Below are 235,602 nucleotides of genomic sequence, written 5' to 3' on the forward strand. Positions count from 1 at the left end.
TTAGCCCTTACGAATATGAGCCCTTAGATTGATTTTAATTAACGTCAATCATGAAGGTTTTATTCAAATAACATAAACACTCGTGGGTAAAAGCATATCTTTTCTTTTTAAATGCAAAAAAATAAAAAGCATACAATTTTGATATTCTAAACTTACTTTTTTCATTTCAATTTAAAACATTGTTAATTTAAAACGACTTATTATAAGTTTCGTAGTTCATTCCACCTTTCCCCTTAGGCAACCTATGGCACCCTAGTTACTCCAAATATATCGTTACTTAGGGACACATGTTTGGGTTTTCTCACACCTCCTTGAGCGATATTGGCCCTTGATTTGGTTTGATCTAACGAACATAAGGAGTATAGTTGGCTACTTGGAGGATATAAAGTATCAATGTACCATAATTTCTTTTGGTTTCCAAAGTTGTGTTCCATGATTTGCAATTTGTAAAGTCATGACGCTTGCATTTTGAAGCTTTTAGTCCTGTCTATTCTGACTTCATCATCCTCACGATTGCTAACCTCGCTATATATCATCGTAACGAATGTATAGGACAAGAGATAGCATCACGTCTATAGAAGAATGCGCGACGACAAGACTAGAAGACAAGAATGCACTAGCCAGAGATCAGGTCAAGAGAGAATTGCCTCTCCTGTTTGATTCAATGGAGCTTTAATGCTCGGATTACAACAGCTCTTGGCCGTTTGGACAAGCCAAGAAAACCTATGCCAGGTCATCCCCATTACGTGGACTGCTGAGTCATCACGTCTTTCCCCCTTGAAAAAGAAAGATCGAGCGAGCATGAAAAGGCTTGATTTTGGAAATATGTGCGTCGTCTTTGTTCTCCAATGATCTTGAGTGCAACGTAGAAGTTCATAGGTTGTACTGCCCACTCGAAAAAGGACTTGGTACGGGCCTATCCATTTTGCAAGCAACTTCTCTGCCAGACCTTTCTTTCTGGTTGGATAATTCACCATTACCCGACCTCTAGCTGAAAATATAGTCGGACAATGGCAACTGTCATACAATTTCTTATATTTTCCTTGAGCACATTGCAAATATTCTGCAGTATTCTGGCGAAGAAACGACAGAGATTCCTGAAGATAATATATCCGCCCGTTGACGTGCCTCCTTGTGATCCTTCTCAATGAAACCTATTTCTGGAGGGAACTTAGGTGGTCGATCATACAATGCATCAAAAGGACTGATTCAGGTTGATTCTTGAATGGCAGTGTTATAGGAGGCCACTATATAAGGCAGTGAGACGTTCCAGTTTGTGTGATTCGGGTCAACATACATGGCTATCATCAGCTTGATCGTCCGATTCAGTCTTTCTGTGAGTCCGTTGCAATTGGGGTGATACGAGCTTGCAAATTATTGTAACACATTAAGTCTGTCTGCCAAAATGTGAACAACTTCGAACTTAAAATTCTTTCCTTGATCCGAAAGTATTTGTTCAGGGCATCCAGGCGGCAAAATCAGGTTGTGAAGGAGAAATTCAGAACCATCTCCGGCAGATGCGGTCTTTAAAGGTCGAGCGATTGCCCAACGAGTCAGATAATCTGTTAAAATGATCACATATTTATTTCCATCGGCTGAAGTAGTAGGAAAGGGCCCATTAAATCATAAGCGACCAGGGTCGCGACCAGGGTCATAGAGATGGATTTCATGTTGCTTGAAGGCTTCAAATTTGGCGATTTGAATGATTGGCAAATGCTACACGACTGTAGATAGTGATGAAGACTATTCCTCAACTTTGGCCAGAAGAATCGCGTCTGTATTTTAGCCAAAACCTTTATAAATCCTAGATGACCTCCAAAATACCATTATGACATGCATGTAAATACTGATTTCGGAACTTTTTTGGGACGAAAATTCTTGGCTGAAAAGGTGCCTTGTTATAATAAAGCAATTTGAAAATAAAGAGGAGACCTTGGCGATTGTAACTTATTGACAATGTTGGTGACTTCAGGATCTTGACATTGTAAGATCTTTATTAATTCATCTATCATGGGTAAATGCAATGAGTCCTGTTGAAATGGCAGTGGTGTGTGTGAAGCACCTTAAAACAAAATTTCAATCAGTATTTGGCCTTGACAGATGCATGCACGTCCTTAGTGTCTTCCACGGGCTTCTCAACATGCTATTGCATTGAAAATTGAAGCAATTGGGAAACATTTCTCAAGCAACTGCATAGAGTTTGCAAGGTGCTACATTCTTTGTAGTAGTGTTCACCTTCGTCAGTTCATCAAGATTGATTTTATGCCACCTTTGGATTTATTCTCTATACAAACTGCAAATAATCTCTCTTCTACAAGGTAACATTCTTTGAAGTGTCGAAGCCTTCGAGATTTTTGAATTTTTCGTCTTGTAATTCAAATTGCAAAAAGAGTCCAACCATCAAAATTTGTAACAATACAAGGGAGTGATCATCTTCATCTCCTCTACCTCCTCGTCCTTCTCTTCTTTTGTTGGTCTCTCTTGACCACCAAGTTCAATTATGCTCAAACCTCCACGTAATAGTATTTGCTCTCATTCTTCGCCAACCTTTTCTTGGTAGCAATCATGGTAGTTGAAGCGGCTTGAGCTCAAGATCATGATTACCTCATCAAGTCGTTGATCAACGACAGTGGTAGGTCATCTTTCCATTCTATTTACCTCCTCCTTTCTTTACCTCAATGGATTCCACAATCATGACCTTCTGAAGTCCATCGTCCCTTTAATTTATTTGAAATAACATGCTAAATGAATACATATTTGTGTTTCTCACAAGCGCTAAGAAAAGCTACTTATCTCTATGATTCTTTGACGACACTTGCATGACAAGTTTTTTTTCAACATATGGATCAACCCGCCGTCAGTGGTCCCCTTCCCATTCCATTGCCATACATGGGCCATTTCTTGATACAACACCCCTTTGATCCCGTTACAATGTCCCCACATTGAAGCTACCCATGTACCTCTTGCATACATGTATAGCATACTCATCAATACTGTCTCCCTCTATGATCGCCACCACACCATTCGAACACACATCACTCACATAGAGAGTCAATGTGTTCACTTGCTTTGCCAGGGATACTGGGCTCTCCTCCATAGAAAGTTTTTTGGATAAACTAACTTGTGGAGGCAAGAATGTCTTGAGCTCTGGTTGATCTAATGAGTTGCAATGCCCCTAAGTAGGACGCTTAATATGAGGGAAAGCATGGCAGCACAATCGACTACCTGATATGTTGAAGGCTAGGAACTCACTAGTCTTCACTAAATCTCAAAGGGTCCATCTCATAAACATTGGGAGCCACCAAGACAAGGCAAGGTCCATTTTTGTTTGTTGTGGCGACATTCACGAGGACATCGGGGCCAATGGCAAAGTGAGTGTTCCAAGGACAGGAAAGGAAGAAGGATAAGGATAAAGGCAGAGTGATGGAGGACAAAAGGTTGAAATGGTACATGTTTGCCATGAGGGAGGGTGGAGCATTGGATCAGTCAGCCTCTTTTGTCGATTGTTTTTCTTTTATCACATTATGTTTATCTAATCCTTTGATCTGATCACATCCATATGTTACTTTTCTATTCCCTTCTATCCTAGCCATTGTCTCTTGATCTTGCCCATGTACAAACATGCGCATTGCACTTTGGGATGCTCCCAACTATATAAACTTACTTGCAAGACCTTGAAGCATCTGACATCAGGTTGCAGAAGCCTCAACAATCTAGGGACAAAAATTGTTTTCAATGCACATCAACAACAAAAGACATACATTTTAGAAATAGGCAAAAAGCATGATGAAGAAAGTATATAGTAATGGAGTTGGCCATGAAGTCATTAGGTGCCCATCAAAGACATCAAAGAAGCTAGCATTTCTAAGATATGATTGGTTTTTGTCTATACAACCACAAAAGTAGGTGCGTAGGTAAAGCATATTTTGACAAGATATCTTGTTATTTATTGGAGAGGGAAGATGGATGCAAGAGAATAGATAAGGAGATCTTGCTTGTGAAAGAAATGACTTAAAAGAATGCGATGAAGAAGAATCTATTTTGAAGATGACTTGCCAAATATGATCTCTGCAATGTACAAAATGTTCCAAGGTGTACCTTATTTTGGTGATTAGAAGTTCGAGATCATTGGAAGTGAGGTGTAAGTAAACACAAAGAAGCAACTAGAGTAGTATGAGAAATGGCCATGCATAGAAAAATGATGACATGGATCATGTCGGCCATATATTCTACAAAATTGTAGGTGAATCCTGAAAAAATAATGCATATTGGGGGGTGAGGTAGATAGGCTCTGAAGTTATAGAAATGCTCTGAAGGCTAGAAGTATGGAAATATTATGAAGGTAGGGAAATTATCTGAAGGTATAGAAATGCTTGGAAGCTATGAAGCTTTTATAAGCATGGCTCTAAAGGCTAGAAGGTATGGAAATGCTTTGAAGCTTCTAAATACATACACCACGGTTAACATCATATTCAATATTGGTGCACTCTCCCGATTCATTTTTATAGTAAAAATTGGATGACAAAATTTTACTTTTTGAAAAACATATTAAAACCAAAAATAAGTTTTTTGAAGCTTCAAAAAATTAAAATTATGAAATTTAATGTAACATTACATCCAAAGTAGTTACATAAAAGCAGTGATAAAATCTCAAGTAATTTTTTGTAATGGTGTTAAACAAACCCTTACCAGAGGAAAAAATATTTTTTAAATCCATCGAAAAACTCTTCTTCTTCATTATAGTTACTAGAAGATACGTATATTGGTGCTCTCTATCTCAAAAGCAACTAAGTCTTTTGCTTCACACATCTCTTCATGAGTACTAAAAGCATAACACAATAAAAGCTGCAAGGAATCTAAGATTCTCTTATAAATTTCTTTGTCGGTCCCTTATGACTTGTTATTCATCTTGAGCAAATCACCTGTAACAAGTGTTAGATATGCTCAATGCCCCACCCTCCTAGTGCCAGTGGTCCAAGGTGCTCAAGTTGTAAGGCCCTCATGTGAGGAGAAGCCATGTGTGAGCCTAGGACACTGGATGGATCCTAACTTGCATGTGAGATGAGGTCTATCAATGAGACCGTTGATGGTAGAAAGGTGATTGTGTGGGAGCCCCTTATTCTTGCTGGGGCCTAGGGGCCAATGGCCCCCATAGTGGGGGTTCGGGGGTGAGAGCCCCCCAGGTGACCGTATAGGAAATATTCCTTGAATATTCCATGGACGACTAGTTGGTTCCACTGACTAGGTCTACTGGTCGGCTTCACTGACTAGGTTGACTGGTTAGTTCCACCGACTACGTTGATCCGACTACTGCCCTCATAGCTATAAAGAGGCGACCTCCCCAGTCCATTGTATCAGATCCATTCAGATCAGATCAGATCTTCTAGCTAGTAGCTCTTCACCTAGTATCTATCTAGATTGCCATCTAAGCTTCACTGTGGGAGTGCACGGGTGGATGGAGCCATCATCTGTACTACATCAGTATTGAAGGAAAATTTTGTTCATCTTCAGTTTGCTGTGTACTCTCTATTCTTTGTTCAGTTTCTGTTCCACTGCGCCGTGCAATTTAACAACGAGCACTATGACTAGAAAGATCAACAAAATACAATACAAACACTTCTCTGGTTGATAATAAAGATTTTATTTCTTCTTTGCTTGCACTTACGTTCTCCATCTCTTCCTTATCTTGGCGTTTCTGAAGAGAAAACTCTATTTCTCATCTTCTTAAATGGTGCTCCTTGTCTTTTCTGTCCGCTCGATGTGCTTTATTCTTAACAACCCAAGACAAATTGGAATTTATTAATTGCTCCACAAAAGATCCATTGATATGCATATAACTCAAAGATGAGAGTAGGAGAAGGCAAGATGGAAAACTGTTCTAGGAGAAGGCAAGATGAAAGAAGGAAGGAGAGACGAAGTGCTTAAGCAAGGAGAAGGCAAACTAGAAGAAGGAAGGAGAGACAAAGTGCTTAAGCAAGGAGAAGGCAAGATGGAAGAAGGAAGGAGAGACGAAGTGCTTAAGCAACGGTTACTACCAAAGAATAGTAATAAGAGAAGGCAAGGTAGTAGAAAGACTAAGAGCCAAAGTACTTAAGTGATGCCTAGGGTGGAAGAATACTTATGAGAGAGGAAGATTATGTTTTGCAATGTGGAGAGAGAAGAAGGCAAGATGGAAGAAGAAACGAAAGTGGTATTGCTTGAAAATTGAGGAGGGTGGTAGAATGGTGTAGTCAAAAGTGCTTTAAAAAATGAGTAGGGTGGGAGTATGGCACACTCAATAGTGTGAAGTGTCACATCATTAAAAAAGTAAGTGAAGATTTGAAATAAAATGATTGGGATAGGTTCCATATAATTATTAATTTCTTATTATGAGACATTTAATATAGTAGCTAATAAATTAGATTGATAGATTTGACATAAAGTGGAAGTTGAGGATATCCAAGGGATGGTTTTGGTATCATTATTATGCTCCTAATTCATTTAGAACATTTAATATAATTAAAAACAATATCATGACACATTTCATATAATTGACGAAGAAGACACATGAGAAACACATCATGGGAACATAAAATATTATTGTATTTATAGTAAATGTTTTTCTTTAAAAAAATTGAGCTACTTTACATTGCTGCCATCTACATTGCTTCTTCTAGAGGTTGTGATGTTGTGGGTGTAAATTGCCTTCCCCTTCCCCCGTTGGAGGCTTTGATCATGTGGATGTACACTGCATCTCCTTCTCTTCTATTGAAGCCTGTGATGTTGTTGGTATAGAAGACTGCATTCCCCCTTACTTTGTTGGAGTTTGTGATGCTATTGGTGTAGACTACATCCCCCCTTCCTCCGTTGGAGGCTGTGATGATGTGGGTGTACATTGTAGATTCTGCTCTTCTTCCATTGGAGGCTATGATGCTGTTGGTGTAGAGTGCATCTCCTCTTCTTCCATTGAAGGATATAATGCTTGTGCTGTAGAGTGGATCTTCTCTTATTTAATTGCACAGTGCTCCCCAATGGTAGCAATCGCGTCTTGAATGGCCAAGTTAGCCCTAAATGCACGTAGGTCCATCTCCGTATATGTTTACATTGAGGGATAAGGACTAAGCTCAAATATTTGAATGAAGATCAACAAGCAGTTATAGCACTCTCCACCCACAGCTATGAGTGTCCTTTTGTTCAACTACTCTATTACTTTTGAAATCCATTTTGTCTCACAAGTCATCTTTGAATGCACATAGCAACTTTCTTGCCAACATGTACATCACGACATAATGCAAAAATGGATGTGTACATTGCATAGTATACATAAAATGGGAGTAATAACCTATTAAGTGTACACTTACCCTATCACCATGCTATGATAGCCTGCAAGTCAATTGGCAAAATACCATCTCTTTGTTTCAAGGTAAAAAATGAGCAAACTCCAATATGACCTACAGTCCACTTGTGAACAATTATTATTTGACACAATGTTGCCAATGCAAGAGTTAAAAAAAGTTTGCAATGTTACTTATGCTCGGTTATATGCCCGCAATTGGAAACCACTACTGATGTGGCAGCACAAAGATGTTGATAACATGGTTGCCTACGCGGTAGTCCATGTGGTAGATAAGTGGGTGTGTCTTAAAAATTTGTATCCAACTTAATATATAGATAATGAGATAATCAAGAATCGATAGGATTCTTGCAATGGAATATGTAGTAAACCAAGTGTGTAGTCCATTAGATATAATGTTAAACCAATAGGAAAGTGAACAGGAGGGCATTTGAGATGTGTTACATTGTCAAAATCAAACTAAACATAGAGACAGTTAGAGTTGATGGTAAAAGCAAGGTATGGTCCAACCGTATTTGAAGCTAGTGTAGCATAATTTCTCTGTATTACAAAGAAATTTGACATCGCTCAATCTGAAAGTCTTTTATGTCTTCAATCAATACGGTTGATGAAGCTACACACATCAACTCTGCAGTAGCTAATTCTTGTCAAAGGTTACAAGATACTATCTAGCAAGGCTTACATTGTTGAAACAGTTGTCATAAAAGTACCGAGCAAGACATGATCCATGAAAAATAGGACAGCCCCAAAATCTACTCTCCCTGAGCATGCGCAATGAATTCTAGGAGACCACATGTATGGTCATACACTTGCCATGCATAATGATGAGTGTAGAAGGAAGTGAGGAATTGTCTGTGTTACTCTGTCTATATAGTAGTGGCATCTACCATCCACCCTCATCTGCTTCAACTAGGGGCCAATGTAAGAAGTGAAGTACTTGCGGCATATTATATCCCAAGAAGGGATTTGTATGGATCTTGAAAAATAGGGCCTAGCCACTTCTTGCTTACTATTCACACTATAACTTCACAACCTTACACATAGGTACATTGCAAAATTTGGGATCTTATTCTTTTAAAACAAACTTTCAACCGCAAAAATTAACAAAGCCTCAAATATGGGTTGTGTAACTTCATCTGTGATACATATTTGTGAGCATAACACTAATAGAGTATGTCTATTGGTAGATCATGTGATTAGAAACACACCTTCAACAGTTACATATAAGTACATTGCCAAAATTGGGATGTTATTCTTACACAAAAAACTGTGGTAGTTGCAAAACTAGATTGAGAAGCTAATGCATGTCTGAGAATAGTATAGCTACAACTTAAGAGTAATTCCATTCCTTGGATAGTGCAAGGAGTATATTTGACTTCTTCATAATGGGTTGATGCATGAACATGTGCATATCCTTGTTTAATATTAGTACTCTTAGAAACACAAAGTACAAGTTCCTCCATGCCAAATAGGATTTTTGCTTTTTCCTTGAAAATCAAAACATGTCCATGATGGCATCTCACAGATTGCAACATATAATGCCCTCCATCTACTATACTGCCTCTATTCACTACTTCAAATATCTCATGGGCCTTCACCTTCACAACCTTCTCCCCAAGCACAAACGCATCCATATTTAAAGCTCGATTAATACTTTGTTATGCTTCCTTGGATATTGTTGACCTATAATGTGGACATCATGAACTTGTGGCCATTGGTTGTGCTTGTTCATTATAGTCAATTTCAGCTAGTGGGGTGGATGGGTTTCTCTCTTGCTTAGTTTTTACCTAAGTAGAAAAATTCAAATTTGTGATTGGAAAAATGCGAAAAATCCAGATGAATGGTTCGAAGGGAGAAAAAAATCGTGCAAAAAGCGTTGACACATCACATTTTTTTCATAAATTGACACATCATCCATTAATATTCTTAGGAATAACTTAATCATACGAATAAAACTATATTAGGATGATTATGTGACTCTTTTCTTGTACTTAAACTCACAGTTTGCCAGTTTATCTTATCTCATGCTTGGTTCCCTAGCCGCGAGCATAGGAGATCAAACAAGGAAAAGAAAGAAGGAAGAGCCTCCAAGGTTGCAAAAGCAATCTAGAAGGTCTAAACTAAGATGGAATTTGTTTGTGGGAGTTCTAGGATCTCTTTGTTGAGTTCCTTAGATCTCTTGTGAGAAATGTGGTTTTGGTCTTTATGTCTTTGTTTGTGGGAGTTCTAGGCTCTCTTTGTTGAGTGCCTTCGATCTCTTGTGAGAAATATGCCTTTGCTCTTTGTTTGTGTCTATGGAATTTGTTTGTGGGTGTTCTAGGTTCTCCTTGTTGAGTTCCTTAGATCTCTTATGAGAAATGTGATTTGTTTCGTGTTTGTATATGATGTTAAAGGAAATTTGTTTCTTTGGGTCTTAGTTTAATAGAACACCTAGAGTCTCATTCTCACACTTTCTTTTGAATGAATAGAATGTGAAAGAATACAAAGAGTGTTCTTTTTTTGTGTCTACGATTTTAGAGTTTTAAATGTTATTACTTGTCTTAGTCTTACACTTTCTTTTAAATGAATATTTAATATTCTTTCAATAGAATGTGAATGAATGATGTACAACCACTTAAACTACATTAATCCACATTATGAGCACATTATGCACTTAATCTGCGTCATTATATTTGAAGATGAATATTACAAAGTTATGTATGAAATTTACAGATCTATTAACTAGGTCCCACGTTTGCCATTCCTTGAGTGCTTGGTCCTACATCCTGTAAATCTATATTGGTGAGGTCCTCAAAATCAAATGTTTCAATATCCGCAGTGGCATCCAAGTTCCCAAAAGAATCTATGTAGCATCCAAGCTTAGCCTCCAGCATGTATACTCATGCTTGCAAGTCCTCAATCTCTTTGGCTTGAGATGCAAGGTGAGCTTGTAACTCCTCAACCAATAACACCCTACTAACAGAGAGGTATGCCAGATGTTTCCAAGTCAACAAGGTCATTATGTGCCTAGGGAGATAGCACTCGAGGCCTTAGAGCCATGGGATCTCTATTGTCTATTCTTGCTTGTTTGCACCCTACAGGATGTCCCTTTCCTGTTCCCTATAGGTGATGCTTGTCATTTGAATCCACACATCTGAATGAAGAAAATGGGTATCTACTGGTTGTTGGGGATGCTCCTTTCCACCTCTATGAATCACTAGAGAAGAATGTGGGCAAGGTTTTTATGTCACAAGTCTGACAACTTGGGTTGTGCATATTTATTTCTAGAATTTTCAGATAGAAGAAACAAGGTGCTTCTTACGAACTCCAAAGGACAAAGCCTTTGTACTTGCCAAAGAGAGAGTAGATCAACTCGCATGGTGTCATGTGGTGAACATATCTAGCCCCTCCCCTCCCAACATCTCTCTTTGGGACTGCAAGATAGCTTGAGCCTCGGTGTGATTTAGTTGGTTTGCTAAATCAGCCTCTTGAGGCACAAATGATGCTTTTGGATCCTCATAAATTGTAGGATCCTCTAGTTTGGGAGGATCATGTGGTAGAATGTTCTCTCCCTCCCTGCTCATATTTAACCTAAAAAAAGACAACAAGATAGAATTGTTTTATATCATGTATACTGAATTAAACAATTAAATTCAACATGACCCTTATCGCATCAATTATTATACAAATAATATTTAAACAATATCTCATGAAATCATACCAACTTGACACGTATCACCTTAAATATTACCAACTTGAATTTCAAATATACAAACTTGAATCATGGACTGGAGACTAGGATGATATACAAAAATTGTAATGTTACAAGTAATCATGTTCAAAAATTCATATTACAAATTGTTCAAGAGAGACTCAGTCATTTGCTGGTCTAAGTCCTTGGTGGGGGGACTGAGTTGTATGCCGCATCTGGGAGCAATATCAAAAACCCCACAAAAATCAGTAGTGCTTGGATGACTGTTTGGTTGTGCAGACTTTCCTTAAACCACAAGTCATCAGATTCGCCTGATTAGAGCTTCTGTAGGTCTAGTACTAGTAGATGGTGCACAAATGTCTATGATCTTTAAAATGTGATGGGATATTGCATACACATCTTGTGCAATGTCGAAAGGTGGGGGATTGGTGCACAGGCACTCCAGAGTGACATGGTGAAATCTTAAACAAGAACTCCTCATAGTGTTGGGATTGTTATTGAGTAATGCTGGATAATGCTTGCTAGTTCTTATCGGTGTCATCATTCCCCAATCACAAATGCCCAGATACACTTCCTCAAATGACTCGAATAAATGTAGCATAATGTTTTGCGCATTCAGATCATTATGTAGGACATTGTCTTGGTGCATGTAATGAATAGTGTGAACAAGTGCACTAAAAATATCAAAAACATGCTGACGGACCCGTGGAGCTCTAGCAGGCAATTTTGCATCATCTCTGTGTCCCACCAGAGATGGTTGCTTTTTGTCATGTCTGAGGTAGGTCATCATTCTTTCCAAATGATTTCCATTCCAAAATGGATATTATATTATCATTGGATTATCATCATGTGCTAGACCTAGAGCTTGGATGATGCCCATATGTATGACATTGCCCAAGCATGTGGCTTCCTCCAAGGGTTTTTCCTTCAATGCATTGCTTCTCTTTTTTTCCAACTAAGAACCAAGCTCTCTTAGTGGTCTTAAGCATAGTCCATTGCAGGAAGTCCTTTGGGGCACAAGGTCATATCATTGTTAAATACTGAAACATCAGCATACATAATAATCTTGGCATGCTCCATGATTTATATATACAAAAACAATAAGGATAAGTCATTTTATATAGAACAATAAAATATTTTTGGCAAAAGTTCAATGTGTGCCATTGACAATCTATCCAATGATACAAGTATCACAATCTGCCCAATGATACCATTGTCATTGTTTAAGAATAGCTTAGAAGGCATAGCCTAGAAGGCTTTACAAGGCTCAAATATATACATAAATAATTTAAAAAATAATGGGGATAACCTCTTAGGCTTTACAAGGCTTAATTATGTGTGTAAATGCATTAAAAATCATCAATCATTGATGCATTTTTAATCTATTAGTGATAAAACTGTAATCTGCTTTGTGCGGTGATTTCAATTTCAACTACTCTACACAGTGATAAAGTTGTAATCTACTCTATGCAGTTATTTCAAATTCAACTGCCCTGTACACTGATACATACAACTACCAATATTGAATTGTGCTCATTGCTTCAGGGTTGTTATGAGTGTGAAACCGCATGTGAGGGAAGCGACTGGGAACTAGTTGGGAAAATAATTTCTTTTCCAAATTTCTTTTTAATTTTCTTAGCTTATAAGTATACAAGAAAACTAAATTCAAATATCAATCTCAAGTTAGTAGGTAATTGTTCTCTGACTACTAAATTTATAACCTAGATAAAATTAAATTTGAATTTTTGAAAAGGAGAAAATATATATAACTTTAAATTTCAAATTAATTTCATTTGGAAAACAAATCTCTAAGTACTAAATTTACAATGCAAATAAAATCAAATTTAATAAATAAAAAATATAAATTCAATTCAATTTAAATTATAACTAACAAATTTTAAACTTAAATAAAATTCAATTTACTAAACTTAAAATGTAAACAAAATAATAATATATTTTTTTAAAAAGTATGGGAAACTTAAAATTTTAAATTGTTACTAATTTAATAATTATCTAACTACTAAATTTATATTTTAAATAGAATAAAAGTTTAACTTTTCTTAAATTTTATTTTTAAATTTAAATTTTAAATTCTTTTCATTTCATTTCTAATAATACTCGGTTCTTAGGATTCTTACTTAAGTATGATTTTAAAAAATATAAACTAAAAATTATAAAAGTGAGACGATTTTAACTTTTTAAAAGGGTTGCTTTAAAATTCAAAATTTGAATTTTGAGATACTCTTCTCTCTACAATTTTAAATGTTTAAAAAGGTTGTTTCGAAATAAAAATTTTGAATTATAAGGTTCACATATTTGATTCCTCTTGTCATATGAATCAATTCTTCGTTTCTTCTTATCTTCTCCTCATTTTCATTGATCGTCTCCTTATTTTCTACTTGGTACGACTTCATATGGCTCACTTCTTGACTTCTCCTCATTTTCACTCTTTGTACAACTCACTTCTCAACTTCTTACAGCTCACTTCTCTTCAAAAGAGGTACAATTCCATTTCTTGACTTTTTAAAATCTTTTCACATTCCCTTTCTCCCACATTTTCTTAGATTTTTGCTTTCATCTTATCCACTCCTCCAATGACCTCCCTTGACTCCTCTCCCTCATCGCCACAATGACCTCCCTCCACTCCTCTATCTCACCGTGACACTCCCTCACCACCACTAAGACCTACTGCATCCACTCATGTCCCTCACCGCGACACTCCACTCCTCTCCCTCCACTCCCTTACTCTCTTTTCTTTCACTCCCTCTCGCTACTGTGATAGCGGTCACTCCCTCACTCCACTCACTCCCTCACTCTCATTGTTCCCTCACTCCACTCTCTCACTCTTCCTCACTCCACTCCCTCACTCCACTCCCTCTCTCGTTGTCTATTGTTGCCATGGGAATGGCCACGGCCACTCCCTCACCCTCCACTCCCTCACTCCTCACTCTTGTTGCTGTGATAGTGGCCACAGCCACTCCCTCTCACTCCAATCTCTCACTCTCCCTCACTCCTCACTCTCATTGCCACAATAGTGGCCATGGCCACTCCCTCTCACTCCACTCCCTCACACCCCCTGCACTCCCTTACTCCTCACTCTTGCGCATGGCAATTGACTGTGGCCACCCCCTCACTCAACTCTCACACTCTCCCTCACTCCACTCCACTCCCTCCATCCTCTCTCCCTATGGGCTGCACTCACTCCCTCACTCCTCACTCTCATTGCCATGGCGACAGTGGTTGTGGCCACTCCCTCTCACTCCACTCCCTCCATTCCCTCACTCCTCACTCTCGCTACCATGGCAGTGGTCGTGGCTACTCCCTCACTCCTCACTCTCATTGCCATGGTCACTCCCTCACTCTCCCTCACTCCACTCTTGATGCCATGATAGCGGCCATGGCTACTCCATCACTCCACTCTCTCACTCTCCCTCTCCCTCCTCTCTCGTTGCCATGGCCACTCCCTCCACTCCCTCACTCTCGCTACCATAGCAGCTACCACAACCACTCCCTCACTCCACTCTCTCTCTCCCTCACTCCACTCTCTCACTATCCCTCACTCCACTCCTTCCCTCCCCTCTCATTGCCATGGTAGTGGCCACCGTAGCAACTAGCCACTCCTTCTCACTGCACTCCCTCACACTCCTCTCTCTCCACTATGTCCACTCCTCACTCTTGTTGCTGCCGCAGCAATGGTGGCTATGGCCAATCCCTCACTCCACTCTCTCACTCTCCCTAACTCCACTCCCCCCTCCTCTCTCGCTACCGCGGCCACTCCCCCACTTCACTCCCTCACTCTCCCTCACTCCACTCTCATTGCCATGACAACAGCCATAGCCACTCCCTCACTCCACTCCTCTCCTCTCTTTCTTACTCTAAACTTTTCTCACTTTCTCTAATTTTTTACCCTTAATTTATTTACAAGAAGATCATAAATTCTAAAGTGAACTTAAAAAGAATTATATGGAAAAGTTTTTGAGTGGAAAAGTTTTTGAGTTTGGAGAAGAATTCTTTTCTTCCTCTTGCTCTTACGTGTTGAAATGGGAGAATGAATGAGAGAAAGAGAGAATATATAGAAAAAACTAGGGTTTTCTCCCTTTGGATATCTCATTTTTTCTCTCTTTGTCATCGGCTCCCAACCCCTTATCCTAATTTCTCATTCCCTCCCATGCTCCTCTCTTCCCCTCCCACCTTTCCCATGTCCCCATTTTCTCTCTTTATCATTGCCCCCAATCCCTTATCCTAATCTCTTATTCCCTCATATTATCCTCTCCTCCCCTCCCACCTTTCTGATGTCCCCATTTTCCCTCCACACTCCTCTCCCCCCTCCCTTCTCCTCAACCCACTCTTCCCTCCCCGCTCCAACTTCCACTTTTCATTAATTCCTCCCTCTCCAATCCCATGCCCTCCCATGTGTTCTGACCTTCCCTCTATCATGTATTAAATTATATATAATATAAACTCTCTCTCTCTCTCTCTCTCTCTCACACACACACACACACACACAAACTTTCTTGCCAACTTGTGCATCATGTTTATTTGCAAAGAACACATTCACACACCTCACACTCTTTAAGAGGTGAATGTTTGTGCTGCTATGATAGCCTACACGTGAATTGGAAAAATAACATCTCTTTGTTTCAAGGTAAAAAACTAGCAAACTCCAATGTGACCTACACGTCCATTTATGAACAATGATTATTTGACACAATGTTGCCAATGCAAGAGTAAAAACAAGTTTGCAATGTTACTTATGCCTGGTTATACGCCATAAAAATAAATCATAAGCCATTTAGATTTATAGGTGGTAACCATACTGAACATCCTCTATAGTCTTTTCCTTGTTGCTAAGTATATGCCAAATAGGAGGGCATCAAGCATATATACACTTCTTTGCATTGCTCTAGGGGATTGAGACATAACTATACTAAACTAAAAAATAAACGAACATTAGTTCATTACATTCCATGAAAATAATGAAGTCAAAAACCAAGAGAAATTTGGTATTGAACTTCCATCATCAATTTATTGTTAACCTCTCTCATGGGGTTAGAGAGGATTTGTATCTCGTTTGTACCAAGTGGGAAGTATTGACGTTGCTATGCAATGACAAACATAATGTCAAATGGGCTCCCCATTTTCTCTAATGCAATTGAGTTGGATGAACAACCAAAATTTTCTTATTTTCTTTCCTTCTCTCTTCCTCTAAGATAGTAGTGAAGGAGGTGGCCATAGCTCATTCTCGAGCTGAAGGCAAATCATGTAAAGGTGTAAGAGAGACTCTTCAGTGGATGCATAGTCTAATGTCTCCAAGGGCTCTTCTAGAAGTCTAAAATCTTTTTGCAATTGTACTTTTGCAATGATTTCTTTGTCCTCATCCTCATTAACCTACAAAACGATAGAAAAATGCTTAAAATATTTACTTATCTTAAAAGATAATCCAAGATATATAAAAATATACCATCAGTAAAAGGTTTCATACCCGTAGATACTTTGTGGCATTTCTTTGGACCTTTGTGATGTGTCATCACCCTCTTCATAATCATCCTCATCCTCACCTTCCTCTTCATCAATCTCTAGCCAATCATCATAAAAAACACCCACCTTGAGTCCTACACCATCCTCTAGCTCCTCATCATTAGCATCACCTTGCAATGCTTTATTGAATTGGATTGTGACATGAGTGAGCACTTTAAAGTGTGGCATGCATGTTGTTTGCTCAATATTATATGTGTGATTTCATTCCCTTATCGAGGCCTCTTATAGATACGTTGTTCAGCATAGGGTGACCTCCCATCCTGGTGGCCGTAAAAATTCTATCATATCCAATATGCTAGGACACCACTTTTACATGGGCTTACATGAACATCTAGTATATAATATTCTTTTCCAAGGAATTCTCGCTCTTCCGGCATGAGAGACAACCTCCTTTCTAATCCTTTTATATTGCTCTATAGATCAGGGTGTGGAATTCCCATTAACAAGATGAAGGATTCAAGATTTTGTATCTTTAAGCTACCCTCTTGCTTGTCTCTCTTTGTTGCATACAATTATTGAAGAGCTTCCATTATTTATCATAAATACCATCTCTTTAAGGTAAGAAGTATGTCTTCTTTGAGCTTTTTACTATAAAAAATGACAATATTACATAGTTGTACTCTAGCAATGGTGGTATCTAATATCTTATCGATGAAAACTAGAATATCACAAGGATGTATCTCATGATAAAAGAGAGTTGTAGCCTCTCCCACATTGTATTTTCAAGTAGTAAGTCATTATATAAACTCCATACTTTCCACCTTCTAAAATTATATCACTATTTAATTTGAAGCCATTGTGGAGTTCACTTCCTATTCTCATTTGATAGTCATTGACTACCTTCTCTACATAGGTCAACACCGGCTGAGAGATGTCTTCATCCATGCTCAAAGTGACCCCCCTTGACCCTTCTTCTTGCACCCTCACCCACTTTTGTGCCCATTCATTTTCTTTAGATGAGGATAAAGCTGTTGTTATCTGCATCATGAAAGTATTGTCAATGTTGTATTGACTTATTGGGACGTGCTTTTCTAAGAGTAGAAATTTGATGGTAATCTCTATGTATCACACTTCACTTATCAATTGATGCAATCCTCCATGTAGTGATCTCTATCCCTTTTTCCAAAGAAACATTCATTATTTAGAATCTTCTTGACTGCCATGGTTATGCATTTATCTAGAAAGTGCCTCACTGACCTCCACATCCTAGCAATCACCTCCTTTTGCTCAGCCTTCTTGGCATTTTCTATAATGAACAAAGGGGCTTCATATGTGATGTCTCCATTGTCACTTATAGTGCTACAGTGATGAGCCATTCAAACACTTCATCAAGATGAAAAATGAGGCTTATGTAATCTTGATAGCTATCTCTTACCACCTTGAAACTAGTTAGCATCTTAGCCCACTTGCTTTGCCCTTGGAAGAACCACACTCAAGCAAGTGTAGAATCAAACGAGATTTTCTTCCTCTTCTTTTGTGACAATTCTTTGTAAAGACCTTGTGGGTTTCCCACATGCTTTCCATATGGTCCTTGTTTTTGTTAGCATCTCTAAAGAAAGAGCAAATATTCCAAAGTGCAACTTGATCATCATTAAGTCGATACTTGTCCTAGCTCTTGAAGATGAATATCATTGCAGTGTAGTACTAGAATTGGGGTATCCTATAGAAGGTCTCCCTCATAATTCTTTGCTATTTGAGTGCCTCTCTACTGGCAAGTTGACTGCAAGCATATGCAAAATGTTGACCATCTATAGGATCAAATCTTTGGTGGAGTAAGAAATCTCTCCTTACATCTTTCAATATGTGCCCCTATTTCCCAACATCAAATCCTTGTCCCATGGCTGCAAATCTTCTTCCAAGGAAGTTAGTGAGCTCTTTCTGAAACTCCAAAGGCCCATGGATAATGACCATACCCTTCCAACTACGTTTTTTTGGTAGTTATCTCATTAGAGGGAGCACTACATATGATTGTACTAGCTTCTTCCCATGAACCAAAGTGTTAAAAACCTATTTGTGAAGATGCCTTCCCTCTCTCCACAGAGGAAGGTTCCACAAGATAGGGCTTATGTTCCCAAACATTTCCTAGGTAATCTTTTTTTATGCTCTCATTAAGACAAAGAGTCAAGATTTCTAGTGAGGTTCTTTCTTCTTCTTATATAGTTTGATATTTCTCTTCTTCTTCCAATTATGCTTCTAGAGTATGTTTCTTTATAAAAGGGCAAACTCTTTTTTGTGTACTTGGAAATGGAACCTCTTTAATTACTCACCCTTTTCATTTGATGTCTTGGTTTTTGGGAGGGATTGTATGAAGCGCATTGGAGCATCCTTCTTTTTCTTCTATTATCTATGACTAATGTGTAGTAAGGGCTTTCTCATCTTGATGTTTATGGTTAGCATCATCCATTCTATAGGTCCATGTAGAAACACTGCATGTCTTGCTTCATGTATAGGTTCCTGTGCGTGTGCATCAATCTCAAAGTATTCAAGCATAACCTTTGAGTGCATTCTTGATTCTTTCATGATGGGAAATTGTTTCCATACATTGTTAAGAGGCACTAATGCAAACATCAGGTCAAAAATTTCCAAGGGTTCTAGAGTCAGAGTCACAAAGTGTTTGGCATCCTTCACTAATGGAGCAAATTTAAAACCTCTCATGGAAGGTTGGGTACAATTTGTGAAAATTGACAATTCAGCATAATTCCTTTCGATCATTTTTCCTCTGCAAGAAGGACACATTCCATCACTCCTCATCTTCCTCAAACTCTCTCTTTGAGATTATTAAAAATAAAGTCTCTTTGTTGGCTATTACGAACTAAGCTTTTTTCTTGGCATCAACAAAAGTCCACTATGTAAAGTCTTTCACGACCCTACTTTGTCTTTCAAAAAGTCGAGGTGGCATTAGCTAGAAATGCATAAGACGCTCAAATTAACATCGTTTCTAGAGTCTCCATAGTTTATATTCCCACAAGAAAACATAATAAGTATATTTTAGATAGATAAAATTCATTTTATATAAACATAATAGCTCTTATTAAAATTTAAAAAAAACATAGGGTTGGGATGGGTTTCATTGATAGATGGTATCCATCAACAAGGTAAGAAGGATGAGATTATATATATCTAAAATAGTGGAACCACCACGGGCATTGCCTAGTGCAATGACCCCTACCTCATGGTGGTGGGAACCCGAAAGTACCAAGAAAGTCTTTATCTCAGGGAGAGCATCAACAAGGCGCACTCTCAATCCCAAAAGTTGGGATGCATTTTTTTTATTAGATGGTGTCCATAAAAAAGGTAAGAATGACTTGATTGTAGTTTTCTATAATAGTGGAACCACCATGGGCATTGCCTAGTGCAATGACCCCTACCTCGTGGTGGTGGGAAATCGAAAGTATCGGGAAAGTCTTTATCTCAAGGGTTGGAATCCCTTATTGATAGAAGAGCATCAATAACACTCTCAATCCCAAGAGTTGGGATGCATTTTTTAATGAGATGGTGTCTGTAAAAAAGGTAAGAATGATTAGATTGTAGTTGTCTAAAATAGTGGAACCACCTTGGGCATTGCCTAGTGCAATGACCCCTACCCCATGGTGGTGGGAACCCAGAAGTATTGGGAAAGTCTTTATCCCAAGGGTTGGGATTCCTTATTGATATAAGAGCATTAATAAGGCACCCTCAATCCCAAGAGTTGGGATGAGTATTGTTGATAGATGGTGTCCATCAACAAGGTAAGAATGATTAGATTGTAGTTGTCTAAAATAGTGGAACCACCACAAGCATTGCCTAGTGCAATGACCCTTACCCCATGGTGGTGGGAGCCTGGAATACCGAGAAAGTCTTTATCCCAAGGGTTGGGACTCCTTATTGATAGAAGACAATCAAAAACACATTCTCAATCCCAAGGCTCAATAAAATGTCTAAAGTTTAAAGAAATATACTTAAGGTGACAACCTCGGTTCTAGCTTGTTGTTCCAGAGAAGTTAACTATGTCTAGAGTTTATAGAAATATACTTTAAGTTTACAGAGTGGGCTTTATCATAGTGGTTGTGGGAACCAAAAGTTAATAATGTCTAGCATTTAAAGAAATAGACTTAACGTTACGACCTTGATCAGTGATTCTAGCTTGTTATTCCAGACAAGTTAATGGTGTCTAAAATTTGATTAATTTAAGGTGGCTTATAAAGATGCCTCATGATTATTTGGATAGCACCACCGAGCCTCCAACTCACCATGGTGGCTCAAATTTTGATTAAATTAAGGTGGCTCATTAATATTAAAGTGCCATTGTTACTTAAAACCTTTTCTCTCATCCACCCCTGCTCTACTACTTTTCTCCACGATCCCCCCTCCAACTCTCATCTACTCATCTGCTCCCCTTCTCAATTGCTTTACAACTCATTTGCATGCCAAGGCCTATAAGGAATGTAGCCAACAATGCTACCCCCTCAATACACTTTCTCGCAACACAAGGTTGCACTACCATGACTTGAAATGCCTACTTTGTGAATTTCATTGGTATCTCTTATCTCTCCATTGATTCCCCCCACGTCCCCATGCCACCAACTTGGATTGGCATGCACGCAATTGGCCTCTTTATGGCTGTGCTCTATGGATTCCTTGGAGATGTTGATGAAGGGCTAAGGATTTTTAAGGCAGAGTTTTCTCATGTTGTTAGGGGGGGAAATGAAACCAAAATATTTCCCACATACACAATATTATTAGCACACTCCATCTTGACCACTAGTAATAATGGATACCAAGTCAATGTAGGGTTTGAGTAGCAAACAATTCTACAATTGCAACTTGGAACAATTAAGTTAACCGAAAGACAAAGAAGTTACTTAACTGTAAACAACTCCACATGGCCTTGCAATGCCAATTCATCTTGTAACTTTTTGAAATGGTCAACCTCCCACAAAAACAAAATGGAGGAAGATATCCATTGACAACTAGGCATAGAAAGAATTGTATAGCAATACTACACTTTATCTTTTTTTAAATCATTGGTGAAACTTGTAGCTTGCAAATACATGGCAATAGTTTCATATGCTAAGACTAGTATATCTGAAGACAAAGTATGTCAGTAGAGAACAACTCCAATTCAAGTATGATTTTCCTTTCTTTATGCTTCCAATCCAAAAGTCTAGTAGGAACATGCCTATACATTAGTTTTCTATATAGCCTGATATATACTGAAGCAAGGATGTTATATGATGCAATAACAAAAGGGATAAGTGTAAGAATGGCAAAAAAAGAAACATATTTTTAATTCTTAGCAAACAAGACACTCAAGTTCCAATGGTTATTTATTACTCGCTTAGCCAAAACACCTTATAAAAATATTTTTACTCATCCAAGTAATGCTTAGTTGACTAGTGCAACTCATGAACAAAAATCACATTGCTATGTATTTCTTAATACATTACAAGTAAACATAGGCATCCTTGGATCCAATATCAAATGCAATCACCATAGGCAAGTAGGTTTAGCATTGTTAGGCATGTTCTCTAAAAGTGGTTGCTTTTACAAATATTTTTAAAATTTGAATGATGGTTTGGGATTTTTTTGGATAGAGTTTTATATCAATCATGGCTAGAAACAAGTCCTTGAAGCTTGGGTAGAGTGATAAGCCTCCAATTGACACTCCTACAAGGGTGTAAAGGGGAAGAAGAGGACACTCTCCTAGTCAGAAGCCCAAAAAGCTTCAACTGTGACCAATTGCGAATTGCTTCAATTTTAATGGGATCCTATGCAATCCATCCTTAGAGACAACATGTGTCCCAAAAAGTTAATCTCAAACATAAAGAATTCACTCTTTGCATTTATGATTAGCCCATGTTTGCTAAGTTCTACAAATACTATTGAAGCCTGGGTAGAGTGATAAGACTCCAATTGACACTCCTACAAGGGTGTAAAGGGGAAGAAGAGGACACTCTCCTAGTCAGAAGCCCAAAAAGCTTTGTATTTCATTCAAAATTTTCAACCTTGGCCAATTGTGAATTGCTTCAATCGTAGTGGGATCCTGTGTAATCCATCCTTAGAGACAACATGTGTCCCAAAAAGTGAATCTCAAACATAAAGAATTCTTTCTTCTTTGCATTTATGATTAGCCCATGTTTGCTAAGTTCTACAAATATTATTGCCAAATGCTTCTTATGCTCTACCTCATCTTTTGAGTACACTGTCATGTCATCAAAGAAAGTGCCCACAAAAGATCTATGCTTCTGAAAGATTCTATCCATCATTTGGTTAAAGGTGGTAGTAGATTTCATAAGCCCAAATGGCATAAACTAGAAATCATACAACCCAAAATTGCTCCTAAAACCTATCTTGGACACATCCTCTAGATGAATGTGTATCTGGTGATACCCACTATTAAGATCTATGCAGCTAAAGATAGATGATCCTGCTAATCTATCCAAGATATCATCTATTCTTTGAATGGGAATCTGTTTCTTATGGTGATCTTATTCATTGCATGATAGTCAATGCAAATTCTCCATGAACCATCATTTTTTTGCACTAATAGCACTAATGAACAGTAAGGAGATGAACTAGGCTAAATTAGCTCCTTGTCTAAAAGACCTCTCACCTCACTCATGATCTCTTCCTGTTAAGTTGCACTCACCCTTTTATGTGGCTTGTTTGGTGGACTATTTCTTGGCACTATCTCAATCCCATGATCCTCATGCCTCTCAAGTGGAAGTTCCCCTGGCAATGAGTTAGAAAAATACTCCAACCTAGCTAAGAAAATCTACCTTCTCTTTGACCAATTTAGGGATTAAAATTTGTGGATCTTCAGACTTAGCATCCTTTGCAAAAGCTAAATGCACAATAATATGATGTTTCGTTATTGAGCATATAGCTGAAGAAAATACAATAGGGAATGACTCTCCCTTAAGTTTGACATGCAATATGTGTCTTCCCTGTATGCTCTAAAGTAATCTTTCGACTATATACATCCACCAAAGCATGAACTCTATGGCACCAAGGCATACTCATCCAAACATCACAACCCTCAAGAGGCATAATATAAAATTCCTTGCTATCCACAAGCTTTGGATGTGCAAGCGGAGCTTTTCAATGATAGGGGTGATCGGAATGCTAAACCTAGGACAAGCCGAACCTACTACCTTGCTCATAGTCTCCATCTCCTCTACATGGATTCCAATTTTACCTGCTGACTCCAAAGAGATAAATTTTTCACGAGCCCTTGGGTCAAAGGAGATCAATGACATCTGATCTCTAGCTTTTCCCCATGCCCTACAAAACTCTGTAGCATCCCTATTTGGCTGTCACTAATAGTATTTTGGAAATTCCCATGCAACATGCCCCTCTTCCTTGCCATGAGAATTTATTGGCCTTCATCACAGCTTTCCTTTCTTCAAATGATAACGAATTAGAGCCTAACCTATTACACTTCTTTCATTTGTTGAATGGATCCTTGGAAGCATTCCCTGGCTTCCCTGCTTTGTTAAAGCTATTAGATTTACTGCTCTTGTACCCACTGATCTTTCCAAGCAATAATTCATCAGTTGAGCTAGCATTTTCAATTAGTTGATACATGTTAGTTACCCTTATCTTTGTGAAATAGTCTCTGATTTCTTTGGGTAGCATTTTCAATTACTTGAGAGATGTTGGGTACCCTTGTCTTTGGACAATAGTCTCTGATTTCTTTGGGCAGGCCATAGTAATAATTCTCAATTTGCTCTAACAAAGGCACATACCAATAAGAGCTAACTAGCAATAGGGCTTCTCGATACTTTTTATTATAATCTTTCAAGTTATGACAATTAGCTACATCCGGCTTGTGCCATGCTGTCATAAGGGTCAGAACATTCACCTCACATGTAGTGGTTAATCAAGTAGCTAAGAATACATATTTGGACTGAAACCAACTAGTTGATGCTTTGTTCTGTAGCAATAAATTGGTTCACCACCATAAAGCATTTCCCTGGCTTCATTGGTGCAAATGATTGGCTTGCATTTTAGACGACTCAATGAAGTTCCCTCCTGAGAAGGTTGCATTAAACTACTACATTGAAGGTCTCAAACTTCACTACTGCCCCACCTTCTTTGTAATCCTTAACCTTACCCTTGGGTGTTAGATTGTAATAAATAGATGGCTACAAAAAAGGAGGATGCATAGCATTAACTCGGTCTATCTTACACTACCACTACCCATTGGAGCATTTGCCAAACCATCGCTAGGCATTCCAAACATACACATGGGAGCTCCAAAATTCCCTTGCATTCCCCCTTGAACTCCTAGCTACATGCTAATATCCCCATTCATTATGTTATGCATTCCGAGCTGCATACCCCTAATATATTCCCTTGCATACCCTTCATACTAGGCTAAGAACCCATTGGATAGTTTCCAAGCATTCAAGGAATAACTACAGCTTCACCTACTATATCCTAGAACAAAATCATGGCCAAGATATCCTGGATGCATCATGGATTGGGGGAAATCTTATTGCCCCTGATTTACATTTTGATAATTATTCCCTTGAGCATGCAACTCCCCACTATCAGACCATAAATAGAATGCTACAATGGAGCACCCTATACATTTGGCATTATTAAAGGTAGTCCATTGAATGGTATGGAACCATTGGGCTGTTTCTGAGCCCCACTAGCTTCCCCTAGATGTGAATGGCCCTTTTTCTTTTTAGACTTAAAAATAGCTTGCATAAACTCAGCAAACCTTGGGTCCTACATGAGATGATCAAGTTCTCCCATTGCACTTAACAGTTGTGCTTTAAACAATGCATTAGTCTCCTCTACATCCTCAGTATCATTAGACTCTCCAAGCTATGTTTCATTCACATCAAGAGCATTTGCACTTGTTCATCAACATTTTGAGTATACGGAGACGTTCCCTCCCTGTTCCTTCATTCATTATATGTGAATTTGAATCCTCTTCCATATACCAATCATCATCCGTAAGAGACATATTTGTTGAATTTCTCTTTGCTATAATCCCATTATAGTAGGCAATACTTCACCAGAGACAATCACAGGCCCACCACCTTAAGAAAGATGGTGATGTCCTAGAAAAGGAACCTTGAAACCATCCTCAAGGCCAACAAGAGGGTGATATTAGACAACTAACTAGCCAATGGTTTCACATAAAAATATTTAGCAAATATCCCAAACACAAATTGGGAGCTAGAGTGATCATACCCAAGAACAAGGACACAAACTAGCCCCAAGCCTTGGCACCCCTTTTAGTATTTCTTTATTAATTAGAGAAACCAACAAATATGGTACAGAATGAATTCAATGTCGTTTGCATTCAATTCATTTCCCACTCTTTGTAGGCATTAGTATCCCAAGTCATAATGTTGGGCTCTATTCTCACATCCCAAAGGCAATAGGCATCTATACGTGTTTCCAAACACCTGCATAAAGGTTGGAGTTGTTGCTAACAGCCCATATGGGGCTCACACAACTCCCCTTATTTCCTCAAATGTTCACTAATTCATTGAAATACCAAAGCAATGGGTGAGAGCATAAAACTGACAACCTTGGAAGCAAGAACTTGAACTACAAGCATCCATTGTGGACCACCCTATTAACTAAGTCTCTCCAAACAAGTCAATATCAAAGGAAAAGGCACTTAAATGTTGCCACATCAGTAGGCTATCCGTACCATACACGGATAGCCTTTATACATTTCTCATACAGGCCATACAGGCTGCTCTACATCTCCATATAGCCTATAATCAGCTAGCAAACAACCTGTTTGTAATTCCCATATAGACAATCCGTACAAGCAACAATCCATACTTGTTCACCTATACAATAGTTCTATACTTCACCATATAGATTCGTACCAGTCTGCTTGCAATCCGTACGAAAGCATATAGCCAGTCTATACTCAACTATACATGTTCGTACTCCTCATGCAACTATTCCGTACACAGCCATACCACAATTTGTGTAGCAGCAAATCTGTCATGAGCTCACAGCATCGACCAACCTGCTTGCCTTAAGTCAATTTCCTTGGGTCCTTGCGTCCATCACAGTTGAAGACCCAACCAATAGCCTAATTTGAATTCTAAGGGTACTTTGCCCCCTCTTCGAGCCAATTGCCAAATTCACCCCCAAGGCACTAATCCCTTGGGAGAACCACATCCTATGGCGATGCCCACTCAGTTTCCCAGGGTTCTACCCACATGCAAATTCAAACTCACACCCTCATGAAAGCTACCCCATACGCACATGGGCTACCATATGGGCAACAAACTCACATACAAACAAAGAAGATGGGGCTGCCACATGAGCAACACACAACCTGCCATACAGGTAGCACATATTGGAGATACTCGATAGTTTTGGACCTCCCCAAGAGGATAGAACCTATACTAAACATCCATGTGGATATTAGCAACTGTATGCTACAATTTGGAGTAGATTTGATAGCGTGGGGTGGTTGGAACAGTCTTAAGATAGGTGGCACCTGGTGTATGGATGCTTGTAATAGGTTGTATAGATCCGAAGCAAACTTTGTAATGCTAAAACACGTCCAAGAAGGAGGTGGTATGATAACAGCAAATAGGTGACTACTTGGCAAGGTCTTTGGTCTAGGAAAGAGACTTGAAAATAGGCCAAATCTAGGGCAAAAGGCCTAGGCCACTTACAGGAGTGTTTGAAAATTTCACAGAGGGCTGGCTTATTTGGTTGATTTGATTGACTAGTGGGCCAGTTTTCAGGGTCCCTTGGGCCACTATAGAAGGAGAGCCTAGAGGGTTAATTGTTTATCCCACTGTTAGGCAATATGAGGAGCAATCAACCTACCCTAAAGGTCATATCTAGGACCTCTGGTGGATCAAACGAATGTGGTTGACTATAGGAACCAAGGAGGCCACATGTCTTCATAAATTGTTTGTCATCAAGGGCAACAAGAAAGACAGGATCAAGGACAAACTTGTGCTCTAGTCTAGGGTACATCTAAGGCCACAAGGAGGTCAAGGATCTACATCAAGTATTGCCTTAGGAAGTGGCTATCTAGAAGGATTATTCTGAAGGTGCATCTACACAGCACGAGTACAAGGCCCACATAAACTCTTGAGGAGCACGTAGGCCAAGCGTTTTGGGAGTGCTATAGGGGTATGTTAAACAACATTTTGTGTTGTCAGGGGTCCACATTTAAACAACACTTCCGCTAGGAGAGGGTGTCATGCTGAACTTATCTCTTTTATATTGTGTCCACATTGGAGAAAATTATGTTTTTGTTGGTTCTACATCTCTCTATTGTGCATTGTCCATTTACTCGCTACATGTTTACTACAATACACATTAAGGGAAAGGAGCTTGAGATTGAAATACACTACTGTATGAGTTCTTGATGCTCTGACTTTATCTATGGTTAGCCTTCCACTATGTACACTTGTTGTTGCCTTTTCTAACAAGATATAGGTGTGGACCTACACCTACAGAAGAGCATGAATGAAAAACTAAAGAGTAATAGTAGCCCCATGTGAGTTAGTTTCGATGTACTTGATATGCATGTACTTCTGGAATGCCTTAGACAGATAGTAATGGAAGAGCCTATTTGGCTCTTAATTCAATTTTTTGTGCTTGCAAATGGATTTATATTTTTTGCTTGCAATACATATTTTTTTGGCTATAGGTGTTTATTCTTTAAGGTATGCACTTCTTAATCTCTTTAATAGTATAAAGATTTTCAAAAATAGTTGCGATTGAATGCTATTGCTATCCTAACTAGATAGTGGAAATCTTATTTGATATGCATGATTTATTGTTGTATAACATATGTGCTTACTTGTCATGGCCAAGGAATTATTATAAAGGTGAGTGTTTTAAGCAAATACATTTTGTCTAGGTATATTATGTGATTATGTATGCCACTTGCACAAGATAGACTAGTTGGTTTGTACCATCGTTTGATGCCAACTCTCTTGATTTCATTCTATTACAAGAGACTAAACTTGTAGCACATGCACTGTACTTAATCAAATGTGGCCAATATAACTAGGAAGCAACATTTGGGTTATAACATTGGTGACCTACTAAATGATGGCCATTTTGTAGATGATGTGGACCATGCGATGGTTACCAGGACATCTTAGAGTGTCTTGTGTTCAAAGATTGAAGGGGAATATTGTGCAATCCTCTATTTGTTATTTTTATATGTGATATTGTATTCCATTTTGTGTCACATTTGAACCGTTCCATTTCCAACTTGACGTCATTGTCAACGATGAAGTTTTGAGCCTGCAATGGTTCTAGTAAGAATAGGTTTTCTATTTCCTTAGCTCTAGATAGTGCTGTATATGTTAATCCATGTGAACGCACGCCTTTTGGGGAGAATGCTAGTTTTTCTAATGTTAATCCTTGAGCTCTATGTATAGTTCTGTTGCTGTCGACTAAAGAGGAAATTGCTCACATGTGAGGATGCTTGTTTTTTATGGCCCTATTTGTACCTCTTTTGTGACTTTATTAATTGTTGTCCATTCTTTTTATATGCTTGTAGTAAATACTTGTTTATTGATGTCTCTAGTTTGCATTCTAGTGTCTTGTTGAGGGAAAAGTATCCAGAGAATTTGTTTGCCCATATATGTTGTTGATGTCATGGATATTCCATCCGCAGCATTTACCAAACCATCTTGTTGGTTTATGTTTCCTGAACAAAGCTCTATCAACATGCCTGCTTTTATTTCTATAATTATGTGGAGTCCATTTGTAACCTTTGGATCTTCCAAAAATATAATTTTTGTGGATATTGACTCAGAGAAGTGATCTATTGCTTTGAATACATGTTCTTTTCCCACTAATATATCTATGTTTGCAGTTCATCGTCTATCTTTTTGAGAACCCATGAGTCTTTTTGAGAATCCATGAGTCTTTAACGGGTTTTGCTTGGTAGAAGTCACCAGAATTTATGACGTCCACATCTCCAAAGTAGTTCGAGTGGTCTCTTTTGAGGCTACGCATACGAAGATCTGCGAACTTGAGAATTGTTTTTCCCACTAGGGAGATCTCATCAAACACAATTAGTTGTAATTGTTCATACAGGGTTGAAAGGGTGTCTAGCTTGTCTCTAGGCAAGGAGGTGAGGTTGCTTGTATGTGTTGGTAAGTGGAGGGCTGAGTGGATTGTGTTGCCATTGATGTTGCGTGCCGCCTTTCCTGTATATGCAAGCATCAAAACGTTTGGCAATTCAGGATTAATGGTTGTAATGGCGTATCAACCCTTGCACTAGCAGAAGAAGCAAGTATGTTTTACCAATTCTTGCTCCCTTAGTCTTAAACAAATGTATTTTATCACCAAGGTATTTAATTTTACGTATCATCGAACAACTCTCTTTGCTCTATGTTTAATGAACGCAATTTGTGAAAGTATTCTTCATTGTCCCATAATATTTGTTTCTTGATGCTTATCACAAATTGATCATTTTTTGTTTCCTTTCGCAACTGCGACATGTCAAGCCCAATGTCGTATTGTACTTCTCCATTAGTTTTACTACCTTCTTGGAGTGATGTTTCATTGTCTTCAATTTGGGCTTCTTCATATAAGATGTCCTCATTGTTTGCATCCTTATGATTATGGTAATTATACTTTTGTTCGTTTTCTTCTATAGTTAACAATCTTTCGAGAGACCAAAAGCTACAGCAGAGAGAAGAAGGGAGAAGAGAGCGACAAAGGTAGGAGCCCGGTGGGAGAGGAGATGAAAGAATACTAACCTAAAAACCTAAAAACAATGTTAAATAGTTAAAGTAAACCTAACTTAACCTAACCACAACTAACCATCGCACTAACTCACCCTAACTTGGTCAAATGACCAAAAAGACTAATTCACTAACTATGAACCTTGCTGCCCACCTCACACCATAGGATCCTTTGGAGGGCCCAACATAGTTAGTTGGTGATGAATGTTTTGTTTTGAGGGCCGTCTGTGCACTTACACCCACCAGACATCTCATGCCTCCCAGCTCATGGAGAACCTAGAACAGACATCTCATGCCTCCCAGAGCTCTAGACAAAACTCCGTAGACTCTAGAGGTCCGACTCTTGAAAGAGCTACGACATCGCAAAGGAACATGTCGTCATGACGGCGGCGATGAAGATGGTCTACAAGGAACAACAAAAAACCACTGAAGAAGAGGCAGAGAACAACCACAATGAGATTAACAGCTTCAAACAGGAGCTCAACGCTCTGTGGGTCGATCTCTGGGATCGCCTCCAAATGATCCAGGTCTTGCGGATGCAGCTTGAATATCCCTTTTTGTTTCGGATCTCGTGGCCATGGACAGAACCTGCACACTAAGCAAGTGGTGAATTTGATGGCGGACAAGCTGGAGGACTTGCGCATGGGCAATTTAGAGCTGAATCGCAACTGGGCACGGCATACTACAACAATTGGTAGAGACCGTGGATGCCCAAGACCAGATGATACATGGCAACCGCCCAGCTACCACAACATTGGTATCTCGGCCTCTTCAATTTCATGCAGCGACATTCATGGAATCACACCACCCGTTCCCAACTCTAACAACCGCTCACTCTGACTGGCCTGGTTGTCGTGATCGTTGCTCCTGCTCCCCTTGATGATGACAACCCAGAGGTGGTGGACTGATCTAGATGCATCTCTCTAGTGATATAGAAGTAGATAATATGATATACCTTCCGACGGGGGTGCTGAAAAAGTAGGATCGGTCCATAAACGATGGTCTGCATCGCCATAGCCAAGAACACGTCGACCGCCCCTTACGGTGTAGCGCTCACTGTACTTCGTAAATTCACTGCTACGAAACTACAAACGCTTTCCAATCAAGATCAATTGCATTGGATCGCTAATTTTGTGTAGAAAATTTAGAGCACGACTCTACCCTGTCCCTGAGCGTCTCCCTCCCGCTCTCTCCCCCTCCCTCACTCATTAATTTTTTGCACATCATGTTTGATTATCAAAAGGTACTTTGATTAATTTTCTTTGTACCCCGCAGTTTGCCTCGTGGCTGAGAGCAGAGAAGAAGCCGTCGAGGCAAACACAGTGACTGGAGGAGAGAGCTCCAAACAACGTGAAGAGGGCAGTGGAGTAGCCAACGAAGCTAGTGAGTTGTCGCAGACTGAGGTTGAAGAGCTGTGGCTTGGAAGATGGAGTAGAAGGAGGCTGCGGTGGAGGCGTAGAGTTTGAGGAGTGAGTTTGAGACTTCCTCATTCAACTCGGCCGACCCGCTCTCCCTCTCCCTCCATTCTCTCTCTCTCCAATCCTCTCCTTCTCCCTCCATTTCCTCTGCCCTCAGCCCCACTTTGCTTCTCTCAATGCCCCTCTCCTTCTCCTTCCCCACTACCTCTCTCAATGCCCCTCTGCTTCTCCTTCCCCACTACCTCCTCTTAGGCCCCCTTGCTCCTATCTCCCTTCCCTTCTATTACATAGGTGCTCGGTGCGACAGGAAGTTTCTGGAACATGAAGCTTCTGGAAGCCGACTTATTAATCTTTCCATATCTTAGGTTAATCGCATTAGTAACACGCTATGTCGTGGGCACCTATTCCAAGGCATGGAGGGTGCTTGATCAGCAGCAGTTTGAAAGATAGAAGCAAGATGAGTTAGGATCATCCACCACGTCCACCATAGCAACTGGCTATTTTAAAGAAAGGATGCAAATTTAGATCCTTGTGTGATCTTTCATGTCAATATTATCATCTTTATAGTAGGCAACCTAGAAGGAACTTTTCCTTTTCTAAGCCCTCGTTAAGCCATGTGTCGTGATTATAGGTGTTGATCTTTATGAAGATCCAAGGGTTTGAAAAGCAACCTTTTGTGAGCTCTCCTTAAGCCATGTGTACAATTTTAGGCCCTTGATTTTAGATTAATCTAAAGGACTAAAACACTCCTTCCAAATTTGACCCAAAAGCATACTTTTTTATTCATTCTTCCCGCAAATCTATTATATAAGGAGGGAGATAATTGCATGTTTTCTTTCTTGCCATCAATTGATTGAGTCATTGTTGGACAAAGCTCACAACCTTGCTACTGAAACTCCAATTGGATAATACTAAGGATTCAGGTCCAATCTGGAGTTAGAGCCATGACAGAAAGGCTGCCTACTGCAACCTAGTTCAACTTTCAAGTCATTTGTGGTTTTGATCATTCCTCATTCCACCATGAGTACCAAATTGTTAGGGCTAACTCTCTCCATAGTCAATGCCCATCCTTGCAAAGCAAGAACCAGATTAGTAGGGCATTTATTTAGCATTTATTTAGCCACCATCTAAGGCATTTATCTAAGCATTTAACTATGTACACCTTGCATTGCATGTCTCCCAATGACCATCGGCCAAAGTTGTATTTAAAGAGCATTTCGCTCACTTGTGAAGATTACCCATTTGTAAGATTCGAAATTTTCAACTTAGTTGTATGAGATGTTGATTCATAGCATTCCGTCTTAAAATGAGTAGTGACCTTTTTTTAGTATTCTGATAATTCTTTCCTTGTATTTTCATGCTTGTCTTATCTTAATGTTCTGGTGTCTCTTCACTTAGCCATTTTAGGATGAGCCACACTCACATACTCAGTGAACCAGGGGTAAAGCACATTAATATGTAACACAAAAGGTCTCTCTAGTCTATTCTTTCATTTTTTGTTTTGTGTTGCAAAATTTATTTTGTTGTATGATGGGATTGTATTGGGGGCGATGTGTTGGCAAAGGGTAAAGGGAGACAAATCTGGTTTGGGGGATGTATTGCAAAGCTTGCTAAATTTTTAATTTACGTACTAGCTACAATTGATCAATCTTGGAACAAGCTTATTTATGCAAATAGCTATGCAATGTGACCAGTGATGCATGTAAGCCTTTACACATTAAATATTATGATATAGGAGCCTTAATAAATATCCTATGCAACTTTACATACTATCTACTGTAAACTTTTAGTAAATAAACAATGCAGCTGAATGTGGAATAAGAGTCACCAAATTGTTTAGCTTCAAATGCTCTCGAGGTGGAAATTATAGGGAATGGTACAAAATTGATTGGCTTGAATGATAGAGTTCCAGTTGGCAAGGACTGTAGATAACCCTTTGATAACACGTCCACCTTGCACAATCATTATTGAGATAATTTGTGTAACTTTGGCTGATAGAATGGCCCATTCTATCACCTAACATTGGTTGTTGAGGGCAAAGCTACATGTGTTGTTAAAGCATTGTCTATAGTCATGGCCAATCAAACTCCATCATTCAGGCCAACCATGGTGTGCTTCTATTCCCTACATTTGTCACTTGCAAACCACTAAGGCCTTAGAATCTCTTATTCCACTTTAACTTACATTATTGAAGAATTCAACCAACCTTCCAATAGCGATAAGATCAGCTTGAACATCCTTATTCGATAGTTTATTGAGATGCTAAGCTTCTATTCCCTACAGTTTCTTGTATCATATTATCTTGTAACAAGCACTAGTAGGGCACTAGTGCTTCTATGACCTCTAATTTGTACATGATCTTTCACTATTTTTTGTAGGTGTGCAAGTGCAAAGGGTGTCTTACGTTTGAGCCATTATTAGATGGTGAGGCCCCCTCTTGTATAGGGTCTTTATTTAAGCTGGTTAACTTACCAAAAGGTGGATTTCCTATACCCACAAATATGTCTTGAGACCTCTGCTTGTATAAGGTCTCTATAAAAGCAAGTTTAATTAACCCAAGGTTTTCATTAACCCAAGTCTACTAACATAATGGTGGGTTTTTCTGACTCGTTATTGGATGGTGAGACCCACGCTTATGTAGGGTCCCCTATAGAAGGTGGGTATTTATTTTCCTTCACCATATTTTATTCCCTATTCTAGAAAGTAGGCAGATGGAAGGAGACTAGGGAATGAAGAAGTTGAAAAATAGAGGCTCTCTAGAGCCCTTTTTTTTCTAACACTAGCATGGATGAAAAATGGGATCTAAAGAGCCCTTTTTTTCAACCCTCTTTGAAACCTTAAAGGTAATTATCTTCAACACAAATTCACCACTTGAGTGGCTCACGCTTCCTCATCTAGAGTATTTATGATATTTCATATAAAGCACCAAGGAGCCAAAATTATCCCTCTCTTCCAAAACGAAGGATTTGCTTTACATAGTCATCTTAGGACCCAAAAATGAATTATGTCCACTACAAAATATATTGCTCAAACTTGCAATAAAAAAGCAAATACAAAATTGGCCCATTGTCATATATAATGCACTATGCGACACCTCGATCGGTACCCTCGTGCTAACTCCAATCCTTGCTATGAGTTCCATCACTTGTACTCAAGCCACCAATTACATTAGTTATTAACAATCGATTGAACAAATCACCGAATCAACCGATCCTAACATAAACATGCTCAAAGCACAATAATCAAGCACAACACCAATAACACTAGCGACATCAGTATTAATATGGAATCACCCACAATACTGACCATATCTAGCATGGCAAAACACAAGCTAGTCAAGCATCCCCAACTAACCACACAAAGTATCTAGTAGGACCCCTGCCGCGTCTGGTGCGCTCCTATGGAGTACTTTACCATAGTCACACTTGACTAAATTAATAATGTCCAAAGCAAGATATATCTGAAATATAATTTTCGTAACATCCCTCTTGCTTGGATTGCAACTGACCTGAGTTGCGTGTTTGATTATAGGAACTAATGAGGTCTGGAAAAGTTCGAAAGAACTGCTCAGGCATCCACTGAGCATTATCTCTCGGATGATTCCTAAATTTGAGCAAGTATTTAATATAAACATTTCCTTTTCAGGTCGAGGTTTGGGTCGAGGTCTATTGATGATCAATAATGCATTCAGGTTCTAGAATTTCTTCTTCATCAACAATCAATGGAGCCTCTTCATAGACAGGATGAATAGGTAAAGGTCCTTTGAAGGGCTTTAAGAGGTTGACATGGAAAGCATTATTATGTATTTTTCAATTATTAGGTAATTCAAGCCTATACGCTAGATCATTAATTTTTTGAATCACCTTGAATGGTCCATAAAAATGTGGGGACATCTTGATTACTGGGGCCATTTCTCAACACTCTTCAATCTTCTTTTCTCAATTCTAAGAAGTACATAATCACCTTCTTTAAAAAGCATGTGTTTTTGTTTCTTATTCTAAAGCTTGTTTTGTGTACTTCTCTTGAGTGATTGCAATGGCTTCTCAAACCTCTTTGAGAATATTTTGATAGTCATGGGTAAATGCATCTACTGCCTCCACTCTATGGGTCAATCGTGTGATAGGAATAGGTAAAACTTTCCCATAGATAATCTCAAAGGGTGCTCTTCCAGTTACAGAATGAGGAGTATTATTATAAGCAAACTATAAGAGTTGAATGTATTTGTCCCAAGTCTTTGGTTGACTTCCCGCATAAGCTCTTATCATATCTAGAATAGTATTGTTTGTAACTTCAGTTTGTCCATTCGATTCTAGATGAAAAGCTGATGAAAAATCTAACTTAGTGCCTAGATTATGAAATAATGCAATCCAAAAATTACTACAAAACTTCGAATCTTAATCAGACAACACTACAATCTTTGGCAAACCATGATGAACAAAGATATGCTTGATGAATAAATGTGTAGCTTGCTGAGCTGTTAAAGTCTTCTTACATGGGATGAAATAAGCTTGCTTACTAAAGCGATCTACTATCGTCCAAATCATATCATTTTGATTCGTTGTAGTAGGAAAACCTGTTATGAAATCCATATATATTTGTTCCCAAGATTGCGTAGGAATAGGCAAAGGCATCAGCAATCCTAGGGTCTTTCCTTTGTAACTCTTGATCTTCTGGCAAGTGATGCATTGGCTACAAACTTCGCCACATCTTTTCTTATAGTAGGCCAATGAAATTCTCTTGCTATCACTTGTAAAGTGGAAGTCACTCCCCTATGTGCCATATGTGGTGGTTGGTGCATTTTCTCCATTACAATTTGTCTAAAGGGTTGAGTGATGCATAATTTCTTTTGATAAAAGAGGTATCCATCATTGCATGAATAGTCCAACATAGGATTCCAAATTATTATTCTCTAATTTGTTCCATATATCGGAAAAGTTTGGATCCCCTTGATAAGAATTCTTCATACCTTCGAAAGGCTGGGTCTCTACAGTAGTGATGTGATTAATACTTGTTTTTCTGCTAAGAGCATCAGCACCTACATTTTCTTTTCCATGTTGATATTGAATCATGGGCTGAAAACTCTGTATAAATGACGCCCATTTGATATGTCTATTGGATATTAGTGGCTGAGTCAACAAATGCTTGATACTTTGCTGATTGGTTTTGATAAGAAACTCAGCTCCCATCAAATAATGTTTCCACCTTCATAAGGCATGCACAATAGCAATTAATTCTTTATCATATGTACTATAATTGCATTCCGCTGGTTTTAATTTTAGGCTCTCATATGCTATTGGATGTCCATCCTGCATAAGCACGGCTCCGATTCCATATCCACTAGCATCAGTTACAACTACAAAGAATGGTCTAGAGAAATCGGGTAGTTGCAACACAGGAGCTTGTGTGAGAGCTTCTTTCAAAGTTATAAAAGATTTATCTTGATGCTCAATCCATAAGAAATGCTTAGCTTTTCTAAGAAGGTCTATCAATGGATGTGCAATGTATGCGAAATTCTTGACAAACTTTCTGTAAAAGCTACACAATCCCAAGAATGATCTTAATTTATGTATATCTCGGGGTTTAGGCCATGTGACTATGCACCTAGTCTTCATTGGATCTACTCAAATCCCTTCGGCGGATACAATGTGACCCAAATACTCTATCTGATCTTGAAAGAAACTGCTCTTTTCAGGATTTATGTACAATTGATTTTCTTTCAAGAGTGAAAAGACTAGCTTCAGATGTTCCTTATGCTCCTCAACGTCTTTGCTAAACACAGAATATCATCGAAAAATACTACCATACAATCTTGGTGTTTAAAAAAGATTCGGCTCATCATTCTACTAAAAGTGGCTGGAGCATTAGTTAGCCCAAAAGGCATAACTAGGAACTCATAATGTGCCGTTTGAGTTCTAAAGGCAGTCTTGTATATATCCTCTTCTACCATACGTACTTGATGATAGCCGGATTTGAGATCTATCTTACTGAAGACCTTGGCCCCTTTCAATTTGTCCAAAAGATCAATACTAGGGATTGGATATTTGTTCTTCACTGTGATTTTGTTTAGTGCATGATAGTCTATGCACATTCGATAGGTTTCATTTTTCTTTTTGACTAATAAGATAGGTACTCCATAAGGAGAACGACTGGGTCTTATCAATCCTCTTCCTATCAGTTCCTCCACTTGCTTTTGAATTTCTGTTTGTTCTAGCTGATTGACTCTATAAGGAGCTTTGCAAGGTGGAGTATTGCCCGATAGGATTTCTATCCTATGATCTTCAAGTCAAGAACATGGTACTCTATGCAGTAAATCCTCTAAGAAACAATCAAAAAATTGAGAAAGAAACTTTTGGTGTGTAGGCTTAGTGTTTTGAGTAGCTATTACCGTATTCACCAAAATTAGATATGTCTTCTCACGTTTTCTAATTGCTCTTTTGGTTGAGTAAAGGACTGATCTCAGGTTTCATTGAGCTTTTCAGACATATTTCTTGTCTGTCCTTATCAATCCACATTTGATGTGAATCGTAATCTATCTTAGGATTATATTGATGCCTCCATGGCATTCCTAAGATGATGTCTCGTGTATCCTTCTAGGTTTTGATTGAGATTGCAAGATTCTTGACTTCTCTAGTGCAATTGTACGTGCAATTGTACTTTGTTTTGGTGAAAGCAGCTTTTGACCTTATAGTTAGATGGGAAAGACTCTAGGTTTAGCTTTGCAAAGGCTCTTTTTGAAATGAAATCATGTGTACTATTGTCGTCATGCAGAATAACAACTTCTTTGCCATTAATAAAACCTTTCATTTTTAGAAGAGCATGACAATTATACTTATCTCCCTCTTGCGTGGCTGCTTTTCATGGTCAATCATGTGCACTTTTGCTGTCGGGGTCTTCTTTCTTTCAGGATACTCAGTGGCTATGTGTCCCACCTTGTTGCACTTGAACATCTTATTTCTTTCTTTGAAAAATTTCCACCGTTTGGCTTCAAAGAAGAATCTTTCTTCTGTGGAACAAAACCATTTTTAGATTTAAAGAAGGGCTTTTTATCAAATCTCTTTTTCTTGTGTAAGGGCACATGTCGTTCCAAATCCTTCCCTTCCTTTGGGATCCCATTCTTCCTCTCACAATTCATTGCAAGAGAAATCGTAGAGTTCAGTAAGCGAGGATGAAACATGTTAATCTTGGCTCTCAACTTAGATTTTAGACCTGCCACATACTTCCTGCATTGATCTCGCTCATTAACTTTCTCTAAGGACTGTAATTGGATCAACGTTTGCCAAAATCTATCAGTATATGTGGAGATCATTTCCTTATCGAACTCGACTGATCTCCAATTAATTGCTCAGTGATTCGTGGTTCCAATTGCCTTCTTGATTTGAGCTTCTTCAGATTTTGCTTTGCTCTCTTTTTTTTTTTAAACGCCTTTGCTGGTCGGTGGAGTAGCCTCATACTTTGTGTTGCAAATCACCAAAGAGAGAAAAAACGTCTTCTTTTTGAGAACCTTAGAGCGCTCTCTCTCTTTTTTTTAAAAATAATTTCCTTAAAGGCTTTTTTTTAAAACCTTAGGTCCTTTACCCTTGCTCCATTTATATGGTCAAAGGAAAACTTTGACTTGAAAAAAAAAAGGAAAAACATGGCACGCGTAAAACTGCTCACAGAGGCTGCTCCTAAGTCTGAAAATCACAAAGTGTTAGTCGGGAAGAGAAGATGTGATTTAAGACTCCATTGATGGGAAGAGGAGTAGGGCACGGAGGCCAAGAGATGATGGGACTGCTTGAATGCATGTTTGCTCTATGCACGGACTTAAAGGCAAATTTCTTTTTTAATAGATATTTTAGAAATTCACACGAGTGGCGGGTTGTAGTGGCTGCTATCTTCGATGGCAAAGTTTTTCATATATCTTTGCAGAGGCCTCTTTCCCAAGGGCGACACTATGGAGACTGTGAAACCAATGCACGTTGCTGTCCGTGATGATAGAGGACCTGCTGCGGAGTTCGAAGTCGCAGATGGCACGTAGGCCGAAGTACTATAGGTGACTATAGGTCTGCGGAGATGGGCGCGCACAGACAAAGAAACTCTCGAGTCTAAAGGTGGTTCTGATCACAGCTAATCGAGGAGCTGCGCAAGCTGAGAGAAGGAAGAGCTGTAGACTCTGGAGGGCTCTAGGCTCCTCTGGCCACCTCTTAATTATTGCAAACTACAAGTCATCTGTCGTGGGCACGCATGGAGTTCATGGTCCAAGGCTTGGAGGTGATTTTTTTCGAAATGGCTGCTGGTCTTGCAAATAGGGTTTGTCTTTGGCGTACCATGTTCGTGACGACGGCTCCAAAGCTTGCTCTAAGGCTAGATAGAGAGGAGTTAAAGGCACGTCTGACGAGGTTTTGTTGGCCTCTAAAATAAACACGCGGCCAATCTTCCTTTCATATTCTTTTCCCAAGATTCACAAGCTCCGATTATGTACACATCCTCTTGAATCCTCCACAAAACTTCTCTTTCCAAGGTGTCTTTTTCTTCTTCAATCCACACAAGGAAGCTTCAGACTTTCTTTTCTTTTCTTCCTTCACAAGAGCGTCACCAAAGCTCTGATATCACTGAAACCTTAAAGGTAACTATCTTCAACACAAATTCACCACTTAATCAATTGGAGAAGAAGAACACCATCAGACCACGAAAACGACGGCAAACTGGGTACAATCTCCCCCCCTAGATGAGTGGCTCACGCTTCCTCATCTAGAGTATTTATGATATTTCATAAAAAGCACCAAGGAGCCAAAATTATCCCTCTTTTCCAAAATGAGGGATTTGCTTTACATAGCCATCTTAGGGCCCAAAAATTAATTATGTCCACTACAAGCCCAAAAATGAATTGTCCAGTACAAAATATATTGCTCAAACTTGCAATAATAAAGCAAATACAAAATTGGCCTATGGCCATATATAATGCACCGTGCAACACCTCAATCGATAGCCTCGCACCAACTCTAATCCTCACTATGAGTTCCATCACCTGTACTCAGGCCGCCAATTACATTAGTTATTAACAATCGATTGAACGAATCACCGAATCAACCGATCCTAACATAACTGCGCTCAAAGCACAATAATCAAGCACAACACCAATAACACTAGCAACATCACTATTAACATGGAATCACCCACAATACCGACCATCTAGCATGGCAAAACACAAGCTACTCAGGCGTCCCCAACTAACCACACAAAGTATCCACTTGGACCCCCACCGCGTCCCGTGTGCTCCTATGGAGTACTTTGCCATAGTCACACTTGACTAAAATAATAATGTCCAAAGCAAATATATCAGAAATATAATTTTCGTAACACTCTTGCCCCCTCTCACACACATCATGTTGCAGGCATATACAAATTTGTAGATTGTATGGGGGTTTTATGATGGTGTGTTGCAATGGAAGGGAGATGAAAAAGGGGCTCTTCAGAGCCCCCTTTTTATCTACACTAGCACACAGATGTAACATGAGCTCCAGTGAGCCCCTATGTTTATCCCCCTTCTCCCTTCCTAAGGGAGACAAATGCAGGTCTAGGGTGGGACTGGCATGAGAAATAGGGGCTCTACGGAGCCCGTTTTTCATGTGCGCGAGCACACATGAAAATGGGACTCAAAAGACTCCCTTTTTTCATCCTCCTTCTCAAGCTCAAAAGAAGACAAATGGGGTTTAGGTGGGGTGAAGGAACTGAAAAATAGGGGCTCTCCAAAGCCCTTTTTGGTCTACACTAGCTATCTTGAGCATGATGCATATGGCCCTGGGCCAATTTTGTATTTCATTGATATTATAAACCTTGAGAAATATTTGTGATAAAAGAAATGACCAATTTTGGATAAAGCAAGCCCAAAGTGGCTTTGTAAGAAGAATGGGACATGATTCATTGTGAGCCCAAAGTGGCTTTATAAAAGTAATCCCCTCTTAGATGTACTATTTTTGCTCTTTACCTTGGAATATGCAAATTATAAATACTCTAGATGGGAAGCAAGAGACACCATCTAGACGGGACAGATTGGACCCCATCTCTCTTCTCTTCTTTTTCCTTTGTCCTTTGCATTATGATTTTGTGGCATGCGAGATATATGCCTTTGGGCATCCACCTCCTCAGGGTGATTTCATTTCAAAATCCATTGCTTTCATCTCTAACATAGAGAAGATCATGTCCTTGGATTGAATAAATGTGCAAGTTTGAAAAGTAGTATGTCCAAGATGGAAGGCTACTACATGGCAATCAAGGTGCAATGCCAAAAGGTTCATTTTGAATCCTAATACGACAGGGCACACCATAGTTTGAGGTTGAGTTTTTTAGAGGTTAAGGTGGTTCATAAGGTTTATTAAAGGGATGATCATTCAAAGATTCAAGGGAAGGAAGCGAGGAGAAAGAATGCTCAGATGTTGTGTACATGTTTTTGTTTCTATTCATGTCAGTGTTCGTCACGTTACAAGAGAGCATATAGGACTTGTGCATTAAATTCAAATTTCCCCCTAAAAGAGCCCATTTTCCTATTCAACTTCTCTCCCAGAAGAATTGAGCTTTCAATTTCAATCCCCCCCGTGAACTTGTGCATTAAATACAAATTTCCCCCCAAAAGAGCTCATTTCCCAATTCAACTTCTCTCCTAAAAGAATTGAGCTTTCAATTTTAATCCCACCAATCACTCCATATTTGACTTCCGGAAAAGCTCAACTTCTTTGGGGGGAGATCTTAACAAAATATTGAGCTTCCAAGGGAAATTTGAGGAAAAACATAGTTTCACCTCCAATTTTCTGTTGCATTAAACTAATCTTTTAGGTCTACATTTACGCTTTCTCTACTACAAAGTTGTAAAATCATATGAGAATTGTGTTAAAAAATTAAAAAGAAATAGATAAGAAGGATGGACAACATACTTGGAAGGGAAAAAGATGCAATTAGTGGACTAAGCACTTTTGATGAGGCAAGTACTTTGTTGTTTTGTCTATTTGTTGGGATTGATTGAATCTAAGATTAGGAAAAGGAGAAAGAGTACGGTCAATGGCCACGCAAAACTAACAAAAAATAAAGCAATTGGAGAGGTCAAGCAAACAAGAAACAAAGTTTTGGAGACAAGATTTGAACCTATTCGAGAGGCGAAACAAAAAAAAAAGTTGTTGGAGAGAATAAGAAATGAGACACGATAGAGGGGGGCGAGACTAGTGACAAAGAAAGGTAGCACTCAATCAAGAGGTAAAGACGCTCATCGAGAGAGGGAGAGGCGCCCATTGAGAGAGCCAATGGAGGGACAGAGAGAGAGAGAGAGAGAGAGAGAGAGAGAGAGAGAGATCTATCAATCAACCAATTGGGCGATCACAAGAGTCCATCTGTCAAGTTCATCACCTTTCCTCAAGGACATCACCATTGCATGAAGTTATCCTTTGAGGCACAATTGTAGCATTCACTTGCACTAGTAATTTGAAGCTCCATTGTTGATGCAACTTTGTTTATTCATCTCTCTAATGGCACATGATCAAAGTTGTTTCGTTGTTGATTATTAAACAATTGTGTGACATGGTCCTTTTTATACCGTAGCTCGGTTCAAATTGAAGGTTGTCCTTTTCAAGATCTCTCTCTTTCCAAGCTACATTCACATCTACCTAAATGAAAATCACCATGGAATCCACTCCAAAATGTGTAAACATTTTCTAAACTACTACTAACATAGACTACTTGGTTCATCTTATCCATCCACCATTATGATTGCATGTCATCATCATTGATGCAAGGCTTAAGGTTATCCAACCCTCTCCAATCCAAAACCTCCATAGATCCAAGGTTCCTCTTGTCTTCTTTTGAAGCTATTAGCAAGCAAAACTGTTTTTTCTGACAAAGGGCCATTCATGTTCATTGACTGTATAAGGATCTCTTCATTTTAAAGAACCACCCTTTAATCATTTAGATTTTACTAGTGCTAGTATTCTCTTTAGCAGTCTCAGTAACTCCAACCTAGTACTCACTCTTACCAAGTTTTTCTTCAGATTGTTTTTACCACTAGCATCACTAGATGGTAAGTCAAAGAAAGAAAGCCCACTTTTTTCTTCGCCTTAGTTAAGAGTACAACACACCGACACCTCAGGTTTGCCATTTGGGACAAGAAACAATTGATAAGAAAGATGTTTCTTCGGTTTCACTACAAGACAAACTTCAATTATTATTAAGGCACAGCCATTTATCAACCTTTTATCTTAACATTCTTTATCCTATTAAGGCACAGCCATTTATCAACCTTTTATCTTAACATTCTTTATCCTAAGTCATCAAAGCCTTAGCTAAGCTCTCACTCCCCTCCAACAATATTCGCCATAGACCAATCCTGTTGTATCCTTAGTTGCTTCAATGAATGGCCTGTTATGAGAAAGTTGCAAGCATCTCCCCATGATCTCACAACTACTTAATAAAGGCATCTCTCAAAATTGGGAAGAGATCATATACTCAAACAAGAGTCAATGGGACCATGCTTTTCGAGACAGATCAGGGACACCACAGATACATAAGACTCCTCAAACTTTTGGATTGCAACATCTCCTTTTGACACTTAGTATGACAGAGGTGGATTTATATCCCACTTTTTTTAATATTGACTGGGATTAAGACTAATCGTTGCTGACTCTCCCTTTCATTGATTTTACTTATTATTTTCTCATCTTCATCATCGACCATAGTTTACCCTCCTTTAACTGTTTAGACTAGAACATTAGACAACCTGTTGATGGTCTATTCCCTCTCCAAATTCATGAATTGCTCATCGGACATGTACTTTGGTGCAACATCCTCGATTGCCTTCTGTGTTAAGAGCACACAAATAACAAGTCAATCTCCCACACAATGTGACTAGAACACACACAGGAACACACAAACTCTTTAAAAGAGGGGAAAGAAGGCTTTGACTTGTTATAGCTCATCGTCAAACCTCATCACCATCTGTCATTCTCCAACATCAAGCTAGCCAAATGATCCAAATGTTAGAACTATTCACTAGCTTGACCAAAGAAAAATATGTAAGAGAATTGGAAAGGCAGACTGCATCAGAAATCGAAGACCAATTCCAGGCAATTGCCATAGAGATCAAGACACTTCGGGCACAGATAGATAAGTGGTGCCCATGTAGCCATCCCGATGTGTAGTACTTGGGGGATGTTGTTCCAATGGCATTTCAGTGTCTTGTGTACAATAGTCATACTGTTGATCTGGCACTAGCTCCCCTTGTGGCTCATCGACTGGCATGGCATCGAGGGGTGGTTCGAGTGCTGATGTAGTCTCAGGCTTATAGCAACATACATGAACATGAACTCAGTTAATTAGAGCTCAAGAAAGATACGACACAGCCCCAGCGTGCAAACACTATTTTGAACATTTGCATGCCCTTTTGAAGATTTATATGCCACCTTCGGTGAGTTTTTCTTGTATGATGCTTGCTGAAAGAAATGTGAGAGTTTACATATTAGCAGTAAGATAGTGCCAAAAAAATGACACAGCGTGCACGTGGATGGGGAAAATGATTGAGAACAACTATTAGCTGAGTTCTGAAACCAACTGTCTAAATTGCCAATCCCATTATATAAGGAAATTTCAGTACTCCAAGAAGTTCTAGATGAAGGATTCAAAAAAATCAGTTAAAGCTTCATCTTTGCATATCATACAATTACGCAAGATAATAATACTTTCTCCCAACTGACTGACTGAATTGGTGATCCCAATATTTTTGGGAATTTGGTACTTGCTAACAAAGTTCTCTGACAAAGAATTGACCTCCATAACTAACCCATGGATTACAATTGCATCAGCTTCAAGGACGTATACTAATGTCATACAATTGAATATTGTACACGGGACAAGCTAATGACTATGCTAAGAGTTACTTTGCTCATGAATTGTCCCCCAAAAGTCGTCCTCCAATATTGTACACCCTCTGACCTGAAATAAAGGACATGCTTATTCTGAGTTTAAAAAACCTTACTCCATCATGCTTACATTCATTGTTTTAAAAAGCTAAATGAGATATCCCTTGACTACAAACAAAATATATTCTTTACCTTAAAACTCAGTCTTGGCACATTAGGCAGACAGCTCATATGCTAGCCTTGTCATTCAATGCCAGCACGTAATTGGGATCAGCGAATCAATATAACAGTTCTGTCATTCCACAGCTTCAAGGGCTTCCTCGATTGTGCAGAGCAAATCATCGAGCTCTGAGAACTCTGTCTGCAACTGTTACAGATGAGCAGGATAACCGGTAAGGTTTAACACACAGACTAGCACCAAATGCTTTCGTATAAGATTTCTCTCTGATGTGGACTCACCCTAAGGGTCTGACTGTAAGCATTCCACAAGCGTAGGTCCCCTTTAAAAAGATCCAATAAAACCTGTAGATAAATACACACAAGACTTATAAAACAGGCTGCATATATACAAAGCAACGATTAGTCCCAAAGGACCAATCTACCACATCCACTTACTAGATTTTCTACTTGTCTTAATCCTACTTGTGAAAACTCCTAATATGACACAAAATTCAGCCTTGGGATGCCACATTCACATAAGAAACTGAATTGATAGAAGAGGTTCTTTAGAATGAGATTTAAGTAAATCATTTTTCCTGTGTTAAATTTTGGTTTCATATTAAGGCGCAAAAACATGCAAATCGACTCTAATTGGCAGGGACTCCACAAAAATATACTATGCATTTATGTTAAACCATTAAGATTCAGAATTAAGTTTCAAGCAGCAAAACAAATCAAGCGTCAAGAACCAGAGGCATTGAATATCAATATGTGTACCCAAGTTTCCCAAACTTTCAAAATGGGGACGGGTACATCACTTTTCCAATTAAGTAATATCGCATAACCATGAAATGTCATTTTTTTACACCCACATCAGAAGCCATACATCATGACTATATCCAGAAACGTTATCTTCTCCACTGAGAATTGTTTCTTGTAAAATTTCAAAGATAACAGAACCAGCACTGTAGTGCAAACAGGTGGTACAGACAGTACATTATAGATTAAGCTTGTACATGCCTCAGCAGTAGAGTTACCGTCTCCAGTAAGCAGGCCTAGTACCATCTCCTGAAGCTATCAAAAAATTGATTGATGATTCTTTTTCCCCTCCGAGAATGTGCCTACCAAGCTGCTAATAATTGCCTTGGGCCCAACGGTGACAGAAATGGAATGAGGCCTGCTAATAAGAGCCCTGTATGTGTGTGGACTCCAGACAAATTGCAATTAAATCACACTTACCAGACCGACAGCCATATGCCTAACTTATTGCACATGCACTATCTGTACTACATGGCATGTTGAAAACGATTACTCAGACTCGTCCTGGCTAATGGATTTGGAGTATTAACATTGCCTTTCCTACAAACACGTTACTATGTGATAGCAATTCTGAACAATCCAATGCTACAAACAGTATGTACCAGAAGCAAGATGATCCCAAATCCCCTTCATTACATACAAAGAAGAAATTTCAGAGAGCACAGCCGACTGACAAGCATTGCCCAAGCAGCATCGTCTTGGATGCTCCAAATAAGCCCACTGTGAACTCTCAACCTTCAACTTCGAAGTCTAAGTTCATCCTTCACCATATTGCTTTTCACAACTCATGTGCATGCACACAGTTTCCCAAATGACAAAATCAGGAAACTCTTGTGCAAGACACAGGGAGAGTATATTAGCTGCCAGGAAACTCGCTCTCTCTCTCTCTCACACACACACACACATACCTCTCCATGAATTTCTACACCTCTATATTTTATCACTCTTAACTCCTTTCCAGAGCTCTAACTAATCTGCTACTAATCAGGTCATTAGCCAAAACATCCAAATGTCTATAGTGCCCTTCGTTATACTCATTCCTAGCTGACACCAAGCTGATTCTGCCATCTGGGGTATTCTCAGGTCAGCGCCTAGCCTCACCCTTGGCTATCGCCTAATCTCCAGCTCAACTGTGACCCCAATGTCGTGCTGGGGTTAAACATTTCTTTACTTCTTTGGGACTTACTTCCATCTGTGTCCTTCTGTCGTTACAAGGTCAACGCCAGCAACGAGGGGACAAACATCACGTGGTGGAGAAGATCTAATCAACAGCTGGATACGGCACAAGCGCTCTCTCTCAAGCATACAATTGCAGCAAAGCTTGGAGCTCACTGTGTACTTCCTCTGTGACTCTGGCTGAGACTTCCAAGGTGGAGCACCTGCCAGCAGCCATCATCACTTTTTCCATAGTAAAATAATTTATTCCACTCAAAACAAATTAAACATGAGGTGGGAGAGTGAGAACTCTATCCCTTGCCTCTACAATATGAATAAACAACCATGGGGATGGTCTATAACGCCATGCCATCCCAAGCGAGTAGCATTAAAAAAAAATAACAATTCCAGGTCCTCAACCAGCTGCAGGGGTCATTGTCACTTTGTAACTCGGCCCAGCTTCTACTATCATCGCATTGATGGAATTTTGGCACCCTCTGGGCTCGAGCCCGGGTGCAAGCTGTTGCCATTGTCTTTTAGGAGTTGCCGAACTATCACCTTGAAGCCATATTTAGAAATGGCTGAGGTAAAAATTAGATTCTTTTTTTTACCTGGAGTATTCAACACTTCTACAAGAATAACTGCATCTCCTGAAACTGAAGTGACTTACACTTGACCAATCCCTCTCACAGGATAAGATTTGCATTATTTGCACATGTGACAATGGCCCCCTTAGGTGCATCATTGAAGGACTGAAATAAATTTTTGCAGGAGGTGATGAGCTCAGAAGCACCACTATCAAAATACCAGTCTGACATAGAATCAAAACTGCATCATGCTCGGACAGATTTAGTGGCATGTGACAACAAATGCTCACTCATTATGAGCCATATGTGCTGCCTCATGGATGTGCTCATGGGTGGCAGGAGCAGCTACCAAGTCCTTGATGTTGCTTCTTTTTCTCCGAAGTAATGTGCTTCCACACTTTGAGATGTCATGTCCGGGCTTCTTTCAAAAGTTGTGGCTTCTTGAAAAAGTCGCATCTCTTTTTCTTCTTGACATCACCTTGGCTATGAGGTACTAGGAGTACATTTGGGCTTGCTAAATTCTTGCCCTCCTTTCCTTTTCCTTTGTCATCTGTGGTGAAGGCTTGGTCTGCATTGATGGAGGCATCCATACTTGAGCGACTCTACTAAGCTGAACAAAGGTGTAGTGGTTGGAGTTACCCATAGCCACTAACCTCAACTCGTAGCAAAGCCCTGATAAGAATCAGGTGGTCCAAACAATTTCATGGACACCATCTAAGGATCTAGTACAATCTCATCAACATTGATGAGCTGCTTTGTAACCACTAGGTGTCGCAAGTAGACTAAATGTCCTATTAGGTCTACAAGGCCATACCAATGCTAAAGTGGCAACAACTTTGACAAGGTGAGGAACAAACTTCCATAAGGTGGGAGAAAACTCCTCTTTATTCTAGGATAGGCTCTTCTATCAACCTTGATTCACTAGGCTGCTATGTGGCTTGTGCAATTGCCATGGATGACGCTATAGGCAGCTCACTTGACTCTTCTGGAATGATGCGGACATAGTCGACTTAGACCAATACTAGCACTCAACTTGCTCCTAGCCAACCTTTGGTTGATAACCTTGAGGGTCTAATCAAATTGTTGTCTTTTGATGCTCTGCCCCTATCGTAGAAGTTTTTCTATCTAATTTCCTAGCACCCTTAGGCATAGAATTTCCTTTTCCCTTTTTTCACATTATGCATTTAGCGACTCAAGATTAACCATCAAAGCATCTCTTTCAACTGTGACTTGTGTTTGTCCTTGAGTTGCTTGATTTTCTATGCTACTACTTGCATCTATGCTGATACATATCTACTCTCCTGGTGAGTTCAAGAAAGTGCTTCGCGCTTTCCTCATGTTATGACTCCTTATGAGTGCATGTCATCAAGTTCCGTTTTCCAATTACTTGCCTACTAAAACATTGTAAGCTAAAAAGAACCACTTTCCTTCACATACAAATTTCTCGTACGAGATGTAGGGTCCTTAGCACTAAGTTGGCTTCCACCTCATCATAACCAAAAAATCCAATATCACACCTCTAGCAGAAGAAATTTTTATGAATTAAGGACTGGTGATATGCTATTTTGTCCTTGCCATCAAGCTATACAAGTTTATGATCCATGTCATTTTGTGTGTAAGAAAACAGCTTTATAGAAGCCTTTGAAGAAAAAAGCAATTATTTTCATTGATGGAGGTGCCAATGGGGTGGACAAGCTTTGTTTTACTATCAATGCTTTTTCTTGAGTTTTTGAATCAAAATATAGCATCATTGAACCCTAGATACGGTAAAGTCAAGATCCTGTAAAAGAGCTAGAAATTAACGAGGGTAGAGGCTGAAATTGCCATCAACCCTGTGGGGTATTTCGACAAGAACAAGGAACTGCTCCACTCCCTCAAAAAAAATTTCATGTCTGTAGGTAAAGGCTGCTCAGAAAGACACCTACATCTCTCCCAAACGGCTACCAAGGTGTGTACTGTGCCTATCCAAAAACTAGCCAATGTATACGCAGGGTGGACTTGGGAACCATCCAAAGCCTCTGTACATCTGGATCTCCAAATGTGCAATGCAGATACACTCGCCAACATCTCCCACAGAGTATGCACAAATGCATGTTCAGGCTTATGCAAAGTGTCAAGACTTTGGTTTTAGAAATGTTTGCAAAAGCAAATGAAGAGAGAATGGTCCATATCACTTCCTTATTCGACCATGTGTCCCTTTTTGAAACTGGCCATGTATATCCTTTGATTAATCTCACAATAAAAATTGCATTGCCGTTGTTATTTGTTGTATGCAAGATTGACTGCAAGATGGTTGTTGGTTTTTTGCAACTGTGATGCATGCCTTTGACAGTTGTTAGATTCAAGTACCTTGGACTATGTGTGACTGGGTGTGCCAGCTTGTAGAGACCTGTAACCTTAGATTGTAAAGATGTGTCTCTTGCAAGTATAGCTTGCTTGTGCTTAATAACATGGGGGGGCTTGTAGAGTCTCTTATGGGATCAGGTTGCTTGTCATTCCCCTTCCTAGGTGTTGCCTAGGTTTATGAAATTTCTTACTAGTTCATTCCTTGTTTTTTCTCTCCTTGCGACTAAGGCTATTTGCTATCTATAAGTTGAATTCTACTGCTCCCATCGATTCTCTGCGTGTCTTTGCCTTTTGTAGTTACTTTCATAGTTCAACTTCTTGCAAGGAAACATTGTTCTTCTTGGTGGCATTTGTGACTTCACAATTGAAACTGGAACTACTACTCAAAAGTCCACTTTGGGAACACTATTTCAGCAACTATGGATGCTTTGGACTGGATGGCATGAAATTGCAGCACTAGGACAGCTCCTGGAAGCCAACAATTGAATCGCAATCACAGCAGGAATACTCTGGAACAAATCGCAATCATCTGGGGAAGAACCCTGGCGTTGGGATTGCGCGGATTACAGGAAGAAGCTATGAGGACACAGTCCTCTTCAAGAAAGAGTGATGGGAGAATAGGGATACAAGCATCACACTGCACTAGGGCCCAAAAAAAGGGCTAGAACCCGCCCAACCTCCCCCCCCCCCCCCCCCCAAGGTCTTTATTGCAATAGAAATAGAATTTTGTACAACTAGCTCTCACAAGAGCTTGGCTGAGTACAACTCTTATTGATTCTAGAGCTTAGGGGCTCTTCTTTTATAGGCTTGGACCCAACCCAAGAGCATAGCTTTCTAAAAAGCTGGGGCTAGCTTTATTTTGCCTAATTTTAGACTTTCTTTCCCAAAAAGCTGGGCTTTTACACTTTTAGCTTTCCAGAGCTTCTCAAAGCTGATTCGCATGCTTTTTGAGCCAGAATCTTGGCTTATAGGCTATTTCGCTAGCTTTTAGCCTTGTGGGGTCCTCCATATCTGGGCAAACACCTCCTCCTAGTGCTTTTTGTGTCTTAGATCCCGCTTTTTGGCGCTTTCCCTTGGCTTTCGAGCCTTTTTTGCACCCTTCTTGGACCTACACATCCAAAATCCAACACTTTAACCCGTTAAAGGTTAGTCTAATGCATGCATTCTAGTACTTGGACTATTTCTAGTCCCTTGTGGGCATCCCCACAGTTCTCTTTTACTAATGCATCATGCTCTACAAGTTTTGTTAAGGCATCATCTTTTACTGCATTAGTGGCTGAAGAACCTGAAACGACCATACAAAAAAAACTATTGCTTCTCCTTTGCCATTCTCTTTGGGCATTCATTGATGTGATGACCTAGCTTTTTGCAATAATGGCATTTTCCCTCGTTCATAGGCTTATCTGCATGCTTTTTTTCCTTTCCGGAAGTATGACAACATTATGTTTGGGATGATATTTGCCTTTGCCCTTATCTTTCGCAACAAAAGATCTCTACCATGCGCATTTACTGACAGATTCTTTCCAGTTTGCTCTTTCTACAACAACATTCCAATGAACTCCTAAAAGGTGAGAGGGTTGTGATTCCCTATCATGGACGAATTGAGTGACGTATGAAAAGGAAGATAAGACTCTGATAGGGAGTTCAATGTAGTAGAGACGAGCTCTAAATCTGGTTATGACATCATCGCTTGTGCTCGAGCCTATTGCCCACAACCTCCTCCTTGCTCTACAAAGGAGTGACTAGGGCAATGGCAGCGGGACCAACATCATTACTAGTGACGAAATCCCCAAAGTCGCTTGGTAACCAAAAGTTTCCTAACCATAAAGCTCCAAAGAAAATAGTTGGTGCCATCCAACTTATCCTCCTGGGTTCTGGGCCATCTCAAACAAAAGCACAAAAACTATCCCTATTGCACACTTACAATCTCTGCCCAAAGTAGCCAATGCTTGACTCCAAAATACACTTTATCCCACTGAAAAACTGTATACCTGAAAAGAAGATTTCCCCAGGCGCAAGGGAATACGAGTACTGGAAAGAATCAAAACTCCAAATGCAACATAAAAAATAGCTAAAATCTTACCTGGTGCAAATCTCCGATTTTAGAGTACCAAAAGCACCTTGAAAAGAGACCAACGATGGACAGATTTTTGCCCAAAAACAACCTTCCCCCCCTCCCCCCCCCCCTCCTTTCCCTTTATTCTCTAAGAGGCTTTGCAACATGAGCGAAACAGAGATTATTAGCCTCTGTTTGGGCTGGTATAGCTGTGAGACAACAATATAAATGCTCTACAACAGAAGTACTATTGAAAACAAGTCAAAAACAAGATCCAAACCACCAAAAACCAGGCACTTTTCCAAAAACAAGGGGCGTGCCATTGGAATCAACAAAAAAACAGGTTGATTCTGAGTGGAAATAGGTCACCCTATTCAGAACAGGTCTGATACCACTTGAAAGAGTCCAAAACCACCTCATAACAGGTAAAACAGCAGGCTCTTTTGCTGGAAACGGGTACAACCTGCTACAGAACTGCAAACTGAAGCAAAAAATGCTCTAAAACAGTTGGCATGTCAAGAGCCAGCTGTCGTAGATTAAAAAAGCCTTCAGAAACAGTTTTCCTCCTTAAAAACTCTGCAGCAGGGAAGTTTTGGCCCAAAACAGGGTCGCATAGGTTGAAGCAGCCTCAGAGATCAGTCGCCTAGTCTTAGAAGCTTAGCAAGAGGTGAAAATTGAAGTAAACCAGGTCAACCAGCTGCAAACGTCCATCAAAATCAGGCGCTTCTGCCGTAGAAGAAGTCACCTAGTTGAAGAGAGGCTCCTAGAGCTCTTTTGACCTGAAATATGCAGGTGGCTGACCAAAAACGAGCTGGTTGGTGACTTTCTTCGCTATGAAACTTCAAGTGTCCGCAACAAAATTGTTTCCAGGAGGCGGGCGAGGTGAGGGGAGTGGTGTGGGAGCAAGGGGCAGCCCGCTCTGATACCAAATGTCGCAAATAGAGCAAGAGTTCAAGGAAAACACAATTTGAAGGAAGCTCAAAAGACATTGCAATAGCGGCAAATAAGAAACTGCAATAGGATAGTCACAGAAAGAAAGAAAGAAAGAAAGTTTATTAAAGTCTTCGGAAGACCGATGGGTCTATGAGACTGTGAAAATCCTGATAAAACGAGCTGTGGTAGTGGAGCTACTAAACGAGCATCCATACCAATGCAAAATGCAAAAAAATGGTAAGTACTAAGTCTTAAGTACAACATAGTCATGTCAATGGTCGACTATATATCAATCTCAGCATCATCATCAATATCAGCAGCAGCAGCAGCAGCAGGACATCAGGATGGATGAGGCAGTGGAGGCATGAAGTTGTCAATGCTTGAAAAACCCACCATACAAATCAGCAGTCTGTGAAATGCTGATCGTGGGAAGAAAAGAGATAATTTTCTCTAGAAAAAAGGGTGACGTAGTCTACTACACTATGGTCCCCTCCATGTATGCATCATATATTAACAGATGCCAAACTCATTGTGTGGAAAGAAAAAAACGAATTGTGCAGTTTTAATGAAGGGTAGTCTTTGTGTAAATACATGGAGGACATGATCGTGGAAGTGACCTGAATGGCTTGGGACATTGTCAAACCAAGGGATAGGTGTGAGTAGGTCAGCTATTGGCATAAGGGGATGAACTATGAAATCAGAGATCTGGGAGATGAAAGAAGGGGATGAAAACAAAAGGCGAATAGTGCAGTTTTTAACCTCACACAATAGATTAAAGACCATCCACTCCGTGGGATGCAGACGATATAAACTCACACCTGCACACACATCCACAAATCACATGAGCATCCACCTATATCAATGGTCTTTGTACCAAGTTTGGTCATAGCTCCAAAGGAAAAGGAAAGAATCTTGTTTCTATTTGCAAGAAATAAGTAACACATTACAGTTTTTAAAGATATAGTATAGAAGCGACTAACAATACATCATAATTGCAAGAGGTTGGCGGATTACAGCCAAAAGGAGACAAACCTCTGCTTTAAATAAAATCAAGCTTAATTCAAGATATGAAGATGTTGAAGCATTTAAAGAGAATAAATTAAGAAGAGGAGAAATAATCGCCTAAACAAGATACTGTGTAACAATGACAATTTTGGGCCCATTAGGAATAGAAGCAATCCTCAACCATGAAATCTAAAACAGATGTGGGACTTCCATTCATTACAAATAATGGAACTTGAAGGCTCAACTTTTGGAGTCCTAAAATAACAAAAAAGGAATAGAAGATGCATACAATCCATAAAATTTTCTACTCAAGCCACCAAACTGAGTGGATTCACCAAGAAAGACCAGTCCAAAGAACCTAGTGGACAAAGATATCACGAAAATCTTGTGCTAATGTGGCAGAATAATCCATAAAGCCTCTGATGCATATCACATGCAAGTATGATTCTAGTGAAGGCAAAGGTTATTGAATGATGTGAGTCCAGCTCAGAATGTTGCAGGCTAAACCACTACATGAGGTCACTATGGTGAGAAGATATGCTGTTTCTAAAAAGGCTGATCCCTAGGCCAAAATGATGCGAGTCGACCTCAAATACGTGGGCAGTATGCATATCTCAGATAGCTGGGCCTTGCAACTGATCTGTCACAAGCAATCTGAGCCTGATTTAGGTCCAACTGAGGATCCTTGTGTCTCTTTAGCATGTCTGAAATCCATTGTTCTTCCCTCCTGCTACACTTAGTGAGGCATACACATGGGCTTTGTGACATATCCTGGCGCTATGATGCTATGAGCACCCTGTAGACATCCTCCTGCTGGTCTTCCGTCCATGAAGAGCAGATTCAATAACATTTGCTCTAGAGACCACACTGTGTTATTTACCCTAGAGACCACACTCAGTTCAGCTCCCACCCAAAAAAGAATTCTGTGATCCTATGCTATCTGCTGCCCTGTTCTCCCAATTATCACATGACCTCTGACATTGAGGATACTTTTGGATGCCCCCTTCACAACACAAGAGCTTAGGACTGCTATGCCAAAAGGTAAGTTCCCAAGCCATGACAGCATTGCTCCTACTTTCTTCGTCACACACTACGATACGATAGGGGTGGTCTCTATCACTTCAGTTTTCCAAGAGATTCGGGACAGCAGCATCATGTGCTCCTCTCTCTCAAAGGGATTCGTTCATCTCATCGCCAAAGGCGGTGACACAACCCACATTCCCCAATGGAGGTCAATCACTCTTCTAGGTCACACCTACAAGATTTTGGCCAAGCTAATAAACTTGAGACTTCAGCCCTCCTCCTTGATCTTATACACAATACTCAAATCAGCTTCGTACAGGGCAGGAGCATATTTGATAGCTTCTTACATTTTCTTCAGTACGCCAAGGAGACCTTGGCTACTCTTCTATTTCAGTTTGAGAAGTCATATAACAAGGTGGACTAGGGTTTCTTGGAAGGAAATCTCCAATACATGTTTCTCTAAGCTATGCGTTACAGAGATTTATTCTCTTTACCACCAAATTCTTAATCAGGGTGGTATAGAAGATAGATTGCCAATACATAATTTGTTAATCAGGCTGCTCTCTTGCACTGTTCCTTTATCTTTTTGTAGCTAAGCAATGAGTGATTTCCTCCACTCATAGGTACAAATCACAAGACTTCATCTCTCCATCAAAACGATTAAGAGCTTTTTAGGTTATTTGTATCCTTTGGAATGAGAGAGGTAAGACCATTCTCTATGGAGTTGGAAGGGGTTGGAGACTCTAGTCCGATTTACAGAGCAAGAGTTGATTGAGGATACTATTGACCACATGTCAAATAGTGACTTCAACAACGGGCACCAATGCATAGACAATGGCGCTTGTTCGCCTCACAGGGCCATAGGTAGGATACCACGACGGGCCACATATGTCAACAGTCGCCGCCAACGTTCCATCACAGGTTTTATGCCACCACAGTAGCCTCATACAGCAACACCCCACCAGCTCCCATCCTCTAAGCCCGGGGAGAGTTTTTATCTCAATGTATTGATGTCATTATGATAATGCTTATGGTTCTTTTCTTTTTGTATTCATCATGGGTGCTCTTGCCCGCTTAGTGGCTCCACCCCTCAGCTGATTGTATCATACTTCTTTAGTCTCCAGACCCTTTGTCTTCCGAAGACTTTCAATAAACTTTCTTTGTTTCTTCTAGTCATGGCTAGTCTATGGCACATCTAATTGTAGGGCAGCTATCCTCGTCAGCACATTCCATGGGACCCAAAGAGTAAAGATAATGAGTTACAAACTCCCCCCACAAAACCTTCACTCAGACGCACATGCACACACACGCGCACACTACACACCCTTTTTTTCTATGTGAAAAGAAGTATCTTATGTAAAAAGAATGTATGTTCATAGCTGCCCCAAAGTAGAGCAACTAATATTCAAAACCTAGAAACAATGATAAACACTTCCAATTGGGCCAGAGGAAGATCTCCAAGACAATGCGCATCTTGGAGAAACCAATACAGGGAGGAATAAAAGAAGAGATAAACATCCACCGAAGAGTGCATGTACAGTCGAATGTTATAGGCATGATATAATGATCACATTGCCCAATAGCAACACTAGCAAAAAAAAGTGAAAATAGTCTGGCGTAAAGGTATATCTACCAAACAACTAGCTTCCTACCAAAAGAGATCTTCGGAAAACAAGCATGAAGGTAGCCCTAAGGTTTTAGAACAAAATCGTGAGTAGTAGGGCAGGTCCAAAACAGATGCAGAACCATCTCCCTCAGATGCGAACAAGTATGGCAAGCCAAAAAAGCTACACACTAGGCAGCTAACAAAGGACCAACCAGTAAAGCACCTAGCTCACACACACACACACTTTTTTTTTTAAGTGAAAACTTTGATTGATTATATTACAAGAATAGTCACCTCAGAAAAGAGGCGCTAGAAAATACATCAACTGAAGATCTCAGTATAAGCCAAATATACATCTTGATCTATATGGCGAGTATGCAATCAATCAAAGAAAGATTGCTGCAGAGAACGCTTAAAGAAAGGAAACAAAAAAAAATTGAGATCACTAAAGACTTTACAATTGTGGTCTGTCCATAAAGTCCAAAGTGCCCAATAGCGAGCCCAAACAAAGAAAAGATGAAACTCCGATCGCTGTGGATGAAATCCAAAGAGCCAAAAAAATTTCCCGAAGAGAAGAGTCGGGAAACTCGCTCGTAGCCGCTGTCGAAGAGAATCTAGGAACTGCTGAGAAGACAGCCAATGCCTTAATAAATGAGGCACAGTCTCCTGAGAAGTCAGACACCGATGACATAAAACAAGAGCAATGTGCCTACGGGCCAAAAACTGTCCAGATGGAAAATTCCCAGAAGCACTCACCATTAAAAAACCTGTTGCCGAAGTGAAAGCTTGTATGCCCAAAGTTCCCGCAGTCTTTTCCTCCACCACTTAGCTGGCCGATTCAATCGCCAAATACAATTACCCTTTTCTTAAACCCAGGGTTGAGGCACCCACACACATGTACAACATGCACAATATACACTCTAGACCTTAAGATATAAGCAAAAGGGGATAACACATTAACAAAAAAAAAGGGCTCTTAACATATGCTAGTCTATGAAACCAAATGAAGGATGTGATGACCTGATCTTGTATGGAGAGCCTAATGGTTGTATCAACCTTCTAGTATTTAGCAGCAAAAAGTTATAACATGAATGGAAGAAAATAAGTGCACAAAAATAATTATGATAAAAGAAATAAGTTAGCTTGTTCTCAAGAAGTTTTGAGGGATTAAAAATCAGTAACCTTTTAGCATTCATAGAACATAACTGGCATGCCTCTTCCCATGCTTGCGAGATTAAACAATGCATTATAGTTACCTTTTGAAACAATGATTTTGTTGGCAAACGGGGAAGCAGACCTCACCTCTATGCGTCTTAATAGAGTAGCGAGTACAACTATCCACTCCTTGAAGCCAACAGTACACATATGAGCTAGAAGAAATTCCGCATCTAGACGACTCTGGAGTGTATTCATGTCAAGCTGCAAGAAAAAACACAGTCAGCATTATACAACTCGCCCTTTTCAAATTAACATAGCACATGTTTTCTCATTCTTCTCTCTTTTGGGTGTCAAAACTTTATCTCTTCTTCTTATTCTTCTTTACTCCTTCAATGCTTGGAATTCCAAGTTTGAACTTCAGCTTTAGAGAAATGTTACAATTTAAATTCTGATGCAGAATCCCCTCTTAATCACTTTTAAATGCACAACAAATCCATGATGCAATTGTATTGGCAAAGCTGAAGAGTTTAAGTAGGAGGAGAGGGGAAAGAGTAGGGAAGTTGGGGGGGCCGAGATAGAGAGAGAGAGAGAGTTGTATTAACATCTTCGGAAGGCCTTGTGGCCTATGAAAGAAAGAAAGAAAGAAAGAACGTTTATTAAACTCTACTAAAGACCGATGGGTCTATGAGACTGATAGAAAACGTGATACAATGAGCAAAAGGGTGGAGCTACTAAGCCAACATCCTGACCCATGCTAGAAAACTGTGTAGACATAGTCAATGCCATCATCATATATACCAAGAAAGTAGCTCATACAAGCAACTATGGGCTGAAGTGCATATCCAGACGCCATGGTTGCTCTCCAGTGAGACAACAAAATGTCTCATTCTGCGTCTGTCGAGTTGTCTCTCGCTATGGCGGGGGGTGTCATCTCCGTGATCTCTATATCCGCTTATCCATATCAAGATTGACACCTTGGCTGGAACGGTCTTGTCTGAGTAGGCCAACGATGGGCTGGACTTCTATCGTGCATGCTTTGGTCAACCTCTGCATAGTGTGGCATCTCTGTATCGCTCCACTACTCCACGCCGTCTCTCCCTGTTGATCAATGCTGCCCTCATGCCGGTTGCCTCCACCTCCACGCACTTTTTTTGTGGGAAGAAATCTTTTATTGCTGTAAAATAATTACATTCAAAGTTACTTCGAAAGTGGAGTAACTACTACTCAACTAAAAATCTCAGTATAAGCTGTATATACATCTTGATCAATCAAATGAGTCTGAACGCAATCATAGAATGATTGCTGCGGAGATTGTGTGAAAAAAACAAAAGATGAAAATAGGGGATCACCAAAGACTCTATGATTTCTGTCCATCCATAATGTCCACAGTGCCCAGTAGCATACCCATACAAAAAATAAGTCAAAACCCTGTCTAGCTGGATGAAAACCAAACAACCAGAAAAACCTGCCAAAAGTAACAGTAGGAAATCTCGCTCGAAGCCTCTGTCGGGTGAGAGCAATGAAATCACAAGTGTGTGGACAGTGCCAGAAGATGTGAAGCACACATTCAGCATAGTGTAGGCATCTGTGGCAAATAGCCATAGTAATATGTCGATGTGCGAGTAACTGGCCAGATGGAAAAATGCCAGGTAGGACTCGCCAAAGGAAAAGCTGTTGCCGAAGAGGGACTTTATAATGCCAAAGGAGACGCAGTCGCTTTCTCCACCACTTTAGTGGGCGATCCATATACCAAACAGTATTTGCTCTGTCAAAAATCCGAGGCGAAAATAATAACACTTTATACAAAGATGACACTGTGATATGTGAGAGCTTCAAAGGACGGGCTGAAGAGGAAGAAGAATGTAAAATCCAATCCTCAAGCCTATTCTGAAGTTCCAAACGAGGTACTGGCAAGAACGGTTGAAGCAGTGCTGAAATCCTATGCCATAAAGGACGATAATGAGCTCCCAAACCGTATTTGCTAGCAGCCATAGAAAAGGATAAAAGAGTGCCATCATCCTGAAGTACATCCATCACACAAGAAATGCCTTTGAAAGAGAGAAAATAAGAACGTGTGGGTTCTTGTATGGCCAAAGAAGGGTGGAATACTTTAGACCAATAAATATTTCCCGACAAAGAATCCTGGCCATTACATTCCAAGTGGGATAAAATATGTTTCCAATCAAGAAGCAGACGAGAGACAAAAGGGCAGCCTCTGATCTTGCCTTGGATAGAGCCAAATAGGAAATCCCACTGAGTAGGCTGCCAATGCCCAAAAGCAGAAGTATGAATATGTAATAAAAGAGAGCGGATCATGAAAGCCAAAGGCTGATCTCCTTGCATAAACTGCAACATCATTTTCACTCTGTGAGCAAGTAGATGCATCTTTGGAGAACAGAGACGATGCATAGAGAGTAATCTGAAACTTTTCTTGCCATTTTTTGAACACCAAAAAATTTCCATAATAGCAGACATAAAGGAAACTAGATCTGCCTTAGTGAACATGATGAGAGGCATATAATATTGTATGTATGCTATTAAAATGGATTGTGTTATTCGCAAACGAACATGTAATGGCTAAGTTGCAAGCTTCCAATATTCAAGGTTTTCCCTCAACTTTATGAGCACCCAATCAGTTTATTGAGAACGGGTGAGTCTCAAACCTAGAGGATAGCCCAGATGTCGAATCAATTGAGAAGTGGGAACAATTTCCCCAGGCCACAAAAGACTATGCCATTCATGAGCATGCAACGGCAACAATTTTGATTTCTGAAAATTGACCCGAAGACCAGCAGCCAATCCATATGTAGAAAGAGACCGCATAATCATGGACAGATCACTCCGAGTATTTTTTGGGGTAAAGAAAGAATCATCAGCATATGCTTGAGCGATCATGCTACGACTGCCAGAAATCTCCAAGCCGTGCAACTGGTCAGTGTCTAAAAGGTGGTCCACATATTGAAGCATTGGATGAGTGGCTATGGCTTAAAGTAAAGCACTTAGGGGACATCCTTGCCTAACAAAACAACCAAGAGTCCAGGTTGTAGAAATATCCCCTGAAAGTATGCAGGCAGCTTTACTATCTTGATATAGCCAAGTGATAACTTGCTGCATTTTTGTGCCAAATCCCAATGCATGCATAGTCGATGAAATAAAATCCCACTTAACAATATCAAAGGCTTTGGCAATATCAACTTGCAATAGCAAAACATCCTGCTGCGTGTATTTGGCATATTCAATTCCAACATAGGCATTAGCAATGTTATCTGTGATATGCCTACGCGGAACAAAACCATATTGCGCAGGATGCAACCCATCATGTAAAAACCCCTTTAGCCGATCAACAATCATTTTGGTAGTAACTTTGTAAATGACTGGCATAAGGGTGATAGGTCTCCAGTCAGCCAAAGATTCACAAATTTGCTTTTTTGGAAGGAGTTTAACAAGACCTCTCTTCCATGTGTCTAGCATTTTCTGATTTTACCAAGCAACATTCACCATATGCAGCAATGTATGCTTCAAAAGAGGCCAATATTCTAGAAAAAACTCAACTGTAAGACCATCTCATCCTGGAGATTTCCATCTACCATAGGATTTATTTGCATCTGACAATTCCCTCTCAGTAGAAGGTTCCTCCAATTCCAAAGCTTGAGCAGTGAAAATAATAGGAGAAACATGCTGTAACAGTAAATTTCGTGCAGACAGAACCTGCTGCGAGGGAGGAATTGCAGAACCAAACTGCTGAGAGAAATGGTGACAAAGAATAGGGTTTTCCTCCCTTAAAAATTTGGAATGTATAAAAGGCCAAAACTTTGACTTTGGTCTTCATTGTGTATTTGTAACTGTTGGGAATACATGCTCTCTCATTCGCTCAGACATCTTCTTGTGAGTTAAGACTTCTTGCTTTTCCATTGTTTGTTGCCTTGTGATTGCCACTTCCCTCCCTTCACTCTCCTACAGTCCATCCCCTCTCTTCCCTTCCCCTCATCCTTCTTCACTCTTGTGGAATCACATTGAAACAATCCCATTCGTACTTGCATGAAATAAGTGAGTGGTTCATGCCTTGCAAAGCCCTCATAAGGAGTTTTTAAGAGTGGAGTCTTAGTCATAATTCCTTCAAGATCCCCATGACACATGGAGTCACCTCCGGGATACACATGTGGCCATTGCATATGATTTCCATGGTCAAAGTCACATTAGATCATGTTTTTCACTAAGTATCATGCACATATAGATGCACACAAACAGAAGCAAGCTGTGACCGTGAGGTAGTCCATGAACCATCAGGCAGAAGCACCCTGCAAATTTTTGTTTTTAATCTCCTCTGATGCAAGCTTTTGAAAATTTGTTTGGAAGAGCAGCCTTTATCTGTAAAGGCTCTTTGTCTTGCTCTAGCCTCCCATTTAGCCAGTTTGAAATCTTATTTTCTTGGAGAGGTTAAACCATTCAAGTGCTCTTACATCTCATCAAAGATCAATATATGTTCTATTTTTGAACTCAGAAAACTAGGAATAAATTAACAATACAGCCCCGCTACATTGAGAGACCAGTGGAGGGCAGTCGCAAGGAAGAGGAGGGGTGGATGAGCAGAGCAGAGGGGTGGGGGCAACGAGAGGGTGGAGGAGGAGCAAAATGGGGCAGAAGGTGCAGGGGGGAGGTTCTAGGGGGGGATGCTGTGTCAGAATATGTAGAATTAATTTTAGTGTGTGAAAATAGTAAATGCCATTCCTGCTGAATGCTAATGTCTGATTGCTGACAATCAGTGCAGTGTTGAAGACAATGCGGTGGTTCCCTGATATTGCAACCCCTGCTTTTTGCGAGACTCTCAAGCTGGTGTGCATTTATATCCCCCCCGCCTGAAGCTCTTTCATGAAACTCATATTGTCACTAAAATTGCAGAAAAGCTTTGAAGGACTGGTCTTACTGCATCATGCTATTTACTAAGCACTTTCTGTCATATTTGAATATTAAACGGAATCCCTTCAGAAACAGGATTCCTATGTCAGTGGTATTGAGTTGAAGACAATATCTAGCTTGGCATAGTGTTCTTTGTTCGTGCAAGGACAACGAACGAAGATGGCTGAGTTCCTGACAAGTGAATTTGGCCTGAGCAATAGTTTCCCTCAGAGTCTTCATGTAAGACTTGCCATAACCTCTAATCACAACTTGCATTTTGGAAACAAAAGAATCCCATGCATTATCAATATCAATATGGCTGTGAGAAGACAAAGAATGAGATGCTTCAGCAACCATGGCCTTGAAAGCAGCATGCTGCAAATAGCTATTATTCACGATCAGATGTCGCCTTTGTGGCAATCTATCATCTGGCATATCATAAAAGGATAACCTCAACCATAGAGGTGCATGATCTGAATGCACAAAGGCATAGTCAATCCACATTTTGCATGTAACATCACCATTTTGTTGTGGAGCTACACTATACCATCGATTCAGACGTGCCTGATAAGAAGAAAGGGCATTATGTTGGAAGGTGTATCTGGGTGACAAAGGCTGCAATTCCTTCCAAAGATCAACCAAATCAAGATGCATCAGTAATTGAGACCATGCATGCCTTTCAAGGGTTAACATATGAGTATGTCTAGAGGTATTGTCACCCTGTTGTGGAGCATTATTGAAATCCCCACATATAAAGGCATGATATCTCCATGGATATTGTTGCATGGCATCCCAAAGTGCAGTTCTTTCTCGAGAGGATTGAGGTGCATAGACAGAAGCAAATTCAAACCCCTCTCCTTGAACGATGCATTGAAGAATAAGCCATCTGCCTTTATTGTCATTTAAAGCAATAACTGGCTGAAGCTCATGTTTGATCAGAAAGAGTGCTCCCTAGCATAGAAATATCATAGCCATAGTAGTGACCTGTCTTTCCTGCATAGACATGTTGGTTGTGTTCTTGTAATGCCACTATGTCAGGCTGAAATCTATTGATATACATGTTGGAGATAAGTGCACACTAAGTGTACTATTTCCTAGTCTAAGTCTAAGTCTAGTCTTTATGTCTTGAGTGTGTGCCATGTGGCACTTCTACAATTATCCCATAAACACTCTTGCATTATGTCTTGTACTTTGGCCCATATATTCAATGGGTCACATCATTCTAATCTATCAGTCTAGCTTGTGTCTTGTCTACACTCTTCTCAAGGTATTTCTAGTCTTTCAGTCTTGTTATTTCATTTCCAGTTTCTAGTTCTAGTTCTTGCTTCCACATTCCAACTTGGTATCAGAGCTAGGTTGATCCCTCTTCTTCCTCTTCTCTCCCCTCAGTCTGCCTTTTCTCAGATCTCTCTCCCGCTCAAGATCTGCGCTCCCTCTTCACATTTTCCCCTCTTTCTGCCCCGCCATTGCGCTCCAGATCTACGCGACAGATCTGTGTGTTTCTGCTCCAGATCTGCGCATCATTTCTGCCAGATCTGTGCGAACCTGCTGTCACATCTGCACCCGCTCCTGCTGTCGCTCCTGACAGATCAGCGCCGTCCGTACAGGCGTCCGTACTCCGCTGTGACCGTACGCCGTCTGTACTTCGACGTCGTCCGTACGTACCTGTACCAGTTCAGGTGGCTTCTACTGCTGCAGATCTGCCTGCCATTTCTGTCCTGATTTTGTGAGCTGAAGGAGCTGCCCACGACTTTCTGAAGCTGCTGCCCGTACCTTTTCTGTTCGAAATAAAGGAGGAGCTGAAGCTTTTTTATCTCTGCCCAACCTGCATTCAGTTCTGCATTCAGTTCTTGCTAAGGTACTGTACATTGTCTCTTTCAGTTTGCTGAGCAGTCCTTTTTAATCCTCATATCTGCAAACTGCTGGTTCCTCCTACTTCGATGGGCTGTCATATGCTATGGCCCTGACAAAGTGGTGAGAGGACCGGCTTCTGGGATCTCTTCCTCTCATTTATTTTCTGCAATATTGTAAGGGAATAGACACTGCCTTTGCATCCTAGCAAGAGGTAAGACCTTCCCACATGGCATCTTCCTCTCATTCTCTCATATCTATCGACAAATTCAATGGGTCCAACTTTCATACTTGGCAGATCAAAATCAAGTGCCATCTTATGAAAGAAGGCCTTTGGGACATTGTTCACCGTGATGCTCCCGAAGGTCCATCTGAGCAAGTTGTTGCTGCCAAGAACGACAAAGCCTATGCTATCATATTGCTTGGCCTTGGAGATGATTACATTCATCACATCTCCGACATACAGTCTGCTCCTCAAGCATGGATCATTTTGGACACTCTTTTTGGAGCCCGATCTAAAAACTCTAAGATTGCACTTATGATCTCATTCTTTGATCTACATATGCAGGAAGGAGCTACTATAGCCTCTCATGTCAATTATCTTCGCAGTCTTATGGTTCAGCTTGCGTCAGTCAAATCTCCCATCTCCGAAGATATTGCTATTGCTGTGCTTCTCAAAAGCTTACCTGACTCCTATGCTACTCTTGTCACTACCTTCAAGTATCATAATAATCCTTCTCTTGAGGGTATCATCAATGCTCTCCAAGAGGAAGAAAGAACTCAACAACGAAAGGTAACTGACACTGCATTTTTAGCAAAGAAAGGAAGTTCTAAGGTAAGAAAGCCTTGCACCCATTGTGGCAAAACTAATCATGTGGAGAAGGACTGTTTCAAGGCTCATCCATGCACCATTTGTGGCCGTGATAATCACCGGGAGAGGGACTGCTACTCCAAAACCTCTACATCAGCTCCTGTATCCACCTCAGCCCATGTTGCTGCAACATCTCCATCAGCTGATCCTGCTGTTCCTTCCTCACATGATGAGAAGTGGGCTTTCTGATTACTTCTATGTTTTGTCTACCACCTTGACCACCGATGATGTAGGTCAAGGGGTTCTAGTGTCTTGGTCTTTCTATTTGTCTACAGTCAGTCTTCTGTCTATCTAGTCTTGTCTGTCTGTCTATTTGTCTATCAATCTGACTATGCTTTAGATCCATCTTGTCCCTACCCTTGTGGACCCATATGAGGATATCACTTGAGGAGGGGTGTCTCAGGATCTTTTGTCTGTCATGTCTTCTATCTTGTCTCTCATTCTATCAGTCTTTATGTGTGTCCTCTAGTCTTGTCTTTCTGTCTTACTCCTAGTGTCCACTTAAGGAGGGTGTTGGAGATAAGTGCACACTAAGTGTACTATTTCCTAGTCTAAGTCTAAGTCTAGTCTTTATGTCTTGAGTGTGTGCCATGTGGCACTTCTACAATTATCCCATAAACACTCTTGCATTATGTCTTGTACTTTGGCCCATATATTCAATGGGTCACATCATTCTAATCTATCAGTCTAGCTTGTGTCTTGTCTACACTCTTCTCAAGGTATTTCTAGTCTTTCAGTCTTGTTATTTCATTTCCAGTTTCTAGTTCTAGTTCTTGCTTCCACATTCCAACTATACAGCCACACAGATTTCCATTTCCTACTGTCACATCCCCTGGACATTAAGTGTAAAACATTTGATATGAGCAGTCATATTTACAGATATTTATAGTAACATAACAGCTATGTACAACAGCAAACTTCATGATGTCAGCCCTGCATTTCTATCTCAGAGTCAAGGCCTCTTCCCTGAGAAGAAATATCCACCTGAGGAGTAGACAGCAAAGCAGCAACCTCTTCTTCAGGGAAGAGTGTTCTGCTAGCTGCCACTGCAGCCCATGTGATCCCAATTCCTGTATTGACCTCTGAGGAGTTTCCACTAGAAGATGCACCATTCCAAGTGCGAGAGGGTGGAAGTCTTCAAGTAGAAATAACTTTTCTTAGACTTTGCCATCCATCAATTGAAGGTTTTAGTCCTTTTGTTGAGGGTTGAATAGCAGGAGGTGAATATGAAGAAACATTCCCATTTGAAACCACTGGAGCTTTGCCCTTATCCTGAGTTCCAAAAAACTATCTACTACCTTTGTTTTTATTTCCAATGGAGGTAGGAGCATCTTTAGTAGGCATTTGAACAGGCAAAGTAGCAGGAGGTACTTTATGCTGATTCATTGGACACTGTGAAGCCATGTGTCCAAATTTTTTGCAGTCAAAGCAAGCCTATGCAAATAATCCCCATTTCAATTTATAAAAAGCACTTCCCATGTCGACATTGTTCACCGTGACTGAGTAAGAGTCTGGTGTGGGATTATCAGTATCCCAGAGAATGCAAAATCGATTCGAGTTGCCATTAGGCCGTGGTGGGCAGACCACTTTGCCTAAAGTCGCTGAAATTTTAGGCAAGAGTGAAGCCATGCATTGCGGGAAGTCTACAACTTCAACTCAGACCGGACATCGGTGTCGGATCAAAGCCTGAAAATCCCTTGTGGGAGACCATGGTAATACGTGCACCATTTGCTACCCAAAAAAGAGGGGCGAATGTTCCAAAAGCATTTGCCCGTGTATCTCATCTACCATAATGACCTCAAAAAAACCCCTGGCTGCATAGTGTACCTTGCGAACAAACAAGCCAGCCAGTGTGCGAGTCAACCAATTGCCTACCTCTGCAGCAGGTGGCATCCGACCTGGGAAAAATAAAATGACTGCATTTTTTGCATATTCTCTAACTGGATCCACAATTTCATCCACTTCAACCATGAGGCCAACCGATGGAACCGAGTCTTTCCACTCTTTCCTTGTGTCTGCAAATCCTTCATGCATGACATCATAGACCAGTTGTGCCTCAACAAAATCATGTACCGGGTCATGCTAACCCTCAGCCTGCTTTTGCTTCTTGCAATGAACTGAACGATCCTTTTGAAAAGTTTTTTCATAGGAATATTCAGCCACAGCTTTGGAAGAAGGTGGAACCCTGAAAGGAGGTACCTGTAAAGTGATAGTAGAGAAAAAAACAGTCCCAAAAAAAAGCCCACAAAAAAGCCCACAGAGAAGAGAGAAAGAGTGTATTTGTAAGGAGAAAAAGGGGAAAGAGAGATGTAGAGGTCGAGAGAAGACAAAAAACAGTTTTATAGAGGAAAAGAAGAGAAAAAACCAGTAAAAATTCCCAAATGAACTATATTTCAGAGAAAGAGGGAAGATTTTGGCGATGGAAAAGGTGCACTAAACCCAGAGACCCAAGAGGAGAGAAACGGGAGCAAAGAGCCTTCAAAATCGGTGTATAGATGTAGTCCGCAAGCAAATCCCTGTATAAAATCGATCCAGGAGCCGGAGATGAACTGGCAGCAACAACTTGTAGCAGGCAAAACAGTCCGTACAGGCCGTACACCTGTACGAAATCTGTACGGGGCTGTGGCGGGCTGTACGGCAGATAGTAGCTGCTCCAAATCACCGTAATTTGAGCTCTGATACTGCGCAACAGGAAGCTGAGGCTCACGGGCTGGTTGGGGTAGGGTCTAGAGTTGTTGCAGAAGGCTAGAGCTCTCTCTCTCTCTCTCTCTCACACACACACACACGCCTCCACCTCCACACACACACACACACACACACACACACAGAAAAGCAATTCAAATTACATCATATGGGGAAAAAACAATTGGTAGGGGGACCTAGAGGTGACTAGTATACCCCTAAAAGTCGAGTGTGAATGTTAAAACTAGAGACATGAATACAATGCATGTGGTAGGAGTTATGCCTCTATTGTGTTATTCATGAGCAATCTAAGTTCTACTTGGTTTCCACAAGGTTCTTAGTGGGAGTCCTGGTGCCTTTCAAGTAGGTTAGGGGCACTTTTCCCTCACTTAGAGGTTTTCCCCCCTAACCACAGTTAGTTCACTAACTACGGTTAGTGAAGGATAAGGTTTTGTCACTTAGACAAAACCTATCATTCTATTCAGTTGTACTACACTCATCTAATTGCAACTATCGTTTTCAGCTCTCTCTCTCTCCTGCTCCTGCTCTCACACTTTGTTCCCTCCCTATTCTCACAATTCTGCTGTGCCTCAGGCATCATCATGTGTCTCAAAGCCCTTTCACATATGAGGTGGGACCTCATCTCTTGGAAGTCATCGTCAAACCATGGGTTTTGGGGCATTATACCAACTAGGAGGCGTGCCACGGATCGAGTCGTGGGAATGGAACTAGCAGCAGCATCCATAACCACTAATTCAAGAGTGTCTGAGGCATGAGGGGTCTGCATCATCTCCAAGGAAGGTCAATAGCTCGTGAGACAGGTGGCTCATGTAGACCGCATTGAGAGCATGATCGAAGTGTAAGTCTTTGGAAGACCGATGGGTCTATGAGACTGTGAAAAACCTGATACAATGAGCTGTGGTAGTGGAGCTACTAAACGAGCATCCACACCAATGTAGAATGTAAAAAATGCAAAATGGCAGTACTGAGTCCTAAGTACAGATCATCATCATCATCAGCAGGACATTAGGATGGATGAGGCAGGGGAGGCACGAGGTCAGCAATAGAGCGCTGTTGGCCCCTCAAGGGTGCAGTCTTGGTACGTCTCCTGGTCGTAGCTCTGCATCTAACAAGGGCCACTGTGACCCTCGTCGGTCGGGCTCCGACTCTAAACAAGAAGGGGATGTCCCCAAGTATGATCTGCGTGTCAATCCTCTATCTGAGTTGTTGGGTCACAGGCTCCGGGTCACGGTTCTGTCGAGGTCTCGTCTCGTGGGGGTCTATGTGATCTAGTTGAAAGAACTTCGTGATAGAGCTCTGAGAGGTATCAGTCGAGGAAGAATTCTGCTCCTGTCTCCCGTGCTCGGAGTATCCTCTCGCGGTGTCTAAGCACCTCATGAATGAAACCAGCCAAACACCGTTGGTCTGGGTAGAAGAGAAAACGGGCCAAAACCCCATAACTATCTTTGAAGAGGCAGTAATGCCCTCGGATCTCATAGTAAATAGGACACCTGAAGATGAAATGCTCCTCTGTCTCAACCTCCTGCATGTCACACAGTGTGCATATGCGCCTCTCCCTAGGTAACCGCTTTGCTCTGTGGCGTTGATACGAAGTCTGTGTGAAGAGACCTGCAACTGCCCAAGAGAGATCCTCAACGAGTGGGGTAGGTGAATCTGTGTGTATCCTGGTGGATCAATGAAACCCTCCGTTGTGATATGTAAGAAGTGATCTCTCGGGCCCAACCATTACATTGGTCACTGCTAAATTATAACAATAATTCTAACACCCCCCTGCAGTGCCAATGTCATGTACAAGGAAATGATCAATCACCAAAAGGAGATAAGTTCAGGGCACTGCGAAATGCCTCAAACTTTTCACGTGGAAGTGCTTTGGTGAAAATGTCTGCAACATTGTCATGTGTTGACACATAGATCATACTGATCTCTCCTGCATGCAACTTCTCTCTGACATAGTGATAGTGAACCTCAATGTGCTTCGTGCGAGCATGAAACACAGGATTCTTTGCCACTGCAATAGCACTCTGACTATCAGTGAGAATTGGAGAAGGACCCTCCAATGAAAGATGAAGATCAGCAAATAAACGACAATGTGCTTCGTGCGAGCATGAAACACAGGATTCTTTGCCACTGCAATAGCACTCTGACTATCAGTGAGAATTGAAGAAGGACCCTCCACTGAAAGATGAAGATCAGCAAATAAACAACGCAGCCAAACAGATTCAACTGTCGCTGTGAAAGCTGCCCTGTACTCAGCTTCACATGAAGAGGTAGCCACTGTAGATTGTTTCTTGCTCAACCAAGAAATACAAGCTTTGCCCAAAAAGAAACAATTGCCACTTGTGGACTGCCTAGTGTCATAGTCTCCAGCCCAATCTGAGCCCCTATAGGCATGCATCTGCAAGTCACCCCCCTGGGAAACATCAAGCCAAAAGACTTGTTACCTTGCAAATAACGGAAGATGCGCTTTACAGCTACCAATGCATAGTCTTTGGGCTATGCATATATCTGCTCACCTGAGAAACTGCAAACTGAATATCAGGCCGTGTATTGCAGAGATAAATGAGGCATCCAACAGCCTGACTGTAGAGTGTGACATCAAATGATTCACCTGCTTCATGCATTGTAAGCTTCAGCCCCGGCTCCATGGGAGTAGCTATGGGCTTACAATCCTGCATGTTGAATCTGTCCAAGAGTTTTTGCACATACTTGGATTGAGACATACCAATGCCACTTTTCTTTTGAGTGAACTGGATCCCCAAATAAAAGTGTAGTAGCCCAAAATCTGACATGTCAAAAGTGGTCTGCAATTCAGCTTTAAAATCTGCAATATTATCTTCATTTGACCCTGTGAGCAGTAAGTCATCTTCATAAAGAATGATGACTAAAATATCCCCCCCATCCTTCTTGATGTAGAGGGTGCTCTCAGTTGGTCTGTTGTGCAGCCCCTTGCTGGTCAGAAAGGCATGAATTTTTGCATACCATGCACATGGGGCTTGTTTCAGCCCATACAAAGCTTTATTCAGCTTGCATACTTGAAGTGCATTCCCTGAAATTTCAAAGCCTGGAGGTTGTTTGACATAAACCTCTTCCAACAAGTCTCCATTAAGGGAGGCTGTTTTTATGTCCAACTGATGAACATTCCATTGAAAATTTGCAGCCATTGCTATAACTGACCGGATGGTTGTCATTCTGGATGTAGGAGCAAAAGTCTCGTCATAGTCTATGTCCTTTTTCTGAGCATATCCTTTTGCAACCAACCTTGCCTTGTACCGATCAATGGTGCCATCTGGCTTTCTTTTAACTTTGAAAACCCACCGTGTACCTATGGCATGTTTACTTGGTGGCAAATCGACAACTTCCCATGTCTGATTTTTCTGAATGGACTCCAACTCATCATGCATGGCATTCATCCAATGCACATTATCCTGTGCCTCTTCAAATGTCTCAGGTTCCTCCTCATCAAGAAGAGTACCTGCATAAGCTGATTCAACTAAAAGAGCACCTCCCCCATGCCTTACTGCACTCCGAGTTCTGCCAGGTAATGGAGCATCAATTTTACTCTCCCTGAGAGTTTGTAACAGCCAATTTGGGACTGTTCTTGCTGCATGTATATCTGCAATTTCTTGTTGAACAACCTCTTCCACGGCTTGTGGAGGTGGTAAGACATCCTGTGGCTGAATCGGAGCATGTGGAGGTATCTGAAAATTCTGATTTGCATCAGATATATCAACAGGGGAACCCAAGGCAATGGGTAGTAACCCCTCAAAGACATCATCGGAAGAAGAAGGCAAATCAGATTCAGCTTGAGTGTGAGCTGAATTTTTTGAAAATATAACATCTCTACTGACAATAATCTTGCGTGTGACAGGATTGTAGAGACGGTAGCCCTTGCTCTCTGCACTGTACCCAACAAAAATGCATTTGATTGCCTTATCAGACAACTTATGCCGAAACTCAACGGGCACATGAGCATATGCAAGGCATCCAAAGACACAGAAATGATCCACAGAAGGCTTTCTCCCGTGCCAAACTTCATAGGGAGTCTTGGTCTTCAAAGCTTTTGTGGGTGCCCGATTCAAAACATAATTGGCACACATGAGACCTTCAAGCCAAAATTTGTGAGGCAGTTTTTTGCTTTTTAGCATACATTTATCCATCTCCATAAGAGTACGATTTTTCCTCTCAGCTTTGCCATTTTGCTGAGGAGTTGGCCTCACTGTAAGTTGATGTACAATGCCCTTGTCTTTTAAAAAAGCATCAAAATCTGCAGGCAAATACTCCCCTCCTCTATTTGTGCGTAATGTATGTATCTTGAGTCCGGATTCATTCTCAACCATGGCTGCAAAGTGTTTGAAAACCATAAACACTTCTGATTTGCGTTTCAGCCCATAAACCCAAGTGTAGTTGGAGTAGTCATCTATAAAAGTGAAAGTAAAGATGACCACCCATTGATGGAGTCCTCATGGGACCACAGACATCACTATGGATAAGCTGTAATTTTCGAACAGCTTTTCCTGATCCATCCTTCTTAAAAGGAGATCTGTGCATTTTACCAAGAATGCACCCTTCACAGGCATGTGGAGAAGGTGTTTCAAGAGGAGGCAATGCATCAACCATAGCATGTTTTTGAAGCGTCATCAAGCTGCCATAATGCATGTGTCCATATCTGGCATGCCATAACTCCGCATTCTGCATAGCAGCAGTAGGAGTGGACACTGCAAGAGCATGTGCTGGTCTTTTCTCATACATGTCAAGCTGAAAAAGACCACGTAACAAAGTGCCAGACAATCTCAAGGCATAGTCATGCTCTCTGTCATGAACTGCACACTTGTCATCTTCAAAAATGACCTGAAATCCAGCTCTGTTAAGAGTGGACACTGAAAGTAGATTTTTTGTGATACCAGGCACATACAAGACATCAGAAATTTTGATTGTTGAGCCATCAATGTCTGTAAGTTCAACTTCTCCAGTACCATTTGGACACCGCTGTCAAAATACCATGTATTTTATGTCTCATTGACACTGAAAGCTGATGCATCCTTGGAAGAATCATAACTACATGTCAGAAAAGCATAAGAGTCATGATTACAAGTGGCTGTACTATCCAGAGCAGCCAACTGAGAGTCTGAAATGCAAGACAAGAAGGCATAGTCGTGCTCCACAAAGTTGGCTGTAGCTTGCTCATTGTCAGATGCATGAGGAGCTGAATCAAAAACAGCCATACCGGAGCTGTTTTTCTTTTCTTTTGCAAGCCTTTCCTTGCATTCTCCAATGTAGTGACCTTGGCTTTTTGCAGTAACAGCATATTCCCTTCTTCTTGGGCTTACCTGCATCACCCTTAGCCTTTTGAGAAGGCTGTCCTGAACCATTGGAAGGCTGATTTGCTGAAGTCTTTGCCTGTCCCTTTACTTTAGGCTTGAATTTTGAAAGCATGGCATGTTCACCTGCTCATGAAGCCATGTTTTTCCTGGTCTGCTGTTCCTGCAGCAGAAGTCCTATCAACTTGTGAAAATTGAGAGGATTTGCACCCCCCCTCAACGACAAATTCAGCAAGGTATGAAAGCTAAAATAAGACTCAGGAAGAGAATTCAGAGTAGTGGTAATCATCTCTGAATCAGGAATGATCTCATCAATATTCAGCAACTGCTCTCGTAAATCCTGTAAGTGAGGTGCACTGACATGGAGTCACCCTCTTCCATATGTGTATGAGACAATTCTCTTTTCAAAAAAGACACCCTGGCATCATTCCGAGCTGCATACATGCTCTCCAAAAATCCCATGCTGCCTTTGAGGTCTTACACGACCGGATATGCGGAATGATGAATCTTTTCACTGAAAGAGAAATACACGACAAAGCTAAAGCATCACGTGAATCCCATCTCTTCTGCTCTGAAGTGGTAGGTATAACTACACCAATAACTTGTGCTGCAGCTGTACCCTATGCACGACCTCTGCCTCCTCCTTGTTGGGGAGGGGTATTAGGTGCCACATTTGCTGGCCAGAACTCATCCCTATTTACATAGTCCCACAAATTACGAGAAATCAAAATATTGCGTACCATGAAACTCCAGAGGAAGTAGTTGGTACCATCCAGCTTATCCTCTTGTGAGAGACCACTGAACTGGAAATCATTCTGATTTTGTTGAGCCATGTTTGAGAAAGAAAATACAGCAAATGCAAATCTGAATTCCCTTGCTGGGAATGGAGTGCACAAATCCCAAAAAATACAGCCAAACACTCGCTAAAAATGCAACTCAAATCTCCATAATGTCTCTGTCAGAAATCTGCCAGAGCATCCAATCTCTCCCAAAACCTGCCAAAAGTGCTTCAAAACACTCACAGAAAGGCAGTGTGAACTGAAACCTGTCAAATTGCTCTCCCAACACAAAAGCCCCAATTTGTGGCTTGAAATTGCAACCAGAAAGGGGCAAATGGTATGAAAGCCCCAAATGTTGCACAAATTGCAAAAGCCCCAAATTTCTTCAAGGAAATTGCATCCAAAAGAGGGCAAATTTACTGAAAGCCCCAAATTTGCAATTTGTTTGCCAAAGCTCCAAATGTGCTCCCAAAAATACAGCCAAACAATGGTTGTATGCACAAGAGCCTGACAAAACTCTTTCCAATATCCTCCTGCAAAGAAAATCCTGCAAAAATGCAACTTTCCAAGCCCACCTACAAAGTGACCAAATGTGAACTCAGTTTCACCTTCAAACTGTATGGACTAATAGTACGGAACTGTCAGTGCAGTTGAATGCAGTTGTACGGAACTGTACAGCTCAGCCTGTACGGTCGAAATCAATACACCTATACGGATCTGACGGCGATGTACGACGAGCTGTAAGGACGACGTGGTCGACACGTGCATGTACGGACAATTGTACCGACGACGCTGACGACGAGCTAGTACGGGCGTATGGAACTGTATAGCGAACCGTACAGTTTGGCGATGAGCTGTACGGCTAACGACGGCGAATTGTGTACGAAAGGGGTCGTACAGCGTTCTATACGGGCAGCCTAGTACGGACGTACGGAACAGCCTAGAATGGTTGTACGGAATGGTACGAAAGTTGCACGGGCTAGGGCTGTACGGGAACGATGCAGGAGGAGCTTGGGCAAGGAGCTGGGAGCACGTCCGGGAAGGAACACTGCTCTGATACCAAATGTGAGAATAGGGAGAGAGCAAAGTGTGAGAGCAGGAGCAGGAGAGAGGGAGAGCTGAAAACGACAGTTGCAATTACATGAGTGTAGTACAACTGAATAGAATGATAGGATTTGTCTAAGTGACAAAACCTTATCCTTCACTAACCGTAGTTAGTGAACTAACTGTGGTTAGGGGGAAAAACCTCTAAGTGAGGGAAAAGTGCCCCTAACCTACTTATTACATTACATTGGTCACTGCTAAATTATAACAATAATTCTAACAAGAACTCACGTCACCTAACACACCGACGCATGCTTTCCTCTTGCATAGGATGGATGAGTTGATCCCATCCTTTCAAGGAGGGGGACCCCACGATTGCATGGGGGCTTCTCTTTCAGAGAAAGCCACTTATCCTCTTCACAGATCTAGGTGTTTGGCACAGATACGCGACATCACTGTATGATGTCCCGATCCATGCACCACCTAACTTCTCCTCTCTACCCAAGCTCACTACAACCATTTTCTTCACCCCAAAAAAGTGCATGATGCATTGCATCAGCTCCACGATTGAAGAGCCCACGACCATTGAGGAGCTATAGACTGAGCAATTGCACATGGACAAGAGGCCTTGGCCCCAATCTTAGCACCGATGTTCAATTATGCTCTATGTTAGAGCTTTCCCTCTTCTTGAGATATCACTACCATCGTGCCTATACACAAAGCATTGGAATCCCACATTGGGAACTACCATCCACTCTTGACCATATTGTCACTCTACCAGCCATCATTGAGGAGACGAGATCGAGGTTCTTGTAGACAATCTGAAGGCCTTTCACACAGTCCCACAATCCCGCATGATTAGGCGACTTAAGGAGATGCAGTTCCCATGAGAGATGATTTGGGTGATGATAAGTCTATATGAGTCAATCAATGGCGGAGTATGTGCTACTGCAGGCTTACTAGATTAGATTGCAAGCACTATTTGAGTGAGCCCGGATGCCCTCTCACCGGCACTCTTTGGACTCTACTTAATGAAATCACAAGCTTGATTAACTGCCTAGGAGGTGAGGGATTATTGCTTGCTGACTTGATGATACAAATATTGCTATACGCAAATGACATAGTCCCCTTATCCTCTTCAGCAAACAGGCCTCCTATAGAGACATCTTGAGGCCCTAGAGGTGTTTTGCAAGAGAGAGGCTTGACAGTCAGCCTTGGCAAGACCAAGGTTATGATTTTCAACACCTCACCGGAAATACTTCATTGACATAGCTTCATCTACCGAGAAGAGCCAATGAGATTGTGAAGTCATACAAATATATTTTTCACTAAGGTTCATGCAGCCAAGGCATGGCTCACACGAGGACAAGAAGCCTTAGCCCGACTAAAGGGATAGTGCTTTTAAGCACACCTCCAAGGCTCCTCAATGAAGGGATGGTTATTGGATACACTAGAAAGGCCGACAGCTATGTATGCAACACCCTCATGATCGACTGACGAAGATTTTTATTTTTCCAAAAAAAAGACTACTATTAAGAAAGAAAGAAACTCCTTGAGAGAAACTCAAGGGAAGAATACATCATGCAATCGTGAAAAAACATAACCCAAACAGGGAAAAATCGAATTCCTGTAAAAGAGCAAGAGAAAATCCAAGGTTGAGGCTAAAAATGCCACGTCAAACCCTATGAGGGATTTCGAGAAGAACAGCGAGCCGCTCCATTCTTTGAAAAATACTATCCTCCCTGGTAGAAGCTGCTTATGAAGACCCCTATCAAGGTATGTACCAAATATTGACTAAGGTGTGTGCCAGATGGACCTAGGAACCATCAAAAGCCTCTATGCATCTGGATCTCTAAATATGCCATGTTGCTATGCTCGTAAGAATCTCCCAAGAAGTGTCTACAAAGGCATGCGGTGGTCTATACAGATAGCCAAGAATGTCATTCAATGCATATCACTCAACCAAATGTCATCAAACAGATAGCTTAAGAAGAGTCATGTCTCTCACAAAACACCTAAGGTTTGGATAGAGAGAGCCAAGCTATTAAGCCCCAAGTCATAAAGAAAGCAAATAGTGTAAAAGTGCTCCATACACTAGCGATTGCTTTCCATATGATCCTCGTCTTTCTTCAATCCCATAAGCAATGCTAAATAGACCCTTCAACAGCAACCCAATGAATGCATGTGGAATCTGTCTCGAACTTGGATCTCGATTGATTCGCTACAATCCCTTCGTGAATAGAAAGACAAAAGAAGTGATTTTCCTATTCCGAAGGAAATTCCAGAGTCTTCAAAAATAACTTTTGCAAATTAATAGAAATTTGTAAACCCTCCCAATGAAAAGCTCTAGTGGGCGGCCTTCCAGAGCTCCACATTGGGATTCTTTTCGAATTCCTGCAGAGATGCAGAGGAACATTTGGAGGAGGCTCTGGAAATCCCCCAGGAATAGAAAGATCACTCTTTTCTTTTGGCTTTCCATTCATGGAGGGATTGCAGCGAACATGTGGAGATCCAAGTTCGGGATGCTCCTTTCACTCCTTCAGGATGTTCCTTTCACTCCTTTCAGAGTTGCTCATGCCTCGGTAGACACATCATGGGAGATTCTAGCATATATGGAGGGCCAGATCTACGGAGGCGATGGAGGGTTCACATGCTCATCCCTTCCAGTCTATGGCCAGTATATGGACTGATACTATACATACTCTGATTGCCATCTAGTCAAGCATGCACGGATCCTCTAGAGCAACTCCTGGCAGAAGAGCTACTTTCTTGAGAGTTTGGAGAAGATCTCCCTTCTTTTTGAGTCTTCTTCAGGGTTGAGGTGGCATTTTCAGCCTCCACCTTCAATTTTTGTTAGCTCTTTTTGAGCTATTTATTTTCTTCTCATGCATGGCATGTTGTACTCCCGCATTAGAGCTTGCTCTTGCGGTTTTCAATCATACTTAATGAAGTGGTCTTTTTGAAAGAAAAGAAAAGCTTTGATGGGCCTCCAACCACTAAGGTTAAGCTGAAACTTCTTGGCATTACTGACCGTGTATTAAAAGAAGGGGAGGCTCTTCTCTCACTGCCCCGCATGATGCATTCCCACTCCCCAAGATCCCAATGCAAGGGTTTTATCGGGACACCTCCATAGATCCAAATCCTCCATGAAACCAAGCGAATGTGATCTAGGTTGGGCTCCACATGCCCTATGACCCTGACAGGATCTTTTCTATGGATCTAGAAAGCCTGCTTCCAGAATGGACATCAATGACCAAGGCATCCCTGTCTGATCCTCGAAATCCTATTACCTAAATGAAATCCATGATCTCCTAAACACCCCTAACCAAATAGACCAAGAAGGTGGCATGTCATGCAGAAGACTTTCTAAGGACCCATCGAGGAGGCATGACCTATCTCCCATCTAGACCACTACATAATCAAAAGTACCAAGTGGTCTATCGTGATCATCAAAGTACACTATCATTCCATAAGATAGGCTGTCTATCAATCTCTTCCTGAGAGGCAGGGGGAACCCTCAGAAGAGTACTCCAGGAGCTGGCCCAAGCTTTCCAAATAGTAGTCATAAAAGGGAAGAAGGGAGTCCGTAGATGGGGGCTGGTACTATCCATCCAGTCTCCACCTGAGAAAAAGGAACAAGAGTGTATGCTTCAAATGAAAAAATCTTTCCAAGGATCATGTCCTAGCAAAAGTCCCTACACACCACCTTACATAATAATGCTTTGCTTTTTAAGTCTCACTCTATTATATTGAGGCCTCCTTCCTTCGTGGGCAGAATCAAAGTCGTTCAAGTCACCCTAGCTCTGGCGTCTGCCGAACCATCTAATCCCCTCTTTAAAAAATTCCTTATGGGTCTTTTTCACTAAGTGATGCAATCCCTAGAATGGCACCATCAAGAGCAGACAAACCATGCTGTGGCCAGCAAAACCTGGTTGACCACCACCCTCTTGGAAGCAAGGTTAAGTTTAGCTGAGCTCCAAAAAAGAATACTCTCCAACACTGTGGCGAATCGCTGCAAAGGAGAGATGCCCATAGCGACCTAGCAGCCCAAGTACTTGATAGATACACCCCTCTGAATCCAAGTGAAACCAAAATCAGCCACCTAAGTTAGGGTGTCCTCATCACTGAACCAAAAGCCAGTGGATTTGTTCCAATTGATGTTTGCACCTGCTGCAATACAAAACAAGATGCATCAGTGCATGCAAGCACTGCCCTTCAACGTCAACCAAGCAACCACCCAGTTAAAGAGCATGTCTCCAGTCATTCGGTGAAGCATGAGCAATCTGCAATGGAGTGAAAAAATTAGAATTTGGCTAATGATCTTCAGCCTTGGACATTGTCTCCTTTTCTGTTGACCCTAATGCTTAGCCTCTGAATAGAAGCATTGATTCTGTAGGGAGAAATAAGGTTGCAGACCACTGAGGTCATCCTCCAACTTCTGGGAAGCAGTGTAAAGACATGACTGGGTAAAGTGTAGCGTCAAAATGAGCTAAGCAGGCTTTGAATTAACATAGCATTGGCGGTTTAAATTTTAGGCACGCGGGTAGACATTATACTTTGCTTGCAAATCACACATGCTCAGGATAAACTTTGCTCAGCTTCAAGCAAGTAGCGAATCGGTTCATATAATCAATATTGTTCACCATGCATCATTGCGCATCAACTCAGCTAAAGCTATTTGACAAGTCAACTTTTAGGCAGCTAAGTGAGCCAATTAGCAGCCTTCCTCTAATCTCGGCAATAAAAGTTTTGCATCAATCACCTGTACACCAACAAGAGTCTCCCTTTCTACTTGTTAACCAACCTCTCATTGTGTGTACGATTGATGTAGCTTGAAGGGATTTCTCCAAGTAAACAATTGGAAGAGAAGTCCAGATCATTCAGTCGGGGAAGAACACCAATCCCCCACGGAATCGCCCCTGTTATGATTTTCTGCAAGTGCAGAGAATTTAAATACATGCAGCTCCCAGGATTGGACCTGTGAAATCGTTTTGGGAAAGGTCCAGACTTGTTAAGTAGTTCATTTGCTTACAAACATGACACATCTACAGCAATATTGCGGGAGAACAAGTTGTTTCCAAGCCTGTGAGAGAGCACACAGACTCAGGCCCGACCGGAAATGGACTCGAAAGGCCTGCTCCTGATAGCTTCAAACTGAGAACTTTGTTCTCCATATCTTTCCAACATCGAACCAAATGAAGCTGCGAGAAGATTGTTGCATGGACTGCAAGTAGTTTGAGAGTATTCAAATGAGAACTAGTTCTATGGGTGGCACGTGTCGAGTAACCCGAATTCAAAGGAAAAGTAAATTGATGCTATAGCCCGCCCCTTTTAAAGGCAGTGCTAATAAATCCAAGGCTCCCTTGAAAGATGTGGAGTTGCTTGTAGTAGTGGCATCCCAAAAAACAGTAGTATCATCAGCCATCTCACTATCCAAGAGTTCCTCACCCTTTTGAGAGAAAGCCTCAGCCCAATGATGTCCACATGGGATCTCAAATATTTGCTCATTGCTTCAGCCAGAAATAAGTACAAGAATGGGGCGAGAGAGCATCCTTGGGGAGCTGATTTGAAAATATGAAACCTCTCTAAGAATCTGTAGGCCCTTTCTGCTATTCCTTCCCTAAGGCTGTTAACTATTGACAAAGGTCCCTCTCCTGCCTGAGAATCTCGTGTCTCCTAGGTGTTAGCAATAGAATAGTAAAAACCACTAGCACCAAACAGGGCCACTGCAACATGTGAAGGCAATGAGACTCCAACAAAATGAGAAACCCATATCTGCAAAACATCCTTTATGAGACCCTTCTTTACATACAATGCATCTGAAATTTTGACACTAGTAGAGCGGCGCCTCTCCTCTACTCCACTATCCTAGGGTTGACACGAATGCATAGAAATCGGTGGCATGTCGCTGTGCTCGATCTCTCTGTAGCCCCTTGTGGTGTTATCACCTACTATTGTGTGGTCTGCTCAGTAGAGTCTCTTGGTGTCGCTGCATCTCAATCAGATAGAGACCAACACAAACCTAGTCACGAAAGTGGATCAGTTGAGAGAGGGGTCCAAAACCAAGCCCCTCTTGAAAGAGACAATGGTGTCGTGCGTGGATCTCATAGTAGACTGGGCATGTGGATAAGAAATGCTTCTATGTCTCCACCTTCTCCAGTGTGCATAACCCATAGATCTGTTGCTCTCTAGGTGGGCCTTCTCCTCTCCTTGTCTCAATTCTTAGCTGATGGGTATAGACTCGCATCTGCTCGATGGCTATCCTCAATGCATGTGAGCCTCGTCTATCCTCTAGAAACTGGGGTCTAATAATCACTCCATCATACGACACTCTCAAAAAGTGATCGTGGTGGAACTGAATCTTGGTGAGAAATTTTTATCTCCCTCACAAGTCTGTAACGTATAGAGCTAGAGTAGATCCAACTGAGTAGAGCACACACGATGGAGGTCCACCCTATCTCAGCTCTCCTTAGAGGGGACCCTCCAAGCTGAGGGTCACTCTTGATGTGGCCCACAGTAGGCATAAATTGTCACATGCGACTACAATTTGTCGAAGCATGATACAACTTTATCAGTTTCATATTCCATGTCGGATGGTATTTTGATAGTGGTGCTTCTAAGCAATCACCTCATGCAAAAATTAATCAGAGTCCTTGGATGATGCACCTAAGGGGAACATTGTCACATGTGCCAACAAAGCATCTTATCCCCTAAGATGGATTGGCCAAGTGGAAGTCAGTGTCAAGAGAAGCAGTTACTCTTTTAGATATTTTGTATGTTCCACAGGTATCAAAACAAATCTAATTTCTATCTCAGCCATTTCTAAAAATGGCTTCCGAGTTTTTCTTTAAATGGTCATTTTTGTGCAGTGGTCTCTGCCAAGACCCTCTTGTCCATTCTTAGCTGCCCAGTGGACTTGGTTTGTCAGACAATGTACTAAGGACCCTCTTATCCATTCTTAGCTGCCCAGTGGACTTGGTTTCTCAGACAACACACTAAGGATTGCCACAATGATACCACACTCCAGATTTTCCCATCCTCTCCATGGGCTTAGATACTAAGTAGTAGTGTTTCTATGTATTTGTCTTGGGTGTGGATGCCTGCTTAGTGGCTCCACCCATTCATCTCATTGTATTTGGTTTTTTCAGCCTCGAGACCCTTCAGTCTTTCAAAGACATTAATAATCTTTCTTTCTTTCTTTCACATGCACAGCAATTAAAAGGACTGTTCTAATAGTGGCCATCCTTGCAGTAGTAGAAATCTCACTACCTAAGGTGTATCCCTTGTCTACTAGTCCAGTCTTGTACTTGTACTTTATCTTGAAGGCAATGACCTTTCTCTCTGTAGGCCTGGCTACTCCGTCCTGAATTTAAATTTTGAGTATGGAGTCATCCTCGTAGGTTTAGGTCAACCTTGCTTAATCCAATCTCTTTGCCTCCTGAAGGTCTGTCGGACATAATCCACCACCCTTGGTCCTCTTGACTTGTGATGAAATCAGAGACAACTTCAGAATGTCATGTAGACTGCTCCAAAGTCTCCATGTATCATCAGGAAAGTCTGCGATGTCTCCGTTGTAAATGCTCATGATAATTTGCTGGCTCAACCTCCTCTTTCTTCATATATAGAGCCTCTTGATTTCCTTATTTTCCAAGGGGCTGCTCTTGTAAAGAGGTTCTGTTGGGAAGAGAAGACCCTGGAATCAAGTCAATGACCTGCTCCACTGACCTGTCAGGTGGGAGACCATGTGGAGGTTGCCAAATGGACGGAAACTTCTGCATCAAAGGCTAAACGTCAGCCAGACCAGAAGCTGCTACAGAGGTTACACAGACTTTACATTGCATGCCTACAACTTCATACATAAAACACAGACACATTCATTCCCCTTGCTGGCATAACTCTCAACTTTCCAAGAATCTGAGACAGACTATCTTGGGAAGCTTTAATCTAGAAATGTTACACAATTAAAAAAAAGGTTAACGTTTGGCAAAAAGACAATTTGCCCCAAACTTGCAACCAATTAAATTAGCTATTCACCCTGTAGGCCTTTCAAATTTTGCATATATCCATTCTTATGGAAGTCTCAAGCAAACTATGCTCAGATGGAGAGCTCATCTATTATGGCTTTAAAAATGGACACAAAGTTGACTTGTGAACACAGTTTCTATTTTTGAAGTAAGATTCTCAGCCTCAGTATCTTTAGAACAACAACAGCAGATACCTTTTGCCCAACCACGTGCAGAGCAGAAGCAAAGTCTTGCAAGCGCGCAGATTTTCCACCTGATGATTGCAGAAATTCCTACAAAATGTGCATTTTTTCCCCTATAACTTTAGGGTGACTGTGAACTTTGATGCTATGTAAGATAAGAAAATAGTTAAGCAAATCCAGAACATTTTCACCAGACAAGTTGTATACCGTGAGGTCAAACTGAGTTCCTTTCACAAAGGCAACCAGTTCACGAAGCATTTTATGTGCCATGAGGTAACCAGCATGGTTCTCCAATATTCTCTTCACTGTGGCAATGTGTGCATTTGTCTCCTTAGCAGGGGAGCTGTTTTCAGAAAAAACCAGAAAAATAGTTAAATAGAGAGCCATAATTGCAGATACTAGGAAAAACAAACTTCAATTGAAAAATGCCTTTTATGCTCTCAGAAGGAATAGCTTAAGCAATGGATAACAAGTTGCACCTGGTATTATATCCACGGACAAAAAATGCAAAACAAACAAATTCACTACAATTAATCAACAAGGTTGATTTCCTACATGAGTATTCTGGAAACTTATTGTGGCAAGGCCACGTAAGCATTGTAACCAGTTTGCCTCTCCAAATTCAACCCCTTTTGACATTTTCCACCCACTCCGAAGACATGGAAAGACTTTAAGAAGCAGTTTTATGAGGAGTTTTTGCCCAAGAATTTCTTTGATGATGTTCATACAACCCGGGAAAGTGTGTGCATGGAAGCCTCTGACACCATCGAGACATATAATCAAAACTTTTGGACAGCTTATCTTCAGATCACACCCTTCAAAGAAATTTCAGAAAAGACGAAGCTTCGGAAGTATCCAGCAGGATTGCTTCCCAACATATGAACTCAAGTAAGCATTGATTCAAAGACAAAGCTCCGAGATTTGATGCATTCAGCTTCCGTGGTTAAGCTGTTAAGGGAAGACCTCCTTCACACTATTGCAAAAAAAGGGAAGGGTGTGGATACTAGCAAGAGGATTGTGGCACCAACACAAGGTTCAAAGAGATTTCAGCCTCAGAAACCGAGGGGCCCATTCAAGCCCTTTACGGGGAAAAGACATATGGCTGCCTAGTGCCCTGAAAGGCTTGCGGGTACAACGGACCAGAAAACGCCAAGAGAACCACCAAAGCATGTGGCGGGAGGAGTCCCAGATACGTTGGGCAGAACCACAGAGCCAAGAAACCGAGAACTTTGCCTCGCATGGGGTAAAGTAAGAGATCAGAATGACTTAATTCTTTTTTATGCAAGAGCTACCAAAAATTTCATTTCAAAAGACCTAGCTTTGAGGCTAGGAATTAAGATGGAAGAATTTGGATTATCTTTGGATGCAGAGCATGCTTTTAAAGTAGATCCAGTCAAAGTCTCACCTTTGATTGGAAAGCTCAGAATTCATGTACAGGAATATGCAAACCACGAAGAGTTTTATGTTTCACCTCTCAAACATTATGATGCTATTTTGAGTATGCCGTGGTTCCATAGAAAGGAGGTAGTTCTTGATTCTAAAGCAAGAACTCTCAGTTTTATGCATCGGAATAAGCAACACAAGATTTTGGCCAAGGGAAAAGGTGAGACCATTCTAGTCGTATCAAATGTTTCCATGCTAAATCAATAAAGTTTGCAATTTCTGCGTATACAATATTTGTTAAAGAGAAAGAGGGTAAACCTCAAGTGGGAAAAAATCCTTTAGAAAAAGAAAATTTTCAGTTTCTAGAATCTTTCAAAGATTGTTTTTCCGATTCTCTACCAGGAGAGCTTCCTCCAGAACGACCTGAAGATCATGTTATAGAGCTCCTTCCAGGAAGTAAGCCCCCGAATTGACCACTTAATCGTGTGAATACAGCCCAGATTGAAGAAATTAGGACATAGGTACAGGATTTGCTCTCCAAAGGACTTATCAAGCCCAGTTCCTCACCATTTTGTTCACCAGTGCTCATAGTTCAAAAGAAGGATGGCTCTTAAAGTATGTGTGTGGAATATAGAGCTCTTACTAAAATGACAGTCAAGAACAGGTTTCCAATCCCTCGCATAGATGATATTTCGGACAGACTGAAAGGGGCCACCACTTGCAACCGTATTGATTTAAAAAGTGGATATCATAAGATAAGGATCCACCCACAAGATATCTTTTGGGACCACTTTTGGACTTTATAAGTTTTTGGTGATGCCTTTTGGGCTTACAAAAGCATCAGCCACTTTCAATCGTATAATGGACAAGATTTTCAAATCCTACAGGCAGATTTTTTACGAAGAGCACTTGGCTACTGTGTTTCAAGAACTCAGAAATCATAAACTTTTTATTAATGCCAAAAAGACTGAATTCTTTCTTGAAGAGATGACACATTATTTCCAAGAAAGGGATTCAGATGAATCAAACTAAGATTAAAGCTATACAGGAATGGCCAGAACTCACCTCGGTACATGAAGTACGCAGTTCTCTTGGGCTTTGTTCTATTACAGACGATTCATCCGACACTTTGCTGACATAGCAGCCCCCTTACATGACTTGACCAAGAAAAATGTAGTTTTCAGGTGGGCAGAAAGACAAAGGACAGCTTTTAATGCTCTCAAAGAAAAGCTAACAACCAAGCCTATTCTTGTTGTTCCAGAGTGTTTGCAGTGAATGAAGAATGAAGTTTGCATTTATTTAAGATTGCACCTTTGGTAGTTGTATGGATTGGTGAAATGGATACAGAGTAGGTATATTCATTGTAGAGAATGGAGGATTTTCTTCTCCATGTAGAGCTTCTTATAGAATAAATAATGATGATCGGTAGAAGGAAATATTAAATAGACCACGTAGTTCTCCAATTCAAATAATCTATGGCCAATGTCTCCTACTTCAATAACATGTTTGGGTGAGAATCTTTTTGTGACAGATTATTGAGCAGGTTATTAAAAAGGGATTTCAGCAGCATGGTATTCAAAAGAGGATTTTGAGCATAACAGCTGAGATTACCAGTTAACTAGCACATGAAGAAAGTCTTTTATGTGAGCATGAACAGATACTGAAGAGATACTGCAGTGATACTTCTACATGTTGAACGTTCAGCATCAAGAGAAACCACAAGTTCAAGATGACATTTAAGTTCTGATTTAGAAGAAATTGTAACTATCAAGACAATAATACTTGCAGATGATAAAGAGGCAATGCCAAAGTAGAAGTAATGAGAAAGCGTTTGCAAGAGAAAGAGACAAGATAACCTAGAAGAAGCCCTTTCTCATTCAAGCAAAGGGATTGTCATGACAAGAGAAATCACTATTTAGTGATTAATAGACATTACAACATTATTACATTATACACTAATTTAACGGTGTGACATGTGTGTTTATTTTTTATGGACACCAACCAACTATTATGGCAGTGGATCCTCTTTGTAGATAGGGCCTGTCGAATTGAAGCCACTGCTTTAGATGGCACCAAATTTGAACATGTAACACTTTCTTTATAATAAAGATGTGCACCATGTGTCTAGGTCCTAGGCGTGATAGGAAAGGGAAGGATGCATTAGAGTGAATTCAATGGTAGATGCATGGGTCATAGGCTAGGGGTAGGTCTAAATGGGAAGATGGAACTTGTGTTGGGGTAAAGGCACATTGCCTACCCTTATATTAAAGAATTAAAGTTAGGACACCTATGACTGTCTTAAGACAGTCATAGGGTAAACCTAATCCGAATAAAACTTAAGTGAGTTTGTGGTGTGGCTCACTCATCACTTCACACCCGCACTACTGTGTCTCTCTCTCACTCTCACTCTCTTGCTCCTTTCCTGAACTCTTCCCCCTCCCAACTGGTATCAGAGCCTCTTCTCCCTATCCTACTCTCCCTACTCCACTCCCTAACCCCTGTCTATCTAGCCCGCCGTACGGACGTACGTCGTCCGTACATCCGTACGGACGGTCGTCGCAGGGCTGTAGGCAGAAAAGGGTTTTGAGCGGCGGCGCATCGCGAGCAGGCAGTGCCAGGCGGCGTATCGCGAGCAGGCAGGGCCAGGCAACGTATCGCGAGCAGGCAGCGCAGTGAGCAGGCAGGGCCAGGCGGCGTAACGCGAGCAGACTGCGCCAGGCAGCGCAGCGAGCAGGCAGGGCCAGGCGCCGACCGTACATCTGCTTCTTCTGTACGGCGCCGTACAGCCGTACAGTGGTCGTACGTCCGTACAGCTGTACAGTGGCCGTACGTCCGTACAGCTGTACGGACGACGCCGTCACACTCACAGGAGATTACACAGCTTTTTTCCTTTTTCTCGATCTGTGTGCAGCAGGGAGGTACATTATCTCGGGATCTGTGTCCAAAGTTTTCTTTTTCTTTGGATCTGGCTGTTGCAAAGTACAGCAAGTACGAAAGTACAGAAAGATTACATTTTTTTGTTTGGGGAAGAAAGAGAGGAGAAAGAGCATTCTGCTCTTCATTCCTCTTGATTCAAGGTCATTTTCAGTTCACAAAACTGTCTTAGCTTGAAAGTACAGCAAGTACTTTCATTCATCTCGTGCTTGAGGTGAAGGAACCACAGTGTGTGGTTGATTGCACAGTTATTCTGTTCTGGAAATGTAATGCCTTGATTTCGCAAGAGGATAGATGCTTTTACTGGGTTTGAATCTCAGTTTACAGGTGAGCAGATCATAGGGCTTTTGCCCGGAAGGTGATGCATTGTATGCCTTGAGGCAGTGTGGTGCCAGAGAGCACACTTTTGTCTTGATTTCCGCAGTGTCGAGGTGACATTTTCTTGCAGGTCACATTTCTTGTGCAACACTCAGAGAACTTCAGTTGAGCCACGCTTGGCCAGGGCGCATCGAGTTTACTCGGTCCCTAACTGTCCATCGTTGACAGTGCTCAAAAGGTTCCTCATTGAGTGTTTGTACGTTGGGATCTGTGTATGTCATTTCTACACAGGGCAGTATATGCATTACACTGGTGGATGATTTTGTCAGAGAGATTTTCATATTGCATGCTACCTCAGTGTTGAGGTGTTCTCCACTTGGTTCAGGTGTCAGATCAAGGGGCTTTTGCCCAGACTTTGTTTGACAACACTTGGGTTACCTACAGATATCTTCAGCTGCATTTTCTCCCCTTGGTATAAGGGTGATTGCTTGGGATTTATCCCATTTACTGTTGCAGGTTTTTGTGACAGGCTGAAGGGTCATTTACTGTTTTTGGGGTGTTTGTCAAGTGATTTCTGCAATTTGAGTCAGTGACATACCTCATCTGAGGTGGGAGAAGTGATCAGTACAGTCAGTACAGCAGTGTTTACAGCAGTCTGAAATGGTTTTGTCAGATTAGTATGCACTGTTAAGCTCTTGTTGAGCAGCAGCAGCAGTCTGAAATCACTGTTTTATGCCTTCTTTGAGCTCAGAACAGTTTGTCAGAAGGTACAGTATTTGCAGGGACATTTACTGTTTTGCTGCAGGTTTTACTGACAGTAAAAAAACAGCACCTTTGAGAGTGCTTCTGGCTCTTGAATAGAGCAGTCTTTTTCTGAGAAATCAGAACCTTTTTTTTTATTCAGTCTTTTTACTTCCAGGGAGTCAGGTACTTTCCTCATCTGATATGGCATCAGGAGGAGGTGATTCTTCAATTCTAAACATAAAGAAACTGGAAGGAGCACATAACTATGCATTATGGGCAGAACAGTGCTTGAATGTTCTTCTGTTAAAGAAGATTGCTAAGCCCATAAGGGTAAAGGGTGTCAAGCCATCTGATATGGCAGCTGATGATTGGGAAGAGCTTGATCTGTCTGCGAGGGCAGCTATCATGCTCACTATTTCAGACACTCTTGTGTTCAATGTACAGGCTGAAAAGACCTCTTATGGTCTATGGCAAAGACTAGAAGAACTGTATGCCCAAAAGAGCTCAGCCAGTAAGGTTTATTGGCTGAAGAAGCTGGTCGATCTTCGCATGAAGGAAGGTACAGCTATGACCTCACACTTGAGTGAGTTCAATGCTATCTTTACACAGCTGATTGCACAGGGGTTGAACCTTGATGAGGAGTTCAAGGCTACTTTCTTGTTGTGTACTCTTCCTGAGAGTTGGGACACTTTCAAGACCACCCTGTCAAACTCAAATGCCACTCTTATTTATGCTGATGTAGAGAGCTCTCTCCTTATGGAGGAGATGAGCAGGAAGAATAATGCGGGCAGCAAGTCTTCAAATGCTTTGCAGGTACAGGATAGAGGCAGGACTCAGCAGAAGGGGAGATCTGCTAGTAAGTCCAAATCCCGCAGTCAGTCCCGTGGCAAAAAGGACATTGAATGCTTTTATTGTGGCAAGAAGGGACATGTGAAGTCGAAGTGCTTCAAGTTCATACGGGATCAGAAAGCCAAGAAGGCTGAAACACAAGATGCAGGAAATGCAAGCAAAGGCAAAGGCAAGGCCAAGATAGTTGAATTGGATGCAGTGAATGTTGCAGCAGAGGACAGTGACAGTGACATACATGATGTTTTATGCTCTTCTGCTGTAATAGCACATGCTTTGGTTATTGATGGCCATGACATGCACACCTGGCTCTTGGATTCAGGTGCCTCTTTTCATGTTACACCTCATAGGGAGTGGTTTACTTCCTACACAGGTACTCATGGAGTTGTTCATCTTGGGAACAACTATGCATGTCAGATTGCAGGGGTTGGCAGTATACAGATAGTACTTTCTGATGGACAGTCATTTATGCTTGATGGTGTTCGCCATGTGCCGCAAATCAAGAAAAATCTGATTAGCACTGGCTTATTGGATGACAGTGGTTACCACACCACATTTGGAGATTCCAAATGGGTGATTACTGATGGCCATACTGTAGTGGCTGAGGGTTTTAAGAGTGATACCTTGTACCCTCTTTATGTTTCCAGTGTGGGTAATCATGTTGTTGCCATAACCGAGCTGCCAAAGGTTTCATTGTGGCATAGCCGGTTGGGACACATGTCTGTTAAGGGAATGCAAGAACTGTCACGTTTGGGTTATCTGCCGCCTCTCTCTTTTTCAGATTTGCCTACTTGTGATCATTGTATTTTTGGCAAGCATTCTGTGACTCCTCATAAGAGGAGAACTCCCCAAAATAGAGCACCACTTGATCTAGTGCACACTGATTTGTGTGAGATGCCACAGTTATCACTAGGGGGTGCCAAATATTTTATTACTTTCATTGATGATGCCACACGTAAGGTGTGGGTCTATTTCTTGAAGCATAAGGGAGATGCCCTAAATGCTTTCAAGAAATTTGTCGCTCAGGTGGAGAATCGGACAGGTCGTAGGCTGAAATGCCTCAGATCCGATAATGGGGGTGAGTATGTGTCACATGCTTTTGTGCAGTTTTGCCAAACTAAGGGCATCAAACAGGAACTCACAGCCCCTCATAATGCATCTCAAAATGGTGCAAGTGAGCGGATGAATCGAACTGTTCAGGAAAAGGTTCGATGTATGTTGTCTTATGCTGCATTACCCCATGGCTTTTGGGCAGAAGCCGTGCAAACAGCAATTCACATTATTAACAGGTCACCAAATAAGGCTTTGGAGTTGAAAGTGCCAGAGGAGGTGTGGTCTGGCAAGCCACCTTCATATAAGCACTTAAGGGTATTTGGCTGCGAGTGCTTTGCTCATGTACGCAAAGATCTACGCACCAAGCTGGATCCAAAGTCTATCAGATGCATCTTTATGGGATATGGTGATGAAGGTGAAATGGGGTACAGATTATGGGATCCCGTTAAACGGAAGATTATACGCAGCAATGATGTCATCTTTAAAGAAGATAGTGTACACAAGGAACCCGTTCAACCTGTGGAATACAGGCGGGTTATTTATGATGATGTTGGACAGCAAAGAATGCCTATTTATATGCAGCAGCAGCCTGCTGCAGATCACCCTGTTCAAGAGGGTATACAGGCTGAAAATCAGCCAGAAAATTTTGCCAATAATGCACCACTGGATGTGCCAACAGATGGGGCTGTAGAACAGCCAGATACGGTGGTACAGCCACCTGTTATGCATGAAGAACAGGCTGGACAGCAGCCTAATCCGGAACATTTTGTTAGGAGGAGCACCCGTGTACAACGGCCTCCTGCCAGGTTTGTTCCAGGAGCCAATAATGTGGCTGATTTTATCATGCTGACAGATTGTGGTGAGCCTTCCAGCTTCAAGGAAGCTATGGGAAGAACAGAGAAAAAGAAGTGGGAGAAAGCCATGCAGTCAGAAATGGACTCTCTACTTCAGAATGATACATGGGACTTGGTGCAGTTACCTGCAGGCAGAAAAGTTTTGCCATGTAAGTGGGTTTACAAAGTCAAAGTGGATTCAAATGCTTTACCGAGGTATAAGGCCAGATTAGTTGCCAAGGGATTTAAGCAGGAGAAGGGCATTGACTTTGATGAGATCTTTTCCCCTGTAGTCAAGATGACTACTTTGAGAGCAGTGTTGGCTCTTGTTGCTCATGCTGACATGGATTTATGTCAGATGGATGTGAAGACAGCTTTTCTTCACGGAGATCTCCATGATGAGATCTATATGAGTCAGCCAGAGGGATATGCTGTTAAAGGGAAAGAGCAGCTTGTGTGTAAGCTCAAAAGGAGCTTGTATGGACTCAAGCAGGCGCCAAGAGAATGGTACAAGAAGTTTGATGCATTCATGCAGTCCCAAGGGTATCATAGGTGTGAGACCGATCATTGCTTGTACACCAAACGGGCAAAGGATGGCAGTTTGATGCTACTCATTCTATATGTGGATGACATGCTTATTGCCAGTAAATCTCAGCATGAGATTAGTGCTTTGAAGAAACAACTGCATAAGTCTTTTGACATGAAAGACTTGGGTGATGCAAATCATATTCTTGGCATGCGTATTACTCGTGACAGGTCCAAGGGACTTTTGTTTCTGTCACAGAAAGAGTACATTGACAAAGTACTGCAGAGGTTTAAAATGGAGGGGGGGAAGTCCATTAGTACCCCGTTGCCTCCACATTTAAAACTCAGCAGTAAGGACAGCCCCAGATCAGATGATGATAAGGCTGAAATGGCCAAGGTTCCGTATGCATCTGCAGTTGGATCTTTGATGTATGCCATGGTTGCCACTCGTCCGGATATTGCTTTTGCGGTGGGAGTTATCAGCAGGTATATGGCAAATCCAGGCAAGCGGCATTGGGAAGCAGTGAAAGGTGTCTTGAGGTATCTCAAAGGTACCAAAGACTTGTGCATATGCTATGGTAGGCAGGATGCATTGGTGCATGGTTTTACAGATTCAGACTATGCAGGGAATGCAGATAACCGGAAGTCTACTACCGGTTATATTTTTACATTTGCAGGAGGTGCTATATCATGGGTGTCTCGGTTGCAGAAATGCGTTGCACTATCAACCACAGAAGCTGAATATGTTGCAGCCACTGAGGCTTGCAAGGAAGCAATATGGCTTACTCGGCTGGTGGGAGATTTGGGCATTACAGGAAATATGCCAGTTCTGCATTGTGATAGTCAGAGTGCTATCATGTTGGCAAAGAATCCGGTCTTTCATCAGAAGACCAAGCACATAGAAGTGAAATATCATTTCATCAGGGAGGTACTGGAAGACAAGCGTCTTGAGCTTGTGAAAGTACATACTGATGATAATCCTGCAGATTTGCTCACTAAGAGCTTGCCTACAGAGCGGTTTGCACATTGCCGCCACATCATGGGATTAGGATGAGACCATTCTTACTTTATGGTCTTGTATACAGTAACTGTATATTGCTGTATTTTTATTCTTTTCTCCCCTTTAGGCACATTGGCCTTTAGGTGGGAGGTTGTTGGGGTAAAGGCACATTGCCTACCCTTATATTAAAGAATTAAAGTTAGGACACCTATGACTGTCTTAAGACAGTCATAGGGTAAACCTAATCCGAATAAAACTTAAGTGAGTTTGTGGTGTGGCTCACTCATCACTTCACACCCGCACTACTGTGTCTCTCTCTCACTCTCACTCTCTTGCTCCTTTCCTGAACTCTTCCCCCTCCCAACTTGAGTGATCTCAAGGGACATTAATGAAAATGTATCCCCTTCATTGTAAATCTCACGTAGCATTTTTAACAATCTCATTAGACCCATCAGTCTTTCGACGACTTTAATAAACTTTCTTTCTTCTTTCTACCACCTTTGCCCATCTCTCTCCCACCTTCTCTCACGAGGGCGATCTTCCCCTCATGAAACAGAAACAAGTACTCCTCACGAGGGCGATCTTCCCCCATTGGAGGGCCAATCGGTGTCAAAATTATGCATGAATTGCACACATCTGCATTCTTGCAAGTCAAGAACTTCACAATGCTGAGGATGGAAAGGCTGATGTAGACGTTGATGAGTAGTTTGAAGTTGCTTGGGTATAGGCCTTGTTGGCTTTCTTCTATGTGCTTTGGGGAAAGGAAGGGAGAAGGGGGGGCAAGGAGGGGGGGGGGGCGCCTAAATGCACTTGAGATGTAAGTACCATTAACCTCCAGCAGCAAGCACTCCTCATGAACTTGAATTGTAAATAGAGGATTCAAACAAATACTTCAGCAGGTCATAAGCTGCAATTCACCACTTTGGGGATTCACCAATTCATTGAAATACTTCGTAAAATTCATGAACACCCACTAGACCCTTTAAAACAAGAGACACATACACACTCTTGCCAAGGGCTTCAGAAACATAAACCTTTCTCAGTGTAGTGCATCAGTTCTATCAAAACACCTCTACAGAGAGCTCATATAACAAGAAAAAACAGGGTAGGTATAAACTAGAAGAAAGGAATAGACTCCTTGTCCAAAGGTTTAAACAGTTGGAGCTCGAAAGGAGCAAATTGCCACACCAATAAGCCTACCTTTTTACGGCCTGCAAGTTTTCTGATGGCTCTTTGGGTGTGCTAGAACGGAACAAAAAGGAGCCCAAAAAAGTGTTTGTTTTCTTCTCTGGTTCTCCATTTGCGATTTCGAATTCCCTTCCAGAACGTAGCAAAAACCGAACCTGTATGATTGCACAAAATTCAAATTAATGCAGCCAAAAAGACCAGCTGTGATTACCAAAATCAGTGCGGCCTTCCTCTCAGTGGCTTTCTACTCCTTGCGCAGAGTTCTACGACTTTACTGGTTTATCCAGATGTACAATGGATTTCAAATGTAGCCATGTTTTTTTATAATATAATATCTGGTTTTTTAAATTTATAAGGTCCTGCGAATTTCTAAGGTCCAAGCTTTAGAAATGGTTGTATCATGGTCAGCCCTTACCAGCTCTCCTGCAAGTTCATACATTGATTCTTCAAGTGTGGCCTGCAAGAAAAGCTCAGACATCAAGTAAACATATGCATGATTAACTTTAGTAGTTAGAAACTTTGTAGCTGTCTCTCCTATAACCAGTAGTGGATTTTAGCATATTTTTCAATTGATTGATTGACTTTTATTGTTAGCAATTTAATTTATTTTTTGGGAGAGGGGTATGAAAGGGAAAGAACTTCAAAATTCTGGAGAGCCGTTTGTGTCCAAGTAAGGGAGCAGTAGGAAAATAATTTTATTCTACTATATTTTGAAGTACACACTGGATAGGATTGTGGATGATGTTATGTTACAGAAGATCACTAATATGAAATTTAATTGCCTCTAATCACTCAGTACATCACATATCTCAACTCCATTTTGCTAGTCGATGAGAAACTCAGGATTGTGGCAGGATTAAAGAAAGGGAATTTCAAATAGTAGGCTATAAGAACTTCTTCTGGGTGATGATCAGACAGACAATAACTTTCTTCCACTGTTATACATACATGTCCAGGCAAGCAGTATTTGTAAAGAAGAAAAAAGAGAATACTACCTGCAGCAAGCGCAGTGCATTATATTGACTAACTGGAGTGCCCTCTAGCTTCTCTATTACCTGTACATAAAAATACAAAATCACAAAAAGCCCTTGAAACCACAAAGCATCTTACTATCTTATGCCAAATTGTGAAGTTTAAAAATGTAGAACCTTTTCTTTTGCAAAGACTAAAGGTTAACATACAAACATTGAATGAAGTCTCACATCCAAAGCCGGTGAATCCAAAGAGGGTGTTTGTTTTCAGAAAAGGACTGAATATCTTCACTTCAAATGGGGGGGGAAACCCTGGCACCAGAAAGTTGTTAACAGTCCCTTTCTCCAAATTTGCTAAAATCTAGGGTACCACTAGAGGTGGTAACCAAAGGTCCTATTTAAAAGAATCTTGAAGAAACGTAAACCAAACAACTCAAAGCATGGCACCCAATATAGGTGACCAAAGAGTATGGGCTTATGTTCCAACAACGTAAGTCAAGAAATTAAAATTCTAGAGAGAGGTCTCAAATACAGCTTCTGTACATACATGCGAGCCTCATTTGCAAGTACTTCTCGCTTCCTCAGTTGTTGTTTGTTCGCTGGCATTCCACTTCCTTTCCATTGCTTCCCGCAACCAACAGTGGTGTCAGAGCAGCTTCTGGCTCCCCCACGTACAAATCTGCTCCTCGGCTCTCTTCATCTTAGCTGCAGCTCACTTGCAGATTGGCGACCAGCAAATTTGCGCTGAGCTTGATCAACTAGAGCTTGCCGTACAAATTAATATGTGTCAATGCTGCTCCTGTAACTGCCATACATAGTTGTTTAGATTCGTGACTTAGTGCATGTCTGCCGTACAAACGTATGCCTTTGTCTCTACAAATCTCCATATGGCAATACCATCTTGCCTTACCACTACTTTCATAGATGTAGTCATCACCAGGGTTCAGGAGCCCTCATGCCTCGCAAGCTCCCATGGATCTGAACCTAACTCTGGGACATGACTATCACGGGCTTTCTCAGGGGCTTTCGCAGGCTTCTCAAGGAGTAATTCACATTTCTCACAGACTGGCCCCCCACGCCCCCCACAGTGCAGAGACAAGAGCGGGAGCCCCTCCCAGGGAGATCCTCCAGCACCTCCACCAGAAGGACAGATATCTGAAGGAGGGAAGTTGCCCAAATACGCTGATTGCCCATCCCTCCATCAGAGTAGTCTGCAAGGGAGATTTTGGCTAGCATTGCAGCTTGGCATATTTGAAGATCTAGGTACAGAGGCGATGGAGGGTCTCCATGTTCGCCCTTCCCAGGCTATGGCCAGTATTTGGACCGACACAGTACACACTCTAATGGCCATTTGGGCGAGCATCAAGGGATCCTCTAGAGCAGCCACTACCAAGAGAGTTACTTTTTTCAGAGTTTGGAGAGGATCTCCTTTCTTCTCTGAGTCTCCCTCAGGGTTGAGATGGCATTTTCAGCCTCCGCCTTAGTTCATTAGCTCGTTTTGAGCTGTTTTTCCCTCATGCATTGCATGGTGTACTGCCGCATTTGAGCTTGCTCTCGCAGTTTTCATTAATACTTGGACAGACATTTGCACTTTTGCAATCTCTCTTTGCAGGACATTTCTTGAGGACAGCCCTTTTGCATTTCTTGCTCAATGTTTCAGCAGACCTTGTGGCATTTACATTTGTAAAACATGTTTTGTATTTTTTGAGTGGCATTCGCTGACTTGCACTCCAGTCTTGAGCAGCCAGCTCACTGCATTGTAGCCTTGAGGCTTTGAAATTCGCAAGACAGCTTTATGCTTTTGGTGCTTTGACATTTGCAGGCATTGCAATCATTATTGCACCATCAGTTACTTGCAGGATCACTTTCAGTGAACAGCATTTGTCCTTCCTGCAGTCCTTTGCTGACCATACTTGGGAGACGTATGCATCTTTGCTCAATGTTTGAGCAGGTATATTTGACTTTGACACGTGCCGAGCTTTTGCTATCATTTTTGGGTTGACACTTGCAGATTTTATGTCCGTTTTTTGGACAGCCTCCCCATTGCAGTAATAGCCTTGAGGCTTCACCTTTGGTGCACATTTTCTTTTTCTTTTCGGGAATCTTCTTTTTTGCAATGGCCCACCATCCTTCTTTTGGCATGCTTGCCCATGAAGACAGACTTTATGGTACCAACTATCCCATGTGGTTGTACCTGGTGCGTCACGTGTTGGCATCTCAGATATTTTCGGCTATTGTCAATGGATCAGAGACTAGACCGGTCTCTTCATCACAAGCACATGTTGCCACCGCAGCTAGTTCTGACTAACCACTACTCCCACAGTGCCTGCCATAGACCCTCCAACACCCGAACAAATTTGTTGGGATAAGAGGGATGCATAGGCACATGCAGTGATTACTATGAACAGCAAGAGGGAGGTTATACCTCACATTTGGTCTTGCAAGATAGCCAAGGATGCATGGCATACATTGGCTAGTCTTTATCAGATTCGCAATGAGGCCCGGGTTGCCTATTTACACAGGCAATTGGATATTGTTAAGAGGAACGAAGGGAACAGCATGGATGCCTATCTCACAAAGATCAAGGACTTTCGAGAGCAGCTCATTATTGTTGATAAGAATGTGTCAAATTCACAGGTAGTGTTTAAGACACTGATGGGCTCCCTGACTCGTACCAGAGATTCGACTTTGTGGCTAGTGCCCATGGGTAGCCCCAACTACTATAGCTTCAATCAGCTTGTTGCCCTATTCCTACAGGAGGAGCAAAGTTGTCAAAACCGGACTGCTTCTACTCATGCACATCAAGCCTTTGCTACCCACCATAGGGGCAAAGGGAAAGAAGGAAACAATTACTACAAGCCCAAACCTTCATCTGGTACCTCATCCTCTTCTTCTCATTCCAACGGGAAGGAGAAGAAGCGCTATATTTACTGCAGGAAACCCGACCACGACATAACTAAATGTCAAAAGTGCATGCTTCGGAAAGGAGAAAACAACAGAAGAGTCATACAGTTCCACATGCCTCTGCTGCTCCAGAGCATTCTGCAGAGACAACCAGCATTTCAACTTGTTGTTCTCCTCTATTTGAGCATGATACATCCTAATAGTCTCCTTTTAAATCCTTGATTCTCTACATAGTCATAGGTTGCCATATCCCTTATTGGATGAACATGTGCAACCATGATCTATAGTGTATATATTTTCTCTACTTGTATATACTTTAGCCATCCCATGGATGGGGGTTTGTCAGCACTTAGGGCCTGGTATGCCCATGTAGGCTGGTTAGGACACAGTCAACATCTTGGTTGACTTCTCTGGTCACAAAGAAAGGGCACAATAGGGGCAACCTAATAGCGGAAAGGAAGAAGCAAAAACAAGGTTGAAACAGGTGGCAAAAATGAGACACCGTGCATTTTTCAAGGTGGTAGTGTGCCGAACGTTTCGTTATGGGAAGAGGCACTTCACGCATAAATGGTTCTTGGAAAAACATATTCATGCATTTTGCCCTAGTGAAATTTATTTTTTTAGTAACCATGATGTGGTGGATGATCATGACTGATCAGCTCTAGGCATAAGGGAGATTTACACACACACTTTTTTTTTTGGGTGAAATCTAGTTGTCATTGTACTATAAGAGACAATCCCAAAGAAAGGGACAACCAGCTACACATATCAAAAGACCTCATTATACGATAAATATGATATGGGATAATCTACGTCTCACGCATGTAGCCAATCATAGAGCGATTGTTGTAAAGATGCACGGAAGAATTGATATTTAGCCAAAGAGAAATCACCAAAGATCCAATGATTGTGGTCCTTCCATAGGGCCCATAGTGCCCAATAACGAACCCAATCAAATAGAAGGTCATATCCCTGCCTCATAGGACTACACACACACACACTTCTTTTTTTTGGGGTGAAAACTTTGAATGCTTTATATTACAAGGTAGCCAACACAAAACTAGAAAGCTAAAAGATACATAGCTGGAAAATACATCAAGAGAAAATGTAGGAAATATACACCATACTCTATATAGTGAGTTTGCAAGCAATCAAAAAGAGATTGCTGCAAAGAACAACAAAAGAAAACAAATTCTAAAAAACTAGGGTCACCATAAGTGCTATGGTTCCTATCTTTCTAGAGAGTCCAAAGTGCCTAATACTGAACCCAAGAAAAGAACAAGTCAAACTCCGGTCGGCGGGATAAATCCCAAAAATCCAGAAGAACCTGCCGAAAGTAGTATGAGAAAAGGGTAGCCACAATCTCTGCTGAAGTATGCTGATGAAGTCACATGTGTCAGGGCAACACCAAAAAATATGAGAAACAGACTCTCTGGCTGCCAAGTTACGATGACAAATAGCTGGAGCAATACGCCAACATGAGAGCAAAAGGCCAGAAGGAAAAACCCCCAATAGAATACGCCAAAAAAAGATATGTTGCCAAAGAGGAAGCTTGGAATGCCAAATCTGCCTCAAGCGTTGTCGCCACCATTTGAGTGGACGAGTCAATCCCCACATTTGATTTGCTCAAGTTGACACCCAAGGTGGAGGCAATAGAACTTTATATAAAGAAGACGTTGTAACGTGAGACAACTTCAAAGAACGAATGGATGAATTTAATGGCAAAGGAGTCTAATCCTGAAGCCTGTCTTGAATTTCTAGACGCAGAATAGGCTAAAAGAGTGAAGCATACGAGTAATAGCCTACCATACAAGGTGATAATGCATCCCCGAGCCATATTTTCCAACAGCCAATGGAAATGACAAAAGAGTCCCACCATCATGAATGACATCAGCCACAGAGGAGATCCCTTTTGAATTAAGGAAGTATGATCATCTGGGCTCCTACAATGCCAACGGTGGAGAAAAAGCTCGGGACCAGTGAATACTTTAAGCTCTCAAAGAATTGCCCTGTAAAGAGTCACGTCCACGCTAAGCCAAATGCGAGAGAATATGTTTCCAATCCAAAAGCACTTGAGAGACAAGAGGGCAACCTCGAACTTTGCCTTCAATACTTCCCAAGAGAAAATCCCACTGAGTAGGCCTCCAATAGCCAAAAGTAGGGGTGGTGATTTGAAGAAGCAAAAAATGCATCATAGCAGCCCAAGGGTGATCCTCATGCAGCAATTGGAGCATCATTTTCCCCTTATGAGCAAGGATATGCACATGAATATTCACAATATTCAATCCCCCATGCATTTTTAGCAAACATAAATGTTATAAAGGAAGTAAGCCCAAGCTTTTCTTGCCATGTTTTGAACGGCAAAAAATTTCCGTAACAGTGGACATAAATGAAGTAAGATCAGCCTTGGTAAAGAAGATCAAAGGCAAATAAAATTGGATATATGCCACCAAAATAGATTGATCGATTCGGAGCCGAACATGTAGAGACTAAGTAGCCACGTGCCAATATATTCAAACTTGTTTCTGAGTTTTGCAAGGGCCCAATCAATCTGTTAACGACGAGTAATCTTCCACCCAAGAGGATAACCAAGATGACGGACTATTTCATTGGGTAGAAGAATTTCCCCTAGCCATACAAGACTATGCCAGTCTTTTAAATGCAAAGGAAATAGGCGAGATTTATGAAAATTGACATGAAGGCCAACAGCCTGTCCTCACATGCACGCACACACACACACACACACACACACAAAGAAACCAGCTTTAAGATCAACAAAAGGGTGGCAATAAACAAATAACCAGCCAAAATTCTCAAAACCACAATTCAGCAAATATTCAATTAACAGATTGGGGGCTAGAATGCTCCTACACCAAGACAAGGACACGAATCGGCCCCAAACCTTGAGGCTTGGGGTATTTCTTTAATATATGGAAAGACCCTCAATCTGTACTATGCTCTCACCAAGCATATCAATGGGCATCCATTTCTGATCAAACTTGCTTGCACTCAGCCCAAGATTGTTCCTAGCAACCCATACTAGATCACACAATTCCCATAGCTGCCTCAAGTGCCCACTTGACCACACTAGCGTACTCCGAGCAGAGATAGAAAGCATGAATAAGCTGCTAGTACCAATGGAAGCTTGCACCAAGGATGGAACCATCAATTGTGACTCACCCTGCACAACATAGGCCCTCCAAACAGTTCGCAAGTAGGGCGAGGCTCCCTATGTGACCAGCTAACCTTTCAAAATGGCTCGCAGGTTGTTGGAGCAGCTCTTTGTCACGAGCTAAGCTACCAGAGCTAACTCAAGATCAAACTCTTGAACCTTGTGACTAACCACGGCCCCTCTTCCCTGGTAGGACGTCAAGACATCCCCAAGGACCAGCCCACTCTTCAAAGTACACAGCTGCGATGCATTTGTGACCAACCACGTACCTACAGGAGAGTCATTAGATGGCGCTCAACTACTACACAAGATTGACGAACCAGCTCGTGACCTTCAACCAGCCCCTCATGAAGCAATTCTTGGGCAGAAAGGCCAAGCTTCATGAGCAGCCTGGCTACCATGCTTGGTCCGCAACCAGCCCATGAGCCTTCCCTGCTCTCACACTCGAAACGCGACCAGCCCTCTACCCTTTGGTAATCAGCCCGTGGTCCAAAACAACGATCCCAAACAGCCTGTGAGTGTACAATCGCAACCTCTTCTTGCTGGTCAAACCGCCAAACAGAATGCTTGCTTCCCCCCCTCCATGCCCACGTGTACTGATCCAGGTGCTTCAACCCCCGCACCCCTCGTGTATTCCGTTCATATGCAAGTAAGGCCTTTGGATTTGGAAGGTGACATGTGGCATCCACGTTTCAATTCCCCCTTGCCCTCTCTATGGACCACTCCAATGCCACAAACATTTAATTCACCCCCAAGGCACATTAATTCCTACGGGTACCTAACAAGCCTTGGCCTTCTCCACAAGTAGGCTAAAGGTGTTCACACATAAATTTCACATTCTCGGTAAAAACTCCATGTCCTCGTCACACACTCTTTTTTTTTAATGAAACCTTTGATTGATTATATTACAAGAATAGTCACCTCACAAAAGAGGCGCTAGAAAATACATCAACTGAAGATCTCAGTATAAGCCAAATATACATCTCTGATCTATATGGCGAGTCTGCAAGCAATCAAAGAAAGATTGTTGCAGAGAACGCTTAAAGAAAGCAAACAAGCACACACACACACACACTTCTTTCTCGGTGAATTTCAGTTGGCATTATATTACAAAAAGCAGCCCCAAGAAAAGGGACAGCCAACTACAAACATCAGAAATTCTCATTAGGCAACAAGACACACACGCACGCACACGCGCGCACACACACAACCTTCTTCTTTTTTTTGTAAAAGAACCTTTCATTAAGAAGATGTACATTCATAGCTGTCTCAAAGTGAAGCAGCTAGCTTCTTTCACCTTCTACTCACACAGCTGCATAATACTCCTTTTCTTATGTGTTCAAGTCTAAGGAGAATCCACTACTCTACAAAGGACCCTACAGGTAGACACCACTTTTTAAAAATTGCTTATCTCCTATTGTGTAGTTGGAATGTCGCGGCTTGCCTTGATTTGAAATCAGTGAGGAAATGATTGTTTCAAGCTCAATAAACAGCTAAACAATGAGACGTTTAGCACCAATGATCTACAATCACTATCTCTTATATTGTGTTTCATACGTGCACACACAATCAAACAACAAGTCCAAAACCTATGTCCATTCGTTGACTCCCCGAACTGAAAATCAGACTCCTTAAGAAGCAGATCAAGCATGGACAATAGAATAGATGCCCATTTAAAATTGCCCACAAAGTAATTCCTAGAAGAGAAAAAAAAACAGAAACATATGTCGTGTCTCTTGAAAGGTTGCCACTTGAACATGATCTTTATGAATACAGCTATGCAAATTTCCGCCAGCATTAAATTATGAAATGCTTACAAAGATCTGTATTCAGAACAAATAGAAAGGTCAAAAGGACTAAAACAGGGTCAAACACATTTGCAATCCACAAGTTGTACTTTTCTTAAAAGCTGACATTCCCAGACACCTTCAAAGTAATGGCAATGATGAATTGAACAAAGATCCAATGGCTGCAACTATCAAACATAAACATACCAAAATATAACAGGCAGCGGTTCGATAGCATCGCCTCTTGAAACACTCATCAAAAAGTCTGCACAAAAACCTATTCAATGAGATAGCCTGAACTAGCAAATTTTTTGTAAGTAATCTTAATGCAATCTCTTCTAGTCTCGTTTAGATACCATTTTATGACTCTCACATTGACAAAAATGCAACTATCAATATCACCAATAGATCTAAGGACTGAAGGAATGCTAAAATCCACATTTATTATCATATATGTGTTTCAGCCACTCTACAAAAAATTTAGTTCAGACAACACCTTCATTGGTGCAAATGACTGAGCACACAAGGTGCCAACAAACCTCAACAATGTCTTTTTAAATATTAGCCATTCCACCCATGGAGATTCTTTCGCGGTGGCATCCATCTTGGCATCCCAAGCAACCAAGTCATGACTAGTGTGTTGGAAATGGAAGAGAGAGAACGCGAGAGAATGGACCTGAAGCAAGCTGAAATGAAATTGCAGCAATGCAAATGACCTACAAAGCTAGGGTAGTCATAGAGATGAAACCCTAACATAAAACTTAACTAGAGCTAAAAGATGTGTGGTGACTAACTCACCCGGAATCTCAACCTCTACCTGCGATTAGGGGTTAAAAACCTTGATAAAGAAAAAAAGTGCACCTAGCCCCTTGTAACATAACGTTGGTCACTGCCTTAGGAAATATAAATATTTCTAGCACCCCCCAGCATTGACAATGTCACAATGTACAAGGTAAACATCAATCACCAAACGGATATAAGCTTAAAGCCTTGCAAAAAGCCTCAAACATTGGATGAGGTAATGCTTTGGTGAAGAGATATGCAACATTATGTTGTTTAGGGAAGAAGACCAAGCTGATCTCTCGTGCATGTAGCCGCTCCCTAACACAATGATAATGAAGTTCAATGTGTTTCGCACGAGCATGAAGCACAAGATTCTACACCATTGCAATGGCACTCTAACTATCAATGAGAATAGGAGTAGGCTTCTCCAATGATGCATGAAGACCACCCAGCAAACACCCCATCCGAATAGACTCGACTGTGGTCGTGAAAGCTGCCCTATACTCAGCCTCACATGAAGAGGTAGCCACTGTAGATTGTTTCTTGCTTAACCAAGAAATGCATCAGTGGACTGCTGAGTATCAAAATCACCAACCCAATCTAAACCTTCAACCGCTATAAGCATGTAAGTGAAAGTCACCCCCCCTGGGAAAGAGCACACCAAGAGTTTGGGTGCCCTGCAGATAACAGAAAGAACTCAGCTCGCCAATGTGATGTCTTTGGACTGTGCAAAAACTTGCTCAACTGGGACACTGCATATTGAATGTTAGGATGTCTGTTACATAAACAAATAAGGCATCCCACATCCTGCTTGTAAACAGAGGCATCAAAAGATTCACTCACATCATGAACAGACAGCTTAAGCCTAGGCTCGATAGGAGTAAAGATGGGCTTGCAATTCTGAAATCTGAACCATTCTAATATACTTCAACTGCAACAGCCCTATACCTCTATCATCTTGTATAAAACGGGAAGCCCAAATGGTAGTGAGGCAACCCCAAATCTGACATCTCAACCATCTACTGTAATTCAGCCTTGATATCTGCAATTTTTGCAGCATTAGTACCAATGAGCAGCATGTCATCGACATAGAGAACAATCATGAGCAAATCCCCCCCCCTCTTGACATCAAGGGTGCTCTCATGTGAACTATTCTGATTTCCTTGGCTAGTAAAAAAGGCATCTATCTTTGCATACCAAGCTCCTTGCATACTTTGTCTTCCTTGCTAGGTTCCACAAATTCAATGGGCTAAGAAACATAGACCTCATCCTAAAGGTCCCCATTCAATAATGCACTTTTGATGTCCAGCTAATGGATCTTCCATCCATCAAATGCGGCCAATGCAGCCACACACTTAACGGTGGTCATTCGAGAAGAGGGAGCAAAGGTTTCATCATAATCTATGCCCTCTATTTTACATATCCCTTTGCTACAAGGCGAGCTTTGTACTTGTCAATGGACTCATCTGATTTACTTTTGAGCTTGTACACCCACTTCGTGCCAATTGCCTTCTTGCCGGCAGGCAAGTCCACCAACTCCCAAGTGTGGATTTTCTTTTTCTTTTCTTTTCTTTTTTTTTAAGTGTGGATTTTGTTAATGAAGTCAATCTTCAACTACATTGCATGCACCCAATGCGCATTGTCTCGTGCATCATCAAAACCAAGGGTTCAAATTTCTCCAATCATCACAAACACCATCACCATCTAACGTTTCAAATCAATCCCATAAAATCCAAGGGTCCAAATTTCTCCAATTGTCCTCCCAAACCTCTCGTTAATAGAGAAAAGCGAGACATGTGATTCATGAAAGTTTTATGTCCTCAAGAGTGCGAAGCAGCCACCAAGGTACTGATCTTGCTTCCCACACTGCTGTACTTTCACATGCTAGGCACCATCAATCTCTTCCTGAGAAACAGGCTCAGCTATAGGCTGAACTGGGGCATCAGCCACTTCAGTATCTTGCTGCAAATTATGATTTTCCACTGGCATATCAGGTGCAGCATCAAAGGAAATGGGCAGCATCCTGTCAGAGGGTTCAAAAGGACCCGAATTTCAGCAAAGGGCAGATCTGCATTTCAGCAAAGATAACATCAATAACCTTCTTGGTCACCTGATTATAAAGTCTATAACCCTTGCTTTTACTGTTGTAGCCAATAAAGATGCATTTTTCTACCTGGTCATCAAGTTTGCCATGCAACTCTTGCGGCACATGTGCGTATGCCACAACCAAATGTACGGAAATAGCTTATATCGGTCTTACAACCAAACCATGCTGGATAAGGTGCCATGACCTTAAGAGTCTTCGTGGGATACCTCTTCAAAATATGATTCGAGCATATGATGGCTTCCATCCAGATTTTATGTGGCAACCCTTTTGCTTTTAGCATGCATCTCCCATCTCTGAAAGTGACTGGTTTTTCCTTTCACCCTTCCAATTCTGTTGAGCAGTATTACCTCACCATAAACTAATGTGCAATGCCCTTCTCAACAAATAATTATTGCAATGCCTTGGACATATATTCCCCCCCTCGATCTGAGTAGAGTTTGAATCCGGCATTCAAAATTGATATTCAACCAAGGAAGTAATGTGTCTGAGCTATCAAAGTACCATGTCTTAGCCATCTTTGATACGGCGGGAAACTGACATGGTACTTTGATATGGCCGGAAGTATCATCAAAACTTGCATGTTGAGTTGAGCCCGAAACTGCCATACCAGACTCTTTCTTCTTCTCTTTTGCAAGCCTCTTAGGGCATTCACTGATGTGATGACCACACTTTTTTCAATAATGGCACTTGCCTTTCTTGAAAGGTTTTGAGGCATCCTTTTTATCTTTTTCACCTGCATGCAAATGTCCAGAACCACTGCTAGAGGCATGACTTGGCTGAACTTTCTTTTTGCCCTTATCTTTTGCTGAAAAAGCATGCTACCCAGCACGAGAACGTGAAGCGTCTGCTCCTGCAACAAGAGTGCTACAAACTCTTGAAAGTGAGGCGATTCCAATTCCCTCGCATCTTAACCTTGCTCCTGCAACAAGAGTGCTACAAACTCTTGAAAGTGAGGCGATTCCAATTCCCTCGCATCGAAAGGTTAAGAGTCATGTGAAAAGAAAGATAATCCTCTGGCAAGGAGTTCAAAATAATGGTAACAAGCTGTGAGTCTGGAATGACCTCATTAATGTTCGAGAGTTGCTCTCGCAAATCTTGAATCGTAGAGACGTGTTCCTGCGTGGAGTCACCCTCATCCATTTCCATGCTATCAAGCTCTCTTTGCAAATATGAGACTCTCGCCTCATTATGAATTACGAGCTTGATACATATGTTCCAAATAAAAAGGCTTGAGCATTATGCATATCCCACCTCCTTTGCTCAAGAGTAATACTCGCAGGTGCTTGTGCAACCGGGGCAGCTTGTTGTCCTTGTTGCTCAAGACCTGCACCACCACCACGACTCCCCCCCCTCCCCCCCCCCCCCCCCCTTTTACTATGGAGGAGTGCTTGGTGCTCTAGGACGGGGATAGGCCTTATCACCTATGACATATTCCCAGATGCCATTGGCAACTAACAGATTGCGAATAAAAGAACTCCAAACAAGGTAGCTGGTGCCATCGAACTGGTTCTCCTCGGCAAGCAATTGAAAGACATCATTCGGATTTTGTTGTGCCATTTGAGCAAACAAAAAGAGGTAAAAACATCTCTAACAAATTTCACTTGCTGTGACAACCCTGCTGAAGTAACAAATACCACTGCCAAATGCCCCTCAGATATACAGATCCTATGCTGGGATATGTGTTGCAATCTCTCAGAAACCAGCGGCTCAACAAGGCATAAACCCAACCAAATGCTTGATTGCACCTGCAAAGGCAAATCCTAGTGGCATGAGGGCCAACAAATACAAGCAATAGAACGGGAAAAAACTCCCAATGCAAGCAATAATAAAACTGAAAGTTTACCAAACCAAAGCCCAAGCAAATGGGCTGCAAAATGCCTCCAAAAAGAGCTCCAAGATGAACTGAAAATTATCTCCCACAAACTATAGGTGCTTTCATTCGAGAACGCTTGCCATAGGAAGCAATAAATGACTGATTTTTGAAAAAAACAAACAAGTCCTAACTGTATGGACTGAAAATGTACATGGAGGTGCAAAATATGAGCTGTCCTTGCACAATACTGCCTTGGGAAAGTTTAACATAGCAACCAGAAGCTTCAAAACAGTCCCGTGAGTGGTAGATAAGCTTCAAAACAGCAAAACAGTCCTGGAAAACACCGCAAAACACGTGTCCATCCCTCAAGAAATAGATGCCCAGCCTAGGAATGATTGTCGCATTCAAAAATCAGTAACAAATCCCCAAAAAAAAAGGTTCAGCTGGCCGTTTTTGTTCAAAAATGGGTCCAAAAAGAGGTCACCCAGCCCAGAAGAAGCTCCCAATGTGTTTGAAAAGGCTAGACAGGATGTGATCTAGTCACACATGCATACTAGCTTTCCTCATCCCCCCATGTTGCTAACTATGTAGACCAAGAAAGTTTCATCCAAGAAAGAAGTCCAATTTCCCATACTACCAAGCATGGTCAAGGTAAGTTATGGATTAGAAGGAGACCAAGTCTCACTGCAAACTCTACTATGCCGAGGGCTTGTTTATTTCAAATGAGACATGTTAGCATCATGATCTATCCTCAGATTCAGTCCAGTATTCTCTATCATGATCCATCCTCAGATTCCATCTCACAGATTTGTGGCCTTAAATGGGACCACATACCTATTGCAATGTCCGTGAAGGAAACTTTTGTTTAGTGTATTGAAACCCAACCTAGAAGCCAACCTCACCAAGGATGCACATCCTCTGGCAATCACATTCCTAGACAAATCATATATTCATTATCTAATGTATTGAAACCCAACCTAGAAGAGCAAACTCACTAAGGATGCACATCATCTATCAATCACACTCCTAGACAAATCATATCTACATTGTTGTGAGAAAGGCACAGGATCAAGACCTTGGTTAAGATCTTGTCCGCAATGTGCAAAAGGGTGACCGGCCACACCATTGGCAAATATCACCTTTGCAAACTCCCCTTGCCTCGCCCACCCTCGTGTGGTCTAAATGAACAGATTAGGTTTAGACAAGCCTTTGATCTAGATGGACTTAAGATTACATTTTACCACACAATCTCATCAAGAGTTAGATCTAATCAAGGGTTAGAACAAAACCTAGGGTTAGCATTGGAGCTATCAGAGATGAGGTCCACACCCGTAGGGAGAACTACCACCTAGGCTTATCAACATAAACAATAGCTCAATCTTAGGGTAATTCCAAGCATGTTGCCTCATGAGTGGATGGATGCAAACATCGTCTTCCATTCTTTCACTACATTGTTGGTAACGCCAAAAGATTCCAGCTTGGTGTTAAGGGTTGCAAGCCGTCCATGAGAGGAGTTTTCGATTTTTGCACATTTTATAATAATGTGCTTTAGAAATCTCTCAAAAATGGAAAGTTTACTCTTTTCACCTAGCTTGCTATTCATGGACGGATAGCAATAAACCAGTGGAGGTCTTCCTCTTCCTACCCACATTGCCTCTCGTTTGAGGAGTCCATTCAACATTGCCTTTGGGAATGTAGACAGGAGATTGTAGAAGGGGATTATGGAGCTCTTGTGTAGTTTTGTTCCCTCTCCCTTCTTCATTCACATGGGGCTCAATGGGTCTGCTTCTGCCAAGGCATCTTTCTTCTTTAGAGAGTGAAGAAGTTGTCCCTTTTTCTCTTAGGGTTCTACAGGTTTAAGGTGTCCCTTTTTCTCTTAGGGTTCTACAGGTTTAAGGTGTCACTTTCAGCCTCTGTCATGGTTCTTTTCAAAGCTCTTTCCCTTTACTAGTCCTCGTTGACTTCTCTAGCCGCGGAGAAGTCCTAGTGGGGGACATCAACGCGAGGACAAGGGCCCGTCAGATACCACTTCTTGGCTTCAAAGATGATTCCACTCTACTGTCAGATATTGACCTTGAGGAAGCAGGTATCCTCCGCTGACAGGCGAGGTCCATTCTCATCTCATGGGTAGGTCCTATTAGACCTCGGCAGGATACCTGATCTCATTATCTATTATTGTCTTGACAGATGGCCCGCTTTAGGTGGTTTCAGATGCTTTCCACATGGGGGGGGCTCCAGTGTTGTTGATTATATCATGGGATCCGCTGTCTTCACATCTCGCATTACTGACTTCACTATAGCACCTCTCGCCCCAGGGACTGATCATACGTACCTTTTCTTTAGCATCCCCACCTCCCTTCGCACAGCACCTTCCACCCCACTCAGTGCTTACTCCACCTACCACGATACACGCTTTGATCGGGACCACTCACCTTCTAACTCTGGCCATCTGTACATACTTCTCGCTTGTATTGACTTCATACCCCTTTTAGAGGATCGTGTTGCCCTTGTCACCCGCTCACTACACGAGGCTACCATTCACGCTTTTCCCCATAGCACCCGCTTCCCCTTCCACCACCCCCTGGAACCGTACCCTGTAATAGTTGGTACGATGATGAGTGTAAGGCTTTACGCCGTCAACTCAAATTCGAAACCAAAAACAGCCTTCGGAGCGCACCAGATACGCTACGTGAATACCGTAGACTAGTACGAAGGAAGAAACTAGACTTCATTCGTCGGAACGAGGAGAAGCTACTGAACATTTTGTTTAGTAACAACTCTAAGGACTTCTGGCGGAGATTTGTAGATGGACGGTCCCCTCCGCTACTCACTGACACTCAGATTTGGTTTGATTATGCACGCACACTTTATGACATCCCAAATCAGCCAATCTCTAACCTCTCACACATGCCTCGTTCCACATCCTGCACCCTCTTCACTAGAGGAGGGGTAAAGGATGCCGTAATGAAACTTCATAATGGCCGAGCGAAGGATCATGAGGGGCTATGCACTGAGTTCATTGCATATGGGATTAACCTCCTAGCCTCGATCTTAGCAAAGCTTTTTAATGAAGCTGTCTCTTTGGGATTTCCACACACTTGGACCATTAACACTATCTCACCCATCCACAAGGTAGGGGATCCTATGAGCCCGGAGAACTACAGGATCATTATGATTGGACATGTCATGTCCAAGATTTATGCATCAATACTTAATGCCGAGGTTAGCAAACTTGCAGAGTGTCAACGACTTAGAGCAGCAGGACAAGCCAGTTTCCGGCGTGATCATGGAACCATGGACCACATCCTCACGCTCAGATGTATCATCGAGGAGGCGAGGTCACAGAAGCAGATTAGCTCTCTTGCGGGCACGCTGATCCAGATTTTGCTCTATGCAGATGACGTGGCTCTCTTGTCTTCCTTAGCAGAGGGGCTTCAGAGACACCTAGACGCACTACAGTCCTTTTGTGAGTCTCATGATTTGAAGGTCAACCTGGGTAAAACCAAGGTCATGATCTTCAATACATCTCGAGCCATCATGCGTCATGAGCGGTTCACATTTGCGTCATCTGTTGAGATAGTTTCATCATACACTTATCTTGGGGTTATCTTCTCTGGACCCAGCTTCACCATGAGACTCGCGATGCACGCACGCTTGAGTAGAGGGTATGCTTCATTGGCTAGGTTAGAGAGGCAATGCTTTTGCTCGCACTTTTAGGATCCACGCACCAAGGGGTTGCTTTTTGACTCCTTGGTTCGCCCAGTGGGGATGTACGGTAGTCCTTGTTGGGAACCGCCTTGTTGGCGATCAAACTTGTCGGATACAGAGTGGGCCTGTGTGGAGCAGCTACAGGTTCTCATGTGTGGAGCGGCTACAGGTTCTCATGTTATCACGGATGATTCGTGGTAAGTCATCCGTTCCTCACCAGATCATTCAGGCTGAGTTTGGGTCACCTCGTTTACAGCTAGATGCTGCATTTCAGGTCATCACATATCTGTACCGAGTCAGGGAATATGGGGATTATAGCTCCGGGCGTAGCAAGCTACCATGGATAGCTCTATCCTCTTCTATGGCACTTGCAGCAGAAGGAGACCAGAGATGCTCGTATGCACGTACAAAGAGATGGTTTGAGCGATTGGGGCTCCACATGGATAGACTACCTTTCTTCCAGTACAGCATGGATGCTCCGTTTTCTCCCCTCTTATCACATGAGGTCAACCAGGTTATCCATGAGGGTTGGACAAGGCAATACGTGGGGCCCAAAGGGCTTGGGTCTAGCATCATCCTTAGGCTCAGACATTAGTGGGGAGATGAAAAGGGAAACCCATGGGAGGGCTTTAATTGAAGGGTCCCTTGGGGGACACATGACACCATAGTGTTGACCCACATGACAACCATGGGCATGGGGGAGGGTTCCAGAGGGAGACTCCATTTGGAAGGAGGTCTCAAGATAGGTACCTCACGTAAGAAAAAGTAGGGGAGCCCACGAGCAGGAATCCATGGCTGGGTTGTAGCTTGAGTATATCCCTCTTATCTCCTTGTTTGTAAACGTGGTATTAGAGCCTACAACCAGGATCCTTGCCTATTCGCCAACCCTCTTGCTGCTGGTTGTCCATTTGCTGCACTCACCCATCACTTGTCCTTAGGTACCATGACTATTTCATCAATCCTCTTAGCAAGCAACTAATTCTTGCTAACTTCCAAGAAAACAAATTCTATTTGCCTATATTTATGCGGGAGCCCGAGCTTTGCAAGTTGGTATACATCCTCTGCTAATGATCTCCAATTCATTGAGTGAAAAAGATTTTTGGAGCGAGATGGTCTCAGCAAATAGCTCACTGTCTATAGTCAATCGGAGATTAAGAAGGGCCATAGCATCAATACAACCATGTCAGTTGGAGTGGTCACCATGGACTCCCAATGCCAATTCGGTGAGGCCCAAAGGAGCATGTGTTGGGTCTTGTGACAATAGACTGACAAAGTCGCAAACGACAGTCTGAGACAATTGTTCTAGGAAATAGATAAGATCATGGATGAGAACACGCAGGCCCACACAACCACCTCTCCACCGCAAATTCAGTATCTCTTCTCTTGAAAGGAAGATATGGGAAAAAGAGGTGTAGATCAGACTGCTATAACTGAGGGAAACAATTGTAAGGTGCTAAGAACTGAAGCTCAAGGGCTGCATAGAAACACAGATTGGCACGTTCATCTCTCACCTGAGAGAACCCTCGAATATTTTAAGGCTTAAAGCCACCAATATATAACCACGTACATTAGAAAACATAATGTCCCTAAGCCAACATTTCGTACTAGGCATGGGCATTATCAATTTAGATTAAAGCCATTTCGTTTAACCAATGCTCTAACAACTTTTATGACATTTATAAACAATGTCTTCAAGCCATAGTTAGAAAAATTTGCTATAGTATTATTAGATGATATCCCTTATCTATAGTAAAATGAGGAAAAAGCATATGCAAAAGTGCTTCAATGGCTCAGACACAACTCTCTTTTTACCAAAGAATCCATATTGGAATGGCCACATCTTACAAACCTAGAGGAATCACAGATATTCTTACGTTTGTCTAAAGTTTTATAGGAGATTCATCCAAGAGTATGCTAAAATTGTTTGTCTAGAGTTTTATAGGAGAATCATCCAAAAGTATGCTAAAATTGTTGTTCCAATGACGGATCAACTTAAGGGGAACGAAAGTATCTTTACATGGGATGAACCTCAAAAGAAAAGTTTTGAAAAGTTAAAAGTAGCTATAGCAACAACTCATATCTTAAAGGTAGTGAATCCCAATGAAGCATTCGTGGTTGAACCATACACCAAAGATTTTGCAATTGAGGCGATACTTTTACAGAACAGTCGACAATAGCTTAAGCTAGACCGCACTCAACAGAATTACTTGCATATGAGAAGGAGCTGTATGCTATAGTTTATGCTTTAAAGAGATAGAGGCACTATTTGTATGATGCTAAGTTTGAGATCATTTTATATCAAGAGATTATCAAATGGATTTACAATCAACAAGAGATTAAAGAAAGAAAAGCTACGTGGGCTTGAATAATGCAAGAGTTTGATATCCAATTGAGATATTAGGAGGGAAAATTTAACGTGGTAGCAAATTCCATAAACCAAATGCCAACGGTTTATGAATCGAGTTTTATTCCATCCCAAAATGATTTTCGAAGTCCTTAAAAATAATGTGAGTTCGTTCCTCACTTTACTAAAATATGGAAAGCAATTATGAGGAGGGGTCCGATAGGTCGAGGAGCTTCCATTGATGAGTCACATGGAAATGGTGAAGCACCACATGTTGGTAACAAAGGACTAAAGTGAAGAAAATACAATATTGAAGATGGCTACCTGCTCTACAAAGGTAGAGTATGTATTCATAACATTAGGCGCAAAATTCTTTTAGAGTGTCATGGTACTCCTAGTACTAGATACTCTAAAATTCAGAGTATATATGCACTTCTAAAAAGACTAACTCTTTGGCTTGAAATAGATAACAACATCCAAGATATGTACAGAAGTGCCAAAAATGCCAGATCAATAAAGCTGAACGTCTTAAGGTACGTGGTCTCCTACATCCCTTTGAGACCCTGTCTGGCAAGTGAGAAAGTATCTCCATGGATTATATTGTTAGATTACGTAACACACAAAGGAGGCACGTGTAACATGCAACAGTAATCTAATCGTGTAATTCGCAGCAAGACCTTCTTTAAACTGTTAGTGAGGAATTAGTGTTGTACACCATAGAGAGAGAAAGGAGATGAGGTTAGAGAGAGAGTAGAGTCGACAACCGATTGGGTCCCTGTACCCACTGAGAGCCCCCTCCCCCAACCAAGGGAGATTTTGCTTTCTACTTAGAGAACTAAGAAATACAAAGAACACTCTTTAAGAGAGCACAAAAACGCATAGCAGACCCAAAGACCTGAGAGGCAACGCCGGCCGACCAATACCGAGACCTTGATGCTGTTCACATTGACGATGTAGGACGCTTCTACAAGCCAAGGAAGAGGCTTGTGCTGTCCCCCGAAATGCATGGTTACTGCGTGAGTGAGAGAGTGAAAGCTAGGAGTTATAGATCCTACGAGAGCTGAGAAATGAGTGAAATAAAGAGCTGAGAATGAGCTGTGTAAAACTGTAAGAGATAACTGAAAAGAGCTGCTGAAACAGACCCCAAACCTACTCCGTTTGCTGTCCCGACTCCCCGTCTGATGCGCTGCGTGAACACCTTCCCCGAGGGCTGAACTGATGCCAAAGGCTGAGGCTGGTCAGAGGGCCACTGGGGGTCGGTGTCAGGCTGTTCAGAGGGGGCTGAGGAGGAGCTGTAGGAGGCTGAAGTGCTAGGAGAACTGAATGAGGAAAGAGGGCCTGGAGGCCCCCTATTTATAGGGCTTTTGGGGTTGGTTGGCTGGTCCCTTGGCCCCATAAAGGCAGCCCTAGTCCCCATAAAGGCCAGCCCTAGGCCCCAGAAATGGCAGCCTAGGGAGGGGTGCAGGGTAGCCTATAAAGGCAACCCTTCCCCTGTCATTCTCTTCACTTGTTCTAGCCCTGAGGGGGCCTAGAAGGGCTCCTATCCTAGACTGGACCTAAACCTATCCCTAAACCTAAGATGGAAACACTACCCTACACTTCTCCAGTGGGTACTATTGAACAAGGACTGATCTTCCGACTTGACCTAAGGCTGAGAGACTAACTTACGTAGCTTGTGCTTGACTGTCCCTTGACAAGGGCTCACAAAGGGTTCACAGCCTACGACAAAATCTCCTATTAGGGAACTATTACGTACTTGTCGATGTAGCCAGTGTGTCACTTTGCACCCAAGTACAGGGGTGCATGTGAAAGCACGACTCTATGTACGTAATTATGGATCGGTTGACCAGAATGGCTCAATTTATTCCAACCAATGGAGAGGTTGACACTCCTAAATTAGCCAAGCTATTTTTGGAGCATATCTATAGATTGTGTAGTTTACCAACCGATCAAGATAGCAAATTTAACAACCATTTTTGGAGGGCTGCATTTATGCAGTTGGAAACTACTCTGAATATTATCATCACAAAGTGATGGTCAAACTGTAAGAAGATGCTTAAACCACTATTTGCCCATATTAGAATTTGCATATAATGGTACCAAGCATTCAAGCACAGGTTTTCAATGATTTGTGATGATTTGTCGATTTCGACCTAGAACCCCCATTACGACGGTGAAACTCGAAAAAGAGAAGATTCAAGCAGCCAAAGACTTTCTTGAAGATATGAGTCAAATGTTTAAATTAGCAAAAGATAGCATTAGAAAGGCTCGAGATAGAGCAAGACGTTATGCAAATCCACACCGGTAAAAGTCGGAGTCTAAAGAAGATGAGAAAGTCTATCTTAGGGTCTAGAGATACCCCTAAAGAAACTTTAAACAATGTCAACAAAGATGAGACAAGAATTCCCTAGGTGCCAAATATCTGCTACAACCTGGCCACTTTCGGCAGTGCCTTTGTGTTCTGCATCAGAATCAGGGTAGTAGCGAAATTGGCTCCAAATACCAGTCTCACACACACTCAACCAAACACGACAATTTTCACCAGCCCACCCTTACAACATTTCACATTACATTCAACAAAATAAATGGAATGAGCAAAAATACGTAGCTGCTTCACCTTTGCAAGCAGTTTGCCAGATTCTTCGCAACTTGAATAGAATAGGGATTTTAAAAATAAAGTAGTTAGAATCAACATAGATCATCAAACAAACAAGCTTTCAAGTGCAATATCAGCACTCCGCACGTTCACAATGTAAAACCGCCCGCATCACATGCGTTCAACTAAAGCAGCTTTAAGTACCCCTTATATATGTATATTCTCTGTAACTCCATATGAAAAATTAAACCCCTATTTTCGAACTCGCGTGCTATCTTACATATTGCTTAGTGCACTCCCCGGGTTTCCTTGTATTCCATCAATCTATATATGACAACCGATAAATATGAAGTCTAGAGCAATATTGCATACTTAATAGTGCAAGCTAGACTCACATACTCGGTAGACTTTCCTGCAGCAGCGAAGAGATCACCCCAATGTCTCCCATCTGTTTTTCTTGCTACGCTCACAACCACATCAAGGTACTCCGAGAAATTTCTGATCAAGTCACAGGCCTGCTGTAACAAAAGTGATGGACTCCACTTGATTGGACCGGACCAGTCTGCTTTACCAGAATTTTGACTGCACATTTACAAAGAGACTTTAAATACAGAATTTTGAAAAGGGATGCACAAGGAATTTCAACGAAAATGATTTCAAATCCAAATTTTCAATCCTAAAGACAGCACATCACCTACCTAGTATGCACTTGGTTGTATGCTAGCATTCAGATATGCCCCCGTGCCTGTTTTCAGTATGGAACATAGCACTGCTTTTAAGACTATTCGAAAAGCATAGTCCAGCTTGAATAATGACGTCATTGGAGTCACCAGAAAGTATGAGAGGTCAATTGAGCTCACTCACTGAATCACAGATTCCAGAAGGACCATGCTCAGTTTGTAAGGGGAGATTGGGGGAGTAAAATAATGGTCTGTGTTGCAAAAGGACTTCTTGTAACAGAGCAGGGAGGACGAATGCTTTCAAGAGAGCTCACGGTGTACAAAAGTGTCTTAATGCTCATCTAGCAAATGGCTTTCATCTAGCTACAACTAGCGGCTTATGGAGACCTCAGGATCTTCCCTTGCAGGCTGGCCCGCTTTTAGAAAGCCTGTCATCCCTTTCTTTTAGTCATCCAAATTTGATCATTCACAGGAGAGTACCTACTGCTTCTGACATAGGGCCACAGCCATTTAAACCTACTTTAGTTTCTGAAACTTGCCAAGGGCATTTAATGACTTCCTTTGGAAGTTACAAATTGTATGAAGGTTTATGTATGTCATTTGTCACTTTTTTTTTAATATTACATTCCTGAATGAAAGCCAATGTATTTCCTCTTTTACTGCTCTTATGTAAATATTACTATGTGTTCAAATCCAAAATTAAGTCCAGGCTAGAAAGAAAGAAAGAAAGAAAGTTTATTAAAGTCTTCGGAAAACCGGTGGGTCTATGAGACTGTGAAAATCCTGATACAACAACCTGTGGTGGTGAGCTACTAAACGAGCGTCCATATCAAGGCGAACCAAGGAGTCAAAAAGCAACCCCTTGGTGCGTGGATCCTAAAAGTGCGAGCAAAAGCATTGCCTCTCTAGCCTAGCCAATGAAGCATACCCTCTACTCAAGCGTGCTTGCATCGCGAGTCTCATGGTGAAGCTGGGTCCAGAGAAGATAACCCCAAGATAAGTGTATGATGAAACTATCTCAACAGATGACCCCGCAAATGTGAACCGCTCATGACGCATGATGGCTCGAGATGTATTGAAGATCATGACCTTGGTTTCACCCAGGTTGACCTTCAAATCATGAGACTCACAAAAGGACTGTAGTGCGTCTAGGTGTCTCTGAAGCCCCTCTGCTGAGGAAGACAAGAGAGCCACGTCATCTGCATAGAGCAAAATCTGGATCAGCGTGCCCGCAAGAGAGCAACCTAACCCTCCCTGTGTCTGCATGACTATCTCAAGCTCGTTGATGTAGAGGCCAAACAAGGTAGGCGACAAAAGACACCTTTGTTTGACCCCGATGGTGCTCATGATCTCGTCTGTCCACCCAAATCCTACCCGAACTCTACCAGAAACTCTCTCGTAAAGTGCCATGACAGCCCAAATGATCTCCTAGTCATAGCCCAAGTCCTGTAGGCGCCGTATGAGACGGGCTCTCGAAACCGTGTTAAATGCCTTGCGGAAAAAAAACAAAGCAACAATAAACCCTCTGCTTCTGTGACCTCGCCTCCTCGATGATACATCTGAGCGTGAGCATGTGGTCCATGGTTTCATGATCACGCCGAAATCTGGCCTGTCCTGCTGCTCTAAGTCCTCGACACTCTGCAAGTCTGCTAACCTAGGCGTCAAGTATTAATGCATAAATCTTGGACATGACATAATGATCCTGTAGTTCTCCGAGCTCATAGGATCCCCTACCTTGTGGATGGGTGAGATAGTGTTAATGGTCCAAGTGTGTGGAAATCCCAAACAGACAACTTCATTAAAAAGCTTTGCTAAGATCGAGGCTAGGAGGTTAATCCCATATGCAATGAACTCAGTCCATAGCCCCTCATGATCCTTCGCTCGGCCATTATGAAGTTTCATTACGGCATCCTTTACCCCTCCTCTAGTGAAGAGGGTGCACGATGTGGAACGAGGCATGTGTGAGAGGTTAGGGATTGGCTGATTTGGGATGTCATAAAGTGTGCGTGCATAATCAAACCAAATCTGAGTGTCAGTGAGTAGCGGAGGGGACCGTCCATCTACAAATCTCCGCCAGAAGTCCTTAGAGTTGTTACTAAACAAAATGTTCAGTAGCTCCTCCTCGTTCCGACGAATGAAGTCTAGTTTCTTCCTCCGTACCAGTCTACGGTATTCACATAGCGTATCTGGTGCACTCGGAAGACTGTTTTTGCTTTCGAATTTGAGTTGACGGCGTAAAGCCTTACACTCATCATCGTACCAACTATTACAGGGTACGGTTCCAGGGGGTGGTGGGAGGGTGAAGCGGGTGCTATGGGGAAATGCGTGAATGGTAGCCTCGTGTAGTGAGCGGGTGACAAGGGCAACACGATCCTCTAAAAGGGGTATGAAGTCAATACAAGTGAGAAGTATGTACAGATGGCCAGAGTAAGAAGGTGAGTGGTCCCGATCAAAGCGTGTATCGTGGTAGGTGGAGTAAGCACTGAGTGGGGTGGAAGGTGCTGCGCGAAGGGAGGTGGGGATGCTAAAGAAAAGGTATGTATGATCAGTCCCTGGGGGGAGAGGTGCTATAGTGAAGTCAGTAATGCGAGATGTGAAGACAGGGGATCCCATGATGTAATCAACAACACTGGAGCCCCCCCATGTGGAAAGCATCTGAAACCACCTAAAGCGGGCCATCTGTCAAGACAATTATAGATAATGAGATCATGTATCCTACCGAGGTCTAATAGGACCTACCCATGAGATGAGAATGCACCTCGCCTGTCAGCGGAGCATACCTACTTCCTCAAGGTTAATATCTGACAGTAGAGTGGAATCATCTCTGAAGCCAAGAAGTGGTATCTGACGGGCCCTTGTCCTCGCGTTGAAGTCCCCCACTAGAAGGACTTCTCCGCGGCTAGAGAAGTCAACGATGGGCTAGTAAAGGGCAGCAAATGGGGATGTCTCATCATCACCGCGGATATCTTTGGGGAAGTAGCAAACTGCGACAAACAGATCCCCGTTGTCCATGTGTCGAATTCGGATCCCACGAATCTGGATCCAAAGAAATCTGGAATGTGTATCTCTCTGCTCTACTAAAATGGTCCCTCGAAGTGTGGATCTGAAAAGGACTGCAACTCCACCTGAACCTCAAACTCCTCCTGTACCCCTCGTCTCATCTCTGTAGACAGACTCCCATGTATACCCTCTGACTATTGGAAGAGAGCGCTCTTGACACTGATGCATCTCTATATAAAAGACAATGTCGTGGCCTATATAAGATTCCCAGAAGTTTCCTGGTTCTTGTGAGAGAATGGGGAGAGAGAGAGAGCAAGAGAGTGAGAGCTGGAGAGCTGAAAGCTTGAGAGCTGAGTTGCAATAGAAGAGTGTAAAGAGCACCACTGAAAGTGTGAGAGATAAGGTTTTGTCCTAGTGACAAAACCTTAGTAGTCACTAACCATAGTTAGTGAACTAACTGCGGTTAGGAAAAAAAACCTCTTAGAGAGGGAAAAGTGCCCCTAACTAGCTTATTAAATTACATTGGTCACTGCTGAATTATATCTATAATTCTAACACCCCCCTGTAGTGCCAATGTCATCTAGAAGGCTGATCAATCACCAAACCAATAAAAGTTCAAGGCACTGCGAAATGCCTCAAACTTTTCACGTGGTAGTACTTTGGTGAAAATATTTGCAACGTTGTCATGTGTGGACACAAAGATCATACTGATCTCTCCTGCAAGCAACTTCTCTCTGACGTAGTGATAGTGAACCTCAATGTGCTTCGTGCGAGCATGAAACACTGGATTCTTTGCCACTGCAATGGCACTCTGACTATCAGTGAGAATTGGAGAAGGACCCTCCAAAGACAGATGAAGATCAGCAAATAGACGTCGCAGCCAGACACATTCAACTGTTGCTGTGAAAGCTGCCCTGTACTCAGCTTCACAGAATGAGGTAGCCACTGTAGATTGCTTCTTGCTCAGCCAGGAAATGCAAGATTTACCCAAAAAGAAACAATTGCCACTAGTGGACTGCCTACTGTCATAATCACCAGCCCAATCTGAATCACTGTGGGAATGCATCTGCAAGTCACCCCCCCTGGGAAATAGCAAGCCAAAAGACTTCGTGCCCTGCAAATAACGGAAGATGCGCTTAACTGCCTGCCAATGCATAGTTTTTGGGCTGTGCATGTACCTGCTCACCTGAGATACTGCAAACTGAATATCAGGTCTAGTGTTGCAGAGATATATGAGGCATCCAACAGCCTGACTCTAAAGTATGGTATCAACTAATTCTCTTGCATCATGCATTGTGAGTTTCAGCCCCGGCTCCATGGGAGTGGCTATGGGCTTACAATCATGCATGTTAAATCTGTCCAAGAGTTTCTGCACATACTTGGACTGAGACATAACAGTGCCACGTCTCTCATGAGAGAACTGGATCCCCAAATAAAAGTGAAGCAGCCCCAAATCTGACATGTCAAAGTTGGTCTGCAAATCAGCTTTGAAATCTGCAATTTTGTCTTCATTGGACCCTGTGAGTAGTAAGTCATCGACATAAAGAAGGATGACTAAAATTTCCCCCCCATCCATATTGATGTAGAGGGTGCTCTCAGTAGGACTATTGTGTATCCCCTTGCTGGTCAAAAAGACATGAATCTTGGCATACCATGCACGACGGGCCTGTTTTAACCCATATAAAGCTTTGTTTAGCTTGCATACTTGAAGTGCATTTGCTGTAATTTCAAAGCCTGGAGGTTGTTGTGGACATACACCTCTTCTAGCAAGTCCCCATTTAAGAAGGCTGTTTTTATGTCCAATTGATGAACATTCCACTCAAAATGTGCAGCCATTGCAATAACTGATCGGATGGTGGTCATCCGGGATGTAGGAGCGAATGTCTCCTCATAATCTATGCCCTTTTTCTGAGCATAGCCTTTAGCAACCAGCCTTGCCTTGTATCTGTCAATGGAGCCATGTGGCTTCCGTTTGACCTTGAAAACCCATCGTGTGCCAATAGCATGTTTACCTGGTGGCAAGTCTACAACATCCCAAGTTTGATTTTTTTCAATGGACTGCAACTCATCGTGCATGGCATTCATCCAATGCACATTGTCCTTTGCCTCTTCGAATGTGGCAGGCTGTCCTAACCCACTAGAAGGCTGATTTACTGATGTCTTTGCATGTCCCTTTGTTTTTTATTTAAACTTTGAGAGCATAGCTTGTTCACTTGCGCGTGAAGCCGAGTTTTTCCTGGTCTATCAACTCATGAAAAGTGAGAGGATTTGCAGCCCCCCTCAATGATAAGTTCAACGAGGTATGAAAGCTGAGATAAGACTCAGGAAGAGAATTCAGAGTGGTGGTAATCATCTCTGAATCAGGAATAATTTCATCTATGTTTAACAATTGCTCTCTGAGATCTTGTAGCTTTGTGAGGTGAACTAACATGGAGTCACCCTCCTCCATATGTGTATTACTTAATTCTCTTTTCAAGAAAGATACCCTTGCATCATTCCGTGCTGCACATACATACTTTCCAAGATATTCCACGCTGCCCTTGAGGTCTTACACGACTGGATATGCGGAATGATAGATCTTTTCACTGAAAGAGAGATGCATGACAAAGCTAAGGCATCCCGTGAATCCCATCTCTTCTGCTGTGGAGTAGTGACTGTAGCTGCACCACCAACTTGTCCTGCAGCTGCACCCTGTGCACGACCTCTTCCACCTCCTTGCTGAGGAGGGGTAGCAGGTGCAATATCTGCTGGTCGGATCTCATCCCCATTGACATAATCCCATCAATTTTGAGAAATCAGAATATTACGTAGCATGAAACTCCAGAGGGAGTAGTTGGTACCATCCAACTTGTCTTCTTGTGAAAGACCACCGAACTGGAACTCATTCTGATTTTGATGGGCCATATCTGAGAAAAAGATTGAAGCAGATACAAAGCTGAATTCCCATATTGGGAATGAAATGCACAACTCCCAAAAAAACACAGCCAAGCACGGGCTGTAAATGCAACTTAGATTTCTGTACTTGCACTGTCAGAAATCTGTCCAAGCATCAAAAACTCTCCAAAATCTGCCAAAAGTGCTTCAAACACTCCAAGAAAGGCAGTATGAACTGAATACTCCAAAAAATGATCTCCAAACACAAAAGCCCCAATTTGTGTCTTGAAATTGCAACCAGAAAGGGGCAAAATTACTAAAAGCCCCAAATCTGCAATTTTTGAACAAAAGCCCCAAATTTCAGACTAGATTTGCAGATCTGTCTGTAAAAGCCCCAAATTTTAGACAAAATCTGCAATTTTTGCTGCAGATGTAGCTTCGAAACTACGCAATGATTGCAATGTCTGCAACATATAAAATGCCCCAAATGTACTCCCAAAAAACTGAACCAAACTATGGTTTTCTGCAAGATGTGCCTGCCAAAGAACACCTGTGGATGAAGGAAACCCGTGCAAATCTGCAAATACAGATTTGCAAGTACAGATTGTACGGATGAACAGATTGTTGCCACACGTGTGGTACTGAAGGATTGCACGCATATCTATGGAAGGTACAGTTGGTACGGTAAGTACGGACTGTATGGTACGCTAAGTACGGATTGTACGGTACGGTAAGTACGATCTGGTACGGCAAATACGGAAGTGACGGCGTAGGTACGGTCAAACAAGCGAGCTGTACGGCGAATTTGTACTGGTTGTATGGCGAATCTGTACGGCGCTATACGGAGGCTGTACGGCGCTGCACGGGAATTGTAAGGGGGGACTCTACGGAAGCAATACGCACGCTGTACGGGAGTTGTACGGCACTCTACGTCGGGATTCCGTACAGTCGTACGGACTGTATGGACGAGTTGATGCAGGCTGTAGCTGGAGGCAAGCGGCTGGAACTGAAGGGAGCAGGGAGCCCGAAGCTCTTAAACCTGCTCTGATACCAAATGTGAGAAGATGGTGAGTGAGAGAGAGCAAGAGAGAGTGAGAGCTGGAAGCTTGGAAGCTGAAAGCTTAGTTGCAATAAAAGAGTATGAGAGTACAACACAATGAAAGAAAGATAAGGTTTTGTCCTAGTGACAAAACCTTACTAGTCACTAACCATAAATAGTGAACTAACTGCAGTTAGGGGGAAAACCCTCTTAAAGAGGCAAAAGTGCCCCTAACTAGCTTATTATATTACATTGGTCACTGCTGAATTATATCTATAATTCTAACATGCTGAAAAGCAAACACATCCCTCACAAATTCTGGCTTGACGGTCTGATGTGTGCCAATTACATTTTGAATCGGGCTCCCACTAAGGCTTTAAAAACAAAAACTCCCTATGAGGTCTGGAATGGGAGAAAGCCTTCAGTGGATCACTTCCGAGTCTTTGGATGCCTTGCTTATGCTCATGTGCCAGTTGAATTTAGGCACAAGTTGTCAGATAAAGCCATTAAGTGCACATTTGTTGGGTACAGTGCAGAAAGCAAGGGGTTTCGTCTCTACAATCCTGCTACACGCAAGATCATAGTCAGTAGAGATGTGATATTTGCTGAAAATTCAGCTCACACTCAGGCTGAATTTCAAATGCCTTCTTCTTCAGAGGATGTGTTTGAGGGGTTGCTACCCATTGCCTTGGGTTCCCCTACTGATATTTCTGATGCAAATCAGAATTTACAGCCACCTCCAGATGCTTTAGTTCCGCCACATGATGTCTTGCCACCTCCATAGGCAGTGGAACAGGTGGTGCAGCAAGAAATTGCAGACATACATGGAGCAAAAACAGTCCCAAATTGGCTGTTACAGACTCTCAAGGAGAGTGAAATTGATGCTCCGTTACCTGGCAGGACTCGCAGTGCAGCAAGGCACATGGAAGGTGCTAATTCAGTGGAATCAGCATTTGCAGGTACTCTTCTTGATGAGGAGGAGCCTGCCACATTCGAAGAGGCAAAGGACAATGTGCATTGGATGAATGCCATGCACGATGAGTTGCAGTCCATTGAAAAAAATCAAACTTGGGATGTTGTATACTTGCTACCAGGTAAACATGCCATTGGCACACGATGGGTTTTCAAGGTCAAACGGAAGCCAGATGGCTCCATTGACAGATACAAGGCAAGGCTGGTTGCTAAAGGCTACGCTCAGAAAAAGCGCATAGATTATGAGGAGAGATTCGCTCCTACATCCCGGATGACCACCATCCGATCAGTTATTGCAATGGCTGCACATTTTGAGTAGAATGTTCATCAGTTGGACATAAAAACAGCCTTCTTGAATGGGGACTTGTTGGAAGAGGTGTATGTCCAACAACCTCCAGGCTTTGAAATTACGGCAAATGCACTTCAAGTATGCAAGCTAAACAAAGCTTTATATGGGCTGAAACAGGCCCCTCCTGCATGGTATGCCAAGATTCATGCCTTTTTGACCAGCAAGGGGCTGCACAATAGTCCTATTGAGAGCACCCTCTACATCAAGATGGATGGGGGGGAAATTTTAGTCATCCTTATTTATGTCAATGACTTACTGCCACACTTTACAGTCAAGCTGTTGGATGCCTCATATATCTCTGCAACACTAGACCTGATATTCAGATTGCAGTATCTCAGGTGAGCAGGTACATGCACAGCCCAAAAACTATGCATTGGCAGGCAGTTAAGCGCATCTTCCGTTATTTGCAGGGCACGAAGTCTTTTGGCTTGCTATTTCCCAGGGGGGGTGACTTGGAGATGCATGCCTACAGTGATTCAGATTGGGCTGGTGATTATGACACTAGGCAGTCCACTAGTGGCAATTGTTTCCTTTTAAGTAAATCTTGCATTTCCTGGCTGAGCAAGAAACAATCTACAGTGGCTACCTCATTCTGTGAATCGGAGCCATCTCTGAAGAGGCAGTGTTAGCGACCTCAAATCTCGTAGTACACTGGGCACCTGAAAATAAAATGCTCCTTCGACTCAACCTCCTGACAGTCGCACAATATGCATAAGCGATGCTCCCTAGGAATCCCCTCTGCTCTACCGCTCTCTATGTGGAGGCGGTGTGATGATACCCGAAACTGTCCGATGGAGATCCGTAGTGAGTGAGGCATATGAAGCTCAGTGTACCCCGGTGGTGTGATGAATCCTTCCTCCAAAATGCGAAGACAATAATCTCTGTAGAAACTCAGCTTCACAAGAAGCTCCCTCAGCTCCAACCAGGTCCTAAAGGTGTGTAGCTGCAGGAGATCCTCTTGAATGACCTGGTTGGTATGTGGCCCAATCGGGATGGTGGGTGGGAGTACCGGAGGGGCATCTAAACTATACTGAAAAGGAGGTATCCTACCGATGTGGAACCCTAGTCTCACACACCATCTATGAGTCCGTGCATACCAGCATCGCTCGTCTCCCTCTGCTCCCAACCTCATGGAGGAATCGAGAGCCAACCATGGCAAACTCTGTCTCCCTGATGTGCAGTCCCCATATGATCTAACCCAGTGTAGATACGTGATGGTCTGAAAGGCTGCATCTAGCTGGAGTGGAGAAGCACCAAACTCGGCCTGAATGATCTAATGTGGTACAGACGGTTTCCCCCGGATCATCCGTGAGAGCATGAGGATTTGCAAGCGCTCCACCCGTGTCCACTCTATCTCTGACATGTCTGTTAGAATTATAGATATAATTCAGCAGTGACCAATGTAATTTAATAAGCTAGTTAGGGGCACTTTCTCCTCTTTAAGAGGTTTTTCCCCCTAATCGCAATTAGTTCACTAGGACAAAACCTTATCTCTCACACTTTCAGTTCTACTCTTCACACTCTTCTATTGCAACTCAGCTCTCAAGCTTTCAGCTCTCCAGCTCACTCTCTGTTGCTCTCTCTCTCTCTCCGCATTATCTCTCACATTTGGTATCAGAGCAGGCTGATCCTGCTCATTACTTCTTCCCCGTTCAGCTCCAGCCTACAGCCCATGCTCCTGCTGCTACCTTCCGTACCTGCTCGAAGTTTGACCCGTACCCTACCTGCCGTATTGTACCCTGCCGTACTACTCTCGCGTCGTCCGTAAAAGCGCAGCAACCAACGTCCGTACAGTTCCTGCACCGTACAGCTCTGCAACACGCGTGGTCATCGTACAGATCGTCATCTGTACAAGTGCCGTACAATCCGTCGCCAGACTATACGGTTCGCCGTACAGTTTCGTACCTGCGTGTACGGTTTGATGCCACCAGCCGTACAGCTCTTTTTCACCGTACCTGCGCGTACAAGCCGTACAGCAAGTCGTCGTCACTGCTTCCGTACAGGTCTTCATAATTTTCTGCACCGTACAACTGTACCCGCTGATCCGTACTTTGTTCCTCCGTACAACCCTACCCGATGATCCGTACTCTGTTGTACATCCGTACACTGTTGTACATCCGTACTCTGTTGTTGTACATCCATACCAGTAGATCTGGTGGTATTTGTGCAGACATTTGTAGATCTTTGCAGTCATTTGGGTATTTTCGGGTTCATTGTTGCTTGTGAAGCAGACATTGCAGGCAGATTCAGAGGTTTAGCCAAAAATTTGGGACTTTCTGCTGAAATTGCTAAATTTGGGGCTTTCTGTACTTCTGCCCCTTTCTGATTGCAATTTCAAGCTCCAAATTTGGGGCTTTCAATTTTGCAGTACAATTTCTTGAAGAAATTTGAGGATTTTGTAATTACATTGCGATTTCGTAGTGCAATTTGGGGCTTTTGCAGACAAAGCGCAATTCTTGCAACATTTGGGGCTTTTGATCAATTTGCCCCTTTCCGATTGCAATTTCAGGCCTATTTTGGGGATTTTCTGTTAGGAGAGAAATTTCTGGAGATTTCAGTTCATACTGCCTTTCTTGAATTGTTTTGCAACACTTTTGGCAGATTTTGGAGAGTTTTTGATGCTTGGACAGATTTCTGATTGTGCAAGTACAGAAATCTGAGTTGCATTTATAGCCAATGCTTGACTGTGTTTTTTGGGAGTTGTGCATTTCATTCCCAGTAAGGGAATTCAGTTTTGTATCTGCTTAAATCTCTTTCTCAGATATGGCCCACCAAAATCAAAATGACTTCCAGCTCGGTGGTCTTTCACAGGAAGACAACTTGGATGGTACCAACTACTCCCTCTGGAGTTTTATGGTACGCAACATTCTGATTTCTCGCAATTTATGGGATTATGTGAATGGGGGTGAGATCCGACCAGCAGGTATGGCACCTAATACCCCTCCTCAGCAAGGAGGTGGAAGAGGTCGTGCAGAGGGTGCAGCTGCAGAACAAGTTGTTGGTGCAGCTATAGCCAATACTCCAGAGCAGAAGAGATGGGATTCACGAGATGCCTTAGCTTTGTCATGCATCTCTCTGCATATCCGGTCGTGTAAGAACTCGAAGGCAGCGTGGGATATTTTAGAAAGCATGTATGCAGCCCAGAATGATGCAAGGGTATCTTTCTTGAAAAGAGAATTAAGTAATACACATATGGAAGACGGTGACTCCATGTCAGTCCACCTCACAAAGCTACAGGATCTCCGAGAGCAATTGTTAAACATAGATGAAATTATTCCTGATTCAGAGATGATTACAACCACTCTGAATTCTCTTCCTGAGTCTTATCTCAGCTTTCACACTTCGCTGAACTTATCATTGAGGGGGGGTGTGAATCCCCTCATTTTTCATGAGTTGATAGGACTTCTGCTTCAAGAAGAGCAGACCAGGAAAAATTTGGCTTCACGTGCAAGTGAACAAGCCATGCTCTCAAAATTTAAATAAAAAACAAAGGGACAGGTAAAGACATCAGTAAATCAGCCTTCCAGTGGATCAGGACAGCCTTCACAAAAGGCTAAAAATGATGCAAGTAAGCCCAAGAAGAAGGGTTTTTGTCACTACTGCAAAAAGCCAGGTCATCACATAGCAAATGCAAGAAAAGGCTTGCAAAAGAAAAGAAAAACAGCTCAGGTATGGCTGTTTCAGATTCAGCTCCTCATGCATCTGACAGTGGGGATGCTGCAGCCAACCTTGTTGGACAGGATAATGCCTTTTTATCTTGCATTTCAGATTCTAGGTTGGCTGTTCCAGATGCTCGGGATAGTACAGCCTCTTGCAGTGATGATACATATGCATTTTTGACTTGCAGCTATGACTCTTCTACAGATGCATCTGCTTTCAGTGTTAACGAACCACGGTGCATCCAAGCACATCACTTCTAGGAAGTGTCTTTTTACTTCCTTGCATCCACCTCCCGTTGGTAAGAAAGTCACTTGTGCCAACAACTCATCATATTCACTACATGGCACAGGAGAGGTTGTGCTCACTGCCATTGATGGCTCAATTTTCAGACTTTCAGATGTCTTATATGACCTGAAATCCAGCTCTGTTAAGAGTGGACACTGAAAGAAGATTTTTGGTTATACCAGGCACATATAAAACATCAGAAAGTTTGAAAATTGAGCCATCAATGGCAGTAAGCTCAACATCTCCTGTGCCACGTACTGAATATGATGAGTTATTGGCACAAGTGACTTTCTTACCAACGGGAGGTGGATGCAAGCAAGTAAAAAAACACTTCCTAGAAGTGATGTGCTTGGATGCACCGCTGTCAAAATACCAAGTGTTTAGTGTTTCATTGACACTGAAAGCAGATGCATCCGTAGAAGAGTCATAACTGCAAGTCAAAAATGCATATGTATCATCATTACAAGTGGCTGTACTATCCGGAGCATCTGGAGCAGCCCGCCTAAAATCTGAAATGCAAGATAAAAAGGCATAATCCTGTCCAACAAAGTTGGCTGCAGCATCCCCACTGTCAGATGCATGAGGAGCTGAATCTGAAACAGCCATACCGGAGCTGTTTTTCTTCTCTTTTGCAAGCATTTTCCTGCATTCTGCAATGTGATGACCTGGCTTTTGGTAGTAGTGACAAAAACCCTTCTTCTTGGGCTTACTTGCGTCATTTTTAGCCTTTTGTGAAGACTGTCCTGACCCACTGGAAGGCTGATTTACTGATGTCTTTGCCTGTCCCTTTGTTTTTTATTTAAACTTTGAGAGCATAGCTTGTTCACCTGCACATGAAGCCAACTTTTTCCTGGTCTGCTCTTCCTGAAGCAGAAGTCCTATCAACTCATGAAAAGTTCAGCGAGGTATGAAAGCTGAGATAAGACTCAGGAAGAGAATTCAGAGTGGTTGTAATCATCTCTGAATCAGGAATAATTTCATCTTTGTTTAACAATTGCTCTCTGACATCCTGTAGCTTTGTGAGGTGGACTGACATGGAGTCACCCTCTTCCATATGTGTATTACTTAACTCTCTTTTCAAGAAAGATACGCTTGCATCATTCCGGGCTGCATACATGCTTTCTAAAATATCCCACGCTGCCTTCGAGGTCTTACACGACCGGATATGCGGAATGATAAATCTCTTCACTGAAAGAGAGATGCATGACAAAGCTAAGGCATCCCGTGAATCCCATCTCTTTTGATCTGGAGTAGTGGCTATAGCTGCACCAACAACTTGTTCTGCAGCTGCCCCCTGTGCACGACCTCTTCCACCTCCTTGCTGAGGAGGGGTATTAGGTGCCATACCTGCTGGTCGGATCTCACCCCCATTCAGAATATTGCATACCATAAAACTCCACAGGGAGTACTTGGTACCATCCAACTTGTCTTCCTGTGAAAGACCACCGAACTGGAAGTCATTCTGATTTTGCTGGGCCATATCTGAGAAAGAGATTTAAGCAGATACAAAACTGAATTCCCTTACTGGGAATGAAATGCACAACTCCCAAAAAACACAGCCAAGCACTGGCTGTAAATGCAACTCACATTTCTGTACTTGCACTGTCAGAAATCTGTCCAAGCATCAAAAACTCTCTAGAATCTGTCAAAAGTGCTGCAAAACACTTCAAGAAAGGCAGTATGAACTGAAAACTCCAGAAATCGCTCTCCCAACACAAAAGCCCCAAAATAGGCCTGAAATTGCCACCGGAAAGGGGCAAATTGATCAAAAGCCCCAAATGTTGCAAGAATTGAGCTCTGTCTGCAAAATCCCCAAATTTCACTGCCAAAGTGCAGTGTAATTACAAAATTCCCAAATTTATACAAGAAATTGTACTGCAGAATCAAAAGCCCCGAATTTTGAGCTTGAAATTGCAACCAGAAAGGGGCAGAAACTCAGAAAGCCCCAAATTTTGCAATTTCAGCAAAAGCCCCAAATTTCAAACCAAATCTGCAATGTTTGCTCCAAGTGCAGCCCCAAATTTCTTCCAAAAAACTGAGCCAAACAATGGCTATCTGCAAACAATGCCTGCCAAAAAACTAACTGCTCGAGTACCTGCAGAAATAAAAATCTGCACAGAAGGCCTGCAACAAAAGTGTACGGACACTTTCAATCTTCAAGGAGCTGACAATACGTAACTATCAGTGTACGGTCTTGTACAAAATTCGTACATTGTACATATGACTGTACGAACGTACGGAGTACGAAGTACGAATGACAATACAGAGTATGGATGACTGTACGGAGTACGAACGACGGTGCTACACGTGTTGCAGATCTGTACAGCGCAGGAACTGTACGGCGCAGATCTGTACTGCGGTACGAACGGCGTTGGTACGTACGGGGCTGTACGACGATGAGCTGTACAGCCGTACAGTCGCACGGTACTTCGAGTCTGCAAGTACGGACGGTACGGATGCACTTCGAAACTACAGGTACGAAAGGTACGAATGCAGCAGGAGCAGTACGACATGTACGGTACAGCAGGGTACGGACGTGCAGATACCAAGTACGGATTTCGTACAGTCGTACAGACTGTATGGGCGAAATGTAGCAGCAGGAGCATGGGCTGTAGGCTAGAGCTGAACGGGGAAGAAGCAGGGAGCTGGATCAATTGCTCTGGTACCAAATGTGAGAGAATGGGGAGAGAGAGAGAGCAAGAGAGTGAGAGCTGGAGAGCTGAAAGCTTGAGAGCTGAGTTGCAATAGAAGAGTGTAAAGAGTACAACTGAAAGTGTGAGAGATAAGGTTTTGTCCTAGTGACAAAACCTTAGTAGTCACTAACCATAGTTAGTGAACTAACTGCGGTTAGGGGGAAAAACCTCTTAAAGAGGGAAAAGTGCCCCTAACTAGCTTATTAAATTACATTGGTCACTGCTGAATTATATCTATAATTCTAACAGTTCTGACCATAAGGTACCATTACAGTTCCAAATGGTGCAGGACACGGTCTCGGATATCTGAGTCTCACAGACCCCGCTTCCCTATATAGGGGAGGGGGCAGGTGCCCTACGGGGACCTCTCCTCAACCTGTAGAGGTGTGAGGTCCTCATCCATAGAGATCGCTGGCTGATCTCGAAGGACTGACCTGCATCGTAGAGCTGAAAGTCGTGCTTGAGTGTCATGGAACCATATGATCAGGGGTTGCTCTCGGTTAGGATCTCTCCCCACCCGCCATGTCCTCTCTATCCTATGCTCAGCCATACCCCCTCCCAAAATCCTCCTTTCCACAAATGCATTCCATTTGTAGTTGTCGGTGAAATCCAGCCCTAAATATTTTTATGAGTTGACTATTTCCAGGGCCTCCCCTTCAACTGTGACATCCACATGTTTTTTACGTGTCCCGATGACCATCACCTTCTACTTGTCTATATTAACCTACATTCCTGAGTGTTTGCAAAACTTTCTCAGTGCATCCAGATGTGCTTGTAGGCTCTCCTTGTTCTTTGCGAAGAATACCATTTCATTGGCATATATAAGCATTAACTCTTTAAAGAGTATCCTGCAATTCGCACACCTTCTTTGCTATGTAATCTCATCCACTCTTCCACTTTCCTCTTGGAGCATGATCCATCTACTAGCGGCTCTACTAGCGGCTGTGCTAACTCAGCTAGAACCTTCTCATAGAGTTGGTACGTGGCTTCTCTGAGTTCTTGAGGGACTTTAAGCTTTTCCAATCTTTCCAATAGCCTCTTTCGCGGTACTGTGTCGAAGGCTTTCTTGAAATCTATGAAACAGCAGTAGACAGCCTCTTTCCTACCTTTGACTCCTTTAGTTGCAGCCCGTTTGGCAACCAAATGATCAACCGTAGAATGCCTAGGGCAAAACCCTGCCTTGGATGGCACCCTCATCCTTCCGACCATTTGCTGATTTTTTGCTCAAGGATAGTGCCATATAACTTTGCCATTAGGCTTCTTACCATGATTGTCCGATAGTTCTTTGCCATCGTGCTATCCCCCCCCCTTATGGATCAGCACAATTATGCTTATCTACCATTGTAGTGGAAACCCTTCCTCTAGAGACATGATAGGTCTCGTAACAACTTTATTTGTTTTCTCCCCTCCCCATGTTAACATCTCTGCTACTAGCCCTTGTGTGTCTGGAGGTTTCGCAGTAGCTAGCATTTTCAAACCAATTGTATGCCTTCTTCCGTTATGACTCCGTCTGTTGCTTTGACAGTATAGTTGTGGTTGATCTTTACTTTCCCTTCTCTTTCATAGAGGCTTTTGACAAATCGTATCATGTCTTCCCCTTGTGCATTCCTCTCTTGGAGTTTGTTGCCATGTAGTTTCTGAAAGAACTTTCTAGGATTTCGTTTCAGCTCCTCAACTCTCAAGCTGTTTGCTCTTGACATATATCCTCTTCTTGTGTCGTACTATCTGTCTATAGGTTCAAGCTTTGTCCTCCTCCTGTGTTGCATTGCTATTTTCCAGGCTCTATTTGTCTCCTTGCAGTCTTGGTCATACCAATGATTACATGGCATCCCAGGACTTCTCCCGTTGCTTTTAGAGATAAAGAAAGAAAGAAAGAAAGTTTATTAATGTCTTCGGAAGACCGTTGGGTCTATGAGACTGTGAAAAACCTGATACATGTCCTATCGTAGTGGAGCTACTAGACGAGCATCTATACCAATGCAGAATGCAGAAAATGCAAAATGACAGTACTAAATCCTAAGTACAACATAGTCATATCATGACTAGATATATATCAATCTCAGCATCATCGTCGACATCATCATAACCATCATCATCATCATCAACAACAGTAGGACATCAGGATTGGAAGTAGAGGCATGAGGTCAGCAATAGAGCACTGTCGCCCCCCAAGGGTGCAGTCCTGGTACGTCTCCTGGTCGTAGCTCTGCCTCTGACCATGGCCACTGTGACCCCCGTCGGTCGGGCTCCGATCCTAAACAAGGAGGGAATGTCCCCAAGTATGATCTGTGAGTCAACCCTCTGTCTGAGCTATCGGGTCACAAACTCCAAGTCAAGGTCATGTCGAGCCCTCGCGCCGTGGGGGTCTATGTGATCTGGCTGAAAGAACTCCGTGATAGAGCTCTGAGAAGTATCAGTGGAGGAGGAAGTCTGCTCATGTCTCTGTGCTTGGAGTATCCTATCGCCGTCTCTGAGCACCTCATGAATGAAACCAGTCAAACATCGCTAGTGTGGGTAGGAGAGGAAACAGGCCAAAACTCCATAACTATCTCTTAGGAGGCAGTAGAAACGCCCTCAGATCTCATAGTAGACATGACACCTGAAGATGGAATGCTCCTCTGTCTCTGTCACATGGTGTGTATATGCGCCTCTCCCTTGGTAACCGCTCCGCTCTGCCACTCTCAATACGAAGTTTGTGTGAAGAGACCCCGAACTGCCCAAGAGAGATCCTCAGCAAGTGGGGTAGGTCAATCTGCGTGTTTCCTGGTGGATCAATAAAACCCTTCGCTGTGATATGTAAGAAGTGGTCTCTGTAGAAGCCCACCTTCACTGGAAGATCGCTCGGGCCCAACCAAGTATGGAATGTGTATAGTTGTAGTAGATCCTCACGGATAACCTGGTTGACCTCGTCTGATAGGAGGGGAGAAAAAGGAGCATCCATGTTGTCTTGGAAAGGAGGCAGTCTGTCCATTTGAAGCTTGAATCCTGCAAACCATCTCTCCATGCGTGCATACCAGCACCTCTGGTCCCCCCCTACTGCAAGTGCCATAGAAGAGGATAGTGCTAGCCATGGTATCCTGCTACGCCTGGATGTGTAATCCCCATACTCCCTGACTCGGTACAGATACATGATGACCTAAAATGTAGCATCTAGTTGTAATGGGGGTAACCCAAACTCCACCTGAATGATCTAGTGAGGAACGGATAGCTTCCCACGGATCATCCGTGATAACATGAGAACCTGTAGCCGCTCCACCCTGGCCCACTCTGTATCCAACAAGTCTAGCCCCCAGCATGGACTGCCATATTCCCTACTGGGCGGACCAAGGAGTCCAAAAGCAACCCTTTGGTCCGTGGATCCTGAAAGTGAGAGCGGATCCCTTGCCTTGTAGATGGGTGAGATAGTGTTGATGGTCCAAGTGCATGGAAACCCCAAGCAAACAGCTTCATTAAATAGCTTGGCTAAGATCGGGGCTAGAAGGTTAATCGCATATGTGGGTTCCAAGTGGTACGGTCCCAGATGGTGGTGGGCGGGTGGAGCGGGCGGTATGGGGGAAGGCGTGAAGAGTAGCCTCGTGTAGTGAGCAAGTGACTAGGGCAACACGATCCTCTAATAGGGGTATAAAGTCCATGTATGCGACAAGTATGTACAGACGGCGAGAGTAAGTATGTGAGTGATCGTGATCAAAGCGTATATCATGGTAGGTGGAGTAAGAACTCAACGGGGTAGAAAGTGCTATGCGGCTGGGGGTAGAAATGCTAAAGAAAAGATAGGTGTGATTAGCCCCTGGAGGAAGAGGTGCTACAGTTAAGTCAGTGATGCGAGATATGAAGGCAAGGGATCCCATGATGTAGTCCATAACATTGCAGCCTCCCCCATGTGGAAAGCAAGTGAAGCCACCTGATGCGGGTCATCTGTCAAGACCATTATAGATAATAAGATCATGCATCCTGCACAGGTCTAATAGGGCCTACCCATAAGATGTGAGCGGTCCTCGTGTGTCAGCTGAAACTCGTAGCATACCTACCTCCTCAAGGTCAATGTCTAGCAGTAGAGTGGAATCATCCCTGAAGTCGAGAAGTGGTGCCTGACGAGCCCCTGTCGTCGCGTTGAAGTCCCCAACTAGGAGGACTTCCCCATAGCTAGATAATTCAACAATGGATTGATAAAGAGCAGCGAATGGGGATGTCTCATCCTCCCCTGGAGTATCTCTGGCAAAGCGAGATGTCTCAGGAGGGAAGTAGAACAAATCCCGGCTATCCATGTGTCGAATCCAGATCCAGAAAAACCTGGAGTGTGGATCTCTCTACTCCACTGAGATGGCCCACAAAACTATGGATCTGTAAAGGACTGCGACTCCTCCTGACCCTCCAACCCCTCCTGTATCCCTTGTCTCATCTCTATAGGCAGACTCCCATGTATACCCGCTGACTACTAGTAGTCGGCGCTCTAGACTCTGATGTGTCTCTGTGTAAAAGACTATGTCGTGACTTGTATAGGATTCCGAGAAGATCCTTGGTTTTGACCATAAGGTACCATTATAGTTCCCAATGGTACAAGATAGGGTCTCGGATGTCTGGGTCTCATAGACCCCGCCTCCCTATGCGGTAGGAGAGATGGGTACCCCGATTGGGGCCTATAAGGAGTCGTCCATCTCATACTACTGCCCACTTCCCCTCCTTGTGGGCCTGATCCCACTGCTGCAACATAAAACACCTCTCCTTGACCTATAGTGAAGTGAGATACTCATCCATGGAGATCACTGGCTGATCTCGTAAGACTGACCTACGATGTAAAGCCGAAAGTCGTGCATGGGCGTCATGGAACCGTATGATAAGGGGCTGCTCTCAGTTGAGAGAGAGAAAGAAAGAGTTTATTAAAGTCTTCGGAAGACTGATGAGTCTATGAGACTGTGAAAAACCTGGTACAAATGAGCTATGGTGGTGGAGCTACTAAACGAGCATCCACACCAATGTAAATGCAAAAAATGCAGAATGTCAGTACTAAATCATAAGTACAACAGTCATGTCATTTCGGTAGTGGACTATCTCATCATCATCATCATCATCATCACCATCAAGACAACAGGGTGGATGAGGCAATGGGGGCATGAAATCGGCGATAGAGTGTTGTCGGCCACTCAAAGGTGCAGCCCTGGTATGTCTCTTGGTCATAGCTCTACGTCTAACCAGGGCTACCGTAACCCCCGTCGGGCAAGACCCGACTCTGAACATGGAGGGGATGTCCCCAAGTGTGATTTGTGTGTCAACCCTCTATCTGAGCTATCGGGTCACAGGCTCCGGGTCACGATCATGTCGAGGCCTCGTCCCGCGGGTGTCCAAGTGATCTAGCTAGAAAAACTCCGTGATAGAGCTCTAAGAGGGATTAGCCAAGGAAAACGTCTGCTCCAATCTCCGTTCTCTAAGTATCCTCTCGCGGTGTCTGAGTGCCTCATGAACGAAACCTGCCAAACATCATTGGTCTAGGTAGGAGATGAATCGGTCCAAAACGACATAGCTGTCTCTGAAGAGGCAGAAGAAATGTCCGTGAATCTCTTAGTAAGCAAGACACCTGAAGATGAAGTGCTCCTCTGTCTCAACCTCCTGCATGTCACACAAAGTGCATATGCGCCTCTCCCTGGGTAGTCACTCTGCTCTGCCACTCTCGAAACCCAATCTGTGTGAAGAGACCTGGAACTGCCCCAAGGGAGATCCTCAGTGAGTAGGGTAGGTGAATCTACGTGTATTCTCGTGGATCAATGAAACCCTCCGCTATCATATGTAGGAAGTGATCCTTGTAGAAGCTCAGCTTCACTGGAAGATCACTCCGGCCCAGCCATGTCCGAAATGTGTGTAGCTGTAATAGATCCTCACGGATAACCTGGTTGACCTCGTGTGATAGGAGGGGAGAAAATGGAGCATCCATGCTGTACTGGAAAGGAGGCAGTCTGTCCATGTGGAGCCCAAGTCCCTCAAACCATTTCTCTGTGCGTGCATACCAGCACCTCTAGTCTCCTCCTACTACAAGTGCCATAGAAGAGGATAGTGCTAGCCATGGTAGCCTGCTACGCCCAAAGGTGTAATCCCCATACTCCCTGACTCGGTACAGATACATGATGACATGAAATGCAGCATCTAGCTGTAATAGGGGTGACCCAAACTCCGCCCGAATGATATAGTGAGGAACGGATGTCTTACCACGGATCATCTGTGACATGAGAACCTGTAGCCGCTCCACCCTCGCCCACTCTTTGTTGAGAGATTGCAGATTGTTCCAGAATGCTTTTAACTCACTTTGTAGTGTCTTCCATCCACCCAGATCATAGGGCATTGCTCTGCACTGCTTCTCCTTTTTGGAACTAGCTTCCAATACTAAGCGAAAATGGTTATCGACTAGCATGCCTTGCATCTTACAGATGTATCTAGCAACTATCCCCACGTCATCTATCTATAGTAAAAGAAAGATGGCTCAACCTAATTGTGGGCTCAGATGTGCCTGCCTATTGTGCACATTCCTAGGCTCTCTATGCATAGACCAAACAATGTGAGAGAGACTCGGAAGCATTGCATCTCTTCAACTCATACAATGAAATATTTGATAGCCCACCTGTCATCCTAACACTAATAAATGTTGCCTACAAAATTCATTTGTTCTATGGGGAAATCCTCTTCCGCACATTGAGCTAGGAACCAATTTTGAAGACTTCCTTTAATCAATGGGCACCTATTTCGGTCGGCTCGCTTTGAAGGACGTGCAAAATCACTTTATTTTGTGGTGTTAGGTGCATTATGGGAACTAACTTGTTTGTTGCCAAAGATCTCGTGAGTCAGATCCACATACATCTAGCACACTCATCCGTCCCAGTAATATATATATATATATACATATATATATATAATACATACATATAACACACACACACACACACTTTTTTTTTTTGGTCAAATCTTTGATTGATTATATTATATGAGTAGCAACCTCAAAAAAAAGTGCTACAATTACATCAACTGAAAATTTCAGTATATGCCAAAAAGACCTCGTGATCTATGCAGCGGGTCTACAAGCAATCAAAGAAAGATTGCTGCATAGAACACCTAAAAAAACCAAACACAGAGAAAGTAGGATCACCAAAGACTTTACAATTCCTATATGTCCATAAAGTCCATAGTGCCCAGTAGCGAACCCAAACGAAGAAAAGATGAAACTCCAGTCTGGATGGATGAAACCCAAATAGCCAGAAGAACTTCCCAAACAGAACATATGGGAATCTCGCTCGCAGGTGCTGTCGAAGCAGATCAAAAAACTCACGAGAGCACGGACAATGCCAAAACAAGTGAGGCATTGAAACCGGCCTTCGATAAACAAAAGGGCAGTGATCTTCTTCTACTCAGTCATAAACTTCATAAATAGCCACAATGCAAGCTTCAGTCACTTAAATCACTTAGCACCACTTAGAAACAAGCTTCAACAACAACAAAGGTGAGGCTAGAATGCCCATGCTCAATGAAAATAATACACAGTGCACCCACTGGCCCCAAATGCCTTGGCGCCCCTTACGGTATTTATTTAATGCTTCTGAATGGAAATGCTTTACAACAAGGGTTCAACCTTGCACTATTCCTCTCTGCAAATCCTCTACTTGTCTTCAAGGCATCTAATCCCAGTACACCACTAGAATTCCCACTGGCAAGGCATACTCAGGCATTCACTTCTGATCTGACACAACTAAAAGGCATTCAGGCATCCAAACCACTGGCAAACTGAGCTCAAGGCAGCCTCAAGGCTATCACATGCATCCACACTGTCCTTAGGCCTTCCATAGGATCACCCTTGCCTTTGGGTGCTTCCTAGAACCTGTTGGAGTCCTGAAAGGACTACACACAACACGCATGCACTGCAAAAAACTGCAAAGCAAGAAAGAACAAGGAAAAACCGAACCTGGAACCAACTCCTACTGACTGTGGCAGAGGGGCGAGCTCCTTCCTCGCACCTATCCTCTATCCAAGCTCCCCGCAGGGTGCAGGTGTCTTCCGGCAATCAGGAGAAGAGAGAAATGGAGGTAGAGAGCGGAGGGTGAACAAGAAAGAGCTGTAGAGGAAAGATGGTTCACAGATCTGTCCCGAAATGATTGCCTCGGGATCTGTGCCTGAGTTCTCCTAAGAGAAGGTGCCAAAAGCAACAGGGAAAGTTCCTCCTGCAGCCTGCACTGCTCCAGAACAGCTCCAGAGGCCACCACGCAGCCAAAAACATGTGCACAAAGGTCCAGCACAGCAAAAGACAACTCCGGGCACCTGCTGGAGGCAGCTGAACACATCCATACGGATTCTACACAGCTGTACGAAAATTTTCCAAAAGTTTAAAAATGAGTCCTAGCACTTCCTAGAAGTGCGTACTAGCCTTGGAACAGTCAAAACAGTGTTAAAACAACTGAAAACAGGCTTGAAACAGCTCAAACAGCTCAAAAACTGCACAAGAACAACTGAAAACGTCCTACACCTCTAGGAGAGTGAGGGGAGAGAGATGGAAGGTGGGGGAAGGGCATGCATACACATGCTTGACAAATGGCACCTCCTCCTTGCCATTTGCCCCTTCATTAAAGTCCTAACCCCCATACCAAGGACAACGTTGGTTGTCCTTGGACCCAACTTTTAGACCCCTCTTTTAAAGCCTTTGCCTTGCCCCTAGGACCTAGTGGTGCACCTAGACTTTGCCCTTAAGAACTTCTAGGAGGTATGCACTTCCTCTAGCTAGTCCCTCACAGCCAAACCATTACAACACTTGACCATGGTTAACCTTGGGTTAAGCGTAGGTTGAGTTACGAAGATACTTTACATCACTTTTCACGTCCTCGTGACAGGCATAGTCTCCGAAGAAGCAGAACATCTATGGCAAAGTGCAGGAGCAATGTGTCGATGAGCTAATAGCTGTCCAGATGGAAACACTCCCAAAAGAACTCGCCAAAAGAAAACATGTTGCCGAAGCGGTACTTTATAGGCCCAAAGGTGTTGTAATCTTTTCCTCCACCACTTGGCTAGGCGATGCATTCGCCAAACAAAATCACCTCTCTTTGAAACCCAAGGTTGAGGCAAAAGGATTTTATACAATGCACGTACAGTAATCTGAGATAGCCTCAAAGGACGAGAAGAGGACCCTGGAGAAGTCAAAGTCCAATCTTCCAGTCGGTCATGGAGTTCCAAAGGAGGAATCAGAACAAAGGGCGAAAGCATAGAAGTAATTTGTCGCCACAAAGGACGATAATGAGAGCCCAATCCATATGTAGTGGCTGCTAGAGAAAAGAGGAGCACAGTACTAGCATCATCTATAACATCAGCCACCAAGGTGATGCCTTTAAACGAGACAAAGTAGGAACGTCGAGGTTCCTGTAAAGCCAAGGGAGGCTGAAAGACTTTCGACCAGTGAATGCTTTCAGCTCTCAAAGAATTCCCAAGCAAAGATTGCCGTCCATTCCATTCCAGATGAGAAAGAACATGCTTCCAATCAAGAAGCAAGCAGGAGACAAAAAGGCATCCAGGCAAAGTGCCATCAGTGCAGCCAAAAAAGAAATCCCAGTGATCGAGTTGCCAATGACCAAACGCAGAAATACTGATACAAGTGACCAGAGTCCTAATCATAAGAGCCCAAGGCTGATCACCTTGCAGAAATTGCAGCAACATTTTTCCCCTGTGGGCAAGAATATGCACATGAATATCAGTGATGTTCAATCCACCATGCATCTTGGGAGAACAAATGTGATGCATCGAAAGCAGCCTGAGACTTTTTCTGCCATGTTTGGATCGCCAGAAGAGTTCGATAAAGACAGACATGAAAGATGTAAGATCTGCCTTGGTGAACATGATCAATGGCAAGTAAAATTGAATATATGCCACAAGGATGGACTGCACTATTCGAAGACGAACGTGCAAAGGCCAGGTTGCCAGTTTCCAATACTCAAGCTTTTTCCGAAGCTTAGCCAAAACCCAATCAGTTTGTTGTCGGCGAGTGAGTTCCCATCCCAAAGGGTAACCAAGATGACGAGCAAAATGAGTGGGTGGAATGATATCCCCGGGCCATAATAGACTATGCCAGTCTTTGGAATGCAAAGGGAGCAACTTAGACTTTTGAAAATTAACATGAAGACCAGCTGCCAAACCATAAATAGAGAGAGCCTGCATCAAGGCACCAAGATCATGGGGCGTATTCTTCGGGGTAAAGAAAGAATCATCAGCATAAGCTTGAGCAACCATGCTGCGATTAGCATCCAATTCCAAGCCATTATCCTGTAACCACAAGATGATCAATATATTGCAGCATAGGATGAGTAGCAATGGCATACAGTAAAGCACTGAGAGGGCATCCCTGGCGGACCGAACAACGAAGAGTCCACTCATCAGAGATATCCCCAGAGATAATGCAAGCCGCATTGCTATCTCTGTAAAGCCAAAAAATAACCTGCTACATTTTTTGTCCAAACCCCAAAGCTCGCATAGTTTGCGAGATGAAATCCCATTGAACTGTGTCAAAGGCTTTTGCAAAATCTACCTGCAAGAGTAGAACATCCTGCTGCGTGTATTTGGCATATCCAATCCCAATATAAGCATTGGCAATATTATCTGTGATATGGCGACATGGAACAAAGCCATATTGGGAGGGATGCAACCCATCATGCAAATAACCTTTAATCCGATCAACCACCATTTTGGCAATGATCTTGTAAATGATTGGCATGAGCATGATTGGCCTCCAATCACCCAGTGAATCACATAGCTGCTTTTTTGGAATCAGTTTGAGAAGACGCTTTTTCCATGACAAAGGCATCTGCTGATTTGCCATGTTCTATTTGGAGCCCCAATTCTCAAAAACCATCTCTCTATGCGTTCATACCAGTATCTCTAGTCCCCTGCTGCTGAAAGTGCCATAGAGGAGGATAGTGCTACCCATGGTAGCTTGCTACACCTAGAAGTGTAATCACCATACTCCCTGACTCGGTACACATACGTGATGACCTGAAATGTAGCATCTAGCTATAATAGGCATGACCCAAACTCTACCTGAATGATCTGGTGAGGAACGGATGGCTTACCGCTGCGAATCATCAGTGATAACATGAGAACCTGTAGCCGCTCCACACGAGACCACTCTGTTGTATCCAACAAGTGTGGCCCCCAGCAAGGGCTGCCTTACATATACCAACTACACACAATAAAACCTAGTATAGAGTCAATATTGTAATCCATTAGGGCATAATGCAATCCATGTAGTCATGAGCCCAACACTTTTATATTGAATATGGTGGCCAGAACAGCATGAAAAATCACAACATAGCCCTAGGTGAACTAATATTTAAGGGTAATGAGCTAAGAAAGAGGGTGCAACTTGGAAAGCAAGATAGAAGAAAGGTCCCAAAATGGAATTCTGCTCTTTCCAACGATCAAGAAAATCATCATCTAATTTTACACATGCAGATTTTGAGCTTCCTAGAATTAAACAAGTACATTTACATGATGCAAGCACAACTAATGACATAAAACCAATCCATGCAAAAGGCCACATCAAATTATGCTACTCTAAAGGATATGCATCTCTGTGCACCCAGGGAGGTCAGCTAATAGTCATCAATGACCAGTAGCACAATGTCTTAAGTGATCTATAAATCAAAATCTATTAGTACAATACTATGAACCTTGATTTGATCTTTTGATACTCGATATCGTGTCATACAAATTGGACTAGACCATTCAAATGAAAAGACATAAAATTAGACTTTTTTATCTTGTGATGAGACCTTATATAAAGACCTTATGTTAGACTTTGAAAATAAGAAAAGCCTATAGAATATAAGACCCTTTAGAGTCTCATATCAAAATGTGTATAAGTCGAAATACTTTGACATTTAGTATAGATATGGGAGGCCTATTAGGCATTATGGTCATAAGACCCTACGGGTAACATTTAAGCCATATGCCTCTTACCTTTGAAGAAAGGGGCATGATAAAGGATTATTACCCCACAATATAGGATCTGCAATATTTCTCATTAATATGCTTACATTCACATCGAAAGGGTTGGACGTGACTTTCGCTTTTGAGGGTAGAAAGCTCCACATAAGAGACACACATCGAGTGTTTTTTTTTTGCTTGCAATCTCTTACTGGAATCAGGACAGACCAAAAGAGCTCAAAAATTCCAATATATTCAAAATCCTTTCATTAGAAATCGTACATAAAGTGTCAAGCACACACACGATCATTCAGTGGGGATGTCCATAAGGGAAAGGTTTGCCAAATGTGTATCATTTTCAATGCCCAATTAATGGCATGACATCTCCTTGCAAACTCTTCCCAGTGATCTAGCAAAAATATCAATGACACAATTGCCCTCAGCCGTGAACGTGCTCACCAACCATCTGCAAAACACATATTAATGAGTGCAGTGCATTAAGAAAGTTCGATGTACTTGCATGATCTGAACTTTACTTGTAAAGAACCATTGATCGTTATGAGCCTATCTCAGATAAGTGTCATCCATCTTTGTCCTGTAAAATGGATGTTCCTGATTTGCCTCTCCTATCACATCGTACAAATTCAGATATTGTTGTCCTAAAGTCCAAATTTGTAACTTCCTCTCTAAACTTCTTATGTAGTTTAAACTCCAAAACTACAAAGATTCACCTTTAGTGACGTGTGGTAAAGTGTCTTTATGCATATCAATGATTTGAGGTTAAATATTTCTTAAAGGAAAGTCGTAACACACATCCTTTCTATTTTACATATATCCCATCGCATTTCTAAAATAGGTCAAGAACTACAAAGTTACTAAAAAAGAAAGATAATTATATAAAAGCCAATGCACTATATATGCATGTACACCTCGAGAATGTACCTGGAAACTACTGCATCAAACACCGTAAAAAGTAGCCATTCAAGGCAATGTGAAAAATGAGGCCTTCCTGCAGATAGCCTTGCAAGTTGCAATGCATCATCCATTTTTCCTCTCTTTTCAAACATGAAAAAAAAAGATGAAAACAATATCAAAGCAGGTTTATGAAAAGCCAAAATCTTTTATTTGTCATAACAGCATTTATGTATATAACCCATTAAAATTAGATAATTTTCACATGCCAACAAGATGACAAAACTATAACCATGGAAAAGGGGGTAGTAAAAATAGCTCCCAAACCGGGAACAACAACATAACAAAAGCATTGATAATCATAAAGCATATGCTAGAGTCAATAGATCACAAAATTTAAATGGGCAATGAAACTACAAGTAATAGCACTCTTTAAGTGTACCTTCTTCTCTTTGGAGGGGCAAGAAGAGGCAGAAGCACTTGCTCAAGGGGAGGGGTGATTTGGTGAAGAGATTTGGTTTTGGGACAACATATGGCCACTAGAGAAGCAGGAGGCCTTGAGGTGGGTATGGGGAGGGATGCTTAGGGGGAGAGGTATTCATGGTAGGCGAGTTGAGTCCCCACCCCCCAAAAACCAAATGCAAGGGGCTTTGATTTTTGACTAGTACGAACCGCAGACTCCTAGACTACTTAGCAAGCCTTTGTTTGGCCTTGTCACATGCATTTGTATTGGCATACTTATTTTTTCCTAACCATTAATGTGCTTCCCATCGTCCAATGACTCTTCCCAAGGTCCTTGGTCATTGGGATGAGCGTACGAGCCGGGTTGCTCTATCCTTGTGGAACATGGATGAGTCGAGCAACGCAACTAGGAACTGGTTGGGTGTCCAAATTTTGTGCACCTTTAGCATAACCTTAGGAGTCTGCATGTGTCCACATGTTGCACCTTTCAATGTCTAAAAATTGATCTTTGAAGGAAGGTAGTTGGGATTGGCAACCACCACCCTAAACCTTCAAAGACTTCATCCTCTAACAGGACTTATGCTACTCATACACAATGCTCCAAGGAAAATGCCAAAATGTGTACCAATGAAACTGATAAGCTCACGGCATTCCCCATGGAAGCCTAGGGAAGCACTAAGAAGTGGGGGATGTGATGTTTCAACTTCAATCCTTGATGGTGAAGCTATGGAAATGAACACTACATAAGCTCCTCATTACGAAGGGCTCATTGGAGTAGGAACATGTGGCTCCATCGATGTGAGTGGGAGGAGGAAGCTATACATGTAGCGAGCTCCCAATGAGGCTGGCCTTGTAGGAGAGCCTTGCAAAGCTGGACAGTTCTGCTTTGCCCTTGGGCAGAGTGGTTGTGGCTTGCTCCCATGCCAAATCTTGGCCAGGAGCGAAGGAAGGAGTAGATGGGGAGGAATAAAGGGGGGGAGGGGTAGATGGGGAGGAATTAGAGGGGTGGAGGGGCAGGTATGGTGAATAGGGAGGGCTTGAGGAAGTGAGGGCCGAGTAGACGCAAGTATAAGCTCGATATGTAGGAAAGCTGCACTACCCTCTTGGAATTGAGACATCACAATCCAAGAGGATACATTTGATGAAGCGGTCAACTAGTTTGATGCCATATAAAGACAAAGTGTAAGCGCTCCACTTGGAGCAAGTCATAGTATTTTTAAGATTCATAGTGATCCATTCCAGGATGGTGTCCTTTACACATTAGGTCACCAGCTGACCATGGTTAATTCGGTGTGCGCACCTAGCGTAAAGTGCCATTCCAAGCAATCAAGGCATTTCGGCATGCTTCGAATCATAAGATACACTTATTTTTCCTTTCTGATTTTTTTATGGTGTGATTTTCCTTGAAACTCACCCAAACAACACCGTGGTCACATGCAACTCTTTGCATAGACCTTGCCATATTCATTTTTTATTGGGTCTGCTAGAGCTCTCAAGTCTTGACTCTCTCACAACTTTGTCAGCCCCTTGCCTCTCTCAGTCCTTACCCAGTCCTCTCTCAACCCTTTTCCCTCTCTCAGCACTCTCACAGCTCTTCACATCTTTGAATCCTTGTCATCCCTCTCTAATCCCCTTTTCCCCTTTGTCAACTCTCTCAGCCCTGGACACTCTTCATTCTCAGACCTACCTCCCACTCTCTCAGTGCCCTCTCACCTCCCTTGCTATATTTGAGGCCGAGCTCGAGAATGCTTGAAGGTGCAACAATTCTAAAAACAAGAGGATTCGGGACTTGGAATCAGAGTTGGCAACAACACAGGTACAAGGCACCTCTAACCACCTAGAAACACTCTCTTATGGAAGAGGTGAGCTGCTTGCATATGCTCAAGCTCAATACGCCACACAAGCACCCCCGCACACTTCCATGGTTGGCGGTGATTTTGGTTTCTATGGACCTCTAGACATGACGTGATCGATCCTTTTGTCCAAGCTCCAGTCCCATGAGAGTCATTTTGAGAATGTACTATTGTCGCCAGGCTCTCTCTTGTGGATGGATCTAGATTTCAGTATGTTTTAGCAACTGCTAGAATGAGTAGTGTTTTTCCATAGGGTCGTTGGTCAGTAGAGAGTCTTGCCAATCTTGTGAACTCCCTCGAGGAGACGTTATGGCATGCGTAGTCTTTAGTTCTTGTTCGTCTCAGTAACCTTATACAAATTGTTGGTGATATATATTTGTCTCGCTATTCAACTTCTTATTGTTTGCTTGATATTGGTCTTCATAACTTTGAATGAGGAGGTCGTATGAAGTTTGATATTTTATGTGCTAGTTCTTCTCTGCAATTGTAACCCGCATGCAAGTTCATCTGAGCTGACCTAGAGAATTTGCACTAATTCTGGATACCTCTCAGAGATTGCCTTCAAGAGAATTGCTTTTGCGTCGTCATCATCTACTTTAGAGCCTAATGAATTCAATTGTCGTAACAAACCCTAAAATCGATTCAAGCACGTACCTAGACTCTCACCTTCACCCATATGAAAGCTGAATAACTCTTGCTTGAGAAAAGATTTAGAGAAGCCCGATCCTCTCGTGATCTCAAAGCGGAAGGGAGCTGGTACAAAGGTGGAGGGGTGGGGCTGGATGGTAGGTGGTGACCGAGTAAGCTAAGCAGAGAGAGGAGATGTCTGAGACAGTGATGAAGTGACTCTAGCAGAAAGAAAGAAAAGGAAGAAAGAAAAGACATAAAGTTTATTAAAGTCTACTAAAGACCGATGGGTCTATGAGATTCATAGAAAACCTGATACAATGAGCAAAAGGGTGGAGCTACCAAGTGAGCATCCTAATCCATGCTAGAAAAAAAAAAATCGTGTGGACATAGTCCATGCTGTCATCATGCATGCCGCCATAGTCATAGTCATCTCTCGCATCATCATCTCTCACAATAGATGAAATCTGATCCAACAATAGAATACAATGCAACGCACACGTGAAAGGTCAAGGTACACCACATACTAGGGAGTGTAGGCAAGAAGCTTGTAATAGATCTCTGTCTCTTGTCTTGGGGAGTAGTCTATCGTGCCCTCCTCAACTACTCTAACCCTAACGGGCGCCACAGTAACCCCTGTCAGCCGCACTCCATGTCTGAAGATAGATGAGATGTAAGCTAGCGGGAATCGAGATCTAACATCTGTCCTCTGGGAGTGTGCCATGTCTCAGTCTCGAGGTCTCTGCCGCTCCTGCTATCTATGATCATGGGGGCAGCATGATCTAGCAGGAATAACTCCGTGATCATGTTCTGGGGTGGACCAGACAAGGCCTCCCGCCCTTGTCTCACTGATCTGATGAGACGGTCTCCATGTCGGATCGCCTCATGAATGAAAGCAACAAGACGCCTCTGATCTAGGTATGAGAGAGTCTAGAGAGGCCTTCGAATCCATCTCTGAAAAGGCAGTGGTATCGTCCACGGATCTCTTAGTAGACTACGCAACATAAGGAAAAGTGTTCCTCTGACTCAACCTCATGTCGCTCGCATTATGTGCAGATACGGCTCTCTCTCAGGATCCCCTCTTCTCGTTTGCTCTTGATACGAAGTCAATGCGATGACACACGGAACTGTCCAATGGCAATCCTAAGTGAGTGCGGTAGGTGGATCTGAGTGTACCTAGGCAGGATAATGAAACCCTCCTCGAAGATGCGTAAGCAATGGTCTTGATAGAAGCTGAGCTTCACAAGAAGCTCTGTCTGTGCCAACCAGGTCCTAAATGCTTGTAACTGTAAAAGATCCTCTCGCATGATCGGATTGAACTCATTGCCCCGAAACGGGACAAATGGAGTGTCGATGCTGTACTGAAAGGGTGGCAGCCTGTCTGGATGGGAACCAAGTCTCTCAATCATCTGCATGTATGTGTGTACCAGCATCTCTGGTCACCTATGCTACTAATGCCATAGAATATGCCAACCCCAACCAAGGTAGCCTGCATCGCCCTGAGCAGTATAGGAGCCATAATCTCGCACGCAATATAGATAAGTAATAGTCTGGAATGCCGCATCTAACTGCAATGGAGATGCCCTGAACTTAGCCTAAATTATCTGTTGAGGAATAGATGGCTTACTGGACATCATCCGTAATAATAAGAGGACCTATAATCTCTCCACTCGAGTCCACTCTGTATCAGACAGGTCTGGCAGCACTTCGAGGCATTTGAAGGCAATTTCAACCCGTTTCTGTGCTGCTGCTGCATAGCCGCCTTCAACAGAGCTGTTTTGGAGGTTTTCAACGCCAAGAACAGCTCTTTATTGCTGTTGCTGTGTAGTCGGCCACCTAACAGCCTTCTCTGCAGCATTTTGAGTCATTTGGAGGCATTTTCGAGCAGTTTCCTGGCTTCCAGCTCATCTAGAACAGCCGATTTTCAAACTGGTAACCTGCATCATCATTTCCGACTGTTCTAGAGAGCCGCCTTTCACATAGGGAGCCTGTTTTCGCACTTCGTAGTGCTCTAGTGAGCCTTTTGAGCTGCTGCAGCACTTGTAGTAGTTTCCACATCCACAGTGCTCACCTCTTGGCTCATTTTTGCATTTTGATTTGGGTTCATTCAGTTCTGCATTTCGAGGCTTATTCTTGCTGCTTTTTCATTAGGGTTTGCATTTTCGAGCCTCCGAGGTCATCCACAAATTGCTGGACACGATTATTCAACCATTTCTAAAGCTGCTGATCCATTTCAGAGCCCTAGACCAGCCTCTTCATATACTAGCTATCCATTTCAGCTTGCTGGTTTTGCTACCTCAGATTGATGATATGGAGCCTCATACTTGTGGTGAATGACACATCAGCATGAGTAGCATGACCAAGCAATGGCACTTATCAGTGTGAGGTTGGCTAACAAATAGTTTCATCAACTTGACCTCACTACTTCAGCCAAGGAGATCCTGGACAAGCTCAAGAATATTTACACCACATCTACTGGATCTGAGGAGCAAGGTTTATTAGTTGCATGATCCATCCCTCTCTAACGTGATAGATGATGCTTAGCTCTATGTGTTTTTGTGTAGAGTCAATCCTGGACCTCAAGTGCATGCGAGAGGCCTCTGACTAGGCACACTCAAGATGAACTGAGGTTCTGTACTTTCTTTAATTCCTAGGCTACCCCAGAACGTTCTCAGCCTCGAGTTGTCCCTCTAAACTTAATGTATTTGGAGTCAATAAGAGGTACTCAACCAGGGGTTGTCCCCCAAAAATGAAAGTATTAACTTTTACATTGGTTTGATGGTATTGACCACCCAGTTCACAGTAAGGGAGGTGACAAGTGATGGTTTGCCCTTGCCGGTTGCAAGCTGACTGAAAAGTCAATATCACAGGGGAGGTGTTGGATAGTTGGACTTGCTCTTTGCAGTATTGCAGTGGAGGTGGAATCGGTCTACACTTTGCGTGTTGGGTCTCACACTCTTTTGCTCTGAAGGGGGGTGTTGGGAGATATCATAGCAAAAGTGTGTGTTGATATGATGTATTGGCGTGTAGTACTACGAGATCTAGTACTAGTTCATATGTGAGTCATGTGTGAGTGCCACATGTCACTATGGGACTTAGTTGACTGAGAAGTCACTATCACACAGGAGGTGTTGGGTAGTTGGACTTGCGTGTTGGGTCTCACACTCTTTGCTCTAAAGGGGGGTGTTGGAGATATCATAGCCACAGAGTGTGTTGATGTGATGTATTGGTATGTAGTACTAGGAGATCTAGTACTAGTTCATGCGAGTCGTGTGAGTGCCACGAGTCACTATGGGACTTATCCCATATGCACTTGGTGCAAGTGTGAGTGTGTGTACCCTATTATCTATATAAGGCTTGTACTTCACTTGTCTAATTTAGTGATTGAAACCGGCCTTCAGAACCCCTAAGGGCAGTAAACCACAACTAACTCTGATTACACCGTCAATTACAACCACTTAGCATCCAGTTAAACACACCACATCAAGGTGAGGCTAGAATGCCCCTGCTCAATGATCACACAGCGACACCGATTAGCCCGGTGAGACAACCATTACATTGATGAGAGGGTGGCAAACCGTGCATCCCAACTCCTAGAGCAAGGCATAGGCATTCTTCTGACCTCATCAACCTGGTATCAACCTGGGTTCACCCTCTATGACTGGGTGATGGCAACAAACCCAGGGAATCCCATAGAGAATCTCAAATAGAGAAACTAGAAATAAATCACACAGTGAAAAAGAAAGAGAAATTGGGCTGGAATTTTGGGATTGTGCACCCGCAGCACAGGCTGCAACCAAAAACCCCCCCTCCACACTAGAACAGGTTCTCGTGGTATCCAAAACCCCGCCAAAGACCTCAAAACAGAGATTCGCAGCAAGAAACCCTAATTTGCAGCAACAAAACTTTGCTTCGGGCTGCATGCACGTACAAAACATTTTTTCAAGGTCCGTACAGGCCCTGCCCGTACAAGCTGTACAGCCTGTCCGTACAGTCCGTACACAGGTACCCGCACCCTGGAAAGATTCCGTACAGTCTGTACGGACTGCCTGTCAGTCCGTACAGCCTGTAAATTCCGCCGTACAGCAGCAGGTCAAAGTCAAAAAAAGGGCTCAAGCGATTCGCAGATCATGCTCCCTGTTTTGGAGGGCATGCAACAGGGATGGAGAGCAAGGAAACAGTGCAAAACAGCAGCGAAATAGCAACCAGCAGCGTGGAGAAGGTCTGACGCAGCAAACAGGAGAGGACGAAGATGGCGAATTCCAGAACTGACTCCGAACTGGACGCCAGCTGCCCTAATAGGAGGAGGATGCTAAAATTGGAGCTGGTAGGCTGCATGCCTGACACGTGTCACATTAATGCCCCTAGCACCAGTACCAAGAAAACGTTGGTTTCCTAGAGGCGACTTTTAGAGGTTCTAACCCCACTAACCAATGACAAACATTGGTACTGTCTAGGGGCAACCTTTTGATCCTTTTTAACCCCTCTTCCAACGTGAAACTTGGGGATCTATCTGGGGGTCAAAGTGATGCCATGCCTTGATTCTAACAGTTAGTTCTAGCCAATGCGTCCAGTTAGATGTTAACACTAGGGGCTTTCAGGAGCTCACCGCTCCTCTAGGCCAGTCCCCCATGGCCAAACTGGTACAAACTTAGTCATAGTTTATTTGCTTACAAAATTCATGTCCTCGTGACAGTGATGATCATGAATGAATGAAAGCCTTCATGGTTTCCACATTTGTGTATCACTTCTTCACTCACTAGCCTCTCTCTCTCTCTCTCTCTCTCTCTCTCTCTCTCTCTCCATGTTTCTAACAGGTAAATGAAGCACTAAGGGGAGCTGCCATCCCTCATTCTTGTAGCATCAACTGGGCACCAAGAGGCAGCAGGGCAAAGGCGAAAAGACGTGAGGGTAGAGAGGCAGGGCTAGAGTTGCTAGAGGCGGGGATAGAGGGGGGAGTAGAGAACTAGGTGCGGAGGTGTGGGGGTAGGGGCTACATGCAAAGGTAGGCTAGGGCAAAGGGGCACGTAGAGTAGGGGGGCAGTGGCGGGATAGGTCAGGGGGGGCGACGGAGTAGGAAGGCTGGAGAAGGGGCAACAGCCGGCGGAGGAGGCTGCAGCTCGCGGGATTGGCTGCGCAAGAGGCAGCTACCAACGAAGAGGGGTGGAGCAGCTGCTGGCAGAGTTGCCAGTGAGGAGAGTGAGCAGCTGGCGGAGGGCTGCAGGTGAAGGGTGAGCAGCCGGCGGAAAGAATGAGTTATTGCACCAACACCTTGTTGCACAAGCACGACCCTGCAGCTACAGCTGTTTGTAACAGGCTGCAAGCCCTTCTCTTTCATAGTAAGAGAAGTTGCTTCATTCCGTGCTCTCTTCATACTATTTGTGCACCTGTCTCCATACAGTGCTGTCCATGCTTGCACGGCCTGTTAGATGATGCTCGTTTTCCATGACCAAGCCACAGTAGGACAATGAGTGCCAAGCCACCCAAGGAGTGTCAAGCCAAGAACCCCCTGGAGGCACCTGGGTACACCACGCTCCCACCAAGCACCAAACTAGCACTAGTCAACCGAGGGGTAAGGGGATCTGTCAACAATTAAATTTAGATAGTACTCATGTAATAGTTACACTTGCAACGAGAGCTAGCAAAGTTGGTTGAGGGGTAAGGGGATCTGTCAACAATTAAATTTAGATAGTACTCATGTAATAGTTACACTTGCAACGAGAGCTAGCAAAGTTCATATTCTGAAGCCATTGAACAAACCGAAAGGTACGAAAGCATCAATAGCAGAAGAACCCACTAGATCACAACTCAGACCAAAGGCCAATAAGCTAAAGGTGAAGACAGCTAGAAAGGAGCACAAGTGGGCAAGCCTCTCATCAGGGAGTTCAAATCAAAACCTAAAGACTCTCATTCTATAACTAATGTAAGTAGGTTTTCGTAAGTACATGCCATTTTTGGGAGTAGATGCCCACTTAGTGGCTCCACTCTGCAGTTTTTCCTACTATATCTGGATTTTTTCAGTTTCGTACGCTTTTCGGTCTCTTGTAGACTATAACAGACATTATTTCTTCCTCTCTATTTCAAAATGTCTCCATTCTCTCACATAGATTCCTAGCTGGAAATATATGCATTGCTTTAGGTATACATGCAATTGCAACACATGCGCTACAATATTTTCACAACAAACACAAACGACGAAAAATATGCAGCTCTATGTTACATTGCATGTGAGTTATCGATATGTATAAAAAGATTAAGCCGCCATATTGAAGTGACACGAGAAAGCGAGTCTTCAAAAAAAGAATGTGCACCTGAAGAAGATGGCGTAGTAGACAGTGCAAGATAGTCTGAGCTTGTGGCAAGGGCTCAAAGCAGGGCATATCCACATTGGCTGAAAACGAGAGCCTTTGTGAAACTCCAACTACCACACCAGAGTACGGCAAAAGACCCAAAGGATATACTTCCCGGTCAAACTCCAGCTCTGGATCCAGCTGAAAAAAAAATCAAGTAAACAAACATATGATGAATAGATTGGATATACCACACCCACCAAAAGTATAAACAAGCTGCGATAATACTGTAAAGATTCACCAAATACGGTTTTAAAAAAAGTTGCAAAGAAAAGACCTGCAAAAAGTCTTGCAATTGGTATGGATCTGCCCCAGAAGAAGGGTACCAAGCCTACATCACACAGACTTTCTAGTCAGGATGCAAAGATAGCCCCAATCTAGCCTCATAATTTTTAATATCATTCCACACTCAAACATGGTAGGTTGCTTCTCCAAAGCTCAAAAACTCATCAATATGTGGTCAAAAATTAGAACCAGAAGCCATGTCTATTCAACCGACAGCAGGGGATAAAAGCGGTTAGCATCAAATCATTCCATATTATAAGATTCTGCTCATAACATAGGACAGTTCAAAGACATACCTGCATCCCATGATGTCCATATGCCAACCAAGACACCTCTTCAATTAAGTTAGCTTCCCCATCTGGTTGTTTATAAGTTACCCAAAAGTGCTCTACATCTGCAGTAAGTTTACATTCACTGCCCTCATCTAGGTCCAGCAATGATAGTTCCCCATCGATTCTCAAGATAAGACACCTGTAAACGATAAACCTTTCAGGCACTACCATGTTAGAATTGCTCAATGCTGTATTACCCTATGAGGACTAACCTGGAAGGTTGCCTTGGAATAAATTCTTCTGGAGTCCTCTGAGGACCATTGTAAAGAAGAATGTCACTTTCAGATAAAAGCTTTCCATCTTCTATTAGTCGGTGTGGTAGAAAGCGCATAGCCACAGGTTGTTTCTTGGCTGTCATGATCGAGAGCTCACGTGCTGTAACAAGCTGTTTCTTGTTTCAGTACAAGATTGTCCTTTTTCCAGAGACATTAATAGATAAAAAGTGAAGGTGTAAAGAAACAAATCAAACTAACTTATTTGCGCACCCATTTATAAGTAGTGACGTCACTTTGCAATAGAAAACAACTTATGACATAGCCATTTGAAATATCTTTCGACAGCAGATTTCAAATTAGCTTTCTGAATATAGCATAAAGCATGGGTTCCCAGCAAACAACACAGCGCATGGTCATCTTGGCCAAGATGAGAGTGATACTTGCATGGCTTGCAAATAAGCAGCCCTCTGATGATGCTAATGACTCACAGTCTTTCAAGTAGAGTGCAGTTATCATTCTTCTGCAAATACTAAAAACTAAATCCTCAAATCGCAATAAACTGCCAATTTAGGCCTTCCAACTCAGATTCACAACAATGCATCCATTCAACAACTTTCTACATGTAACATGGAGAAAGTAAGCACCCATACTAGCCCTCCTATCAATCCTCAGCAGAGGACAGAGACCTTGTGTTTTAATGTGTTCAGCACTCTTTCCCTCTCTACTCGCGCTGCTACTACTACTGTGCAGGGTCCAGAGATAATGCATGTGAGTCCCTCTAGAATATACAAGACATGACTCTACACTGATGCACTTGCACATGAATCTAAGAATCTAAATGTTTAGTACCTGTATCACACAGGACAACTAATACTCTATCATACAGGTGTCCTAAACTTTTTGGTAATCTATGCTTTTAACCTATCATCACCTCTATCAGCTGAGCAATTTCTTTGCTTTGCAATCTCTCCCACACAAACATCTAAATCTAGCTGATAGGGCAATGCACCACTTAAGACAGAAAGAATTATCGCAATACCAGCAAGCCACAACCTGGAGGAAAACATCACAAGGTGAAATTCGCATGTTCGCTAATATGGCAAAAGCATATATCTAGATGAATCCAGGAACGTGCCCAAACTCATGCTCTAAAAACACTACATAGTGCAGTTTCAATCTCATGATAGTCACTCATAAGGTTGAAAACCATAAACTCCATCACACATAGTAGGGACTAGCTACTATGACATCCCCACTAACGTCATCAGCACCCAACAGTGGGTGTAGACCATAGTTTAAACATATTCTCTCACACATACAAATCCAAACACCGACACATACTTAAGCATCCATTTACACAAAGTCTTCGTACTGAGTTTCTGTCAACAGTCCGGAGGTGAATCGCAGACTCAGCCATGACGAAGGCTATCACTAAAGGAGAAGGCTAATCAAAAAGTATATACCTAGATGAATCCAGGAACATTCCCAAACTCATCCTCTAAAAACACAACATAGTGCAATTTCAATCTCACGATAGTCACTCATAAGATTGAAAACCATAAACTCCATCACGCATAGCAGGGACTAGCTACTATGACATCCCCACTGACGTCATCAGCGCCTAACAGTGGGGGTAGACCATAGTATAAAAGTATGCTCTCACGCATACAAATCCACACACCCACACATACTTGAGCATCCATTTAAACAAAGTCTTCGTACTTAGTTTATGTCGACACTCCGGAGGTGAAGGGCAAACTCAACCATGACGAAGGCTAGCACTAAAGGAGAAGGCTAATCAAAAAGTAGTCCAAATCTCTTCATTCAAGCTACAACTGCTTGTGAAGTCTAAACGATTTCATTTTAGTCTCTCCCAAATGAGCATCTAAATCTAAATCTAGCTGATAGGGCAACGTACTATTTAAGATAGAAAGAATTATCGCAATACCAGCAGGCCGCAACTTGGACGAAAACTTCACAAGGTGAAATTTACATGTCCGTTAATACGGCAGAAGCATATACCTCGATGAATCCAAGAACATTCCCAAACTCATCTTCTAAAAACACAACATAGTGCAGTTTCAATCTCACGATAGTCACTCATAATATTGAAAGCCATAAACTCCATCATGCATAGCAGAGACTAGCTACTATGACATCTCCACTGATTTCATCAGCGCCCAACAGTGGGGGTAGACCATAGTATAAAAGTATGCTCTCACACATACAAATCCACACACCCACACATACTTGAGCATCCATTTATACAAAGTTTTCGTACTAAGTTTCTGTCGGCACTCCAAAGGTGAAGGGCAAACTTAGCCATGACGAAGGCTAGCACTAAAGGAGAAGGCTAATTAAAAAGTAGTCCCAATCTCTTCATTCAAGCTACAACTGCTTGTGAAGTCTAAACAATTTCATTTTAGTCTCTCCCAAACGAGCATCTAAATCTAAATCTAGCTGATAAGGCAATGCATTAAGATAGAAAAAATTATCGCAATACAAGCACGGCGCAACTTGGACAAAAACTTCACAAGGTGAAATTTGCATGTTCGCTAATATGGCAGAAGCATATACCTAGATGAATCCAGGAACATTCTCAAACTCGTCCTCTAAAAACACAACATAGTGTAGTTTCAATCTCACGATAGTCACTCATAAGATTGAAAACCATAAACTCCATCATGCATAGTAGGGACTAGCTACTATGACATCCCCACTGACGTCATCAGCACCCAACAGTGGGGATAGACCATAGTATAAAAGTATGCTCTCACACATACAAAGCCACACACCCACACATACTTGACCATCCATTTATACAAAGTCTTCGTACTAAGTTTCTCTCGACACTTGGAGGTGAAGGACAAAGTCAGCCATGACGAAGGTTAGCACTAAAGGAGAAGGCTAATCAAAAAGTAGTCCAAAATCTCTTCATTCAAGCTACAAGTGCTTGAGAGGACTAAACGATTTCATTTTAGTCTCTCCCAGACAAGCATCTAAATCTAGTTGATAGGGCAATGCACCACTTACTATAGAAAGAATTATCGCAATACCAGCACAGCTTGGTTTGCATGATGTGTTTGATGGGTTGCTCCCACCGGCAATGGGCTGCAGTTCAGGACAGCTAGAGTAGAAAATCAGCAAATGCAGCGTGAACAGCAGTATGAGCCCAACATTCGAGACGATGTGGAACAAATCATGAGGGAAGAGAGAACAGCAACTCAAGAGGCTAGATTAGTCCCCACAGGGCTCATTTAAACACTCCAAGAGAGTAAGCTTAAGACCCTTCTCACTAGTATGACAATGGCATGTTCAAGAAGTTCTGCTAACGCACATTTTGTGGACGCTGCTTGGATAAGCAACTTATGGGATGAGGATGAAACTGACAACTCGGAGGATGCTCAAGATAGTGAGCATTGGGTTAGAGCCATTGCGTGCTGAATTGGATTCAATCCACAAAAACATCACATGGGATCTAGTAGAGTTGCCTATAGGCAAAAAGGCTATTAGGACAAAAAGTGTTTATAAGGTGAAAGAAAATACGAAGGTACATTGACACGTAAGGCTATTCGTAGCAAAAGGAGAAAGATTATAATGAGACCTTTGCCCCCACTTTCAAGATGACAACCCTCTAGTGGTGTTATAGCATTGGTTGCTCGTTTCAATTGGCAAGTGCATCAGTTGGATATTAAAATTGCTTTTCTTAATGGGGACTTGCACTAGGAAATCTAGAACGACGGAAAGGTAAAGTGTGTAAGCTGTGTAATGTCATCACCTCAGCCCCACAAATGGGGCCCAATGCTTCTTCTCCAAGCGAAAAAATGTATGCACTAGTCATAATGGCAAGATCGGCAATCCTATGCTAGACTGCCACATGGACAGCACATGGGTGCCCATGTGTGCAACGCATTGCTAGTCAAAAGAGAAGGAATTGTAGGTGGCTATATTTCAAGGATTGGAAACTATTTTTGAGCTTTGACACCTTTGATGTGAAGCTCTTGGAATATGCAATCTCTGCTAACCCAGAACTTCTTGGTAGATGGGTCGTACAGCCAACACTACCCAATGAAGATGTATCCTTGACTCCTTGCATCGAGCTTTGGCATGTGCTCATGTGAAGCATGCATATAGCACAAGAACCAAAAACCTCCAAATGCTTTACCGAGCACCTTTTACCTGATTTGGCTTTATGTAGAGTCTTTCCGTCAAACTAGAAGTACAAAAGCTAAAGAGAAATGAAGAGGAGCACACAGAACACGAAAGAGAATAAAAATGAGGTAACAAAAAAAAATTAAAAAACAAAAGATAGAAATACTTAGCAAGCAAAGCAACACTTATCGTGACTTATGTCATCATGAAAGACCCGCAAAGTCTCTAGGGCAAACCCAGTGCTTAGTAGTCATAATGGCAAGATCAGCAATCATATGCTAGACTACCACATGGACAGCACATGGGTGCCCATGCGTGCAACGCATTGCTAGTCAAAAGAGAAGGAATTGTAGGTGGCTAAATTTCAAGGATTGGAAACTATTTCCAAGCTTCTATACCTTCTTTGATGTGAAGCTCTTGGAATATGCAATCTCTGCTAACCCAGATCTTCTTGGTAGATGGGTCGTACAGCCAACACTACCCAATGAAGATGTATCCTTGACTCCTTGCATTGAGCTTTGGCATGTGCTCATGTGAAGCATGCATATAGCACAAGAACCAAAAACCTCCAAATGCTTTACCAAGCACCTTTTACCTGATTTGGCTTTACATAGAGTCTTTCCATCAAACTAGAAGTACAAAAGCTAAAGAGAAATGAAGAGGAGCACACAGAACACGAAAGAGAATAAAAATGAGGTAACAAAAAAAAATTAAAAAACAAAAGATAGAAATACTTAGCAAGCAAAGCAACACTTATCGTGACTTATGTCATCATGAAAGACCCACGAAGTCTCTAGGGCAAACCCAGTGCTTAGTAAAATACATCAAATAAACAAAAGAGAAAGATAAGAAGAAAGGAAGAAGGTGACTAAGCAAAAATAGACAAACAAATCAAGAAACAAAATCGACCAAAAAACAATGTCACGTCGCCATAGTTTCATGTAATGAGATGAGCCATTGGAGATGGTGCAATCTTACACATATTTGGGGACAGTGTTCACCAGACCAATTTTCACGATGACCCATGCAGGTACAACACGAGTCACGCAAGGGCGGGGTGCTCTAGCCTGACTAGAGAGGCACTGCTTCCAAGTACACTTCCAAGACCCTCCGACGAAGGGTTGGCCCTGGTGAGATCGACTGCCATGTATGCAGCACCTTTCTCGGGGCGTGACATTTCAGTGACAAAGTGGAAGAGATTTAAGAGGCTACAGGTGACTATGGGATTTAGGATGATTCGGATAAGCCCTCAGTCCCCCATCAGTTATACAAGCAGAGTTCGCCATGACCCCTCTCCAGGTTGATGCCATCTTTCAGGCAATGACATTCTTCCACAGAGTTTGGGCCTTACCCTAGTGGAGATTACCAAGGCTAGCATTGGAGTCTTCCGGGCGAATGGCAAAGAGCGGTGTTGATACAGCATGGTACGCACGCGTATCCAGATGGTTTGGTCGCCACGGCATTCAAAGGGACCCTTTCAGTAAAGCATGGATGCACCACCCATGATGATCCCACGACATGAGATCAACCTATCATACAGTTGGACCTCCTCCAACTTCATACGTCTCCGGCTTGAAGGAGGAGACTAGGAGTTCCCCACCAAGATCCAGTTGTAACATGACCACTTCATCAGGGTCTCCGAGTATGGTCTTGTCATCAGACCTCAATATCTCGAGGATAGGAGAGTCTCACATGCACTTAGAATCACCATCGGATAGTTGCGAGTCTCATCACATCAGCTAAGGATTGAGGTAGGAAGAGCTATAGGCATACCTAGAGAGCAGAGGATTTGCAAACTATGCCCAATGGGGGGGGTCAAGACAAAGGAGCACTTTCTATGTGTCTGCCCAGTCTACTATGAGATCTGAGGGCGATATCACCGCCTCTTTCAGAAGGGGCATGGCTTTGGTCTGCTTACACACCTAATCCATTTTCCTGACCAGGTTTGTGTTGGGCTCTATCTGATTGAGATGCGACAACACAAAGATATACTAATGCGACAGACTAGAAAGTAGGAGGAGGCGATGCCACACGTCACCACGATTGACCAAGCACAAACATGTTACAACCTTCTATGCATTTAAGTCAACTCTCGGGGAGGCTAAGGGAGAGGAGCTTGGTGAGATGAGAGTAGCATGGATTAGCAGTGAGAGTCACCGCCACAATGCTGCCAAACGAGAGCCAATTCGGCACGGAGAGGGACCAGAGCAGGCACGATCAAGGTCCGGTCTACTTCAACCCTCCTCAGAGCAAAGAAAGAATTTACAGAATGAAGTTCTTATTTAAAACATAACAACTAAATGAACCTCTTACAATTATGTATTAATTAAAGAAAGAATTATTTATTTATTTTAAAACATCAAAAATTAAATGAACCTCTCACACTTAATGTACAGCTTCCTACAAAGAAGCAAAATTAATTAAAGAATGAATTATTTATTTAAAACATAAAAAACTAAATGAACCTCTTACACTATGTACCGCTTCCTACAAAATACAAAATTACAATCCTAACCTAGAAAGCACATGCCTACTCAATAAAACTATCTTTTGAAACCAAAAGAAAAAAGGGTTGTTCAGCTCCCCGCTTTTTGTTTTCAGCTTATGTTCAATCATTCTAACATGCCTACGGCCGATATATACCTAGATGAATCCGGGAACATTCCCAAACTCATCCTCTACTAAAAACACAACATAGTGCAGTTTCAATCTCACGATAGTCACTCATAAGATTGAAAACCGTAAACTCCATCTCCATAGCAAGGACTAGCTACTACGACATCCCCACTGACGTCATCAGCGCCCAACAGTGGGTGTAGACCATAGTATAAAAATATGCTCTCACACATACAAAAGACTTCATATCTAAGATTGTGCGTACTTTTTTCATTATTTTATTGGATTATACTTCTTGTATATTAGTACTACATTGAGTGATAAAAGTCTTCTTAGTTGTACAGAGGCAAGAATATCTATGGAATTGGGAAGAAATGACTCCATATTTTGCCAAATCAGAAATGTTTTGAGTCAATGTGAGGCATTTCTATAATGTGTAAACCACTATATTCACGCTGTTCAACATTTGTCATATATACCAAGCTCTAATCCTACGGTAGATTGAGAAAGTCTAAGATCTATGAAAACACAAGAATCCCCTCTTGAAGTGCAGTTCAGCTCACAAGAGTCACCAGGATAGATTCCTTCTTCAGTTGCACGAGCGTCTTTGTACATAAAGTCTTGAAAGTCGAGCAGATCTGGTACAAATAAGCCCTTTAAAACATGAAGAAAGTGAAGTTATTGTAAGGAAGGAGGAAACACGGCTCTCCCTACTCGAGAAGCTCCCATTACCTCCCACCCCCGCGTCCTTGCTCACTGTCCTCCGCCGCCTCCCTACTTGCCTTTGCCCCTTCCCCGAGCTCTCATTCCCCCCACCACCCTCAAGCATCTTCTCCCCGTCGCCATCTCTTCTACTGCCCTGTGTCACGGATGTTCATGAAAACAGCCATGGGCGTTTTTTGCTCCCCCACGGTTGTAGCTGCTTGCCACCATGCCTGGTCACACGGCCTCTCTGCCCTCCTACTCGCTGTCTTGCCCACAAAACAGCCTACGGAAACTTTCTCCAACCCTAGCTGGGGTTTCTTTGCCGAGCATTGTCAGGGGTCTTCTTTCCTCCCTTGTTGTTGCATCTGGTTTTCAAGCCGGTTTAGTTGGCTCGCCGCCAACACCTGAGGTACTAAAGCACAAAAATCTTACCTTGCTCTACTTCCCCTTGCTTGGGACTTTTTTGGGCATTTGTACACTGAAGAACACCCCCCCCTCTTTTTTCTTATTTTCCATCCCTCCTTCCCTTCTTTTCCCTCCGCCTATAGCTGTTTTTTGTCTCGCCCTTCGTGACTACCCATGAAAACAAAAAAAGAAGTCAAGAAACTTCCCCCTTTGAGTTTCAGTGTGCAGACACGAGTAAAACTAACAACTGAAGCGACCAATAGCCATGTTCAAGGCCAAAAACAGCCAAAACAAGCTATGCCTTCCTTGAATTTCTTACAAGCACCTCATTAAGATGAAACCAAAATGAGCTGAGGCCCTATTCAAATTTCAGAGGGTTGCTGTCACCAAGTTGTAAATATCCTAAAGTCAAAGTATTGAGTTGACCATTTATTTGATCATAATTAAAGAGTTTTCCATTTGTGTTAATTATGGTCAAAGAGTTCCTTTAATGGTCAAAGAATTGACTATGATCAAAGATACTTAACTCTAGTCAAGTAAGCCTGATTTCGATCGAGGAGAATTGGTTTATTACCAAGAGGGTTAACTGCAGTTAACCAGAGAGCCACAGAGCTGACTACGGTCTGTGAGTGTTGACTTCGATCAACGAGACTTGGCATGCGCCAAGAGGGTTAACTACAGTTAACTGAGTTGTGCCAACTTTGGTTGGAGAGACTTGGCCATACTGTCCCCCTTAATTATGATCAAGAGTGTTGACTCCGGTCAACCAGAGAATATATATTTATATTTGTTTGTGTTATGTTTGCTTGGTGGAAACGCCCACAGTGATTAGAATTTAGGATTAGTCCAGACATTATTATTTCGCATGCGAAGCGCAAACAATTAATGGGTGCCATGGCTATGCACTTTATTTAATTGTTGCATATATAAGAAAGATTCTAAACTTGGGCATTGCGGAGCTTCGCGCGCGATTAGGAGCTATTCGCATGACCAAGTGCAAAGAAGACCCCAAAAGACCTTACCCATAGACATGGGATTAGAACTAGGCTAGAAATTAGACAAGTGGCAACTTGCCATGAGACAATTCACGTTTTGAATTTTGTAACAGCAGCTTCCACGCTGACCTCTTGTACTCAGATTCTCTCTCATGAATAAAATACCTTTGGAGGGGTCCAGCCCGACATGTTGTCCTAGGCCCTAGTTGCTTGGAGGGAGAGGGAGAGAGAGAGAGAGAGACACACACACACACACACACACAGAATTTGTCTGCAAATTACTCATCAGTTGAGAAGGGTGAACAGCGCAAGAAATTGCTAGGAGGATTTCAGTTGCAACAGCGAATGAAACCAAAACTTGGTCATCAGACGTGAAAATGTCCTGCACATACAGCTGCTATGCATGTTTTGTTTTTTTTGGCCTACACATAGGGTTTTGCCTAGAAGGGGGATTTTCATACATCTGGTTCCAATCACTCAAGGAAAACCCCTAATTGTAGGCTACAAACTTCTTCTTTTTATAGGGCGAAGTCCAGTTAGAGTGTTTTACAATTTGCAACCCCCTAAAAGAAGGGGGAAGCAATTACAAGATCAGAAAAGGTCGCTATACAACACACACACACACAACTGTAGGAGCAACAGCATTCAGCATTGTAATCTCGTGATTGTCGTTTAATATTCAATTTTAGAATGCCGTAGAGCCTTTAAAATTTATATCCAAACATCCATTTTAAGAACACAACTACAATCTTGATAGACAGATACTAGGAAAGCCAGCTTGCAGAGCCACTGTCAAAATCTACAATAGAAAGAGAATATCATCAAACCCTCTGAGTACTAGCCATACAATTGATCAAAAATAGTTATGGGTATTAGAACACACCTGAAGAGCTGGAGTCTTTGTTGGGGAGAGTTTGCCCGACAATTTAGCATGGAATACATGAACATCAAACGGAGGATACGTGACCAATATATAGTCTTGCCAAATGTCCATTACGATGGGTTTATCAAGCAATGGCTTCCGACACAAAAGAGAGCTTTCATCTAGGTGATATCGTGGATAAAAGCATAGCTCATACCTGCAAAGTACAGATTTTCAACAGACTGAGCCTACCAAGCAAGGCAACAACAGAGAATGTCCTCAATACCATTCATAAGGGGAAAACAGCACACACATGAAAATGATGCAAAACACAGGCATTCACAATGTTAGATGCCGATTGCATTCATAGTTGGATCAGAAATACATCAGGGACATTGATGTTAGAAATCAACCTACATAGGGTACGCACAGCAGAAGACTGATAGAATAGCCCACAAGCTCATATAGTGTGTGTGGGGAGTGGGTGGTGTGTGTGTGTGTGTGTGGGGGGGGGGGGGGGGGGGGGGGTGTGTGTAGTGAGTGAGGTGTGTGTGAGAGAGAGAGTGAGAGAGACGGCGGAGTGCTGCTGTTCAGCCTTGCCAAGCTTCTGCACAAGCTCCCGCCCTGTCCGTACAGGTGTACGGACGCCGTACACCCAACGTACGGCTGTACGAGCAGCCGCTTTCTCCCTGCGCAGCCCCGAATGTACTCGCCCCTCTTCTAATCGCCATCTCCGTACCTAGTATAAATCCCCCGCTGTCTATCCGTACCTCCCCGCCCTTTTCCGTACAACCTAGATTACCTTACTCCGTCAGCATCCCCGCTCGCCGTTGTTTTCCCGTACAGCTCCTGCGCACCCTAAAAGTACCCCTGTACGATCCAGCCTCCTCTGCAAATTCTCCTCCGTACAGCCGTACGGTCCGTACAGCCCATACAATCCGTACTGTCAGTATTCCTGTTCAGCACTTCGTTCGTACTTCTTGTCTGTACAAACCTTGTTGTATAGTCTCATTTCTCTTCTGCAACTTCATCGATCCCGCTTTGCTTACCTCCATGGAGGATCAGTTTAAAAGCTATTCCCACAAGGAATCGACACGGGACTCCAAAATGCAGCAAGTTGATTTCTCCACTGCAGCTTCCGTAGATGCTCGCTATGTTTATGACATGCTCAAAGATGAATTTCATCACAGCCGGAAGGAGTGGGCTAAACCTCCCCCAGCCATCAAATACAAGTTGAAGCTGCCCTCATTGGTCGCTCCCCTTCGCAAGTTCTCTCAGTAAGCAGTTATCATCTTCTTCCCAGGGAAGTTACCTTCAGCAAATGATGTGGCTCAGTGGGTTCAGGCATTGTTGGGAGGTTGCTTTGTTGAAGGAGTATACTTTGCTTCTCGAGGCTTTTATGAAGTGCACTTTTTGGATGCCTCATATCGTCAGCAGATCTTGGAGATGTCACCACTATTCTATGGCAGACAAATGGTGCATGTCATGCCATGGTCGCCAAATAAGGATTATCACGGTCTCATTCGACACCACTGCCCTGTATGGGTTGAGGTAGTGGACTTTCCGGATTATATGAGGGCTGAGTTACCAAGTTTGGCAGCTACATTGGGGCAAGTTGTACGCCCATCCCGTCCTTCGGGTAATCGCAATCGGTTTTGTGTTCTTTGGGATACACATCACCCAACCCCTCCTTCCATTGCAGTAGAAGTGGAGGATGTTCCCCTGGGTGAAAAATATTTTGACTTGAAATGGGGAGTATTCGCAGGTGCTTGTTTCACATGTCATAAGTTTGGCCACTTAGCCTCACAATGTCCTGCAGTCCTGCATCAACTCCCACCTACAGCTATTGCTCCAGAAAATACTTCCCCCCCAACTTATGGCCCGAGGCCTAAGGCTATGCCTACCAAGCTGGGTGATGTGGCATCTAAATCTGTCCCCAAAGAAAATGTGGTTCAGGTTTCAGCCAAGCAAAAGGATAAGGGAAAGGGCAAAATTTCAAAATCTCATGCTTCTCCCCAGGGTGCCTAGCAGGTATTTGCACTCAAACCACGACCGTTACAATCTCGCCATTGGGATGTTTCAACTTCCACCCCTGGTCAGACCTCTACCCCTGCTGATAGCCTCACTTCTCAACTGTGGGTTGATGTCTTAAAGAGGGGCATCCCTGTACGTGACAATGATGAGGATCATAGAGCTAATGATCCAAGCGGCCAGGTGGATGTTGATGTCATGGCTGAGGCCTGACAGCTTATACTTTACTATGCTTTTTGGTTTGACTGTACATATCTTCTATGTCTACTTCAATTACTTGCATTACATACAATGTTCAGGGTCTTTGCAATGTCAATAAGTGGAGACTTCTCTCGCACTATGTACATAGAATGCACCCCGATGTTATCTCTTTACAGGAACACAATCAACACTTCTTGGCTGGCCAGCAAGGCCACTATGCTGGATATGATATCTTTTATGCTGGTACAATGCATTTTTCGGGAGTTTCCATGCTGGTAAAACATGATATGCAGCCCACGGTTGCTTACAATGACCCTCAGGGTCGATGGATGGTGATCAGATGCATCTATCATGCTGATCTCTATGAAATAGCATCTGTTTATGCCTCTCAGACTTCTGCGACAAGAGCTAGAATGTGGGCCTCCCTCAAACAATATCCATGGTCGTCCAATGCCTTTTTGTGTGGAGACTTCAATAACTCGCATGCCATTCAAGACAATACCACTCATCGTTCGCATATGATCCCCACTGAGCTCCGACATTGGGAAGATATGCTTTCATCCTTGAATGCAGAAGATTTATGGCTTTCAACAAGGGATAGAGATATGGGTTATACATATCATCACAATGCCTTTACTCACTACTCGGCTCGACTTTACAGATGGTATTTGCTGCATGCTCACCAGTATGCTAGTTTTACATGTGCACTATGGGTTGATCATTCCCTCTTGCTATCTGATCACTTCCCAGTATGCTTGACATTATCTACAGCACGTTTGACAGCAGATGATATGCCTTTCTTTGGTCGTCGCCTACTCCATGTTAATAGTGCTTATCTGCTTCATCAACAATTTCAGAACATGGTGAGAGTGGCTGTCTGCCCCCTCCTCTTACATGCTCAGGAGGACATGGATTTTGCTTGGATCAGTCTTGCTCATCGCTTGCAAGCTGTTATTCAAGATTATGGACGGAGTTACATGGGAAACCTCAGGCTCAAGCTGAAATGGGCTCAATCTCACAAGCAACAAATGGATGTAATCAGTTCTCATAGGCAGCTCACCTCCTCTGAACAGGATTCTTGTACTTATGCAGTTCATATCATCCATCAAAATGATCTTCGCAAATTAAAGAAGTGGCAAATCCAAGCTCGCATGAAACCCCTCTTAGATAAGGGCTGCTCCTCTAAAGCCTTTTTTAAAAGCCTCCATGCGGATAGGCGAAAGGAGGACATTTGCAGGATCAAGAAAGATGATGGTACCTGGACCACTTCCAAATCAGAATTGGAATTGCAATGTTCTAGTCATTTCCAACATCTCTTTTCTCCTCAGCCTGATCATTTGATGCAAGTGAATGCAGCCAGATCTCAATTTCTTATGCATGTTCAGCCTATATTGTCTCAGGAACAGGCTCATGCATTGGAGCAGCCCTTTATGCTTAATGAACTGGATGATGCTTTAAGTCATTTACGCAAAGGCAACTCTCCTGGTTGGGATGGATTGACTGTTGAATTTTTCCGTGCGTTTTGGGGTGATCTCAAGAACACTCTTCTTCTAATGATTAATCATGCTTGGGCAAAACAATCTCTCCCTCCTTCTTGGAAACATGGCCTTGTCAAATTGATCCCCAAAAAAAGATTGTGCGAGACTATGGCTGATTGGCGGCCCATATCTCTTATGCCAATTATTTACAAACTCATTGCTAAAATGATTGTCATCAGGGTTCGCTTCATTTTGCAAGCAGGACTTCATCCCAGGCAGTATGGGTTTGTTCCCAGAAGGCAGATTACTGACAATATCTCCAATGCTTTGCTTGCAATTGAGTATGCCAAATATTCTAAACAATATGTTCTCATTCTGCAAGTGGACATTGCGAAAGCATTTGATACTATCCATTGGGATTTCATCTCTCAAACTATGCATAAATTGGGATTTGGCCCTCGGCTGGTCCATATTATTTACTGGCTCTATTCTCATGCCACTGCACAGTGTTTACTTGGTGGTGGGTTGACAAGAACCTGGACAATGACCCGGTCAGTGAGACAGGGTTGCCCTCTTAGTTCCTTGCTGTATGCCATTGCTACCCATCCGTTACTGTTGCACATGGATCATCTTGCAGATACAGGGCAGCTTCATGGCTTGCAAATTCCAGGGGCACAGTCATTTCTTGCACAGGCATATGCTGATGATTCATATTTTATGCCCAGGACTTCTCAAAGTGACCTATCTCATTTGATGCATACTCTGAATGATTTTGGCTTAGCTGCTGGACTGCATATCAATTTTCAGAAATCAAATCTCCTAGCATTGAAAGAAGCTGATTGGCATACACTTCTTTGGCCAGGCAACATCATCTCTTCCCATACTATTGTGAGGCATCTAGGGTATCCCATTGGCTGGAATATTACCCCGCATCAACAGCTCGACTGGGTGCTTCAAAAGATCAACAAGAAGCTGGAATACTGGCATTTGTCCACTTGGCTGTTCAACTTCGGATAGTACAGTCCATCATTATGGCATATGTGCAGTTTTATCTGCCTCTTCTTCCCTGGTCTTTTAAGCATTTGGCTTCCTATATGTCCCAGGCCATGGAGATATTTTGGAAAAGCAAATCTCATAAAAAGGCTTTGCGACTACTACCCATGCAGTCTATCTGTTCACCTAAGACCCATGGGGGGCTGAATATTCTCAATCTTCAGATTCACATGCTGGCAAGAAAGAGCACTATGATTGCTGATTTTCTTCAGCAAAAACAGCCATGGGCTATTCTGCTAGCAGCCATGTGTGGAAACATGACATCCCATGCATATGGGCATTGGATTACAGATCACTGGGAAGCAGTCATGACCACATTTCAGGGGAAAATTCCTGGTTGTCCTCTTTCTACTGCTTTTATTCATGATTGGAAGAGCATTCTCTCTTATGCTAAATGGACAGGTGCTTCTTCTCATCATGGTAATTCCCTTCGCTTGGAAAGCATTCATTGGAGCAAGGTGTTTGAATCGCCTCTAGCTTTACAGGCACCTATTAAAGCATATAATCTTATGAAATTGGGCATAAGATTTGTTGGAGATGTTGTGGATCAACAAGGTTATATGCTTTCATTTCCACAAGCTTGCAGGACATTCTCCTTGGGTCTACATCATAGGTCCATCTGGAGAACACTTTCAACTATGTTACAACCATTTGTTCATGTTCCTCCACTGTTTGCACAGGACAGATTACTGGACTGGAATTTGACTTCCTTATCTCCTGCTACCTATTCGCTTTCCATGCATAATCTGGCCTCCTCGACAGTCTACAGATTTCTTCTTCCACCGCCATGGATTGATAAGCATGCCAACACTCTTTGGAATCTGGATAGGCGTTTATCTTGTGGCAATCACGACTCATGAAAATTTGGAAAGCCAAATTGCCATTGAAACAGAGGCTTTTCTTTTGGAGATGTATAGTGGGAGCTTTCTCCATCGGGGCCAAATTGGCAGCACGTCGCATTGCTTCCCCTTCCTGCCCCCGTTGCTCTCATCACCGCGAGACAGTTCCCCATCTACTATGGTCTTGCCCGCACTCTCGGATATTGATCACTCATGTCTCTCATTTGCTGCGGCTTCGGTTTCCCTCTATCAGATTCGGGAAACTCTTCTAGATGTTTGGATGCCTCTCATCTCAAATGTCTCCATTCCTCCTTTTCTTTCACTAGACTCGTTTCTGGGTACTATGGACCATTTGGACACAGAGATTGCATTCTAGGATGGGCCAACAGCTCCCTCAGGCATATGTTTTCTTCAGAATGTCCCTCAAGCAATCCCTATATGATAGTTATGCTGCAAAGGACTTGGATGCTACTAGCCTTGAAGTGTTTTCTGACTGTTTTTGAGTTCTTCCATTAGGCTCTCTTTTGGAGTCTAATGTTATGTACATTGATTTCATGTTAATAATATAGTTACTGGATTCACAAAAAAGTGTGTGAGGAGTGGGATAGCAAACTTCTTAACTTATGTGCTTCAAAAGATGTGCAAAGTAGTAAATAGACAATGATCCAGCCAGAAATGGAAACCACGACAAGAATATATTTCTGTCTAAAGCTATGGACACAATACAAAAGAGATAGATCCAAAGTCCCACCTCAGCGTGGTCGTTTGATCTTGTCACAAGGTGCTTCTACTATCTACCGCATATCTCTAGATCACTGAGCCCGCGTTTGCTCTCCGTCCAAAGGCCGCAGCTCCTTGCTGCCCTAGAAGACAGCCAAGGCACCAGCCCTATGTGAGCTCAGTCTGAAGCCTTTCTTGAACTCCTCTGCCTCGTGAATGTAGGCCTGAGGGTGTGTGAACTGCTCGTGTCCCTTTCACGCCAGATAAGCCTTTTTCACCCTTCATGATCCCACAGGAGCCCATCACGAACCCTCACACTCCCTCACCAGCGGTGGCACCCCGCAGCACCTCTTCCGCCTCCTCCTATGAGACAGCTCGCACGGTTTTTAGTCGCTCCTCCAATCTGTCCCCGAGGAGTCCAAGAAAGGCTGCCGACTGAGCTCACATAGGGCTGGTGCCTTGGCTGTCTTCTAGGGCAGCAGGGAGCTGAGGCCTTTGGACGGAGAGTCTACATATGCTCCCGGTGAAGCACATGGGCTCAGTGATCTAGAGATATGCGGTAGATAGAGATATGTAGGCCTGAGGGTGTGTGAACTGCTGCTCTTTGTTTGCTGGACTGCTGCTCTTTGTTAGCTGGGCCCTAAAAAATACCGACTGGTCTGCACTAAACGGGCCTACTCAGTCTGCCCTACAGCGGATTCAACAGCTCCATAAAACCGCCGCTAGCTCAAAACTAGGGGCCCTTGGCCCACAAATCTAGGGCACTGGCCCTCACATCAAGGCAGGGACCCAGCCCCTAGGTCTGCCCTATATAAGGCCTGGTTGGCTGACTCCAAGCAGCCCAACCAGCCTCTCTCTTGGCCAACCCATGTGCTGATCTGTCCCGCCTCTACTGCGCCCTCTTTTGGTACCCTGAACTGACAGACGTGAGCACCTCAGTCCCGTACTGATCCGTACTTTTGTTCATGCCATTCGGGAGCTCATAGCCTCTGCTCTTGGGTCCCTGCTGCTGCCCTCTGCTCCACCTTGTGCTCCTACAGATTCTGCCTGGCAGCGAGGTACCCTTGTCCTCTCTTCTCTCTTTTCTGGGCATATGCTGCCCTAGGTCTCCTTCCCCCACGCTCTCCTCATTTGGGGGCTTACAAATGCGGAGGTGACCTTTCCAACGTATTCCCAAACATTGAGCGAGATTTTCCAAGCAAAGAAAAACCAACCGAAACTTTCTAAAACGGGCATGCATATGCATCATCACCATTGTTGAATTTGAGGCCTCTTTGTCTCATAAATTCTTGAATGTTTAGAGTGTGTGCTTGAAGATGTGTCCTTGAATAATTTCTCACACGTGCTCTAGTCCTTAGTTGCTTTTACAATTACATTAATGATGAAAATCACTAAAACAAGAGCACCTATGCCGAGAAGAAGAACAAGTAACCAGTGGTAAAAATGGACGGACTACAGTCACAAGCAACAGATACGTTGATGCATGCATCATCACCATCATTGAGTTTGAGGACTCTCATAATTTAGGGTGTGTGCTTGAAGATGTGCATTGTCCTCTATCTTTGGGGCTTGTCTCCTCATTTTGGGTGCAAAGAAATGCAAAGTTCTTGGCTGCTAACGCTAACAACGGGCTAATGCACAAGAGAGGGCCAAAGCATGAGAATCAGCTATTTGAACAAGGATTAGTCTATGCATTTCTCCCATGCTTTAACAATTTATGAATGTTTAGGGTGTGTGCTTGAAGATGTGCATTGTCCTCTATCTTTGGGGCTTGTCTCCTCATTTTGGGTTCAAACAAATGCAAAGTTCTTGGCTGCTAATGCTAACAACGGGCTAATGCACAAGAGAGGGTCAAAGCATGAGAATTATATACCTTTGTAAGACTAGAATAAGTCCAATCATACAAATTTAGAGTTTTTGTTGTCCTAAAGACCAAAGCATGAGAATTAGCTATTTGAATGAGGATTAGTCTGTGCATTTCTCCCATGCTTTAACCATTTGTCTTTCCATTCATTTGTTTCATGCCTTTTCATTCAAATTTGCCATGCATGCATTGTGAATAATTTACATGATCTCATTAAAATGATCATCAAAAGACTAATCTATCTATCATCACATGTAACATTATCATAATGTTTCCTTGAGACTTTACCCTTCCCGTATTACCATTTATAAGCAACTACATTCAATTTCTCCTAAATATCACCAAAACATGTAGCATTTCATAGCATTTCTGGGAAAGTATTTTTGCACGCTAGAACATGTTGCGCTAGCATGAATTGTTATTGACCACCCTAAGCGCCTGACACGCTTCTGTTACTTTGCTAATCTAGTATTTTGTTCACTAGCTGAGCATGTTACCGTTTTAGCTTTTGCTTTCAGTTCTCAGCAAAGGGTCTTAGTGAACTCTTTGCTTCAGCCCTTAGTTGCTTGTATGAGGTACTTCTTGGATTCGCACTTTGTCTCATAGGCCCGCAAGGCCTCTTGCAGACCTCTCTCTCTCTCTCTCTCTCTCTCTCTCTCTCTCTCTCTCTCTCTCTCTGGCTAGAGAGACAATGCTTCCACTCCCACTTCCAAGACCCTCGGACCAAGGCTCTTCTCTTCGACTCCTTGGTTCGACCAGTCAGTATGTATGGTAGTCCTTGTTGGGGGCCTGACATGTCAGAGATAGAGTGGACCCGGGTGGAGCGCCTGCAGATCCTCATGCTCTCACGGATGATCCGAGGGAAACCGTCTATACCACATCACATCATTCAGGCCGAGTTTGGTGCTTCTCCAATCCACCTAGATGCAACCTTTCAAACCATCAGACTTAGGATTCAGCACGGGTGATGATGCTCGTTTCAGTACCTCCACCCTTACTGTGATTTGTATCAGGTTTTCTTTCAGTCTCATAGACCCATCGGTCTTCCAAAGACTCTAATAAAATTTCTTTCTTTTCTTTCTCTCTCTCTCCGTACCGCTCCCGCCCGTACAGCCCCGTCTGTGCCCCTCTGTCCGTACTTCTCCGTTCGTACAACCCCGTTGCCCGTCAGCAGCAAACACACAAACAGTAACCTTGAGTTGGGCTAAACCCCAAACCCAACCCCAGGGTTAGGTTCAGCTAGGGGGTTCAACAGACAGCCAATTATGGACTGACCTACTCTCTCCTCCAAGTCCCCCTCAACTCCTTCAACCTCCATCAGGACTCGGTACTCCACAGTTGCAGCCATGACACCCTCTCCTTATGCACGAAATTACCAACAAGAAGGCTCAAAACAACCCATCCTTGGGCAACAAGATCAGACTTTTTATCTGCAGCAAGCAGTGAGAGAGCTACGATTGGAACTGGCAAAAGCAAAGGCTAGACTTCACATTCTGGAAGGGCCTGTTAAGCAGGCAGTAATTGATGAGGCTGTAAAATCTTGTAAGGATTCCCTCTCTACCCCGCAACTAGTCTCTATAGTCAAAGATCTTGTTCGCATTGAAGTACAAACTGCTAAGACGGAAGTGATTGTGGAAGTGGACACCAAAGCAAGTAAGTCTAATGTTCAAGCAGAGATCAAAGAACACGAAGCTAGAAGTGATAATGCGCTGAAGATTAGAATAGGGGGACTCCCAAAAGATTTATACAAAGACGAGGACACACATAGTGAAATATTGACAAAGATCAAAGCAAGCTTGCCCAACATTGATTGGGTGGATGATGATGAGCAGGATGATGATGACTCCAGGCCAACTTCTATTATGCACTATAAAGGTCATGCAATCTTTACACTGAAGTCAGAAGATATGCGGATCAAGCTTCTTCGGCAATCTTACAAGCTGAAGGGTACCAAAGTATGGATAGCAGAGGAGCTTACAAAGGCTCAACTCAAGAATAAGGCAACTGAATTAGCTAAAGTCAAGGCTGCTAGAGAAAGGATGGAAATGGGCAGCCCTAATCAGAGAGTTTAAATCAAAACCAAAAGACTCTCAGTCTTAAACTGATATATGGCTGTTTACTCTTTCAGACTATTATGTCGGTACTCTAAAATAATGTGCATTGCTTTTTACACTTATTGGGAGCTGCCATGTGCCCTCCCTAAAGCAGATGTACTAGAGGGTTTCTTGCTGTCCCATGTCTCTAGTGGACGTTAATAGACTTTCTTTCTTTCTCTCGCGCACGCGCATTAGGTGCTACACACCCCGGCTAGGCTTTCTACCTTCCCTCTTGTTTGCAGGCTGCTATAAGCTCACCTGCAGGTCGTGGACCTGCTCCAGGCCCGTATGGAGCAGCTCCACCACAGCCTCTTGGCCACAACACAGCTTGACGGGCCTCCGCGGGCCTGTTCGACCTGCTACAAACCCCCAAGGGCCTGCTCCAACATGGCAGGACCTGTCTTGTCAAGAGCCTTTGAGTGGAGCCTTGGATGACTGCATCAGCCCTCCAAATCTGCCTTAGGATTGCTTCAGAATTGGGTCTGTGTTACGCTCTAGCCGAGGTGGCATGACCTCGGAAGAATCAGTCAACATTTCCCTTAAAGGATCTATCTTTGTAATATATTTGTTTGCGCTTCATGTAAATGATCGGGAGGGAATTAATGTCAAGGTCCTAGGTGAGGGCTGATAGCACCAGACTAGGTAGATCTAAGGCCAAGGGCCTAATGCAAAGGTTGTGCCCAGGGGCAAAGAATTTAATGCATCCCAAGAGGGGTGAAATGTTGCATTAGAAAGGCCCTATATGGATGACATGTGGCATCTAGATCTATCTAGGGAATTGGGGCTTGTTGAGGCTTGAGAGAGAAGAGAAGGAAACTATTCACATATGATTTCAAACGGAATATCTCTGTCTGCTAGTCAGCCTCAGCAAGATTTGGCTGGGAGGTGATTCATGGTGCTGCTCCCGTGATCTGCAGTAGAAATTAGATAGTTATTTGTTACATTTTGGTATCAGAGCCCAGGCCAGGCACGGGAAACGTGACGTGCAAGAGCGGGACACGCAGGTGTCTAAGCTATTGCTGGAGCGGAGAGTTCCCGTAAGGCAATTCGATGGAATTGAAGGGTCGCAGGTTATAAGGAAATGTCCATGAGGCTTGGTGGCTGACGACGGATAGGCGTGGAGCGTAGGTGGCGAGTCGTCCAACTGTGACCTTCACGTGATGGATAGAGATGGATCGTCGAAGGACCTGAGCGCCAAATCGACGGGCTGACTGTGTGATGCTGCGACATGACGACGGACAATTGGCCTACGTATCGATTGGCGCTGGACTACATTAACGGAGATCCCATGCAGGGCAATCGACGAATATCGAAGTGATCTCTGTTGACGTAGATTGCGACGAGAAGTGGGGCATAGTTGTAGCTAGTCTTAACATTTGGTCATAAACCCCACGCGACGGGCAGACTGCAACGACGCAGTGGACGATAGCGTGGAGCGCTAGTCGACGAGAAGGTGGCCGTAATCAGGATGTGGGCAGCGAATACGTGAGCGGTGATCTGGAGCGCAGGTGTGACAAGGATCGGCGTGGGCATGAGATGCACGTGTGCTGTTCAACAGTCACGGGATCTGGCCGTCTCCTTTGTTGACGCCAGGTAAATATCAGAGGCAATATATTCATTGGGTAAATGGGATCGTGTTACGGGAGGCCTTCAAAGCGATAAGTGGAAGAGGGGGGCTGGTGAAGGTAGACGATAGGTTGACGAACAACCTATCTGTTTCGTCCAAGGCCACGCAGACCTCTCTTAGGCTGTGACAGATTCCAAACAGAGAGCCACGCTTTGACAGAAGTAAAAGAAAACAAAGATCGTATCAGTTGCGAGCAGACAGTATGTGGAGGCTACAGGCTTCGGGGACTCGAATTGCGTGGAGCTTCCAGGGAGCATCAATTTTTCCTTCATTATAAGATTTCAGTTTTTTTTTGTGCAGCCTATTATTTCTGTACAGCAGAGTCTACAGTTTACTATGCCTATGTGTATGCATGTGTGCTTCAGTCAGAGTCAGTTTGCAGGAATTTCCCTAGTATAGGGAAAAGCGCCACCTGAGATATATGCCTGTGTTAAATGCCTGATCAGTGTGAATGTGGGATTGCAGGAATTCCCTAGTATAGGGAATTGTGTCAGACTGTTAGTACACTGAATTGTGTCAGCTTGTAAATACAGCTTTCTAGTGGTGTTTTTTTTTTTTTTAAACCCCAAAACAAAACAAAACACAAAACACCCATTGAACGGAATGGAAGCAGAAGAAGGAGCTTCCAGGAGGGACCCTGGTGAATCAGGAGTCCGGCCGACCTAGCAGGTGTCGCGCCCAGTGGCTCACACTTTATCTGGCAGGATTGCATTGCTGGAGGATGTCTTGCAACAGTTGTTAGCGCAGCAATTACAGGCCGATGCAGGGCAGTCCGAACTTAGGAGAGCGATACATAGTTTGTCTGCCAGACCTTCTCGAGAGGAGAAGGGAAAGGCTCCAATGGAACCGGAGTCTAGTGTCCATACGGTCGAGCCTAGGAAGGCTAAAGTGCCAAATATTGCCAATTACAAACCGGAAAAGTATTCTGGTCGGATGAACGACCGTAGCTCCGATGTCATTGAGACCTGGTTACACAAATGGGACGAGGCGTTCGCCATCTGTGAAATCAGAAATGACATCAAGAAGATCCGTGAGGCCACCCACATGTTTAGAGGCAGCAGATCGGAGGTGGATTAAACAACAAAAAGATGGTATAGCATCCACTACCTAGGAGGGGTTTAAAAGAGAGTTCAGAAAACACTTCTTACCTCCTGACGAAGCATCCCGAGCTTGGGATCAATATAGGAACCTTCGTCAGAGAAATTTATCAGTGGCAGAGTACACTGATAAGTTTCGAGAGAGTGTAATGAAGGTTGACGAACCCCTGCCTCAATCAATCCAAATGAAAGATTTCATTTTTAGATTGAATGATCGAATAAAAATGGAAGTTCGGGCTAAGTACGCGAACACGTTAGATGATGCAATAGCTATAGCCCTGAACTATGAGGATGCCAAGGGCAGCAAGCCAAGTGGGTTTGCACAGGTCGAAACCCAGTATGGGTATCTGAAGAAATCTGGGTTTAAGAAGAAGTGGACTAGTAGAGTGAGTGTTTCGCAGCCGAGTGGTCAAGCCAAGCAGGCGAGACCGGCTGAAACTCCTAAACCAAGTACCACCATTGGAGTGAAAAGGAAAGTAACCCCAATGGCAGCCCGGGCTTGGTCTAAGTCTCCCTTGAACCCAGAACAAAGGGAAAAAGCGAGGAGAGAAGGCTTTTGTTTTGGTTGCCTTCGGCCTCATCAGTGAAAGGATTGTCCACGTAACAAAGATTGTCGGATCGCTGAGATGGTGATCTCAGAGTGCGACGTGGAGATGGAGGGAAGTCCCAGAGCTGAAGAGATGCAGATTCAGCTAGCGGGATCTTCTCAGAGGTTAGTACCTTGTTTGTTATGTGTGTCTGTTGCTAAGCTAGTGACGAGTGCACCTGATAACATCCTATCTAAGGCCGCAGCAACGGGGTATACAGCCTTTAATGATACGGAGTTAATTAAAATGAAAGGGCAAGTGGCCAATCATGATGTCATTGTGTTGTTTGACTCGGCGTCAACTCACAATGTAATTAACTCCAAGCTCGTGAAGAGGCTGAGATTAAAGACAAGCCCATCTGACTATGCGTATATAGTCAGGATGGCAGATGGAAGTTCAACTGAAGTATGGGACCAAAGGGTTACCCAGTTGGAGCTTCGGATTCAGGACTATGCTGAGAAGCTTGATTTTGAAATGACCAAGCTTGCTCATGCAGATATAGCCTTGGGTATGGCGTAGCATTCTAGGAAGAATCCAGCCATTGATTGGAAAAAGCACGTATATCAATTCAAGATGAATGATGTGCTTTATGTCTTGCGAGGTGAGAAAGATGTACCTCCGGGACCGTTGGTTTCCGTGATGGAAATCCGAAAAGCTAAAGAAGAGTTTTTATTCCTTTGCACAGCATCGGTAGAGCCGGTTGATGATTCTTCGGCTAGCACTAATGTTACGCAAAGTGGTGAGATGGCCAAGCTGGCTAATCTTATAACAAAGGAGTTCTCTAAATGTTTTAGGGATGAACTACCTTATGGGTTATCTCCAATGCGGAATGTTCAGCATAGGATTGAACTGATTCCGAGGGCAGAACCTATAAATAGACCTCCCTATAGAATGAGTTTTACTGAAGAGGCGGAGGTGCGTAGACAACTGGAAGAATACCTCAAGTTGGGGCAGATTCAACTAAGTTTCTCACCTTTTGATTCGCCAGTGATATTAAAGAAGAAAAAGGATGATACGTTTCGCCTCTGTATAGATTACAGAGCATTGAATAATATCACTGTTAAGCATAGGTATCCGATGGCTCGGATTGATGATTTGCTAGATGCATTACATGGAGCCGTGATTTTCAGCAAGATAGATCTTAAGTGTGGCTACCATCAAATCCGGATTAGAGCCGAGGATGTGCATAAAACCGCTTTCAGAAGCAGGTTTGGTCATTATGAGTTCTTGGTAATGCCCTTCGGACTTACCAATGCTCCGGCTATATTCGTCATGCTTATGAACGATTTACTACGTCCGTATATTGGAAAGTTCGTAGTACATTTTATTGACAATATCCTGATATTCAATAAAAGTATTACTGAGCATCGTGAATACTTAAGAGTAGTGTTCAGTACTTTGAGGAAAGCCAGTCTCTATGTAAATAAAAAGAAAACTATACTGTGTATGGTTAGGCTTGAATATTTAGGGTTCATAATTACTCCACAGGGGGTAGAAATGGATCCGAAGAAAGTGGTTGCGATACTGACTTGGCCAGTCCCTCAGAGTCCGACCGCGTTGCGATCATTCTTGGGATTTGTCCAGTTTTATAGAAGGCATATCAAAGGATATTCCGGAATAGTATTGCCATTGACTGATCTGACCTCAGATAAAGTACCTTTTATATGGGGACAGAATCAACAAGAAAGTTTTAACACCATAAAACAAGCTGTGGTCTCAGGACCGGTGTTAAAAATAGTTAATCCCCAGAAACTATTGTTCCTAGAAACCGATGCAAGTGGCATTGCGGTGGGAGCAGTCCTCCTTCAAGAGGGAAGGCCAGTAGCCTTTGAAAGCAAGAAGCTTTCTCCCTCTCAAAGGAATTGGCCAACTCATGAATTGGAGTTGTATGCTGTTATCCATGCTTTGAAAGCATGGAAGCATTATTTGTATGGTTCAGAGTTTTATGTGGATGTGTATCATGATACTCTGAAACATTTTTGTAAACAGCCTGACCTGAGGGGCCGCCAAGCTAGGTGGGCAGAGCTCATGCAGGAGTTTAATTTAACGATTCGGTACCGAAGAGGAAAAGACAATAAGATTGCTGATGCGTTGTCTCGCATTATGCACAACCTGAGTTTCACGGTATTAGAGAGTGCTCTCATGACCGAGATAAGAGAAACTCAAAAAGTGAATGAGTTTGTCCAGAGCTTATGGCCTAAAGCTCATGTGTTAAAACCCGGGAAAAATGAAAAGGATGACCTGGCATCCAGAAAAGGCCAAACTTATGCAAGATATACCATAAGGGATGGTATGCTGAAAAGGAATGGCAAGGTAGTAGTTCCTAGTCAGAATGATCTCAGGCAGAGAGTCATTCGACAGTGCCATGATAGCCCATGTGCGGGACATCTAGGGATAGAAAAGACATATGATCTCGTGAAGCGAGATTTCTTTTGGCCAAAGATGAAAAAGCATATTCATGAATATGTGACACGGTGTTTCTCGTGTCAGGTAAGTAAGGCCGAGCGGATGAAGCCACCCGGACTTTTACAGCCCTTGGAAATACCACTAAGTAAGTGGGAGAGCATTTCCATGGACTTTGTTGTAGGGCTACCTACGACACAAGGAGGGTATGATTCTATCCTTGTGGTGGTTGATCGTCTAACCAAGATGGCTCAGTTCATTCCGACTAGAGAGTCTATTAGTGCCCCGTAAGTAGCGGATTTCTTCATTAGACATATATTTCGTCTGCATGGATTTCCTAGATCCATAGTGTCAGACAGAGATGTCAGATTTACCGGTCATTTTTGGACAGCGGTATTTGAGACACTAAGGACTAAGTTGGGAATGAGTAGTGGGGATCATCCTGAGACGGATGGTCAGACGGAGAGAGTCAACCAGACTTTAGAGGATATGCTGAGAGCATATGTGTCATTGAGGCAACATACATGGGACAAGTGGTTGCCATTGTTGGAGTTTGCCTACAATGATAGAAAACATTCCTCTACCGGGTTCAGTCCGTTTGAACTGAACTATGGTTATAGACCAGTCAATCCAACTAAGTTGGAGTACCTCAGAAAGTGCCTAGTGCCGCGAACTTTGTGGTTCAGATCCGGGAGATGCTAGCACTTGCGAGAGCTAATATCCGCCAAGCTATGGATAGAGCCAAGGTGTATGCGGATGAAAACCGGTCTATAAGAGTATTTAAGGAAGGAGAAAAAGTTTTTCTCAGAGTTCCTTCGCACTCGAAGTCGTTGACTTTAGGAGTGCTCCTCAAATGAGACACCGTGAACCTCTGTTGTAGTTGCATGTATCTCCTCGGAGGGCTCTTTAAGTAGAGCTTGTTCTTCAACAAGGAGATTGGCACGGTGCTTCTCTTGTTCATGTTCCTTCTTCTTGAAGCAATGAGCTTCAATGTGTCCTTTCCTCTTGCAAAACCTGCAAATAATGTTCTTGTTGGTCTTCCATTTGCTTGTGGAAGCAAATGCTCGATCACCAGGAGAGGCAAGAGGGGCTTCCTTATTGCACGATCGTCCTCAAAGAGTAGTGCCACGTGCCACTGTGGGATAAGTCCCATAGTGACACATGGCACTCACACATGACTCACACAATCACTAGTACTATATCTCCTAGTACTACACACTAACACATCACATCAACACACTCTTTGGCTATGATATCCCCCAACAATAGAATATGACTTTATAGAGAGAGGCATTTTCATACAAGATGCTTTTACCATAGGGTTACAAGAAAACAAACGCTCAAAGGAGCCCTTCAGGTAGCTTTGGACAATCATGGGAAAGATGGCCGATCATCCCACATTTGCAGTTCTTTTTCAATGAATCCTTCTTGATGAATCCTTCTTAAACACAAGATTTGGTGTGCCTCTTCTTCTTGCAAAAGATACACTTTAGATGTGATTTCCCGGTCATGGAAAGAGCCTGTGAAGTGGTTATCGAGGAGGTGGATGCTGATGAAGAGGCCTTGTCCCGAACTTTCTTCTCTTCCTCTAAAAGAGAGGAAACACATCGCTCAAAGGTGGGTTTTGGAAGATTCTTGAGAGTGGTTACAAAGCTATCATATGCAGGTGGCATAGACTTGAGGAGGACCGCTATAACATCTTCTATGTCCACCTTTGAATTACTGAACGCCAACTGAGCCATGATGCTTTTTAAACTTGCTATATGGGCACCAAGATCTTCTCCCTCTCGCATATTCAAATCATAAAATTGGATTTTAAGAGCAAGTTTGGAATTTTTTATCTTCACAGCGTTAAGCTTGTCGAGTTCCTCCCACATATCCTTTGCCATTGTAAGCTTCGAGACATGAGGGATGAGATCTTGGGTGAGGTTTAAGGCGATGATTGACTACGCCTTCGCATCATCATCTTTGTCTTCCTCATTCCATCTCAGATCTTTCTCGATCCCTTCACAAGAGAGCACACTTCCTAAAACATAAGAAGGTATCCGATTGATACCCACCAAGTATGGAACCCCATTCCATCAAACTTATCAACCGCAATAGTATCTTTGGCCATGGAAAGGTCTTACTGGGGTTTATGGAACACCCCACAGTGTCTAATCCCTTACAAATAAATGGCAATCAAAACTCAAGGTGATGCTGAAAATATGGGCTGAACAAAAACATTACTTCCTATCCTTCTCTTGATAAATAAAGACAAAATAAGGCAGTCAACTCAATGGTTCACCTACATAACAACCTTAGCCAAAGAATGCCCAAAAAAATTTGCCACGTGTTGATCAAATATAACTTTAGAAAGAAACCTTAGCAAAAACGAATCTGTGAATTCATCATCAACGTCGCGGAGGAAATTGTCGAGAAGAAGAAGCTCCTTTAGAACTCCACACTCACCGCATCAGGCCATCAAGAACCACGTTTCAGGAGGAGCATGCTTCAATATTGTGCTGGGAACAAGCAACAACAACAGATGAAGCTTCTTCTCAAACCATCTAACGATCAACGGCAACTCGACCTCTACTCCTTTCATGCCATTTTTTGCATCTTGAATGCCCCTTTTCCTTTAGGATTTGCTGGTCGGCTACCTTGAAAAAGAGGAGGCTGTTTCATATGTTGAGGCATTATTGCCATTTTCTCAGGACTATGGGTTAAGTCTTGATGCTGGGCTACAAAGTTGTGCTTATAGCAGTCACTTCTTGATGTCCATTGCAAGCAAGGAGCTACTCGTCTTTTTCCTGCAACATATATTTGCAGTAGGCATTGTTTTGTTGATTGGCAAACTCAACGTCATTTTCTTCCACAAAGGCATTTCATTGCAAGGCTGAGATTCCTTATCTCCAGGACGTTTATAGCCTCCATGGTTTCTATTTTCAGTCGCAGCTGCCTCTTTGCTGGAGCTTTCCGAGGGGTCCTTGTTTATGCTGCCGAAGTAACAATTTGTGGTTGAAGGTTTCTCCTATTACTGTGTCGTCGTTTATGAGTCGCCATTCTAGAGCCAAGTTCCCAGAAAATATACATATGTGCAGCATTTCTCATGGTTGCTACTGAAGATTATTTGCAACAGCCATGGGACCTTTGCCAAGGGATTTGGTGTTCGTTGCCGTGTTATTATATCAAGGCCATTTCTCTCATGCAGCTCAATGGTCCTAATTTTCCTTCTTGGCAGTTGGCAACACGTTTGTATCTTATGCAAAAAGGCCTCTGGAGCATGATTTCTACTTCGGAGAACAAACCCAAGAGTGGTGGACATGAAGCAGAGAAGATTCCAGTTTGGGATGAGAAAGCAATCGGTATTTTAGGTTGAGCACCGGGGCCAGAATATTTTCATCATATTGATGTTGGAAAGACCACAACAGAGAACTGGATTATTCTGGAAACACTGTTCGGTATATGTATGAAACATTCGAAAGCTATTCTGAAGCAAGAACTTTTTGATTTGAAAATGGAGGACACAAAGAGCTTGGCAATCTTTCTTAACCGCATGCAGTCTATCATGAAGCAAATCAACGAAGTTGGGTCCAAGGTAGAAGATGAAGATAGGAAGGCCATCCTTCTGAAGAGCCTACCTCCAAAATATCATGACACTGTTAAGATTCTTCGATTAGATGATGATGCAGACTACCTCGAGTGTGTGGCCATGTTGTTGAGTGAGGAGAAGCATGAGGAATCACTATTCTCACTAGGTGAACATGCCTATGCTATGAAAGACAAGAGGAAGGCTAAAGTTGAAGAACGAACCTGTAATTACTGCGGTAAACCAGGTCATTTCGAGCGGCAATGTTTCAAGAAGCAAAAAGACAAAGAAGCACAGAAAGCAAAAGACAAGGTATGTGTTGCAAGTGAGACTCCATCGACAACAGAGGTAGCGGGTTTGATATCTGATGATACTGTTTAAGACAACTGGGCGCTCTAGAATTGTGAACACGTTGTTGGAATTGCTTTGGTTTGGCAATTGTCTGACATGATCGGGTTCGATTGGTTTTTAGATGTTCATGATATATGTGCTCAGCTTCTTTTCTCTATATTGTCTGTGTTTACTCCCCATTTCGGTCAAGGGGTGGTTTGTTGGGATTGGCTATACTACTCCCTCATGGGGAGGCCTCTGTTTTACACTTTGCATAGTGGTCGGCGGTTCAGTGTTTGACGACGTGGAGGCTGCGTGTGATTGGCCCATGCAAGAAGGCGACTATTGATTGGCTAGCCCATGCATGAAGGCGGCGTAGCACTTGGCGGTTTCAGGCAATGGCTTTTTGCAACTTCTACAAAGCGTTGGGCAGCGAAGGTGGTCGGTCCTTTTGTCCATCACGCACCTGATGAGGGTCGTGTGCAGGTCGGTTCGTCCGGTTGGTCTCATGCAGAGCAGCAGCTAGCGAGTCGAGTCAGTAGGGTCCTTAGTTGTGTCTTTGCACTTGATGAATGAACAGCAACAAGACCCGTTAGGCGTGAGCTGCAGTCGACTCCTTCATAATAAACGTCATCAGAGCTGCAAGCTTTCTTGAAAGTGTGTTGAGTTTATGTGGGCCTTGTGTGGCAATTCAATTAGCTGACTGTGTACTCGTTTACTTCTGTATCGTATATCTGGATTGTCATTTCTTGTACTGAAATTCACGAAAGCTTTCATCTAGTGATTCTAATCTAGGTCGTGTGAGGTAGTAGAGTGCTTTGAAATATATGTGAAGAGTGGATCTCTCACTATAGCATTCTACATGCAATTGTCAACAGAATTCAGCCAGTGCAAGTAACAAATTCAAGCAGCCATATCATAATTTTGGACAGGCAATCCTTCAAGTAATCTTTAAAGCGAGGGGGGAAATTAACACAGCACCAACATTGGCATAATCTGAAAAAGGCACCAGTCAAGAGCTTACATTTTGCTCATGTCGTTGTAATTACAAACAACCACAATTTTCCCGAGCCACAGCAAGCCCCTGCAGTTAATCCGCTGCTCCTGCATAACGTCTCCAAAAACACGCCACTTCTTGGATCGTAAATCATACAAAATTAACCCCCGCTGACCTGCAATTGCCAGATGTGTTCCATCCTTGCTAGCAGCGACATGCAAAATTGGCCAATTTTGACTGATATATGATTGCTGCCAGCAAAGAGAAATTTCAAAGTAATTACCACCTAACACTTATTTCATATGAAGTGTAAGGGGTGTGTGTGTGCGTGTGCGACAGAACATATATATAGATGTATATAGCATAACATGAGAAAAGAAGATATTATACACCCAAACAGCATTCTGTTCAGACAAAGACATACTGACATGAGATGAAGCGACGGTATATATCCAAACAGCATTCTGTTCAGAAATAGGCATACCAGTCTCGACATTTTTGCTTACCGGAACAATAACATGTTGAATCTTGAGCTCGTCCTCATCTTCTGATTGCAAGAGAAGCACCCTATCCTCACCACAAATGAGCTGACGAAGATAAGAAACACCTGAGACACCTCTATTTAAGCAGCACTTTCCAAATGAGAATGCAAGCATTCTGTTGGCATTCTGTGATTCCACAGCATACAACTGGTATGCATGATCTTCCCAATCCATAAATGCAACTCCTCCACTAAGGGGTTCACATCTTGGCAAATCCTGCCCTGATTTGACAATTGGTGAGAACATAGAATTCAATCCACTTTGTCGAATGGTGCACATCAATCGACATCCTGAGCATGACCAAACAGCTAAACCCCTAAGCTGCCACCCAACTGCAAATGCATTATTATCAGGTGTCCAGCTAATGCAGCTTACTGCACCTGTGTCTTCCACAGAGTACCTGGAGTTTTAAAAGCAGTAGTTTATGAAAAAAAAAAACTTCTAGAACAAACTTGAATGATCTCCACTGATTATATGAAGCCCAATAACTTGTTTATTGAAACTGCACCCCAAAACTCTTGCTATTTTGGTACCCTTCAGAATATCATAAAGTGCTCTTTCGAATACAATGTACATCATAATTTCCTGCATGAAGTTACTGACTATAACATATCTAGGATTAAAAAGGAAGCCTCTTTGACCGAAATATGTTTCAGAAATATTCCATCAATATGCGCAAAGAAAACTGAAGCGTTCAGGATAGCTGTAAGTTATTTAGAAGCCTTTGCTGTTTATTACTGCCACACTGGCTTTAAACAAACTCAACATGAAAAATTGGTTCATGTTACAACAAACAGCATGAAAAAACAATGTGCATGGTCAAGGAAATAATTGGTTGAAAACATGATAGAAGCAACAGAGGTTCAACCATCTATAACCACACAATGACTCCTGGCAATAGATGTGTTCAGTGATGTCTTTTGTGAACACTTCTTCAATACAGGATTACCGATGCCCCTCCTGCCATGCTTCTAGGATGATCTCACCGATCTCCTATCTACTGTTGGAAAAGAGGATTGCTAGCTACAGCCAACCCTAATGCAGCAGAATAAAGAAAGGTCTTGAGATCTCACCCAACAAAATATACCTTTGTAAGACTAGAATAAGTCCAACCATACAAATTTAGAATTTTTGTTGTTCTAAAGATCAAAAATCTACAAAGAAAATAAAAGAGAAAATGAAAGAGAAGAAAAAAGAGGTAAACAAAACTTGAATGGCAACTCACTCTGTGTGCTTAAAGAGAACACTCACAGATATTCAGTCAAACAAATCTCATAATAGAGGTAAGGGTCGCCTCCCAAGTCCCCACTTGTGAGCCCCCATACGAAGAGGACATGGGGGAGAATGACTTACTGTGCTAGGTGGGACAGACAGGGAGAGATTAGGGCTACCACGTGGGCAGCAGACTGGCTGCCACCTGGGCAACACATAGATCTACTGTTAGGTCAAGATTATGAAGGTACCACACAGAGGGGACAGCAGGTGTCGGCAGAGCACCCTGGATCAGGTGGGCTGCAGGCGGACAGGAGACAGCACAAGAAAGAGTTTATTTATAGACAAGGTTGGTTGGCAGAGAGACAAACTGCAGTCGGCAGTCTGTCAGGACTGGGCAGATCAGAGAGGCCCTGAGGCCCTGCTCTGTGAAGATCTAGGCCGGTCGGCAGTCATGGGGCATACAGGCCCTACAAAGGAGGGCCCTTGGGCCTATAGAGGCAGCTCATTCTGCATCAGCAAGCAGTTCAATCTGCGCCAGATCTGGGAGCCCACATGGAGGCAGATCTACACTGCCGTAGAAGAACCATAGTGTGGTGTTTAGGAAGGTGAGCAGAAGCCCAAGTCACTGGCAGTTCAAACAGCCTACTCCTGTAGGACGGCATAATGATTGCATGAAAGGGAGTTCTTGTCCGCAGCACATATCAGAGCATACTTTCGCAGGAGTGCTCAACCTTGAGCAGCTACTAAGGTCCATTAGGGACACGAGGTGATTTAGGATGGGTCTATAGCAGCAGGAACAGCAAACAGATCCTGTTTTGGCTGGCTTACCTCAGTGCATATCTGCGGAAGGTGTTGTCACAGTTTTTGCTATATTTTGTACTTGGACAATATACCAACACCTTCTCTCATTGATCCACAAGGGGCCCATGCCACATGTCAATGTACAAGCTCCATCGGCTCCCTCAAAAAAGCTCTCTGGAACAAGTTGAGGATGTCAGCAACATCTGATCGATGTACCCGCATCCCCAAGTTCTGATCCACAACATATTTACGCAATCAAATTCAGTCTAAAACGCTGGTACACTCTCTGGTCCAAGTCATGAACACTCCAGTGTCTTCAACATCCCAAGACACCAACGTCCCCTTCAAAAGATAAGGACTGACGAGAACATGCAAGGTACCAATGTGGGTCTGTTTCAACCCGTCATACAATGGGTGCCATCTGCATCCTGGTCCTTTATTCCTACACATTGAGATCCTAGTGCCTGGTCCATGTTCATCCCCACTAGTAGTAATCCCTCTAGCCAACTCTGGAGTGAGTCTCTCACCCGCTGATCTTCTATTGGTACTGTCATCCTTCTTTGATCTTCAAGCTCCCTTGTCTCCACCAAGAAGATTTTGACAGGATCAACATTTGGTCCTTCCAGAGTCATGCAACTGGGCACTTCTAGAGAAGCCTCTTGATCACCTCCACCGATAAGCAACTCAAACTTGTCAATATCTTTGTCGCTAATCTCAGGGACAATCTTGCAGCAGGCATCAAAAGCCTCCTCAATGAGAGATCCCCCTCTTGTCTGAGAAATCTCCAGAAAACATAATGAAAACACATACCCTAGAATTTCAGTCTGCTGAAGCTTGCCATCGGAGCAAAGCCAAGTACTTCCCAGAAGTACCATAATCCTCCGTGCCTGTGTGTAACCTTGTAGTTATGCTCCTCTAGTGAGCTCTTGCTCTTTCTCACAGCCTCATAGACCCATACGTCTTCCGAAGAGTTTAATGAACTTTCTTTTTCTTTCTTTCTCCAGATGAGATTGGGCTGGTCCTTAGATCCTATGATTGAGCAACTTTCCCCATCCTCCACCAGGGAGTTTGAATCTATGCACCACTGTCCAATGTCTCCTATGAACATGCCATTCCTGGGTTTGCATACTCTTAACTCAATGGGACTCTTCGCATCCCTCTTCTCTAAAAATGAGAGTCGTCAACAATCCTCACTAGCTCCTCAGAAGCTTATTGATCAGAAGCATGGCTAGCTGGTTCCTATCCACCATCCACCATGTGAACAATCTGAGTTGATCCCTGAGAATATTTACCTCTCTACGAAGGCATGGGGTAACTCTCCTTCTCTATCTTCAAATTGAGCAGTTGATTTCGAAGCATGATAACACTCCCTATGTTCTTGGACTTATAGAGATCCTGCAAAGTCTTCCATGCATATTGTGCTGGATCTGCCAGCTGGATGTGAGGTATCACTAAACACAGTTGTCCCAATGATCATGGAAAGAGCGATTGCATTCCTCAGGTTCCACTCCTTCACTTTATTAGGCTCTACCGGAACTATGCTCTTCCCCCAGGCATCCTACACATCGACAAGTTGTGGCTCCTTGCCTTCCGTATTCTCGAATCTCCTTGGCAACTAGCTAGCTACAAACCTTCACTTTCCAGATAAGATAATTAGTTCCGTCCAGCTTCCTAGACTCTCTAAAGTTTGGAATAAGTGAATTCGATCCCATGATAGGGTGGAAGACTGAAGTTTGCTGGCCCCTTACTGCACTCACTGCAATTCATCACACCTGAATGTGAATGCTCCTCCCTCCTCCACAATTTCCACCCTTCAGTTTGGAATTGTTGTCGATCTCCAAAGAAGCCAGAGCTCATCTCTGATACCATGTTAGAAAAGAGGATTGCTTGCTACAGCCAACCCTAATGTAGTGGATTAAAGAAAGGTCTTGAGATCTCACAACAAAAGCCAACTCACTCCATGTGCTTATAGAGACAACACAGCCCAAATTGTGACAACACCTTCAACAAACTTGCACTGAGGTCAGCCACGAAGAACAAGCTGTTTGCTGACCCTTCTACTGTAGAACCCTCCTAGATCACCACGTGTTTTTTATGGAATTTAGTAGCTGCTCTAGGTTGAGCAGCTCCTGCAAATGTATGCTCTGATGTGTGCTGCAGACAAAGCTCCCTTTCAGGCAGTCCTTATGTGCTCCTACATGCATAGGTCTGCAATCTGCTGCAAGTGTCAGGGACTTAGGCTCCTGTGCACCACACTATCGCTCTTCTTGTGCGGTGTCCTCCCAGATCTAGCGCAGATTGAATTGCTTGCTGAGGCAGAATGAACTGCCTCTCCAGGCCCAAGGGCCCTCCTTTTATAGGGGCTGTAATATGTATGCCCCAGGACTGGCCACTTTGTAGATCTTCACAAACCAGGGCCCCTGATCTGACCCAACCTGACTGACAGTCGGCAGTCTGTCTCTCTGCCAACCAACCTTGCCTATAGAGAGGCCCTTTCTTTTGCCGGCTCCTGTCCACCTGCAGCCCACCTGATTCAGGCTGCTCTGCTGACTTGTTCCACCTGCTGGACACCTGTGGAGTTAGCTGTACCACCCTCTGTACCTCTTGTACCTGCACCGGTACCTTCATGATCTTGACCTAACCGTAGATCCATGTACTGCCCCTGTGTCAGCCAGTCTGCTGACCAAATGGCTGCCCTAATGTCTCTCTGTCTGTCCCACCTAGCACAGTAAGCCACCCTCCCAATGTCCTCATATGGGGGCTTACAAGTGGGGAGGTAACCCTCATCTTCCAACATCTACTGCAAGCACCCTACACATGTGCAAGCATTCCCTCCCTCTCCTCCAGTTGTTAGGAGGGCCGACCCCAAGCCCCCCAAGGATATCACCAAAACAGTCATATTGAGCCCAGCCAATGTGTATGCGCTGCTCCAACATTAGACGTCCGAGTGCCAGATCAAGGGCTAGTGCTCGAGCTCGTCTTTGTCTTGGGGGCTGGCACAAATGAGACTGCTTGAGACAAAATTGTTTTTCCTGGGGTTATATAAACTACGTTTTCTTAGCAAACATTTGCTGGATAAATGAAAAGCACTTTCTTACCATTTTGTGACTAATAACTCTAGCCCAATTTGCTTGTTTCCTCACCTCAAGATTCTATAAGGTGACAAGAGCATGTTTTGTAACATTGTATGTATCCTCGTTCAATGTGGAAAGGATTGTAAATTTCAATGTCATGTCCTTTGAAGTAATGTGCTTGTGATTAATCTTAGGTCTTATCAACTATCACACAATGTCCAATGCAGAGTATGACATGTACAAACGTAGGTAACATTATCTTTCTTAACTACAAAACTAGGAGCATTGATCTCCCCAACCCAAAGTGTGACAATGAGCTTTAACCTTCTTTTCCATGAAAAGACTTACATGCCTCAAAGCAACAAGGTGCATTCAAATCCAAAGGGAGAAAGGGGCCTTCTACTTTCAGTACTTCTCTTTAAGCAGTGGAGCTTGCAATTCAAATGCAATGGTGATAAGCATTGCAATTTACATTCAAATCCAAAGGGAGAAAGGGGCCACAACCGGGGCCTCTATGAAGATCCACCTATGAGACTATTGCCACTATCCCCTTGTGATGCAAAGTGTGCTCCTTAGAAGCCCCTGCCGCAATATGAGCTTCCAAGGCTTGAAGCCTCGGGGCTATGCTCCTAGCTTTGAACTTGCCCATGGATCTGCTCTGAATCTCTAGATCAATGATACCTAGGTCCCCCTCTGCCTGGGGTAGAATCATTGTCCTAGCCCGGGTATTCAGTGTGCATCCATCGCCCACAGAAAATTGTACACCACACTCCTAAGCTACCCCATGCATCCCCTGTCAAAGCACCAGCGAGACTTGATAGACTTGGTTCACCATCAATGCTCTCCCTACCCAGGAGAGTCACCGAGCTCGAGTAGCAGGGTCATCTACAAACAAGTCCAACAACTTCTCTTGACAGATCAAGAGGCACATCCCTACTAGGAATCACCTATGACCTAAGGAAATACCATGGTACCTCTGTCACCACAAAATGGAGAAGGAAAGGGGCCAGTGGACATCCCTCGTGTACTGTGTGGCCCCCAATAAGGACCTAGCTGGAGAGTGAGAAGGCCTTCCCTATGTGCCTCCCAATGAGAACCTAGATGGAGGTGCTTGCATAGAGAAATCTGTGTAGCCTCATCCACCATCTACCCTTCAAGAAGTCCCCACCCTGTCATAATCCTTCTTAAAATCCAACAGAAGGATAGCAAGAGACTGCGTCTCCTCCCATGCCCAATCTTTAGTCTCCTAAAACATGAAGATGTTGTCCAAGACACTCCGATCCTTAAACAAAATTAGTCTAGGTGTCATGGATGATATCGGCAAGGTGGGGGCAGAGCCGTAAGCTCAAGAAATCGACTAAGAATCTTGTAGGCTATGTCCAGTAAAACTGATCGGGTACCACTAGTGATGTTTCCAGAGTCCCCCTCCTTTCAAGATCAATCAAATCCAACCCCGAGCAAGCAACTAGGGTAGCAGAATCAAGTTAAAGATCTCCTCGAAAACCAAACACATGGGAGTGTTATTGTGCTCCCAAACACTAAAGGAACAACGAGGACACGCCATTCTCCCTCCAACACCTATCGAGCCTTCTCCTTTGCCTAAGACATGTCAATAGAAAGAGATAGTCATCTCTAAGATCTCCTGTGGATCCAATCGCACCTTACCTCCCTCATCTCTCAACTTTTATAATTAGGTTCCTCTTGACATGGAAACCATGGTCTAAAAGAACTAGCATGTCATCATATCACCTTGCTCCACGCAACTTGCTCTAGAGGAGTGATATGAGTACTCTACATACTAAATCTCCATTTCTTGCAAGTCAGTTCTGGCACTCTAATATCTCCCTGCTAGCCACTAGGAGGCCCGCTCCTTCTCCTTGACCCTCTCAATAAAGGCTAGGTCTCTCCTGCATCGCAGCCCATGAGATTGAAGCCCTACACTGCTCCTCTAAATGGCATCAACCATCCATCTGGGCCACCCATCCCACAAGAAGGAATCCTCCAGCATCTATATTTGAGCTACAGTTTGTTGGATGACGACTCCTAAAATAATGCCTTCAAATCCTCACACCTTTCTAGTGCCTTGTGGACATCCGTACAACTTCAAAGCCATCGTACAGCCAGCACTTACTGAAGCGCCGTACGGTATATGCGCCACCTTTACTCCTCACCCACGATGGGGCATTTAATAGTAACGCACATGCATGACTCAGCAACCATCATTGCCATACACACATGACCTGCATCATTGTTTTATCATCTGTCATACAACAACAGTACAACAAATTTGCCATACGCTATCCATACAAACTAGAAACCTGCACGTGCAATTGTCCACACAGACTAAAAAGTCTTATGTACAATGGTGTCAAATTGTCTGTACATCCCACATATCGTCCGTACAAACCAGAACAACTTGTGCAAATCTGTCGTACAACGTATTATTCTACCTTCAATCGTCAATACAACTAAAAATCGCTACTTTGGTCACAAATCTGGGGCTTTTGGTTGACATTGGTTCAACTTTGCACCAGATTTGCAAGCTCGGGTGGGTCACATTTGCAAGTTTTGCAGTGACAGTTGCTCCTTTGGTCATAGTTTGGGGCTTTTGCAGTATTTGCCCTTTTTTGGCTCAATTGTACACATTGGGGGTTTTGACATTGGGCTAAAATTTTGCAAAAGAAAAGGAATTTGCCAAGCTTTCTGGCATCTTTTTCCACCCGATGAGTGAGAATTGCAAACATTTGCTAACTTTAGCAGTCTGATTTGACAGATGGGATGTCAAATGACATTTGCATTAACATTCAGGATCCCAACTTGACATCCCCACCTCAAACCCATCCACATTGCACATCCTACTGTTATGCTAAAGTTGAGGTAACATGACCTCACAAGGGTCAGTAGACATTTTCTTTTAGATGACCGACTTTTATATTGTATTTTGTTGTGTTTCAAGTAAATGGTTAAAGGAATCAATGTCTAGGTCCACGGTGAGGGCGACATGGCACAGACTAGACAAATCTAAGGTTGAGGACCTAGGTGTAAATTGCCAAGGGGCAAATGGAATTAATGTTATCCCAAGCGAGGGGTAAAAAAAGGATGCATGGTAGGGGCTTCCAATTAGGACATGTGCATCCACATTCATCTAGGGAGATAAGGGCTTTGGAAAAGCTGGCTGGTGCGAATTTATACGTAATGATTTGAGCAGGTTTGACGAGAGGTTGGCTAAGTGGAAAGATAGTGTGCCTATGCCCGTGATTTGACAAGAAGACTTAGTGTTAGCAATTTAGTCGTATCATTTGGTATTAGAGCAGAGAGGTCGATCGGGCTTGCCTTGGATCGGTGAAAGGATCTTTGGTGATCTCGTTGGTGGTGAGATGGTCGTCACGATGAAAAGAAGCGATCGTCGCTCAGCTACCTAGTCTTTGTTGGTTCATTGCTCCATCACAAGGCTCATGCATTCAGTAATGTAACGGCCATAATATGTTGGGAGTCTCTTGTGAATAAAACGAATCAAGATGATTAGAGCGTAGGTCTCGGTAAGTTGATCGCACACACCAGCTGGTGCGTTGAAAGGTGCCCCAAAAAAAAACTGTGAGCTATGGTATGACACACACTCATATCTAGACTCCGATCAAAGCGTGATGGGAGTTACATACATCTCCTGAATTCTGATGAACGATTGTCAAAGGCGATGGTAGCGTAGTAATTGGGGAACCTTGTGAATTTCATCAGCGAGCTATTGCGCAGATGTTAGTGCACGTTGGAGATGTACATTGAATGCAGAAAGTCTTGCATTAATGCACCCATTCACTTCGTTGGTGTTACGATTCGCTGCTGAAAGAGAGGATTGTTTAAGGCTTATGTAACTCTTCCGCACAGTTGAATGGATTAAGACCAAACTTGGTTCTTGGTGCTGAAAATGGAGCAAGAAGGAGATGCAAGGGAGAAGAGAGCAAAACGTAGTGCAATAGATAAGATAGCAAATCTACAAGTGTGGAGGTGGTTTTGTCTAAGTGACAAAACCACACTCACCCACTAACTGTGGTTAGCGGGAAAAACCTCTAGTTAGGGAAAAGTGCCCCTAACTCACCTATGGATTACATTGGTCACTGCTTAGAATATGATGTACAGGAAAGTGATCAATCACCAAAAGGAGATAAGTTTAGGGCACTGCGAAATGCCTCAAACTTCTCATGTGGAAGTGTTTTGGTGAAGATGTCTGCAATATTGTCATGTGTTGACACATAGATCGTATTGATCTACCCTGCATGCAACTTCTCTCTGACATAATGATAATGAATCTCAATGTGCTTCGTGCGAGCATGAAACACAGGATTCTTTGCCACTACTATAGCACTCTGACTGTCAGTGAGAATTGGAGAAGGGCCCTCCAATAAGAGATGATGATCAACAAACAAACAACACAGCCAAACACATTCAATTTTCACTGTGAAAGCTGCCCTGTAGTTAGCTTCACATGACGAAGTAGCCACAGTAGGTTGTTTCTTGCTCAGCCAAGAAATGCAACCTTTGCCCCAAAAAAAACAATTACCACTTATGGACTGCCTAGTGTCATAGTCTCCAACCCAATCTAAGTCACTGTAAGCATGCATCTGCAAGTCAGCCCCCTGGTAAACATTAAGCCATAAGACTTTGTGCCTTGCAAGTAATTGAAGATGCGTTTTACAGCCTGCCAATGTGTTGTCTCTGGGATGGACATATAGCTGCTCACCTGAGATACTGCATACTGAATATCGGGCCGTGTATTTCACTAATAAATAAGGCATCCAACAGCCTGGCTGTAAAGTGTGGCATCCACTGATTCACTTGCATCATACATAATAAGCTTCAACCCTGGCTCCATGGGAGTGGCTGTAGGCTTACAATCTTGCATGTTGAACCTATCCAAGAGCTTCTGCACATACTTGGATTGAGACATAACAATGCCACGCTTGTCTTGTATGAACTAGATTCCCAAATAGAAATTTAATATGCCCAAATCCGTCGTGTCAAATTTCTATTGGGGATCCAGTTCATACAAGACAAGCGTGGCATTGTTATGTAGGCCTCAATACAAAATAAAACTCGCAACTCTCAAGTCAAGTACATGGCATATAGAAAAAAAGAGAGTCAACCCTAATGGTCTGAAGGTGGCATAGCAATGGAGGCCTCCCCCTCACCGTGCTCGGCCTCATCATCTTGATCCTGGGCCTGGGCCCCATCATCCTCATGCTCAAGAGCATCCTCTGTTGTATCACTGTCGGAGTCCTCATCAAGTTTAAATCCAAGATATGGTTCAGGAGTGCACTCTGCCCTGAACTTGTTTAGTTACCAGGGAACAGCGTTCCGTCTTCTTGGAACGTGGGAACGCCGTTCCCAAGTGGAGCGCCTACCAAGAACACCAGGGAACGTTCCTAGTTTGGGGAACACCAGGGAGCACAGCCGGAATGGCTAGGGAACGGCTAGGGTTTGGCATACTCGGTTTGGGGTTGCGCGGGGAATGTCTTTAGCTGCCAACGGGAGGTTTTCCCACACTCCCTCTCTCTCCCTTCTACTCCCTCTCCTTCCACTCAGCCCCCTCCCCTCCCACTCCCTTCTACTCCCTCTCCTTCCACCACTCAGCCCCCTCTCCTTCCACTCCCTTCCACTCAGCCCCCTCTCCTTCCACTCCCTTCTACTCAGCCCTTCTCCTTCTACTCCCTTGAACCTTCTCCACTCAGCCCCCTCCCCTTCCACCCCCTTCCACTCAGCCACTCAGCCCTCTATCCTTCCACTCAGCCCCCTCTCCTTCCACTCAGCCTCCTCTCCTACTACTACCTTCTCCACTCAGCCCCCTCCCCTCCACTCCCTTCTCCACCCCCTTCCACTCAGCCACTCCCCCCCCTCTCCTTCCACTGAGCCTGAGATGAGCATGAGGATGATGACCCCCAGGTCGAGGATGATGATGAGGCTCAGCAGGATGAGGGAGAGTCTTCTATTCCTGTAGACCATTAGGCAGCAAGCCTGACTCTCTATTTTCCTATATACCATGTACTTGACTCGAGAGTCTCGAGTCCTTTTTTGTATTTACTATTTGGTATTGAGGCCTTCTGTTCAAGCTTGAGGCATGGCCTGCTTTTCTTGTATTTTGCATATTATATGCTCGAGCTTCTATGATCTGCAATTCTATGACTTAAAGCTTTAAACTTTTAAGTTTATGCACATTGCACATTGCAAGTTAAATTGATGTATATATCAGTTTTCTAAGGATTTTGTGTCTTTGAAAGTCCAAAGATCAAATGGAAAGCTTAAAGTTGCTAAATTTGGTTATTCTTGGCATATTTTGGTATCTTGTTCTTCGTACAGTATCAGTAGAGCCGATTAATGGTCCATCGGCTAGCACTGATGTTACCCAAGATAGGGAGATGGCTAAGTTGGCTGATCAAATAGCAGAGCAGTTCTCTAACTGTTTTAGGGATGAATTGCCTTATGGGTTACCTCCAAAGCAAAATATTCGACATAAGATTGAACTTATCCTGGGGGCAGAATCTGTAAATAGGCCTTCCTATAGATTAAGTTTGACCGAAGAAGCGGAGGTGTGAAGACAACTGGAAGAATACGTCAAGCTAGTGCAGATTCAGCCCAATTTCTCACCTTTTGCTTCGCCATTAATATTGAAGAAAAAGAAAGATGATACTTTCCGTCTCTGTATAGATTACAGAGCACTAAATAATATCATTGTTAAGCACACGTATCCAATAGCTCGAATCAATGACCTGATAGATGCATTACATGGGGCCATAATAGATCTTAAGTGTGGCTACTATCAGATCCGTATTAGAGCCGAGGATGTGCATAAGACCGCTTTTAGAAGCAAGTTTGGACATTATGAGTTTTTGGAAATGCCATTTGGACTTACCAATGCTCCAGCCACATTCGTCATGCTTATGAACGGTTTACTACGCCCGTATATTGGAGAGTTTGTAGTACATTTTATTGACGATGTTCTTGTTTTCAACAAAAGTATTAGCATCACGAATATTTGAGAATAGTGTTCAATACTTTGAGGAAAGCCAGTCTGTATGTAAATAAAAAGAAAAATGTGCTGTGCAGGTTAAGACTTGAACATTTATTCATTATTACTCCTAAGGGGGTGGAAATGAATCCAAAGAAGTGGCTGCGACACTGACTTGGCCTATCCCTCAGAGTTTGGAAGTACCTTTTATATGGGGACTGAATCAACAAGAAAGTTTTAATGCCATAAAATAAGCTGTGGTCTCAAGACTGGTGTTAAAAATAGTTAATCCCCAGAAACCGTTTTTCATAGAAACCGATGCAAGTGCGGTAGGAGCAGTTCTCCTTCAAGAGGGTGGACAGAACTCATGCACGAGTTTAAAATGACAATTCGGTACCGAAGAGGGAAAGATAATAAAGTTGTTAATACGTTGTCACACATTATGCATAATATGAGTTTCACGGTATTAGAGAGTGCTCTAGTGGCGAGATTAAAGAAACTCAAAAGGTGGACAAGTTTGTCCAGAGCCTTTGGCCCGATGCTTATGTACTTAAACCCAAGAAAAAGGATGACCTGGCATCCAAAAAAGGCCAAACGTATGCAAGATATATCATAGGGAATGGTATGTTGAAAAGAAATGGCAAGATAATAGCAGAATGATCTCAAGCAGAGAGTCATTCAACGGTGCCATGATAGCCCATGTGCAAGACATCCAAGAGTCAAGAAGTCGTATGATCTCGTGAAACGAGATTCCTTTTGGCCAAAAATAAAAAAACATATTCATAAATATGTGATACGTTGTTTTTCGTGTCAAGTGAGTAAAGCAGAGCAGGTGAAGCCAACCGAACTTTTACAGCCCTTGGACATACCACTAGCTAGGTGGGAGAGCATTTCCATAGACTTTATAGTTGGTCTGCCTACGACACAAGGTGGATATGATTCTATCCTTGTAGTGGTTGATCGTCTTATCAAGATGGCTCACTGCATTCCAGCTAGAGTCTGTTACTGCCCCGCAAGTGGCAGATTTGTTTATTAAACATATATTACGTCTGCATGGATTACCAGATCCATAGTGTCAAACAAGGATGTTAAATTCACCTGTCATTTTTGGACTGCAATGTTTGAAGCACTAAGGACTGAGTTGGGAATGAGTAGTGGGGATCATCTAGAATCGGATGGTCAGACGGAATTAGTCAACCATACTTTAGAGATTATGCTTAGGACATATGTTTCATTGAGGCAACATACGTGGAACAAGTGGTTGCCATTATTAGAGCTTGCCTAAAATGATAGAAAACATTCCTCTATAGGGATCAATCCGTTCGCGCTAAACTATGGTTATATACCAGCAAATCCAACTATAATTGGAATACCTCTGAAAGTGCCTAGTGCCATGAACTTTGTAGTTTAGATGTGGGAGATGCTAGCACTTGCAAGAGCTAACATCCGCCAGGCTATGGATAGAGCTAAAGGGTATGCAAATGAAAACAGGTCCGTTAGGGAATTTAAGGAAGGAGAAAAAGTTTTTCTTAGAATTCCTCCACACTCCAAGTCTTTGATTGTAGGAGAGTGTGCTAAGTTATCACCTCGATATTGTGGGCCGTGGTTAATTCTAAAATAATAGGCAAGGTGTCTATAAATTAGAATTACCACGGTTGTAAGGTGCACCCAGTGTTTCATGTTTCTCGTTTAAAGAAGTTTTTGCACTCAGGTGACTCATTAATCGAGGGTGTCTTGCGGCAACTCCGAGGAGAAGACGTGAAACCGTGTAGGGCTGTTCGCTAACCAAAGAGGCGTCCTCTCTCCCTGTGCCCGAATCGCGCTACTAAAGAAAACTCATCCCCCACTGTTTCTGCAAAACGCCGCATCACATCGTAGTGCCAAAATCTGTGGCAATCATATGGGAATCGAGATAAGGTCACAATAATGGTTTACATCTTAGAGTTTCAGGAGATAGAGGATAATGCAAGGCGCAAACCAACAAGAATCCTGGACCGAGGAACAATCCAAGTACACAATCGAAAGATACCCATGGTGTTGGTTGCATGGCATGGTCTACCTCTATCTGAGGCTACTTGGGAATCCGTGTACCAGATGCACAGAGTATTTTCAGATTTTATCATTGAGAACGATGATCCCTGGAGAGGGAAGGAATGTTATGCTCAAGTCAAGGTAACATGACCTCAGAAGGGTCAATAGACATTTTCTTCTAGAGGACCGACTTTTATATTGTATCTTGTTGTGTTTCAAGTAAACGGTTAAAGGAATCCATGTCAAGGTCCTTGGTGAGGACAACATGGCATAGACTACGTCGAGGACCTAGGTGCAGCTATATGTGTAAATTGCCAAGGGGGTAAAAAAATGGTGCATGGTAAGGGCTTCCAATTAGGACATGTGGCATCCAAATTCGTCTAGGGAGATGAGAGCTTTTGAAAAGCTAGTTGGTGTGAATTTATACGTAATGATTTGAGCAGGCTTGACCAGAGGTTGGCTAGATGAAAAGATAGTGTGCATATGCCCGTGATTTGACAAAAAGACTTGGTATTAGCAGTTTAGTCGTATCACCTGCTATGAGCTCACCTTGATCAAAAACCTTCGAGACCAGGGCTTGACCCACAAAGCTACAAACTCTACGCCATGGCACCAAGGGATAGAAAATGCCACATGAGATCCAAGGTAAAGTAGACTCCACCAATGCCTAAGTGGTGTCCGAGGAGCAAAGCCCGAGTAAAAAGACCTTCTAGGACTAAACTCGCCTGGACACAATCTCAAACATGTCGTGATGAGGCCAACAAGGCACCCCACCACTATGATCCTAAAGAGAAGAGCTAGCTTTCTACACATGTTGTTTGTCCTCTCGGGATAGTGAATCCAGATGGCGGAGGGTGTTGAGGGACTTGCCCATGAGCTCCTCTGTTCAAACCAAGTGGTTGGCTCCCCAAATCAAAAAACCATCGCCTACTAGCTTGAAGAGGAAAAGGAGGGTAAGGGATGGTAAAGGCAAAAAGAGGGGGAAAAGGTGGGGCAGAGCCAAAGGGCAAAAGCCTTGCTAAAGCCCAAAGCCTTACAGCCAGCCCACATGCTTGTCAAAACAGATGGGTCACTCTCCAGCTTGCAGGGCATAGAGTTTGTGCAATCAGATGAAGGAATAATACATACAAAAGCTCATCCATAAGATTGGTTTTCAGGATTGCAAATCCATTTCTACTCCAGTGGAAACTTTGGGCTGAAGATGAGTCTTTAAGACGCAGGAGAGCCCTATGATATGGGTATGTACAGCAACACAGTTGGCTGTCTTAGCAATATGTGCAACACTAGGCAGATATACAGCTTGCTGTTCCAGGCCAGCAAGCTTATGCACATTCCCCGTACTAAGCAGTGGCAAACAGTTAAGCGTATTTTCCATTACCTACAGGGTACACTGAATCATAGATGGCCCTAAAGGGGGGACAGGTTGCAGTTATATGATTCAAACTGGGCAGGTGACTATGATACCCGATAGTCACCTGTGGGAATTGTTTTTTTATTGGCAAGTCATGCACATCTTGGTTAAGTTACAGACAGCCCACTGTTGCCACCCTCAATCTGAGAGGCTAAGTACAAGGCAGCCATCATTGCAACAAAAGATTGTGTATGGATGAGGAGGTTACTTGAAGATCTTCGTGAGTGTCAGCAGACACCCACTACCATTCTCACTAACAGTCAGACTGCTATGGCTGTGACAAGGAATCCAATTTTTAGTGCCCATACCAAGCACATTGAGATTCACTATCAGTATGTTAGAGAGAGGCTTCGTGCAGGGGAGATCACATTGATCTACAGCTCTACAGATGACAATGTTGCTGATATGTACATGTTCACACTGCCATTACAGAGGGGGGATTTGTTAGATTATGAGCAGTGTCGTGTGAACACACCCTTGGGGCACCTTTTCTTCCAATTAGGGAAAGTTTCACTTAGGGTTAGTTTCTTTTGTAGAGGATATTATCCTCATTTTAAACTCTAGCATGAGTAATTTCCTTCACTTCTGGGTTGTGCTTCAGTGGAAGAGAATACAACAATCTATTGCTTCTTACCCATGAAGATCTATGTCTTCAGCTTTTGCATATAGTGCATTTTTCCCTTTAGATATCTCAATACCTTTTTTGGTTTTTTTCCCATGCGACTCCTTAGGTTCTTGCATAATCTGACTCCATCTATGGACTGCCTAACTGATGCTAGGCCTTGTAGTGGTCGAGTAGGTAAGGCTGCCCACAAACTCCATATGCAGTGGCATCTACCAGAGCTGAGCTGTTATGTACTGTTAGCTTGTCACTGCCATCCATGGGAGTCTTCAGAGGTTTCCAATCCTGCATGTTTAACCTCTTCAAAATGTTTCAGAGATATTCAATCTGTGAGAGGATTTTCCTGTCAGATAGTTGCCATTTTTCAATGCCCAAACAATACCGCATCAATAACAAGTCTGTCCTCTCAAATGACTTGCAAAAATAAGCTTTTATTGCTGCAATACGTCCACCACTGCTGCTAGACTCCGGTTATAAGGATATCATCAATATACAAAATAACAAGCACCAGATCATTTACTTTTTTGAAATTATACAAGCAAAACTTTTCCCAAATCACCTTAAAAGGAAAATCTACCTTGGCATGCCAACCCCTAGGTGCTTGCTTTAAGACAAAGATCTTCTTCATCCCACACGCAGGCTGCCCTTTCCGTTTCTGAACAAAGCCTTAAGGCTGTTGCATATATACCTCGTCTTACAAGTAGAATGCTGGTTTTATACCTATTTGAGAGTTGGAATAGGGTTGGTCACCTCCCCACCTAAGAGCCCCCATATGAGGAGTGCATCCGGGGGGTGGACCATAGAATGATAGGTTGGGACATGGGGCTGCGACATGGGCAGCACAGAGAGAGGGCAAGTACCTGGCAGAGGACATCCACCATGGAGGGCAGATCTGGCAAAAAAGGTTCCAGATGTTGTCCATGCTTGGAGAGGACAAGCAAGGCTGCAATGCCATCAGCGATGACGTCAGCATCTGTACGGAACACCGCCTCAGCATGTACTGTTCTGGAGCAGTTCCGGAAGGCTGGAAGTGACCTGAACAGAGGTGGATCTGTAGCAGACAGAAAGGACAGGAATCGCAGGTGTTTTGCAGGCTTATGTGCCTGGAAAACAGGCTGGATATGGACTGCCTGCCTGAGCCAGTGGCAGCCTGCCACGTGGCCATCGTTCGTCGTCGTGAAAGGAGTTAATAAACATTTTGTTTAGTAACAACTCTAAAAACTTCTGGCGGAGGTTCCTTGAGTGACGAGCCCCATCCCCTCTCAACACCCAAACCTAGCACTCCTATACACACACCCTTCTTGGCAAGAGATCCCATGAGCCCACCATTATGATTGGACATGTCATGTCCAAGATCTATGCATCCATACCTGACACAGAGATTAGCTTGGTCGCAAAGCTGGATTCAAAGCCGTGGAACAAGTAGGTTTTTGGATAGATCACAGGACCATGGATCATATACTTACACTCGTGGGGGTCATCAAGGAGGTCAGGGCACGGGCACAGAGACAGAAGGTCTATTGCTCCTTTGTTGATTTTCGCAAAGGCTTTTGGCACAGTGCCAAAAGCCCAACCGTTCTATAGGCTACAAAGAAAAGTCAGTGGGGGGGCTGTTTGAGGCCAGAATGCCCCCCTGCTGGTCGGTTTGTTGGTAGGGGATCAACCCCTGTAAAAGGGCCCATTTGTGGCTTCATTCTTCATCACTTGGAGCAGCACTCAAACAAGCAGATAAGAGCAGCAGGCAGCCTTACCTGGGCTTATATTCAGGAGGTGAAGGAGGCATAAAGAAGCTCCAAACTAAGCTTGAGGTGCTGCCCACCTATACTGGCTACCCGGACAGCAAGGTGGAAGGGATCACTAATAAGCTTAGAGGAGCACATGCGCTCAAAGGGGTAGAGATGCCACGCAGATAGTAAGAGGACATTTTGGTAAGATTGGAGGACCACGGTCCGGTGGGGCTCTGCATCTATTTTGTATTGTGTCTAGTTTGTGGACAGACGGAAATATATGAGTGTTGCTTCTATATTTGTCTTGGAAGCACTGTCTATTCTGGCCTGCAGATACACATCTATGGTTGTGAAGTACACACAAGTTAAGAAGGTTAATTCCATAGTTAAACATTTCCGCTTGTAATTCCTGCGCTCATCTATCAATCTTCCGCTGTGGGATACCCTCTGGTGGGAATTCCATTTTCTAACAGCCAGCTCTTTTGTGCAGCTATAGAAGATACTGTTTTGATAGTGCTGACTTTTGCCAAGTGCAAAGGTCTATGAATAATGAATGACTTCTTCTAACTGTAACCCTTTACAACAAACCTTGCCTTACATTTGAATTTTTGCATCAGAATCTATCAATGCTGTAAATTCATTTTGTGGTGATGGCTGATTTTTCATGTGGTAACTCACATAACTCCCCATTTTCTGATTTTTCAGAATGAAGCTGCCCTTTGACTGCATGCCGTCTTGCCATTCCTGGCTTTTGACGACTTCCATAAATGACACAGGCTCTTGCTTGTCAATCTGCATCTCTCCCATAGCTGGTGCATGTTGCATATACCTAGATGAATCCAGGAACATTCCCAAAGTCATCCTCTAAAAACACAACATAGTGCAGCTTCAATCTCACGATAGTCACTCATAAGATTGAAAACCATAAACTCCATCATGCATAGCAGGGACTAGCTACTATGACATCCCCACTGATGTCATCAACGCCCAAAAGTGGGTGTAGACCATAGTATAAAAATATGCTCTCACACATACAAATCCACACACCCACACATACTTGAGCATCCATTTATACAAAGTCTTCGTACTGAGTTTCTGTCGGCAATCCAGAGGTGAAGGGCAAACTCAACCATGATGAAGGCTAGAACTAAAGGAGAATGCATGACGAACGCTTGAATCATCTGTAAATGCTGCATTGGAGAAGCGTAAGTGTCTCTCAATTAGTTTCTTCGCTGCGACCTTATATGTCCTTCTAATGGTGTTAATGGAGTTTCATGTTCTTCACAATCCTTTATTAAATGCATGTACCATTTTGCAGGCTTTTTCTTAGTAGCACCTCAACCATCTTTTGTTTACCCTATTCAACCTGCTTATCTGTCCCTCTCTGCTTGCCTTGCCTTTATCAGCTTTGTCTGGGCTGTTCATGCTCAACGTTTTGCTGCCCATCTTCCTCTTCTCAACATAAGTCATTGGCTGCTGCTTTTGCGGCTTTTTTCCAGGCTGAGAGCCATCAGACTCATATAAAACAGCATCCCTGTTGATTATATGTTTCCTGTAGAGCTTGTATGCTTCTACATAACCAACAAAGATGCATTTAATAGATTTAGCATCCAATTTTTCCTCCTCTTCTCATTTGGAACATGAGCATATGCTATGCAACCAAATATCTTGAGGTGCGTAACTAGGGGCTTCCTGCCTTACAAGCTTCAAGCCGCAAAATACTTAGTACGTTGTCAGATTTAGTTGGTGCTCTATTCGACAAACACATGTCTATGGGTTCATCAATTTGCCTCCACAGGTGTGTAGAAGTGGACACCGACAATGTTTGATGCCATATAGCTTCAAGCCTCAAAATACTTATGTACATTTTTTTTCATGAGCCTTGTTCTAGTGCATTCCAGTATAGTTCTATTTCCCCTTTCAACCATCCCATTTTTGCCAAAGGGTATATGCAGCAATATACTGTCTCTGAATGCCACACTACCCGCAATACTCAATGAATGCTGCAGATGTATACTCTCCTTGGGAGCTGCCATGTGCCCTCCCTAAAGCAGATGTTACTAGAGGGTCTCTTGCTGTCCCATAGACCTTTTGGTCTCCAATGGACGTTAATACACTTTCTTTCTTTCCTTCTCCACATTTTGAAATAATACAAAGCGTCAAACCTGTGTGCCATCATGGACACCCAAGTCTTTCTGGAAATGTCATCCATAAAAGTGATGAAGTATTGTGCATCACCCAAAGACCTGACCCCAACAATGTTTGTATGCACCAGTTCAAGCACCTCTTTTGCCGTATGTGTCAGACCTTTTGGAAAATCCCTAAATTACGAATTCAACTACCCACATTGCTTCAAAGTGCAAAATCATCACACAGAAGTGCTAGATTCTGCAAAAAGTGCCACGAACAGCAACTGATTTAGCACACAGCTCCGAAACTCACACATGTGCAATTCCACCTATTGTAGATGCATGTTCTACTGCAAAAATCTGACAAAATTTACAAAACGAGCTGCTGCATCCCAAAAACCAACGTGCAATATTTGCATGTTCCTTTCTGGTGATTTCTGCTGTTGGCACCTGCAAATGTCTTCAGCTTTGCAAACATGCAGAGATTTACTGAAAAATTGCTGAAAACAAGAACAAGATTGCAAAGTTTGCAAGGAACTTTGCAGAGAATATGTAGATATCTTTTCTGAGTTGTGTCACTTATGATACAAACAACACTAGAGTTTAATGCTCAATCAGTGTCCTCACTGATGCCATTTACGGAAGGCAGAGGCAAAGCCCTTCTTTCACCTAAAAGGATATGGGAAGGCATTTGCCCCAAAAAGGCACTCTAGCTAGCATTTTTGCCTCCAGATATCTGTAGACAATGCCACTGGACATAGAAGCCGCCAAGAACGTCCATGATCTCCAAAAGGCGGTAAAAGGAATAATGGCACCACTCAAGGAGGGGTCAGCTTCTTCTATGAAGAGAGGCAACAACTGACAACATAATATAAAATCGGGCATTAGTGGGACTTAAAAGAAATAAAAAATATGTACAATCAACACCCTTAAGACAACACTATTACCCTTAAGACAGTGCCCTCCACTATTACCCTATGTGTAGTAGGAGTAGCCAAGAAAAATATTAGCGCAAACTGGCTACAGAAGCCCCTATGATTGATTAAGATCTAGATTCTAGGTTGTGATCTCAAGGATGATTCATTTTCTGTTATGTATTCTAACGTGGCACTAGAAGCTAGGACTTGAGTTAAAAGTACAGGTTTAGATATTTTCCAACAGCCCACATGGATAGGTAGAGGCATGCACACACGTAAGGGTAATAAACATTATCATGTGATTGTTTACTCTCATCTCAAACGAAAGCATAGACAGAATCAAAGATTTCACATCAATGCCCTGTAAGAGTCAGATGATCGGCCTCTTGCATTTGAGATCTCCTACCAAGAACGGAATTAAAGAGTGGATCAGGAGGAACGTGACTCTTTGTAACAGCTCGAAAATGGACAATAGAAAAGCAGAAGATTATGCTAGTATGTGAAGCCACATGGTTGAAGCTTCTAGTCAAAGCAATTGGGATGCCACATGATGGTAGAACAGCTGTGTTTTGTGACAACAAAAGCTGTGTTCGTTTGGCAAAAAAACACATTAAGGTGCAGTTCCATTTCATCAATCACGTTGCTAATATTTTTCACAAAGTGATTGGATGGGAAGAATTTGGAATGGTGCAAAGAAATGCTTGGGCTGCATGACATCAAATTGAGCATTAACAGAGAGTGTTAGAAGTCAATGCTCATTTGCATACTACTGGGGTCATCTCTAGACCAACCCGTGGTCATTTTTTAATCTAACATCAATTAAGCTCAGCTAGGGCAGCTTATCATTATATGGGGCCGGTAAAAAAATTTGGCCTACCACATCACCACAGGGCCTGGAAACCCTAGATTTGTAACTACATGTGTTTGTATTCTTCATGTGTGTGCTTCTTATGCACTTTTCTATGCTGTCTCTCTCCAGTTGTGAGAGTTCAATCACAAGCTCACTGTTTCCTCATTCCCACTTGCTTCGATGTCCCAACACTAATGTCATTTCTAGACCAACCAGTGGTTGTTTTAAAAATCTGACATCAGTTAGGCTCAGCTAGGGCAGCTTATCTTTGCATTGGGCCAGTGAACTATTTGGCCTACCATGTGACACTGCCATATCATCAGGGGTCTAAAAACCCTAATTTTGTAGTTACATGTGTTTGTAGTGTCTATTCATGTGTGTACTTCTCACACATTTTGTATGATGTCCCTTGTGAGTTTTCAATCAATGCAATATAATTTGCTGCATGATCTAGGTCATTGATAGCTGGAGAATTCACTGCGGGCCAAGTTCCAAAAGCAGACGACACCCAATAGTAGCGATGATAGTTTGAGAGACAGGTGATACTAACTGATTGAAACAATAGTTATGCTAAGTTTGTATGCTATGACTTGACGGAAAGCGAATGTCCTGCCCAATTGATATGTGAGCCGATATTCCCCACTTCTGAAAGAGTAAATATACTGTAAACTTTAGGCCTTATTTCTTATTACTATTTTAGCCCTCTGTAGTCCTGATTTTCCAGCTCTGTATATTAACATGTCCATGCAGTCAAGTGAGACGTCTCGCCGTATTTCAGTAAAACAAGAAAGCTCAGTGACAATAAGACTACCCAACATCTTTAGCCGTTAATGCAGGTGTTCCTGAATCCTCACCCCCAATCATAAAGTGAGATTGTTCGAATAAGAGTTGCATTGTCAGCCAAATCAAAAAGGCTAACAGCTCCCTTTTTTGATCCAATTGCAAGAATATTTTGTTCGTGAGCCACTGCAGCACATACTGCATCTGACATGCCTATCCATCTCTCAAAAATTATGTCAGACACTTTCTTCACACCATTCTTGCTTATTGTGCATAGCAATACGTGCCCATCTTGAAACACTGTTACCAGAACATGTAACTGCACCGATACCTCCAGTTGTGTGAAACCACCATTTTGCTCTACAGGAGAATTGATAAGCTGTGGCATGGAATGAAGTGGAGACGCCAAGTTATCCTTCCCATGCAATTTCTCAAGGAGAAACTTGCCTTCATTGAAAAAATTTACAGAGTCCAAAAACTGCATAAAGAACAGCAGCAATTATGTAAGGACTCAGCTCATTTACATTTCTTTAAGCCCACAAAACAGTAAGAAACCATACAAATAAAGGTTTTAAGGCTAAACATACAAAGATATAGTACCTCACCAGACCACGAAATCAAATGCAACACCCCATTTGAAAGGCCCACGATAGCACAGTCGTTGCTGCCAGCTAAATTGCTTCTGCAAAAATTGACAAAACTGTTTTAGCATGTGTGACATACGCATTTGCAGTTCAAGTACCCCATATAATATCTTTGCAGCATTTCAACAAGGAACTCAAGAGTCACAGAAAAACATGATGAGGCATGAAGCTTAACATTTTGCCATCCTTACTTTGTGATGGTCTAAACTGAACTTAAACCAGTTCATAGGTATATGCTGCAGCAGCCAATACTTGAAGTTCCTGCTTACAACAGGATACAGAGAGCTTGACAAACCAAAAATATGAGATATGCTTACATTCTAATGCTGTCATCTGCAAATGGGGCTTTAATGCTTGATGATAGCTTTAAGTTCATAAGTACTAGACCCCTCAATTCCTTCCCAGCAGATCGAAGCTGTTGGTCTGATGCAGACAGCTTGTAGCATAGAAGAACATGAGCTGAAGTCTGCATATCAAGACACGCATTGTCAATGTGCATCCTTTTAGATCAAAAACCAGATAAAATGGCTGGACCTTATGCATGTTGTTTATTAATCCTTGTTCACTCCTCGCACACTTACTTTTCTCCTTAAAACCTGTTACCATTATGTATTGTGTTTGGAATAATGTAACACATCCAAAGACACAAAAATGTCCCACTGAAGGCTTTCTCCCATGCCAAACTTCATAAGGAATCTTTGTTTTCAAAGCCTTAGTGGGAGCCCGATTCAAAACATAGTTAGACACACATGAGACCTTCAAGCCAAAACCTGTGAGGCAACTTTTTGCTTCTGAGCATGCATCTATCCATCTCCAAAAGAGTTCTATTCTTTCGCTCAGCTTTGCCATTTTGCTGAGGGGTAAGAGCTGATGTGTGATGCCTTTCTCTTTCAAATAAGCCTCAAATTCATGAGACATATACTCCCCCCCTCTATCTATGCGTACAATATGAACCACGGAATCCTGTTTCATTCTCAACCTTTGCCACAAAGTGCCGAAAATGCTTTAACACATCTGATTTTTTCTTTAAACCATAGACCCAAGTGTAGTTTGAGTAGTCATCAATAAATGTGACATAATAGAGATAACCACCCAATGCAGGAGTCCTCATGGGACCACAGACATCACTATGAATGAGCTCTAATTTCCGAACAGCTCATATTGCACCATCCTTCTTGAAGGGAAACCTGTGCATCTTCCAAAGTATGCACCCTTCACAAGCATGAGGGAGAGGTGACTCCAAAGAAGGCAAAGCATCAACCATAGAATGTTTTTGAAGTGTCATCAAGCTGCCATAACTCATATGCCCATATCTAGCATGCCATAATTCCGCATTCTGCATGGCAACAATGGGAGAAGAAACTGCAAGTGCATCATCTGGTTTTTTCTCAAAAACATCAACTTGAAAAAGACCACGAAACAACGTGCCAGATAGTCTCAAGGCATAATCCTCTTCCCTATCTCGAACTGCACACTTGTCATCTTCAAAGACAACCTGAAATCCTCTTTTATTGATAGAGGAACTGAAAGCAAATTCTTCTTGATTCTAGGTACATAAAGCACATCATGAATTCTGAAATTTGTGCCATCTGTGGCTGTAAGTACAATCTCACCAATACCACGAACTGAATAAGAAGAATCATTAGCACAAGACACCCTTTTTCTAGTGGGTGACAAATGCAGAGAATCAAACAAACACTTCCTAGAAGTGATATGTTTGGTGACACCACTATCAAAGTACCAATTATTCAATGTCTCATTGACATTGAAAGCGCATGAATCGTTACAAGGATCATAACTGCAAGTCAGAAAAGCATAAAAGCCGTCCTCAGATGTGGCTGTAATATCCATAGCAGCCACCTGAAAATCAGGAATGCAAGTCAAAAAGGCGTAGTCTTCTTCCACTAAGTTCGCTGAAGCATCACCATCATGTGCATGAGGAGCAGAAGCTGTGACAACCACGCTTCAATCCTTTTTCTTTTCCTTGGCAATTTTGTTCTTGCATTCTCCTATGTAGTGACCCATCTTCTTACAATAATGACAAACGCCCTTTCTTTTGGGCTTCTCTGAATCATTTTTAGCCTTGTGAGAAGGCTGTCCAGAATCAGCTTTATGCTTATGTGTAGGTTGATTTGCATGCTGCTTATGCTGCCCCTTCCCTTTGGACTTGAATTTTGAAAGCATGGCATGCTCACCAAACCGTGAAGCCATGTCCTTCCTGGTTTGTTCTCTTGCAACAAAAGCCCTATCAACTCATGAAAGCTGAGAGTGTTGCCACCCCCCCTCAAAGACAAGTTCAATGAGGTGTGAAAACCAAGATAAGACTCAGGAAGAGAATTCAAAGTGGTAGTAACCATCTCTTGGTCTTCCTAAGGTTGACAGTCCGATCTCTCTCTCTGCAGAACACCTTTAGGCCTCCAAATGTCTCTGCAGTCCCTCCGCTGAGGATGAGATAAGGACTATGTCATCAGCGTATAGCAATATCTGCATCATGAGATCAGCTAGTGGTGATCCTTCGCCTTCTAGGAGGTCTATGAAGGAAGTGATCTCATCAATGTAAAGCCCAAAGAGCGTCGGTGAGAGCTTCACTCCGATTGTACTCTCGGCTCAATCCGATAGACCACCTAGGGGCACGAACTCTCATATCGGCTCATCACCCCCCATATCAATGTCTCTCAAATCTGTAGCTCCTTTAGTCTCCTAATCATGCGGGATCGTGGGACAATGTCAAAAGCGCTCCGAAAGTCTACAAAGCATATGTAGACCTTCTGGTGTCTGGACCTCGCCTCCTCAATGATAGCCCTCAAAGTCAAAATGTGATCTAGTGTTGCAATGTTGTCTCCGGAATCCCGCCTACCCTAGTGCCCTCTACCCATGAGCCTCTGTATGACTACTTAGCTCTCTCTCTAAAACTGATCCATAAATCTTGGCCAAAGTGTGGCCAATCATGAAAGTGCAGTAGTTCCCAGTCTCCATAGGGTCTCCGGCTGTGAATCGGTACAATAGTGGTAGTCTCCAAGCCGGTGAGAAGCCGTGGCACACAGCCCGGTTGAACGTCTTAGGACCTCCTGTCCATGTCCAAAGTGCTCAGTCTGTAGGCCCTCATGGTCCTGCACTCTCTAATTGAGTAATCGTCGAAGTGCAGCCCATATATTGTGTGTGATGAACAAGTGGAAAGGGGTGGGTCTAGGCATAGAGGACATAACAGGTGATTTCTGCATCTGGGCAAGCATCAGCAAGGCAGCCTGTCCCGTGGAGACTAGCAGCCAACAAGGTGCTGGAGGAAAGAAAAAACCCCACAGCCAGACGCAGCAATGGCAGCAACAGGAGCAGGGGCAAAAGCGGGGCAAAAGAACCCACAGGCTGCTCCTTGAGCAGCACCCATGAGCAACTGGGGGCCGTGAGCAGCTGCGGCAGCAGCCACAGGCTGCGAGAACAGCAGGCAGCAGAAATCAGCAGGCGAGAGAAACACTCAGGCGCGTGAGAAGCAAAGGGGGGAAGTCTGCTAACCTCATACACCATCTAGTCTGCCAACAAGGTCTGTGGCAGTCCACAGACTGCCCTGCTGGCTGACCAACTCAGCCAGGGCTTGTTCACACACCATAGCCTGCCTATGTAAACTGCCCCACCAAAGCATCTTATGTAGGCTGCCTTCCAGGCCCAGATAGAGCCATATGTGGCCCAAGGGAAGGCTAACACCATGGCTACCAAATAGATATCTGCCCCTATGGCTGCATCATCATCTAACTCAAAAAGGATGTCCTTGTACTGCCCATATGGCAGCCAATATGCTGCCCATGAGGCAGCCTCTTTAAGCCCCCCATCTTTCTACGTGCATCATATGGGGGCTTACAAGGGGGGAGCTGACCCTAATTCTCAACAACGCACTGTATCTCCAAGGAAGAAATGATCCTGTCAATGATTTTGATGGATGAGGCTGCTGGTCAAAAACCAACCGAATTTCACAGCATAGCTTCCCACACCATGCCCTACTAGAGCTGCATGCCCACACCATGCCCTACTAGAGCTGCATGCCTCCATACCAAACTTACAAATGGACAATATTTGGAAAACCAAGTAAAAACTGAAAATGTACACACACACACACACAGAGGAGGAGGAGAAGAAGAAGAGTGAGAGATAGTGATCGAGGTCTGAGGTGATAAAAATTGGAAAGAAAATTACTTAGTAAGCAAAGCTAAACTTCTGTTCTCAACATACATTGCAAAAAAGGGCTTGCTTTTCATTGTTATTCTTCTCACAAAGAAAACTCTATGAAGTATATCAGTCCACTTCCAGAATCCGATACTAGAGATCCAATGTTGTCGATGTACAAGTTCCTCGTTTATCTATAGATGAAAGACCAATTGTGTCAGGGTGCGATTTCCTAGCATGTCTTTGAGGTTGGTGCATCATCTGCCATGCGAGCTGGCAGGGTTGGAACACGTGTGCAGTACAGGTTGACAGTCACACCATGCACTATGTGAACGAGGTTGAGGTGCCTGTGCTGAGCAGGTTGATGGAGGTTCAGTCCCTGTGCAGTTGACAGGTGCCTCTAGTAATGTATGGAGGACCTTCAGGAGCCTTGTGTGTCATGAGAAGAAAAGTGTGCAGGAATGCATATTTGTGCACCATGAAAAGGAAAAATCAGTCCAAACAATCGATCCAGCAACATAAAACTTAAAAGTCCCTGTTTCTACAGCAGAAGACAGCTACTTACAAGAACCAGAAGGTTCTTTGTGTCCGCACTCCATATGGCCTGTATATTATGTCCTTGCTCCTGGATTGAGACAGCATCCCGAAAGTTTTGTGCAAGCCGGATTTTATGCTGTGGAAGGAAACCCACACACAAAACCAATGAAAAAGTAAATAAACAAATACAATCCCATTATCACGTATGACTGTTTATAGGTTCAAAGAAGAGTTTGATTTACAAGAATTGATTTGTCTGCAAGCAAATAGAACCTTTCAATGCCAAACAGAAAATAACTAACAGAGTGATGAAGCTAGCAATTTGAAAAAATTTATAAGCGGGAGGATTTATCAGAAAGTGAGCTCCCAAGATTTAACAATCAACCACAAAAGCAGACTCGGGAAAAAAAAAGGAAAGGACCGAACTATAGCAATAAAATGATTGAGCAAGAAATTAAAAACCAGGCATGACTTGACTAGAGCAACAGCACCCCAAAAAAAATCAGGCCGCATTTACACGACCAGCAAAAGTATAAACAAGCATATACAGACGTGACCTTCAGAGCTTATCTTTTCAAGGCACCTGCTGAGAAATGAGGAGTGTGGATTGATCTTCCTTACATGAAAAGATAGCAAGTTAAGGTATAGAGAAATTGGTTTGGTTAATAGGATGGATAACAAATCATTAAACATAAAGAAAGTTCAGAAACTTCTGCATTCATACGTCTGAACAATTTCTAGTGCTCAGATTGTGAAAAACGTCTGACCATTTTGACAGGTGACCTCAACATGGACATTGTGCCTGGCCAATCCCTTGATTATGCTTGCGCTAAACAGCAACCTTGTTTCTATGTTAGAAGCCCCTTCCACAACTCCCTTGGCCTAGATCTCTGATATTGACCAGTAAGCCCACCTCGGTTAGGTTGGCATCAAGTTAAACGACTGGACATTACCAACTATCCCCCCTCATACATCAAAACAGAGTTGGCATGACCAAGTACCCCACATTGGAGTGATTGGCATCCGTGTGTTGCATCTTAGCAGTGTGTAGCTTGCAAGATGCTAAAGGCTCCAAACCGCACGGAATTGACAGCCATTGTATGAATGAGGAATATAAATGATGGTTTACAAGACATATTCAGCCATTGTTCCCGCTCGCCTGAAAGATAGTACTTATCTATATCTCACCTCTTCTGAAGCCCAACAGATTAACGGAATTGCAAGTACGCGTAAAGAAGAAGAAACTAGGGATTCCTGGCTTGCAGTGAGCTTCGATGATTGCAATTCCGGTCCAATACTCGAGTAGACGCGCTGTGAACTTCCCGGAAATAAAATATAAGCACAAGGCGGTATCGAACAGCACCTGGCGTGTACTCCAGACCTCGAGGTGCGAAGAGGAGACGAGCAACAAGAGTCCATTCAAGGTTTTGAGGTAGACGATCTCTTGAGGAGCGTGCGAATTGCTGGATGCAGTGGAGAGCACCTTCGGCCACCCATAGGCGACATACATGATGCGATCTGGAGTGGAGATGCCACAAAAATTGAAGCAAAAATTCAAGTGTGCATTTGAGAATGAAAGATGAGCGTAATTATGCAAAGGTGAGTGGGCAGAAAAGGGATCTTGAAGAAATGTGTAAGCTCTCAAGCCTCTCTTAGATCTACCCTTGGGGTCACAAAAAAGAGCTTTTGAGCTTTTGTTACTTCGTGGCAATAATTTTTGTTACTTACAATTGGTTGCAAGTTGGTTGCTTGCTTTCTACTTCTGTACATGCGACGTATATGTTTCCGAAAATCTCAACGCTAAAAGTGAGCACCTGCACCGCCCCATAATCAATATGAAGCTCAAACCAACGTTACCACCGAGTGACATCTGTCCAAATTATGGGGAAGAAGGCTCACCTATGCCGGTGACTGCTAGGAGGCCGTCATATTTGCCAGCCTGACGGGCCCTGGGAAAGCCCTCTCAAGCTTGCCACCTAAGCTCGCTACCTCCATCCAAATCCTACTGGGATGCTCCTCTACTTCAAAGCACAGACCGCGCCGACTGTTGGCCCCTCACAATTATTGGCCATAGGTGTGTAAGTAAGTGTATGCGTGGGAAGGGGAGGGGGTAAAAAATGTTAAGGACAAAAGGAGTTAAGTCTAGCTGTGGAGAGAGAGAGAGAGAGAGAGAGTTAACCTCCTCAAAGGTGAGAAATGGGGAGCAATGGTGGAGGAGAATCAGTTGACAACTCCTTGCTTCATGGGCAAGGTAGGGATTAAAAACCAAGGGGGGAGACGGGGGTGAGGGGATGGGAAACCTAAGGAGTGGAGGGTGAGAGAGAGAGAGAGAGATTTTACCTCCTTGAAGATGAGAAAGGGCGAGAAATGGTGGAGGGGAATTACCTGACAACTCCTTGCTTCCTGGACAAGGTGGGGGCTAAGAACAAGGGGGGGAGAAGGGGGTCGAACCCTAAGGAATGGAGGGTGAGGGTGAAGAGGAAATAGAACTAGGGATGAAGAGTAAGGCAAAGTGGAATGAAGGAGGAAGAGGCAAAATCTGGATAGAGCAAGCAACGATAAAGTTGTAATTAAGCAATGTTAGGGAAGAATCACCAGATTTGGTTAAAAAAGCACACATAGGGACTTCCTTTTTGGTAAGATCCCTTCTCTCTCCCCCCAAATGTGTGTCCACATCCCCTAACCCTTAGGTGAATCACCCTCTTTTGTTCTCCTTTTCATCTTCTCCTTACACTTTTTAGTTATCCCCATGTATGCCCATGTATGAATGTTGATCTTGTTGTCAAGATAGGAGACATGTTAACCTTTCACTCTCATTCCTTAACCAACGTGGGCTTGTTTTTCTTTCAAAAGCAAGGAAAAGTAAGATTTCCTAGGTATGAAAACTCAAAGACAAGGAAAGAAATAATATCATCTTATAAGCAACAATAATTTGCCTCTTGGGATGTGAGTTAAAAACCCAGTAATCTTTTATTTTTAAAAACCATAGGGAGCACCCTCGAGTTGGCCATATAGCATCACAACAACCCAAAAGAGGTATGGAACTTGTTTTGATGCATATGCGTGTTATGGAAATTGTATTTCTGATATTACTTGCTCTGGACATTATTTTGTTTTAGTCAAGTGTGACTATGGCAAAGTATTCCATAGATGGCAAGTCCGTAAAGCTAGGATTGTGCCTTGGAGCCAGATGGGCTGAAGATGATTGTAAAAGAATGAGGCAAGAGAGTGGTAGAGAGAATAGGGTTGGCCCTCCCTTCAAAAGGTGACATGCATACAAGGCCAAGTAGTTGAATTTGGTCTTCACTTGTTGATTGCACACATTGGAATGCAAGCTCTCTTTCTCCTCTGTGGAGTTATCTCTTGTTCAACAGTGGGATACTTTTAGGCAATTCGATAAAGAAACGATCTCCACATACACTAACAAGTTTTGGCAAACGTTGATCCAATTACAGTCCTTAGAGAAAGTATGTGGCAGGTCTAAAATCTAAGTTGAGAGCCAAGATTACACGTTTTGGCAAACATTGATCCAGTTACAGTCCTTAGTGAGTGAGCGAGATCAATGAAGAAAGCATGTGGCAGGGTCTAAAATCTAAGTTGAGCGTCGAGATTAACATGTTTCATCCTCGCTCACTGAACTCTGTGATTCCTCTTGCAATGAATTGTGAGAGGAAGAATGGGATTCCAAAGGAAGGGAAAGATTTGGAATGGCATGTACCCTTCCATAAGAAAAGGAGGTTTGATAAAAAGCCCTTCTTTAGATCTTAAAATGGTTTTGTTCCACAGAAGACATATTCTTCTTCTAAGCCGAATGGTGGAAATTTTTCGAAGAAAGAAATAAGGTGTTTCAGGTGCAACAAGGTGGGACATATAGCAACTGAATGTCCCAAAAGAAAGAAGACCTCGACAGTGAAAGTGCACATGATCGAGGACAAAGCAGCCAAGCAAGAGGGAGGTAAGTATAATTGTCATGCTCTTCTGAAAATGAAAGGTTTCATTAATGGCAAAGAGGTGGTTATTCTACATGACGATGGTAGTACAAATGATTTCATTTTAGAAAGAGCCTTAGCAAAGCTAAACCTAGAGTCATTCCCATCTCACTATAAGGTCAAGCTGCACTAGAGACAAAGTATAATTGCACTAGAGAAGTCAAGAATCTTGAAATTTCAATCAAACCTTACAAGGATAGATGAGACTTTCTAGTTACACCCTTACAGGGAGTTGATATCATCTTAGGAATGCCATGGAGACATCAATATAATCCTAAGATAGATTATGATTCACATCAGATGTGGATTGAGAAGGACAAACAAAAAATATGTCTGAAAAGTTCCATGAAACCTAAGATCAGTCCTCTACTCAACCATACACAAGCCAAGAGAGCAATTAGGAAACGTGAGAAGACATATCTGATTTTGGTGAATATGGTAACGGGTACTCAGCCAAACACTAAGCCTACAACCAAAAGTTTCTTTCTCAATTTTCTGATTGTTTCTTAGAGGATTTACCGCTTGGACTACCATGTTCTCGACCTGAAGATCATAGGATAGAAATCCTACGAGGCAATACTCCACCTTACAAAGCTCCTTATAGAGTCAACCAGCTAGAGCAAAAGGAAATTCAAAAGCAAGTTGAGGAACTAATAGAGAGAGGATTGATAAGACGCAGTAGTTCTCCTTATAGAGCACCTGTCTTATTAGCCAAAAAGAAGAATGGAACCTATCGAATGTGCATAGACTATCGTGCACTAAACAAAATCACAGTGAAGAACAAATACCCAATCCTAGGGATTGATGATCTTTTGGACAAATTGAAAGGGGCCAAGGTCTTCAATAAGATAGATTATGGCCATGGGCCAATTTTGTATTTCTTTATTATTGCAAGTTTGAGCAATATATTTTGGAATGGACATAATTTAATTTTGGGCCCAAAGATGGCTATGTAAAGCAAATCCCTCATTTTGGAAGAGAGGGATAATTTTGGCTCCTTGGTGCTTTTATGAAATATCATAAATACTCTAGATGAGGAAGCGTGAGCCACTCATCTGGGGGGGAGATTGTATCCAGTCTGCTGTCGCTTTTGTGGTGTGATTTGTGTACTTCTCCAATTGATTAAGTGTTGAATTTTGTGTGGAAGAGTTTACCTTTTGGTTTCAGATGGGACTGGATCAAGAACAGGAAGGGGGGCATGTTAAAGACATTGGTTGGCAATTCCGTTTAATGTATGATGGCAAGTCCATAGAGCTAGAATTGTACCTTGGAGTCAGATGAGCCCAATGTGGGGTTAAAGGTCACTGTGCCTTAACCCCAGTTATGTACAATACTCAAACACATATATAAATGAATGAAAAAGAAGATTAGGGTGGTTCTGCACCCACCAAAACTTGTGTGGCTCTCTGTCTCTCTCTCTCCTTCTTCCGTTCTTGCTTCCGTTGAGAGCACTCTCAACTGGTATCAGAGCCCGGGTGATCTAGCTGAGCGTGCGTGAATGCTTGAAGCTCAGCAGCTCTGTGGGAGGAAGGAGAAGCTCTGTGGGAAGCTTTGTGGGCGACTTTACTTACATCGACGTGTGCAGAGACCTTGGAGAAACCTTTGGAAAAGTCACTTTGGCTTTACGAAGTGGTTTTGAGAGCCTGTTAAGAGCTTTCAAAGAAAAAGTCGTTTTTTGAGCTTTTCCCTGTTCCGTTCGATGACAGAGACTCCGTATTGACTTGTAGAGGCAACTATTGCTTGCTTTTGGTGTCCACATTACTTCAGGAGCCTGGAAACACCTTCATTCTTGAATCTGGGATCATTTCATTGGATTTCTGAGTCACTGTGTCAGTTCCTGCGTTTTTGCCCGGGTGTTGGAACTCAAGTTTGGAGCAACCATTTGCAGATCTGTCAGTTCCGGTGGACTCAGGAGGTCCCAAAACTTCTATGTTGCTCATCATTCGCACTCCGGTGGAGTTTACAGATAGCTCTGTTTCCAAAAACGTTTTTCAGTCCGTGTGTTGGACCCAGTGATTGAGGCCACGGTTTCCAAAACCGTCTGTCCCATTGCGTTCCGGACGCCCAAAAACCCCTACCTATCAGTTCTTGCGTGATTCGGTGGAGGATTTTCAGAGTTATAAATCTCTGTGTATTCGATTTCGTCTCTCTGTTATGCATTTTTCATACTAAGGTTTTGAAACCTTAGATTTATGCCACATGGCAGTGGATAAGTATTGACTCCCGTTTCTCAGTCATCGGTTGGGATTTTGGAGTTCTGGCAAAAGAGAGATATTTGCAGATTTTCTTGCTGAGTCCGATTATGCAATGGCGCCCATGTTTTGAAGCATCTCAGGTTCTATTTTCAGTAGCGCTCATTACCGTGGGACTATGATTTCTTGAGCATACCTTATGCAGATCACTCTGGTTGCAGTTTGAGCAGTGTGTGCGCTCATTCGTGGTATGCATTGGGTTGCAGTGGATGATTTATAGGCCATTTGGATGCATTGCGGTCCTTGTTGGATGCGCTGATAGGCCCAAATTGCCTTGTGGGATGCTATTTTTTATGGACGCTTTGCACATGGATGCTATTTTAAGCTGAGGGACAGCTTTGACACATTGCAGGTGATGCACTGATAGTGCTATGCTCTCATGGATGAGACATTATTGATGTATATGCCAGTGGATAGTGTTTATGCTTGAGTCATTTGGCACTTATTGGCATTTTTTTTGGGGCCAGATTTGCTCATATGGATGCATAGTATATGCACATGAGTCAGATGCATCTTTTGATGCTTTGAGCTTTGAGTTTGGTGATATTTCAGTCTATTGTGGCATACACATTTGGGTGCACCTGGTATTTGGTGTGATTCTCTCTTGCAGGCACTAGCATTTGGCATTTTGTTTCATTTGCATCATGGCATCCTCTTCCATGCCTGAAAAGGAGTTTTTCAGCATTAAAAAGTTCGATGGGACAAACTTTTCTTTGTGGAAAGAACAAATAAGGGATGTGCTTATTCAAAAGAAGCAGATTAAACCCTTGGCAGGGATTGAAGCTAAGACTGCAAATATGTCTGAGGATGATTGGAATGAGTTGGATGCATTAGCAAAGTCTACTATTAGACTTCATCTTGCAGAGTCAGTTTATTTCACAGTAGTAAATGAGCAGACTACGGAAGATTTGTGGAAGAAACTGTGTGCCACTTATGAGAAGGAAACTGCCTCTAATAAAGTTTACCTCATGAAGAGGTTGTTTGAGCTGCAGATGAAGGAAGGGGTCTCCATTGCTTCTCATTTGAATGAATTCAATATTATTTTCAGCCAGCTTCAGGCTCAGAAAATGAATTTTGATGCGGAGACTAAGGCAATATTTCTCTTATGTTCATTGCCATCCTCATGGGATACCTTCCGTACAGCTGTCAATAACTCTGCACCTGGTGGAGTACTGAAATTTGATGATGTTGTGGGTAGCTTGTTGGCCGAGGAGATTAGACGGAAGTCTATGGATGGCAACAAGCAGGATGCAGCCTTAAATGTGCAAAGGGGCAGATCACAGTTCAGGGGGAAGTCCCAAGAAAGAGGGAAGTCTCGTAGCAAATCCAAGGCACGAAACATTGAGTGTTACCACTGTGGCAAGAAGGGCCATATGAAAAAGGATTGCTACAAGCTGAAAAGAGAGCAAAAGGATAAGAAAAAGAATGCAAATTGGGGTGCAAATCAAAAGGAAGAGAGTCCAAGGGAGGACAAAGGAAAAGTGAAGATCGAGGAGATCAATGCAGTCACACATGATAGTGACAATGATGTTCTCTTCATGTCTACTCTATCTGCAGAGTTGCTTACCACTTCAGATGATGCATATTCCCAGGATTGGATTTTGGATTCTGGTGCTTCATTCCATGTTACTCCCCATAGGGAATGGTTCTCCACTTATGATAGTGGAAAGACAGGTTGTGTGCATCTTGGAAATGACTATGCATGTGACATAGTGGGAGCAGGTGACATAAAGTTTTCTTTTGCAAATGGGTCTGCATTTGTTTTGAAACATGTGAGACATGTGCCTAAGCTGACCAAGAGTCTTATTTCAGTGGGTCAGCTAGATGATGCTGGTTTTCACACCACTTTTGGCTTTCAGAGTTGGAAAATTCAGAAGGGCTCTATGCTTTTGGCCAGGGGTGCCAAGTGTGGGACTTTGTATCCCTTACATGTATCAGGGGTATTTGATCATGTTGTTGCAATAACCGAGCAGCCAAGCACTTCTTTGTGGCATTGCAGGTTGGGGCACATGAGCCAGAATGGAATGAAACTCTTATGCCGTTTGGGTTATGTACCGCATTTGAGTTTCTCTGATTTTGAATTTTGTGAGCACTGTCTCTATGGGAAGCAGACTAAATCAGCCCATAAAAGAAGGGGAAAGAAAGAGTTTGAAATGCTTGATTTGGTGCATTCAGACGTATGTGGTCCCATGCCTACACGGTCATTAGGCGGGGCTGAATACTATGTGACATTCATTGATGATGCATCTAGGAAAGTGTGGGCTTATGCTATAGCTCGGAAGAGTGATGTGTTCCAGGTATTTCAGAAATGGCTGGCCTTGGTTGAGAATCAGTCAGGTAGAACGCTTAAATCCCTACGGACTGATAATGGTGGAGAGTATCTCTCTCATGACTTTCAGCATTTCTGTGATACACGTGGGATTAAGAGGGAGCTCACATCCCCTCGTACTCCAGAGCAAAATCCAGTTGCAGAAAAGATGAATCGTACCATTCAAGAAAGGTTGCAATGCATGCTTTCCAATGCAAGTCTTTCTGGTGGTTTTTGGGCTAAGGCAATGAAGACTGCAGTGCATGTGATCAATAGATCACCTAGTAAGAGTTTGGATGGTGGTATTCCTGAAGAGGCATGGAGTGGCAAGAAGCCCTCTTACTCTCATTTGCGTATATTTGGGTGTGAGGCATATGCACATGTGCCAAAAGAGCTTCGAAAGAAGCTAGATCCTAAGTCTAGGAAATGCATCTTTCTGGGTTACGGTGAAAGTGGAGAGATGGGCTATCGTCTCTGGGATCCAGAAGCAAAGAAGATCATACGCAGCCATGATGTGGTCTTCAATGAGAAGAAGATGCATAAGGCACCCATGAGGGATGTGGAAATGAGGAGAATCACTTTCCAGGATGTGAATCCACCTGCATATGTTGATAGACAGCAAGCTGTCCATGCACCAAATGTGCAAGAAATGGTACCACCAAGTACTCCCACAGGTATACAATCAAGGGTAGATGATGGATCATCTATTGGTGGAAATGATGAGCCAAATGTGGCTGATATGCAAGTGGGACAGCAAGCTGAAATGCCCTTGAGAAGATCATCTAGAGTGTCTAGACCGCCTGATAGGTTTGTTCCAGGGGTAGACTATGTGATGCTTACTGATTGCGGGGAGCCTTCTTGCTACAGAGAGGCTATGATGCGTGAGGATCAACGCAAGTGGGAGTATGCTATGCAATCAGAGATGAGTTCACTTATGAAGAATAAGACTTGGGACTTGGTTTCTTTGCCACATGGAAAGAAAGCATTGCCATGTAAATGGGTCTACAAAATGAAGGTCACAGGTGATGATGTGCCTAGGTACAAGGCCCGTTTGGTTGCTAAAGGGTTCAAGCAAGAGAAGGGTGTGGACTTTGATGAGATATTCTCTCCGGTTGTGAAGATGACCACACTTAGATGCATGCTTGGACTAGTGGCAGTAGAGGATATGGAGCTTATGCAAATGGATGTCAAGACAGCTTTCTTGCATGGGGATTTGCATGAGGACATCTACATGGTGCAGCCGGAAGGCTTTGAAGAAAAGGGCAAAGAGCATTTAGTTTGCAAGCTGAAGAAGAGTCTCTATGGTCTTAAGCAAGCACCTAGAGAATGGTATCAGAAGTTTGATGCTTTCATTCGGTCCCAGGGTTTTAGAAGGAGTGAAATTGATCACTGCCTCTACACTAAAAGGGCTAAGGATAATAGCCTGATAATCCTGGCACTATATGTGGATGATATGCTATTGGCTAGCAAGAATACTTATGAGCTAGATGCATTAAAGGCCAAGTTGCATGAGGCCTTTGATATGAAGGACTTGGGACTTGCAGGTCATATTCTTGGTATGCACATCACGCGTGATCGGAGTAGGAAACTCCTTTGGCTTTCACAAAAAGAGTATGTTACAAAAGTATTACAGCGTTTCAATATGGAGGGAGGGAAGGCAGTGAGTACTCCATTGCCTCCATATGTGAAACTGAGTCATACAGATAGTCCCAAATCAGATGAGGAAAGGGCCATGATGGCCAAGGTTCCTTATGCATCAGCAGTTGGGAGTCTTATGTATGCTATGATAGCTACTAGACCAGACATTGCATTTGCAGTAGGAGTTGTTAGCCGGTATATGGCTAATCCAGGAAAGAGGCATTGGGAGGCAGTTAAGTGCATCATGAGGTACATGAAGGGTACCAAGGAGATGTGCATTTGCTTTGGTAAAGGAGACATGCGTGTACTTGGGTACACAGATTCAGACTATGCAGGGCATGTGGATAGTAGGAGATCCACTTCTGGTTATGTGTTCACCTTTGCAGGTGGTGCAGTGTCGTGGATGTCTTGTGCACAGAAGTGCGTGGCTTTGTCTACCATAGAGGCTGAGTATGTTGCAGCCACAGAGGGTTGCAAGGAGGCTATATGGCTTGATCGGCTAGTGGGAGATTTGGGGATTCATATAGGTGTACCGACATTGCATAGTGATTCCATGAGTGCTATTCAGCTAGCACGGAATCCGGTCTTTCATGCAAAGACCAAACACATTGAGGTCAGGTACCATTTCATCAGGGAGGTACTTGAGGACAAGCGCATAGAGCTTGTCAAGGTTCATACAGATGATAACCCTGCAGATATGCTGACGAAGAGTCTACCTAGTCAGCGGTTTGAGTATTGTCGTGTATTGATGGGCATTGGATAGTATGCTCACTGGTTGTTCTCCCTTAAAGGCACATTGTCCTTTAAGTGGGAGGTTGTGGGGTTAAAGGTCACTGTGCCTTAACCCCAGTTATGTACAATACTCAAACACATATATAAATGAATGAAAAAGAAGATTAGGGTGGTTCTGCACCCACCAAAACTTGTGTGGCTCTCTGTCTCTCTCTCTCCTTCTTCCGTTCTTGCTTCCGTTGAGAGCACTCTCACCCAAGATGATTGTAAAAGAATGAGGAATGAGAGTGGTAGAAAGAATAGGATTGGCCCTCCCTTCAAAAGGTGACATGTATAAAAGGCCAAGTAGTTGAATTTGGTCTTCACTTGTTGATTTCACACATTGGAATACAAGCTCTATTTCTCCTCTATGGAGGTGTTTCTTGTTTCGTCATATTGCCTTTTGTGAATGTTCTCCTCTTCCCTCCTTCCCCCCCTCTCCCTTCTACACTCCCCGCTCTCCTCCTTCTTCTCCTCCTTATGGATTCACGATGGCAACAAGCCGAGAGTCGCTAGAGTGACATTAGTGGATGGTATTTGCATTCATTAATCTCAACCTAGAGTAGATAGTGTAAGAAAATAATACGTATGTGCTCAACAGATAACAGGATCTCGTACGCAAGAGAGAAAACAGAAGCTTCGATGGCATGTTGGAAACAGTAGAAGACAGAGACTGGATGCTAAGGAATTAGGGTTGCTGTAGCCAGTGATGAAATGGGCTTCACGGGCTTGCTCTTATATAGCCACCAGTTGTAGTCGGTTAAGCTCAATTGGGTGACCGACCCAGTCCGCCCAAAATGGTCGACTGGGGGTCAGTCCCGAAATAGGCCACCGACCATACGATAGAACTGGTGCACAAAACAGAGCAACTAAGCTATGGTTACCGTTTGGCCCAGAGCCATCCAGGATCATCTGAGGCTCCAAACGGGCCCCGCAACCCGAGAGTGGGCTGCCCCGGGAAATGCTCCATCTACCTCAGTGCGGTCAGTCAAGGGATGCCTTCCACTTGCATGTAGCCGAGTTGGCAATGTGCTAACTCTATCTGAAGCCGTCCAGCCATCAGGCCACACATGGCCCCCATCCGGTGTCCAAACCAGGACCTACCGGATAACCGAGCTACTCAAATGCCTTCTCCTCATATGGGGGGCTTAGAAGTAGAGTTAGCTGGTTCCCATGTAGTTACACGAGAGTGGAGCATTAATATCTAACACCCCTCCTCAATGTCCACCCGTAAGTGAACTTACTTTTTCGGCCCAATGCCAAGTCGATGAAGATGCTTCTCCAGCAAGTCTCTCCACCCAAAATGGTCGACTGGGGGTCGGTCCCGAAATAGGCCACCGACCATACGATAGAACCGGTGCACAAAAATAGAGCAACTAAGCTATGGTTACAGTTTGGCCCAGAGCCATTCGGGATCATCTGAGGCTCCAAACGGGCCCCGCAACCCAAGAGTGGGCTACCCCAGGAAATGCTCCGTCTACCTTCAGTGCAGTCAGTCAAGGGATGCCTTTCCGCACTTGCATGTAGCCTAGTTGGCAGTGTGCCAACTCTATCTGAAGCCGTCCAACCATTAGGCCACACATGGCCCCCATCTGGTGTCCAAACCGGATAGCCGAGCTACTCAAATGCCTTCTCCTCATATGGGGGGCTTACAAGTAGAGTTAGCTGGTTCCCGCGTAGTTACACGAGAGTGGAGCATTGATATCTAACACCCCCCCTCAATGTCCACCCGCAAGTGAACTTACTTTTTCGGCCTAATGCCAAGTCGATGAAGATGCCTCTCCAGCAAGTCTCTTCCAAGAGCCTTCATGAAGATGTCCGTAGCATTCTCTGATAGTACACCAAGTCGACCTCTCCATCCATGATGAGCTCGTGTACAAAGTGATATTGAATCTCAATGTGTTTTGTGCGAGCGTGGAACACCGAGTTCTTTGCAATCGCCATGCAACTCTGAATCCTAATTGTCACATGATAACTGCGTAGGCTTGTTCTGCACTGCACCCATGTCCCCAAAATCCTCCTCAACCACACTGCCTCACAAGAAGCAAAGCATGCAGATTTGTACTCGGACTTGGTAGAAGAAAGAGCAACTATGGGTTGCTTCTTGTTGACCCATGACACAACTCCAGATCTAAGTGAGAAACAGTACCCTATCCCTGATCTCCTGCTGTCCACGTGTCCTGCCCAATCCGAGTCACAGAATCTGGTCAAGATGTTGCCCTTGTATAGGTGATGCCATAATCAAGTGTGCCTTTGATGTATTTCAGCACCCGCATCCATGCCCTCCAATGGTTCTCCCGGGGCTTATTGGAAAACCTGCTTAGTACACCAGTCGCAAAATTGATGTTCGGCCGTGTGTTGCACATGTAAATCAAGTTGCCTACAAGCCTTCTATACTTCGCTTCATCCACCAGTGGTGATGAATCCTCGTTTGAGAGCTTCGCGTCAACCTCCATAGCGGTACCAACTGTCTTGCACTCAGCCATGCCAAATGCCTTCAGCATCTGTCCAGCATACTTCAACTGTGAAATGAAGATCTGTTTCGGCTCCTGCCAAACTTCAATCCCCAAATAGAAATGCATCAGTTATAGGTCTGTCATTTCAAACTCTCTTCCTAGCAAATGCTTCGTCTACGAGATCTTCTCTTCATGGTTCCCTGTTATGACAAGGTTGTCCACATAAAGGTCCACGATCATACACCTGCCTCCTTCTCTGAAGATATACAAATTTGCATCGGATGGGCTCCTCCTGAACCCGTTTTGCAGAAAGTAGGCATCAATTCACTGGTACCATGCTCGTGGGGCCTGTTTTAGCACGTAAAGTGCCTTCTTTAGTTTGCAGACTTTACCTTCTGAACCGGGGATCTCAAAACCTGGTGGTTGTTCCACGTATACGTCCTCCTTGAGATCTCCATTTAGAAAGGTGGATTTCACATCCATCTGAAACATGGGCCAACTTCCCTGGGCAGCTAAAGCCAAAACACTACGAATTGTGGTTAGTCGAGTTGTGGGAGCAAAAGTATCTTGATAATCAAAACCATGTACCTGTGCAAATCCTTTTGCCATGAGCCAACCTTGTACTTATCCAATGTGCCGTCGAACTTGTACTTGGTCTTGTACACCCATTTGGTTCCGATTATCTTGCATTTTGGTGGTCGATCCACAAGGTCCCAAGTGTTGTTCTTCATTATGGAGCCATACTCCGACTGCATAGCCTCCATCCACCTATCATCGCCCTATGCCTCTTCAAGACACTTGGGTTCATCAGCACGAATCACTTCTGTCATCAAAGCATAGTTGACCAAGTGTTCCTACGCCCTTCTTTGCTCCTCTAATCTCTTGGACCGGCAGTGTTTGGATGGTTCCTCCTCAATGGCTGGAGGTTCTTTGCCATCCAAAAGCTGCTTTACCCACTTCGGGAATGGCCATTGCCGTTGTGCTTCTGCAGGCTTTTCTTCATCTTCTTTATCTTGAATCCTCCCAAGCATCGTTGGGGGAGTTCGGTCTGCTATTGGTGGTGGTACTAGATGGATATCCTGGTCCTGGTTATCTAGGAAGGAAGCATCCTCCTCCAATTGATGTGGCTGTTCTGAGAAGACCACATCGCGACTTACTATTACCTTCTTGGTAACATGATTATAGAGACGGTAACCCTTTGCCTCTTCACTGTAGCCCAAGAAAATACACTTCCGGCTCTTCGGTTCCCATTTGGTTCTAGTAGCATTAGGGACATGCACAAAATAGTCACATCCAAAAACTCTGAAATGTGTAGCTAAAGGTTTCTTACCAGAAAAGGCTTGCAGTGGAGTCATCCCGTTCACAGCCTTCGTGTAGCTACGATTCACGATGTAAACTGCAGTGTTACATGCTTCAGCCCAAAAAGTCTTTGGCAAATCTTTCCCTTTCATCATACTCCGACCCATTTCGCAGATGACGCACATTTTGCATTCTACTACTCCATTTTGCTGTGAAGTATGTGGCAAGGGTTTCTGCCTCTTGATTCCGTGACTTTTGCAGTAACTTTTGAATTCAGTTGATGTGAACTCTCCACCTCTGTCTGATCTCAACTTCTTCCCCTTCCTCCCCGTTTCTTTCTCGACCATTACATGCCATTTCTTGAACCTACTAAAAGCCTCGTCTTTAGTCTTTAGGAAGTATATCCATATCCTTCTATTGTAGTCGTAGATCAGCGTCATGAAGTAGTAGGAACCACCCAAAGCTTCAGTCTCCATCTTTTCACAGAGGTCTATGTGAATGAGCTCTAGAGGAGCCTTTGCCCTGCTGGCCTCTTTAGGAAAGGGATGCCGATGCTGCTTGCCCATCATGCAAGCTTCACATACATCGGGCAGATCTAAAATTTTTGGTAGGTCTGCAATCATTCCACTTTTATGCATCTCCTTCAAAGAACTAAGGTTTAGATGACCAAACCTCTCATGCCATAGCTTAGTGCTCTTCACATCCACTTAAGCACTAAAAGATGAGAGTTCGTAAATGTTGTTGTGCCGTGTACCTTTACCAACGACCTTCCCTTGAAGATCCAGAATCTGTGCACCATTCTTATCGAATTGAACTTTGAGGTCCCGATCCATGATCGTGGAAATGGACAACAAGTTCCTCTTGATATCTGGCACATAAAGAACATCGGACAACTGTTTTACAACTCCATCTGACTTGAGAGCAATTGTACCTTTTTCTTTTGCTGGACAGTTTGCATCATTGCCAATTGCTACCAGGATGTCATTCCCTAGCGGCTGTAGAGAGGTATACCAATCCTTTTGAATGGTCATGTGGCACGATGCACCACTGTTAATGATCCACAGTTCATCTGCAGGTACATGAACTACTATGCAAATCTCCTCAATTGCGACAAACAGCTCTACTGGTACTACCTGCGCACTGTTGCTAGACTCTTTCTTTACTCCATTCTCATCTGCAATCTTCTTTCGGCACTCATTCTGCTTGTGCCCTGCCTTGTTGCAATAAAAGCACTTGATCTTCTTCTTTCCCTTTTTATCATCAAAAGAAGATGGGTTATCAGAGTCCTTACCCTTATCTTTCTTTGATCTGGTCCAGAAAGCCGAACCTTCTCCAGTCCTCATCTTTTGACGCATCTCCTCCTCTAGAAGCATCGCGCTAAAATCCTCAAAGTTGAGGGGCGGATTTTTGTTCTGCATATTCAGCATCGTAACAAGACCATCATACTTTGGTGGGAGAATCCGTCTCCACCTTCATGCTAGATTCTCGCTGGTGATGGTGATGCCAATCGCAGTCATCTGATCGCGCAAATTCTTCACCCTGGTGATGAACTTCTTTGTCGCTTCAGACTTAGACAACTTCTCGTTCACGAGTTGAGTCTCCAGATTTTGAATCCGCGTCTGATTCGTGGTCTTGTACTGATTTTTTAAGATCATCCATGCCTCCTCCGCTATGGTGACATGTTGAATTAACACCATGACGGAATCACTAACACTGTAGACAATAGAACACATCACATCTGCATTTCTTCTTGTCCATGCGAGAATCTCATCTGCAGTTGGTACTATTTGTTGTCCTACATTGGCTAGATCCGGTCTCACAACCGGCCTCACGTCCACCCCAGTAGCAGTGTCCCAAAGCTTGTATACACTTAGGATGGTCTTCATCTTGAACTTCCAGAGTGGATAGTTAGAGCCGTCTAACTTTTCGCTTTCGCCGAACGGTGGGATTCATAGTCTTGCGGGCTGGGCCATCTCTCACAATCTGCTCACAAACAGAAAACACACTATCAAATCTTCTTGCTAGAGTCCAGGCTCTGATACCATGTAAGAAAATCATACAACGTCTATGCTCAACAGATAACAGGATCTTGTACACAAGAGAGAAAACAAGATAGTATGGAGAATCAAAATTTTGATTACTGTAGAACTGATATAATAGATGGCGCTGCCTCCCAACCATGCACTCCTGTGAAAGAAGCTTCAATGGCATGCTAGAAATAGTAGAAGACAGAGGCTGGATGCTAAGGAATCAGGGTTGTTGTAGCCAGTGATGAAATGGGCTTCACAGGCTTGCTCTTATATAGCCACCAGTCGTAGTTGGTTAGGCTCAATTGGGTGACTGACCTAGTCCACCCAAAATGGTCCATTGGGGGTCAGTCCCGAAATAGGCCACCGACCATACGATAGAACCGGTGCGCAAAACAGAGCAACTAACCTACGGTACCCGTTCAACCCAAAGCCATCCAAGATCATCTGATTCTCCAAACGGGCCTCGCAACCCGAGAGTGGGCTACCTCGGGAAATGCTCCATCTACCCTTAGTGCGGTCAGTCAAGGGATGCCTTCCCGCACTTGCATGTAGCCTAGTTGGCGGTGTGCCAACTCTATCTGAAGTCGTCTAGCCATTAGGCCACACATGGCCCCCATCTGGTGTCCAAACTAGGACCTACCGGATAACCAAGCTACTCAAATGCCTTCTCCTCATATGGGGGGCTTACAAGTAGAGTTAGCTAGTTCCCACATAGTTACACGAGAGTGGAGCATTGATATCTAATAGATAGGAGGATACTCCATCGGTGTTCCTACAAGATCCCCATGACATGTTAGTTACTACTAGAGTACACAATTATGTACACCCAAATCATGAAAAAGGATTCCCTTGGAATAGAATGTGTGAAAATAAACCGTTTACTTGTTGAAATTTATGGATGAATTAAAGAGGCAAGTGGCATTTGATGTTTATGTGGCCTTGCCACAAAGCTCATTACCATAAATTATGAGGTCCTTGCACACTCTTTGCTTGATTCAAGGGCCCTTCCCCATTTTGTAGACACAAATCAAGCAAAAAATGGTTTTCTTGGTATGATGTGTGTGGAAAAGTTCATTCATGAAGGGAAAAGTGAAATGTGATGCTTATGTTCCAATACCACAAGCTCAATACCATTGAGTATGAGGGTCACATTTTTGAAGACAAGGCCCACTTAGGTTGGCCAAAGGAGTGAAAAGTACCTTCGATTCATTAGTAAGGGAAGTGTGCTTAATCCCATGATCACACTAATTTTAGGAGGAAAGTAGCCTACAAATTTTGAAGGCTAAGGTTTGTTTTTGGAAACAAAAAAGGCAAAAAAATTCCATTTTGTTGCAATATGTTGGTAAATTATTACTGTATTTCAAATGTTTTAATGGATCCTTATACAAAACTCTAGCAAAATCCTAGAATAGATTTTGACACAGGCTTGATGATTTTTTTTGTAACCTTGTGTGCTTAATCCCATTATCACACTAATTTTAGGAAGAAAGTAGCCTATGGATTTTGAAGGCTAAGGTTTGTTCTTGGAAACAGAAAAGGCAAAAAAACTCCTTTTTGTTGCAATATGTTGGTAAATTATTACTGTATTTCAGATGTTTTAATGGATCCTTATACAAACTTTAGCAAAATTCCAGAATAGATTTTGACACTTAGGCTTGATGATTTTTTTTGTAACCTTTGCTTCCAAGCAATGCCTAAGCAAAACATGTATTTGAGGGATGTGTTTGAGGAGAGAGGGAAAGGGGGAAGGCAAGATAATGAGAGAGCAATGGGAAACTAGAATGTTAGTGAATGAGAATGGGATGGGACGAGGATTGGAGTTGGAATGCTAATTATGGACAATAGATTTGGGATCATTTTACTTACAAAATTTGAACTTTCCTCCTCAGGTCCTATGAGGGTCCTACTTGGTTTTCTATATTTATGGGAATATTGGCTCCTTTGTATTTCAACAAGTATGCAATAATCAAGCTATGAGAGGAGTATGAGATAGTGATAATCAAGCTATGAGAGAGAGAGAGAGAGAGAGAGAGAGAGAGAGAGACCGGGGGGGGGGGGGGGGAATAGGAGGGGGAAATGTAATTTCCTTGAAGGGGGATTTATGGAGAGGGAGAGGGAGAGGAGGGAAAGGAGAATAATTTAATGAGAAATAAGTGTGAGGGAAAGGGGTCTTTATATGGGGAGATATCAAAATCATATCAATAGGTCTACTATTGCATATGTAAGAAAAATCTATTTAGCTCTACCCAAGAATATTCCATCCTCACCAACCTATATCTTTCACTAGGAATGAGAGCATGGTCAACAAATTTTAGAAAGTGAAAAGTTAATGGGAGCTTGGGAAGTATGAGGGAAGATAATTGAGATATGTGGTTAGAATGCTCTATTTTGCCAATGGAATTCAAGGAGGGAAGAAGATCATGGATGACTTGATCGACTTTGCAAATGGTGATTTAGTAATTTACTTCACAAAGTTGGTCACAAAGGAGGAGATGCCTATGCATATGGTATCAACTTTCTTATTTTGGTTTGTGATGTCAAGACAATTGAGATATAACCTTATACGACCAATGATGACCTTGTGCTGAACCACCTTGTGTGGGCATTGATGGCAAAAATATGTGTTGACTCTGTGCCAACATGAACTTATGTAGAAAGGGAATGTGATACAACTTTGTGATACAACTTTGTGTAACAACTTCGTGTTACAACTTTGTGATACAACTTTGTGTTACAACTTTGTGTTATAACTTTGTGATACAACTTTGTGTTACAACTTTGTAATATGACTTTGTGTTACAACTTTGGGTTACATGCAGAGAGAGAAGCTCTCCAACTTGTATAAATACCCCATAATGAAATGAAGCCCACAGTCTTTGGGGCATTGTGTTGAGTCTACTTTGGTATTCCAAGCATTTGTCTCAAGTGTCCATGCTTCCTTGCACTGCACGTCCAAAAGCATGTCCTAACCTTGCAACTCCTCCTCCCCCCTCCTCCAACCTTGCAACCCACCCTCTCCCTCTCCTCCTCCCTCCTCTTCCTCCTCCTCTCTCCTCCTCCTCCCTCCTCTTCCTCCTCCTCCTCCTCCTCCTCCTCTCTCCTCCTCCTCCCTCCTCTCTCTTCTTTCCCCCATGCTCTTACACCTTCTTCCTCTCCCACTGCTATGCTCCCCTAAACCCTTTGTTCCTCAACCCTTAAAACTCCATGATCTACGAGGGAGATGAGTTCTTCACCATGTACTCTACCTTGACCTTGCAACCTCCTTCTAAAGCCTGGTACCTCCTTCTAAACCTTGGAACCTCCTTTTGAACCTTGGATCCTCCTTTTAACCCTGGACTCCTTCTGAACCCTGGAACCTCCTTCTGAACCCTGGAACCTCCTTCTAACCCTGGAACCTCCTTCTAACCCTTAAAATCCTCCTAAAACCTAGAACCCCCAATGAAGGCGAAAGCCTTCATTACCTCAATAAAGATGATTTACCTTCCTTTTACACATGCATGCACTTTGTTTGCTTACCACACTTAAGGCTACGTCTCTCACCGGAACACGACTTGAGGTCCTAAGCTACACATATACTGCAACTGACAATCCCAATATATCTATAGGTGACAAAAAGCCTCGGAACCCTGCAAACATAGAATACCCAGCTCTTTCTACGAAAGCAGTAGGAAAGAGCTAACATTTGGCACTGTTGCCGGGGAGACTAGTGTCTCAAGTAGTGAGTAAACATACGTAGGTATGTGTAAGACAACAAACTACTTCGAACTTTCATGAACATAACACTCAAGGGCAAGGAGAGTAATTTTTTTTTCCATTTCTAGCCAAACATATCAACCCCAAGCATCAACCTTGGGTTACTACCTTAAGAAATTTTCTTTGTTTCTTAAATAGAAGTCACATGATATACAATCAGGGTAGGTAGTGGACACGAATGCATAGAGCTTGCAATTTCGATCATTTTATCTTTTTACAGAAAAGCAAACCGAGCTATCCATAAAGAGTTATGGCTCGGGAAGAGTTTAGGGTTAAACCCTAAACCTAAACCCTAAACCTAAACTCAAATCCTATAAAAACCCACTCCACCCCTTCATTCTTCATCTTTTACTTTTTGGCCTCCATTCTCTTCTTCATTCTGAGCCCCACGCAAGACACTCCTCCCTCTCTATCGACCACCACCTTACTCCCATCCTCA

General features: G+C 42.9%; 1 protein-coding gene and 1 long non-coding RNA gene across 2 annotated transcripts; both read right to left on the reverse strand.

Moving 5' to 3' along the window:
- Positions 1–30,578: 30,578 nt before the first annotated feature.
- LOC147902252 (uncharacterized) lies at positions 30,579–31,466 on the reverse strand. The gene is made up of 3 exons (XR_015540971.1): positions 31,356–31,466; positions 31,218–31,323; positions 30,579–30,850 (listed from the first exon to the last, which is right to left on the reverse strand). It is a non-coding gene; the product is annotated as an uncharacterized LOC147902252 (long non-coding RNA).
- Positions 31,467–45,159: 13,693 nt separating this feature from the next.
- Positions 45,160–216,316, reverse strand: LOC147902253 (uncharacterized). The gene is made up of 24 exons (XM_087374827.1): positions 216,031–216,316; positions 214,696–214,803; positions 210,293–210,441; positions 209,932–210,013; positions 209,406–209,809; positions 186,742–187,177; positions 186,263–186,486; positions 165,363–165,558; positions 155,604–155,776; positions 155,356–155,530; positions 155,052–155,105; positions 154,736–154,915; positions 145,513–145,625; positions 117,481–117,663; positions 103,938–103,995; positions 95,892–95,951; positions 95,312–95,353; positions 94,909–95,051; positions 84,280–84,415; positions 84,085–84,162; positions 58,549–58,665; positions 46,017–46,079; positions 45,750–45,924; positions 45,160–45,630 (listed from the first exon to the last, which is right to left on the reverse strand). The coding sequence occupies exons 1-23, from the start codon at positions 216,175–216,177 to the stop codon at positions 45,853–45,855; spliced, it is 3,393 nt and encodes a 1,130-aa protein (XP_087230953.1). The 5' UTR covers positions 216,178–216,316; the 3' UTR covers positions 45,160–45,630; positions 45,750–45,852.
- Positions 216,317–235,602: the final 19,286 nt, after the last annotated feature.

This window comes from Dipteris shenzhenensis, chromosome 5 (genome assembly GCF_047967505.1).
Source record: "Dipteris shenzhenensis isolate YYH24624 ecotype China chromosome 5, Dip_SZ_1.0, whole genome shotgun sequence".
In the NCBI taxonomy this organism is placed as follows: domain Eukaryota; kingdom Viridiplantae; phylum Streptophyta; class Polypodiopsida; order Gleicheniales; family Dipteridaceae; genus Dipteris; species Dipteris shenzhenensis.

Bases quoted from the DNA above. Each gene is read 5' to 3' on its own strand.
- LOC147902253 (XM_087374827.1), bottom strand. From the start codon at position 216,177: ATGTATGTCGCCTATGGGTGGCCGAAGGTGCTCTCCACTGCATCCAGC. The intron at 155,531-155,603 runs GTTAGTCCTCAT...TATCGTTTACAG, and splicing joins ATTCCAAGGCAACCTTCCAG to GTGTCTTATCTTGAGAATCG. The intron at 154,916-155,051 runs GTCTTTTCTTTG...TTTTTTTTTCAG, and splicing joins AATTGCAAGACTTTTTGCAG to CTGGATCCAGAGCTGGAGTT.